The sequence below is a fragment of the Crocodylus siamensis genome, chromosome 4 (genome assembly GCF_052110815.1).
Source record: "Crocodylus siamensis isolate JL-2025a chromosome 4, ASM5211081v1, whole genome shotgun sequence".
Lineage (NCBI taxonomy): Eukaryota > Metazoa > Chordata > Crocodylia > Crocodylidae > Crocodylus > Crocodylus siamensis.
This window is the reverse complement of record NC_143398.1, coordinates 36,330,484-36,618,841: the sequence shown is the minus strand read 5'-3', so window position 1 is coordinate 36,618,841 and position 288,358 is coordinate 36,330,484.

Sequence of the window (288,358 nt, the reverse complement as noted above, 5' to 3'; positions counted from 1 at the left end):
ATGCTTTTAACATTGCCTCAGATTTCTCCTTTTCCTACCTCCCACCCCAGTTCAGCCAAAAGAATTGCTCAGTCACTGACCTCACTTTTTTCCGAACCCTCATCTTCATCATCTTCACATATAAGTGGATTGTCTGCATCAAGATTTCCTTCAGAAATTTGACCTAATCAAGGATTTTCTTTTACACAGAAAAGAAGTTTCATAGACTTTAATGTATCCGTTCTTGTCCCTTGCAGCAATTTGTTCCCTCTCCCGCAGTTCTCTTCTGACATTAGTTTCACATCTCATCCAGAGCATCCTGAATTGTCTATCTGTATTTAGTTGTAGTAGAAGGAAGATCTCTGCTGGATTACCTTCTGAAGAGATCACTTAAATCTCCTTCTCCTCTTCCAGGTTTAAATGATGGCCTAGCTGCTGCTGCTGTCTTCTGTATATTAGACACAAGAGTCCTTTGCCACACCTGACACTACTACTCAGTTCCTGGCTGTACTGCCAACCTCTAAGGTGACATCATAACTCCACTGCCTTTCTACAAGCCACCAGTGGGTAAAATAATGCTAAGGGGCAATCAGCATGCATTCATAGCAGGCAGATCCTGCCTGACCAACCTAGTTTCATTTTACTACCGGGTCACAAAATGCTTGGATGAGGGAACAGAGGTAGATGTTTTTTATCTAGATTTTAAAAAGGCCTTTGACACAGTGTTACACCCAAATCTTATAAATAAATGACAAAACTGCAGTGTAGATTATTACACAGTCTGGTGGGTGGAAAATTGGCTTATGCACCCACAAGAAGAGGCTGAGAGATGATCTTGTGGCTGCCTACAAACTCATCGGGGGTCAGCAGGAAGTGGGGGATACGATGTTTACCAGGGTGACAGTCGAGGTAACTAGAAACAACGGGCACAAGTTAAAAGAGAGCAAATTCAGGCTGGACATCAGGAAAAAGTTCTTTACAGTGAGGGTCATCAAAATATGGAATAGGTTTCCAAGGGAGGTGGTGCTGTCGCTGTCCTTGGAAATATTCAAAAGGAGATTGGACAGACACCTGGCTGGGGTCATCTGACCACAGCGCTCTTTCCTGCCCAGGGCAGGGGGTTGGACTCGGTGATCTAATAGGTCCCTTCCGAGCCTAATAACTATGTAACTATGAAACTACAAAACCGAAGAGCCATAAATGAGGCAGGACTTTCAAAAAGAGAACATATTTTCTTGTGGTTAAGACAACTGAATACAGGCCCAGAGAGCTGGATTCTATTCCTGGCTCTGCCATATGTGATGCTAGACCATATTTTTCAGAGGACAACACTAATGTGTGTTTCTCATTTTCTGGGTGTCCAACTAGATAATCTAGGGCCTAGTCTGCAACAGTGTCTAGTAGTTATAAATGCAGCCGAGGAGTTGTGCCCAAATATATGCTAACTTCCCTGAAAAAACAAGTCCTAAGAGTTTTAAACTGGGCACCCAGACATTAGTAGATTTTTTTTTTACTTTAACATCTGTGTATCTCAACTCCTAGTATATGAGATGGGGATAATATCACCTCCTCAACTCCCAGGGGTGTGGTGAAGATGAATTAATTAATCCCTTTAGCACTTAGTATACCATAAGAATGAATGCAACAAAAGAACAGATGAGAACATTCATATTTCTATCTTCGGAGCCTGGTTCAAATAGTGTGTATTAAAAAGGGTGTAGGGCCATATACAGACAAATCATAAAAACAAAATATTAAAAAGCTACTCATTAAGGGAGCACCATACAACTTTTGCACTGAATGAAACAGAGATCCTTCAGAAAAGAATCTTATGATCATGAAATTAAAGACTGTATCATAATCTGGAATCACTAGAAGCCAAATTATGGTTTCAAAACATTATTCTAGTATTTCCTAACTTTTGAATACTTGCCTCTGTATCCTTGGTAGTATTTTTAATAAAGTCATTTCGTAGTGGTCAAAGAAATAAGCACAAAAACTTTTAAATGTAAATTTCTCCCCTAGCCCATTTTTCTATACTCTGTTTTAGAAATTGTACTGACACACATAGTTGTGTTAAAACAACTCATCAATACTCTTTCCTGCTTGTTCACACCAGGAGATTATAATAATCTTCAGTCTGTGACATCCAAATCACTGACATTGCATACAACTGTAAAGTCCTTAAAGGATTATGGCTTCTTAGTATGAATGAATTAAGAAGAAAGGTGAAGGAGGAAGAATGGAGTTATTCACAAAACAAGTATCAGCAATTTGCTGTTAAAGAATCTGTTGAGCAGAGAAAAGGTTTCTGCTGGGCTTGGTTTACTGATTCATTAGCGACTGGATGGGGCTTCCAAAATCAATCATTTCAATATCAGTGATTCAAAGAATCTTTATTATATCTGCTTCTCCCACAGTTGATCTGAAGCCAAATCAGATTATCAGCAATGCATGCAGTCAATACTTTAATGTAAAACGTTTAATAATAAAACCTGCATAATATCAGTTGAACACCAACATCCAGGTAAACAATAATCCTGCCTGAAAAAATCCACCTTGAACAGGGATAGGTAAAGATAAGTCCATTGAATAAGATTGCTATAAATTAACAATGCAAAATGCATTCACCATATAGAAATATGAAAGAGTAATGAAAAATAGAAAAGTGATCACCACTTTAACATAATTAATAAATTAGAGCAGTTGAAATGTGGAGTAAATTGAAACCTTTTGTTGCAGGGAGGAGAAAGCAGGCCAAAATGATAATTGGGTGGTGAAGTATGTATCTAAGCCACCTATTTTTAGGCATATCATTCATTCCTCCTATTTCACTCATTTCATTATGGGAGACATTTAGAAGTTGAATGGGATGCAATATCAATAGAAATGATTCCTTCTGCTGGGACAAACCCAGAAAACTAACTGCTGCATTTATTTTTGGGATGTCCAGTACACTCTTACTCACACATTCCAGGCAGATATCAAACTGATACAGAATCTCATTCAAAAAGAAAAAGGTAATTCTTCTGCAGGTGTGTACCTGGACTAGCAGCCAAAGTTTTAACTCCTGGTGAAATCCTAATGACCACTAAAGACCAGATCACTGTGCAGAGGGCATTACATTAACCTTTGACATTTACAGAATGCAGATCATAAAACAATTTGAAAGTTGAAACAGAAAGGAATGCTTCCAGCAGATGCTAGTTTTACAGATTTTCTCCAAAAAAAACATGCAAAGTATGGACCATTTCCAAGCTACTCCTAAAGATATCTGTAGTAGTTATAGTGAGTGTCATAAAAACATTTATGACAATACGATAATGAAAAATACCAGTAAAAGCAGTTAACCAAGCAATTTGAATCCACATGCACAGAGTTTGAACTGCAGCATGTTCTGGAAATCAGGAAACACTTGTTGAGACGGGTTTATAATTGTAGAAGCAAAACTCAAAAGTGATGAATTCAGTCTGAGTGCATCCTATGGTATCAGTTTTTCTCCTGACAATAGAGTTGTAAATTTAAACTCTGTCAGACAGGGAGAGTGCCTAGATATATGTTTGCAGAGTTCCTAGTAAAACAGAATCCTAAATCCTAATTGTGAATTACAGGTATGACAATAATGCAAATAATAATGCATGTTCTTCCTTCTGTGGGATGCAGTGGGCAAGTGGTTAAGGTGCTCACTACAGCTCTGGAGGCGAGGGCTCAAGCCTTGCTTTCCATTCATGCCAAGGGCTGCCTCCAGCTGACACAGATGTATTTGAGCTGGGTATTTGAGCTGTGGAGTGACCATATATGATGTGATGCCACATCACTCCCTTGTGTGCAGTGGCTATAGAAACACGGGTGTCTTAAACACATGAGCTCATTAGGCTGTCTAGCTCAGGAAGACCTTTGACTTTGATTCTCCTTCATTTATCAGTTACAAAATTTTCCAAATTCCTGTTCAGAATCTTTGTTGCTGGTGACCTTCAAAGCAAGGCAAGGAACAAAACCACAAAAATCTAGCTTTTCAGATACTGGGTCTTGTGTAGGTTATGTTGTTTAAAATAAATGAAAGTGAGGAATGAATAAGGAGGTTTATACTGTAGAATAACTACTGAATAGCAAGGACAAGTTTGCTGGACTTCAAAATTTACTTCTTCTCTCTTTAACACACATGTTTTTGTCATAGTATCAACTTTCTATCAAAGAATTCCACATGGTTTATAACAGCCTAAAGGCCATTTAAAAGATCAGTGAATGGCACTGATATCAAGCACATACTGAACTATAATACTAAACAAGTTGCTGGAGGACACTTGATGCCATTAAGGGAAAAAGGTTTAAGTTTCAGGTTACAGGCATTTTAATAATCCGGCCTATTTAGCAAAATAGGGATGCCATTTTGACAGCACTGTTCCAAGACTTCAAAATTCCTGTACTTCTCAGAATGCATATTTTGTTCTTGTAACAGACTTATTCAGAGCTATTGCAAAATTGCTGTTACACCCAAGGCCAGTTTTATTAGTCATCTATCGCGTGCATGTGTGTGAGAATGTGAATAGTAAAAGCATTCTTGTAATAATTATATACATCAGTGATCTCCCTGAAGGAAATGTTGGAATCATTTTCTGCTTCTGCTGAAGTTCACATTGTCCATGGATACCAGTAGTACAGGGCTGTCCAACTTCAAATTGGTCAGGAACCTCATACTCCTAAGGCTACACTAGCCGGGGGGCTGCACCACAGGGGCCACCACTCTACCATCTCCCCCGACATGTCCCACACCCAGGAGCCCCTGCCACCACACTCCCTCACTGCACCATATGCCCAGGTGCACCCTGCTGCACAGCAGAACCCCTGCAACTGTTGCTCCCCTTACTGCACGATGCCACTTGGGCACCCCAGGTTTTGGGCTCCCTCCTCCCCACTGCACCACCCTGCCCCCACCAGGCAGAGGTAAGGGCAAGAAAAGGAAGCTGCAAGAAGAAGGAGCCTGGAGCTCCTGGCTGCTGCTTAAGCTGGAGCTATGAGGAAAATGGTGGCCAGGTTAGAGCCTGGGGTCTGCATTTTAACCCTTGTGGGCTACACGTAGCCCACAGGCTGTCAGCTGGACAGACCTGAAACTAGCATATACACACACCGAGAAACTGTTGCACAGCTTATTTTTTGCATTCCAAATGCAGCAAATCATGCCCTGTATCTTTCTTCTGATCTCATTCCTCATAGCACTGGTTGAGAACTAACATTGAACCCAGCCCTATAAAGGGATTCATCTGGCCAAATGCAAATGATGTGCAGATTAGTTCCACTGAAGTCATGGGACTCCACACAGATGCAAAGGTTTGCATAAAGCATTGGCAGGAATGGGGTCATTCTTTACATATTTGCTGGGAACACACTAATAAACATTTCCAGAGAAGAGTTCTTAATATAATTGTATTTGCCAAATGAGGTTTCATCCCTTCTTGTTTATGATTATGCGGAAATGTTTTTAAGTGAGAAAACAAATGAACACATTTTCCTAATATAAGGGAGGTTATCTGGTGCAGATTTTTTGTAGAAGCCCATTGTTAAAAAACTTGTAACATGTCACTCACACATCAGTGACTCTGGCTGGTATTGTTATGCAATAAAGATTATATCACCATCTCGCTATATGAAATTTCACTGAAAACAATGGAAACTTCAGTGGGTATTGGATTAGGCCCCTACACTCCAATCAGGAAAGCACTTAAGTCAATTGTAAACTATAAGCAAGTGCTAAGTCTCATCAAATCCAACTGGACATCAGCATACACTTACAATTAAGCAAATGTAAGTACTTTCCTTAGAGTTATGAATGAACAGCTGTGTCAGTGGGAGCAGTGAATTGAACTAATAGTCATTTAAATAAATTAATGTTGATTTACCTTTCCACAAACATTTTCATGGGTTCAAGATTTATTAGAAAAGCTATAACAAGAACAGCACATTATAAATTCTATGCTTAGATGATCACTAAAAGCAAATGCTGACCTGTACACTTGATTATAAATATTTAAATCTGCAGCTCACACTACTTTGAACAGTCACTTCAATTATCCAATCAGGAAAAGGAAAGAACAGAACATGAGCCAGGTACCTAATCAATACAGCACGGGTAGTAAACTATGAACATTCACATAGCACTTTTTCATAAGTGATTAACAGCCTCCTAACTAGTTTCTGAAGATCCCTGATAATAATGAATATTATTTGAGAATTTCAGAATTCCATTATCTGTTCACAGATGATAAATAATGCAATGGATTAATACCATTATGGTTTACTTGTTGATGATGATTTTCTATATTTTGGTTATATCCAAATAGTAATAGTCCAGTTAAAGCAGTGGTAATTAACCAGGGTACCACAGGTCCTGGGGTGCCTTGAGATCCTTTCAGGGGTGTTGTAGGGTGCCACAGAATTTAGCACTATTAGGTGTGCAAACACGATTCACAAGATCAACCCAGAGATTTCAAATAGGAATCCACAGTGTCAAAAGAATTTTGACCTATTGTGAACTTTTTGAGTTCTTTGCACTAAAAGAATTGTTCTATTATTCTGACATAAGCAAAAAAATGAAGGAAAAATAAATGGCTTGTGGGGTGCCTTGTGTCTAACGAGGTTGCAAACCACTGGGTTAACGTAACTGATGTTTACACATATCCTATATCTGCATAGTTTTGTTTATACACTCATGGGCAAATTCACTACAGTGCAGTACGTAGATGAGCTACTTCTAGGCTATTTCCATATAACGGTAATATTTTGGAGTTTAGGGCCACATCCAGATGGATGGTTGGCTCTCCGGAGACAAGAAACAACAGAACACTTTGTGCCGCTGATACTTGTCCCTGGAGAAGGCCCATGCCACGTGCCCTGTGGTGTGTGGCAGGGTACCCAGGGTGGGGTAGGAGGGACTGGGGCCAGAAACTGTGCTGGACCCAGAAGCCTTACCTGGGGTTCTGGGGGCTGGGGAATGTGCAGCCACTCCATTCCTGCAGCTGGGAGCCTGGCCAGCAGCTGGAATGTTGCTGTGGCTGGCCTGGCACCTGTTTTGGGCGGTACACACTGCAGCCATGCATGCTGCCCCACTTTTTTTCTGTGAGGATTTTTTTGACCCTGGGGATTTCCTGGGCTGCAGTGCGAGAAATGTCTGAATGTGTGGTGTGTAGCACCACAGCACCGCATACCGCATGGCCATGCTCATCTGGACTTGGCCTAAGATTGCATTGTATACACAGTATCAAGTTATAGCATTTCATGGCAGTACTTACATAATAAACTAATAAACTATATTGGCCAGCAACCACAATATAGTCTCATTCTTGTCTAGTTAGTCTCATCTAATGAACCCTAAATTAATGAGGAAACAAAACTTTCACTAACATAGTTCTGAATAATCCCACTGAGAATAAAATTTGCATGCTGACAGGCATGGAGATGAAACTCCATAGAAACGAAAGATTGCAAATTCATTCTGCAGAAGTGATTTGCATATTCCTGTGTTGGGAAAACTTAAGGATTTTTGGATGATAGGATGGACAACTTGTAAAAAACAAATGGGAAGTGTAAGCAAAAGAAACATTGACAGCTGCAGGAAATTTTGCAGCTTTGTCCCACCTGATGTGAATAAACAAAGGTAAAGAGGGAATTCAGTTCAAAATATTTATATTGAACTTCTTACAAATCAGGAACTATTAGCAATTATGGTGCCTTAACTGCCATGCAATGTTCAACTGGCTTATCTAATTATTATAAATTAATTTCAATTTTTTAAAATTATGTACACAGGAACCTGCATGGCTTTTCCTAAACCATTAAATAAACACTCCAAGTTAAAACATGTTCCAACTGCCTTCACATTTACAAGAGCATTTCACGTGCCTCTCTATTACCCACCAAGAAGCAAGGAAAGTAGCATCTGTCCCACCCATATTAAGTTATTTCTAGTGAAATAACAGGGAAGGAAAAGTCAACCATGAAATAAAGTTCTCGATGCAGTGACTGAAGCACATATGAGACTGGCTGAGTAGGAGAAACACATAGATCTGCATTTCTGTATACAGTGGTGCTGTCTATTGCAGAGCAGGTTCAGCAGTAGGGTTTCAGTCTTGCACAGATCCACTGTCTACACAGCCCAATTTAGTGACAACGTAAGGATCACTCTCCGTATTCATGTAAGATATTTCAGAACAGCATTTCTCCTTCCTGGTGAATTAAGGCAGGGTAAATAGCAGAATGAAAATATTCTATGTGTTACTAAAATAATATTTCTCATAAGAGAGTTCCTGAAATTACATCAGCATCTATTACAAGCAACCTAAAAATGGCACATTGTTGAAATTTAAGTTGAACAGCTACATGATCATTAGGAACAACAAAGCTAACTTTTGTGCAAAAGGTTTCAATTCAATGGACATTTGTGAATGCAAATATGGAAGCCCGTTTGAATGGGCAAAGCAATGCACTCCCAAATTTAACACGCACTTGTCTAACTTTATACCAACCGTGCACTTGGTCCAATAAAGGATATCACCCACAAAAAAATCCTTACCTCTCAAAATACTAAAACACGTTTATAAAAATTTGAATATAAGTAACTAACATCTTTTTTATTTGTATTTTAACTGTTTTGTTGTTTCCACATATTTGCCACATTGATAAGTACTTGAAGTGGTTTGAAAGTTTTAAAACCCATTATGATAGTGTTTATGATCTGAGGATCCTACATGAGCTAGAACAAGAGCATGCTCAGACCACTTATTAGGTATACACTGGTATGACTAAAGTGCCTTCTGTGGTGAGAATGATTTCATTTAAAACATCAATATTATAGCATTTGAAGTGGAGGCACAGCTTGAGATGAGTGCATATTTTTAAGGAAGAAAGGAAACCCAAATTGTCTCACAATCACTAAAAACTTCTCTATTCTGTCTAGATATATTTATGTGTTGTCCCTTGTTTTGTACTCAAAGTATAACCTCCTTGAGGCCATTATTTTATTCTGGGCCTACAAAACAGTTTAGACCATGGAGTTTTATATGCAAACAATTAGATAATAATCATAATACTAAAAATAGAAATAAATGCATTCTAACACACAGATAGGACCCTAGTGTTAGTCGACACGTACTCTCTTCTCTCAACATGCTATTAAAAAAGGGACGGAGAAAATAAACAGAATAAATTACTAAACAAATTCCCTTCCTAATTTTCAATTTTCATTTTTAAACTCAGAAATAAATAATAAATGTAAAGTAAACAACTCCCTTCCTCCCCAGTGGATCTCTCTGTCCTTATTTCAGTCAATCTCTTATCGTGCTACATGCTAGATTTCAAATGTTTATATTCTACTTCAAAAATAGGTTAAAAATAATGAGAGCTCCATATTGCAATAGATACCATTATGTAAAATCCTGGGGAAAGCACAAAGAGTTCATATTGGTAGTCAAGATAAACGTTAGGTAGATATACAGGACAGAACTCTTTATGATTTTATAATCTACCCTAAATAAGAAATACTGCATAGCTCTATTGCCTCTGGAATATACCAGAGAACCAGATGCTTCATCTGACAAAGTCTCTTTTCTGGCTCACATGCTTCAAATGGTAAGTGTGAGGGGGCCAGGACCCCGCGGGGCCCGGCCCGAGAGAAGAACCCCGGAGTTCCGCCGCATTTCCGGGTCCGGACCCGGAAGCCCGGCCGGGAACTTAATGTTTCCCGGAACCTGAACCGCGCCGGCGCGGGAAGATAAAAGGGAAACGCTTACCCCGAGCAGGGGAGAGCGGAGGCTCCAGCCGGAGCCTATTCCAGGAGCTGCGGAGCCGGGACCTGCAGAGCCGGGCGCGGAGGAGCCAGGAGCGGCGGAGCCACGTGCGGCGAGGCCGGGAGCCACGAGGCGGGAGCCGGCGGCAGTGGAGCCGGGAGCCGCGGATCCGGAGGCGGTGAGTCCGGGAGCAGCGGAGCTGGGAGCCGCGAATCCGGAGGCGGCGAGTCCGGGAGCCGGGAGCCCCGCAGCAGGGGCCGGCGGCTGCGCAGCCAGCCGAGGCGGAGCCGGGAGCCGCGCGGCGGGAGGCAGCGGCGGCGTCCCGGAGGGCGGTGAAGCCCCACACGGCCCCAGAGGGACCAGCGAGACAGGGAACTGCGGAGCCAGGGACCTCAGGAACCCGCGACGACCCGAAGGTAACACAGGCGCCGGCGGCCGCCGTGCTGAGGGCAACCGGGAAGGGAGCCACCGACGGGGGAACCCTTCTACGGCGACTTCGGGACACGTGGTCGCGGAAGACGACCCGCGGGCGGGGGGGGCAGGCCGTGTAAGCCCCGCCCGGCGGGAGAGTTAAGCACAGGGGTCAGGATAACCCCAGACTACAGGAGCCAGCGGCACCAGGGGGACTAGGTGCCGCAGGGACACCGGTGAGGGTCCGGCCGTGGGAGGAACCCCCCCCCCCCCGCCGGACTGGGACTCAGGCAAGGGAGCCCCTCACGGAGGCTCAACCCGGAGGACCGGGCGAGGGTGTAGGGGAGGAGGAGCCCTCAGGACCCCTGGACCTTGGAGGTACTGTACCCCACGTGGACCGCCAGCTTCCCGGCAAGGGTGAATCCCCATATTTTCCATCAAGTCGTGGCAGGCGAGAGCGGCGAAGCGGGACGGTCCAACGCGTACCCCTCCTCTCCAGGGGACATCCGGGGATCGGGGTCCCACGGAAAGTGGCACACCCCCATCCCCTTACAGTAAGGAACATGGAATCTGCCCAGAAGTAAATTGCCTCCCTTTTCCATTTAGACTCAAGTGCGTTAAACCAACCACTGAAATTGATAAGGGCAAAACTCTCACCCCCAAGACTGGAAGTGGTAGTCCTGTGAGCAACATAGCCCATGAAGGAAGAAATCTTTATTTTCCTCCCAGCCAAGGTACCTTCCACCTGAGAAGGGCACCTTTAAATGTTCCTATATGCCCATGTGAGGCACCTGAGTCCATAGGGGTGTGCCCTGAGAAGGGCACCTTTAATGTTCATATATGGGCATGTCAAGCTAAAGAAAATCTTGCCTGTGGTGGTGGCTTTTTGAAGGGAAACTGTCTTGCCGTATCATTACATGGACAAAAAGCCCTAACATTTTTTTCTTTCTTCTTTTACACCTGAATTTGTTCTCTTCCTTTGCCTTAATACTGCCTCTGTTTTCCTTCACTGAGCTGCCTGCTACAATATTACCAGCTGTTACCATTCTTTAAATCTTATTTTTTAAATAAAATCTTCACCTTTGGTCTGAAGCACTGGATGACAACCATATGCAGAGCCCTCTCTCTCAAAACACACTTATCTTGTTCAGACTGAATCATAACTGGAGAGGTAGTTTTCTGCACATGGATATCCTACATGAGGCTCACACTATACAGCAAGACAAAGCATTATCACAATATACAGCAGTCGTTTTTTATGTATGGTAATGATGTATAATGATAATGGACACATTTTTGGAAACTACTGGTCTCCAACAAAAATACTTCTCTAAACTAACTTTTGGTCCATATTTATCTGCAATGCAGAAGAAAGTAAAATTGATATCTGCATTACAAGATCTACCTGTTGGTGGCTCATGTACTGAAAAAAAAGAAAGCCAATTGATTGGGCCAGGAGATGTGGGATTGATCATGACCCTGTCACAGACTTTCTCTGTGATTTTAGGAACAACATTTAAGAGGTCCAAATAATTCATGCATGAAAAAGGATTAATTTCCTACATCACAGGAGATCCTGCCACAGCGTTACTGTACTAATGTGCCTATATGGAGACTACTGACTTCAGTACAGGTAAGGTACCCAATCTAGGAATTCAGTGAGGCTGCATGTGTGCAACAATCCACTCTCATGCTAATGAATGCAAAATAAAGGACCTAATTAATTAATATCTGTGAGGTCCTCAGATGTTACAGTGATGAGTAATATAGGAAATCCTATAAATAAAGCAAAGACTGGGGAAGATTCCCCATGGATATAATTCCTTTGACTTCAGTGGACTTACATCAGCAGAAAACTTGACCCCCAGTATTCAAATGAACTAGAACTGAGAAATCTGTATCAACTGACCATAAAAGATATATACTGTATAGATTGCATAGCAAGCAATGAAGTGCTAAAATAATTGTTTTCAATAATTCCTCAGAAGACAGTTTGACAAGACCAGCCTTCCCCCATGGCACAGCTCACTTTACTATTTCCAGTAGGCAAATTGTTTTACCTATTAGTCAGAAGAGTCAGTTTAAAAGGGTCAAATAACTAAAAAAAGAAACCGTTCTTTATTAAAATAGCTAGTGTTAACTGATTCATGACAGAACTTGTTTAATGGATAGAGCTTTTAAACGGTCATTTTACCCACTTTATTGATTGCACCATCCTCACTTAAAATGAATTGAAAGCCACTAGTTTGCTTCCATCACAGTGAAATTTGCTGTAAATTTTTAGCAAAATGCTTTGAGATGTGCAATGTGAGTTGTCATTTTTTTGAAAAAATAGCCAAAGTTTGCAACATTCAGCCTTGATATAATTTTCTTCACCCTTTGCATTAACTGTCAATACAGAAATTGCAGAGTTGGGGACACTTGTTTTAATGAACAGATGAATAAAAGTGAACATTTCCATCTGCCCCTGGAGAGGACCTGTTTCTCGCTGTATATATAAATATAAGCCACATCATCACTGGCTAGAAGTCAAACACAGGTCTTTAAGGCTGGAGCTTTTTGATTCATTGTTCCAGCATGGCTTCTACAGCTGTATGTATTCTTTTGGATTCTGAGCTCTGAGGCACTCTATTGGCATTTCTCAGCAGTTTTTAAGCCACTGCATAAGACATAGTAAATAATAATTATTGGCCTTAGAATTTGTCAAACAAATTGACAGTGAGGTACCTCAGGTATAGCTCAGAGCATTCCCATAACATGTAGAGACTACATATCCAATATTTTGATATTCACTACCATGCTTTCTAGATAAAAGAAAAGATTTATTTTTTAAACCCCCACAACACTACGCAGCATATTACATGGAAGCTAGGGGGTTACGTCCTACACTCTTTCTCTCTCAGTGTTTTTTTATTTGACTTTTTATTAATATTTCTATGTCACACATTTAATCTGAAAAGTACAATTAACACATGACCTGCTAGCCAAACTCTAATTAAAATGTGTACCGGGAGACAGTGATGTCACCTCATAAAGGGAAATCATGTTATGAATAGGTCTTAAAATCTGAATCACCAAAGGATGAAGTCTTCATGTGAGAACATAGTTGGGGGCTGAAAAACTCATAAGTCACAATGCCACATACCTTGGCTATGGGAACAAGGCACAGGGCATAACATAGCCCACTGTGTCTCTGATTCCTTCCTCTCTTACCACATAAGGCCCAGCCTTCAGGGTCTCTTCACCCAGGAGTCATAGCAATTTGTTAAGCTACATGTAGACATTCCGTACTTTGATTGGATAAATCTGGTCATGACCTTGTACTTGAAAGTCAGTAATGTATTCTCTTAAAAACCATTGCATTGAACACCAGATACATGTATCAAGGGGCCATGAACTTGAAAAGTTAGTAAAGCATGTTAAAACTAAGAGGCCAAAACTTTTTTTTTCAGAGGAAATAATCAGGAATTATTCTCCTTGTGTCCCCATTTTGTTTTAAACATAATTAAGTCCTGTGCTGCAGCCCATGTTCTCCTGGTTCAAGGGAAAAGGGTAACGTGCTTCAGAGCTTCTCATTTCTGTAAGGAATGATTACCTCTCTATAGTTCAGGATGTCTGTGCATGCGCGGAGTTTAAAAGGGCCGCCAAACAGGGGAAAAAAGCTCAGTTGGGCTCTGGAGCGGTGAGAGACTGGCGGGTGAAGCCCGCTGCGCCCCCGCTCCCCCAAAGCCCCCCAGACACCCCCTCAGCAACTGCAGAGCCCCCTGCCGACCCCCAGCACAGCCGGAGGTAAGCGGGTTAACTCCTCGCTCCCTGGGAGGAGGCTGGCTGCATGGAGCCAGGCCGGGTCAAGCCCCCGCCCAGGACCCTACTTGGCCCAGCCCCCCAGGAAGCCACACGACTGGAGCCGCGTGAACAGGCTGCGTAAACAGGCGCTTGAGTTAGCACGGAGTTCACACAGGAGAGGGTGTGGGAGGGCACGAGACCCTGCCTGCGACCCCCCCAGAGTAGTCAGCCCCAGCCATAGCCAGCCTACCAGAGGCATGACACGGATGGGCATGCACCGCACCCCGAGGGTCCCCTCAGGCTCTGCAGCACCCCCATTGGGCACCTCAGAGACGGCCACCCAGACGGACCCCATGGTTCCGGGCTCCACGCAGACGGAGCCCCTGGCTCTTGGCTGCGGGGGCTGCCTGTCCCTTTTTCAGGCTCTGGGGCCCGGGAGCATGGCCACCTCCCCTTGTGGGATCTGCTCCCTACTGGGGTCTCTGGCGCACCAGCTGGAGGAGCTCCAGGCCACAGTCCAGAGACTGCGTGCCATCAGGGACTGTGAGCAGGAGATAGACTCCTACTGCCAGGCCCTTCTCCCCTGGGAGCCACAGGGTAGAGCACCATCTCCCTCCAGGACTAAGGAGGACTCTGGGACCTCCTGCTCTGCCCAGTCAGGGGCATGGACCAAGGTGGTCAAGGGCCCTAAGGCCCGCTGCACCAAGGCCCCTCCCTCGCTGGAGCTTAGCAACAGGTTCACACCTCTTGCAGCCCCAGCAGAGCCTGCTCAGTTGCCGGGTCCCGCAGGCAACCCAGGCTCAACCACAGCTACTGCCCCCACTCTCCCCAAGATAAAATGAAAGGTGTTTGTTGTGGGAGACTCCATCCTGCAGGGCACGGAGGGGGCAATCTGCCGCCCCGACCCCTTAGCCCAGGAAGTCTGCTGCTTCCCGGGGGCCCGCATCCGAGACATTCTGGAGAGGATCCCACAGCTCCTCCGGCCCACAGACCACTACCCCATGCTCCTTATTCACGTGGCCACCAATGACACGGCTCAGAGCACCCCCAGCCAGGTCATGACGCGCTACATGGAATTGGGAGCGGGGCTTAGGGGTCTGGGAGCTTAGATGGTGTTTTCGTCGATCCTAACAGTCTCGGGCTATGGGCTGAGGAGGGAGAGGAGGATCCACGCAGTGAACCAAAGACTCCAGAGCTGGTGTCATCGGGAAGGCTTTGGCTTCCATGACCACAGCCCGCTCTTTGGCGAGAGAGACAGCGAGCTGCTGGGAAGAGATGGCCTCCACCTCTCCCCCCTGGGGAGGTGCCTCTTCTAAGCCAGGCTGGCTGACCTGCTCCACCGGGCTTTAAACTAAGCCCGCTGGGGGATGGGGGGACTACTGCCACTGCTGGCCTGTTGAGCGACCCTTGCAAAGCCAGCAATCCAAGGCACTTAAGGGAGCCCACCCCTGCCCCAGCCCTGGCACAATCTGTGGGCAAGGCAAGAGCCCCCAAGGGCACACTTGCCTGCCTGTACACTAATGCCAGGAGCCTGGGCAAAAAGCAGAAGGAGCTCATCCTCCTGCTAAGTGCAAAAAATTATGACATCATTGGGATAACGGAGACCTGGTGGGATTCCAGCCATGACTGGACCATGAGTATAGAGGGCTATACCCTGTACAGGAGGGATCATGTTGACAAAAGGGGTGGGGGTGTAGCTCTCTATGTGAAGGAAAGCTACATGTCCCTGCAAGCTGATGTTGGCGACTGGCATGGACAGCTAGAGACCCTCTGGGTAAAAATTCATGGGGAATACGGCACAGGGGACACAATGGTGGGAGTCTACTACAGACCTCCCACTCAAAGTCCTGAGCTTGACCAGGAGTTCACCCGGGAACTGACTGAGGCCACTTGCTCCAGGACCTTGGTTGTCATGGGTGACTTCAATTACCCGGACATCTTGTGGGAAGATCACTCAGCTAAATCCGAGCGGTCGCAAAGCTTTCTCTCGTGTGTGGATGATCTCTACCTGACTCAAGAAGTCTATGGGCCAATGAGAGGCAAAGTGCTGCTCAACCTGGTACTGGCTACTGGGGATGACCTAATCGGCGACCTAGTGATTGATGGGAAGCTGGGTGACAGCAACCACGAGCTGATCACCTTTACCATCTGCCGTAAAGCTGGCAAGTCAGTCAGCAACACAGAAGTCCTTGACTTCAGAAAAGCCGACTTTGACAAGCTCAAGAGGCTTGTCGGTCAGGCCCTTAGGGACCATGACCCCAGGGAGATGGGAGTTCAAGAAGAGTGGTTGCTTCTCAAGGAAGTGATCCTCAATGCACAAGCTAAATCTATTCCAACACAGAGGAAAGCCAGCAAGAAGGCACAGCAGCACTCCTGGCTCTCCAGGGACCTAGCAGACCTTCTGCGGCTAAAAAGGAAAGCCTACAAAGGATGGAAGACGGGATTCATCTCCAAGAAGGATTATTCTGCACTGGTCCAGTCCTGCAGGGAGCAAACCAGGAAAGCCAAGGCTGCAACTGAACTCCAACTAGCTTCAAGCATGAAGGACAACAAAAAGTCCTTTTTCAGATATGTGGGGAGCCAGAGGAAAAGCAAGGGCAACGTTGGACCCCTGCTAAACCAGATGGGGCAACTGACAACTGACGCCCAGGAAAAAGCCAACCTATTAAATAGGTACTTTGCGTCAGTCTTTCATCAGTCCCACGGGACACCCATGCCTGCTATGAGACAGGGAGATCCGGGTGTTGGGGATCCCCTACCCTCCATAAATGCTGATCTCGTGAAGGAACATCTTGAGAAGCTGGATACCTTCAAGTCAGCCGGCCCTGACAATCTGCACCCCAGGGTACTCAAGGAGCTGGCGAGCATCATAGCCTAGCCCCTGGCACGGATCTTTGAAAACTCCTGGCGCTCTGGTGTAGTGCCTGAAGACTGGAAGAAGGCCAATGTGGTGCCGATCTTCAAGAAAGGGAGGAGAGTGGATCCGGCTAACTACAGGCCCATTAGCCTGACTTCTATCCTGGGGAAGATCTTAGAAAAGTTTATTAAGGAGGCCATCCTAGATGGACTGGCCCAGGCTAACATCCTAAGGGATAGCCAGCACGGGTTTGTTGCGGGTAGGTCTTGTTTGACCAATCTCATTTCCTTCTATGACCAAGTGACCTATCACCTGGATGAGGGAGATGAGATTGATGTCATATATCTTGACTTCAAAAAAGCTTTTGAACTGGTATCCCATGATCACCTCTTGGCCAAACTGCCAGTTGTGGCCTTGGCTCCACCACGATCCGCTGGCTGGGAAATTGGCTCTGTGGTCAGACCCAGAGGGTTGTAATTGATGGCACTCACTCATTGTGGTGCCCTTTGACCAGTGGGGTCCCTCAAGGCTCTGTCCTGGGACCCATCCTGTTCAACATCTTCATTAATGATGTTGACAGTGGAATCAGGACTGGACTGGCCAAGTTCGCCAATGACACCGAACTTTGGGGCAAAGCATCCACGCCCGAAGATAGGTGGGTGATCCAGGCTGACCTGAACAGGCTCAGCAAATGGGCGAACAAGAACCTGATGGTGTTTAACACTAAAAAACGCAAGGTTCTCCACCTTGGGAGGAAAAACCTGCAGCATCCTTATAGGCTCGGCAGTGCTACGTTGGATAGCACTACAGAAGAAAGAGACTTGGGGGTCATCATTGACCACAAGATGAACATGACCCCGCAATGCGATGCTGCGGCTAGTAAAGCAACCAAAACCCTGGTCCATAGATGCTTCTCGAGCAAATCCCGGGACATCGTTCTCCCCTTGTACTCGGCCTTGGTGAGGCCGCAGTTGGAGTACTGCGTCCAGTTTTGGGCTCCACAATTCAAAAAGGATGTGGAGAAGCTTGAGAGAGTCCAGAGGAGAGCCACGCGCATGATCAGAGGTCAGGAAAACAGATCTTACGATGACAGGCTGAGAGACATGGGACTCTTTAGCCTGGAAAAGCGTAGGCTCAGGGGTGATCTGATGGCCACCTCTAAGTTTATCGGGGTGACCACCAGGATCTGGGGGAACGTTTGTTCACCAGAGCTCCCCAAGGGATGACGAGGTCGAATGGTCACTAACTCCTGCAAGACCGTTTCAGGCTGGACATAAGGAAGAATTTCTTTACTGTCTGAGCCCCCAAGGTCTGGAACAGTCTGCCAGCGGAGGTGGTTCAAGCACCTACATTGAACACCTTGAAGAGTAAATTGGATGCTTATCTTGCTGGGATCCTATGACCCCAGCTGACTTCCTGCCCTTTGGGCAGGGGGCTGGACTCGATGATCTCCCGAGGTCCCTTCCAGCCCTGATGTCTATGAAATCTATCTATATCCTACTGATACTCAGTGTGTACTGAGTGGGCCTATCTACTAGCAAATGGCATATTGGACTAATGAGCAGTAACAGAGGTGCACGTGTAGATGGTGAATGCTTTACTATGCATTAGAGTCGTCTAACATATAGTAAAGCATCCATGTAGACATACCCAGTATGGTTTAAAAATTCCAGAGTAAATCATTATTCCCTAAATAAATTTTTGGGGTCAACGTGATTTTACATTGTTTCATCTTAGCCCTTTTTGCCATCTTTGCCAATACACTGAGCTGAAAAAAATATAACCAAAAACATTTACTACTCTTTGAGGTGCTTCTCCAGATTCAACCTTTTCTTCTTTTTGTTTTTTTTCTCCTTCTGGTCCCCTGGCATGGCATGTTGATTGACATCATGATCTTGCATGATAGCTATAGACCCCAGAGTATTATTAATATGAGGACTGGCATGGGTTTGAACCACTTTCTTTTAACTATATATTTGGGACAAATGAATCCCCAGATAAGTATTGAATCTGTAGCTTTCTTGCATTGTAAAGTTTTGACCTGAGTTTACATGTTTCTACCAATATTCAGGATTGACATCCACAACACTGAAAAACTGGGCATGGGTTACTCATCATTTGATCAGCTCAGTCACCAAATGCAGAGTTTTGGCTCAGGTGCCCTGGACCTAAGCACAGTTTCATCCCTTCTGCGTGTGCCTCCACGCAGAGTTTCTAATGCAAGATCTGCATTGTAGGGCTATGCGAAACAGCACCATTCCACTTCGGTTTCTGTTTTGACATTTCTATGGAACAGTGTTTCATTTTGAGTTCTGTTTTGAAAGCACTGTTTCATTTCGTTCCATCGAAACTATTTTGCTGTTTCGCTGCTGTTTCGACGTTTCACCCATAGGCTATAATGGGAAAGCATGAAACTGCCTATAACTTTGTCATTTCTTGCCTGATTCAGATGAAACTTGCAGGGATGGTAGATCCTTCTGATGACAGGAAGTATACCAAGTATCAAGGAGATGGGTGCAGAGGTTTATGGGAAACTGCACCTCAAGTTGTTGACAAGCAAAACTGTCACTTGCTGACAGTGGCAGCCTCCTGTCATCTGGCAGGCAGATCCCAGGGCCCAGGCCCCTTGGAGGGCTATGGGGCTTTGCTGGTCTCCTCCCAGGGCTGTAGGCTCCCAATGGCAGGAGGCTACTGCTGCCATCCAGGACTGGCATCTTCCCGGTGTTGGGTGAGGGCTGTGCCCAGCGCTGGTCCCAGGTGGCAGAAGCAGCCTCCTGTCATCTAGCAGGCAGATTGTGGACCTGCCTGCATCCCCAGAAGGGCTGCAGGGGCTCTGTTGGACTCCTCCCAGGGGTGCAGGCCCCCGGTCTGCCTGCTAGATGACAGAAGACTGCTCCTGCCACCTGGGACCAGCACCCAGCTCCTGCACCCAGTGCCAGGAAGATTGGTGCTGCCATGCAGCGTGCAGATCTGAGGGCCCACACCCCCGGGAGGGCTGGGGAATGTGCCATAATCCTCCTGGGGGGTATGGTCCCTGGATCTGTGCTGGATGAGAGAAGACTGCTTCTCCTGGCTGGGACTGGTGCTGAAGCCAAGTAAGCCCGGCTTTGAAACTGAAAGTATTTCAAAACTTTTGAAACATTTCAAATGCCCTTGTTTCATTTCAAAGCTGTTTCAAAGGCTTTTGTTTTGTTTCAATTTCTCTGTATCAAGCTTGAAACGCATCAAAATGGCTTCAAACAAAACACCCGGAGAAATTTCGCACAGCCCTACTGTATTGGCATCCATTTAAATTTTCTATTTTCCTGAAAACTGTAGGAAAAAGTCAGTGCATTAAACTGCACCATTATTTAGTCTTTTTTTTATATCTTCTGGATTGGGAGGGATGTTTCCAATATTCATGTCCCATTTAATTTAATAGCCAGCTATCCTCTGAGTCCAAGTTCCATTTGTGCACCTATGCTTACAGCATTGAATATTGAATGTTATACTCTGGAGTGAGCAAATACAGGGTACGTTCAACTTAGGAGATCTGGGAAATATTTAACCATTCTATATTAATTTATGGGTATTACATTGGCATTTGCATTTGTATCTAATTTGAACTTCAAAAGGCAATAGCTCTTCCTAAAAGTAACCTCTGCATACTCTTAGTCCAACTTGGCCAATACAGATGAAATCACTGTTATCTCTGTCGTGTGTGTGAGTGAATGATTTTGCATAGACAAAATCTATGGTGTATTACTTCACCATCGTGCTATGTAAATGCCTGAGAATCAATGGATTTTATCATTACAACACCCACTGCAATATAGGAAAATACCCTGCTTTTAAAGATGAAAAACTAATACAGATTCAGTGATTAGTCCCAAGTCACACTGGAGGCACTCATACAGCATACGCTGCCAAGCAGTGTATATATCTCTGGGCTACTCCACCTCTCTCCGCTGGCTACATTAGCCTACAAGAAGTTCTGAGCTGCTGCACTACTACTACTGCTACCGCTGGCATCCAACCCAGGTTGCTACGCTGCACTTCAGTTTACAGTATAGACATACCCTCAGAATATATGACTTAACTGGGAGCTGATTCAAACCCTCTGGAGTCCCAGCACTCTTGTTCTTCCAGCACTCCCTTTCTCTTCCTTCTATAGTTCTACAGAAGTCAACTGAAGAAGCAGGAAGAGGCGAGAAGCAGGCAGGAGTCTATTCACTAGACACAGAAGTGAGCAGTCACGTGGAATATAGGGATTGAGAGGTTGGGAGCCTGAGATTCCTTCTGAGGTGGAAATAAGGGTTCAGTAGATTCTCCATAGTGTATGCTTTTTGTTTGAGAGCGGGATCATTAAGTGCATACTTCTGGTGGCCAAAAAGAAATATCTCATTTGAAAATTTACCAAAATGTGTTAATCTTTCACATTTATTTTAGAATAACACCTGGCAAGGGCACTCTTGTTCTAGCATAAGAGTGTCATTTCCATTTTATCTTAATACATTTTATTTGCTTGCTTTTGGTTTGTGTTAGATACATTACACACCAAGCAACTTGAACTAACAAACAATGTACTGACTTTTTCAATTAATTTAAAAATAGTTAAATTATCCATTATTTTTAATTAATTGTATATATTTGCACATCTAGCGCCATGCTGAGATATTCCTAATTCCCGATAAGTAGTCCCTCCAGGGCCAAGATCTCTCTGAAATTGGTTATGACTTGTGCTCTCTTATTTGAAAAGTAAGGATGGCTTCTCTCTTACTATTAAGGGGAACAACCAGCAGTCTTATCCCCCTAGGTTAAAAACATGTTGTTTTTGTTGTGGCATCAGCTGTGCCAGAATGTGTCCTGGCACAGTTGACCCGACTGATCAGCAAAACACAGACATCACCATTGTCCCACAGGATCAGGTCCCTGCTGCTCTTTATAGGCCCAGTCCTGTAGGATGATGCCCTCAGATGCCATAGGGAGATTCCTGGGACATGAAGGATTGGGCTCCTGAAGACTGGGAGTACCTGCTCAGGCAGCTGAAGAACTCCCAGGGCTGCCCATGTTCTCCTATTATAGATGCTGACCATGAAAAAGCAGCATATACTATTATCACTAATTGTCACAACCACAAATTTGGGTATTTGTGGCACAACAAAGGGCACAGACATCTGTTAGCTCAGGTTTTTGTGTCACCATAAAATAATTTTATGCTAATTGCGGCTCTAGGTTTGTTCATCTATGTCACATTGTCCTGCTGGTACAGTTGAACAGGAGCCAGTCTTGAATGCCAGTCAAGTTCTTTCATGTCCCTCCAGCCCAGACAAGTTGGCATGGGGTTAAAGCTTAAACTGATGTAGTTTGGGCTGGCTGATGAAGATCTTCAGGGTTGGCCCAAAGTACCAGTGTATGTTGTAACTCTGTGCCAGCTTGTCTGTGCAGGAGGGATGTGTAGGAATTGACTAAAGCTGTCCACATTGTGCTTCTTGTTCCACACACACAGACTGTTTAGGTATCAGTTGACAGACTACTTATCTCACCTTGTGTGTTTCACTGCAATTATGGATAGCAGAGGAAGGAAGCAGGATACAGAAATACCAGAAAGCAGCAACAGGGAATTGTGAGATTGCTACTTTTCCTGTACTTGATACCTGAAGCACCCCAGTCAACTCTAAATACACTGTGGAAAGGGTCATGACTGACCGTGCGCAATCTCAGCCCAGCATTTCCAGGATCAGACTGCACTCCCAACAACTATAAAGCTCAGGGATTTTCAGCCTTCAATGATCGTGACACATAACAGAACACTGGGTAGAATTCTGATCCTATAAAAAGCAATGAGAATATTGCATTAAGTTGCTGACAGCCAAGATTTCTCCCAATATATGTCTACTCTGCCACTTACACAGACTTCTTTGAATACTTTGCTGAGGAAATGACTTTATTTTTTAACTGAGCTTCGCTGAAGGAACACAAGTACTGAACATTTCAGCAGTCTGAGGAATGAGACCATGGCGAAGCCATTCTTCCTCCATTCTCCACAGGTTTGAAGTGTATTATACTCCATTCTGCTTCCCTCTACATTTCTTTGCAGTTTAACAATTAACATGATACTATTGCTACATAATCTAAAATGGTAAATGCTTTTCATGAAAAACCATTTTTAAAAATTGTTTGTTAAATAAAATCCATGAAAGTGCTTGTTTTCCCATTAAGAAACAGAAACCAAAAAAGGCTTTCACTAGGGGTGTACGAAGCAGGCCGTATTTGATTTGGATTCTGATTTGGCCCAATTTGGGGACAGTGATTCAATTAATTTATTTGGATCACTGTCCCCGATTAGATTCAGATGAATCTGAAGATTCGATGCTGATTCACAGAATCAGCAATTTAAATATAGCCACAGCTTTAAATGTTTTTTCTACATACCTCAAGGTACCAGGTGCAGCTCATGAATGTTGCAATACTGACGCAGATGGAGCATCCCACAGGAGCACAGGGGGCTCTCCCACATGCTTGGTGGTGAACCCAGAAGTGTACCGGAAGTATTTCCGGCCCACTTTTGAGTCCACTGAGGAGTGTGCCAGGGCACCCTGTGTCCCCCTGGCTTGGTGATCGGCCATGGGGGGACCCCGGGTGCCTCCCCAGACCCAGGACACCTGGGGGAGTTGCTGAGCCAGGAGAGGCACAGAGGATGCAGCTCCCCCCCACTCCCCGCCCAAGTGCACTCTCCAGTGGACCCAGAAGAGGACCACTTCCAGGTCTGCTGCAAAGCGCACTGGGGACCCCCCCCCCCCAAGCTCCTGTGTGACTCTTCATCTGCCCCAGAATCACAGCATTCACGAGTCACCTGGTTCCTTGAGAGATGTAGAAAAAACATGTAAAGCTGTGTCTATGTCTGAATCTCTGAATCTTTCTGAACATCTCCGAATTGATTTGGAGGGTTCCAATTTGTTTCAAAGAGATTAAAGGGTCTCCTGATTTGATTTGGATTCAGAAATTTGGCCACTGAATTGGGCCAATCTCCACTAAATTGAATCAGGGACTGAAGCTTTGCACAACCCTAGCTTTTACTTCTGAAATACCATTTCTTATATGCAGGAATGATTAGAAAACTGACATGAAAATAATTGGCTCTATGAATATATATATTATTAGTGAATATTCCAGTATTTGTACAGCAAGATTTTAACATTTTCTTATAACTGAAACATTCAGAAAATGCTATTAAGGAATAGTTATTCTAGAATATCCATTCCCAAATAACTCCTTACGTGGGAACTCTTATTCAGGATATGAATAACTGCTCTAGTTTAGATAATCTTGGTTGAAAATTGATGGATTTATTCAGGAATAGATATTGCACTTGAAATCCACAGCCTTCTTTAATCCAACTTATCTTCAAAGTCCTTAAAGAAAGCAAAACATATGCACAGGGACCTGTGATTTAAATAAAGAAGAAAAACACTTGATATCACTCCATAGCATGAAAATAAATATAGGCATCTTCTTTTAAAATGTATTTTCCTCTTCTGTGTTTAAGGTTTACATGATGGAAATAAAGTGGGCATTTCATGCAGACTAAGGCCCTTATATTGGGAGTTTAATAATAGTGTTCATTAAATATTTAGATATAAAATATCACAATGTAATAATACATACTACACTAGTGAATTACCCATCAAAATGACGGGATGAGGGGGTGGGCAAAGATGGAGCGCCATCACCCACCACCTTGTGCTGTCGCTACCTCCCAGGAGCAAGGGGGGAAGCTTGCACATGACAGCTGCCTCCATCACCCACTGCCCCGCACTGCTGCTGCTCTGCATCTGGCTGTGTGCTATCTCCCCTCCCAGTTCCATGTCCAGCCCCATGCCAATCCCACCCTGCTGCTCCACATCTGGCCCCCACATCCCCTGCGTCCAGCCCTGCACCCCCACGTTGTGTACACCTGGCCTGCTCTTTCCTGACTTGGTCTGCTGGAGCCATGCCCCATCCATCATTCTTGATGAGCATTCTTGACACAGCACTGGCTGGATGCATGCTCTGCCAGAAGCCACACCCCCCAAAAGCATTATGGACAGGCAGACACACACACACACACAGAGGCAGACTAAGCCCTATATTTTTATATATATATAAAAATAACCTAATATATTACCATATTTATAATATAATGTGAAAATAATGAAATATATAATGTTAATATATTATTATATGATCTCCTTATATTATGAATTATTTTTCTGTGTTATTTTTATTTAAACAGAAAAACACATACTTTCCTCTTTCACATGGACAGGTTGCTTTGCTATATAATTGCCTATATAAAAAATGAACATAGGACAAAATTTCATCCGGTGTAAATTAACAGGCTCCATTGACTTCTGCTTATACAAGCTGAACATCTGTCCAGAACATTTATCACTACAACATTAAGTTCAGTACAATATTGGAATCTGAAAAGTGCCTGTTGGCATCTTTACACAAGCTCCAGGGGGCCAGAGGGACAGAGGGCAGTTTAATCAGAGCGGCTCTCAGGGGCTATGCTAATTAAACTGCCCACAAAATCTCATTTATTCAGCATCCCACACTTTAAAATGGCATCATGGGTGCTTTAACTAAAGCTCATTCAACGAGCTTTAGTTAAAGCACCCCCGGCAGCATTTTGAAGCTCAGGGATGCTGAATACAAGAGATGGCAAGGCTGCTAAAGTGTGCTAGTTAGCAGTCTTCAGCAGACTTAATTAATCTAATTAGCAGACACTGGTCATGTGAACAGGTGCTCATTGGGTAGAAACTGTTTTATCAGTACCACTATGATAAATCCTCCTGAAAAGGGCTAATATATTTATCTGTAGTGGAATAAAGAAGAATTTATTCCAGATTATTATCTATCTTCTACCCCCTAAAAAGGAAAGAAGTGTAAGCTACGTATATATGCATTTACGTATATATGGGTGTAACTGGAAACTGCATCTGACCTCATGGCAATGTGGTTTGGCTACTTTTGGCAGGGTATAAAAGACTACTACTATAAAATATCACAATGTTGCAACCTCCAGACTAAGATGAGTATAAGATACCTCAAAAGCCTAGCCCCCAGTGCCTTCTGGGTACTTCCTGGTTGGAAAAAGGCTAAGGGACATCACCCTGACTGGTAGGCAGTTAGCAGCAGTTCTTACCTGTTGCACGCTGGCAGAAACTACAACAATCAAGACACTGAATACGTGGACTTTGTCTAGCATTTGGATTCTGGTTTTGATGGTGCCCACAGACCACTACCCCATGCTCCTTATTCACATGGGCACCAATGATACGGCTCGGAGCACCCCCAGCCAGGTCATGAGGCACTACAGGGAGTTGGGACCGGGGCTTAGGGGTCTGGCAGCTCAGGTGGTCTTTTCATCGATCCTCCCAGTCTTGGGCTATGGGCTGAGGAGGGAGAGGAGGATCCACGCGGTGAACCAAAGACTGCGGAGCTGGTGTCATCGGGAAGGCTTTGGCTTCCATGACCACAGCCCGCTCCTTGGCGAGAGAGGCAGCGAGCTGCTGGGAAGAGATGGCCTCCACCTCTCCCCCCTGGGAAGGAGGCTCTTCTAAGCCAGGCTGGCTGACCTGCTCCACCGGGCTTTAAACTAAGCCCGCAGGGGGATGGGGGGAATACTGCCACTGCTGGCCCGCTGAGCGACCCTTGCAAAGCCAGCAAACCAAGGCACTTAAGGGAGCCCACCCCTGCCCCAGCCCTGGCACAATCTGTGGGCAAGGCAAGAGCCCCCAAGGGCACACTTGCCTGCCTGTACACTAATGCCAGGAGCCTGGGCAACAAGCAGGAGGAGCTCATCCTCCTGCTCAGTGCAAAGAATTATGATGTCATTGGGATAACGGAGACCTGGTGGGACTCCACCCATGACTGGACCACAGGTATAGAGGGCTATACCCTGTACAAGAGGGATCGTGTTGACAAAAGGGGCGGGGGTGTAGCTCTCTATGTGAAGGAAAGCTACATGTCCCTGCAAGCTGATGTTGGCGACCGGCATGGACAGCTAGAGACCCTCTGGGTAAAAATTCGTGGGGAATACGGCATAGGGGACACAACGGTGGGAGTCTACTACAGACCTCCCACTCAAAGTCCTGAGCTTGACCAGGAGTTCACCCGGGAACTGACTGAGACCGCTTGCTCCAGGACCTTGGTTGTCATGGGTGACTTCAATTACCCGGACATCTCGTGGGAAGATCACTCAGCAAAATCCGAGCGGTCGCAAAGCTTTCTCTTGTGTGTGGATGACCTCTACCTGACTCAAGAAGTCTATGGGCCAACGAGAGGCAAAGCGCTGCTCGACCTGGTACTGGCTACGGGGGACGACCTAATCGGCAACCTAGTGATCGATGGGAAGCTGGGTGACAGCGACCACGAGCTGATCACCTTTACCATCCGCCGTAAAGCTGGCAAGTCAGTCAGCAACACAGAAGTCCTTGAATTCAGAAAAGCCGACTTTGACAAGCTCAAGAGGCTTGTCGGTCAGGCCCTTAGGGACCATGACCCCAGGGAGATGGGAGTTCAAGAAGAGCGGTTGCTTCTCAAGGAAGCGATCCTCAGTGCACAAGCTAAATCTATTCCAACACGGAGGAAAGGCAGCAAGAAGGCACAGCAGCCCTCCTGGCTCTCCAGGGACCTAGCAGACCTCCTGCGGCTATAAAGGAAACCCTACAAAGGATGGAGGATGGGATTCACCTCCAAGGAGGATTATTCTGCACTGGTCTGTCCTGCAGGGAGCAAACCAGGAAAGCCAAGGCTGCAACTGAACTCCAACTAGCTTCAAGCATGAAGGACAACAAAAAGTCCTTTTTCAGATATGTGGGGAGCCAGAGGAAAAGCAAGGGCAACGTTGGACCCCTGCTAAACCAGATGGGGCAACTGACAACTGACGCCCAGGAAAAAGCCAACCTATTAAATAGGTACTTTGCGTCAGTCTTTCATCAGTCCCATGGGACACCCATGTCTGCTATGGGACAGGGAGATCCAGGTGTTGAGGATCCCCTACCCTCCATAAATGCTGATCTCGTGAAGGAACATCTTGAGAAGCTGGATACCTTCAAGTCAGCCGGCCCTAACAATCTGCACCCCAGGGTACTCAAGGAGCTGGCGAGCATCATACCCTAGCCCCTGGCACGGATCTTTGAAAACTCCTGGCGCTCTGGTGTAGTGCCTGAAGACTGGAAGAAGGCCAATGTGGTGCCGATCTTCAAGAAAGAGAGGAGAGTGGATCCGGCTAACTACAGGCCCATTAGCCTGACTTCTATCCTGGGGAAGACCTTAGAAAAGTTTATTAAGGAGGCCATCCTAGATGGACTGGCCCAGGATAACATTCTAAGGGACAGCCAGCACGGGTTTGTTGCGGGTAGGTCTTGTTTGACCAATCTCATTTCCTTCTATGACCAGGTGACCTATCACCTGGACGAGAGAGAAGAGATTGATGTCATATATCTTGACTTCAAAAAAGCCTTTGATCTGGTATCCCATGATCACCTCTTGGCCAAACTGGCCAGTTGTGGCCTTGGCTCCACCACGATCCGCTGGCTGGGAAACTGGCTCCGTGGTCGGACCCAGAGGGTTGTAATTGATGGCACTCACTCATTGTGGTGCCCTGTGACCAGTGGGGTCCCTCAAGGCTCTGTCCTGGGACCCATCCTGTTCAACATCTTCATTAATGATGTCGACATTGGAGTCAGGAGTGGACTGGCCAAGTTCGCCGATGACACCAAACTTTGGGGCAAAGCATCCACACCCGAAGATAGGCGGGTGATCCAGGCTGAGCTGGACAAGCTCAGCAAATGGGCGGACGAGAACCTGATGGTGTTTAACACTGAAAAGTGCAAGGTTCTCCACCTTGGGAGGAAAAACCTGCAGCATCCTTATAGGCTCGGCAGTGCTACGTTGGATAGCACTACAGAAGAAAGAGACTTGGGGGCCATCATTGACCACAAGATGAACATGACCCCACAATGTGATGCTGCGGCTAGTAAAGTGACCAAAACTCTGGCTTGCATCCATAGATGCTTCTCGAGCAAATCCTGAGATGTCATTCTCCCCTTGTACTCGGCCTTGGTGAGGCCGCAGCTGGAATACTGCGTCCAGTTTTGGGCTCCACAATTCAAAAAGGATGTGGAGAAGCTTGAGAAAGTCCAGAGGAGAGCCACGCGCATGATCCGAGGTCAGGAAAACAGATCTTACGATGACAGGCTGAGAGACATGGGACTCTTTAGCCTGGAAAAGCGTAGGCTCAGGGGTGATCTGATGGCCACCTATAAGTTTATCGGGGTGACCACCAGGATCTGGGGGAACGTTTGTTCACCAGAGTGCCCCAAGGGATATCGAGTTCAAATGGTCACTAACTCCTGCAAGACCGTTTCAGGCTGGACATAAGGAAGAATTTCTTTACTGTCCGAGCCCCCAAGGTCTGGAACAGTCTGCCAGCGGAGGTGGTTCAAGCACCTACATTGAACACCTTGAAGAGTAAATTGGATGCTTATCTTGCTGGGATCCTATGACCCCAGCTGACTTCCTGCCTTTTGGGCATGGGGCTGGACTCGATGATCTCCCGAGGTCCCTTCCAGCCCTGATGTCTATGAAATCTATGAAATCTATGATAGTAGGCCTTGGGCAGCCTGCACTTATCCACATGAGTGCAGCACATTAGAAGGTCTTGGTGTGACGGACGGTCACAGGACTCCTTACAAGTGGATTCACCAGGCACCTGACTAGACCTCTTAATTGTACACCATGATTTAGAGGATAGATAGTTGCCTACTAGTAAATATACACATTATATATAAATATATTAAGTACTGTCTCCTTTCCTCATTAACACTTCTGTGTTTTGGCATCCACTACAAAACAAACAGGTGGTCTGCGCTGAACTGAAAGTGTTGTGAAAGTCTGAAGAGCTGAGGGAAAAAGTCATCACTTGCATTCAGCCAAACTCAGCTTAATTGTTATTGGCACTGATTGCAATGAAACCTGTCAGGGAAGGAAAAAAGATCTGTCACTATGTCTGACCAAATACAGGGGGGAAGAGAATAGAACTTGTTATAACTCATTTGAATTTGAAGGACATTTATTTTTTGCTTTGTTTTTCCCTAATGGAAAGTACATCTAGTTGCCTTCCCTCAATTGTTTTGCAGGAATTCCCAATTTAAGAATTGTAATTGAATGTAGCTAGATATGCTATAGTTACATACCAATATCTGGATTGAAAAAATAACTGCTAGCCATATTGCATTGTTTGCCATGCCTGGAACAGTCCAGTGGTCAAACTAGGGCTGTCCTGTATGTTCTGGAACTCAAGGCCAGATGCTCCAAGGGAAGATGCTAATGCTTCATGATTCACTTAACTGTATAGTAATATAACCAAAAGGAGAACAATCCTTTCTCATACCAGTTGCAGCTCAAATTACACCCTGAAGTGTGTAGATTAATAGTTTTTTATATTACTGCAACTGCAGAATCTATAATATGATATATTTAAATGCTTTTTTGAAGTACAATTTTAAAACCTTTTGTGGGAAACAGATATACTGTTCGCCTCCATTTTATTTTAATGGGCTATATATGTTAATTTTAGACAACTGAATTCTTCTTAAATCCCATTCAAGGAACGAATTTATTATTCTGGGTCTAGCTGTAAATCTCTAATACTGTTACCACTGAAGTCAGTGCAAGATTTGTCGCTGGTTATACTGGGAATAAAATTCAATTCTGACAATCTAGTATAGGCTCTCTTCCAGCAATTCAACTCTGCTTCCTTGGACTTTCTGAAGACAGTGCTACTACTATCTTTCAAAGCCACATTGGAGACAGAAATGTCAGTGTTCAGACAGCAGCTACTTCATGAAATGTTTTTTGTAGATCAGTACACTTAACTCTATTTTACCATTAGAAATATGCACAAATCAGCACTCTCTAATACAGGATTACTAAACAGAAAGAGAAGAACCACTAAAAACACAACTTCTCCAGGCAAAAATTACCTACAGGCAATGCAGACATAAATTCTCTTATATACAGAACTTCAGTCCAGAGAAAAAGAAATTCTATTTTGCTTCAAGGAGGATTAAAATATACTTTATACATTCAGAGGGTTATACGCATACTTGCTATTAAAAATACATCACTTATTCTTAGATGCTCAGTCACTCTTCTGCAGTACCAAGAAGAAACTGATAAATCTGTTGCAGAATTAAAGATAGGCAAAAGTTAATACAGCCTAATTAACAGAATTAGTTACCTCTAAAATCAGATTCTGTATAATTTTTTTCCATATCCATCGACAAAAAGGAAAGAAAGGAAATGTAAGGACAAATATTTTTTTTTCTTTTAGTAGTTCTTTGCTGCTGTTCGTGTGCTTACCCAGTAGACCCCAAAGCCATCTAGGCAAACTGGTTTCTTATCTAGACCATAATAAACTTTGGCTTACAATTGAAACAACTGGACAGAATTACAAGCACAGGACGTTTATACATGTGCTCTGGGAGTGGAGGACAGGCAACTTTATAATGTGCTTAAAACGCCCAGGGAGTCATGTGTATTAGTGTCCACACGCTGAAAAATGGCAGCAGGACAGTTTAATTAAAGCTTGTTGAATGAGCTTTAGTTAAAGCACCCCCACAACGATTTTTTCAGTGTAGAAACACTGATACACATGATGCTGGAGTTGTTTGGATACCCGTAATTACCACACTCCAGCAGACTTGATTAGTTGAGTAATTACAGCACATTGGGGCAGCCTCACTACACATGTATAGGTACCCACGATGATGTTAGTATCAACATTTAGTGCCAGATTCTACTACTGTTACTTACCTTTTACAGATATGGTGCTAAATCAGTGCAGAATTAAAGTATACAAATTCTATGCCTATATATGACATGAGACGTTGAAGTCTCACTTGAGATTAGAATCTAAGCTTTCTTAAGAATAATGTTTGTAGCCTTCATAGTGCAAAGGTCATTTTGGAAATGTGAACCTTGAATCTGAAGAAAAACTGGGGCGGGGAAAAAACCCTCCAAGAAATGTAAGTTTACCTTCTTCAAGTGTTCAAAAATTCTGAAATTTGGACAATGGTTTAGAAATTCAGTTCTGAAAGGAATGCACTGTTGTCCACTGTTACTGTTTTGTCTCAGAGTGCTTAAAGATTTGCAGAAAGTAACAAATGAAGAAGTGCAAGAGTCCAAAGGGCAAGATCCTATGTTTCTATTCCTGGCTATTACAGAATTTACTACCATATAACTTAAGGTCCTTAATAAACCAAAGTAACTTATTTTGTTCATGGTCAGACTTGCTTCAAACTCTAGCCCATCACACAGATATTTCAATCTTAGCAATTCCAGTGGAAATTCACAGTTGACTAGTTCAATGTGTATTTAAGAGCTGCATACTTATTTGCTTCTTGGTGGACATAATTTGTCAGAAATCAATAATGCGGAGTCTTAAAGGTGAGCTCCAAATTAAATTATTACTAAATCTTCTTTCACAGGCTAACTAACATAGTTTGCTCTTTGTCTTAGATGTTATACATAAGAGTCCTCATGCTGCTTCTTTTTTAAGCCAGACATTGAACAGCAATGTCATTTTTACAGAGACCAAAAAAAGGCAGTAGAGCTATAAATTTACATTGTTGAGAGGAGCCAAACCACAGTCACTGCTGATTTAAAGGAACTCTTGTACTTAGTGATCATCTCCATGAAACAGAATGCATGGAAAACAAACATTAAAGTTTATAAACAGAAAGTAAATAAGTGGTGCCTAATGTTGGTTGCCACCACTTCATTTATAGACTGCTCCACACCAACTGTCTGCTCCTTTTTTTAAAACATGCACTGAAATCCTTTGAAACAGTAACTTTTATATTACAGAGTATGAAAATATCCCAGCTGAGCTATAATTCAATGCCATTGTTTTTATTTTTTGTGTGTGTACTTTACTGCTGACATGCGTTATTACAGAGTTGAGGTCTACTCACTACTGCAAACTTTTGTTCACCTTTCAACACCAGGTATTTGAAGGCCTGTAATAGGTGTAACAGAAAAAGAGTGATAGTTACCCCTCTGCTGAAAGCGAGCATGAGATTTGTGTGTTATTCAGGTCTCACCAAAAGTCTGAATTGGATTTAAGCCTTGTGTATGACCTTACATTTCACTTTTTTGAGTGTGGATGCTTTATATTTTTAAAAGATTCTCTGAAGAATTTAATATAAAATAGATAGTATGATAATCACATCAAACTTCACTGCACAGCTGTGGTTCTGGTAAAGTAGCATTACAAGGGTACCGTTACGTAATCCCCGAATCGGTTGAACAATAATTTCTTTACATTTAATAATCTGATGAATTTTGGTACAGTTCTCAAAAATTATTCTAAAAACATTCCTTATTATTTAACTAACTCTAATAATATTCAGCAAGTAATTATTTTAACCTGTTCTTTTCCTCACTATTTACAACTTTATTTACAATCCATTTCTTCCACCATTATTTCATCAGTTCTAATGTTAATGTAAACCTTTAGCCATTTTCCTGTCTCCCCATTCTTTATTTAAATACAAAACAAAGCAGTTATGTATAGGTGTTAAGCAAGAATAATGTCTAAAGTATAAAATAAATGGGGGGTTAGGAATGCCCTAATCATTTCAGTGGTAGCTGCATTTGAATGAGGAGCCTACCTGCTCTCTTGGAGTTTAATCCTGCTTTCACTGAAGTCTACAGTGACATTCAGTTTAATTGCTTGTTTAGTCAAGAACTCTGCAGTACAATCAGCAATTCAAATGCTATTGGATCAGCCATGAGCCTGGTTAGCATGGAAATTCTTGAGGGGGGGAATTCACAGAGATTTACCCAAGGACTTTCTTCTACACAGTTTCATTAGATGCAAGAGGATATGGGTTCCTCCCCCCCGCCCGCCAGTTCCCTTGGATGTAAACCCAGGACACAGCAGTTTTCCCAGTATCAACAGAGCTTCTAATGCAGGGGTCAGCATCCCTCGGCACGTGTGCCAAGCATGGCACACAAGGCCATTTTGCTCAGCACGCCACCACCAATCTGGGTTTTAGGCAGCTGCTGCCAGCTACAAAGCCTGGGCTACTCCCAGTAGGCTGCTGGACAGCTGCAAGGCCTGCAGACCAGGCTCCGTGGTTGGCAGCAGCTACCCAGAGCCTGGGCCAGTTGCAGCCAGGAGGCTGCAAACATCTGCTTTGGGCTCCAGCATTAGCTCTATACCAGCTGGTGCACTGGTTGGGGGAGTGGCCTGAGACAGTGCAACCCTGGCTTCTTTCCCGCTGTTGGCACAGAGCTGATGACTGGGCTCTGGAGCATGGCGCAGCTGTTTGTAGCCAGCCTGGGCTCTGGACAGCTACAGCAGGCTCCACAGCCCCGGCATCAGCTCTGTACTGGCAGAGACTGAGCGTGCACCTCAGAGTGGACAACAGACAGTCTCTGCTGCCTCAGGCCCTATCCCCACCATCTGCTCCAAGGTGCCTGTGCACTCACCGGTATGGAGCTGAGGCTGAATCCTGGAGCGGCTGTTTGCAGCCTCCCAGCTGCAGCTGGTGCAGGCTCAGGTAGCTGCTGCCAACCACGGAGCCCAGGCTGCTTGCAGCAGGGCTTGCAGATGAGCCCAGCTCTGGCCCAGCCCCCGACCAGGATGAGGCTGGTGCTGCTCCTTGCCAGGAGCACTGTACCTTTTGTGGGCTTAGCTGTGCAGGGAGGGTGGGTGGCTAGGCTGATGGGCAGGCTCTGGGCCAGGGCCTCAGCCAGTTGCGCTGCAGCCCGGGGGCTGGCTCCCTGGGGAAGCACAGGGGCTCTGCTGGGACCAGGGCATTGTTGGGTTGGACTTTGTCCAGTGGCCCAGGAGCCTGGCTCCATGCATATGTGCATCTGGTTCTGTGTTTTTGTCTGCCTCTGTCTAATTCTGTATGTCTGTGTGCACACATGTGTCTGTTCTGGATGTGCGTGTGCATGCATCTGTTCTGGGTGTGTTCTGGTTCTCTGTGTTTGTGCATGTGTGCATGTACGTGTGTCTGGTTCTCGCTTTGCTCTCCTTTTTCTTTCTCTATCTCTTGTCTCTTTTTTCTCTCTCATTGCAAAATGCTCAACAAAAAAGGAATACACAACAACAAAGGCAACATTTATGATTATTAGATATACTAATATGCAGTGTGTCCTGCCATGAATGCCCCCCCCCCTTTGTTTTTCTGGCATGCTGGCACTCTGGCACCTTCAAGGTAGACATTGTGGGTTTTTTGGCACTCTGATCAAAAAACATTCCCTACCCCTGTTCTAATGGAAATGCAAAGTTTGGAGCTGTTCTAAGAGAAGGTCTTTGTCTCCCAACATCTCTCTCAGTCTTCTTCCTGGTCCCCACTGATGGGTTGTGTCCTGGGATTAAGGGAGGATTTCCCACTACAGATTAGCTGTTGGAGAAGGTAATAATATAATGCATGGCATTTAGCCATTGACTTCATTTGGACAGGGAGAAGACCTACCAACAGCAGTAAAATAATATTATCTCCAGTTAACCCATATGGTTACCAGCACACTGAAACAGCACACAAGTAACAGAAGGAGAAAGCTTGGCTTCCAAAAGAAATACACTTACCCCTGCTTTCATTTATTAGTTTGATATCCTAAAGGTGTGAAGAAGGACTAAAATGCCTCTTAAAGCTGTACATGCAAACACTGTTTGAACATAACACATAGCTTATTAGAGAAATCTCCCAGAGAAATCTTTCACATTCTAAAAGCTTAGATTTATTGTAAAAAATTATCTAGCAAATAATTCAATAATGAATGAATCTGAGAATCATGAGCTTCTCTCAGATTCAGCTCTTTTTCTGCAAACAGAGAAAGAAATCTACTGAATTCATTTTCTGCAAATTATTTGCCAGCTAGTTACAATATTATGATTTTACTAAAAGAAGACCTTTAATTGCCTTAGAGTTTACCTAGTCATTTGCCTTAGATTATGAATAAATTAGTTTAAATAAGAATTAAAAGGCCATCTATTGTAGAATGCATATATTATGAATATTAAAATCACATAATTCAGAATGCAAAAGATGGACACCTATCTAAGAATGGTTCCCTCATTAGTGTCTAAAAATTAACTATGTACTTTGTAAGCATTGTGGGACAATTTCAACATACTAGAAGTACTGCTGAAAGCACTAAGTTCACAGAAATCTACTGTAATAGCTCTTGAGTTGCTTTGGGTAGCTAACAACAACAAACAGGAAACCATCTACCTTGGTTTCTGCTCAATATTCAGCTGAATACATCTCAGAAATATTGACTGTTTTCCCCCCCTGGAAAGAAGTTGCATTGCATAAAGGATACCAGAAATGCCAGTGTACATATCCAAGAAACTCTTATGAAAAGACAATTTTACATTTTGAAAACAAAATTTAAATGCAGAATGTCAGTGGCTTGTAAAAAATCTCAAGAATTTTCTTCAAGAGCAAAACATGTTTGCCAGTTAAAAACCTACCATCAAATCATTCTTTTCCACTTAAAAACAGTTAAGTCTCGAGGCCTAGCACAAAGTCAGAGCCATTAGAAAAATTCCATGTGGATTAAGCCCCTAATTCTAAAGTACTGGGATAGAGAAAATACAGAAGAAAAAGTACTGATTTCATGCAAACTCTACAAGTTCTATAGGTTGACAAGAGGTAGGGTAGAGTGATAGAAGCTGTTTGCTGAGTTATTCCCTCTCAATCTCACTGAGAATCAAACAAGAAGGTATTGCAGACACCTGGGTCTAAAGCAAGGTCTGGTGCCTTAGTGAGAATAGGAATTAGGCCATCCATTGCTGAAGGGATTTCATTTCAGGTTGCAGGCTTCCTGTAACCTGGGACAGGTCTGTATCCCTCAGCTACCTTGAGATGGTTGTCATTTTTCAGGATCAGTTTGAGTTCATTAATGACATCACGTTTGCGACATTCAAGCTGTGGGCTGTAGGTGACAACCAAAGGGATACTTCTGTCCTTGTCTCAGGGCTGGCACTGCAGGAGATCAGAGCAGGATGACAGTGTGGCTTTGCTGATTTGAGTGGCTAGTTTTAGGACTGTATTGTAATCGTAGGATTACTTCCTCCAGATCCTTAAGGACAGTGAACAGTATCAGAAACAATTCCTTTAATTTGTCCTAAAAATTGGGATAGGATCATCCCAAACCCAAAAGCAGCCCTGGCTGAGATTTGCACGAGAATCCCACCCTTACAGAGGCTGGCTGAAACTTGAAAATTTTAGAAAGGGAATTCATAGTAGCTTCTCTGTGTATCTACCAGCCTTATATCACAGGAATGATGAAGACCCAACCCTAAACTGAGAGAAAACAAAGAGAACCATTCCATTCACTTAAATAGCATTGGCTGGCTAACCCCTTTGAAAAAACCCTCAGAAGTCACACTGGGAGTCATTATTGCAGCATAAACAATTTAGACTGATCAAAAGAGATCTGTTATTGAAGCCATTGTGGTAATTCTGTTGTAAAGTAAATAGTAACAGATATGACTATTTACAAATTAGATATTACTCCCATAACCCCATCAGTGCACTGCCAGTTTCCTGGAGTAAAGCTCAATGATGCAGAACTTTATTCATTGGAAAGACCTGCAGTTTGTTTGCAAACAAAACATTTGCATGTGGGCTTCCGCCTATGATTTGCCTATGGCATGTTGTCATCACAACCAGGTTTGTTAACATGAGCCTGAACAAATAGCAGGGAGCACAAATGTCAAAAGTTCAGCAGCAGATTGAAAGCCTGGGTGTGACTATGTTATTCACTATTGTTTATCAACAAAGTAAGGATTAGTAGCATGACATCTTTTGTGCCTATGTGGCAAATGAAGATGGGAATTAAATGATAAATAATTACACTGCTTATCCCTAGTGGGACTGTTAAAGAGGCTGGGGCATATCCTTTCTCTCTCCACAGTAATCAGAGATGATGTGAATTTCCCCCCCCCCTCCTTTTTCAGATTTATTTGAAAGCTTATATTCTCTGTACTTTATATTTTGGAGTCATTCCTTGCTCAGGATTAGAGATTTTCCTCCCTTTCACCCTATGAACAACTGGCAGCATCATAGTGCTTGAAGGGTCTTACATCCATACTTGAAGGGTCTTAAGTCCCCATTAGTCTGCTAAGCCATTTTACCTGCTTCCTTCTTTCATTTAAGTCTTTTAAAAGCCTGACTCCTCTCACAGTCTGTGTTTAATTTAAACTCTGCATTTTATATCTGCTCTTTCTCAGAACGCTGTAGCTCTGCTGTTCTACAATGGTAGAAACTTTCTTACTGTATGTTTGAGAGGATCTTAATCTAAAAACAGACATCACTGAAAGGGACTGTCAGGTTAAAAAAAAAAACATGGTTTATATTTTTCACAAGTGTAGCTCATCAAAGAAAGCTAATCCCGCCATGAACAGGGCTCTTTCCCTGGCAGCAACTCAGTGGGACGGATCCTACAACCCTATTAATGGGATGTAAGGGAATACGGCTTACCTTCCCTACAACCCATAACTCCTAGCTGCTGTTTGACAGGTATTTGGGGCCACTGTAAAAATTAGGCTGTTTTTATTTAGATTCAGTGGGCTGAATGATAGCACAGCTGGCCCTAGATTAGGGCAAGTTTGTGATGCCAGATCTCTTACATAAGTGCCTGATATAAAGGCCATTGATGTTCATGGACAGACTTACATTGACTTCAACAGGATTTGGGTCAGGCCTTAAAAAGATCCCTCAGAGAAGCCTCAGACTGAGATAAAATTTCTGAAAACAGGGATATGAAGAAAGTTAAAATCTCTGCACGATAGGATATTCTTCAAACAGTAACAAATAAGTTTTAAATATTCAGCAGTGCAGCAGTGGCTACAGCTTTATTAAGTGAGCTTAGTGGGACACAGATGTACTGTGATTTTGGAAGCACCCTGCAGCTGATCGTTCCTGAATTTAGGCCAAGAGCAGCAGTGATAAACAAAAGCCACAATTATACCCAGGATCCAATGTATTCTGCAGCCTCAGAATTTGCTTCTGGAATCCCTTTACTTGCTGTAGAATTGTGCTGCAGAATATACACTTTCTTTTAAAAAAAATAAAACCACTATATTATTGAAGAGCAAGATGCGTGTGTAAACAGACAAGGGATGTCCTTCTACATCCTGGACTCAATATCAATCTAATGTCAATATCCTTCACATTAACATAAGGAACCATCAAGCAGTGGTTGTTAAAAAGATGTACCCTAAGCCTGACAATTGAAATACTGACTTAGAGAGATCTAAAGTGCTGTGTTCATTGTAGGCACTTCTTGTTAGTAATTTTTGTATTCATATTTGTTTTACACTACAGCCAAGGAATTCAACTGAGACTGGGGCTCCATTGTATGCAGTGCTATACATCCACACAATACTGTACATCCTGCCCCCTCCAATACAGAGTACATAAAACCTTTGTTTATATACTAAAGAATATTAGAATAAATGTGTGAGATCTCCAGATATGTGGGGGAATGGATTATGAAGACAACTGGAGAAAAGGGATAAGGAATCTTGAAGAACAGAAATATAAAGATAGAAACAGAAAGGTTTATTGCATGGGAAAATGCCATTCTTCCATAGCAGGTGAATGTACCAAAATAGCCTATATTCTTACTTTTATGTATTACTATCCAGTCTAATAATCCAAGAATCCTTTCACAGTTTCATAGTTTCTAGGGTCAGAAGGGACCTGAGTCCGACCCCCTGCCATGGCAGGAAAGAGTACTGGGGTCAAACGACCTCAGCAAGGTGTACATCTAGCCTCCTCTTAAAGACCCCCAGGGTAGGAGCCAGCACCACTTCCTTCTCATACAGCACCACTCAAATGCATTAAAATGCAGCTATCTCTGTGGTAGAGGAAGCAGACCAATAGACATGACTTAAGAATTAATATTTTAAAGGTTCATCCAAAAGATCTTTTTAAATGCACTCTGTAAGTGCATGGAACTCATTGATCACAGGAGGATTTCAGATTGAGACAGCTATGCTGAAATTTAAACCGATAGCTCCATTAATCTAGGTCGGGGTGGCCAATCTACAGCGCATGTGCCACAAGTGAGGTACACTGCTACTTTGTGTGGCATGTAAAAGATCCATAAGGGAACAGGGAGAACAACAGAAAAAGCAGTGAGGAAAGAGCAGAGCAACAGATCAGGCAGTGAGAACAGTGGCAAAAAGGGCAGAGAAGAGACAGCAGAGCAGTGGACAGGTAGGGGGTGGGAATTAAAGTAACACTCCAGGAGGGGACATGACTTGCCTTGTGGCATGTCTGCCAATAAGTCTGGCCTCCACTTACCTAGGTATTTGATATAGGCTTACCACAAGTTGCATACTACCTTGGAGGCAGACTTGGAAACAGATTCTTATTCAAAGTATGTCTACATTGCTTAATAACTTAGAGTCACAATCTGCCTCCCACTTTGACCCACAGCTCTGAAGGAGGAGGGAGGCACTGACTTTTATGTCTAGTACAAAGTACATTCCTAGGAAACTGATTTTGTTTCTTGACTGATGTATTTAGGTTAGCATGGATTCAAGATGCTGTCCTTTTCCCCACGTGACCATCAGATAAAATATATCAACAGAAATTAGGGCTCTAATAGGGGGTGCTTTTAATCACTATCTGCAAGATAGGAAGTTGTGCACACATCTTTTATATTACATTTACAGAGACCCAACTACAGTTCTTTGCATAATAAGACCATGGCATAACTTCAGTAGGAGAGGTGGAAAGCTGCCCCTACCTCATCACCATGGATCTAGGTTTTCCATTTCTCATGGGAAAACAAGAACAACATGGATTTTCCCTTTTGATTGAGAAAAATCTGTATTTTTCATTTTAACAGAAATACACAGAATTTTCACTATTGCAAAGAGCTCTCTGCAGGCTGGCAGAGTTCCAGCCTGCAAGGGGCTGTGGTGAGTGGGAGAAGGGCAGTCAGATAGGGGGTGCCATGTGTTCACTCACATGTGCACGTGGCCACCAGGTAGCCTGGAGAGTAGCTCCTGCAGATAAGTCTGATGGGGGTGGGGTGGGGTGGGGAAGGGGACTTGAGGCCCCCATAGGGAGGGAGGGAGGGAGTTGGGCAGGGTCGGGCTGCTGCCCAGCTGGGCAGTGTGTGGGCTTGGGACCTGGGACCATGTGTGGCTGCAGGACCCTGGTGAGGAGTGGCATGGGGCTGCAGGCAGCTTCTCTGGGTGGCAGGGGGCTGGGGCTGGTTCCCATCTTCCTGGGCATTATGCACATTCCTAGGCATGCATTGAGGTCACATGCCCCCAAGATCTGTGTATGGGGTGAGGACAGTTGTGGTCCGCCCACTGTGGGCTCAGGCTCTCCACCCTGCTGCCCTCCACTGGGGCCTCCGCAGTCCAGCAGGCAGGACTCAGTACAGCACGGCAAAGCTGGGCTGGACAGGGAAGCTCCTTGCTGGTGAAGGGGAACAGCAGCCGAGTGAGGAACCCCGAGCCTGCAGCAGGCAGCCAACACCTGCCTGTGCTCCACAGGCTCTGCTTCAGTCATGCCACACATGGGGGAGGGAGAACCAGGGTCCACTCCACGGCAGCAGCCACTGCTTCCTGCAGGTAGCAGCTGGGGGTCAGGCACTGCTGCAGGGGGCAGGGGGCTGCAGACCTGGGTCCCTGGCCCTGTAGTGCTAGCAGCTGGGGCCCCCCTCTGGCAGGGCTGGTGAAGGGGTGTGCTGATGGTTGGGGGGGCGTGTTAGGGCACCAGCAAGGCAGGAGAGCTGTGGGTGAGGATTGAGGATCCTGAACCTATGTCCTGGTGAGCAAAGGGGGAAGAAGGAGCTCTGATTTTTCATGATAAAAAACCCTCAAAATTAAATACCAAAATTTATGGGTACTTAGAATTAATTTTATTATAGTGATTGAGGCATTGGTAGACTGCCAAATTGCTTTAAAATTGTAAATATATCAATAAAAAATTGTGTTCAGTTGATACATATATATATATATTAGTGGAATTACATTGTGGTCACAAGTTTATCAGAGAATTTGCAATTTTTAAACAGAGAAAACCAGGATCCCTGCTCCCCATAGAACAGTATCTAGACTTTTGGTTCAGACAGTCTCCTGCGAAATGGAAGATAAAAGATTAGACTCCCTCAGGTTGAGGATGGAAATGAACCTAGGCCTCTCACTTCTTGAATCAGTGCTCAAATCCTTTGACTATTCATAGCCGTAAGTAGGGTAGGAATGCCATCACTTCCTTAGTGTATTTTCTGTATTTTCAATCTTTTATGCTAGGTGTTGGACCTTGGACCAGGCCTTTATGCTAGGCCTTGGACTCTTCAAGGAACATCCCTAGCAGATTGTAAATGAAGCCCAGAGCCCAGGTTCTTGGCCCTGTCATGCCCAGAAACAAAACTCTAGGCGCCTGAGAAAATTTGAACTAAAGTAAGGGACTTACAGAATTTTGGTACTTCACAACTCAGTAGAAGCTAAGTGATTTTTCAGGATCAGAATTTTGGGCACAAGTATTTAAATTCCACCAAAATCCCATATGAAGTATTTAAGTTTTATTTTAGGTCTAGATCTTCAGGTTTCTTCTAAATTGATTGCAACTAAGCTGAACTTTATTTTATTACTGCTACTTAGCCTCTACTTCTTTTTCTCTACTAATTTTCCCTACGTGTTTAAATCGGTGGGTCCAGATGCTCTTCAATCAAGGGTGCTGAGGGAATTGGTGGGGGTCATGGCGGGCCCCTGGCATGGCTCTATGAGTGCTTATGGGGCACTGGGTAGGTACCAGAGGATTGGAAAAGGGCCAATGTGGTCCCTATTTACAAGAAGGGGAGAAAGGAGGACCCCAGCAATTATAGGCCAGTCAGTCTTACCTTGGTCCTTGGGAAGACCTTTGAGAAACTTATCAAGGAGCACATCTGCAAGGGCCCAGCAGGGGAGGTAATGCTCAGGGGCAACCAACATGGGTTCACTGAGGGCAGGTCCTACCTGAGTAACCTGGTTTACTTTTATGATCAGGTCACAAATGTTACCTGTCAGCTCCATGTTCTTGGGGAACCGTGACACAGGACACAGACTGTCTGACTCGCAAAGAATCGCCCCCCACCTCCTCTACCTAAACAGAAGCTGATTAAGATGCAATGAGAGACACACCTAAAACCCTCCAGATCAGGGTGACAAAAGTGAAACAACTGCCCTAGGTCTCATTTGCATCTGAGATGGAAACAGATGACCTTTCATTTACATGAGAGATGGAGAACAGAAAGCCTGAAGCAGAGTCTGCAGTGAATTCTGGGATCAGAGGAGCAGGGGAGCACTGCATGATGGGGAATCTGTGCTCCGAATGCTAATCAACCCTCACACCCAGCTCAGTACTTATCAGACAAGTTCTAATCTGGATTTACAAAGGACTTCCCCCCCCCCCCCACATCTCTAAGCAAAAATAACTTTATTAGGCATCTTGGGTCGTGCATTCCCCAGTCCCACTATGGAAGGCCTATGTAAACTTAATTGGCTAAAACTCAGTTGCTGGGTTAGGGAATGCTGAGGCAATAGACCGAGACAGAGGGGATATAGATAACATTTGAATAATGGTACAGGGTTCATCACAGCATCCAGCCTGTTGGAGCCCTGACCACAAGTGTTGTCATACTTTTCCCGAGACAACTGGAGGAAGTCCTCTCCACAACAGGTTATAAACACTCCAGGAGGAAGTCCTCTCCACAACAGGTTATAAACACTCCAGTAAGTGCCTTAAGTCTGTTAAAAGACTATAGTAAGATCTGGAAAAGTCATGCTAAGATGAGGCTTGTTCACAGCAAGTAAAAATCCAAAACCCTGATGCTGCAATCTATTGTTTCTGAAGACACCAAGAGATATCCCATCAAGTATATAATGTCAAGCTGGCTCCCAAGTATGTGTTTCCTGAGTATCAATCAAGTTCCTGAGATGTTCCAATCAGATAACCCCTTGTCAATAGAGAGGACAATTTGATTTACACTATTGAGAATGCTTGAAAGAAGCTGAACTGAGGGTATAAAAATCTGTAAAAGAACCAGCAGTGTGTGTTGACACCACCTGCATTCTTCTGGAGAGGCTGAAGGAAGCAGATCATCTCCCTTCAAGGATCGTGCTGAGAACTTTGACCTGTCAGCTTTGCAACCCGAGTGCCTTGGACTGGTGAGATCCCAGCTCTCTCCCTCTCTCTTCTCTTCTCTCTCTCAGCATAGATTTCTGAACTTGAACTGTATTAGTTAAGCTTGAGCTAAGTTTCCCCAAATACTTAGTGAAACCAGGGTATACTGTGACTGTATGTGTTTGTTTTTCATTTGCATGTCTATTACTACTAGTGTCAATATATATTTCATCTACTTAGCAGTAAATAACTTTTATAGTCAGACTGGTGGTAATTGGGTATATTTTTCCTTCTTTACTTCCTTTTCCCCCACTTGCTCTGCAGCAACGCTCCTTTTACCTAAGCTAAAGATCCCTGTGTAGCCCAAAAATACTGTGGGGTCTGCTCATCAAGAGGCTAAAAGATTGGGACATGCTGAGTTTGAAACCCATAAGGGGATCAGCTTGTACAGGCTGATTGACCCAGTTTGGCTCAGACGTGCCCTAATGAACTGAATGCTGGCCCATGAGGGTGTCATCTGGACACCCAGCTGGATTCAGAGGTATTCTGTTTAACTGTGTGCTTGTGTCTGACTGTGGTTATTGTTGCTCTGATGAACTGATTCTTGGCATATGAGAGTGTCAGCCTGTCCATGCTGATCAACCTGGCCAGGTCAGGCGTGTCATGTTAATCTATGTGTATTTGTGTGTATGACTGATTTGGGGAGGCTCTGTCCCCCTGGAAACCACCAGGTGTTACTAGGAATAATGCCCACAAATTGTTAGATAGAAGGTTCAGGCTGGACATCAGGAGACATAGTTTTTAAGGTCAGAAGGGACCTGAGCATATCATCAAGTCTGACCCCCTGCCATGGCAGGAAAGAGTACCAGGGTGAAACAACCACAGCAACATGTTCATCCAGCCTCCTCTTAAAGAGGAGGGTAGGAGCCAGCACCACTTCTCTTGGAAGTTAGATCCAGATCCTAGCTGCCTTAACTGTGAAGTAGCACCTCCTGATATCTAGCTTAAATTTACCCTCTGCCAGCTTGTGACCATTATTCCTAGTCACTCCTGGTAGTGCTTGGGGGGGAACAGGCACTTCCCCCAATACCTGCTGGTCCCCTCTGACTAGTTTGTAACAGGCCACTAGATCCCCCCTCAGCCTTCTCTTGCAGAGGCTGAACAGGTTCAGGTCCCATAGCCTGTCCTCATAGGGCCTGCCCTGCTGCCCCCAATCATGTGAGTAAAGGCAGACAAGGGACATAGCAGAGGATAGCTTTGATCCATCAACCTCTGGGTTATAGGCCCAGCATGCTCCCACTGCACCAGTCTGCTGGGGGCTACATTACTTTCCAGTTAGGGCTGCCAGGCTCTGCAATGGGTTCCCAAGGGAGGTGGTACTCTCTCCTACCTTGGGGGGTCTTCAAGACGAGGCTGGACAGATATTTGGCTGGGGTGATATGACCCCAGCACCTGTTCCTGCCCAGGGCAGGAGGTCAGACCTGATGATCTGTTTAGGTCCCTTCCAACCCTATGCACTATGATATTATGATGCTATGAATTTCAAAGTCACCATTGACTAACTGATCTTCAGGCCTAGAAAACTTGAAAAATATTGTATTAAAAAAGTGCCTTTGCTTGGCAAACATAAGCTTTATATAGTTTCTAATTTTATTAGCTAATCAAAATGTAGATACACACATGTCAAAAAGTGCTGGATCCTTTTTAACCTTTTAGTCAAGGTGTGAGTTTATACAGGGTATTCATAGTCTCTCCATGAATTATTGCAGTCCTATAATGGTTATTGTACAGTGTTCAGGAAGGCAACCTTTTCCAGCTGTGGAATGAAATAACCCATCCTAGGCCAGGGGCAGGAGGGTGGGCTACTTGTCTCCACAGTGACATGGGGAGACTGCTCACAGCCAAAGCTCCCCACTGCAGGATGCCACTGAAGCCCCACCTTGGTGAGATAGATCCAGTAGTTCTGCAAGCCAAATCCAGTCTGCGGGCTACATGTTGCTGACCCCTGGCCTAGTGAAGTAACCTGAACTATTTTGACTGGTCTCTTCCTTTTGTCTGGCCTACATATTTTTAAATATTTGTAATTATTTTATAACTAAAGCACCTTTCTAATAAAGTTATTAATCTCAACATGTCCAGAATGAAAAACATACCTACTTTAAGCCCCCTATTTGAGCTTGTTCAAATACATTCATTGTGTGGATGTTTCAGATTAAATGAAAAGCAGGGCTAAAAATTAGACTGAAAACTTTTAAATGTGCTTTTTGTTTGAATGAAATATGCCATGAATCAACAAATTTACTCCTGTGCTAGGTCAATAGGAGAAAAAGCACTAAGAATAGAAAAAGGTGCATGGTTTTGACTCTGCAGTTTATATTTATCCTTACTTAAGTCATTCATCATTACAATTATAGTATCTGACCACCATATATAGTACATAAATGCTAAAGGCATCTGGCAGCACATGGAAAGTTTTTATATGAAATATAATTCACTTACCAATGCAGATATGCCAGTTAATCATGACTTAGTCCATGAACCAGTAGTTTACGATTGAAGTTGCATAACTCTAGTGTGTGGAGTATTGAAATAGCTCAGAACACCAGGAAATGGCATATGGGACCAGTTGGTTCTCATCCTTATTTCCAGCTGGAAAAAAAAGAAAAGCATGAGTGAAAACTAAAATAAGGTGTAACAGCAGAGAGTACAATCCAGTTTGGCTTCTGAATCATTTAATCAGGACTTAAGCAGAATTTAGTCACCTATGGTGCATGTAGACATGTGCTCTGTTGCACTGTAATTACAACACATAGTGGCGGATTTGATTAATCGAATCGAATTAATTAGTACACTAATTAGCATGCTCCAGTGACCTTGGTGTATTTAGCATCATCATCGTTCAAAATGATGGTGGGGGCATGTTAACTAAGGCTTGTTGAATGAGCTTTACTTAAAATACACCCATCACTGTTTTGAAGTGCAGGATGCTGAATACATGAGATGCTGTGGGCACTTTAATTAGAAGGGCTTCCAAGAGCCGCACTAATTAAAGCCTTCCTCCCCCACCCCCAGAGCATGTGTAAAGACACCCCTTGTTTGGAAAGAACAATACCATTTGGCTCTGTTCTGCAAGCCACAAAACTCAAGGAAATACTTATGTTGGGGTGGTACCTCTAGTTTGGACTACAAAGTTTTCAGTGAACCTAAAATTTGATTTCTGGTCATGCCCAGAAGTGATGCAGATACCTAATTCCTGCCTAAATTCTATTGGAATCAATTGTATTGCTGTTAAGGTGCCTAAGTCCCTGTAAAGACCCTATCTGGTAGGCATGCTCCAGGGACATCTAACTCACATTAACAATACTGGGTTCAGGTAAAAATACAAGGTTGCTTGTGTCCACCTTTTATGTATTTATCCTGTCCTAAAGTTCTTAGAACACTTTACCCAGGAATCGAGAGCATTTATACATAGGCTCTGGGAGAGGTGGCTGGTACTTTAATTAGCACAGCTCCAAGAGGCATGCTAGTTAAAGTAATTAAAGCACCCAAAGCATCATGTATATCAGCCTCCCCACACTGAAAAATGATGGCAGGGGCACTTTAAGTAAAGCTCATTGAAGGAGTAAATAAGAAGCTCAAACAAACTCATTGAGGAGAAAATAAGAAGCTTTACTCTGTAACCTAGTTCTTAGAACACTCAGGTACAAGGAGAAACAATTGGGATCTGGTCCCTGCTCCTCAAATTGTTTGTGTTTTGTTAGACAGATATATAGGATAGAGACAGACATTACACATAAACCAGTTTAAGTGATCAGAAACTGGTTTAAACATGTAACAGAACAGACATTCAGTGCACATAAACCAGTTTCAAAATGGCTAAAACTGGTTTAAGATAAACCTGGTTCAATGTAGTATCAGACTTAACTGATTTGGATCAAACTGGTTTATACAATATCTGTCCTAGACCCCTTGCTGGTTTAAGGGGTTCCCCAACATCCTGGCATGCTCTCTGGGATAGGCAGGGCTCTCTGCTCCACAGCAGGGCTAACCCTGGCCCTCTGCTCTCTAGCCCTAGCAGAGACATCAGTCAACCTGGTCCCATTTAGGCAAAGTTAATTCTTCCCTCCTTCCCCTCTTCCCCCACTGCAACCAGGGTCAGCCTGTCTGCTAGAGAGCAGAGGGGAGGGGAATGCAGCAGTGGCCCCTGCAGCTGGCAGACCCTGGCTACAGGGAAGGAACAGAGGGAGGAATTAACCCTTCTCCCTGCTCCCTTCATGTTAATGGGGCTATGCTAGTAGGTTAATGGGGCCATGCTGGGTGGGACTCTTCCCTCCTCCCCCTCCTCTCAGGGTGGGGAGGGGGACTCTGTGAGGTGCTGGATGGGGACTCTTCCTCTTTCTCTCCTCTCCCCCTCGCACTGCTGTGATGCTGCCTGGCCCCAGAGGGGGGATAGGGTGACAGGGGGAGGCTCTATTCCATGCTGGGGGGAACTCTTCCCCCTTCTCCTCCTCCCCTCACAGAGGCAGCATGAGTGCGGAGCTCAGTTTGGCAGGGTGTGGGTGTGTGGGGTGTGAGGGAGCGGGGGGGTGTAGGGACCCCCACACACTCCCCCCCCCCATGGTGTGCATCCCCTGCTGCCTAGCAGCAGCAGCAGGCATGGCAGTCAGGGTGCTCATGTCTAGTGCAGGTGCAGCTCCAGCCAGCACTGCACAAGGGGAAGGGAGCGCAGCCTGCTTTGTCCCTGAGGCTCTGTTCCCTTAGCATGAGCTAGCAGCTCCAGCCCAAGCAGCAGGGGAAGCCCCACACTGGAACCAGCTCTTTCCCCTGCTCCCCATTGCACTCTGCTGGAAATGGAGGGAGCCACGCTCTCTCATTCACATCCCACACACCAACACCCTGCCCAGCTGAACTCTGTGCTCCTGCTGCTCCTCTGGGTGGGGGGGAGGAGGAGGAGGAGCGGGAAGTGTTTCCCCCAGCATGGAACAGAGCCTCCCCCTGCTCTGGGGAGGAGGAGTGGGGGAAAGAGCCCCCCTCTGGAGCAGGGCAGCATCCCAAAAAGCCCCTCCTCCCCACCTTGCAGCGATGGAGGCGAAGCAGGGGGATAGTCCCCCTCTGGGGCCAGGCAGCCTCCCCCATTCCCATCCCACCACAGGGTGAAGAGGAGGAGGGAGAAGAGTCCTTCAGCACTGAATAGGGCCTCCTTTCTGGCCCCAGGGCAATGGGGGGAGAGAGAGGAGGGGGCCAGGCAGGCCTGTGTGCCTGGATATAGCTCCAGGCTGTCAGGGAGCCATTGGGGCAGGACTTCTGGGGCCTGGCCATGTCCCCCCCTCTGCATCTCAGCTTCCCTATGGAAGGAAGGGCTGCTCTAGTGCCTCCAGGCTTCTGGCTTGAGCACAGCAGGCATCTATCCACTTGCAACCTGGTTCACTTCCTGCAGGTTCAACTAACCTGCAAACACTGAATCAATTCAGGCTCAGGCTTTTTGAATGTCTGTTCCTAGCCATAAAAACAGAAGTAAGCCCAGAAGCTAGGATGACTATAGTGTATTTGAAAACCCGTAGTTGGGGCCCTCCCCTGGGAAGTAGAAGATATGGGTGTAGATCCCCTCAGAATGAGGAGAACCTAGGAATCCAGATCTCTTAGGGTTCCTATACACATGCAGCATGGTCAAACAAGCTTTAGTTAAAGCACCACTACCACCATTTTCAGCATGGGGATGCTGATACATGTGATGGTGGAGTCTGCTGGAATGCAATAATTACCACACTCCAGCAGACTTGATTAACTGATTAATCGAGTCTGTTCTGATACACTGTAATTACAATGCCTCAGAACAGCCTCACTGCACATGTACAGTTACCCTAAGAAACCTGCATTCCTATGCCCTCCTCATTCTGAGGGGATTTATACCCATGTTTGCTACTTCCCAGGGGAGGGCCTCCACTACTAGTTATCAGATAAACTAGGTAGTCATCCTAGCTTCTGTGCTTACTTCTGTTTTTGTCTGTCTAACAATAACATAAACAATCTGAGAAGCAGGGACCAGATCCTTATTTTTTCTCCTTGTAGCTGAATGTCCTAAGAACTGGGCTACAGAGTCAAGCTCCTTCTTATTGGCTCCTCCTGGCTTCATAACTCTTAACAGTTTTGATGCTTCCAATAACCCAACTTAACCAGGAGGAGTGAAGGGTACCCCGCTTTAGACTGTTTCTAATGTAGTAGAGGAGGATGGGTGGAATTCACTCAGGCCAAGAAGGGCCTATATCTCAAGGATCTTACTTCCTGGGTGACTGTTTTAATCACCAAGCTATTGTGCAAAAGCAGGTGTTGTCACCACTACAATGGTGCCTGCCTTTAGAAGAGATGAAGGTGGTCTAGATTCTGAGTAAACTGAAGTCCTTATTGTGCTGCTTTGGGTCATGCAGCTAAACACCAGAAAACAGAGGGAGTTCACACCCCACTGCTCAATGTTTCTGATTGTCTAACTCTAGGTGCCCTAAATCATCCTTTGGAGGCCTCTAACTCTTCCAATTAACTACAAAGAGCCTAGAAAAATGGAGTTGGGGTGCTGAAGCACCCTTCTCAAGCCAGTTACCAGATTTTGGTGTGTTACAGTACCTAAGTCAGAAGCAGCTATGATGCCTCTCAATCTCCTCTTAAACCCCTTATTCACAAAAACACTTTTGTTCACTTCTACAACTACATATTTACTTAAAATTATATGCTTATTTCACTAAAAGATGATCACGAAGACCTAATACATGTTTAATATTTTTACATAAGCAACTACAGTTGCTAGATATACTGACTAGGAATCAAAACACAAACTATAGTTATAGAGTCAAGTTAAAAAAAGTATACCTTGCATGTAGAGCAGAAGGTAAGTGAGGTTTTGGGGGACAGTTTATTCCACTTTCTTGGATTTAGTGCCAAGAAAGCTGTGCACTGTATTCACAAACTTGACCCTACTTTAGAAAGTTACATCATGCCCTGGAGGTAGAGCACTGAATCCTTTCTTGCCTTCTGTACTCTAATAAAGCTCAGTACATCCTTCATCGCTCAAGTTATTGACAGTCCTCGGGCTCTTATGCACATGCAGGTAGGCTGCTCCAACATGCTGTAAATCCAATACATCGGAGCAGACTCGATTTAATTAATTGAGTCTGCTGGAGTACAGAAATTATGTCACATATCAGCATCCCCATGCTGAAAAATGGCGACGAGCACTTTGAACTAACGCTTATTGAATGAGATTTAGTTCAAAGTGCCCTGCCGCCATTTTTTCAGTCTGGGGACGCTGATACACTTAATGCTCAGGCACTTTTAATTATCACAACTGAAGCACCCCCGCTCCCCACCCCTGCCTCCTGGAGCACATCTATAAACACCATGGCCATATAAGCCAAAATATTCTTTAAACTCACACAATGATTCTACTAAAACAGAACTTCATGTTGGTGATATTTTCACATCCTACAAAGTTTTCATTACCATAAGTAAAATCTATAACAATCAATTTTCTTTTCATGCAGTCCAAATGGGATCTCTCAACTTTTTGAATAAGCCTAGCTGGATTAGACCTTAAATAAATGAGCTACTGTTCCAAAGCCCTCAGCTAATGTCACTTGTCACACCTCACAATAACACAAGTGGAGTCAACAGGACTGCTTACAGAGAAGGGTACTGCTTAACATGAGTAAGGGCAGAAGAAATAGGTCCTAAACAGTTTGTGTACCTTATATTTCTACAGCTTTTATCTTGGTGAAGGAGAGCACACAAGGCAAGACTGTTTTATGGGGGTAAATGGAATAACAAATGCAAGTTTAATTACACATAAATCATTTTAATGTTATCAAGTAGTCCTTCTCTTCAGTCTCAGATTGGCAATATTAGCTCAGATAACTGTCAGCAAACACAGACGTAAGAGAAACATTTTATCATTTTACGTAAGTGATTAAGAACTTAATTTTATCGTCTTACGTAAGCAATTAAGAACTTCAGTTTCGTTTCTTTATTATCAAAGTTGAACTCTGACAGTGCTTCATTTAGAAACGGGCTTTTGTAACAAGATACTACCATAAGTCAATCTCTCTGCTGTATGAGTTGAGGAGGAAAAGAAAGAGGGACACTACTGCATCTCAGGATTTTTGCAGAGTGAACTTTTATCAATCCTGGCAATAAGCCAAATTAATGTGAAAGAGAAATTATAAAAGAAATATTGCTGAACTATGGACCTCATATTACCATAATATGTTTACATGTTAAGTTTAGAAAGAATAAAATAAATAAATAATTCTGGATTTATTTATCTTTTTAAAACTTCATTTGGCCACATGTACACATCAATCAGTCTACCTCCTGTGCAATTATTCAAGTACTTGGAACCTGAACTTTTTTCTGTTCTTATTTACAGTAGTACACATCAGCAAGGAAGACACCCTCTTATTTACTGTCAGCACTGTTATATGTCACACTCATGACACACACACTGTTGTCAACACCACCCTTTTAAAGCACCCTCAATGGAAACCTAACACTTGAAGCAAGAGAGAGCACTGATTTAACCGTGACAATAACTGTAGTGGTAGAAAGAGCTATTTCAATTGTGGCCAAATGTAAACTGGAGGAGCTGTTATAAAAGATTTCTGTAACAATGTAGAATTTAACACATTTTGAAAATAGGCACCCACATACTTCTCACTCTTTACTCTAGTTTAATTATGCTGAAAATGAGAACACTGTAAAGAATAGTAGCATTTTGATACTCATTTGTGAGCAGTATTCATGACAATCTATATTCTCCTTTCCAATTGAAGTTCCATTTCCTGCCAGATGAACCATGAAGTGGTAACGGCTTGGGGCAACATTTATGATATAAGAGCTCTTCTAGAAACAAGGTTTTGAGAGACAGAGAGACAAAAAGGAGTGTACAGTGCAAAGGGAGATAATAAAGGACATATTTTGTTAGGCGATTTAAAGAAATATATTTTAAAAGAGTTAATATATTACACAAATAAAGCTGATTGATTGCATTTGTACTTCAATGAAGCAGTTTCAAGAGTGCCAGCTCAGTATTTTCATGCTATAATGGCCATGATAACTCATCATATTTGCTTTCCTACTTGTAATCATATTTTATTTTCTTTACCAGAATTTTACAAGTAATTGCCAGTGGCATATAGACTAAGTCACAGATGTTAGAACAAAAGATAAAACAAGTACACTGAATGTACATTTTGCATTTACACCCAACAAAGGTTGTCAGCTGTTCCTTCATTGCAGCTGCTTAAAGGTCCTGCTGTCCTCTCCCACTGGAATGACTATCTGTTGAGATATTTCAATGCAACAATGCTCTTGTTAATTATTTCATTCTATTTAATTGCAGTTACCATCAAGCATTCCAATTAGAAAACACGAGCTAGAAACTGTATGGGGTATTTTTCTCAGGAGCACTTTCATCTATGCTTATAGATTCTGTCTCCAATATATGAAAAACTAGTACACGGAATGGTTGGAAATATTTTATTATCTTTATAATCCCAAATCTCTAAAAACTGATACATTAAAATCTAACCTGGTTTGCCATTAGTTATCAAATCATTTTAGAATAGACCTTCTCACCATACATCTCAGTTACCAAAGCTTGCTCTTTAATATCTAACTTCATGTGCACTATACTAAACAGAAAGATTGAGATGTTCCTTCCCTCATTTTCTACATAAATTAGTGCTTTACCAAAGCTTCCATTGACCTCAGGTAGATCTTCTGGAGCCTGAGCACTCTATTCTCTGACTTTTAAAGAGAAATGCATATTTCTAGGAAAAGTAGGCTCTCCAATGAAACTTGGATTGCTTTGTATTCTCTAGTCTGGGGATACATGGGAACTGTTTATGCAGTCCTGACACACAAACTCCTATTTAAATTGTCAATGTGAACTTTCAATATTACAGAACTATATCACTAGCAGTTTACAGGCCTATTTTATTTTAAGCCTTTCATGCTGTCTCTTTAAATGCAACAGAGATGAATCATTTTTTTTAACTCCAGTGTTTATGTATAACTTTCATAATAAAATATTAGACTTCTAGGCAGCAATAAATATTGATTTACAGTTTATGACAGCAGCATTATCAGAATACTGAACTAAGGAATTTCATACAGTAGTCAACAACATAACTAAGCACTGAATGGAGGCAGGAAAGAGCTTACTTGCCTATTTAGGACTTCAGCTATCTACCCTGCCTATAATTTTTGAAAGAGACTATAAGTACATGGGGATGTCCTAAGTCTTGCAAAATCCATTGCTTTCATAACTGAAGTGACATGGTGCTGAATAATGTTTGCACACTTTTACATTGCAGCATAAAGTTATTGGTTTGTAGGATGCTGTAATCTTCTCTGCATAACTCCCATATTTACTCAATTCCAAAAAGAGTTATTCCCCACATTCAACATGGGGGGAAAAAAACAGGACTCATTTTAGAATAGAGTATCAGACCTCTCTGGGTATGAGCTGTGGGGAGCACCTGCAACGGGAGCCCAGCTCAGCTGGGGACAGCAGCTATGGTACGCAGGTTCCTCCTTTCCTGCCAAGCTACCCTCTCATCAACTTAACACTGGCCAGGAGCAGGCTAGAAGCAGGAACTTGGGCACAGCCACAGCTGCTCCATTGTGTGCAGGGCAGGAGTGGCTCTGGGGCTCTTCCTGTGCCTGCATCAGCTGGGAGTCAGACCATTCCAGCTGGGAGCTGTGGGGAGCAGCTGTTCAGGAAGCCCAGCTCAGCTGGGGACAGCAGCAGTGGCACACAGATTCCTTTTTCCCTGCCTGACTCCTGACTAGAATATAATTACTGGGGGGTGATCTTAACTTTGAAGTTATGTTGGATTCAGATAAACAAAATAACACATATTTGCCCATCTGTGGGAAAAATGAGATTATTCATAAAGTTTAAGAACTTATAGAGCAAATTCTCTTGTATTAGATACCTTTCACCCCTTCTTTTCCTTCGGTCTTTTTTTTCATACACAGACTCAACATTGCAAACTACATTCATTGCATGTATTTGTTACTGCTATGTAAAACTTATTAAATAAATAATTTTAAAATGGTACTTTTGGGTGTCTCCTGGAGCTAACACCTGGATTGTCCACACATTAACACCTGAACTTAGTTGTAAACACTTATTAAGTGGCTTAAAATTATGCCATTCCAGCACAAGATTATCTCTGATCCATATGTAGCTACTTTAGTGTAAACACCCCCCTGCCCCCACAATGGCCCAGAATGGGCCCACTCCCCCGTTCCTGCTGCCCTCCTCAGCACCCGAGATCCCCATCCACTGTCCCACCTACCCCCTTCATTACTTGTGGCTGCCCACATGGTCTGTCCTAGAGGAGCCATTAGGGAAGAGATAACCTGCCTGCCCCATGCTATAGGTGCTGCTGCTCTATGTGGGCTCAGCCCAGAGAAGAGCTGCATGTTAGCAGCAGTGATACCAGCGGTGGCTGGGCAGGTAGTTTAACCCTTTCCTGCCTGTTCCCGATGACAGTAACCTTGGGCCACCACAAGTAAACAGGCGGGGGAACACCAATGGCAGAGGAGAACTGAAGGAGCCCCAGGGGGCAGGAGGAAGCCTGGAGTGGGAGCAATGGGATGATCCTTACATTTCAGTCCTCTTTGCTGGCCTGAACATGTGATTGCTCCAGATTCGAGCTAGCACTAACATTGATCAGCATTTGTGCAGCTCAAGAGTAAAATATAACAAGGCTCTTATGTTCTATACAAGCCAACATGGGAGGAAACAGTCTTTAACTTCAAATAAGCAAATAAACCCTCCCAACTTGAGATTCTGTATGAAATGGCACAAACCAAGGCACTGTGTCCCATAAAATATGTTATTTATAGGCCTGACAACCACCAGTGATACATCTAATGATCACAGCAAGAACTGAATAGGGAGTGAAGGTGATGGTGGGCTGATACTTCAGTTACTAGGTATTTTTTCCATTGCCTGATTAGATGAGTGTAACTTTATAAAGAAGTACACTCAGTTATAGTTGGGAAAGGCACTGTCATATACTGGGTCCCTGGGCAGAAGTTTGATGGACTTTTCAACATGTTTATTCATTTGTTTTATTGACACTGACCATCTGAATACACAAGGCAAGAGAAGCACTCAGAAGAGTGGCCTACAGAGAAGTGAATGTGCCAAAAAGCCCGTGAAGATTGAAGAGGTGGTCCAAGAATGAACATCACTAGCTTTCTATAATCATCAGAAATAGTGGCAGATCATAGCAACCTGCTAATTTCAGCCAAGGTAACTTTCCTGGAGGAAGTAGAAGGCTTTATTTCATTACTTCAAACAAATGTAAATTTAGTCTCAAAACAATTTTGCTTATGGGATGGAAATCCATTTCCCATGAACATTCATTTAAAAAAAAGAAAAAAACAACCCCTATGCATGTGCACATATGTGACGTGTGCACATGCACAAACACACTTTTGCCCCATAAATGTTCACAGGAAGTAAATTAAACATGGTACAGACACAGTCTGTCAAGATACAGTTTCTAACTAGCAAACAATTTTTCCTGCCCTCTTCACTCTCAAGTGACCATGTATTTCAGAATGATTTGTCCTAGAACCTTCCCGTTACTGCTTGGGTGGGTAGTGCCTACCCTTACTAAGTGTATACAAAATCATTTTACAAAGTGAACAATTCCTCCTCTCTCAGTAACTTCCTAATGATGAGGCTTTCATTTCAGTGCAGTGACCTCTTTTTGGCATCATTCATGAAAAACAAATCCATTCAAGAGAACTGACTGTAAGCATATTTATATTATATTATACTCGTTCCCACTTTGAGTTTGGTTTAGAAGATATTGTAGAATCACCTGGGAATTCAGTTTAAGGGGATAACTCTAAATCCGTTGCACTATTCCACTACTCTACAATTTCCCTTCCTTTGTACATTTGAATTATGAGGTCAAACCATAAACCCTGAAGTAAAGCGGGAGAACATTTCATTTTGAAGGACACAAATTTCAACTCTAATAGCCTAGGAGGAGTTCCAACCTGAATGGCCATACATTCCAAATTATAATTTCAATAGTACAGCAAGTTTTACCTCTAGCAGTAACAGTGTTACATTCCCCATGACTGATTTATGGAAGTTTTGATCCAACTGGAATACATGAGTATCATCAGAGATATTAATTGTTTTGTTCTATCGCAACAATGATAAGCAGGTTTTACTATACTGTTGCTTTGCAATAAAATTCTGAGTTTACATTAACATACCAGTGTTTGTTTGCTAGAGCTGTGGCTATGCTGGTGAACAACTCACAACTTCAAATATGAGATAGAGCCTTTCCAGAGGACAATATGTTCATGAGATTATTTAATGTGACTGAACAGGAGGCCCATCTCTGACTAATAAAGACTGATTCTATCTGCTTCAAACTGTTCCTGCTAAAAAAATATGAAGACTAGATTTTAAGGCCCAATTAGCTTATATGTGAAAAATCATTAACTTGCCAGCTCTAATGGAAAGTGAGTGCAAGGGATCAGGCACTGTTAGTAACACACAAATGCCTGTTAGTCTTTGATGGAAGTTTCACTGACCCACTTTCCTTCTTTAATTGTAATTAATACTGTATCTTCTTACAGGCCCTTTATATATGTGGAAACTAACACCTTTGTCAGGCATATCTATTCAGAAATATATTTGGTCGTAAGAAGAAAAAACAGATTAAACATTTTAAAATAGATTTAAAGTATGTGGGCATTTTTTCCTACTGATGGTCTTAATATCAATCTGTATTAACTAAATAAAATTGTATCACAACAAGACAAAATAATAAAATGAAAGTTTTCCACAGTTAAGAGATTGAAGAGTGATAGCTGTCTCCTGGCCCTGTGCATGCTGGGAGGTGTCCTGATGTTCACGGGGCTTGGAGGCAGCTGCCACTCTAGAGCTCTCCCAGCCCAGTGCACACGGCTGGCCAGGAGCTGTCCCACTTCTGAGGCAGCTCCCAACCAGCCCCCAGCTGGGTTGGAAAATCCCCAACCAACCCAGGGCCAGCCAGAAAGTATCCCATTTCTGGAGCTTCCCACCCAGCTGGGGGCTCATGGGGAGTTGTCCCAGAAGTGAAACAGCCTCTAGCCAGCCCCAGTTGGGTAAGGAAGCAGAGTCCTTCCCAGTCCTGGAGCTTCTTAACTCCTGGCTGTTTTGGAGAGCTGGAAGCTGAGCAGCACCAGGACGGGGGAGTTTCCCTATCGCCTGGGGCCCCTTAGTGTTGGGGCTGACTGGGAGAAAATGTGTTCCTGGTCAGTGTCTACACACGTGCTACTACATAGTATCTGCTGTGCAGTTAGTTTACTATTAGGCCTGTGTGAAGCAGCTAATATTCACTTTGGATTTGGATTTGGCCAAGTTGGGGGACAGTGATTCGATTCAGTGACTCAAATCACTGTCCTGAATTGATTCGGAGATTTGGCTGCCACTGAATTGGCCAGATCTCCAAATCAAACAGGCCCTATCCTCTGCCTGCTCTCCCAGCCCTGTCAATGGTTGCCCTAATACATCTCAGCATTTAAAAAAAAACAAAACGCCCTGAACTCATCAGCTCCTGCCGGGGGGGGGGGCAAACCCTACTGCTCCCCACTGCCCTGGGCTGCATAGGGGGGCTCTGCCATGATCTCGCAGAGGCCCTGATGGCTGCTGCAGCAGCCAGTGAATGAGGGACTTTTTTTTTTTTTAAACACCAGGATGCTGGGGCCGGGTGGATCAGCCATTGACAGGGCTGGGAGAATGGGCAGGCGACAAGGGGCACTCAGGGGGGACTGGGGGAGCAGGCAGGGTATGGGGCCTGGCAGGGGTCCTCCTATGGTCCCCTTCCACCTCCTCCAGACCTCCCGACCCCCTATTACTAGCATGGAATCCAGGTCCAGCTTCCTGAGGCGGTGAGAGGGGACTGCCCAAATCACCAAATCTCTCCGAAGCGCTCTGAATCTTTTCTGAATTTATTTGGATGCTTTGAATCAATTAGCACCTTTTTATTGGTCTCCTGATTCAATTCAGATTCAGAGATTTGGCCTGAATCTTCTCCAAATCAAATCAGCAACCAAAGCTTTGTACAGCCCTATTTACTACCTCTATTTACAGATAGTATCTAACTGTGCAATAGGCTAATTTACTGCATAGTAAATGGTGCTCATCTGTAGACAGTAACACTTTACTGTGCAATACATTAGTCTACTGCGCAGTAAAGCATCTCATGTAGATGTGCCTTATGTGAATTAAAACATGCCCAACAAAAACATGGTTGATAAGTAAGTTTGGTGGAAATTTCAATCTTAGCACATCGTTTCTGCTGCTGCCATCATTTAATTTACTTTAATTATTCATAAATGGCAATGAAGCAAGCAACAGCCCTTTGAGAAAGAACTTGGAGGGGGATAAATTACAATATTTTCAGAACAAAGCAATTTTTGCTGGAGAATGGGACACAGAATTATACAACTGTAGGACTGAATGGGACATCCCATCCAACAGCCAACACAGACAGATGTCTAACCAGCCTGTTTTTGAAAACTTCAAATAAAAAAATTCCATAGATCCCATAGGCAGCTTGTTCCATTATCCTACTGCTATCGCATTTTGAAAGTTTTGTCTGAAATTTAATCAAAGTTTTACTTTAATTTTGACACGTTGTCTCAAGTCCTGTCCTCAATGTCAAGGAAAAACAATGTTTTTTCATCTTTTCTATGGCATCTTTCAAATACTATCACCTTTTTTCAACTTTCTAAAAATGTGATGTCCAAAACATATGTATAGCAACATTTCCTGTTACTCTGAAAATAGGAAAACTAGTTCCATAGCCCCATGATTGCCAATGTGAGCAAGAGGTAACAAAAATATCACTGACAAGAAGGGACAGAGTGGAGAAAGCAATTCTCCAAAGCATCATCTTCAGTCAAATATGTATAACATTCTGTCCCCCATCCTAGTTGTCCGCTACACAGGTATGTCTGGGGAGTGGTGGAGGCTGGGATGGAAGCATGTACTGCCACCTGCTACAAGAAAAGGATTTGTGGGTTAGAACACAGGAAATACTCAGCAAATATGTGAAGGTTTAATGGAAAATCTCCAGAGCACTGCTTACTCTGCATGGGGGTAAATCTTGTCATCCCAGAGTAAGATGCAAGCCAGGAAAAAGATTTGTTCCAACATCACCTTTATGCGTACATTGAGAACTGTTTTAAGAACTCAGCCAAAGGAACAACAGAACTCAATTGTTTAGTATGAGTAGCTTTTAATGGAAAGGTTGAACATGAGTGAATGGAGACCATGAATGAATGAATAAAGTGACAGCATACAATACAAAATGTCTATTAGAAGTGATTCCTGGAGCAGGCAACACTATTTCAGGTATGCTGCTACCAATACTTTGACTATTCTAAACTGCAGATACAGTCTGAAAGACTAAAACCTTTACCTTCTGATTTGGTGTTGGTTTGTAATCCCTTCTTTCTATTCCTCACACTCTCTCTCTCTCTCTGTATTTAACTTGCATATTTGTGCTTACTCTACATCTTCCACCCCATTTTTTCCCAAATGCGTTTGTATTTTCTCCTGACCTGTTAATCCAACATTGACAGATATTCTTGTTAGCACCCACTGAGTCCCTTTAATATCAGCCTTTCAAGGTGGGAAGGGAGACAAGGGAACTCACCTCCACTGCCCTAACAAAGAATTTGACTTAAGACCACTGGGGATCAACCAGAAGCAAGCACTAAAATTTCCCCACCTCTTGGAAGGTTACCACTATGTCTCTGGCCCAGCTTTTCTACCACCTGCCCTCTGCAAACACCCAAGAAAGACTCTCCTTTGGGTTGGTGGAAGACAGAACAGTCCTCATTTTCATGCATCACAACTCAGATCTTCTTGACTTTTTTCCCTTTGCTATAAGCTTCTTTCTTTCCTTTCAGTTTGTTTTCCCTTCCACATATGCGAAGTGCTATTCCCAAATAAAGCTTGCTTGGTTTCCAATCTTTTCTTCAACCTAACATACTTCATTAATTCCGATATAAACTTGATAGTACCCCATTGCACTGTTGGAAATCTGGACCACTGATTGCACAGTCTGTAAAAGTTGTACCACTTTTTCTAAGCAGCAAAGCTAATGAAAGCATAAAATATTCATATCAAACCCCTAACTGTACAATAAACTGTAACACATGCATTTATAGATGGAAAAACCTTGACTAATTAGCAGTTGCCTAATAAATGCTTAAGTGAAACAAATATGTGTTTTATATTATGCAATCAAATGTGTTTCCAGAGCTAAAACATGTTAATATAGGCACTAATTATATAATAAAGTTAATAATAAAGAACATAACTGTAAATACATAGAAGTATCATAAATCCCAAATGAGGACTAGTTTGAGGGCATATCTATAGTACGCTTGCGGCACTTCTGAGTGATGCCAAGAGGGATATCTTTCCCACCCACTTGTGCTCCACACATGTACCAAACATAACCACGAGGCTTTCAGGAGCCCTGTGAAAGAAATATGGACCCCCTTTAGAGATTCTGTAGGCCTAAAACAGGTTTTCAGAATTTCCAACCTAATCCAACACATTGTATGCCTGGTTCTTTGATCATATAAATAACTGCTATTTATTCCATCACTGGCTTTTATGTATTATTTTAAATTCATTATTAGCAACTATTGTTTTATGAATATGGACACAACTATTCCATGGACACTTCAGATTTACCCATATAGCACAAATTTACTTACATGGCACTTAGCTCAGCACTGGTTAGGCCCCATCTAGAGTATTTTATGGGCTATACTTTTTAAAAGGAATCATAGGATTGTAGGAAAGTAGGGTTGGAAGGGACCTCAGAAAGTCACTTTATCTAACCACTAGGGCTGTGCGAAGCTTCAGTGGCCAAATCTCCTAATATGAATCAAATCAGGGGACCAATTAAAAGGTCTGAATAGATTCAAAGCTCTCCAAACCAATTCAGAAAAGATTTGGAGAGCTTTGGTGACTCGGGCAGTCACCAGCCACTGCAGCGGGGAGCTGGTAAGTAGAGGGGAGGGGGGGGGTGAGGAAGGAGAAGGGGACCATGGGGGGAACCCTGCCAAGCCCTATCCCCTACCTGCTCCCCTAGCATACCTTATGGCTGCCCCAACCATTCCAGCTCCTAGTCCTTTAAAAAAAAAACTTCCACTCACCAGGTGCTGCCCGGAGAGTGTGCCGATCTCTGCTGTCCCCCAGTGCCTCAAGCTGCATGGGATGCTCTGCTGAGAGCCTTCCAACCTCCACCCGCTCTCCAAGCCCTCCCCCCATGGCTGTCCCACACGCCCCAGCTCCCAACCTTTTAAAAGAAAACAAAACCAAAAAAACCCTGAACTCACCAGCTCCTGCCTCAGGGCTTCGGGAGGCTTGTGCAGAGCTGCCCCCATGCAGCATAGGGCAGTGTGGGGGTAGGAGGGATTGGCCCCTTACCAGGCAGGAACTGGTGAGTCCAGGGTTTGGGGGGGGGGGTTTCTTAAAGGGCCAGGAGGGACAGCCATGGGAAGGCCACTGGGGGAATGGGCAGGGGTTAGGGGCTCATGGCAGAGCCTCCCAAGCATCATGGGACAGTGTTGGGCAGCAGGGATTGCCCCCCTGCTGGGCAGCAGCTGGTGAGTAGGGGCTTTTATTTTTCAAAGTGCCAGGAGCTGGGGTGAGTGGGGCAGCCATTTTCAGGGTTGGAGAGTGGGTGGGGGATGGGGCTTGTGTAATTTGGAGATTTAGCTGATTCGGTAGCAGCCAAATCTCCAAATCAGATTTGGCTGAAATGATTCGGGACAGTGATTTGAATCACCGGATCGAACCACTGTCCCCCAGATCAGCCAAATCCAACTCCAAAGTGAATCTTAACCACTTTACACAGTCCTACTTACCACTACTCAGGGAAGGAGCATCTCAGACTAAAACGTCCTAATCAAGTGTCTGTTCAACCTACTCATGAAAATTTCCAAGGATGGAGATCCCACAACTTCTCTAGGTAGTCTGTTCCAGTGCTTGATCACCCACATAGAAGGTTGTCCTAGGGTGTGTGTAGATGAAATAGGGGCCCTAAATTAAAGTGGTGGGTTTTTAAAAACACCACTTCAGTTTAGGGCCGATTAAACCCCTGTGTTGTGCACACACCCCACTGACTTACCTACTTCTCCAAGCATGAGTCCCAGCATTCTTGCAAGCAAACTGAAGAAGTATGTGTTGGATGAATGGACTGTAAGGTGGATAGAAAATTTATCTGGATTGTCAGGCTCAACAGGTAGTGATCAATAGCTAGATATCTAGTTGGCAGCCAGTATCAAGTGGAATGCCCTAGGGGTCAGTCCTGGAGTCAGTTTTGTTCAATATCTTCATTAATAATCTGGAAGATGTAATGGATTGCACCCTAAGCAAGGTTGCAGATGACAGCAGGCTGCAGGGGTATAGTGCATGAACTGGAGGGTAGGGCTAGGATTCAGAGTAACCTAGACAAATTGGAGGATTGAGCCAAAATAAATCTTATGGAGTTCAACAAGGACAAATACAAAGTCCTGCACTTAGGATGGAAGAATCTCATGCATTGTTACAGGCTTGGGACCAACTGGCTAAGCAGCAGCTCTTCAGAAAAGGACCCAGGGGTGACAGTGGACAATAAGCTGGATATGAGTTAACAGGGTGCCCTGGCTAACAGCATACTGGGCTATATTAGTAGGAGCATTGCCAGCAGATCAAGGGAAGTAGTTATTTCTCTCTATTCTGCACTGGTGAGGCCACATCTGGAATATTTGGTCAAGTTTTGGACTCCCCACTATAGAAAGGATGTGGACAAATTGGAGAGAGTCCAGTAGAAGGTAACAAAAATGGTGAGGGGTCTGGGGAACAGGACTTCTGAGGAGGGACTGAGGTAACTGAGTTTATTCAGTCTGCAGAAGAGAAGGCAGGGTGGGGGTTATAGCATTCTTTAACTATCCAAAGGGTGGTTCCAAATAGGATGGAACTAGACTGTTCTCAGTGGTGGCAGATGACAGAACAAGGAAGAAATTACAGCAAGGGAAGTTTAGGTTGGATTTTAGGAAAAACTTTCTTACTCAGAAGGTGGTGAAGCCCTGGAATAGGCTACCTAGAGAGATGGTGGAATCTCCATTCATGGAGGTTTTTTAAGGCCCAGCTCAACAAAGCCCTTCATGGAATGAGCTAGTTGGGGATGGTCCTGCTTTGAACAAGGGATTGTACTAAAAGACCTCTAGGTCCCTTCCAACCCTAATTTTCTATGATTCTATGTTTCTAAGAGGGATGGATCTGTACTGCTGCACATCCCACCCCCTTTGGATCTACCCTAAATCTCTCCACATCCTTCTTAAAGCGTAGGACCCAAAACTGGACATAGTACTCTAGGTGAGGCCTCACTAGAGTTGAATAATCATTTCTCTTGGTTTGAAAGTGGCAATCCTGTTAATATAGCTAAATATACTGTTGTCCTTTTTTGCAACAAGAGCGCATGGTTGGTTTATGTTCAGCTTATGATTTAGTGTAATTCCTGGGTCCTTTTCTGCAGTACTGCAGCATAGCCAGTCATTCCCCAGTTTGTGTCATGCAATTACTCCATCCCAAATGCAAAACTTTGCACTTCTCCTTGCTGAGTCTCATCTGATTAATTGCAGACCATTTTTTCCAGTCTATCCAGCCATTCTGGACTTTAGCCCTTCTTTCCAGTGTCTGCAGTTCCATTCAATTTGGTGTTATCTACAAAATTATTAAGCATGCACCCAATCCCATTGTCCCAATCATTAATGCTTTTGGGCTTTGCTGGTTACCACATGGAGCCAAGAAGGAATGTTTTTTTCCCCTCCTGTTGCTACGGGTGTTGAAACTTTTTTCCCCCTGCTTTCCTGAGAAGTGCTCAGCACTGGCTGCCGCCAAAGCTGGGGATTTTGACTGAGTTGTGTCATTGTTTCAGCTGGGACTAAAACCAGAGGTTCCTGGCTCTGCTCAGGACCAGGCCAAATCACTGTATTTGGGGGCAGAAAGGAATTTTATCCCATGGCCAGAGTGATATGGACTATGGGATTTTTGCTTTCCTCTGTGGCAAGGATCATGGCCCTTTTCCTCGGATCTCTTGTGTACATTCTAACAACTATTGCAGTGGTAGGATACTGTCAACACATGTCCCCCTGAAACAGGTAAGGCTGCTATGCATTGTAGCTCTGTGACCAGGTTGGCTGTGTAGTTTTAGTAATAGGTTAAACAAGTATTTGTTACGGCTTAAATAGGGATGATCTTAATTTAGGCAGGGTGTTGGTCTCGAGGTCCTTACCAGCCCTACTTTTCCATTGGACCAAACAGTCCTGAACAAAGATGATCAATAAGCAGCCTACAGACATTTCCCAATTTTAGAAATCTCAACTCTAACACCAATGCCTGATTTCCAGGAAGAAACTTTGTCCCATGAGTCAGCTCCAGTCAGAGATTAAAGCAAAGAGTCAAGTTTCCTGCTGTTTGCAGTAGCTACCTAAATATGATTTAGTTCACAAAATGAACAGCAAGCCCACCTATTTGTTTCCCAAGACTATATACTATGCACATGCTAAGAAGAACTTGTAAAGCTAGCTATATGTAGTAGCATAGATCAGTGACTACCATTGTTATAATCTAATAAAGGCCTAACATAACTAAACATGATGCTTGGGAAATGTAGTTGAATCATAAGAGCATTAGCAGTTATATTAGAAAACATAAGTATAATGAGTATAAATACTCATTTTTCAGGTCAAAATATTGAATCAAGGATAAGGTTATAACTTTCTCTCTAGGTGGGTTATTTCATAAAATTCTAATACAGGGATTATTTTTACCTTCTTCTATAGTAATTAATATTGTCCATTGTTTGAATCATGATCCTGAACAAATGGATAGATCAAATATAACAACAGTAACTTCCACATTTGCTTCATTTTTTTAATTAACCTCTAATTTAATTATTAAGGTCAACAGTAATCTTTTCATAAGCATATTTTAGGTTCTTTCTTGGTTCATGGCACTCCTGAGATGATCTACCTCTTTCTGTAATTCTTTGCAACCATTTTTAAGTCTCTCCATTTGGACTACCTTGCAGGTCTGTGTTAAAATGTAAGGGGAGTTGATAGTCAGTATTCTCAGTTGCTGATATTTCCCTTTCCCCTCTACTCTCACAGCAACCTGGGAGCTCAATTATCCAATCAGGGTGAGCTGATTGAAATTTAGTAGTGTAAATTTATTGATGCTCTTTTCCAATTTGTTTCCTTTTTCATGCTCTGTGGACAGCATATCTCTGTGTTGAATTATTTATTTGTAATCAGCAGTTGTTTGACATGGAAACAGTGTGCCACTTTATCTAAATGAACAAAGAATAGATTGATGAGGAAATACATTTACGTAATGAACATTTAATCTATACCTTTCAGAAATGCCTTAGCATTACTTTATCTAAAAATCACAAGTGAACACTACAGTCACACTTTTTTTTCCCATCGCTTTAATGTCTGGGCTAAATTCTGTATTTGAAAACAAAATATTCACTTTTCTCTTTGTGAAATTTCCAGTACCTTCCCCCATTCTCCTGTATGCTGGGGTTACATGCATATTAGATTTTAAGTCTGATACAATGTAGATAAATATTGAATTCCTGAACCAGATTATGAACTGAACTCTGTATATGCAGATTTATCTCTGTAGGACAATTGTTTTATGGTAGGCTGCTGGGACATTTGTACACACCATGGGGGTTTACTTTGGCTTAATTCTTCCTGAAGGGGAGGATGGGTTTTCAAGGGGTAGGTTTTCAAAAACAATTCTTCAATTTAGTAAACCCCCGTGGCATATACACAAGGGTTGGGCCAGATCCTTACCTGCCTCTCCAGTGGTGGGGAGGGAGGGCAAGCTGCTGGTGGGCTGATCAGTCCCTGAGCTGTGGGGTGAAGCTGGCCGCATGCATCTGGCCCAGGCAATCCTAGGGGGCACCTAAGCCATAGAAAGAAGCACCGTGCACCCATGCATCTCAGGCAGGCAGGCAGGCTCTGGGAAAAAAATATCAGGCTCACCCTTCTTTTTTCTTTTTTTTTGTCTTCAGTGGAGCCTACCTTCCTGGGCTGCTGCCGGGCTGCCTACACAGCCCCTGAGCTGCATGGGCCCAGTGCTTCTGGCCGTTCCTGTAAGGTAGCAAACTAGAACACCTCAGACATGTTTTATTTTGCTGCATCCCAAAATCATTTAACACACATGCACCACCAACATTTGTAAACAGCTCCACCATTGAAGCGGTGCAAAAGAGCATTAAGTCACTTTAAAGGCCAATTTGTGGCATGTACAAATGGCCCTGAGGTTTTTGGTGGTAGCCTTGTTGGTCTTAGGACATAGGCAGGCAAGGTTCTTTGGGTAGATGTGATATCTTTTATTAGACCAACTGAGTAGTTGGAAAAAAAGCATCCATAGATGTCAAGCAAATCTCAGGATGTCATCCTCCTACTGTACTCAGCCTTGGTGAGGCTACAGCTGGAGTACTGCATTCAATTCTGGGCTCCACAATTCAAGAAGGATGTGAAGAAGCTTGAGAGAGTCCCGAGGAGAACCATGTGCATGATCAGAGGTCAAGAGAACAAGCCTTATGAAGAGATGCAGTGAGCTATGGGACTCTTCAGCCTGGAGAAGAGTAGGTTCAGGGTTGACTTGGTGGCAACCTGCAGGTACATAAGGGGTGTGCATCAGGATCTGAGGGAACACCTGTTCAGCAGAGCACCCCAGGGGATGACAAGATCCAATGGTCACAAACTCCTGCGAAACCATTTTAGGCTGGACATAAGGAAAAACTTCTTTACTGTCCAAGCCCCCAAGGCCTGGAACCAACTCCCCAGGAGGTGGTGCAAACATCTACTCTGGACACTTTCAAGAAATATTTAGAAATTTATCTTGCTGGCATCCGTTCACCCTAGCTGACTTCCTGCCCCTTGCGCAGGGGCTGGACCTGATGATCTTACAAGGTCCCTTCCACCCTAATGTCTATGAAATATATGAAAGTTTGCTGGGTGTGGGCCTGGGTTCCCATTCCAGAACAAATGGCCTGACCACTAGGCTATTGGGTAAGAGGTTCTTCCTCCCTCCCCATACCTCATTTTATGACATATATGCCTCATGTGGGGGAGCAGGATCTAAAAAACAAGCAAATGATATGAAATGCCACTTACGTAGCTAAGTTAGCTTCATAAATGGTCCTTTACCAACTAAAATTGGAGTTCAGTTTCCCAATCCCAGTACATCTTTGCCTTCACTCCAATTTAATTTTACCTTTCTTGAACATCTTCCAAATGAAGTTTCATCTATGAATTTTATAATAGCATTAATACTTCCCTATCTTTATAAGCCAGGGTGGCCAAAGTTCCTAATCCTTCTAGTTGCAAACCAAGATCTCACTGTGGCTGAGAGTCCTGATACACAACATTTTTGAGATATGTATGTCCTAGATTTGTGTACAGCAGTCTAGCTGCAACAGCCACATTTAAACTACCCAGGATCTGCATGTCGGTCAGAAGCCACAGTTTACCCACTACTGCTGTAAGAAATACTTTGCCTGATACATCCTAAAATCAAATTTGCCTTTGCTACAGCTGAATCACATTGGAGCCTCAAAGTCATCTTGCAGTTGACCAATATAGACCTGCCTTTTTTCTTCTTTGTTACTGCCTATTTATAAGGCCCTAGATTACAGTAGCATAATGGGGGGGGTGGGGGGGAGGGGCAATTGGGGTAGTAGCCCTAGGCACTGATTTTGTTGGAAGGAGTGGGGGGAGGGTCCATACTAAAGCTGCCACCACAGCAGCTGTCACTTCCCTGTGTGTCATGGAAGCCCTGGGTACAGAGCTGCCCTGTTATGCCTCTGCCAAATTATAGCAGAAATTTTTGTTATTAGGCCCTAAACATATGACCTTGCACTTCATACAATTAAATTTAATCCCATTATTATTATTCTAGGCCTCAAAATCATCCAGTTCTTTCTGTATGTTATTATGCCCCTCCTGTGCATTGACCATGCTTCCCAACAAAATGTCATCAATAACTACCATGAATACACTCTTTTGGTTACAAAACAATGACAGTTATGACTGTATTGGATTTTGCAACTGTGTGCACAGAAACACTTGCATTGAAACAGGAAACTGCATATAGTTAAATAATTTTTGCACAAAGACTTGTGTATAAACAAGGTTTCATCATAGATCACCTCCTATTCATTTCCTGAGCTAGAAAGTGAAATATCTTTAGATATCCAAGTTGTAGCTGTTGTAGCTGGCAATTAAAGACTTTTTTTGCAAAAATCTTGTTGGTCTATTAAAGATATCATCTCTACTATGAGTCCTGATTGCCTTTTAAATATCTTTAGTGGAGTTAAAAAGTTGTCACTGTACTACAGCCCATGGTGTGGTGGGTAACTTATGGGTACTGTCTGTCTGTTACCCTTATGATATTCATAAAGAATCCACATAGAAAAATATATAAATCTTTGCTACCAGTTTGTTTACACAAACTAATGACAGATATTGTACAATGAAATATAAGAAACTATGGAATATATTTCAAAGGCCACAGGGATGTTCTCTATGCAAAAAAGCAGTAAAGAGCAAAATAATAAAAGTAAAAATACATGAATAATTTTGACCCACATGTCAACATACATATAGTTTTTGCCCTGCCATGATTTAGGACATAATTTACTTTAATGGAAAAATAGAAATCATTTATGAAAGATTAATAAATGATTAACAGCTGTTTTACTAAATGGCTAATTGCTAGAAATTTCTATAGAATCTGACAGGTCAGTAGGCTGTTTATAAACATGTTTCTAAAAAGAATGTGCTTCACTGTTGTGTTTGGAACCATCCTTGACACACAGTATTCACATCTGTAATGGGCTTGTAACATGCATTAATAATTAACTACTGCACTATAAACTATTCATAAATTTATTTTAAAATATAGTGTACAACTCCAAGGTTTGCCACAACAGTAAGAACCAAGTCCTAACTCTGCAATACATTTGCCTCAGTTAATTCTAATTTCATTTTAAGAAAATGGCTATTTTAATTGTAATTTAAATAGAACAATTATAAACCTTTATTATTTCAACAAGGGCTCCTTCAGGACTTGAAGGTAATTATGATATTCTCATTTGCAGCCAGCTGCTTCCTAGAGACTGCTATGGTAAAAAAATTCACTCCTTCATGCAGGTGAGCTATTGTAAGCAAGAACAATAGCTCATGGGAGCCATGCTGAAGTTAAATAATTTTGAACATCAATGTTGGGGCAATCACAGCTGCATATTTTTATTATTCATCCTGTAAAATAATAGTGACACAGATTGCTATGATTGAACATACATGATTAAAAATAAATTATAAACAAGCACTAGGTTCCTTTTAAAACACCAAACAATATTAGGGTCTGGGTATATATTTCATATACAAATGCAAGCCAGCTAAATGCCCTATATAGTTTACCTTCCTCTATTGAACAAGTAGTTTCATTTAATGCTTATCATAAAGAGTTCTTCCTCTCAGCAGATTCACTTCTATTTATGAGTCTTCATATCCTACTAGTTGCTACACCCCTCAGCCACTGCACTCATATAGAACATGAACATATTGTGTAATAGCAGACTACTCCATGTTTAACCTAAACCTAGTGTTTTGCCATTTCTCACTCAGGGCCTCCCATGAAACATGCTTTTCCAAGCAAGTACCTAAATTAGAAAAGGTTTCTCAGGTTCTTTCTAAACACAGTCTTGTATGAATGAAGAATAATGGTATTCATCCAGAGTCATCCTCAGGGTTTTTACCATGGTGATAGAAGCCAACTATTCAACTCATAAGTCTCTGGAGGCAAGCATACTTATTTATTTAGCAGGTATTTTTATCTTAGAGGAATCAGAAAGGCTGTTAAGGATGATCAAATAAGGCAAAAATGATTTGTTGAATAATTTATTTGACAAAGATGGGCAAAATCTGGCAACTATATTGTTCATCAAATAGTGCTTGCACAACTGAATTGAAATGAACAATCTTCAACAGTCATATAAAAATGTATACAAGTCTGTTTTCAGACTTAGATAAAAAAGGAGATGGAAAATTTCCTAGAGGGAAGTAAAGAAAGATCTACATAACCCAGGGCCAAAAGAACCATAACCTGTAAGTTCCACCAATCTGGTAAGAGCCCCAAATTCATAGCTGCCTACGTTTTCACTATGAAAATTTTTCAAGAACCTAAAATTCTGCTCTGGCAGAAACCCAGAAACGCCTCAGTCTTCAAGCTTCAAAGTCACAAACCCTCTCATACTTAAGTCTCCCTGGGCACATCTACACGTGCATTTATGCTGCCTTAAATTTACTGCTCAGTAAATTACTGCACAGGAAGTAGGAATAGGCTGGTGTCTACACACGTAGATGACCTGGGACTAAATTTAGTCCCAGGTCAGAGCAGCCTGCCATGTGCCCCTGTGGCCACCAGGGTGAGCTATAGCCTTCAGCCACATGGCTGCTAGCACTCGGGACTAATTTTCATCCCAAGTTAAAGCCAGAGCCATTCTGATCTATTAACAGGATGCAGCAACAGACTTTCCTTCTGCTGGCATTTAGAACTAACTTTACTCCCAAACTGAAGCCAGGAGAGGCAGCTATCCAGGAGTCCTGGACCTGGGCTCAGGCTGGCCCCCAGTGGCTGGGGGCACCCAGCAGTGAGGCCCCTGGGGTTACTATGTATTACTGCACGGTAACTATGTGTGTGTAACTTGATACCCACATGATGCAGGTATCAAATTCATGCTCAAGTTGGTGTAAGTCGCTATGTTTACTGTGCAATACAGTGTGCACATGTAGACACACACCAGAAGTACACAGTAATTTTGGTTACTTTGCAGTAAATGTGCACATGTAGATGCGCCCACTGTGATCCACAAATAAAGCATTCCCTGCCTATCTGTTCTATAGGTTTGATCCACTAGGTATGCTCAAAATATATCTAATGGTTACAAGCTCAGGCTCCACACAAGACACATCATCCACCATTCAAAACCAGAAAGGAAGTATTGCCCCCTTTTAATAACAGACTACTACTTACAACACTCACCCAGAATATGGGAGACTGAAGTTCAATTCCCTTCTTGGCCTGAGAGGATTCAATCTTACACTTCCCACTTCTTAGAAAAGACCATAGGCAAAATAGCAGATGTGTTAAGCAAATTGAAAACATTAGGTATCATGCGTAACCTTTAGTTTTCCCAGATGTGTAAAGGATGAGCACCTGTAAACTATTGCACATCTATAGCAAAATAGTTAGGACTAATATTTTAGGAACATTAGTAAAACTTTTTTCATTTTTTCACTGTTGTTTGAAAGTACCTTCTATTTACAATTTGTTTTACATGTTGAAAGACAAAGCTGAAAAAATTGGAATGATTTTCACCTGGTGAATGTCTGCACCATGCTCTGTGCCTAGTGGTGTCTTAGCTGGCCCTTCTGAATTTCAAAGAAGACTTGGGGGGAAATATTTTAAGAGATATGAGCTCATCTGGCTCCTAACCCTGTTTAACTATAATCCTGTTTTTGTGGTGTATTATCTCAGATGAGATATGGCTACGTATTGTCATTTCCTCCTGCCTTGACCTGTGGCACATAGAAAACTTCAAGGACAGGAGACTAGTTTGGAATTCCCTTTTGTGATATGTGGAGTATTTGTAAAATAGGCTAACATAATGAAATCAGGTCCCAATATAAATATTTCGTCATATGGGAGAGCCAGGGTATCAGTGGCCAAAACTGAAGCTCACTCTTGTCAAGGGTATAACAGTAACCATTAATGTAAGTAACTACTGAATAGTAAATTTGTGTAACTTTTTGTGTTTTACCAGCCTTCCTATTCGTGATTTTAAAATGGAAGCTGACTTCTACTGGCATGCCAGAAAAAAGGATATAACTACAGTTGTTCCAGGCCCTACAGGGAGCATGAGAAAGAGAATGCTATTCAGACCCTACTGAGTCCACCAGATGTATTATCATTTGGCACTGGTGCATTTTTGGATGTAGAAGGTATGAATCTATATCCATATACATATAGATAGCTATCTATCTATCTATAGATAGATATTTATAGATAGATATATAAATATAGGTCATCTCAGCTGTTAAAAACAATTCCATGTAGTTAAGACAAATAATTAGCTAAATACAGTGAACACCCTTCTCTAGATCCTGTGCAATAAAAGGAAGGCTGGGGAATTTCAGCTGCTTATTTCTACACAGACATCTGTAGAGTCACTGGGAGGGAAAACCTGCAGCACTACAGATGCATCTGGTAGCAGATTTTCTTTCAGAGAAAAATATCAGGCAGTGACAGATCACTTGTTCAAAGTAACCCCCTATGTGGGGCTTGACTTCTCTCCATCTGTATCTAGCTGAGGATTCCAGCTGAAGATAATTACATGTGCAGTCACTAGAGGCTAAAAATTAAGATCAAATGATTAACAGCTTCACTTTATAACCTAGCTAGATGACTCATGTCAAACATACTAATGCATATTTGCTTGCGACCCAAGTTTACCCTTTGTGAAATAATTTGAGAAAGGTGGTAGGAATATTGACTCTTAGGGAAGACCTCAGTAGCAAATAGGTGAGGTTGACACCCCCTTTCCAGATCTTCCAGCAGAGAAACCTCCATGCAGACTTTGGAAGCAAGCACTGAAGGCATTTCCAAAACTGGGCTTGAGAGTCTCTAGTATCTGATGGTTTCATTGTAACCATTTTCTTAAACATCTAAAAGAAAAGGAAACCCTAGCCAAGATAAAGAGAAAGCCAACGATGTGAATACCCTAGGCAGAGCTAGTCAATTATTCATTGTGAATAATTTATTCAATGAATTTGTTCAAATAAATTATTCGCAAATACTTTTTTTCATGATTCCACTAGCTCTGGTGCTATTCATGAAATATTAAAATGTAACAATAATTAAAACTATAGAAAGTGTAGCCCTTAGATAAACTCCTAATAGACATCTATTAGCAAGATGCAGTGACAGACTTTCCTTCTTCCCACTCCCTACCAGCCACAAAACATCCCCAAATCAGTACTAAGGCCTTAGAGTTCATCTTCACCTTGGTCAAACTAAACCTAGTACCACTGGCCCTAATGTTAAAGCTATCTCTATCTCTGATAGTCTGGGATTGTGATCTGTTTGGGATCCAATGGCACCCCAAGTCCATCGTTAGCCACCTCCATATGTCCATGCTCAAGAGCTTTCCCCTTATGTGAGACAATTCATTAAAAACCAGTGCCTAAGTGAATATGTTACACCAAATGTTAGTGTGCAGAGCTGCTGTATCTAAAAGCATCTATTTTTAGTTTCTCTCATTATAGAGTTGCCAGGTTTTCTTATGGATCTGACAATATTCCTGTCTAGCCTGATTGTCACTCCTGGAAAAATACTGTAATTGCACTCTGTGACTGACTTTCTCCTGGATTAATCATAATGCAATTCCCTCCCAAAGACTAGGTTTCATTGCTCTTTGTCCTTAGCCCTTACAGAGCCTTCCCAGCTCTGTGCGAGCTCCTTTTCTGGACCTATTCTTTACTACTACATTCCCCCAGGAATAATAAATAATATTAAGGAAACATTGTGTAAATAGTGTGCGCTTTATCTATTGGAATTGGTCCACATTCAACCATCTACATGAAACAAGATAAAATTGACCCTATCCAGACATTATGATCCACACACATAGGTAAGAGAAATACGACTTACAACTTCTATTACAGGGGTGGTTAACTTGAGGCACACATGCCAGAAATGGCATGGGAAGCTTCTGTGCATGGCATGTGGCAGATCAGAGAGAAGACAAGTAGCACAGTAGCATATAGGGCAAGAAGCAGAAAGCAGAGCAACAGGTTGGGCAGCAAGGGTATGGGATTAATTTGTGGCAGGCTTGTCAAAACAGTTGGCCCTCACTGCTCTAGTATATAGCTCTAGTGGTCAGTAAGTATTTTACTTTATTTTAAGCTTCTGTTAAAAAATGCCTTTAAGCTGATGCTATATGATCTTGTTCCTAACAGTATAAATATTAGGATCAGGTATCATTGTAAATTCAAGCTTGGTTAGCCTACCACATTGTAACAAAAACATCAGGAGAGCTCAAAAATGCTAAGGATGTATCAGCATAACATTGCTAAACCAGCCTTAGTGCTGAAAACTGATCTGCAAATAGCAAGTACATCCTGTGTACCTTGCATTTCCTGTTTTTATTTCTCAAGTTCTCTTGTTTAAATGATTTAATTTCTTTTAGAACATATATAGCAACAATTGACACCATAATCTCCCATCAAAATGTGCAAAAGACAAATAGAATTCCAACTAATTTTAAAAGTATATTTATATTTATAGAATAACTGTGAATCAGATAAGCCATAGATGTTCAGCCCCATAAAATGATGATGCTTATGTTTAAGAAAAAAAAAAAAGTGATAAGCACTTATTTTTCAGATCATGTGAATGTCATGTCCACACTTGAATCCATACAGATCCATATACTCAAGGCACAAGAAACTTATTTACTAGGCTCCAGATTTTGAGATATCCAGAGATGTAATTTTGTCAGTCTATATTTTTTCCTTCAGCCTCTGCTTTATCTGCAAACATTTGCTACTATGGATATTGCTTTATATCAGCTGCTAATACAGGATCTGTTATAGGATTGCTGTTTTATGACAAGGTCCAAATCAGTAAATTAGGCATGTAAATGGGATTTTGGCATAATTTAAAAATGTAACTTGCAAAAACTGATCCAGATCAACCCCACTCTTGTGACAAGAAAACTGGTTAGAAGGTTACATTCATTTGATGCCTCCATTTTTTCACCTGTAAAAATCCCTAAGTGCCTAGTATGGTCACAAGTAATCTAGTATGAGCATCCAGATGTCTAGTAGGACTGTGCGAAACAGCACCATTTCATTTGCTGTTTCACTTCTGTTTTGCTGTTTCGATGGAACAGTGTTTCATTTTGGGTTTCATTTTATTTTGAAAGTGCTGTTCCATTTCATGTCATCAAAACCATGTCACTGTTTTGATGCTGTTTTGTTTTGCCCATAAGCTATAATGGGGAAGCACGAAGCTGCCTATAACTTTGTCATTCTTTTGCCAGATTTGGATGAAAACAGCAGAGATTGTAGCCCCTTCTGAGGGTGTGAAGCCTGCCAAGTTTCAAAGAGATAGGGGTCGGTGTTTCTGGAAAATTGCACCTCAAAGTCTTGAAAGCAAAACTCATGTAAATTTGTAAGTGTGAAGGCAGGTAGGTTCAATGCAAAATATATAAATAGTCCCAGGATCAGGGACTGGAACCCAGAACTCCCCTCTCCTAGGTGAATGTTATCATCATGGGGCAAACCAAATACCCTCCCTTTTATTCGCCCTCTTTTTTGGTTCCATGGTTCTTGCATTCCTGGCTGTTCAGAGGTCCAGCTTCAGCAGTAAAGGCGGAGGATACCCCAACAATGTTTATTTTATTTCTGGGTGGTTAGGTCACTCACATGAGAAGTGATAAAAGGGAATTTATCACTTCTCTCAAGCTGAAAAGGATCTAGAATCCAGAATTCGACTTCCCGGGTAATTGCCGTAACTGTGGAGTCTCATGTAAAACAAGTCTACTCCCACCACCATTCACCTGAATTAGGTGCTTATCTACTGGGCACTGTTGATCCTAATTGAACAGAAGTATCTAATAAGCAGTTGAGAGATGAGCAACCACCAAGCTCCAAGGAAGGACAGAAATTAAAAAAACTCTGTATGCCTAGTTTTTTTTTCCTGTGTGTTAACTGTAGGTGCCTCCCTGCTGAGCACACAGGCTCTGAACCATCCATCATACGCAGAGGTCATAAAAAGTGTTTATCTGTATTGCTGTCTTTGGCAGGCATAGTGAAGGCTAAATGAAGATGCCTTTTGGACAGGTCTGATCTGGACCTGGAACATTGTTACTAGAGAAGCTAAATGATAACTTAGTATCGTGCTTCCATTTATGGATAATTAGTTTCAGAGTTATTGCTAATACTATATCAAGTAGATATATTTTAAAAGATTGCTCACAACATCTAAGGATTCTACTGGAGCAATATTTCCAGATCTCAACTCCTGCTGCAGGGGCTGGGTTTTCAACATAGTTCAGCTCCCATTTGGGTACCTCTGGAAAATTCAGCTACTATTTAAGTACATAAATGGGAGCTGTTGTGTGCCAATTCTTTCTGAAAATCTAGTCCATAATGTAAAAACACTGACAGATTATGTATAAGCTATTTCCATATGATTTTTACATTGCTGCAATCATGTCTGTCTGGAATGCGTAGACATTTTTACAGATCATTTACCAGGTCTGTTACATACTATGAGGCTTGGAAAATAGTCATGGAAATGCTGTGATGTGACAGATGAAATCTGATCTTTTCAAACTTGTTATTTTGGTTTATACAAATAAAGAATACAAAATGGAAATTATTGTGGTTTTTCCAATATGTTTGTAAATCCTGCAATCAGCACAACAGAATTTAGGACCTGGCTACTTTTATTAGAGTATAGTTTAGTGAAACCCTTACCTCCTTATTCTCAGAAAAATGCCTTTCCTTTGCAGGGTAGAAAACATTTGAAGGAAATGCTTATTTAGACCAGGGGTTCTTAGTAATGGGATAATGTCCCTACCCCCCCTCCAAGGGAATAACAGGATTCTGTCCTTCATGTATGTTAAAAGGAAATAGGGACCGAGGGGGGCAGGGAGAGGAAGGGATCAACTAGATTCCAGCTAGGGTAAGGGGCCTCAAGTGTGTCAGCCCCTTTTATGGGAATCTTTAGGAACTACAGAATGGTTGGGTATCATGACAGGGTGGAATGCAACTAACATTTACAGTTGGAAGGACTAACAAAGTAGCTTGGTTTAATCATTTGGCAGAGTTGTTGCTGCTTAGTGTGGGGGTCCCCCACAATAAAGGAGTTTCAGTGTAAGAGCAAGGAAAGAGACAAAATGTCATTTCTTCTCTTTATTTACAGGCTAAGCAAAAAGCAGCAGGTTTGGTTTTCTTGAAATCTTGTCTATAGGTCATGTAAGCATTTGTTTTCAATGCTAGATGCACCTCACCCATTATTGTTAATAGGTACTTTGTGCCCAATTCCCTAAACACCCAATTATAAATGTCTCTCCTCCCCACCCCACCATGTATACCCTAGAGCATTAGGACAGCATTTTGGATGTCGGCAATCTAATTCCTCTCTATTTTATGCTTTTGCAAGAAAGAGTACTGTAATTTGATTCCCTTATTATAACATTTGCTTTGATCAAAGAGATGAAAACATATCTTTAGTTATGTGATCTCAGCCTGTGATAATTTCAGGCATCTTTTGGACTCCTCCTCAAGGATACACTGCGTAAGTAATTAGGCATGTAGAGGTGGGAAAGGACAGAGCTTTGGCTGGAAATTGCTAATGTGCAAGACAAGCATAGCTCTAAATGGAGATAATTGTAAGGTGGAGCAGAACATGGAGTTCTGCCGTTTATGTTCCAACAAGTTTCACACATTTTCCCTGAAAATAAGATGAATGCGCTTTGTAAATTCATGTGTATAAAATATCCATTATGTTGTTTTTTTCCCTGTGTTGCTGAAACAACTAGAGAATTAATCCTTCTGTTATGCAGACCTTCAGTTAATTCTAATGCATACATGGTGGGTACCTGAGTACATGATAAAACCTGTCCTTCTCCAAAACATTAGTGGCCACTGACACAGCTACTGGCTTTTGGTTGTAACATGGACATGTGTTATTGGTATTTTAGGAGATGGAGGAACTGTCAATGCCAAGCTTGTCATTATCAGAAGCGATAGCAAATTGGGAAGTGGAAGCTGCTTACATTCCAACTGAGTGTACAAACAAAATATCAGCAAGAAGCTATTGGCTGAAACAACTAATTGAGGAAGACATTCCAAGGAAAAAAACCTGTATTCCTAGAAAAAAGAAAAAAGGCATACTAAAGCTGTCTTACCAAAGCAAGTGTCTGCTATTGTATATACACACACACAACCTCTTTTTTCAAGGAGGTACTAGTCTGTTGCAATAATATCTATGTATCCTGACCTCAGAAAACCCCAAACTTTGATCCAAGCAAAGTCTTTTTGCACCATTTCTATGACTCCACACAGTAGTTCCTTTTAATAATAACTTGACATAGGTCATTTACAGTTCAAGTTCAAAGGTTTGCTCAAGTTGGCAACATGAAGATAGAGCAGTTAAGGCTTTTTGCCACACTTCCGAGGTGTGAGTTCAGAGTTTGCACCAGGCTCATGGCAAAAGCCAGCCACAGGTGATCTAATAGTATGTATGTACTTAATTATTTAAGCAGGGGAATCAAAGGCTTTGCTAGCCACATCACTCTCTTGTATGCCATTAGATATAGAAACTGTTGTTCCCTAACTGTTGTAGCCTAGTGGGCAAGACTAAACCTTTGACATTTGTAGTTCAAAAGGACCTTCCTTTCTTTCCATCTACTTTGGACAATTTAATCTTTCACTCAAACTCAAGGTTCAATGCAATCAGAAGTTCCTGCTTTCAATAACCAAATTAATAAACAGGCATCTCTTCTGTACTACAACTCTTGATTCTCTGATGTCCTCTCCAGCTGATTTGTGCTACTTTGCAGCGATATCTGTTGCATCAAGCCACTGGTGATTCTCACAACAGAAAGGGCCCTGTTTAGGAGTAAGCCACCACAGCAGCCTCTATGCCACTGCCTTCCAAGATGCAGAGATGAGGAAATGCTGAGGCTTCTCAGTCCACAGATTTTGAGTCACTGGGATTCACGTGCAGTGAATTTAAATTAAAAGTAACCTTCAGACTTCTTTCATTAACATCAGGGCATGGCTTGGCATCTGGACAGCTCTCATTATGGTTGTTGACTCCATGATCCATTACGGCAGCCATTGAGTAGCCCAGTTTAAGAACGTCACTTGCTTTTTGGCCATATCCTTCATCCTGCCCACAAGGTAGCTGAGATAGGAGATTTGCTGGAGAAATTCTCCAGTGGCTAAATGGTATGACATGGAGGTTCTTTTCCCTCTTCATTGGAGTGACACAAGTCAGTTTTAATGCACCAGTGAATCAGGCCATAACGCTGAAAATAAACTTTGAGCACACTAATAATAACCTTGAAATCTGCTACTTAAAGCCACCTTAAAGCAGGCGGCAGTGACAGCGCTGTCGATAGCTGGAGCACAGTGGCAGCAAGCGGGAGCTCCCGCAGGCAGCCACAGCACTGTTGGCAGAGGGGGCAGAGGGAGGGGGTGGACATCACTGGCGGTATTGGCGGTGAGCAGCAACCACTCGCAGGCGCTGCCGACAGTGTCAGTGGGGCCTTTTCACAGGCAGTGTACCACCATGCTTAAAGAGTGCATGTGTACCCCCTACGCATTGCCAATGGGTTGAGCACCACATTGGGGTAAAGTTGTCCCTTGTATTGATTTCTCTTCTATGATCCTACTTATGGGTACTCTTTAGTACTTTTGTGCCTTTTCAACAATACAAAACAGTTAAAAGTTTGGTTTCACTTCTGGGTTAAGAGCAACTGAAAACTTTCATTGCTGTTATGACACAAGGTAGCTGAAACATACTAGTGAATCTGACCCAAAATCTTTCTAGTAGTCCAATCATTTTAATTTTTGCTCCTCACTGAACTCTCTCTAAACTGCTGATGTCTTAGATATTAAGGCACTAAGAACTGGATCGGATATTTTAGGCTTTACTAGGTCTTCCTAAGCTTACTGTTAGTTCCATATTTTATGATTTATTCATTTTGATCATGGTTTCTTGTACATAGTTCTAAATCACACTGGCCTTACAGGGCTTGTCTATATTGTGTGGGACCACTGGTGAGAAGCACACGTCTAGACCACTTGCTGCTGCTCACTATGGGAAAAGCTCAGAAATTAAATTGTGTAGCAGTTTCATCTGAACTTAAGCATGTACCAAGAAGCACCCCCGAGTCGGGATGCACCCTGGGTATACACTCAGACTACGTTAAACCAGCTGTGCTGTTTAATTTCTGAAGGGGAGCAAGTGGGCAAGACTTGCTTCTGGGCAGCATTTTTGATTTTCTACAGAGGCAATATAGACAGGCCCAGAGACTCATAGCTATTTTGATTTCCACTGTACTTCTAAGTCCAATTTTGTCCTCATTGTTGGTCTCTTCCCCTTAATACATATGCTTTGGAGGACTCCCACTCCCCACTTTGTAATCTGAAGAAGCTGCAGGGAATTTTGAAACTATTTGGCATTCTTTATAAACCCATTCTCATAGTTTTAAAGTACATTTTATTGGTAACTATAGCAACAAGCAATGCTTCAACAGAAACCATGCAACACTTATTACTTCGTAGTTGATTAGTCATGAAAAATGTGAAAGAAAAGAACAAGAGGCTCCAGTACAGCTTAGGAATGCGCTGCCTCATTCTACTCATTAGCACAGAATGATGGCAAAAAGCTGGCACATCAAGACAGCAGTATCCTTCCAAGTGCATAGCTCCATAACAGTAATATGTAAATAATAATGGAAAAAATAACTTGGTTTTAATTAGCACAGTACTGGCTATAAATATTATCTAATACACTTTGTTCAGTTTACTAATTCTGATTTCCGTTATGACATGAAATTGCTTCCAAACGGTCAGTGTTTCCCTTAGGTGCTTACTAGTGAGCTTAGTGGAGGAGAAAAGTTTGTCTGCCTTTCAAATGCCAGCAACTTCAGAAAGAGATCAGTGAACAGACTGAGTGTTTCATCCACTTAGTTTAAGTCCAAGCCTGTCACTGCTGTTGTTTCCTATAAGCATAATCATCCAAGCAAAAAGCATCCAGGAATACTATAATACTATAATGTGATCATTGAAACAACCCAGGCCAGAAATTCCTCAAATAACTATAATGCTCCTGAATTAGAGGGAAGGATATACCACTTACTCAACATAGAGATCACTTTCTGAGGGCCTGGACACATGACTGGTATATTCAACAATATTTCTATACATTGAAGTCAAATTATATCAAGATCTAGAGAAGAGAGATGTCTATTATCCCAAGGTAGCTGCACTCATATTAGGCCCTACTACAGTTTCTCACTACCAGGAAGTGAGCACCTGTTTGCTTCAAGTAAGTGACTATTCTGGGATAGAAGTGGATACTTATACCGGTATAATTTGCACAAGCATAATTGTTCTGCTTCCCCTGACACCCCACCAGGGTAATTGTGTGTAGGGTAATTATACCCTACATTCTAGTAAACTATAGTGTATCCATCTTGTGTCTATTCCTTTTTTTCACCTTTATAAAGGTCATTTACATCAGTGTAAATATGTCACATGTCCAGGCCTAGCAATACCTGATGTATATTATATTATTTCATACCACAAGTCAATGCAAGTGCTATAAGACTATCCATAAATAATTGAGAAGTCAGAAAGTTAGATGTTTACAAGTACATCTAGAAATGGCTAGTGGGGAACAAAATTCAACAATAGTTCAGATCAGTGGTGCTTGACCTTTTCCCTCCCGATGGGCTGCAGCGTTACCACTCTGTTTGAATCTATTCCAGAAGATTTCTGGACACCAGCACCAACATGGCACACAACGTGAACATGGCCACGTGTTTGTATAGATCAGTTATAGATTATGGTGTATAGACTTTACATCAGGAAGTCAAATGCACATTACTATTACATTTTAAAAACCCACTGGACTACTGTATAAATTGGATTCATTTAAATTTAATATTTATTTTAATGAATGATTTATCATTTATCTCCCAGGTGACTGTCAGCAGTATCCTGGAGATTTATATCTAATCCTGGAGGGCTGGCAGCCCTAGTGGGCTGGATGGGCAATGCCTGGTCTGATCCTGGACTAGATGGCTGTTCTGATCCAGCGCTGGAGGCCAGAGTGGAGAGCACCATCTAGCCATGTGGAGGGAGGCAGCCCAGCCAGATCCCAGCCCCACAGGGCCCATGGAGAAAGAGGAGGGAAGAGGCCAAAGCCTGGCTCCAACCAGGTGTACAGGGCTTGGGATTTGGAAATTTAGCAGAGGGAAGAGTGGTTGTATTAATAGCCAGTACTCCCTTACAAAAATTTCTTGACCTATGGGGAGCCCTGTGGGCCAGATGCGATGGCTCCACATGCTACATTTGGCCCGTGGGCCAGAGGTTGAGTGCCCCGAGTTCAGACAACTGAATGTAATTATATGAACCTTAGCTGAGCCATCCAAAAATATTACAAAGACAGCTTTTTTATATTACTTCAGCATGCATAAGAACTCAGAAAAAAAGAGACGTTTGAAAATAAAAAATAATCATGAGAAAAAAATATTAACCAGATTTTTGGTTTTGTTTTTATGAAGTTCAAACAACAAAAACTAAGCCTTAATTGAACCTGATTTAAATTTTGGGTGGTACTATGAGTAGTTCTCTTTTAGTCAGAATCAGTTATTCTGACATCACAGCACCTGTCAGTGTTTATATAATTCTTGGAAAAGTCATGGACTGTATCACTTCTAAAAATGACAGGAATTCATGGTGTGAACTCACTCCAAAGAGTAATGAAAAAATCAGGCAAGAGAAAACCAAAGCAAAGCTTTGAAGAATTTTGACTCAGAAATCTGTGGATCAGTCTAAATTTTAGGGCTTAAGCCAGTGCATTGGAATCAATGGGAGTTTTTCTAACAAGTTTTGTGGGTACAGATTGAGACCCATTGTACATTCAGTGATTCACATCAAGATATGTTGTTTTACTGCTTTTTTTGTGATTTTCTTCCAGATAAATGTAACATGACAGAGCATTTGAGATAAACTAGATTTGCAGTGTTGTGAGGACTTGATAAAAACAGATTTTTCCATTCAGTTGCCAAACTAAAATATCACAAGAAAAACAGTTAGGGTTCAATCAAAATGGAAATTTTGCAAGTCTTTTGGTGAAACAAACTACTCCCAACTCATAATTTCTTGTTTAAGATCACCTAAAATGTTTCATTTGACCTACAACATTTTAGATTTATATTCAGATTATTTATGATTTTACTACTATTTCTCTTCCTTTTCTTGGTTAGAACAATAGTAAAACAAACGAAAAGCTGTTTCAAAACAAAAAGAACGTATTCGTTGCATACCCACCAAGACATCAGGCTTCTGAAATTGGGGTGTGTATTTTTAGCAAGGAAGCTGATTTTCTGCCCAAAATAGCATCAATGGTATTTCTGTTCAGGCAGCTCTGAGAGAATCAGCTGACATTAGAGCTCATTAGAATCTACTTAGAGTCACAGTGAAGTAAGACTTAAAAGGATCTCCAGAGGTCATCTAGTCCAACCCCCTGTCTCATGCAGGATCTTCCCTATCCAGACCATCCAGTACAAACCATAATATAAATGCTACGTAAAACTACCTTCAACCCTGACCCAACATATACCTAACACCCTAACCTGCCACAGGTGAAGCAGGGGAACCAAGGCCACCAATGTCCTGCTTCTATAAAACATTGTTAATAAATGCTGCAGAGCTCCCAGGTACAGGGATGTGCCCCCTGCTACAGAGGAAGGCAACTCCCCCTTCCCCACCCCAGACACAATACACCACAATGAAAGATCCATCTGACCATGTGGTAAAATTCCTTTCTGACCCCAAATAAAGTGAGCAGTCTGACTCTGAGCGGAGGTGCAAGACCCTCTAGCAAGGAACCTCCAGCTTTGGTCTCAGTGGGAGGAGCACTGAGTTTAAGTCCCCAGTTTAAGTTCACAGCCTTAGTTGTAGCCAACCCCAGATGTCTTTGGGAAGACTTAAAAATGCCCTGACACAAAGGGGTGACTGATGCCTCCTAAGTCCAAAGGGAGGGGGGGCACAATTTGTGGGTGGGCCTCGGGCAGGCCCAGGGGCAGACCAAAAGCCCCATATCTACTCCTATATTTCTGTGCTGCATCTTACTGCCTCCCCCGCCCCCCATATGCTGCTGGCCTGCATGGCAAAAAAACTGCCCCGTCCTGAGAGGTGCTGAGTCGGGGACCAATCTCAGGGGAGCCATGTGCGCCCCCCACCCCCCGGTGCCCTCCTACCAGTTATCTGTGCTGACACAGGTAGCAGAAAAGGGGGCAACAAGCAAAGCCCAGAAGCACAGGAAAAAACCATAACAGACCATAGACATGTCTACGCCTGGATCATCCCTGACCAGTGGCTGTCCAATCTCTTTTTGAACACCTACAGTGATAGAGTCCAAAGCTTCCATAGGCAGTCTCTTCTACTACCTCACTATTTTAATAGTGGAGAAGTTTTTCCAGATATCCAATCCAAACTTACTTTGCTACATCTTCAAGTCACTGGTCCACATTCTCTTTTCTACAGCAAGAGAGAAAAGGTGCTTCTTTGTGGCACCTGTTCAACTATTTGAAGACTGCTTTCATGTCCCCGCTTAAGTGACTTTTCTGAAAGCTGAACATGCCTACCTCCTTCAGCCTCTCCTCATACATCTTGCCTTCCAAGCCCTTTATCATCTTTCTCACCTGCCTCTGAACCCTCTCTTACTTCTCCACATCCTTTTTTAAATGTGGAGCCCAGAACAGCATGCACTACTCCAGATGAGGCCTAATCAATGCCAAGTAGAGAGGTACTTTCAAATCCCATGTCTTGCACTTAATGCTTCTACTGATGCATCCCAAAACCACATTGGCCTTTTGTGCAGTCGTATCACAGGGCAGACTCATATCGAGTCTGTGGTCTACTAAGAGTCCCAAGTCCTTTTCTATAGTGCTGCCATCCATCCACAAACACATTTTGTGTTTTTGATTTTTCTTCCCAAGGTGTAGCACCTTGCATTTGTCTGCTTTAAACTTCATCCTGTTAGATGTATCCCAACTTTTCAATCTGTTGAGATCCTTCTGAATCCTACCCGGTTTGGTGTTGTCCACAAACTTGCTCAAGAAGCTTTGTAAACCAGCATCCAAATAGTTAATAAACATGTTGAACAGCACTCAATTCCTGGTAATTGCTCTTCACTCAACAGATGTTAACAACTCACTAATTTTCATGTTCCACTTATCAAGCTATCTCTGGAAATTTTGCTGAAGAACTGCAATTCAGTCTCCTATTTCACAGACCTGCACAGTATTTTGAGATCTCTTCAAAATTCTTGAGCTGCCCATTGTTTCCAGTCTTCAACAACAGTTAATTTCAGCTGATAATTCAGCTATGAAAAGGTTAAAACTGTTGCTTTTGCCTGAGCAAGAAAGAAAAAGTGAGTGACCTAAAGATTAAGTTCTGTCATTCTTTTTGGGGCCATAGCTCTGGAAAAAAAAATCTCTCTCAGTATATTGTACTTTCCCCAAAACAAGGTGCTTATCTTTTTTGGGAGCATAGGTGGCAGAAGGCTGGGGCTAAAGGGGCTCATCCCCCCTCCCCAATACAGGGCAGCAGGTAGGGCCACAAGGCAGCTGCTCCATGGGCTACGGGAAGCTGCAGCTGGGATGGGGAGGGGCACGCACACAACCAGGATCACAGCCCAATGTGTGGCTCACTAGATGCCCAGCACTGCAGGCAAGTATCAGTCTATTCTGTGAAGGAGAAGAGGCTGGGGGGGAGGGGGCAGATTGAGGCCCCCATGGTGAGGGAGGGAGTGGAAGTGGGCCACAGACAGGGGCAGGAGCTGGGGTGAATTAGGCCCCAGCTGGGCCGGGTCATGGGATAACCAGAGCCTGAGTGCTCATCCAGGGGTGTGGAGGGGCTCCCATCACTGTGCACACCCCAACAGAGGCCTGGGGGGGCACATGCCCCCTCGATCTATGTGCAAAACGGAGACAGGTGCCACTGTGCATTGGGCTCTATGCCCCATGACAGCTGTCCTGGGAACTGTGCAACACCACATGCCTGCTGCCACTGGGCAGTGCCGTGCCCCCTGCCTGCCTAGCGGTGGGACGCACGCAGCATCATGCAGCTCCAGAGGCAGTTGCAGTAGTAGCACGGAGCCAATCCCAGCACACAGCAGCAAGTGCCTCCACCCCACACACAGATCGGGGGTACATGCCCTGAGGCCTCCACCGAGGTGCGCACAGCAGCGGGAGCCCCCTCATCACCCCTGGATGAGCTGCCTGGGCTCCAATTGCATCATGACCTGGCCTGCCAGTGCCCCATTCATCCCAGGTCCTGCCCCTGCCTATGCTCCACTCCCTCCCTCACCACTGGGGGCTCTTTCTTCTCCCCCGCCCCTTTCCCCACAGACTTGCATGCTGGGTGGTATACACATGTGCGTGCTCAACCCCCCAAATATTATTTTCTACCTTCACCTAAAGAAAATTTTAATCTAAGTAAATGCTGAAACAGAGTAGTTCAACTTTTCAATTTTTGTTCCCATATCTTTGTCTGAACTTATCTGATAAATTTGACCAGAGAACTTTATGTTGACCCTAAACACAGTATCTGGCATCTCATTATGCTGCCTTTTAACATGTAAACAACACATTAATTATTAGATATCTGTCAGCTAGATATGGAACCATATTGCCTCCTCCCACAAAAAAAATAGTACAAGAAGACACAAAGAGGTAGAAGTGAGGGAGCAAACTATGTAGGAAAGTTCTACAAGCATTCTCCTATCTACTTCTTCTGATAGAAGGAGCTTGGATTGCAAGCTATACCTTCATCCAACCCCATGAATCTCAGAGACTTCTCCACCCCACCTCAAAATAGGAAGTCCTCAATTTACAGTGTTTCAAGTTCCAATGAATGACACATGCAACCTTATTAATTTACACCATGTTTTGAGGTTCTGGTGCCAGTTTTGACTTTACGATGCTCAACACAGCTGGCTCCAGCTGGTAAATCTGTTGTGGTGGGGGGGAAGGGAGGGAAGGGGTGTGGGAGGGCAGATCAACACCCTTGCAGTGAGGGAAGGATTGGGGCTGAGGCTAGGGCTGGGACAGGGACTGGGGCAAATGCTGCACAGCCAGGGCTGGGGGGGTGGGGAGAGGGAGAGGCAGCTCCCACTGCTGTTCATCATCAGCCTGGGAGAGGCTGTTCTCCAGCTCTCACTGCTGCTCCTGCCACCAGTCTGAGAGGTCATGGGGAGTTTCCCCCAGATCTGAATGGGATGGGTGGGGCCAGGGCTACACCAGGCTGCACTCTGGGTGAATGGCAAAATGCATGGGAGTGGGGGCTATGCCCTTCTACCGATCACTCAACCAGGATGGGATGGAACCACAGCGCTGCCTCCAGACAAGCAATCCACAGCAGCGGGAGCCACCCCCCTTCCCTATCCTGGCTGGGTAAGTGGCAGCAGGGCATGGGGGGGCATGTGCCCCCAGATCAAGGTGGAGTGGGTGGTGGAGTGGGATCTATGGGTGGGGGGCTTAAACCAGCCTAAAACTCACTGCAGCTCCCCACCCCTCACAGCTTCCACCACCTGCCTGAAGCACAGCCTGTTGCAGCTCTGGCCTCACCCACCCCACCCTAATCTAGGGGCACATGTCCCCCTCATGCCCTGCCCAACCAGGGCCAGGCAGGGGGGCATGGAATGAAGCCACGGTTTGTCCAGGAGGCACAGGGAGGCTGGGGTGGCTCCTGCCCCTGTGAGCCATTTTTCCAGAGGCAGAGCAGTGGCTCTGCCCTGCCCTGGTTAGGCAATTGGCAGGTTGCCCACACTCATAGCACCTTCTGCCACCCACTGGGAGCACAGCCTAGTTCAGCCCCAGCCCTGCCCACCCTGCACATATCCAGGGGCACACTCCCCCACCCATATCCTCCCAGACCGGTGGCAGGAACAGCAGTGAGAGCTGCCCAATGAGCCGCTCCTTGACTGGTGGCATGTAGCAATGGAAGTCATCCCACCCCCTACCCATTCTCCCTCCCAGCCCCTGTCCCAGCCCCTCACTCTCTGTGGGGTCATTGATCTGCATCCCCATGCACCTTCCCTTGCCCCCACCAAAATAGATTTACCAGCTGGAGGCAGCTGTCGAGCATCTTAAAGGAACCAATCCCCCTTTTATAACATTGTTCCTAGGGGAAGATTGGTTCTGAGCTATGATGTTTCAACTAAAGATACAGTTTTCAGGAACCAATTGCATTATAAGTCTGAGAACTGCCTGTAAATAAACCAGTCTTCAGTGCAGAGCTAGAAACATCCTGAAGGGATCCATCTCACTGGTGGCCCTAGAGTTCCATCTTTCTCTAATGTTTTTGGTGGTGAGGGTGGTGCTCTCATCTACTTCTCCCCACTTCCCACCATAATAATGATTAATCATTGGAACAAACATCCAAGTGAATGGCTGGATTCTCCATCTCTTGATTTCATGTCCACCCTTGATTCCTTTCTGGAAGATGTTTTAGCCAGCAAATAGTTACTAGATTCAATGCAACAGCAACTGAGTGAACTGTAACAGCCCAAGTTATACATAAGGTCAGACTAGATCACTTACTTACCCCTCTCTGAACTATGAATTTCTACAGATTGTAGGGCTATCTTAGTATGATAAAAATAAAACAGGCATGCCAAATAATGTTCAGGAAGACTTTTTGCCACATTTTTTTAACGTATGAGGTTAAACGCTGGCTCATTGGAGGTTAGTGGAAAAATTCCCTTAATTTTAACAGGGCCCAGGGGTCTTCCTAGGGCACTGTTCTCAAATAAGGTTATTTTCAAATTTAATATTGAAATGCTGTAAAGTAGTTATGGCTGTTCAAGCTGTTCTGAGAATAAATTTAGTGCAACTAGATTTTAAAACAAAACAAAAAGATCACTAAGAGAATTTTGTGTTTGCTGTTCCTATGGTAATCATGGCTTCATCGTTCAACCACAGTGTCCCTACATTACACTTCAGGCTCTTCAAAAGTTGCTATTCATGGTAAAATGCAGAAGGTAATTCCTTCCTACCTGTGTTCTCATTATTACCTCTGACAACAACATATAGCTAAAATACCTAAAGTTCTTGATAAGTTGTCATCCTTTACAAGAATGATGGCTTTCTACTCAAAACTTTGCACTTTTAATTACTTACTTTGTTGTCTTTTTTAAGTGGTTCAAGACATTTCATGTAAGTTTTATTAGTAACTGTTCTACTATTACATATTAGAGGAAGGAACCATGGTACATTGTAAGTTTACGAAACACTCCCAAGACTGTCAACTGGGGGATAGTTGGGTGGAAGGACTAACAGCTGAAAATAAATTGTATAGAGTGAAAGTCAAGGGAACAAACATTTTAAAAATGTGTAAGTAAATATATACTGCCTGTTCTCTTGGAGATCAATTTAAAACCAAAGTGAAAACTTTTTATGAAATACAGAAGCACTTGAAGACAGAGACAATGTGATGAGATTGCCTTCTCAGTCATGTTTATAGCCTTGCTACATGTATGCCTAAAGATTTATAACATCATGGCACAGATCCTCTCTGTGAGAGTAAGTTACACTGCAGGTTGTATAAATATAGATTCACTAGTTGGAAAGGACCTTAAGGGTTTTCTAGCTCAATCCCTTACACAGATATGGGATTTGAAAACCTAAGCTAGTTTTAAATTAAATACCTTAGGCACCAATAGCTAGAGGTATAACAGGGAAGCTCTGCACCCTGGGCTGAGGTGGCCCCCCAGAGCAGTCGCAGGTGCCAGTGGCAGCAGTGCATCCAGGCAGCAGCTGAAGCAGTTGGTATTTTTGTACACGTGCACCACCAAGGGGTCACAAAGGGCTGCAGCCCCCTTTGCTCTTCTTAGCACCACCCTTAGTTATGCTACTGCAGCTAAACTTGTTGCCTCAGCCCAAAATCACTGCATAAATATCTATTAAGCGTCTCAAACAGCTTTTGCAGCCTATACTATATTTCATCCCTCAGCAGCTAACATATACACAGTACTCTGACTAGCCAGGTGAAAGCTAACTCAGCTATGTTTCCACAAGCTGAAGTTTGTAGCAACTGCATTGCAGATTTACCCTAAGGTGTGCGGTCCATTTGCCATGAAGGAAGTAGTTATAGTTCCCTTTTCTCAAACAGCCTGTACCAGTTGCAGCCAAGATACCACAGGTTGCTTCATGGTTTCTGGATTCTACCATATATTAGTCTTCTCTCTCATCAAAACTTGGCTCCATAGCAGCATCAGGACAACAGCATCAATTGAGGATCGCCACAAGAACCACTTCTGCTAGCATGGTGCAAGCTGGTGCTTTCCATTACCTGGGCACCACAGAAGTGGAACTAGAGAAGGAGCTGAGCTAGGAAACTTGGCCCTGAAATTTCAGTGCTGTAAGAGTCAGATCTTGCTCCAACTGAACTAAACCTTTTCTAGTGATCCAAATTAATAGCATAGGGACCCAGTTTCCAAAAAAGTTATAAAAATGGTAAAGTTAGAAATGGATGTGATATAACATGATGACAAGAAGGCAACAAGGAAAGTGGGGGAAGGTGATGGTGGAACAGAACCGTTTAGGTGACAGTAGTTGCAATGCATCAATTGGCTCTTGGTTTGTTTGTGAGAATTCAGTCTAACTGCCACCCGTGCAAAATGCAAACTGGAATGTTATATACAGCTCTACTACCCACATTTTAAAAGAGGAAATGACAAATTATAAGGGGCCAATAAAAAGGCACAACTATGATTTGTGGGATGGAAACAGTGCCCCACTCTGAGGCTGCATCTACAATGAAACATATTACTGCAGAGTTAACTAACTAGCCCATATTAGGCCTGAATAAACTAATTAACACCATCATAGGATAGTATTGCCCAACACAAGCACTATCCTAGAGCAGTTATTTACAACACATATGTAGACAGTGACTGGGGCTGGCTGGGGTGCTGCCTTCTGGCCAGCCCTGCACTGTAGCACCCTCAGATCCTAGCCAGCCCATCTGCAGCACATTGAGCTGGAGTGAAGCAACAATGGGCTGGCAGGCTGATCCCCCGGCAGCTCCCCTGCCAGCTGGGGCTACACTGTCCCAGCTCAACATGCTGTGGTCCTGGGCACATATGTAAATGCTATGCCCAGGAGCAATACATTCCAGTATGAACTGTGCTGGAGTTTATTGTGTCACATTAATATCATGTGTAGATGTTCCCTGAGAGACTTAAACAACTCCACCATATTTTATGTTTTCATAAAAATGACCAGCAGGGACTCAGTTACAACATAAAAAGAGAGGGAAAAAATCCTAGTATTAAAGGCAGCCTATACACATACAACGAGGCTGCTCTGACATGCTGTAATTACAGTGCATAGGAGCAGATTCAATTAAGTCTGCAGGAGCACAGAAATTACCAGCACACTCCAGCATCACATGCATCAGCATCCCCTGACCTACAACTGGCAGTGCGGGAGCTTTAACTAAAGCGCATTCAACAAGCTTTAGTTAGAGTGCTCCCACCACCATTTTTCAGCAAGGGGATGCTCTGGACACTTTATTTAGAGCAGTTCTTGGAACCACTCTAAAGACCCCCCTAACACCCACACACACTCCCAGAGCACATGTATAAATGTCCAAAGAGCTCTTTATATTTTCAAAAAGAACCAATGGGTGGAAACTGAAGCCAAGCAAATTCAAATGGGAAATAAGGAGTATATTTGTACTAGAGCAAGTGATTAATCATTAGAACAAACTGCCAAAGGGGGCTATAGATTTTCCATCTTTGGAAGTCCTCACATGAAGATTGGATTTCACCCTGGATGGGCAGAGAGTGCTTGGGGGGGCCTCCCAGAAGAAGCACTGGAGCTAAGCAAACAGAATAAAAAGTTAATACAATGCTCTATTTTATACTGATTTAGCCAACAAGCCTCTCATCGAACAGCCTGAAAGAGTCACTGGTAAAAATTAAACCAATATCTATTTTTCCAACCTACTTCAACTCACCTCTGTATGGATCTAGGAAGCTGTCCTGTTGGAAAAAAAACACTCCACTTTTAAGTTAGACCCCACCTCTGTGCTGTGTCACACTATATCCTGCATTGGCCTTCCTTTGCATAAAAATGTCTAGACATCTGCTAATACGTTTGCCTTGATGACAACGGATTCCATATGTGTACTGTTTAAATTAAATAACACTGCCTGAAACCTTGCATTTACTCACATTTCCAACTTCCATATTGTGCTCACTCTTATTATCTAGCCTCTTTTCCAGACAAATTCTCCTGTGGAACCTTTTACTATCAAAGGAATGGTGACTCCTCAGACTGTCAATATGCCTGCTTTGAATATTATGATTCAAGTTGTTCTGCTCTCTTGCATCTGATTCAGCTCCTCTGGAAGTAGTACATTATAGCTGGTGAGAGGTCAGCAGTCCTGCTTTCCCTTTTTTTTTTTTTCTCTTTCTTTATCCTGTTTTTTTTTTTTTTCACCTGAGTTCTTCAAGGAATTCTCTCAGTCTTTCCCCCATTACCCTCCTTCTCTTCCATTGTCTGAATTGGTATAGTTGCACACTGAGATGGCTCTGTTACAATAAGTGCCTCCTGTCCCACCAGTAAAAGGAAACATTGTAAGGCTTCACCCAAAGCACATCTTCCTCTCACCTGATGGGCAGTAAATGCTGCTTCCATGGCTAGGGACAGACATTACACATAAACCGGTTTAAGTGATCAGAAACTGGTTTAAACCTGTGCACATAAACCAGCTTGAAAATGGCTGAAACTGGTTTGAGATAAACCTGGCTGAATGTAGTATCACACTTAACCGATTTGGCTCAACCTGGTTTATGCAGTGTCTGTCCCAGACACTTTGCTGGTTTAAGATAAACCAGACACCCCCAGCATCCTAGCATGCTTGCTGGGCTGGGCGGGACTCTCTGCTCCACAGCAGAGCTGGCCCCTTCCCTCTGCTCCCTGGTTTGAGCTCCAGAGACTGTGGGCTGCTTCCTTCTCCCCTTCACCACCCCCTGCTAAACAGGAATTCCCCCCTCCCTGCTCCCTTCCTGAGGAAGTGTCTGTGTATTAGCTAGCAGACCATATGCTGGCTAGGGTCATGCTGAATCAACAGGCAGAATCAACAAGTAGCTAGTAATGTCCTTGTGTTATTTTCTTAATTGGGTGATACACACTTATCAATTCCCTGCTGGGCTCATCAGACCTCCTGCCAGAGCCTGGGTACACCCACCTCAGCTCCATGCCGTGGAAGGGTGGGCTGCTCTAGCACCGTCAGGAGTCTAGTTTGAGCCACTGCAGGCATATGCTTGCACTTCTGGGATGTCTGTCTGGCTACAGAACTGATTTAGCCTAGCCAGTTTAGACTAACCTGCAAAGATTGAATCAATTCAGGCTCAGGCTTTTTGAATGTCTGTCCCTAGCCCATAGGATCTGCTTTAAAATTATCCTCTTTCTACTTTCACTAGTTTTAAACTAGCGCACTGATACCTATGGGATGCCTCAGATCTGTAATGCTATAGATATAGATATTAAATATAGGCAAGTGTAAATGAAAGCCAAGGCAAAAAAATTAGCAGATGGACAAAGCGTCAGTGATGGACTTAAAGAAGGTACTAGTTATAATGTAGTGTTGCAAGCGAAGCAATACACACTTCCTGAATGCACCTGTACTTTGATCTACAGATTGTTCAAATGGCTATTTAAAAAGCAGCCCACAAGTTTACAAAGCCTCAGCTCTCTCCCATGCCTAGAAAAGCAACAAGCCTACCTACCAAGGCAGTTTATTTATAAAACAGCTATTTTACAGATTAAAGCATTTATGCAGCACCAGTAAAGATGTGAAATAAGCAGCTCTTGCATGGAGTTTTCAGTAGGATCTTTTTAGCATTGCATGATGCCCTGGAGAGGTTTCATGCTGAAGTGACTCCCAGGCTCTGAGTAACACCTTGGTTTCTTTAACAATTGCTAAGTGTTAATTAAAAAGAAACTGGAGGTATTTCTTTAACCTGATTGCATAGTTGTGTTGTTATTTTCTTTGCCAGGTCATTTTCAATGTAGAATATGAGAAATTATCCTGCACATTAACATAACATCATAATCTAATAAATTATGTATCATGTCCCCAAAGCATGTTCCTTTTTTTTTAAAAAAAAGAAAGAAATGAAGCATGTCCATTAACCCTTTTCATTTGCTGAAATTTAGCCCCTTTTAATTGTTCTTTAGATATATGATTAGATAGCCAGTAAATACTGCTGACCAGTGAGTACATAATTAGCAAACAGCAAGGTGAGGTAGAACTGGCTTAATCTAATTTCATCCCTGAGACTTTATCACCATTTGGCCTAGTTCCCTTTATCCATCTTGAGATAACAGCAGCTTTATTTGGCAGTGAATTAAAGTACCAAGTAGCTTTGCGCTGGTATATAGGTCAAACAAAAACAGCACATTTTGTATCAGGCTAGTTGACAAGTAAAATGCCTAGGGAGTGTTGAGGGGGCAAAAAGATTGCACAGGACAAAAGAACATTCTCTGTCTGCATAAGTGCAAAAGCTTTGAAAGGTTTTAATTGGAGCCAGCCAGATTGTCTTGTGGCAGCTCATTGTGCCACCAGGAAGGAGATCAGAGTTTAAATTCCAGCCCAGCTCTCAGGCTGGCAGAAACTAGGAGCAATATGAAGACAGGATATCTGGCTGCTGAAGGGAATAGGGCCCCTATTAATAATTTTAAACAACCCTTTCCATCTGACCCAGGAGCATAGAATTTACACAAGAAAACTACATCCAACCTTTTCGCCTCCCTCAGCTGGAACATGGCTCATGGTCATGCAAGGAAGGGGGTAATTAAGGAGAAATTGATTATTTGAAAGAGCTTCCATCTCTCCAAAACAGTTTTTAATTAAAACCAACATGATTTCTGACTTTCAAAGTATATTTAATTCATTAGTTTGTAAGGCACTGGTTACCCTGGCTCTTTACAAAATTTATTCAGTTAGCGGCACAAAATTGATTAAATGAATTTTGTGATTTTCAAGATTATTAAAGTCATCTTTTCCTGTAGGCTACAGCTGTATTATCACATTGGATGTTGTACTGGGTTATTTCAGGTCATGCAGCATCACATGAAACTTGAAATATCCCGAAGCTTCACAAAGCATTTAGCAGGTTTTATTAGAAGTTAAAGACACATCCTATCTTTAAAAGTGGATCAAAGTAGGTATTATTCATGAGTAGCAGATAAGATACTGTACTGAAGCTCCCCTACACACAAATAGTGAGCATCTACACTCAGTGCTCTGCCCTAGGTAAACACATCTGCAACTTGGGATTTCTAAATAGGACCTGTTTTATTTTTGTTTTATATTTGTCTGCTTCCAGTCCACAGAATTATGTCAGAATTATGTCCTTGCTATGAAAAGATGGACTGTGGGTGAAAGACATTTTTGTTTTAAATTCAAAATAAAATTAGCTGCTGAGGAACAGATAAATTTAACCTCTCCTGGGTTATGAGCTGGCAGATGCAATTTAGTGGGGCTCATGCCTTCAGTCTTTAGAGAGAAAGAGGAACCATCTTATCTGCTGCCACAGTTTAAATCAGACCTCTGCACATTTTCTCCCCAAATCACTACTAAGACATCTACAGTGTAGGTTCCTGGCTAATCCTTGACTCAGCACTCCACTAGGAATACTTCATCTTAGTCACATGGTCCTTACAAGATTGTTCCCTAATGTCCTGGGCAGCTCCAGAGAGGGTGCAGTGGTGCAGCTGCACCCCACTTTTCACAGCATAGTTCTGCAGCCCCAAATGCCTAGGTCTTCTATGAAGTCTGGACCGTGCCACAGAAGTAGCAGCTAGGGCCCTAGAGCAACAAGAATCACCTCCCTGCCCCTCCAGAACCCCTTCCCTTCCTCTCCAAGCTCAGCACCACCTCCCATTTCCCAGAACCAGAATTGCTGGAACTGGGGCTGCAGGGAGCAGCTGCACGATGAGGGATGTTCAGCAAGGGACATGACAGCGAAGACAGCAGATGGATTCCTCCTTCCTGCCTGGTCCTCCTGGGCATTCCCTGATGGCCCAGAAGAGGGAATCTGCTGCCTCCTGTACCCCACCTCCCCTGCCACCACTGTCCTTAACCCAGCTCCCAACAGCCCTGGAACAGCAGTGTGGGGAGGCAGTCAAGAAGGCCAACCGTACCCTGTCATGCATCCACAGATGCATCTCGAGCAGGTCCAGGGAGGTGATCCTCCCCCTCTATGCGGCACTGGTCAGGCCGCAGCTGGAGTACTGCGTCCAGTTCTGGGCGCCACACTTCAAGAGGGACGTGGACAATATGGAAAGAGTTCAGAGGAGGGCCACTCGTATGATCAGGGGTCAGCAGGGCAGGCCTTATGAGGATAGGCTACGGGACCTGAACCTGTTTAGCCTCCACAAGAGAAGGTTAAGGGGGGACCTTGTGGCCTGCTACAAACTGGTCAGGGGGGATCAGCAGGTATTGGGGGAGTCCCTGTTCCCCCGTGCGCTCCCAGGAGTGACCAGGAATAACGGTCACAAACTGGCGGAGGGTAAGTTTAGATTAGATATTAGGAGGCGCTACTTCACAGTCAGGGCGGCTAGGGCCTGGAACCAGCTTCCAGGGGAAGTGGTGCAGGCTCCTAGCCTGGGGATTTTTAAAAGGAAGTTAGATGAGCACCTTGCCGGGGTCATCTGACCCCGGTGCTCTTTCCTGCTAAGGCAGGGGGTCGGACTAGATGATCTACCTAGGTCCCTTCCGACTCTAGCTACTATGAAACTATGAAACTATAAGAACAGGAACAACTGAGAAGTGACAATAAACGGGTCTCCCTTTCCTGTGCCCAGAAGCACAAGTAGAAGGGGTTGGGGCAAGAACAGGAGGGGAGACAAATTGCTGCTGAGCCTGAAGGAAGTGGGGAGCCAAGTGAGGAGAGATTCTTACCAAAATCAGGAGCTTCAAGCCACTAGTTGCTGCTGCTGTGTTATGGTTTCCCTGACTGGTGGCAGAGTCAGGGAGGCTGGGAGCAGGAGGTGCAGGCACCCCTGCAGTGCCTGTTACTGCTCCCACACACACCCTTTTCACAATCCTGGATCCATTTATGCTGATTGATGACAGCTGGAAAAAAATCTGTTCTAGTCCCTCTGTTAGAGAAGAATGTCAGTGGTATGTACTGAGTCTGACTGTCAAAGTCCTTGTGCTCACTGGCCCCCATTATCCTCTGTTTTTGCACTGTGCATAGCCTCCTATACCCATGGAATATGAATACAAAAGAGACATCATGATAGGTATGGATATTTCCCCATTGCTAAATGGCATGCATCTGTCTTATATGAAAATGTAAACTGTAGATGAGGATAACTGGAATATTTAAACCTTCAATATTTAAAGATAATCAAAACAACCTGTACTGAAGAAAGAGTGGGCTGCAAAAAAGAAAAGAAGTCAAGAAGTATGTCTAAGGTTCTGTTTTTCGGTCATCCCTTCCTTTTGTAGTTTATCAGATTAAATGAATGGAACTGCCACACCAGTCATTGCAAATTGTAGCCTGATCTGTTTCCGGCTGCTAAAGTGTTTAACCTTTAACACCTTCTGACTTCATTTTGTAGAATTCTCTTGGCATGCAATAGTACCTAGTACTCTTCACATCTGAAAAAAGTGAACAAATAAAGCTCAAGTATACAATGAAGGACAAGAAATGAGGAGGGAACTATTTCCCTATCCCCAGCTATTTCTCCTATTACTAAGTTAAATGTCACTGCATCTGGATCGCATACTTCCCTAGTCACCTTTTGCAAACATTCAGATGAACCAAAGGTTACTTGTTTAAATGATCCCAGAAAGAGAATTGTGGAGCTTCTAAGATTCCTTTAAACAGAAAACAATAAATATTTTGGTAGAAGGAGCAGCAGCATGAAGATTAGGTCATTTACAAAAGAATCAGAAGAAACACTGCCACACAATAGTTGATCACACAGACTGAATACTGAATTACTGACAATGAACACTCAAAGGACTACTCATAAAAACTGATTCATGAACAACTCATTGGTCAAAGTACATTTGCAAAACAATTTTTATTAAACAAGTCAAAATCCCAAAGTTTTTATGCAGAGAGCAGTAGCTCTGCCCTTATTTATGACTCAATAAAATGGAACTGACCAACTACTTGGCAGAAGAGTGCAGAACTCTCTGTCAAAAAGGCATAGCAATGTTCAGGCTCTGTCCATCCACTGGGGAGCCTGGAAGAACATTTCCTGGTCTACCTCCTGAAGCACAACAACTCTGTCCTTCCTCCCAAAAATGGAGCCAGGTCACAATGGCACAACCGGGCCCTGCATTTTAGTGCAAACTATTTACTCAGTTCTGTTTGTGACAAGCATGCTCAAAAAATAGTGAACAAGAAAATAATTATTCTATTAGCATTATTAAACTTTCCTTACCAAGCCGTAGTGGAACTACAGGCAGGGGAACTGAGGCACCAGCCCCAGGCACCATTTTTTCATAGATTTCGTAGACATTATGGGGCAGGAAGTCAGCTAGGGTCAAAGGATCCAAGTGTCCAGATGTTTCTTAAATGAGTCCAGAGTAGGTGTTTTTGCACCACCGCTCAAGGGAACCTATTCCAGGCTTTAGGGGCTTGGACAGTAAAGAAGTTTTTCCTTATGTCTAGCCTAAAATGGTCTTGGAGGAGTTTGTGACCATTGGATGTTGTTATCCCTTGCGGTGCTCTAGTAAATAGGCACTCCCCCAGATCCTGATGCACACCTCTTATATACTTATAGGCAGCCACCAGGTCCCCCCGAGCCTGCTCTTTTCCAGGCTGAAGTCCCATAGCTCGCAGCCTCTCTTCATAAGGCCTATTTCTCTTGCCCCCTGATCATGCACATGGCTCTCCTCTGGACTCTTTCAAGCTTCTTTACATCCTTCCTGAATTGTGGAGCCCAGAATTGGATGCAATACTCCAGCTGCAGCCTCACCAAGGCCAAGTACAGTGGAAGGATGACATCCTGAGATACTTGAGAAGCATCTATGGATGCAAGCCAGAGTTTTGTTTGCTTTACCAGCTGTGATATCGCATTGGTGGCTCATGTTCATCTCGTGGTCAGTCATGACCCCCAAGTCCCTTTTGGCCATGGTGCTAGCAAGCATAGCATTGCCAAGCCTATAAGCATGATGCGAGGGGTGGGGGGAGTTCCCCCCTGAGGTGCAGTAATTTGCATTTTTCCATATTGAATATCATCAGGTTTTTATCCGCCCACTTTCTAAGCCTATCAAGGTCATCCTGGATCACCAGCCTATCCTCAAGTGTGGACACTCTACCCCAAAGTTTGGTGTCATCGGCGAACTTGGCCAGTCCACTTCTGACACCAGTGTCCACAACATTAATAAAGACAGTAAAGAGTACAGAAACAAGGGTGGAGCTTTGGGGGACACCACTGGTCATGGACAGCCATGATGATTCATTTCTGTCAGCTACCGCTCTCTGGATCTGATCTTGGAGCCAGTTCCCCAGCCACTGGACTGTGATATACTGAGGCTGTAGTTAGCCAATTTTTCCATGATGAGATGATGGGACACCAGGTCAGAGGCTTTTTTAAATTCCAAATATATGACATCAGTCTCTTCTCCCCTGTCCAGGTGATTGGTCACCTGGTCATAAAAGGAAATGATATGGTCAGGCAAGACCTACCAGCAACAAGTCCATGCTGACTGTCCCTAAGGATGTTGCCATCAGCTAGCTTGTCAAGAACGGCCTCTTTGATAATTTTTTCCAGAATATTTCCAGGGATTGAGGTCAAGCTGATTGGCCTGTAGCTCTCTAGAACTTTCCACCTTTTCTTGAAGATAGGCACCACGTTGGCCTTCTCCAATCTTTGGGTACTCCACCTGAGCTCCACAAGTTCTCAAATATCCTTGCCAGTGGCTGGGCTATGATGCCTGTTAGCTCCTTAAGTACTCTGGGGTGTAATCTGTCAGGACCAGCTGATTTGAAAGTCTCCAGCCTCTCAAGTTGTCCCTTTACAAGGTCTACACCAATGCTGGGTATAAATTCACCCTCATCCTGGCCATTCCACATCATGCTAGCCCTTTGGGCTGGTGAAAAAATGATGCAAAGTACCCACTAAGCAGGTTGGCTTTGTCATGGGTGTCGGTTACCAGTTGTCCCATTTAGTTTAGTAGGGATCCAAAGTTACCCCTGCTTTTCTTTTGACTCCCAACATAGCTGAAAAAGGACTTTTTATTGTCCTTGATACATATAGCCAGTTGGAGTTCGGTTGCAGCCTTGGCTTTCTTGGTTCACTCCCTAGAGGTACAAAACAGCACAGAATACTCCTCCTTAGTGGTGATTCCTATCTTCCATCCTTTATAAGTCTTTCTTTTTAGACGGCGAGAGACAAGAATGGTGGCTGCTGCCTAGGGTACAGAGACTACGTGTTTTACCTCTATTACTAGAAGATTAATATTAGTTCATTGCAGCCATACAAATGAGAGTGGATTGTTAAGTTATCACTATTCAAAAAGTGATTCACTATATCAAAATGGCCTTAAGAAAATGCAGTAGCTATCTTCTTAAAAGAGCTCTTGTTTATGTGGAAATGTTGGTTGTCTAATATCTTACAGAGCCTTCATTTCTAATGCTCATGTTAACCTTTAAGTTAGGCATCCTAAAAATAATGAATGCCATTGGAAGTCTGGGTATTAGTCTTTCTTTTCTGGACACCCCAATTCAAATCTTTTCTGGCAGGTCCAAACAAAAGTGATAAGGTAGTTTGTTTTATCCCCCAAATCATTTGCTATCACAAAATCACCACTCAAATGATCAGCCAGCATCCTCAATTGAAATGAGGCCCAAGAGCATGTAAATGGTATTTGCATATGTGTTTCATGCCAAGTACCTGGTGTACTGGCATTGCACTCTTTCTGCTAGGACTGAACTGATTCAAACGAATGTAGCTTGTACCACTAGCCATGAAATTCACACGTACCCAAATAAATAAATAAATAAAAGCCCTAAAATGGAAAAAAATAAAAATCTTACATCTAGACAAAATAACAATGCTCATAAAAAAAAGACAATTGTTCATTGATGTTGTCAAGGTGTTGTTCATTTTCTTCCTCAGTTAAGCTTTTACAGTATGCCATCTAATTTAATAATTCTCGATAAGGTACATTGAGTCTAGCAGCCATTCCAGCAGTTAATGCCCAGCTCTGAAATATGATGTGTCATTTGAAGGTGTTCAGCATGGATAATTAACAAGTGACCTTTAAAGTTATCTCTAAAATGTCCTAATTTACTTTAAAATAAAAAAAGCAACACCTTGTGTGGTTAGTTAGCCACGCATCAAACCAATCATTTAAAATAAAGTCTAGTTCACCTTTGAGTTATCAAAAGGCTTTACGTCCATTTACAGCTTGGGTTTACAATTATTTAGAGAAAAAATATAGTTTAGTGAACCTGCATGAAGTTACAAATCCCATAATGCAATGTTAGTCTTCTAAATGTCATAGTGAAGGAAGGTTCTCTGGCAGAGCATACGCCAGCATGGTGGTGGAATCCAGTTTCTTAAGAATCCTTGGGAACCAGGATAGAGAAATAGGTGTGGTACATTCATTCTCACGTTAAAGCACATGTTTTTGTAAACGCTTGTTTGCCTTACCTTAAGCACAGCTCTTGACATGTCTAAATGCCCTGAACAATTATTTATTTTGATTGCAGCATACATGTGCTTTTTCATTATTTAAAATCCAGAAAAGGTGAGGAAAGTAGACAGTTTTGATTATTTTGCAGCTAAAGGACTTGTTAGCTTCCTCTTTTCCCCCCACAGTTCAGCAAATTGTATCAAATCATAAAAGTATACATATCAACCACACAGTTTTTGCCAGAAAATGACCACATTAGCTTCCTACTCCCTCAATTTCAAGTTGGAACATTCCTGATGCAGCTTTGAATAGACAGGGAGGTAGGCTTGTTTCTAACCTCTGAAACTGGGAATGTTTCTAGCAAAATAAATAAATAAAATAAAAACAAAAAAAACAAAAAAAACTGTAAGGAGATTTGAAAAAGAAAGAAAGAAAGAAAAAGAACCCCTAAAACAGTTTAGCAATTCTTTGTTTGAATCAATATCAGAACAATTTAGGGCTAGATTGAGCTCATCTAAACTAGCATAAAAAGTATTTTTAAAATGAGTTGGCTAACATGCTTTAGAGCTAGAGTATACATGACAAGATGCATTTTAACATCTGTTAGCTAGTAGAGGTGAAATCTTTTTGGGCAGGCTGTATGCTACTGAATAACAAGTGGAGTGCAGCTCTGCCATGCCCCCAGGTAACCTCTCTGTGACACATCAGCATTGCAGCAGCTTAGAGGTCACGGATCTTAACTGGGAAACTGGACTGACACTGCTGTATATTGTCATGGAAAGATAAACAAATGACACACAAAGCAGAGATGTAGTTTTAGACTGTATGGCTTTCCTTTCTGTAAAGTGATCTTTGTCCTGTTCCTCCACCTCCACCTCCCCCTTCCTCAGTTCTCTTCTATGTGCCTTTAATACAGAAAAGAATATGCAACTCCTGGAGTTTTTCACCTCCTCTCAGCTGCACACACTTTATAAGGCACATTTATATATTAAGCCACATTTATGAAAATCGCCAACTATATTATGACTTGAACTGGCCAATATTTAGCTTTGTATCATTATTATCGACCTATTTCTGGTACAGTTTATTGTAACTTTTTAAAAGACATCTCTGGTCTCTGAAGTGAAAATTCAAACACAACTCTGTAAGGGCTGGATCCAAAGTCCACTGAGTCCATTGGAAGTCCCACCATTGACTTCAGGAAATGTTGATTTAAGCCACATCTGAACCACTATCAAGAGCCTGATCCTGTAAGATGATCAGCACATTAGATTGCAGTTTGGGCAAACAATTAATAAAGTATTTAATGTTAAGCATATGTTAGTCACATGAGAATGAAAAGGGACTTGAACATATGAGGTTGCAAATGGAAGTGAAAGGTTTCAGCTGATTTGGTCCCTGAAAGTGCTCTTCAGCCATGACCTAACCAAAATGCATGGCTGCAAAGCACTCCAAAAGGGCCCATCCCACAAAAATCTGAACCTTCATTGCATGACGGTTCAGATGAAGACATTTCAAAGTACAACATCTTCAGTAACTTCCCTCTGCACTGCATCCTGCTCTGTCACTTTTTTCAGAATGGGAGGTGAGGAAAGGAGCAGAGAAAGTTTGGCTGGGTTTTTTCCAATCCACCTACCCCACCCTGCAACACCAGCTGGGGAACACCTAGAACAAACTCCCTAAGCCTGTGTGAAGCAGCTAGTATTCACTTTGGATTCCGATTCAACTGATTTGGGAAACAGTGATTCAATTTGGTGATTCAAATCACTGTCCCGAATCAATTTTGCTAAATCTGATTCGGAGATTCAGCTACTGCTGAATTGGCCAAATCTCCAAATCAAACATGCCTCACCCCTTGCCTGCTCTCCAAGCCCCATCAATGGTTGTCCAACCCAGCCCCAGCATCCCAGTTCTTTTTAAAAAAACAAGCCCCACACTCACCAGCTGCTGCAGCAGCCATCGGGGCTTCTGGGGGCTCATGGCAGAGCCCCTCCATGCAGCTCAAAGCAGTGGAAGGTAGCAGGGATCACCCCCCTGCCTGGCAGGAGTCTGGGTCCAGTTCCCTGTAGAGGCTGCTACAACCTAGTGTAAGTTAAAGCAGCCTCCTATGAAACACTAGCTGGGCAGTTATTTCAGGGTGTAGTGTTCACTAGCATGCCTCTTCTCACCTGCTGAAGATACCTTAGGCTGAGGAGGGATTTGGAGAGTTGCTTCCAGCATTTTCTTACATAGGAAATTCTTATACTAACAGTTACTTTGTACAGAAGTTTTTTTATATATTGTCACATTGCAAAATTACTTGGGGAGGAGATATTTTGAAATGTAATCTTCTCTATCTTCTATTAGTTTATCTTAACAAAATTCTACAGGAGTCAATTTAGAGAACTGAGAATTTGTGCCTATCCTGGTTATTAATAGTTTACCAGTTGAGGCACCCCAAGATGCCTTGAAATGGTACCCGTGGGTACTACTAGAAACGTCTTGGCCTTGAAAGCAGATGCCAAGATCACAAAGCACTTGGAAATGTACAGCAAAAAGTTAGAAGTCAGTCATTCATTAATTTCTATATACAGGGTCTTCATAAAGTCCTTGTGCACAACTTAAGTTATTAAAATTTAAAAGTGCACAAAGACTTTATGAAGACCCTGTATAGCTCAGGGCTGTCCAACTTTAAAGCAATTGAGGGACACACACTATACCAGTCATGAGTCCTGGGCCAAACACCAGAGGGGCTGCATGCTGCAGAGGCCACATGCTATGAAGGTGCCTGCTACACACAGCCCCCTCCCACATAAACCCTCCCGCCCTCTGCTGTATAAGCCCTTTGACACACAAGCCCCCCAGATGTTCAACGTCCCCACCATGATCCCCTCTGCTACTGCTTTCGGAAAGGCATGCCTAACCCCAACACCCCACTGTTCCTGTGCTGTGCAGTCCCACAACCCCAATCCACCTGCCACAACCATGTACACCCACCCTCCTCTACTGCTGCCACATAAGCAATGCAAGGCTCCCCAACCTGAGGTGCTGCTGTGAGGGCAGCCCAAGTCTCCCCCTTGCTGCCCAGACAGTATGTTTCTAGGCCACCTCATACCTCTGTTGCCACTGCAGAAGGAAGAACAATTGCAACTGCAAGCCACACATTATCCCTTTATGGGCTGGATCTAGCCCAGGTACCACCAGCTGGACAGCTCTGACAAAGCTTTTGCTGTGTAGTTATAAATCAAGCAATTTAATCTGCCTCCATTTACTCAATTGTAAAATGGGACTAATATTTCAATACAGCACGGTGAAACACAAGTAAAGCCCTTAGAAGTGCAATGTAAACGTCTCACTGTCTTCCAGTTCTACAGATGGTGCCAATGTAGGGCCCTTTTAAAACACTGGTGTTTCCTGTTTTGTGATGTGCCAAACATATGGTCAATGCTAAACAAACATTACATAAATTATAATAATGAATTAGGAGGAAGAGGAGTACTATCTATAAAAACAAACTGGAATGGTTCTTATGAAGAGTCTCTCTATGTATTTTTGTATTTCAGAGCCTTCCTCAGAATTCATTTACAAGGCAAATTATCCACCCTCAGTTTTCAGAAGAGTTAATAAATAACTAGCAGAATCAAGAGTGTGACCACAAAAGTGCAACACTAAGAAAGTTAGAAAATAATATTTATGCTATAGAGCATCATGGGTTATGATAGTATAGCTTTAAACTAAAAGGGGTTTCTGTGAAAACTCATTTGCACTACTTTCTTGTATCTTAGGCAATATAAATACTAGCTACTCCAAATTTCATAGATTTCATAGACATTAGGGCTGGAAGGGACCTTAGGAGATCATCGAGTCCAGCCCCCTGCCCAAAGGGCAGGAAGTCAGCTGGGGTCATAGGATCCCAGCAAGATAAGCATCCAATTTACTCCTGAAGGTGTTCAATGTAGGTTCTTGAACCACCTCCGCTGGCAGACTGTTCCAGACCTTGGGGGCTCGGACAGTAAAGAAATTCTTCCTTATGTCCAGCCTGAAACAGTCTTTCAGGAGTTTGTGACCGTTCGACCTCATCATCCCTTGGGGCACTCTGGTGAACAAACGTTCCCCCAGATCCTGGTGGTCACCCCTGATAAACTTATAGGTGGCCATCAGATCACCCCTGAGCCTGCGCTTTTCCAGGCTAAAGAGTCCCATGGCTCTCAGCCTGTCATCGTAAGATCTGTTTTCCTGACCTCTGATCATGCGCGTGGCTCTCCTCTGGACTCTCTCAAGCTTCTCCACATCCCCCTTGAATTGTGGAGCCCAAAACTGGACGCAGTACTCCAGCTGCGGCCTCACCAAGGCCGAGTACAAGGGGAGAATGACGTCCCGGGATTTGCTCGAGAAGCATCTATGGAGGCACGCCAGCATTTTGGTCGCTTTATTAGCCGCAGCATCGCATTGGAGGCTCATGTTCATCTTGTGGTCAATGATGACCCCCAAGTCTCTTTCTTCTGTAGTGCTATCCAACGTAGCACTGCCAAGCTTTTCAGGATGCTGCAGGTTTTTCCTCCAAAGGTGGAGAACCTTGCATTTTTCGGTGTTAAACACCATGAGGTTCTCGTCTGCCCATTTGCTGAGCTTGTCCAGGTCACCCTGGATCACCCGCCTATCTTCTGGCGTGGATGCTTTGCCCCAAAGTTTGGTGTCATCGGCGAACTTGGCCAGTCCACTCCTGACTCCAATGTCCACATCGTTAATGAAGATGTTGAACAGGATGGGTCCCAGGACAGAGCCTTGAGGGACCCCACTGGTCACAGGGCACCACGATGAGTGACTGCCATCAATCACAACCCTCTGGGTCCGACCACGAAGCCAATTTCCCAGCCAGCGGATCGTGGTGGAGCCAAGGCCACAACTGGCAGTTTGGCCAAGAGGTGATCATGGGATACCAGATCAAAAGCTTTTTTGAAGTCAAGATATATGACATCAATCTCTTCTCCCTTGTCCAGGTGATAGGTCACCTGGTCATAGAAGGAAATGAGATTGGTCAAACAAGACCTACCTGCAACAAACCCGTGCTGGCTGTCCCTTAGAATGTTAGCCTGGGCCAGTCCCTCAAGGATGGCCTCCTTAATAAACTTTTCTAGGATCTTCCCCAGGATAGAAGTCAGGCTAATGGGCGTGTAGTTAGCTGGATCCACTCTCCTCCCTTTCTTGAAAATCGGCACCACATTGGCCTTCTTCCAGTCTTCGGGCACTACACCAGAGCACCAGGAGTTTTCAAAGATCCGTGCCAGGCACTGGGCTATGACGCTCGCCAGCTCCTTGAGCACCCTGGGGTGCAGATTGTCAGGGCCAGCTGACTTGAAGGTATCCAGCTTCTCAAGGTGTTCCTTCATGAGGTCAGCATTGATGGAGGGAAGGGGATCCCCCTCACCCAGATTTCCCTGTCCCATAGCAGGCATGGGCATCCCGTGTGACTGATGAAAGACTGACGCAAAGTACCTATTTAATAGGTTGGCTTTTTCCAGGGCGTCAGTTGTCAGTTGCCCCATCTGGTTTAGCAGGGGTCCAACGTTGCCCTTGCTTTTCCTCCGGCTCCCCACATATCTGAAAAAGGACTTTTTGTTGTCCTTGATGCCTGAAGCTAGTTGGAGTTCAGTTGCAGCCTTGGCTTTCCTGGTTTGGTCCCTGCAGGACCGGACCAGCACGGAGTAATCCTCCTTGGATGTGAATCCCGTCTTCCATCCTTTGTAGGCTTTCCTTTTTGCCACAGTAGGTCCGCTAGGTCTCTGGAGAGCCAGGGGGGCTGCTGTGCCTTCTTGCTGCCTTTCCTCCGTGTTGGAATAGATTTAGCTTGTGCACTGAGGATCGCTTCCTTGAGAAGCAACCACTCTTCTTGAACTCCCAACTCCCTGGGGTCATAGTCCCTGAGGGCCTGACCGACTAGCCTCTCGAGCTTATCAAAATCGGCTTTTCGGAAGTCAAGGACTTCTGTGTTGCTGACTGTCTTTCCAGCTTTACGGCGGATGGTGAAGGTGATCAGCTCGTGGTCGCTGTCACCCAGCTTCCCATCAATCACTAGGTCACCGATTAGGTCGTCCCCCATAGCCAGTACCAGGTCAAGAAGCGCTTTGCCTCTCGTTGGCCCATAGACTTCTTGAGTCAGGTAGAGGTCATCCATGCACAAGAGAAAGCTTTGTGCCCGCTCAGATTTTGCTGAGTGATCTTCCCACGAGATGTCCGGGTAATTGAAGTCACCCATGACAACCAAGGTCCTGGAGCAAGCGGCCTCAGTCAGTTCCCGGGCGAACTCCTGGTCAAGCTCGGGACTTTGGGTGGGAGGTCTGTAGTAGACTCCCACCGTTGTGTCCCCTGTGCCGAATTCCCCACGAATATTTACCCAGAGGGTCTCTAGCTGTCCATGCCAGTCACCAACATCAGCTTGCAGGGACATGTAGCTTTCCTTCACAAAGAGAGAGCTACACCTCCGCCCCTTTTGCCAACACGATCCCTCCTGTATAGGGTATAGCCCTCTATACCCGTGCTCCAGTGATGGGTGGAGTCCCACCAGGTCTCCGTTATCCCAATGACATCATATTTCCTTGCACTGAGCAGGAGGACGAGCTCATCCTGCTTGTTGCCCAGGCTTCTGGCATTAGTGTACAGGCAGGCAAGTGTGCCCTTGGGGGCTCTTGCCTTGCCCACAAATTGTGCCAGGGCTGCGGCAGGGGTGGGCTCCCTTAAGTGCTCCATTAAGTGCCTTGGTCCGCTGGCTTTGCAAGGGCCGTTCAGTGGGCCAGCAGGGACAGTAGCCCCCCCATCCCCCAGCGGGCTTAGTTTAAAGCCCGGTGGAGCAGGTCAGCCAGCCTGGCTGAGAAGAGCCTCCTCCCCAGGGGAGAGAGGTGGAGGCCATCTCTTCTCAGCAGCTCACTGCCTCTCTCTCCAAAGAGCAGGCTGTGGTCATGGAAGCCAAAGGCTTCCTGATAACACCAGCGCCGCAGTCTTTGGTTCACCGCGTGGATCCTCCTCTCCCTCCTCAGCCCATAGCCCGAGACTGGGAGGATCGACGAAAACACCACCTGAGCTCCCAGACCCCTAAGCCCCACTCCCAACTCCCTGTAGCACCTCATGACCTGGCTGGGGGTGCTCCGAGCTGTGTCATTGGTGCCCACATGAATAAGGAGCATGGGGTAGTGGTCTGTGGGCCGGAGGAGCTGTGGGATCCTCTCCGCAATGTCTCAGATGCAGGCCCCCTGGGAAGCAGCAGACTTCCCGGGCTAAGGGGTCAGGGCGGCAGATTGCCCCCTCAGTGCCGCGCAGGATGGAGTCTCCCACAACAAACACCTTACGCTTTGTCTTGGGGAGAGCGAGGCCAGTAGCTGCGGTCGAGCCTGGGTTGCCTGCGGGAGCTGGCAGCTGTGTGGGCTCTGCTGGGGCTGCAAGAGGTGCAAACCTGTTGCTAAGCTCCGGTGGGGCAGGGGCCTTGGTGCGGCGGGCCTTGAGGCCCTTGACCACCTTGGTCCATGCCCCTGACTGGGCAGAGCAGGAGGTCCCAGAGTCCTCCTTAGTCCTGGAGGGAGACGGTGCTCTACCCTGCGGCTCCCGGGGGAGAAGGGCCTGGCAGTAGGAGTCTATCTCCTCCTCACAGTCCCTGATGGCACGCAGTCTCTGGACTGTGGCCTGGAGCTCCTCCAGCTGGCGCGCCAGAGACCCCAGCAGGGAGCAGACCCTGCAAGGCGAGGTGGCCATGCTCCCGGGCCCCAGAGCCTGAAAAAGGGACAGGTAGCTCCCGCAGCCAAGAGCCAGGGGCTCCGTCTGCGTGGAGCCCAGGACCATGGGCTCCGTCTGGGTGGCCATCTCTGAGGTGCCCAGTGGAGGGGCCACAGAGCCCGAGGGGACCCTCAGGGTGCGGCGCGTGCCCATTCGTGTCATGCCTCTGGTAGGCTGGCTACGGCTGGGGCGGGTCGCAGGCAGGGTCTCGTGCCCTCCCACGCCCTCCCCTGCGCGAACTCTGCGCTAACTCGAGCGCCTGTTTATGCAGCCTGGTCGTGTGGCTCCCTGGGGGGCTGGGCCAAGTAGGGTCCTGGGCGGGGGCTTGACCCGGCCCGGCACCAGGCAGCGGCCTCCTCCCAGCAAGCGAGGAGTTAACCCCTTCCCACCATGAGCCTGCTCACCTCCGGCTGTGCTGGGGGTTGGCAGGGGGCTCTGCGGCTGCTGAGGGGGTGTCTAGGGGGCACCAAGATGGCTGGAGTGGCAGATATACTAGAGGGTAGGGCTAGAGACATAGTAGACAAATTGGAGCACTGGACCAAAAGAAATCACATGAAGTTCAACAAGCACAAATGCAAAGTCCTTCACTCAGGACAAAGCAAATCTCATGCACTGGTACAGGTTGGGGACTGACTGGCTAAGCAGCAGCTCGGCAGAAAAGGACCTGGGGGTTACAGTGGAGAATAAACTGAATACAAGCCCACAGTGTGCCCTGGTTGCAAAGAAGGCTAACAGCATACTGGGCTGCATTAGTAGGAGTATTGCCAGCAGACTCTGGGAAGTGATTCATCCCCTCAATTTGACACTGGTGAGGCCATACCTAGAGTATTGTGCACAGCTATGGGTCCCAGGAAGGATGTGGCTAATTTGGAAGAAGTCCAGTGGAAGGTGAGAAAAAATGGTTAGGGGGCTAGGGAAACATGACTTCTGAGGAGAGGCTGAGGGAACCAGGCTTATTTATTATGAAGAAAAGACAGCAGAGGGGATTTAATAACAGCCTTCAACTACCTGAAAGGTTGTTACAAAGGGGATGGAGCTGGACTGTTCTCAGTGGTGGCGGATAACAGAACAAGGAGCAATGGTCTCAAGTTGCAGCAAGGGATGCTTAGGTTGGACATGAGGTAAATCTCTCTCACGTTGAGCATAGTAAAACACTGGAAAAGGTTACTTAGAGAGGTTGTGGAATCTCCATCCTTGGAGGTTTTTAAGACCTGGCTAGACAAAGCTTTGGCTGGTATGATCGTGTTGGGGATAGTCCTCCTTTGAGCAGTTGGGTAGACTAGATGTCCTCCTGAGGTTCCTCTCAACCCTAATTTTCTATGATTCTATGTTTTTCCCCTATACATAGCAAGCAAACACAGGATGGTTTCTACATGTACCTAACATTTTTATAATGCAGCAACAGGTGTCACAAATATACCTTCATAAATAAAAGCAAGATATACAATACTTTACCAGACAGCTGCTAGAGAGGTCGTCAGCCTATGCTAGAGTCTGCCCACATACAGCAGAAAGAGCCAAGAGTTAAATCATTCCATGAGCATGTAGGCTTCTGTGTGCATGTGTACATGTGTGCTCTGAAGAAATAAATGTACTAATTCTTTCATCTTCACATAGACAACAAGAAACAGTCAAAACAAAGGACCAAAATCCATCAAAGATTAGGATTTTTCAAGTTAACTGCCTATAACACCAGCCAGCTAAAGACACTTTAAAAACTGAGGTTTGTTACAATCATGATCACAATATACATTAATAAAGATGTGTAAGTGCACAGGTTTCATGGCTGGAGTTTCAAAAGAGCCCCCCAAAAGAATTTATGTCGAAGAGTACTAAGCTTTTTGGAGAATGAATCCTTACTTTCTCTGTACATACCATAGACACATGCATAAATATGTGGGGTGAAAAACTGGCTCAACTGAAGTCACTAGCAAAAGTTTCACTCACTGATATAGGGCCAGGATTTCAATTTCAAAGTATATATCTATATATACTTTCTATATAATTATAAACATTTATAATTTAGAAACTCCACCTCCCCCCCCTTTTTTTTTTACTATTTATATTTTGATTTTGAAGTGTTTAGAAGCATGTAGAAGCAACTAGAGAAATAGGGAGAAAGAAACAATGCTATCTTGTTGGAAATTTAATCCAATCTTACAGTGTTAAAGATTATAGATATAGTCTAACAGATATAATTTTTTTCAGCAGGGTATTTTTGATCATTTGATTCACATAGGTCTTTTAATTGCCTATTGTGTACTTTGCATGGTTTCTGTGTAAGAGTATGGCAGCCAAGCCTTACTGTACACTGTGATTTTCAGTCTTTTTTAATTGTTAATATACTTTTGGTTTCTTGTTCAATGATTTTTGTCCAGACTTTTGAAAGCAGCTGCTGCCTAATATTTAGAATGCCTGATATAGAAGTTCAAAGGAGGGGTTATGTTTGGAAGAGGAGGGGGAAATGCTGGCGTGGCAGGTTAACGATTTAGTTGGAATTCTAACTATTTACTGACAGCTGAGGTAACTACAAATCTGTCCGGCTTCAAAGCAATCTTGTCATGGTTTTTAGATAAGATAGACTTGCAAGCCTGTGTGTGTATTCAGTGACTGGTTTTGGAAGGAAGAAGAGAGAAATTTTGTATCAGGATTATAACCCATGGATCACCTTGATTTGCACACATAGTTTATTTATGGAACATCTACATTATGTCCCCAGCACTGCTAGGGTTTGCCACTCTTACACTCAGTCTTACTCCCACATAGGACTTAGAAATGAGGTGGTAAAGCCACTCCAGGGCCACCGCATGTGGCCACTCTCAAGCACATGGGTGGCAGAGATCTTGCCAGTAGCAGCAGGAGGTGCCCTGTAGTAAAATCATTTTCTCAGCTCCAGCAGCATGCCGGAGATAACCAGGATGCAGTGCAGATATACTCATAATCCCCAAAGTAGGTTTTATACAAAGACAGATGTTCCAGGCCCATTATAATTTAAGGGCCTGATAAAGCCCATGGAATTAGCTTTCAAAGCAAAATACTTCCCTACCTAAATCCGCCCATCCTCTCAACCTCTATGATCCAACTTCTCCCAGCTACTTATGTCCCAAACCTTTATTTATCTTTATACCACATGCCAACTCCATGATGAAAGCATTTAGAATTTCCTCAGACAACCTGCCCCTTGCTGACGATTACACACTTGAAAATCAACAGCAGGAAAACAGAAGATTACACGGAAGAATAACATTTTTTCAGTTCAATTAAGAAACTGACTCTTCTTCTTTTCAGAACTGTGACACAGTTCCTATGGATTTAAACTGCATCAAGATCAAGCAAGCGATGAATGTACCATATTCACTGTTCTGACACACCGGGTTTCCAGTGCATCGGAGCCGGCTCCCTGCACATGTGTAGGAGCCCTAAAGGTTCAGAATGGCCTGAAAGCCAGTGGTCTTCCTTTCTATTGTAATGACTAATGCAAAGGATTGATTATTGATGTTTGGTCTGCACATTTTTTCAGGTGTATGTACCTCTAGATATCTTTAAAATCCTTTAAAAATAGATAATAGAGCATTTAAAGTTGTTCATTTGACTCCCTGGAGACCAAACAAACAAACAAGCAACTAGTGAATTAAATGGTCATCCCCATTCATTTGTATCTAAGCTGAATGTAAAAATATTTGGATGCTAGGAAAAATTCAGTGTCAAAAAGGCACATATTCCCTTAATGACTTAAAAAAAGGACAACCAGTCATCAGCTGAGATGTGTCCGAAAACTTAATTTTAAATCTAGGTATGTAAGACCCTGAAACCTTGGCATGTTTGGATTTGGGATGTTCATTTGACCTGTTCCACAGAGATACAGCTGTGAAATCCTTCTCACTGTGTATGTCCTTTGGATCATGTCTACACTGCCTCCTGATAAAAACCCAGGACTGCTGCCAAGTCCCACCCATTTATTCCTGCTCCATGCCTGCCAAAGATCAGCAATTAAACAATGCAGCTGGTTCAGGACGGCTATGAACACACATAAAGGAATGCAGGAAGTTCTGGGACCCATTCACAGCGCTGCTCAGAGGTGGCACTTCTGCCTGAGTGCTGGTCTTTGACGTACAGCAAGTGGGAACAAGTTGGCAAGGTCCCTTTCTCAGTGGTATTTCCAGGCTCAGCAGACATGTGGGGACACTCTAAATCAAGTCACTAAGGTGCTTCCACTGATTATAAATTCCATATATTTATGGAAGTCCATGTATTTGTGGAATTAAATTCTATGTATTTAAATAAAAGCAAAGCCAATAAATAGGGGGAAAATGAGCTCCATGCTGTTATTTTCTCATGAGATAACAAAATAACATTTCTAGTGCTTTTCTATATGCTTCTTAAGTAATGTCCTGAATGTTGTTGTGTGACTTCTACATTTATGAAAAAATGTAGTGAGAGGAAAGCAATCACTTATTCTTGGAAAACTATCATATGATAAAGCAATAAGGATTATAAAACTACAGTGACAATGCATAAACAATTTGCAATCAGCTCTCAAGAGTTTGGTTCATAGGTGAATTGCTTGCTGATTAGCTACTGCTGTACAAACAGTGCTTTAGACAAGTAGTTGGCATGGCATGGGCAGGTGACAAATGCTACCCTTTTAAAACACACCCCAACCAGGATCTCTCTCTCTCTCTTTTTTTTTACTTCACAGTTGTCATTTTTTGCTTAACTTGGGCTTACTCTGAATTCTGGCAAAACTGTACAGTATGTTTAATGCCTCAGGCAGAGTTTTCTGAGAAATCTGAAGTGATATTTCCATAGCAAATGTAATTCTAATGGCAACAGGGGTATAGGTTCAGATGTAGCTGTGTTGGTCTAAAGACATAGGCAGACAAGGCTTTTTAGGTATACCCAAGAGCACAAACCAACTGCAGATGTTTCCTCAGGCTGACGAAGGGTGTTTGTACCTGAAAGCTGGCAAAGAAGAATTTTTCCAGCTATATGAGTAGGTCTAATAAAAGACATTGGATTTACCAAAAGAACCTTGGCATTCTAATGCCAAAGTACTCAATACCCTTACCTACTCTGCTTGCAGTTATTTATCATCTCCCATTTTGCTTGATTGAACTGAACCCAGCCTGGAGTTGTTCGACTCTTTGCAAACATCTGAAAACACACCACATACCTGAAAGGACTGCTTAGGCAAATGAGGGAAAAGCTACTCTCCCAGAACTCTTCACATTAAACCAGGAAGATCATCTTTTCTCCTGTTCAGGTTTAGAATAACTCAGGTCACTGACTGTCTGACTCCTACTCCATAATGAAATAAGAAATTTAAGGCAAAAATTTGTGTCTGTTGAAAAAATTGGGAGATGGCAAGAAGTCTTTGGACTGAATTGACACTATAAATGGGCCTAAGTCATTACTTCCTTTGGTAGGTTTGGATTTGGAAGCCAACCTTGAATGATCTCAAAATCTGTATAGCTATGAAACTGTGATGCCTTTATCTCTGTGCCTTTAAATTTCTCTGATTGTAGTGTGTGAGTGGACAGCCAGTTTTGCGCCCAAGTTGCTACAGCCTGTAACAGTCCAGAAACACAGGGCTTAAACCTCCTCTCCTATGTGCTAGTGTAAATCAGCATAGACCAGGTACCAGAGACAGCCGTGTAGAGGAATCTGCAGTAAAGGGGGAGAGGAAGCAAGTTTTTTATGGATGTGACATTTCCATTCTCTTCCCTCATCCAGTCCTAAAATTTAAGATTACCCTTTATGTATGTAACAACATTGGGCTATCCCTTCTTCTAACTCTATTCCTGATGATGCCTGCCCTTTCTAAACATTAGAAACCAACAAGAGGCCTTGCAACTTCCATGAGAGGGTGCATTTAGACTACACAAAAGAGTTCAATTTTCAGGCAGTGCCTTGAATCCTTTACACAAGGTCAAAAAAGGAACAGGGCTGTAGCCAGGCATAGTGAGTCTGCCTCAGACAGTTTGCTGGAACAGACATCAGATATGCCCGAATCCAGCTGCTATCCTGTCACAAAGCTGCTGCCGTTTCCCCAACAGCAACCGAATCAACTGTAACTAAAAAGTACTGTCCAGACACTATTTTTGTTTCCTTTCCACCCCGTATGCTTTCAGGCTGGACATAAGGAAGAATTTCTTTACTGTCCGAGCCCCCAAAGTCTGGTACAGTCTGCCAGCGGAGGTGGTTCAAGCACCTACATTGAACACCTTCAAGAGTAAATTGGATGCTTATCTTGCTGGGATCCTATGACCCCAGCTGACTTCCTGCCCTTTGGGCAGGGGGCTGGACTCGATGATCTCCCAAGGTCCCTTCCAGCCCTAATGTCTATGAAATCTATGAAATACCAGGATGTAATACAAGTTACTTTTAATAAAGGAAGATTACATTTGTGTTTGAATCTGATACAGTGGATTGTTCCCCCTTCACAGAAAACCCTCTCTTCTTTATACAAAAAGCCAGCCATTGTCCAAAGTTCTCTAACTTGATTTTGCTATCTGATATGTATTGTGCTATACAATGCTCTGGCTTGGGTGCGCTGCCAGTGCACAACTTCCATTTCAGGATTTAGCAGCCATGGAGCAGGTGTACCATGCATAGCCTTAAGCTATCCCATTCCCTATGCAGTCTATACACCCACAACTCTAAGGCTCCACATGCACTCCAGTGAACATTATCCAGTTGGGGATATCCCTTCAAATAGGCACTTGTTCAGAAGACAGTTAAGTAGAAAAATTGGATGAGGGCAGAAACTTTAAGCTCAATTTTTTAGCTAAGTATGGGATATAATATTTCAGTGCTATGGGGATGTACAGGATCATTAGTAAATTAACAGTAAAGCCTGAGTAAAAACCCAGAGCAAAACAACTGTCACTACTAGCACCAATGCTATTAGTTCAAACCTATATTCTTTCTTTAAAAGCTTTTCAGAATAACTTCTCTCTTTCATTACATACAGGTAGATTAAAACTGTATAAACTACTGATGCATTGTGGGAGTGTCTGAGATGGATATTGTTAATTGTATTCTGCTTACAAATACTTCTGAGCCACATGAAACAACCATTTTAAATTGGGTGCTTTCCCCAGTGCTATTCTTGAGCTGCCAGTGCAGACACCATGGGTGACAGCTGCAACCATGCCTCATTCCCCAGCTTGGTTTCCCCCGTGGTGCCTGAAGCCACTGGCGGCACTACAGATTCCCCTACAGGAGAAAAGCAAGAGGATTTAATCCAGTGATTCTCAACCAGGGTGATGCAGCACACTAAGGTGCTGTGAGATCCTTTTAAGGGTGCTTCAAGGCATGCAGAGACAAATGCAGGTTCAGAGGCACCTTGTAGCACCCTTAAAAGGATCTCACAGCTCCCTAGTATGCTGCATCACCCTGGTTGAGAATCACTGAATTAAACCTTCTTGCTTTTCCCCTATAGGGAAATCCTCAGCCCCTCTGCAAGGTAATAAGCACTGTAATAAATGCACTAGTGTGTTAAATGGGGCTCTTCTCAATTCACAAAGTTATGGAGGGATGCCTTAAGTCAGATAAAGTTCAGAACTACTAGAGAAGACCTCCATACACACCCTGAATTTGAAACCAGGAATCTTGAATCTCAGTATCCTTTTGGTGGTGGCAACTAATGGTTTAACACATGGATACAGCTCATCTTGTGGTGGAGGCACGTACAAGATTTTGGCTGACTAGGCCTTAGGTGCTACAGAAATTTAAATAAGAATAACAGCCATCTCAACCATCCAAGAGCCACTCTAAATAAACACCAAGAGCATCACATGTATCAGCATCCCTGTACTGAAAAATGGCGGCAGGGGCGCTTTAACTAAATCTCATCCAACAAACTTTAGTTAAAGCACCCCTGTCACCATTATTTTCAGCATAGGGATGATGATATACATGATGCTGGAGTGCGGTAATCACAAGTCTGCTGCAATGCATGGTAATTACAATGCATTGGAGCAGTCTCAGTGTATGTGTATACGTGGCCTTTTAGCTCAAGTAGCAGAGGACTGTGCTGTAAGTTTGTGTGTCCCAAATTCAGTAATGACCTACGTAGAAGAAAATACTGGAATGCAATTTGTTCATGCAAACCTGTTATGGCTCATATATACATATTAATTGTGATGTGACATATATTATCACACACTTTTGTTTTACAGGATCCATTTCCCTTTCAATTTCTTACCTTGAGACTCTTTCATTATTCAATCTAAGCATTTTTTAACAGCTGCCATTTTTGTTTGCTTTATTAACGTAATTGGGATAAGTGCCAAGAAATAGATTAATTATAATTATTACTACCGGTGCTGTCAGCATGCATGACACTTTACAGGCATAATAAAAAGTAAAGTCCCCATTTCCAGGAATTTATAGGAAAAAATAAGAAATTACAGTGATGCTACTCTATAGACATGTTTCACACTGCACAGTTACTGTACCAGGCAGCAGTGCCCCTGAATGCACCACACTGCTCCAAGTGAGTTATACTCATATACCCGCATTTGGAAGTGTTATAGAAAGGCTAATTAGCACAATCACACTGATCAGCGCTGAGAGCATCACTACCTGCCACAAAGTGTGTGGAATAGATGTACCCTATTGTGGTAGGTGAGGATAAAGAGAGACAACAGTGCAGAATGGGCAAGGAAAACAATTCTTAGGAGAATTTGTATGAAGCAGATTGTACAAATTTTCTTGTTTTGCATATTTTTTTTTAGTCACATCAGAGGTCGCGTCAGTGCACATTTCTCCAGCTTGTCTGTAAGCCTGACAGAGGGAAGTTTAACTGGCAGTTCACTGTCCTCACAAAGCCTGTGGGCTAATCTACAGCCCTGGGCTGATCTGCAGCCCTAGGCTTGAAGCCGACCACTCCTCCCACTATTATTCCAGCTACTGCTGCAGCCCAGGTCTCCAGGCTTCTCCTACCTCCTCTGGCTTCTGTTTCCTGCACCAGGGGGAGGCATGTCATGACACAGCATGGCAAAACACAATACAGCTCACAGTGCTAGGGAAGCCTGTGGCACAGTGCATGGGCTGTGCACTGCCCATGTATCTGGTGATCTGAGGGAGGAACAAACAACACAATGTGCAATGGGGCAGGAGGCTTGCATTATTGCATCCCACACATAGTACAGCTCTTTCTGCTGCTGCCTCTCAGCTGCTGATAAGTTGGACAGCCCGGGACTAATATATACTCCTATTAAGCAATATTAATTTAGGTTTCATTGAAAATGAATGGAAAACTATTGGAGACTTGCACAAAGCCACTGAGACTTGGTGAGTATTCAAAGCTATGATTTTACCCTCTCATGAAGCCATTAAAAATTAGTAATGTGCTTCACAAGCAATTAAGTGACAAGACACATTGCATGCACTGGCTGACTAGTCTTGAGTAGAGAGCAGTGTGTAGGAGGTTCTTGCCTCATCAGAACTACTGAGTATTGTAGAATTCCTTGTTCAGTTATGTAATGCTCTTTCCAAATACAGCTATTCAGGAACCATTGCCAATACCAAGTTCTTAAGAAAGGGTCTGAGATGCTATGCAACAAATTGAAATCTTTTTTTAAACAATACCTTCTATTAAAAATAGGTTTCTACATAAAACAACTGATGTAAGCAGGACCAGGCTCAACTTTTCACTCCTGAACTCCGGGAGACAAAGTAGAAAAGTCAGTTTGAGCTACATGGACACCTCGTAGAGATTTTGAACTATAACACCTCATCTGCCACTCCCTAGCAGTCAGGCCCAGTTACACAACTAAGGGTGGGCATTAGAGGCAGTGCAACCCCATGATCGCCCCTGGTCACTGCTCCTGGTGGCACCTGCAGGTGGTCACCAACCCATGGTTGACACTCGCCACCCCTACCCCCACCAACAGTGCTGGCAGCGTCTGCAGGAGCTCATGACCACCAGGCTCCCACTGCTGCCACCACGCTTCTGCTGGCACAGCTGTGCCCCCGCAGCTGCTGGGGGCACACGCCATTCATGTAATTTAGAAGGCTGCCTTCAGTTGTCAGAGGGCCTGCACCTACAAGTGCAGGCAACTGCAGTTCGTGGCACCACAAACCTCTTTTTGGCAGCACAAGTTGCATGTGTTGCATGTTAACTGTGCATGGTGCTGCTATTTTGCAGCATATGGGCAAAATTTGCTCCCAGGATTTCACAGTAGGAAAAAAAAAATCAAAACTACCCCTGGAAACAAAAGAGGCACAAAACACATAGAAATAGTGTGCATTGGGATAAACGCAGAAATGGGGGAGCAGGCAGCTGCCGAGCAGCTGGGTGGGGTGCTGTGTGACTCAGTGCAGGGGCTCTGCAGCACACAGAGATGGGGGAGCTAACCTCCATATGCCACTCTCCAGCTGGCTGGGTTGCAGGGTGCCTCAGTGCACTGGCTGCCTGCTGGCTAGCCCTGTGCTGAGGTACCCAATGCCCCAGCCAGCCCTTCCTCTGCAGAACATCAAGCCCAGCCGGGAATGGGGAAGAGCTGGGCATAGCCCGCAACAAAGGGTAGATGTAGGGGCATGCACTTAGACACAAAGTAGTGGCACAAATTTGTTCTGCTACTATTTGTGCCACTGCAAGCACACACCCCTGCTGATCTGAATGTGGCCTTAGGTCAGGGGCAGGCAATTATTTCGGTCGAAGGGCCACTTACCCAGTTTTGGCAAGCTGTCGAGGGCTGCATGGGTATCCCTGCCCCTTGACAGGTGCCCCACCCCCTGGTCACCATCTTGGGACCAATGTCCCAGGGCCAACACCAATGGGACCCAGAGTGGAGCACAGGCTGGCAGAGGTCTGTGGAGTCAGGCTGGGCTGCACCAACAGGGAGAGGGGGGAGCTGGCCTGGCTTCATAGAGTCCCTGCTGGCCAGGACCCTGTACTCCTGCTGCCCTGCTCTGGGCCCCACTGGTGCTGGCCCCAGGACACCAGTGCAGGCCCCATGCATCCACTCACTCCCAGTGACCCCAGGCCTGCAGTAGAGGTGAGGGGGAGCATGCAGCCCTGATCCCCTGCTTCCTGGCAGGGAATGAGCTGGTGGTGAGTGCAGGGAAAAGTGGCCCCTCCCCCACCCCATGGCCAGTGCTCCCTGCTGCAGCCGCTTGCAGTCCACGCGGAGGTGTCCTGAGCAGGCACAGGCAGCTCCACATGGGCTGCGAGCAGCTGCAGCACAGGGCACCAGCCACGGGGCAGGGGAGGGGCTGTTTTTCCTGCACTCAGCACCAGCTTGTAACCCACCCCCCCCCGCCATCTAGGGCCCTGTGCCAGCTCTGGGCTCACCCATCAGGGCATTGTTTGCCACCGCCACCTCTGGGCTGCCCAGCATGTGAGCTCCAGGTAGGCAGCAGCAGCAAACATGAACTGGCATGGCAAGCCGGGGAGTGCAGCTGCTGCCACCATGCACAGCCCCAACAGATGAGCTGGGAGCCAGTGTGGCGCCAGGCTGGCAGCCGGGGTGGGTTACAAGCTGGTGCTAAGGGCAGGAAAAGTAGCCCCTCCCCTCCCCCGTGGCCGGGGCCACTTGCAGCCCACATGGGGATGCCTGTGCCTGCTCAAGACAGCCCCACATGGGCTGCGAGTGGCTGCAGCAGGAAGCACCAGTCACAGGGTGGTGGATGGGCCACTTTTCCCTGGGCCCCTTCCTTGCCCTCCCCCACTTTACTTAAGTTTCCGGCACCCGCGCAACCACATGGTCCCTGCTGGGGCTTCCAGCTGGGGAGCTGGAAGCGGGGGTGGGGCCAGGTGGGCCCTGCTGTTGTTGGAGTCTGCCAGGATTCCCCTGGGTCCTACTGCCCCTGGCTCCTGTCATTTTTGACAGAAACCAAAGACAGATAAATATTAATTTTCTAAATGTTTTAGGGGCCCATGTGCTAGATAGAAGGGCCTTGTGGCCTGGATACAGCCCGTGGGCTGTATTTTGCCCACCCTGGTCTATACCCATAACAGAGCAGAAGTTCAGCAAACATACACTGGTTTAAAAATGGCAGAAGACAGTCTAAAATTTCACCCCCGTGCCACCAAAGGGCAAATGTGTGTTCTGTTCACTACCAATCTAAGCTACATTCCACCTCAGGGTTTTTGAATGTCTGTACCTAACTCCTACGCCTTGCAGTTAAACATAAACTACCCACTTACAAACAAAAGGAGATCTCCCACCTACCCCTCAGGGGTCTGCTACCCAAATAAAACCCTGATGCTACTGGCTGGCTATCACAGTCAGCCCACCAGGGTTCTCTTACTACATGTGCTTGGTTTCTAGTCCACAGCTTAAGTCTTCCCCTCTAGGAATGAACTCCACAGCCTAGGAGACAGGCTTATGTAGCCCTACGCTCCACCCTCCTTCTGGTCACATGATCTGAGATTCTCAACTGGGCACAGGAGCTGTTTATTGGTATAATCAGCTTGGCTGTAGTGCACTCAATTCTGCTACAGAACCTGCTGGAGCACTGCACATTATTTCTCTGTAGTGTTGCAACTTGGGGCATGCTGCACTTCAGCTCTATTGTATAGTCCCTTTCTTAGTAACAGAGGCTGGGGCCCCGGTTGCACATGCCCTGTATTTCTCTCCATTTTCTGAGCCTTCTCTGACTTCTCAGGTTTTATGGCCTATTAGAACCAGAATAGCCAGTGCTGGATCCCTTAGATAAGTTTTAGATAAGACTGTGACTGGGATTCATTCCCTGCATTCTTTGTCTTTACTTCCTGCTGACTTGCTTTGATGTTGAATACTGATTTCAATGATGTTGAAATCAGGACATAATCACACAAACAAATGCAGCAGCCTGGACTCCTTTAACTCACATGATATTCCACTGGGAGTGAAAAAGGAGCTCCATATGACCACAGAGGTCTGGGCAGAAGTTTATGTCCAATCTATTCCACATCCAGTTACAAGCTCTTACTTGGTAGGAGCTTTCACACCCTGAATGGGGATTGGGGTACAGAGTTTTTGAGAAAGAAGAACATAACTTGGATGAAATGTATTACAGACCTGTGGGACAGAGCTGGAATTTGGTTTGTAGATAGAACCTTCTGATGTGCTGTACATTACTTAACTGAACAATACATTGCAAATTGGAAGATTTATAAAAATCTGAAACCAAAAATTACATCTACAGCTTGGAAGCCCATGGCAGAGTGTCCTGAAATGTCTTTTATGGTTAGCTTAAAATAGATTGGATCTGTAAAATGTCATTATAAAGAAGGGATATATTTGATCTACAATAAATTTCTATTGTTGGGATTTTGTGGACCAATTAAACTGCTCATTCAGAAGAAAAAAAGCTAATTAGTAAAGGTTGTGGACCTCCTTGATTACCTTTCAGCTAGGTGCCCCTATAGCTGTGTTTCACTTATATACCAATGGAATAAATGATTCCTAGCAGTTGACAAACTAGGCTGTCAACTACAAAATCTCATGCTTCTCTGAACAAGTTAGTCTATAAGGTGTCTATTGCCTCACCTCAAACTAACACAGATAAATACCTCTTTTTATTCAGCCACTGGGCACTAACAGCATCTTAGCTCACTCATGAGTCTGCTGGGCAGACTATCTTCACTGCTGGTGATCCATAGGAGACAGAATTGTGTCAGACAATATGATACAAGAATTCATATTTTGTTACTACAGTAGGACTCTCCCCAGGTCAAAGCATTTAAATGCTACATGCACAAGGGAATACACAATGGATAAACTTACATAATTCTGTAAATATTGCATGGTGGGTGAAGTAAAAAGATTTGCCAAATTAGCTGAGATAAGGATTAGCAGAGAAAAAAGGGAGATAAATAATAAATCTCTTATTTTAACACCTACAATACCAATTATCCTCCTCCACCCATGCTTAACATGTTACTTTCCCACATGATAATTCTCCTAGTTTTGGGAAACAGCCAAGTATCAAACTCTGCTCTCCTATATATACACATACCCATACCCATACAAAAATTGTTCATGATACTGCATCACAATGGTATTACAGAGTGCACTCCAAGAGATGCTTGCTCAGGACCACTGCAGCTTTGTCTGGTCTCTGAGTTTCCTGAAGCCAACCCAGGCTTGGCTCCCTGGGCAAGCAGGGAGCCCAAGCTCCTTCCCACTCTGAGTTCCCAGCCTTTCAGGGTGCCAACAGACATGCAGCTCCCCACTGTAACTCATAGTGCTTTGCATAAAGTGCCATAAGTTACAACGATCCTTCCCAATACAACAGGTGTTCACTGTTGGATCAAGGGGGTGGGGGTCAAGCTCCACTTTGGAACCAATTCAGGAGGAGCTACCTGACTGCAGCCTCTCTCTCCTAGCCCCACCCTGCCTTTCAGATCCTTTCTCCCCCCTTCCATCCTGCAGACAGAACTGGAAGGAAGGGAGTTTGGGGGGGGAGTGTTCCAATCCACCCATATCCCCCTCCCCCAACTTATTGCGCAGGCTGGGCAAACCACATCCCAGAACTCCCTCCTCCCATCTTGCAGACAGCACTGGGTGTGGGCTGGGCTGCATTTCTGTGCAGGGACAGACATAAGTTAATAAAGGCACTCCACTTCAGAGCACCTTCATCTGGACCCTCATTACATGAAGGTTAATTTATCATGCAATCAGTGATCTCAGTCTCTCACCTTCCCTGATGTTCCATGGCCTTGACTCAAGAAGCAAACATCTACTTCTGTTCCTGAGAGAGGGGTTACTTTCTCTTGCATGGGGATTAAGAACAACCCAAAGTTCCAGGCAGAACAGCAGTCTCTTCAGTAAAGGCATTTTTATACAACAAGCTCTGCCAGAAATTATTTGCCCCACTTCCAAAGGGAGCCTTTTTGTCCCCAGTCCAGCCTGTACTGCCTGGAGTACCCCCAAAGATACTCAGCTGTTCCTTTTCAGCTCTGCCAAATTCCTCCACTCACTCCCCAGATTCTTCTGGATAGAGTTGCCGGCCTGCTTCCCCTAACTTACCCATCATCTTGGTTATCTCCTCTGGACATCTCCTGGGTATTGGGCATCTCGTCTTTGTTGATATGCAAAAGAAAAGGCCACTTAAGACTACTGATGTTAAAGATCCATTGTCTTAGCCAGCCCTGTCATTTAAACCTTCATTCTCTGGGTACAGACTAATAAGATAAACTGACTCACACAATAGTATAATAACGTGAATATAAATAACATAGAAATATCACAATAAAACCTGGAGTCCATGAAAAGTGGGCCTAACTAAATTGCATTATGCCACTTACCTCCTTCATGTTACATATTATAATGTAGAATCCAATACATTTCAAAATGTAATGGTTTAAAATTAAAACACACATCTGGATGAGGCACCCTATCATTAGGCTGTGATCTGTTCATGTTTTCAGAAGTATTGCATTACATGAACAATACTTAGCCCTTTCACTTATACCAGTGTAAACTGAAGCAACCTAATAGGATCAGGCCAACCAAGTATCTGTCCTCCAAGTAAATTCTATTCTTGTGACTGGCCCAGGTGTTCCCACGTATGATTTCAAGAAAAAAGAACTTACTAAAAAGAAAAAGAGAGAGAGAGATCAGGCACACTATTTCCTCAAATGACTACCAAATTTTTAACTCATATAAGCAGTCTTACTGAAATCAATCCGGCTGGTCAATATGCTCAAAGTTAAGTGTTCAAAAACATGCTTTGCAAGCTTGAGGCCATCCTTCAATTTTTAATCCTTAAAAGAAGAACGCAGATTGCTGGAACATCCATGGGCCAGATCATGAGGATCTTGTTCAATCTTTAGTTAAGAGTCACCAGGAGATTCCTTGAGTTGGGACCACAATGGTTTGGCACAACCTCAACTTTGTAAAGAAAAAGGCCTTTTATGTACAGTATATCAACACTGGTACATCTACTGGTACCACTAAATACACAGATGATGACTCCAAAGGCAAGAACAGTAAATCAGATGTAGATAAGAACCAGGTTCAGTTATATCTGGCATCCACAGAGGTTACCAGTGTGAGTGGCTAGGAAAAATGTTGTAATACAGTTCTGCCATTTATCAATGGTAATAACAACGCACCATAATAACTTATTGATAATACTCATGGGTTACAATTTCCTTTTCAGAAGTGCCAGAATAATTGTGTAACATATATGAGAGTTCTGAAACAGCAACATTGTGAAAGCACTCATTTTATGAGCCCAAAATGCAACTAATTTAAGTCATTGTCAGCAATATCTAAAGTTTTAGAAAGCAGTACTTTGGGGCTCACAAAATTTAAGTCTATCCAGATATAACATATACAATTACTTGTGTAAATATTTTGTAAACACCTTTGTTCTTCCACATACCTTTTTCCCTGTCTACAGCTGATACTTTTAAAAGCAATTTAAAGTGCTGTTTGCATCTAAATAAATATCCTTGGATGTACAACTACCTACCCAAATTGAAAATATTTCTTTAAATCAGTTAATAATTTTTTAGGAAAAGAAGGACAGGACAAGGACCTGTGTTGTATGCTGCTGAAACAAAGTTGTCTTTTCCTGCCTAGTACAGGGGGACTGGACCCGATGATCTACAAGATCCCTTCCAGCCCCTAACAATATATGAATCAATCTCAATCTATGAGCGTGCCAAAGACTGCCCAGTCAGCATGCTCAAGTGACTGTTCCAGGAGTGTTACCTAGGCACACTTTTAAGCTCCAAGCCTACAAGTTTGCATTCATGCCAGGAATCTGCCTGGGCACAGTACAACAGGACTCTGTGTACAGTTCATTTTAGGTTTGGGGGTGCAACCTGAAAAAGCATATTTTTTAGGGACTTGTTACATTGATGGTATTTTTTTTTTTAGCTGTTCATTTCTGAACTATTCAAAGAGTGAAATCCTGGTCCTTTTGAAGTTAAAGTCAAAATTCCTGCTTACTTCAATGGGCCAGGATTTAACTTAAGATCTCTACTTACTGCTGCCTATCCTAAGGTCTGGATACATACCATACAAATAGAAATACATATGTTCACAGGTGCAACAATGTTTTTGACCACACCAAAAACCTTAGCCCAACCAGCGTTTGACAGAGAAAGAAAAAGAAAGTGGGGAAAACAGATACGCTTAGCAGTGTGCCTAGGCTATGACAGAAGGTAGAAAAATGAGGTTCAAAGTACAGAACTCACAGAAAATTAGGGTTGGAAGGACCTTAGGAGGTCATCCAGTCCAACCTCCTACTCAAACCAGCACCACCCCAATAATGTCATCCCAAGTAAGACTTTGTCTAGCTGGGTTTTAACAACCTCCAAGGATGAAAATTTCACAACCTCTCTGGGTAACCTGGTCCAGTGCTTTACTACACTCCTAAGAAGCATATGGATAAGCATGTGTGTTTGGTTCCCCAGGGACATCCATGCCACATGCACTTTGGCATGTGGCAAGTTACCCTAGTGGGGTAGAGGAAGTAGGGGCCACCACTGTGCTGGCCCCAGCCACCTTACCTGGGGTCCTGGGGGCTTCCTAGGGCTGTAGCAATTGCAATTTTGCCACAAGGAGCTTGGCCAGCAGATGCAGTGCAGCTCCAGTTGACCCAGTTCCACTTTTGAGCAGCATGTGCTGACTGCATGCACTGCTCAGCTTTTTTTTTTTGTTTTTGTTATAGATAGATAGATAGATGCTAGGGTCAGAAGGGACCTCAACAGATCATCGAGTCCTAGGCAGAAGAATGCTGGGGTCAGATGATCTGTTCAGCCTTCTTTTAAAGACCCCCAAGGTAGAGGAGAGCACCACCTCCCTTGGAAGCCCATTCCAAATTTTGGCCATCCCTACCATGAAGAAGTTTTTTCTGATATCCAGCCTAAATCTGCTCTCTGTCAGTTTGTGACCATTGTTCCTTGTTACCCCAGGAGGCACCCTGGTGAACAGAACATCTCTGATCCCTTGCTGCATCCCCCTAATGAATTTGTTGTTGGCCATAAGTTCACCTCTCAGCCTTCTCTTGTGGAGGCTGAAGAGGTCCAGGTCCCCCAGTCTCTCCTCATAGGGCTTGTTCTGCAAGCCCCTAACCATATGAGTGGCCCTCCTATTGACCTTCTTGAGTCTATCAACATCCTTCTTGAAGAACAGCGCCCAAAACTGGACATGGTGTTTTAACTGCGGTCTGACCAATGCCGCATAGAGGGGAAGTATCACCACCTTGGTTCTATTAGCCATGCATCTGCTGATGCATGTTAAAGTGTGGTTAGCTTTGCTGATGATTTTGCCACACTGATGACTCATGTTCCTTTTGGAGTCCTCTATGACTCCGAGATCCCTTTTTGCTTCTGTGCTGCTGAGAGGGTCACTTCCCAGCCAGTAGGTGTGCTGGATATTTTTGTCCCCTATGTGCAGCACTCTGCACTTGTCCTTGTTCCTAGCATCCTATTGTGTACTGCCCACTTTTCTAACCTGTCCAGGTCTGCCTGCAGTCATTCCCTACCCTCTGGATTGCGCACGTCACCACACAATTTAGTATCATCCACAAACTTGGACAGAGTACACTTCACACCCACATCCAAGTCACTGATGGGGACATTAAAGAGGACAGATCCAAGGACCGAACACTGCGGGATACCTACACACATCCTTCGAGGTCAATGCTGGAAAATCTACTACCAAATCTACTACCACTCTCTGGTTGTGACCACTAAGCCAATTTGCTCATGAACTCTCTCATGAACTGAAGGAAATTCAATGTTGACATTGCTGCCCTATCTGAAACTTGATGTGCTGGAGAAAGACATCTGAAAGAAGAAGGTGGAGGATACACCTTCTTCTGGAGAAGGAGAGCAGAAGAAGAGCCATGGACACATGGAGTTGTTTTTGCCATCGAAAACAAACTTGTGAACCAACTCTCAGAACTCCCAATTGGCATCAATGAACTCCTCATGACTCTGTGTCTGAAACTCACCAAAAACCAACAGGTGACAATTCTGAGTACGTATGCCCCAACTCTCAATGCCAATAAGATCATGAAGGAGAACTTCTACTCACAGCTTGATACCATCCTCTCAAATATCCCAAGGGAAGATAAAATCGTCCTTCTCAGAGATTTTAATGCCAGAGTGGGAAGAGACTCAAAACTTTGCAATGGTACTAATGGAAAAGAAGGCATTGGAAATTCAAATGCTAACGGGACCCTTCTCTTGATAGTGTGCAGAGCATGGACTTGTCATCACAAATACCCTGTTCTGTCAAAAGAACAAATTCAAGATGTTCTGAAGACACCCTAGATCAAAACACTAGCATTTGATTGACTACTCCTGAAAGACAGTGAATCCATCAACACTCACTGGAAAGAACATTCCCAGGTCCTTCTGAATCCTGGAAAAAACAGGGAAAGCCATGGCTTTTCCCTTTTAGAAGAGAAACACGTGGATTTCCCCTGTCCCAGGGGGACGGGGCGGGGCTCGCCCGTGGAGGCGGCGGAGCCCGAGCGGGACATCCGCCGCTTGTTTACGCCGGAAGCCGGCGCCCGTGCCGGTGGCCGGGAGCCGGCAATAAAATCAGCCGGCCGGGACGCACCCGGGAGGAGGAGCCCGAAGGGGGGATTCCCTGCCGCGGAGACAGGGAGCCCAGAAGAGGAGACGGCAAGGGGACCTGCACCCGGCGGGAGCGCAGACGCCGACGGGGAGGGGCTACTTACCCCATTGGGGGGTAGGGCAGCGGCGGCAGCCGGACCCCGAACCCAGTGCGGGGAGTGGCGGACCGGCCCGGACGCCGAAGGTTCCAGCGACGGGGAGTACTGGGACTGCGACCCGACGGCGCCCGGAGTTTGCGGATCGGGAGTCGGCGCTGGGACCTGGGAGGACCCCGACAGGGCACCGTGAGCTCCTGGACCAACGCCGGACACCAGCGGGCCAGAACCGAAAGGGGGAACCCAGAAGGACCCAGGCCGGAAGCGGGGGTGCCCGCCGGCTAGGTTTTTACCCCGGGCAGGGGACCCGGTGAGAAGCATCACCGGGGCACCCCAGGCGAGGGCCGGGGACTTGCCCACGGGAAATCCCAGGAGGCGTAAGGCCGGGGTGTTAAGGGGTGGCGGAGCCCCGCAACGTGACCGTCGGGGACCCCGGGCTACGGAGAATCAGGAGCCGTCCCACTGAACCTTACAACAAGTCGTGGCGGGCGAGAACCAGGGCGGGGACCTGATTATCTTACATCTGCTCCGGACCCAGGGGGATAGCACCACCCTTCCCCCCGGGACGCTGTTCCGAAGGGGGTGCTCCCTCCCCCTCCGCTAGCCCGACGGTCACAAGTGGTGCATTGGCCGGGAAGACCATTCCCCATCTAGGGGGAATTGCGGGATGCAGACAGCCGAGATGACGGCAACAGACCTGGTGGCCCAGACGCTCCAGGCTGTGACCCAGTTATTGGGGGCACAGCAAAGGATGATGGCTCAACAGGGCCCCCCGATCACCCGGATGCCGAAAATGACGGCAGAAGACGATCCGGAAGCCTTCCTGGAGGCGTTCGAGCGGCAAGCGATCACGCTCGGGCTGGATAAGGCCTACTGGGCGAGCCAGCTAGGGGCGCTAGTGGTGGGTAAGGCCCAAGAGGCCTATAGAGCCTTATCGCGAGAAGAGGCCCGGGACTATGAGGCTGTTAAAGCTGCCATTTTATACCGCCTCGAAATCAACCCGGAACATTATCGGCGGCTGTTTCGGGCCCGGAAGGGACCAGAGGAGAGGCGGCCCCGGGTACTGTTGCAGCGCCTTAGGGATCTGTTTGGTAAGTGGGTCGGCCTGCCCACGTGTACGCTGGCCGCACTGGTGGATAAGATCGTGATGGAGCAATTTATCAATGACCTGGAAGAGCGGACGCAGAGGTGGGTCCGCCAACACTCTCCAGAGTCTTGCGAGGCCGCCGTAAGATTGGCCGAGTCCTTTATGGCGGCCGAGTGGCACTACCCGCGTGAGAGGCGGGGACCGGTACCCAGCAGGGAAACGGAGCGACGTAAACCAGGCCCCAGAACCCCAAATAGGGATGGGGTGTGTTTCCATTGTGGAGAGATGGGGCACTTCGCCCGGGAATGTCCAGGGCGGCACACGGATAGGCGGCGGCCCCAGGGATACCCCCATAGGTTGGGAGAAAACCCCCGAGATCAAACCCAGGGGGAGCCGATGGATTGTAGCTTCGGGACCGGGAAAGGTGAACCGCGGTGGGAGCGTCCCACGGTGAGAGCCCGCGTGGAGGGCCGCCCGCTCTCGGCCGTCCTGGATTCAGGGTGCGCCCAATCGTTGATTAAGGCAGAGCTCCTTCCACCCGGGCAGCGGTGGCAAGGGGAGCCCATAAGGGTGGCGTGTCTCCATGGGGAGACACAGGCCCTCCATAGAGCCCGGGTGCGGGTGCACGTCATGGAATTCCGGGACGAGATATTAGTCGGGGTCGCCCCCAAACTGGCATGTGATATGCTGCTGGGTAGGGATTGGGCCCCTCTTTACGACGTGTTAGAGAGGGTTCGGGACCTAGAGATGGCCCGGCGGGCTCAGGGGGTCCGGGACGAGTGGTTTGGCGAGGCCGAGGGAGAAGAACCCCTCGTGGATTGGCAGGACATCGCGAGTGGACCACAGTTCCGACAAGGACAAGAGGAGGATCTTGAGCTGCACGAGCTGTGGACAAAGGCCCGAGAGGGGCGACGCCAACCGGAGACGGAGCCGGATGGGGGCAGCGAGTTCCAGGTGAGGCACAATCTCTTGTATCACATCCCGCACGGGGAGGTTGGTACCGGGGCGGGGGGACAGCTGGTGGTGCCCGGCCGTTTCCGGCAGGTGGTATGGCAACTGGCCCATGCGAACCCCATGGGGGGACACTTGGGCAGGGACCGGACCCTTGGGAAGATATCCCAATGGTTCTTTTGGCCCCGGATGAGGGAAGACGTGGCCCGGCGGTGCGCCGCATGCCCGGTGTGCCAGAAGGCCAGGGAGGACCGGCCCCTACGGGCCCCTTTAAGACCCTTGCCCGTTGTGGACGTGCCTTTCTCGCGCGTTGCTATGGATGTGGTGGGCCCGTTGCCCCGCAGCAGCAGTGGCCACCGGTTCATCTTGGTGTTTGTGGACTACGCCACTCGATACCCAGACGCAGTCCCGCTGCGGTCGGTAACGGCGCCGCGAATTGCGGAGGAGTTGGTACGCTGGATCTCCCGAGTAGGGGTGCCCCGCGAGATCCTTACGGACCAAGGGCGGAACTTCATGTCGGGCGTCTTACGAGGGGTATGCCAAACCCTGCGAATCAAACAGCTCCGAACTTCAGTGTACCACCCACAGACCAACGGGTTGGTAGAACGATTCAATGGTACCCTGAAAAGGGTGCTCCGGCGATGCGTTCAGGGCGACCCACAGCGTTGGGACCTGATGCTGCCGCTGGCATTATTTGTGCTGCGAGATGCCCCATCCGAATCCCTGGGCTATTCCCCTTTCGAATTAGTGCTGGGCCATCGCCCACGAGGCCTACTACAGATTCTTAGGGAGGAGTGGGAACAAGGACCCGCAGCTATCGGCAGCCCGTCCGGGTATCAAAGAGAGTTCCAGCAACGAGTCCGAAGGACTCGCGAGTTGGCGGCAGACAACCTACGGTACGCTCAGCAACGGCAGAAGGAGAGGTACGACTCGCGCTCCAAGGTACGGGAATTCCAGCCAGGGCAAAAGGTGTTAGTGTTACTACCCACCTCAACCAGTAAACTGTTAACCCAGTGGCAGGGACCGTTTGAGATCACGCGACGGGCGGGGCCTGTCGATTATGAGGTATATCGCCCGGGGCATCGGAACACCCGGCAAATCTATCATGTCAACCTCCTGCGGGAGTGGCACCAGCCGGAGGGCTGGGCCGCCTTTGGAGAGAGGGAGCAACAAAACGTAAGGAGCCCGGAAGCAGCGGGAGGAGGAAAGGCCCCGGCGACCCTGGAGGAGATTAAAATAGGAATGGAGCTATCAGGTCCCCAGAAAGAGGAAGTAAGGACCCTCATAAGGGAATTCCAAGGGACCTTCTCTGAAGAACCAGGGTGGGCTAGAGCAGCGTATCATTCCATCCCAACCCCACCCGGCGTCGTGGTACGGGATCGTTGGCGGCCTATACCACATCACCTGACCAAGGAAGTACGCGAAGAAGTAAAGAAGATGCGGGCACTGGGGGTGATTAGGCCGTCAAGGAGCCCGTGGCGGAGCGCCCTGGTTCCTGTACGCAAACCCGACGGGAGTCTGCGGCTATGCGTCGACTTCCGGCGAGTAAACGAGGTGGCAACCTTCGACGCTTTCCCGATGCCTAGCGTAACAGAACTGATAGAACGCATCGGCGCCGCCAAGTTCATAACCACCCTGGACCTCGCGAAGGGGTATTGGCAAATACCGGTGCGACCGGAGGACTGCCAAAAGACGGCCTTCGGAACCCCCTGGGGCCTATACGAGTTCGTCAGGATGCCGTTCGGCCTCCATGGGGCCGCCGCTACGTTCCAACGCCTCATGAATCGGCTGCTGGCACCGCATGCAAAGTACGCTGCGGCTTACCTTGACGACATCGTTATATTCACGCGCTCCTGGGGCCGACACGTGTGGGCCCTCAGGGAGATACTCCAGGAGCTACGACAAGCCGGCCTAACGGCGAACCCCCGCAAATGCGCGGTGGCACAAAGATACACGAAATACCTAGGGTTTCGAGTGGGCCAGGGGACTATACGGCCGTTAGAAGACAAGGTGCAGGCTATTCGGGCCTTCCAACCCCCGCAAACACTTAAGCAACTCCGTTCCTTCTTGGGACTGGTAAATTACTATCGGAGATTTGTGCCCCGATTCTCCGAAGTAGCGGCCCCATTGTTCGAAGCTTTGAAAAGCAAACCCGGGAAAGGCCTCGAATGGACCGGACCAAGGCTACAGAGTTTTCAGGCCTTAAAGAAGGCCTTATGCGAGGAAGTGGTGATACGTACCCCTAACTTTATGAACCCTTTTACTTTGCAGACCGACGCCTCCGAGGTTGCTATAGGAGCCGTCTTGACACAACAGGACGCTGGGGTGGATCGACCGGTGGCCTATGCCAGCCGGAAACTGCTCCCGGCCGAGACCAGGTACTCAACAATAGAGCGAGAGTGTCTGGCAATCCGGTGGGCGGTGGAACACTTTAGGTATTATTTATTGGGGAGAAAGTTTACATTGATCACCGACCATGCTCCCCTTAGATGGCTTAACTCTACTAAGACCGATAACACGCGGATTATGCGATGGGCACTAGCCCTCCAGCCCTTTAAATTCCAAATTAAGTACCGCCCGGGAAAGGATAATATAACAGCCGACTTCCTCTCCAGATGCCCCGAACCGACGACCTCCAGTGGGGGACCTGGAACGCGAGACGAACATCCACAGAGAATCAAACCCGAGGCGGAGAGGTCCCTCAAACCGCCACAAGGCAACTGGCGGGGGGGGTTATGTCCCAGGGGGACGGGGCGGGGCTCGCCCGCGGAGGCGGCGGAGCCCGAGCGGGACATCCGCCGCTTGTTTACGCCGGAAGCCGGCGCCCGTGCCGGTGGCCGGGAGCCGGCAATAAAATCAGCCGGCCGGGACGCACCCGGGAGGAGGAGCCCGAAGGGGGGATTCCCTGCCGCGGAGACAGGGAGCCCAGAAGAGGAGACGGCAAGGGGACCTGCACCCGGCGGGAGCGCAGACGCCGACGGGGAGGGGCTACTTACCCCATTGGGGGGTAGGGCAGCGGCGGCAGCCGGACCCCGAACCCAGTGCGGGGAGTGGCGGACCGGCCCGGACGCCGAAGGTTCCAGCGACGGGGAGTACTGGGACTGCGACCCGACGGCGCCCGGAGTTTGCGGATCGGGAGTCGGCGCTGGGACCTGGGAGGACCCCGACAGGGCACCGTGAGCGCCTGGACCAACTCCGGACACCAGCGGGCCAGAACCGAAAGGGGGAACCCAGAAGGACCCAGGCCGGAAGCGGGGGTGCCCGCCGGCTAGGTTTTTACCCCGGGCAGGGGACCCGGTGAGAAGCATCACCGGGGCACCCCAGGCGAGGGCCGGGGACTTGCCCACGGGAAATCCCAGGAGGCGTAAGGCCGGGGTGTTAAGGGGTGGCGGAGCCCCGCAACGTGACCGTCGGGGACCCCGGGCTACGGAGAATCAGGAGCCGTCCCACTGAACCTTACAACAAGTCGTGGCGGGCGAGAACCAGGGCGGGGACCTGATTATCTTACATCTGCTCCGGACCCAGGGGGATAGCACCACCCTTCCCCCCGGGACGCTGTTCCGAAGGGGGTGCTCCCTCCCCCTCCGCTAGCCCGACGGTCACATCCCCCCTTTGAAAAGAGCCCTACAGGTTGGCTGAGTTCCAGCCTACAAGACCTGCTTGCAAAAGGGGCAGGAAAACCCTCAACCCTGCAGGGAGGGGAAGAGAGGAGGGAAGGGCAAGGCCCGACACTCACACTTTCATAGATTTCATAGACATTAGGGCTGGAAGGGACCTTGGAAGATCATCGAGTCCAGCCCCCCGCCCAAAGGGCAGGAAGTCAGCTGGGGTCATAGGATCTCAGCAAGATAAGCATCCAATTTACTCTTGAAGGTGTTCAATGTAGGTGCTTGAACCACCTCCGATGGCAGGCTGTTCCAGACTTTGGGGGCTCGGACAGTAAAGAAATTCTTCCTTATGTCCAGCCTGAAACGGTCTTGCAGGAGTTTGTGACCGTTCGACCTCGTCATCCCTTGGGGTGCTCTGGTGAACAAACGTTCCCCCAGATCCTGGTGGTCACCCTTGATAAACTTATAGGTGGCCATCAGATCACCTGAGCCTACGCTTTTCCAGGCTAAACAGTCCCATGGCTCTCAGCCTGTCATCGTAAGATCTGTTTTCCTGACCTCTGATCATGCGCGTGGCTGTCCTCTGGACTCTCTCAAGCTTCTCCACATCCTTTTTGAATTGTGGAGCCCAGAACTGGACGCAGTACTCCAGCTGCGGCCTCACCAAGGCCGAGTACAAGGGGAGAATGACGTCCCAGGATTTGCTCGACGAGCATCTATGGATGCAAGCCAGCGTTTTGGTCGCTTTACTAGCTGCAGCATCGCATTGCAGGCTCATGTTCATCTTGTGGTCAATGATGACCCCCAAGTCTCTTTCTTCTGTAGTGCTATCCAACGTTAGCACTGCCAAGCCTATAAGGGTGCTGCAGGTTTTTCCTCCCAAGGTGGAGAACCTTGCATTTTTTGGTGTTAAACGCCATCAGGTTCTCGTCTGCCCATTTGCTGAGCTTGTCCAGGTCAGCCTGGATCACTCGCCTATCTTCTGGCGTAGATACTTTGCCCCAAAGTTTGGTGTCATCGGCGAACTTGGCCAGTCCACTCCTGACTCCAATGTCCACATCATTAATGAAGATGTTGAACAGGATGGGTCCAAGGACAGAGCCTTGAGGGACCTCACTGGTCACAGGGCACCACGATGAGTGACTGCCATCAATTAGAACCCTCTGGGTCTGACCACGGAGCCAATTTCCCAGCCAGTGGATCGTGGTGGAGCCAAGGCCACAACTGGGCAGTTTGGCCAAGAGGTGATCATGGGATACCAGATCAAAAGCTTTTTTGAAGTCAAGATATATGACATCAATCTCTTCTCCCTTGTCCAGGTGGTAGGTCACCTGGTCATAGAAGGAAATGAGATTGGTCAAACAAGATCTACCCTCAACAAACCCATGCTGGCTTTCCCTTGGAATGTTAGCCTGGGCCAGTCCCTCAAGGATGGCCTCCTTAATAAACTTTTCTAAGATCTTCCCCAGGATAGAAGTCAGGCTAATGGGCCTGTAGTTAGCCGGATCCACTCCCCTCCCTTTCTTGAAGATCGGCACCACATTTCTTCCAGTCTTCAGGCACTACACCAGAGCACCAGGACTTTTCAAAGATCCGTGCCAGGGGCTGGGCTATGATGCTCGCCAGCTCCTTGAGTACCCTGGGGTGCAGATTGTCAGGGCCGGCTGACTTGAAGGTATCCAGCTTCTCAAGGTGTTCCTTCACGAGGTCAGCATTTATGGAGGGTAGGGGATCCCCATCACCTGGATCTCCCTGTCCCATAGCAGGCATGGGCGTCTCATGGGACTGATGAAAGACTGACGCAAAGTACCTATTTAATAGGTTGGCTTTTTCCTGGGCGACAGTTGTCAGTTGCCCCATCTGGTTTAGCAGGGGTCCAACATTGCCCTTGCTTTTCCTCCGGCTCCCCACATATCTGAAAAAGGACTTTTTACTGTCCTTGATGCTTGAAGCTAGTTGGAGTTCAGTTGCAGCCTTGGCTTTCCTGGTTTGCTCCCTGCAGGACCAGACCAGCACGGAGTAATCCTCCTTGGATGTGAATCCCGTACTCCATCCTTACTGGAAGCTGCTTCAGGTTCACTCTTCTTGCTGGAGGTAGGTGGGGCTTGTGGAGCAGGGCTGGGGAGGGAAGCTGGCTAGGGGCTGAGGGAGTGGGGAGGTTTTCAGCCAGCCAGGCACTCTGGCCAGAAGGGGGTTTGCAGCCTCCCTACTCATGGCTAGAGTGCTTGGCTGGCTGGAAACCCCTGCTGTTGCCGGCCGTCTGCAAACCTCCCCACTCCTTCATCCCCAAATCAGCTTGGGAACTCCCCAGCTGGACAGTCCAGCTCGGAGGAGGGGTTTGCAGCTGGCCAGGAGAAGCAGGGGTTTGCAGCAGGACTTTGCAGCTGGCTGAGCACAAACCCAATCCTGGCCAGAGTTCCCAGCCAGCTGAAAACCCTGGGTCACAAATGCTGTGCTCCCTGCCCTGCTGCCCTCCCCCGGGCTTTCCAGAGTGCAGTGTGTATGACTCGCATAGCAGGGCACAGTGGGGCCATGCACAAAAGCTACCTGTCGCTGCAAGCTCCATGCTGCTCTGGCCACACTTCCTCTGCGTGCACAAGGGCAGCACACACACACCCTGCCCCCATCTTCCACACAGATCTGGGCCCCACTCCAGCAGGGCTGTGGGTGCAAGGCAAGGGGCATGCACAGGGCTGTGGGGGTGGGGAGTGAGGGACACCAGCAGGGCTGTGAGGGGCATTTAATTTTAACCATGGATTTGGGGATTTTTATCAGAGAATTTGCAATTTTTTTATCAGAGAATTTGGGATTTTTTATCATGGAAAACCAGGATCCATGATCATGACTCAACTGTTGATAAAGATAAGATCGACAACTTTCTGCAAAAAGCAATCAGAGAAGACCATGGTTTGCTGCCTACCCCGGCAGAGGTCTCCTAACACTTGGGAGACCTTTGCTCAGGATTGACCAAAATGGAAGAAGTCTCTTTGGGAGAGACCTCAACACTTTGAAACAGCTCATCAACAGGCAGAAGAAGAAAATAAGAAGAGGCAGAACATCCAATGCAGCAACACAGTGCCCATTCCTCCTGGAAACACCTGCCCTCACTGTGACAAGACATATAGATCTAGAATTGGGCTATGGAGCCACCTGTGGACTCACTATTAAGATCTTTGGAAGACAATCTTAATAGTTTGCGAGTGATTGCCCACCATCGTCGTAGGAGCTCTAGTAAGAAACTATTCTTAATTTCCTGGCCCATATTACATGCTATGGTTTGAAATAATAATTAATTATGACTAAAATTTGTAACCAATTACTGCCTAAGGTAAAAGGCACAATTAGTTTCCTTCCTCCCAGGTAGTGCCGTTCTTAGTGGGCTATAGGCAGGCTCTCTTTTAATTGCTGTCCTTTTGTTCCCATAAGTGTTGCACTGCCTGCCCAATGGCTCAACTTGAGTAGGTAGGCTGAAGAGTACCTCTCACCCCTCCACACCCACTCCAAACTGGCATATTAGGGCACTCTCCTGGAAAGTGAATTGAGTCCTTTCAGCCTGAGGGGGTGACCACCTCTCCAGGCAAGTGCTCTAACCTCTAGGTTTTTATGCAGAAACTAGACCACCACCACCATCAACATTCAAGAGTTAACTGGGAGGAAGGGTCTTATAGTAAAGTAAATGCTGCTGTCAGTTAGGTGTCCTGGTTCCTGAATCTGGCTGTGCCTCTCCACACATTTGATTCCTGAAATGGAAGAGATGCTGAATGTGTAGCACCAACAGGCTTTTGAAAAGAGAAGTGCAATCAAGAACAGCCTTTGACCTCTAGGGCTGGCAAAAGGGGCTGAGCAGCTCACAGGATTGTGTCCTTGGCTCCTGTGGACAGCAGGAATGGAAAAGAAATCAACTGCACTGCTGCATCACCCTGGATCTTCCCCTATCAGCCCTGAGACAGGCATCTGAATTCTAAGGAAGAACAGGGCTAGGAACAGACACTAAAAGAAGCTGGAGCCTGTATTGATTGAACCTTTTCAGGTTAATCTAACCTGTGTAGATTGAACAAGTTTGTGACAGCACGGAAATTCCCTGTAGGCTGAGAAAATGTGGGCACATGCCTCCAGTTGCTCAGGCCAGGTGCTGGGGAGTGCTAGAACACACCCTCAGCTTCTAGGAAGATGGGGGCATGGGGTGGCCAGTCTGGGCTGAACTGGCCAGAGAGAGATTTAATTCCCATCTCCCTCTCCCACCAGCAGGGACCTGAGCCGGGTCTGCCAGTGCTTCCCCTTCACTGGCCCCTGAGGCAGAGGGGGCAGGGAGAAGAAAGTTATTCTCCCCTCTATCCCCACTTCCCCCAGGGGACTATAGCTGGGTCTGCCTGCCTCGACTGCCACAGCTCACTCTTGGCTTAGAGCAAGTGGAGGAATAAGCCCCTTCCACTGGATGGCAGAGGAAGGGAGAATAGCCTCCATTCCTGCCCCCTCCCCAGGGACCCTGCCAGCTGGCATCTGTCCATGCTCCCACCTGGCCACTGCAGCAGCGAGGGGCCAGGGCCCTTGATGGGGGCAGCAGCCCCAGTCATAGTGTCAGGGAGCATGAGCCCCCTTCCTGACAGGGGGGTCCCACTGGGAGGTGGGCACACCTGCAGCAGATTGTGCATTGCGGCACTGGGGCCCAGAGGAGGCCAGAGCCCTCCAGGTTCCCCCCCGCTATGTGGTCCATTGCAGTTTTCCCAGCGCTGCAGCATGTGTCCCTGCCCCCCACCAGGAAGGGAGTCACACATTAAAAAACCATGACAAGGTCTGCTCTCCGCATCATGGTCACTCCCCCCTCACTGTTCCAGCAGCTGGGCGAGGGTGGGGGGCAGGGCCAGAGGCCGGCCAGCAGGGCCTCTTAAGTGGGGGCAGGGACTGGGGTTCTTCCCCACTCTGCTCCCAGGACACTGCAGTAGGGTCTGCCCACCCTAGCCACTGCCACTGCTCCCTCTATATCCAGGACAAGTGGCGGAATAAGCCCCCTCCACCCAACACCAGAGGGAGGGGGACAGGAGGGGCCTTATTCCACCCGTTGCCCCAGGCACAGAGTGAGTGGCAGTCGCTGGGGAAGGCTGGCCCTGCTGTGGTGCCCCAGGGACAGAGTAGGGAATATCCAGTGCTCCTTGCTCCCTGCCTAAGGGGCCCTGCTGACTGGCCTCTGGTGCCGCTCCTGGCCAGCTGCTGGAGCATCAAGGGGGAGGTGACCATCATAGTTTCCCAGACTGCGAGCACCTTTCTGGCGAGGTGGGGGGGCGTGCTGTGGGAAGGGAAAGCAGCTATGGACCATGGTGCTGGGAGGAGGGCTGGTTGGAGGGCTCTGGCCCCCTCAGGACTCCGGGGCTGCTGCATGCAGCCCACCATAGCTCCGTCTGCCCCACAGCTGGCCCCCCCTTCTGAGAACAGGCTCACACTCCCCAACACTAGGGCAGGGGCTGCTGCCCCCATCGAGGGCCCTTCTTCCCACCACTGCAGTGGCCAAGTGGAGGCACAGCCAGATGCCGGCTGGTAGGACCCCTTGTGGGGGGCAGGATCAGGGATGGGAATTATTCCCCCTCCCTCCAGTGGAGGGGGCTTATATCACCACTTGCCGCAATCAGGGAGCAAGCAGTGGTGGCAGCACTCAGGGCAGGCAGACCCAGCTGCAGTTGCCTGTGTGCAGTGGGAATAGAGGGGAGAATAATCCCCCTCCATGTCCCCTCTGCAGGAGAAAAGTCCTGTTTCAGGAAGTCCTCAAGAACACAATCTTGAAAAATGTGGGACAGTCATTTTATCTGCATCATCCTACTGTTGAACAAGGCAAAATACAATGGAAAAGCTGCTCTTTCTTGTTAAAATCATGCAAACCTTTGAGTTTGTAAGAAACTACAGATATCAGTGCAATTGCAATTACAGGCATCTGAGTTTCTGAATCTGCAACTGCTAGCTCTATTCAAGGATCAGGGCGTTACTTTTTGAAATGGTGTGTTTCTGATATTTCAGGGAAGCACATAAAATGAGTTTGGCAGAGAGGCACTGCAAAAGCAAAGTGATATATTATTTACTAATTATTCTCTTTAAAGTAAATTCCCATCCTTAAAGTGTGAGCTATGATCAACATATTGCTATTTGCTAGGTAGTAGATGTTAACTACAAAGTTTCATAGCATATTAGACCAGTGCAAACAGATGCTTGCTTAGGAGAATTTGAATGGGCCCTGCAAAGCTCTTATCCCTGTGAATTAATTGCAATCAGCACTCTATTTCATAATACTAATAACATCATTACATAACCAGACTGAATACAGGCAGCAGTGCTGGACTGGAATCTTACACTAAGTGGATATGTAACATGTTATCTCATTAAGAGATTAGAGCATCCCCCTACCACCTCTTTATTTGAGGAACAGCTTCCAGCCAGCAAAACACTCCTATTGTTAGAACTTCAGTCAACATCATTTCAGATTTCTAAAATGTTGAGCAACACACCGCTCTTTTTCATTTCACAAATGAAAAAGTGCTTATGTTTAGTTCACTCAGGGATATATAAGGATCACCAAAAATATATTCATTTCTTCCTGTTAGACTGACAAATTGTACTTTCTTTACATGAATACAGGTTTATACAGCTTAGAGAATTTTTGAAACAATATGATCTTCAAAAGGAAGAAATAAAAATGCTTGTGAATATATTACATGACTAGATGATGCATTTTTATTATTATTATTTGTGATGGCTTTTCCAGCCTTAGTGCTAATAGCTATGAACAAAAATGAACTTCAGCATGTAGCATTAATGGTGAACCGCCTGGCCTCCACCTAACCCTGAAGATAATTATGCTAAGACAATAGTGGTGAGCATTCAGCTAACTAGCTCTAACAAGGAAAGACTGCTGCTGCCATTCATCAAAAAGGCCATTTGGATAATGAGAAGAGATGGCTACTGACATATTTCAGCAGGGAGGCCATCCAATTGGGAGCTTCTTTCAAAATGCCAAATTCTATCAATCTGAAAAGCAAACATCATGCTCTTTTTGGCTTGTCCAGTGATCCGAGTAGAAGACATACAAAGTATTAGACCACCACCCAAATAGGACTAAAGAGCTGGAAGAGATACTGAAAGAGAAGAATGTCTTAGTACACAGATCTTCACTGTCTTTTGAAATGATTAATCCTAATAATGAACTACATTACTAGTGTCAGTCAGGAAGGCCAAATCCCTTGCTTTCTGTAGGAAGCTCCTAATCTGATTATTGATTTATAACTCTAGTGATTAGTTAAGGAATGTGCATCTCAGGGAATCTCAACATTCTTACTATTCTCTAGCTAGCAAGACATCCAGAAGAAAAGCTTTGCTGAAAATAAAGGATACCACATTTCAAAAAATCTCTCAGGTTAGGAAATCTTGTGTACTAGAGTGCAAGCAAGGAAAGACACCCACCCTTTCTACCAGAACAGGCTGCATTTGGTAAGACAGTTATTATCAGTACAAAGATTGGATCTGATTCTTTAAAGTAAAGCCAACAGGGAGGGGCAGAACAGGCCAGGAACAATTTAAATCCTCCCTAATACAAATGCTTATTAATCCTTTTGCTGGGTTCTCAGATGGGTTGTAGCTGTAATTATTTACTGAGAGTGTTTACCTTGTATAAACCCCTTGGGTATACAGAGAGTAACTTTCTGAGGGAGCTGTGCATAACTTTCAGTAAATATGAATAGGTTACTGCAGAACAAATTCACAGCAAAGTGATCTTTCAAGCCCAAAGCAAATGTATTTATATAGAAAAACCCAGAAGGAATGTCTCTTGTGCAAGCCCCCTCTAGAAAGAAATATGTCATGCTCCTGCAGAGGAGGGCACCCCAAAGTTTAAGAAATGCTGGTCTAGGGGAATGATTTAGGGGGCAAAACTGGATAGGAGAAACAGAGCTTCTGCATAGACAACACGAACATAACTCTGATAACTGGCACCATTGCCAAGGGCAAATCAGCATAGAAAGAGTTCCACATCTGGTATCAAATAAGACCTTCCCCCTTATATGAGGAAACAGTATTAACCCTGAACCTACACTGTGCATATGTGCATCTGTTTCACTACAGTGCATCTGCCAATCCTATGGCCTCTTATCAGAGATTTAAAGAGCGTATATACCTTCCCCAAGAATCTGCCAGATTTGTGGGTAGTTCCACATTTTATATATCAGTGAGCCAAACCTCATTCTCAGTGGACTGAGGAGCTTCACAAGTAGGTATTTACTGAATTTTGTCCATAAAAGGCCTTGGCTGCAAGCTTTCCCTTCCAGTGAAGATGATCCTGACTTATATTTGCCACAATTTTTAAGCAAATGTAATTAATTAAGGACACCATAGAAATATTCTAATATAATAAAACGCTTAGTACTTCTGTCTGTACATTTGTCTAGCCATAATACTAGGGGCCAACTGTGCATATGCCCCAGAGGGGTGGGCAGCAATTGGCTGCGTGGGCCCTGCCCCCTCAGGCAAGGAGCGGGAGGCGATGGAGTCCTTAGGCTTTAATGCTGTACTGATTGCCCCTGGTTCCTGTCAAAGCTGACAGAAGCCAGGGGCACAAGGACCCAGTGGGAGCCTCAGCAGGACTGAGCAGCGCAGCCTGCCACACCACTGTACTCCTTGCCTGCCAGCACTGTCTGCGCCATGTGGCCCAGCTGCATTGCCAGAGCAGGGAGCATGGAGCCACCCCAGTAGGGGGTGGGTGGGTGTGTGCATGTGCAGCCAGGGGCAGAGTGCGTGGGTGGGTGTGAGTGTGCAAGCAGGGGCAGAGTGTGTGTGTGCGTGTGTGTGTGTGTGTGTGTTCATAGGTAGAATCCCACATGCACACCCCATCTTATACATGCACTCACACTCCCCTCCACTGCCATACACACAGATCATCACAAACCCCATAGTCACTCACACCCCACATATCCACACACAAACCCACATGCTCCCTCACCCCATATACCCACAGCCCCTCACAAGCCTATACCCACGCCCCACGATGTACAAGAGTAAGACTTCATTTTAAGCTGTTGTGCGATCACCTCTGTATACATTACATAAACACATGTGAATCAGGGCAAAAATATTTTTTCAAATCAAATTAATGAATGCTGTAGATGTTTCCTTTTTAGATCATCATTTGATATTTTTCTGGTTCCAAGAAGGCAAAACCCCTTGCTAAAAGGAGTACTTCTGGGGCAAGGGGAGGGACTTCTTGTGGCAAAGGTCAAGGGTTAGGGTGTGGGACTTCATAATTTCATAGTTTCATAGTAGCTAGAGTCGGAAGGGACCTAGGAAGATCATCTAGTCCGACCCCCTGCCTTGGCAGGAAAGAGCACCGGGGTCAGATGACCCCGGCAAGGTGCTCATCTAACTTCCTTTTAAAAATCCCCAGGCTAGGACTTCTGGTCACAAGATGGCAACAAGGGTGTGGGGCACCTGCCAAGGGATGGAGCTACCCCTGTGGCCCTCTACAGCTTGCCAAAACTCAGTAAGTGGCCCTCCACCCAAAAAATTGCCCACTCCTGGTTTACATGGCTGGCCTCAAAGGGTGAATGGTGAGGGGCATCTAAGCTTTCCTTGAAATTGTCCAGCATTCATGACAGGCAACTGGCTAGTTAATTGATAATAACTGTTTCTTTTTGTTAGTTTGTATCTCTTCTTCCTAGGTGATTTTCCACACTCAAGATGTATTAAGTTAATGGTTTGAAACAGAGTAATTCATCTGTGCTGCAAAGAAAATTTGATGTAAGAAAATGCTTCAGCTTGGGGGCAAGGGAAAATAAACAAAGGAAATATATGTACTATGTTCCAGTCACTTTTCCTGGCAGTCAGCAAAGTAACAGATGCCTCCCACATGCTAAACATCCTTTAATAGGAACAGGACTGTTTTTTCATAGTAACCTTTAGCACATGCAAATAAGCTGCTGCTAATTCAGAATAAGGAATCATGAACTGGCAATGAGGTGTACAGTCAGGAGTTCAAGCAGAATTTCTTCACCGCAGGCCAAATAAGGCCCAGCTGTTCCACAGGTGCACAAAGCACAGGAATGGGTGAAAGGCACGGAAAGCCTTCCACCTTCTGTACTTTTATTCAGCACCTGGGCACAACTGTAGTCCTGTTCTCATAAGAACAGGGACTGCTCCCTTTGTTTGTTTCCTAATCTAATTGTTCACACAGAGAATTAATATATCTTACCTCTTGAAGGATAAATCCTTCACTGCTCCCACTGCAAACTTGTTCACAGAAGCCGTAAGTAAAACCTAACATAGTAGACAAAAAACATACTAACCAGCTTGAAGAGAGAAAAGTGAAGTGAGCAGCAGCCAGGTCCAAAATGAATACTATAGGAATGCAGCAGCTTGATTCTGCCATATTTAAAAGTCCTTTCCCAGAAAGACATGCTGGGAAAAAAGGCTCCTAACGACCTTAGGAAATGCATATAGGTCAGGAAGTCATGAGGGAAAGTGCTTTTGTAGTGTTCTTAGCAAGACTGCAAGACAAGGATTTGGATTCCTCACATAAAATTCAGATAATTGTGTAGTTTTTAGGGTTTATTATAAAATGGAATTAATCTCTAAGCCTCCAATTTAGGCTTCACTACATATAAAAATTAGGGGATGAGATTCACAAAGGGAATTAAGCACCTGAAGTGCCTCAGCACCTTAAAGTTAGGTGGTGCCTGGTTCCAGACATAGAATTCAAAAGCCAGAGTTAGGGGTTTACATGCCATATACTTTAAATGAGAAGAGTCTGGTGGCTAGGACAGATTCTCCAGGCCCTGTGCTAAACCTGCAGTGTTCACCAGGTTCAATAAATGCAGGCATATAAAAATGAGAAGAACTAACAACAAATGTTATTGCAGAGCAGTAAATGAGCTTTTGCAGGACTCTAGCCTCCCTGTTTAACTAACAGCTACTTACCGGGGGACCATCTCCCAATTACCAATATCCTCTAAATTAGTAAGGGTCTTTAAATGACAACTTTTATCACTACAGAGCCTAAACTAGCTATTAGGTTGTACCAAAGAGGAAAGGGTGTCCAAAATCTTACCTCTCTGCCAGGCTTCAGTGCCAACTGCAGGTCTTGGTTAGGCACCTACGTGAGACTGGGTTTTGCAACCCAAAGCCTAGGTCCAGACTTAGGCACCACAGTTGTTCTTTCATGTTCCAGCAACTTTTTGAAACTCTTTTAAAATACATGTGGTGGTGGTGCTGCCACTCCTCACCTTTTATATGGTAGTCTAATGGTTGGAGCACGTGTCCAGAAAAAAGGGAGACCTGAAGGCTGAATCAGAGGTTGCAGAATAATAGCAAGGAGGGGTTATCCCCCTGTTGAAGCTTGACCATTGTGAAGATACTAATATATGAATCATGGAGTTGCAAGAAGAGTAAGCCAGAGGGTGCTGACTCTGCAGTCTAGTGGTTAAAGCACTCCCATGGAAGAAGAAATCCAGTTTTGTTCTCTACCTCCAGGATTACTTCGGCTTTAACCAGTGACTTTCTACAGTAAATTTCTACAGTAAATGTGTAAACGATGTAGGGAGCAGAGACAAGAAACCACATCACCCCTACCTGAGTGACCTAACCATGAGGCTACAGAGTCAGCCTCTTTCTCTCTTGCTTGCTCTCTTTCTGGCCCTATGACTCCTGCATGCTTGGCTACGCAACGGCCCAGCTCAGTCATGAAGGGGAGTATGACACTATGCAGACTGGTCTCTAGGCTGGTGGTTTGGGTCCTCTCCTGGAAAACGAGCTGTGGATTTGAAGAGGGCTCTTGCTGAAAAGGGCTTACCGCTCAGTTCTCCTGCTTCCAGGGCAAATGGTCTAACCAAAAGACTGTGATGCAAAATGTTGACATGGCTGCTGTGGTTTCTACTGAACTCAGCATGCTGTTGTGTTAACATGCTTACTGAAGGACCTTAGCAATCACACTGCCTCATTTTTTGAATGATAATGGGGCTTAGGCAGGAGTTTGCATCTAGCTACTTAGATCAGGATGCTTCTATGGATGTATTTAGGTGCTAAGCTTAGGTACCTGGGCAACTTTCAGGACCAAAATGTAAACTGTAAATTAATTTAGGTGGCTATCAGGTTTTATGAATGCTGGAGCAGTTTTCTGGGCCACATTTTTGGACCTGGGTACCTGAATTCCTCCCCATTTCAAGGGCTCTGTGGTGCCTTTATGGAACCTGAATCTTTTATGATTCAACCATTAGCAGGACAAATATAGCACAAGAGCTAAAATTCAGGAATACTGAATAAGTTCTAGATCAAATTCTGTCAATATTTAGGACAGTCCTTAGCTGATCTGGAAAGTTTAGTTATACTTTATTATCTATTGAACTAATATTGTATAAGCCCTGTCATATTTTAGGATTCCTGAGACATCTCTCCATAATGTTTCACCATCAGTATTAATGTTCTACAGTGAATTTACCCAAAAACACAGCCCTTAGTATGGAGTGACACTGCTAACTAAGATTGCATTCCCAGTTCTAACAGTATTTGAAACTTGCACTGACCTTTTGTTTTTGAGAACCTGATCCTTAGAGCTGCTGAATTCTTCTAGCTTATATTGGAATAATTGGAAGTCTGGAAAAAATGTGTTTATATTTTTGATGCATCTGAAGGTGGGAAAGAATTCCAAAACTTTCAGAGTGCCATTATACAGCAGATAAAGAATGTTATAGATCATGTCACAAGAGCTAACTTAAGCCAGTTCTAACCTGATTGACATGCTTGGATGGAAATTTTGCTCCTGTGAATGTTCCCTACTTAGGAAGTTCACTCTTTCAGTTCTAGATGCTGTAATAATTTATCTCATGATGAAAATTAAATCCAGTATTTATAATATCCACATTTCCAAACTGACCATCACCACAACATCTGAGTTCAGTTGCTAACATTGATTTAATTGTATACCTCATAGTACTCAGACATGTTATTATCTTCATTTAAGCAGGGAGGGTCCCTGGCAGTTGTTATACTTAATGCGTGGCCACACGTTAATACAATTAATGGTGTGATAAAACAAGGAATAAGCCAAAAAGTTATTATACTTTTTTGTGTAATAACTTTGTGGGAGGTTCCTATCAAGCCTTAAATTGTACGCGTGTCCAAGCTGATTGGAGCTTCCAGCCTTGGGAGCACATAGGAGCCCTTGACTCCTGTGCACTCCCTAGGCTGGGAGCACCAATCAGTTGACCGCTGCTTCCAGTCTCCAGGGTGCATGAGTCAAGGGCTCCAATGTGCCCCAAGGCTGGGAACCTTCATTGTGTGCTGCTACTAGTCACAAGGGTGCATCAGAGCCTTTGACTCTTCTGAGCCCCAGGGGCTGGGAGCAGCAGCTGAGCAGGGTTCCAGGATCTAGAGTACAGCTCCTCTGTGCCCTGGGGGTTGGCAGTGCAGATCACTGGCCCTGACAGTCTACACCCCAGGGCATCAGCTCAGCCCCTGGCACGGATCTTTGAGAGCTCCTGGCACCCTGGTGTAGTGCCCGAAGACTGAAAGAAGGCCAATGTGGTGCCTATCTTTAAGAAAGGGAGAAAAGTGGGTCTGGCAAATTACAGGCCCATCAGCCTGATCTTTATCCCAGGGAAGGTCTTAGAAAAGTTTATTAAAGAGGCCATCCTTAATTAACTGACCAACGCCAACATCCTGAGGGATAGCCAGGATGGTTTTGTTGTGGGTAGGTCTTGCTTGACCAATCTCATCTCCTTCTATGACCAGGTGAATTATCATCTGGACAAGGGAGAAGAGATTGATGTCATATATCTTGACTTCAAAAAAGCCTTTGACCTGGTATCCTATGATCACCTCTTGGCAAAACTGGCCAATTGTGGCCTTGGGTCCACCATGATCCGTTGGCTGGGGAATTGGCTCTGTGGTCAGACCCAGAAGGTGATAACTGACGAAAGTCAATCTTCATGGTACCCTGTGACCAGTGGGGTCCCCCAAGGCTCTGTCCTTGGACCCATCCTGTTCAACATCTTCATTAATGATGTGGACATTGGAGTCAGGAGTGGACTGGCCAAGTTCGCCGATGACACCAAACTTTGGGGCAAAGTATCTACGCCAGAAGATAGGCGAGTGATCCAGGCTGACCTGGACAAGCTCAGCAAATGGGCAGACGAGAACCTGATGGCGTTTAACACCAAAAAATGCAAGTTTATCCACCTTGGGAGGAAAAGCCTGCAGCATCCTTATAGGCTTGGCAGTGCTACGCTGGCTAGTACCATGGAAGAAAGAGTCTTGGGGGTCATCATTGACCACAAGATGAACATGAGCCTGCAATGCGATCCTGCGGCTAATAAAGCGACCAAAATGCTGGCTTGCATCCATAGATGCTTGTCGAGCAAATCCCGGGACGTCATTCTCCCCTTGTACTCGGCCTTGGTGAGGACACAGCTGGAGTTGCATCCAGCTTTGGGCTCCACAATTCCAAAAGGATGTGGAGAAGCTTGAGAGAGTCCAGAGGAGAGCCACGTGCATGATCAGAGGTCAGGAAAACAGACCTTAAGACGACAGGCTGAGAGCCATGGGACTCTTTAGCCTGGAAAAGTGCAGGCTCAGCGGTGATCTGATGGCCACCTATAAGTTTATCAGGGGTATCTGGGGGAACGTTTGTTCACCAGGGTGCCCCAGGGGATGATGAGGTCTAACGGTTATAAACTACTGCAAGACCATTTCAGGCTGAACATAAGGAAGAATTTCTTCACTGTCTGAGCCCCGAGGGTCTGGAACAGCCTGCCATTGGAGGTGGTTCAAACACCTACACTGAACACCTTCAAGAAAAAATTGGATGCTTAATTTGCTGGGATCCTATGACCCCTCGGGTGGGGGGCTGGACTCTATGATCTTCTGAGGTCCCTCTCAGCCCTAATGTGTATGAAATCTATGAAATCACTGTACTCCCAGCCTCTAGGGTACAGGAAAGTCAAGGGCTTCACTGCCCCAGTGGTTGGGAGCACAGATCAGTTGATCTGTAATCCCAGCCTTGGGAAAGTGTTGGAGCCCTTGACTCCAAAACACTTCTGAGGCTGGGGTCAGCTGACTGTCTTCCTAATTGCTGGTGTGGGAAGAGTCTGGGATCATGATATGGTACAAGGAGGACCTGACCCCAATCCCACAATCATGCCCCTTGCATTGCAGAAAGCACAATTGCTGGGATCACACATCAGATCCCATCAAACCTTAAGCTGAACATCTGCTGGGAGCCAAGGAAACAGAAGTTGACTGCCTAATGCCATTCATGACAACGGCTGAGCTGGAATCTGAAGATGCCTGCATTAGGCCCCATGTTCAATCTATTAACTCTGCCTGACTACTCTAAAACCTTTTATTCCTGGCATATGTTTATGCTATGGCTTCAGAAGCAGTAGGGTTACAAAAATATTGTGCCAAATGCCATTTTTTTTCTTTTTTCCAGTATAGAATTGTAGCAACAACTGTTCATGCACAAGTAAAAAAACCTAGCTCATATTTGTACTTACAATGAACTGTGAGAAGCAACAAAGTTGATATAATGACATGCAGGTGTTCATAGAAACAGGTCTGTCTGAAATATCAGTTGTGTTGAGTCTGGTCTTAATATCTCTGGCTTATCTGTAATAGTTGGAGCCAGCAACAGTGACACATTTACTGTAAGTGGCCTTTTGGACTATGACATTCAAATCTAAAAACAAAAAACATTTCTCTGAGCTAATGATAAAACAGAAGAGCAGGGTGGTGCTGCCCTTGGCAGTAGTACCAGATTGCACCACTCTCTGTCATTTTTGGCAAATAATGAATCAACTCAGCCCCTCTAAAGAGGCCAGTGATATACTATTAGTGGAGAGCTAAAGCATACTGCTGTGGTGTTTACAGAAAGCATTCACTCCACTTATTCTATTTGAAGTCAATTAGAAGAATCCTTTGATGTTACTGGCATGTGTTCCTGGAGTAAATACTACACGGTTGTTATCACTACCCAGAAAGAATGCAGGCATCCCGGGAGATCCAGGAGGTTGATTCAAAGAATTATATGCTATCTATGTCAGGGTTTATGGCTTATTTTTCTCTGCTTTTCAAAGTTGGATCATGCTTTCTGCTTCCATCCATTATGCAGACAAATAAAGGCTGTCAAGTACCTGCCAGTTTTCCCAGTGCACTTCATGGATCTCTTGGGCACTGTGATTGTATCCTAAGTTATTCATTTTCCTGCCATCATTTTGGAAACATTACCAGTGTTTCAAATCTACTTTTACTAGAAAAGCAGTAACTCCAAAATATAAAAAAATGTGGATGATAATGATATCTTCTGATTTGTTTTTAGTCAGTTTAATTTGTTTTCAATATTCTCAGCAACCCAATTATGACCAGCAATCTTGAGGCATTGTTAAAAAATCCTTCTTTATTCTAGTCCCATTCATGCCAGAATCAGATAATATCTATATTTAAATAACAAACTAAAGGAGGAATAGAATAAACAAAAGTAGCAGTATCTGTCACATGCTCATGCCCTGGTAGGAGGTAAATATTAAGCTGTTACATACTAGCCTTCATGCCACAGTTCTAAGTAGACATGTATGAGTTAAGCCATGGTATTGCTAGACAGATGTCTTGTCCAGACCTCCAGCCTCCCCACCTAACGGGCATGTCTACATGTATGCATTTACCGTACAGTAACCAAAATTACTGCATATTACGAGTGTGCATCTACACATGTAAATATGGCAACATATACTGACTTAAGCTTAAATTTGATACCTACATCATGCAGGTATGCCTAATTACGTGTAATTAGTTACTGTACAGTAATGCATGTGTAGATGCCTTACTGTACAACAACACTGTGTGTGGGCTCACCAAGTCAGTCCACACACAGTGTTAATACACCATACTGCTTGCACATGTAGACGCTGGCCTATTCCTGCTTACTGCACAGTAATTTAAGCTGGTGTAAATACATGTGTAGACATGCCAACTTTGTATGCTGTGCTTTGCAGCACTTGCCAGAGGAGCCATAATGCTTCTTCTCTAGACTCATCTGGTTTCAAAAAGATGAGAAGGCATCTTCCAGTATTCTGGTTACCTCTTAGAGCACACCCCGGAGAAAATTTGGTTCTCATTTTCTACTTAGACACTGAGCTAAGGTCACCATCATCTGTGCAGGGCTGACATTAAATGTCTGCAAGTAGATGTACAAAATCCAAAACAATAAAGCCAGTACTGGACAATTTATTTCTGACCATCAGTAGAGAAGCAGGAAGTGGGAAGCAGCATAGAACTCACCAACTAGAAAGTAGAGGACAAAGAGGAAGATTCAGATAGCTGTAAATCATCTTTGCCCCCTCTCAATCCTGGGCAACTCCAGGGAAATAAAAAGGTCCCTAGTATATTTGGGACAGCCCAAGGATTGTGCTGAAGTCAAAGCAGCCCTCCCAAGTTTTCAATACCCAAGGTAATCAGCATCATACACAGGAATCAGCATGCCCATCCTATCTTTTGCTCTGCCCACTGAGAAAGGGCTTGTGACTAGGTTCTTAAGACAGCTAAAGAGATAATGGAATCTCCAACATTTGGAAAGTTTTAAGTGCGTATTAGGCAAACACTTGATTGGGATGGTTTAAACAGGGACAAAGGGTTGGACTAGATGACTTCCTCAGGTCCTGTTCCTGTCTGATTTTCTCTGATCCTATGATTTTTTGATTATTTTGGTGAGTGCCTGCTCCAGAATCATACTACACAAAGTCGAGGCAAGAGCAGAAACAAGATTTTTTCTAGTTTCTCTGGACTTCAAGGCTGACTCATCAAGTGGTTGTGCTTGTAGCACATGAGCTTAGTTTGATTCTGTCTGAAATCACTAGCAAATGTTAATTCAACCAGAACCTACATGTTTCCTCCTTCCCTCACTTCTTTAAGCATGAAGTTTCCTTCCAGACAATTTTGTTTCCCAAATATTTGTAAAAATGGCATTTTTTATTCTTCAGATATGATTATTCTATTTCCTGTACTACTGGGTTCTATTAGCCGATTGGGGTAGAGCCACATCTGCAGTTCATTCAATACTGCACCTAGAGGTTTAAGTAAGTGACAAAAATATCAGAGGATAAAGCATTCAGATGTCAATCCTGAAGCTAAAATGCAAACATAGTACAAAGTAATAGAACCCTTCATTTTAGACATAAAATAGTAGACTTATAAATTAAACATTTCAACTGACTTTTTACTGCAAAAGTAGCTAATTCTATATGGGCCTTTCTTTGGTTTTGAACACAGTTAGACACACAGATAATCAGTTTATAATTTTCTTATACTACAATTTTATGCCTTTATAAAATTGTTAATGTATCATTTCGACCACCATCATGCCTAAACTTTTAAGGGGTCAAGCAATAGATGAATGCCCCACTTTTGAGGCAGTCATCTTAAGACACTTTACAGAATCCTGATTTTTTCAGAGTGGGTTGTGCATATGCCTTCTGGAAAGATGTCTCAACTTGGGCATCCATTTTTATGCTCCACTGTGGAAACTTTAGGGCTACATGGCCAATATGTGTGTGTCCCAATGCTTACTAATTTGAAATTTATTTAATACACCATTGTTTAGAAAATGTAAGGCAAGGTTTTAAATGTATTGCTGGTATTAAATGAAAAGATGGTCTCATTGCTACAATATTCTGTTCAGAGACATCTGTGCATCTAGCTGTAGCGAGACCTATAAATGCAGTATTTTAGTTGGAGCACTAATTCATCAAGAAGAGCACTATCTTTCTATTCCAAGATAAATGATGTTAAATATTGATGATTAAAAACATAAAATGCTGATTTTAGGAACAGCAATTTCACAGTTTCATAGTTGGTAGGGTCAGAAGGGACCTGAGCAGATCATCAAGTCTGACCCCTGCCAAAAGAGAGGTTCAATTCTCTTTTCCTACAGAAGGGATTTAAATCCATGTTTCCCACCTCCCAAATGAATGTTACAATACAATAGGTATCCTGGAGTAGGATGCTCTTGATTCATGAACCACTCAGTGTGTGCATCTACACATGGAAATGCTGCAGGGTAGGTTTACTCTAGAGTAAATTACTCTAGAGCTAACCCATCCCAGGCAGGCATCTACACATGCAGAGATGTAAGAGTAGATTAGCTACTCCCTAGCTCAGGGCCTAGGAGGGAGCACAGAGCCAGGAGACAGCAGTCTCCTGGTGGGTGCTGGAAGATGGCTCTCTGCCCCTGGAAGCTTACTGCTGCCAGGGTGGGCTCTGACACCAAGAAAATGCCCCCTGCCTTGACAGCAGGGAGCTCCCAGCTCCTGCTCCCCAGTGATGATCTTGAAGCAGGGGCTGTGAACAGGCTGGGAACACTCTCCCCAGCCCCCGCTCCGCCATCACAATCACAGTAGGGGCTGGGAGCTCTCTGCTGCTGGGCAGGGGGACTTTGTGCAGTAACTAATTGGGAGTAAATCTACTACTTGTATTTACAGGTAGTAGATTTACTCACAATGAGAACAAATTACTGTTCAGTAAGCATCTGAACATGTAGACAGTGATGCTTACTGTTTGTAATTTGCTCTAATCTTGAGTAAAGTGTCTCATGTAGATATGCCCAGTGTTTAAGTGTTTTGCATAAATAATTATCAGAGCATGGAGGGGGCCCTTGTCTTCTGACTCCCAGGTGACTGCCCTAACCACTAACCAAAAGAGTCAAGTTGACTCTTGTTCTCTGTCTCTGGCCCAATTCATCTGCAATTTTTCCATGCAAAATGGAGGTTTCAACAGGAAGTAGCTTGAAAAATGAAGATTTTTTTTTGGAACAGGAAGTTCCAGGTTCTAATAATCTCAGGCAGAGCATGTGCCCCTAACCCCTGAACTATTAAGGTGAAGTTACATGTTACACTATGGGCATAAGCTCATTAACTTGCACTAAGTGCCCTTCGAGCATCTCCAAGTTACACCACACCAGACAAAGGGTAACTTTGGGCCATGCTACCTAGCTTGTGTTACAGTAATTGTGGTCTGCTCCACAGAGCTAAAATGAGCAATCTGAAGTGCTTCTAGCACCCTCATGCTCCTCCATGCAGAGCAGAGATAGAAACAGGTGCCCTGGCTCCTAGCCACTCCCCTGTTCTCTAGCTCTCTAGAAACAGTATTAAACTTTAACATGCAACTACTCATAGCATGTTCTATGTTTAACACTGCTTAATATTCCACAGCTTTAGTATGGTATAAGTATAACATGTAACTTCATGCTCAGATGAAAAAGGAACCAATGCAAGTCTTCCTCCACTGGGTTAGAATGGGACAGTGTAAATGCTTAATTCTAAGATAGAGTTCATGGTTGTGAATTCCTGTTGGACACAGTCCCATAGGATGGTTCCAGGGACAGGGACATTCCCAGAGGACAGTCCTTATTTGCTAGCTTAAATGAGTTTTATTCAGTAATCAGACTCTTTTTTGTTGATTCCAGTATTAGGCACCTCTCTTTCCCCATGCATTGGATAGAGATTCTGGATGACAACTCAAGGCTGTGGATTCCACTAATCAAAAAGATACTTAAAAGGTAGAAGTGGCAATATGCAACATGCATCTTTTTGAATGTGAAGACTCAGATTTAGCTGGTGTCCATAACCCATATCAGCAATATTTGCCCTTTGTGCATGTACAATGTTCATGAAGTCCAGTGGCAGCTAAGTAAATTCAACCCAAGGAAAAATTAAGCTACCAAATCACTGAAGTTTTGACACTAAATGTGATGAAAGCAGTATCCTAGGCCTTTACAAAGAAATAAGAATAATATTCATGATGATGATGATGATGACAATGACAATGACATTGGCGATGACAATGCAGTAAAAAGTTGTCCTAAAACTACTTTTCTAAATTCTCTTCATTTAAGTTATGTTAAACTTCCAACTTACTCTTCCCTTGGAAGCACAAAGTTCTGGGCAGAAAGGGTAATATTTTCCCTCAGCTAGTCCAAGGCAGTAGTGATAGTGTGATCAAATAGAGAGAACTTAACTGAGACTCATAGTTTCATAGTTATTCGGGTCAGAAGGGACCTATTAGATCATTAAGTGTGACCCCCTGCCTTGGGCAGGAAAGAGCACTGTGGTCAGATGACCCCAGCCAGGTGTCTGTCCAATCTTCTTTTGAATATATCCAAGGAAGGGGACACCACCACCTCCTTTGGAAGCCTATTCCATATTTTGGTGACCCTCACTGTAAAGAACTTTTTCCTTATGTCTAGCCTGAATTTGCTCTCTTTTAACTTGTGTCCATTATTTCTAGTTACACCAACTGTCGCCCTGGTAAACATCATATCCCCCACTTCCTGCTGACCCCTCTGATGTGTTTGTAGGTGGCCACAAGATCACCTCTCAGCCTCCTCTTCTGGAGGCTAAAGAGATTCAGGTCTCCCAATCGGTGCACATAGGGTTTTTTTCTGTAGGCCTGTAACCAGCTGGGTGGCCCTCCTCTGAACCCTTTCCAAGTTATCCACATCCCTCTTGAAGTGCAGTGACCAAAATTGGACACAGCACTCCACCTGTGGCCTGGCAAATGCCACACAGAGGGGAAGTATCACCTCCCTAGACCTTTGTGCTGCACCTACTTATGCAAGCAAGAGTGCAGTTAGCTTTACTAGAGCGTGGTTAACTTTACTAACTCAGGAGACTCAGGAGACCTGGATTCTGCTCCTCGCTCTGCCACAAGACTGCTGTGTGACTATATGCAAATTATTTCCCCTTTGCATTCCTCAGTTTCCACATCTGCAAAATGGAGATGGCATTGGTAAGTGCTTTAAGATCATAGGAAAGTAGGGTTCGAAGGGACCTTACAAGGTCATCTTGTCCAGTCCCCTCCTCAAGGCAGGATCATCCCTGAATAAATCAGTCCAAGCAAGTGTCTGTCTAACCTGCTCTTGAACACTTCCAAGGATGGAGAATGCATGGTTTCTCTAGGTAGCTTGTTCTAATGTTTGAAACCCTCATAGAGGGTTTCTCCTAATTTCCAACCTAAATTGCCTCTGGTGCAGATTCAGGCCATTGCTTCTAGTCTTGTCCCTTATGGCCAAAGAAAAAAGTCCATCTCTATAATTACTTTTCATACATTTGAAAATTGCTACCCTTAAGTTTTCTTTTCTCCAGACTAAATAACTCTAGCTCTTTCAGCTTTTCCTTATAAGTATTGCTTCCTAGTCTCTAATAATTTTTGACAGTCTGCACTAGACTCTCTCCAATCTGTCCCCTTGAAGTGTGACACCCAAAATACATCAGGCGAGTCCTCACCAGTGCTGAATAGAGCAGAAGAATCTCTTCCCTTGATTTGCAAGTAGCACTCCTGTTGATACAACCCTGTATACCTTTGCCTTTTTTGAAACAAGAGTACACTGTTGGCTCATATTCAGTTTATGGTCCACTGTAACCCTAGGTCCTTCCCTGCAATAGTGCAGCCTAGCCAGTCATTCCCCAGTCTATGTTTGGGTATGAAATTATTCTGTTCCAAGTGCAGGACTTTGCATTTGTCCTTTTTGAATCTCATCTCTTTGACTGTGGATCCTAACCCTGCCATCCAGTGTTGCCTGCAACTCCACCCAACTTGGTGTCGTCTGACAGTTTGCTATATGTGCACTCAATCCTGTCATCTAAATCATTAATGAATAAGTTGATGTTGTGGGATGTGTTATAGAGGTCCTAACCTTGTGATCTGGCTACAGAAGGGTGGTTGGGGAGCCAGGAGCTAGGCCATAATCCTGGAGCCAAGTTACCACAACACAAGCCAGGGTTGGGATCCAGAAAGTCAGATGCTAAGCTGCCATATTCGAGGGGAAATCTGCAGGTCAAAGTCCAAACACAGAGCTGAGCCAGGGGTTAAGAAACATAACACAGATCTGTAGGGAAATCCAAAGCCGAAGTTCAAAGAAAAGCTGAAAGCTAGTGCCAGGAACCAGGCAAACCAGAGTGCAAGAGTCAGTAGGTTTGCGATTGTAAACTAAATCAGAACTGCTGACCAGCTTGGAAACCCCCAACATCAGCTGAGTATAAATGGATAGCCAGTGGTCTTGCTGTTCCTAAACTGGACCAGAGTTCATTGGCTGATGACTTATTGCAGGTGTGGCTGATTAAGTACTTGGCCCAGGCTGCTTTACCTGATCAGGGTCCCTGATATTTGAACAGTACCAGACAGAACACTGGGGAGGCCCACTTGATACCTCCTCCCAACTAGACATTGAGCCACTGATGACTACTGGTTGAGCAAAAAGTTCCAGCCAGTTTTATATCCATCTACAAGTGTTTTCATCTAGTCTGTATTTCCTTAGCTTGTTAATGAAAATCTCATGGGAGACAGTGTCAAAAGCCTTGCTAAAGTCAAAGTAATTGACATCCACTGCCATAGGCATGGGGGGAGAGGGGGGATGCTAAGATGATGGACATATGGGAAGTTTTATGCATTTCAGGTGACAGCCCTCTTCCCAAGGGCGGCCAGGGCCCTCAGGCCCCCACGTACTTGGCACCAGGGCTTTGCGAAACAGCACCATTTCATTTCAACTTCCACTTCACCGTTTCAACAAGACAGTGTTTCATTTAGATAGTTTGTTTTGTTTCGAAGCACTGTTCCGTTTTGTTTTGTTGAAACTGTTTTGCTGTTTGAAGGCTGTTCCAACATTTCACCCATAGGCTACAATGGGGAATCATGAAACTGCCTATAACTTTGTCATTTATTGCCTGATTCAAATGAAAACAGCAGGGAGCGTAGCCCCTGCTGAGGCCACAAAGCCTGGCAAAGAGATAGGTGCAGGGCTTTCTGGAAAACTGCACCTCAAAGTCTTGAAAGAAAAACTTGTGTCACTCGTAAGTGTGAAGGCACAGGAGGATGAAAACAGAAGGCATGGTAGCCCCATCTGAGGCCATGAAGCCTGCCAGGTTTCAAGAAGATAGATACAGGGGTTTCCGGGAAACTTTACCTCAAGCTGTTGACAAGCAAAACTCACGACATGTGACTTTGTGTGTGCGTTAAGGTGCACCCTCACTGGCGCTGGGGCCTCTACATGACACAGTATTGTGTCCCAATGAAGTTTCCTCCTCCCCTACAGCTTCAGCATGTGCAAGGAAGTCTGCATGTGCGGTCTGGAGGTGGCTGGGACTGCCCTGTTTCAGGCAGTCCCCAGCCAGCTACGGGCTGCACATAAAGACTTCCCTATGTGGACTGGGGTTGGCTGGGAACTGTCCCAGTCAGGGTCATGTCCTAGCCCCTCAGTTTTTTCCCAGTCCTGTGCCCCAATTTGGCAATCAAGTCATGGGGCTTAGAAAGAGATGCAGGGGAAGGGCCAGTCCCAGCCCCCTACCCCAATCCATCCACAGGACAGCTAGCAGCAAGCCCCCAGATTGTCAGGGAATTTCTAGAGCTCCCTTTGGCTGGTGTAGGCAGCTGGTGCAGAGCCACAGTGGGTGGGAGAAGACTGCTGCCAGGAGCAGCAAATCTGCTTCCAAATGAGTTCACATATACAAGCCTGCCCAGGCAGCATTTGCTGCCCAGCAGCATTTTTACGGTAATGTGTTGACATGCCTGCTGTCACCCAAGTTGCCTTCTACTTTCACATTCTCAGCCAGTTCCTCACAGTTTATGAGCAGCAAGTGAAGAAGAGCTTCCTCCCCAGTTGGCCTGTCTACCTGATGCATAAAAGTTATTCCCAATACATTCCAAGAATGTGCTTGATTGCCTGTTCACTCCTGTTTCCCTTCCTGTAAGCTTATGTAGCAGAGCTAATTAGTATAGGTACACTACCATGGGAATACGGCTTCTGGTTCAGGTGCTAGTACATGCAGACCTAGTACAGGTAATTCTTCACAGTTCTGCCTTGTGGTGTATAAATATGCTGTCAGATCCTTTGAGTCAGTAAGGGAAGGGGTCATTTCACATGAAGAAACCCTTGCAGTGGTTCTCAACCTTTTTAAACTCAAAGCTCCCCTCATTAAGCTCAAGGCACCCCTTGTTAGATGCAAGGAACCAGAACCCATTGGAAATGCCAGCTCTTAGTTTTCATTTGTTTTTTTGACTACATAAAAATAACAGAAATCTTTCTGTTGCAAAAAAAACTGAGAAGGCCGATAGCAGGTCAAAATGTTTTTAACATTATAGATTTCTATTTGAAATCATCATGTTTGCACAGTTAACAGTACTACCATTTTGTGACAACCCACTATACCCCTCAAAGGATCTTAAGGCACCCCAAGATGCCGCAGCACTCTGGTTGACAATTGCTGATGAATAGTATACATAGTTTATACAGCATTAATTCAAAATTAATTAAATATTTTAACAAATTGCTAATCAACTGATCAAGAATCCAAAATATGTGAAGTATATATATAACCAGGGTTTATAATTAGATCTGCATGGAGAATGGAAACACCATTTGGGGCCAGATTTCTAGATTTTGATTTTTGCTTTCATTGTAATTAGGGGGGGGGAAACACTGATATTTTCTATAAAAAGAAAGTTGTAAAAAAATTATCACCAAAATGTTTCATTTAAAAAAAATAATGTTTTATTTTGACTGTAATTATTTTAGATTATATTACAATCAGTTATGCAATATAAGATAGAAAATAAATTGAAGCAAAAAATAATTCTCGAGGTTCTCTGTTCCAGGATTGCTAAAGCATCACCCACAGTAGGTGAGTCCAGGTTTGGGCTGAACTAAGCAAAACAGAAGATACCATTTATTAAACAGCAAGTTGCAAAATCAAACTCTGCCATTAAATACACACACAAAGAACTTGCATTCTAGTCAACGGCTGACATTTTCAAAGCTAGTTTTGGGATTTAACCATACTTATCCCATTCATTTCAGTGGTAATTTTGTAGCTAAATTGTGTTAGATTTAAAAATCCCAACCAATGCGTGTGTGTCTGACAACAGAATTTGGCCCATTTGGTTAATTAAAATAATAACATGCATCCCCTGAATATCAAATTGTTCTAGAGAACTACATATATAGAGAGAGAAGAAGCTTTGAAGAATGAAGGATGAACTGGGAAGCTGTTGTTCAAATTAGAACTACAAAAGATGAGCTGGAGAATCAAAGAACACCCCTACTATCTATGATGAAACCAACTACTTTTTCTAGTCAAAATAAGTACAAAAATAATAAGAAATAAATACATGTGATAGTAAGCATTTAATATTCTGAAGAGTATGACAAGGTTTTTTTTTAAAAAAAAGATCATATAATCAGAAGATTATAAAGTGCTGCTTCTTTCACTTCTGCAAAATCTGTGTTAAGAAGCCTTTCGGACCTTGTTTGTCTGCTTTTATCAAGAATTGTGCCAAATTATCTGAAAATCATTTTTGCACAAAGAGAATCCAAGTAGCTATTAGGCCATAGATAATGAAGAGTTATCTAGGTATTAACTGCAACAACTGTATCTCCTGTCATGTTGCATGATATTATTGCTGAATTACAAATTGGGATTCCAGGTATCCAGCGGCATCTAAACAGTGCACATCATTAGCAAATTTGCTTTTCATAGGAAAATGGACAATTTCTATAATATCTACAGTCACTTGCATTCCATACATATTACCATATTTCTGCCTTTCTAAAATGTGCATAGGACAGAAATAAAGGCATCAAGCACAATAAGGCCAAGTGAACTTGACTTTCTAAGTAATTTCCAAAAGAGGTGAAATATCTTTCTGCGTCATTAAAAAGGCCGAACAGCAACATTATCAATTACCTATAAATCCCATTAGGAACCACAACAGACCTCAAATGCTCTGGTAAATATATCTCCCTTTGGTCATAGATCCCTCTCCCTCCTCTGAATTCCATCGCACGTGGGTTATTGAGGCAATACAGAAAACAATAACAGAGGAGTTTACAATGCTTTCTAAGTGAAAGTTGACAGCCACCATCCATTACATCTTAAAGTGCCACGTGAAACAGCAACAGGCAAACAAAAGCTCTCTTCAAGAGATTACCAAGGATGGTGTTTGCATAGCAGGTCACTGCACTTTAATAGAATTCTCAGAACTCTGACGTGAGCGCAGTGAATGAAAGACGTTCCTGTATGAGACTACTGCAGGAAAAACCCATTCATGTATGCAAATGGTCATTATCAGCGGCCAAACGTGATTTCATTTGACTTGCAAGATTGGATTCACTTCTTGTGTGGATGTTTGATATTGGTCAGCCAAACTTGGCTGGACTTAATGGTATTACAACTGGCTATTATTTGACATTGCTCCAAAGGAAAGCAGGCAGCCTGCTTCATTGATCTGAAGCCATTGACTTGACTTCTACACTGCCCAGCCTTCCACCTTTCACTGCCTCTTTCCCAATAACACATGGATTCCACTGAGAGCAATCAGCAAGTAAGGTTCCCAGATCAAATCAGAGTAAACAACACCAGCATAAGATCAAATCTCTAAAAACTGGCTATGGATAAACAGGGACTAGAAATTAGGATAGTTTAATCAAAAAAAATCAAGTTTGGAATGGTTTTCCAAGGAAAATGGGAGGAGGGGGGTGGGAAGTGGAAGAGATCATATGGAATGTTGGGTCAGTAATGTGCATGATATGTGGAACCATGGATTTACAGCTCCCACGTTGAGGCACTGAGGTAATTTATGTGAAGTGGAAGGTATCTGATAATTCCAGGTTTCAAGGCATTGATTGGTTCCAAGAAGGAGCCAGGAAGGCATTTTCCTTGCATAAATACTACTGGTTTCTGTGTTTATTTCATTTCAGTTTATTTTATTTTATTCTTCTTCTGAAGCACTGGACTGGGATAATGACGAGAGCCAAGAAATCATAGAAAGGTAGGGCTGGAAGGAACCCCAGAAGGCCAGTCTAGTTCAACCCTCTAGTCAAAGATGGATTATCCCTGATTAAACCATCCTCATCAAGTGTTTATCTAATCTGCTCTTGAAAACTGGTGATGGAGATTCCACAAATTCTCTGTAATTTAAGACCTCTGCTCCCTCTCTTGCAACTGTGGTCACAGATAATAATCTATCTCTATCTTCTTTATAACTACACTACATATATTTTAATACTGTAATTGAATCTCTTTCAGCGTTCTCTTATCCAGACTAAATAATCCCAGTTCTTTCAGCCACTCCTTGTAAGTAATGTTTTCCCAGACATCTAATCATTTTGTTTACTTGTTGTTGGATGTTTTATATTTTATCCTTTTCTTTCTTGACTTAAAGGTCCCCAAACTGAATACCATGCCAGGCAAAGCCTCATCAGTGACAGAATAGAAGAATCACTTTCCTTGACTTACAAGTGATGGTCCTATCGATAGTCTAGTACTGGTTTTTTTGCACAAGAGCACACTGTTGGCTCATTTTCAACATATGGTCCACTATAACTCCCTGGTCTTTTTCTGTATCATGGTAGCCTAGCCAATCATTCCAGACTGTGTATTTTTGACCATTTCTAGTTTATCAAGTTTCTCCTGAATCCTAACTCTACCTTTCAGATAGTTTGCAGCTCTACCCAACTTGATATTATATGGGGTTGTAACAGGGATAACTCGCGGAAGCCTTTCTGTTGGTGGCTCCACCTTCCTGTCTTGGACTAACCGCCTGCTTACTCATCTGCCTCCTCCACCCCTAATAGCCTCACCCGGTCCTCCAGTAAAATAGTAAACACAAAACACAAACACAAAGCCCCTGGGCTATAATGTAAACTAAACTGTCCAGTCAAAAACCATGTTCTGTCCCTACCGGGAAAATACTCCAACTCAGCCGCAACCAGGGGATGCTCCTGCAGTCTATCTTCCCCATTCTCTCCGCACTGGCCAAGCTCCCCCCACCCTGCTCCTTGGCTGCCAGAGGGGAACTGCTCTCCTGGCCTTATGCTTGGGCTTAAGAAGGGGCCAAGCCCTGCCCCTTCCTGTCAGCTGATCCCCTTGGTTCCCCTAGCAACCAGCACCTGTGCTGCCCTGGTGACTGGCAGTTGAGCCTCCCCCTTCTCACCACTAGGGGTCTCTCCTGAGCCATTTCTGCCTTTAGGCGCAGGGCACCCGAGTGCTCTGTGACAGAGGTGTACAGATACTCTTGCTGGTTCCTGGCTAAAGGACCTTGTTCTTCTACTCAGGATTGTATCAGCCACCAAATAGCGGGTCAGAAACAAATTTTCCCGTAGGCCATGTTTTTGCCTACTGCATCATGGGTCCTTCTTCTTGGGATCTGATCTCCTGAGAAACTATTCCGTGTTGTTCCAGTGGCAGGGCATTGGCAGTGCCCTTTTCTCCTATGGTTTTAGCTATGGGGTGTTGTTGGGTTTTCTTGGTGATTTAGTTTGGTACCCTGTAATTGCAAGTGAGAGTTTGCCTTCAAACACAGGAGACGGCACTCATTGACCCAGGAGGCCCCATCCAGTCCTCTATTCAGATCTGCCTAACCATGTGTTTTACAGGACAGAAAAAAAGCAGATAGCAAAGGTTAATGACACTGTCACTGTCTGATTGTGGTTCTCTCTTATGCAAATATGGGTAATTGTGTAAAATGAGAATAAAATAAATCTTCATCCTGCACACCCTTTCAGAAACCAGCCTACCAACAATCCCTTGTCCCTGCTACTACACCTACAAGTTTACAGAGAAGAGGACATAACATTTCCATGCAAGGAAATGGAAGTGCTACTCCAGTATGCTCTTTCAAGGAAACTCCCAGAACACTAGTTTATTCTGGTTAGGACTTGGGCAGAAGGGCAGTCCTTGTGCACATTTTAGCCTGCAAAAGAAAGAATTTAGTCATCCATACAAAATCAATGATGAAGCCTTGGACTGGAGCTAAAAATGTGTCTCTAATCTGTATAGTATTTATAAGAACTGCTACATAGTGGAGTATTTTCAGCTCTCTTTCCCTTTGTGTCAGCTTTATCTTTGTTCCCCCATCAGATTGCCAAGTATGACATGTTCTAGAACAAAACATCTCACCAACAGTGGCCCAGGTATAATTCATTGTGTCTTGATGTGAAAGTGTCAAAAAAAGCAGGAAATGTACTGGCAGTGAATTAGAGGCAACACCCTCTAGTTAATTGCAGCCATGCTGAGAGTTAAAAGTGCCATGGTGTAATGGTGACTGCTCCTGATTCTCTATGTTGACTTGAGCAAGCCAGAAGCTTAACTTGAAATGTTGGCATCCTGGGTGGTATGGGTTGGGGTAGGTGGTAAAGTGGGTACTTGACATCCCCATGCAGGGGCTGCTGCTGTTCTGGTAGCGGCACAAGTTGCTGCCGCCTCATCACAAACTTCCCAAATAGGGGCTGCTGTGATGGGAGAACGGGCTCTGTGGAGGCTTCCATTCTGGCAGTCCCTCAGAGCTAGAATCTGCAGCTGGTTCACCACTCATCCCCACTCTTCAATTTACACTACTGGGGCAACCATTTGTGTTGTTTTCCCTTTCTGTAAAATAGGGGTAATTATAATGAATACTTGCACATCTGAAAGAGTTATAATTAATGAGTTCTTGTTATTAAAGGGCTCTGAAGATAGAACATTATATAAAAAGTTGTGGCTGGTACATATAGGAGTATGGATAGTTGTGGAAAGTGAGAATGAAAGAAACTTTCTTCTTAGGCACCCTTTAAGAATCCAGAGTTATATTCCAAATATGTAAGTATGATGTGCTTTCCACAGGTTTCTCGGTCAGCTCCCATTTATAGAGGGGTAAATGTAAAACAGCATTCAAGCATAAATTACATAAGTCAATTGGACTGTCTAGCTAAATTATGCCATGGAGCTGTAAAGACCAGATGAGAGAACACCCCTGACAAATTCTAACCACAGATATTGCCCCTGCGGCTGAATGGTAGCTGACATTTGAGGCCTTGCAAGCTAATTTTCCTTTTGCTGAGAAATCAATGATATTTAGTCAATGCATTCCCTTAACGTAATTCATCTAGTCATGAAGAGTGCAATCTTTGTTACTCTGGATACTGAGGGTGGTGTCACACATTCGACTTAACGCTTACTAAGTGCAATTAAAATGCAAACAGGCACATTACCTGCTCTTGTGGCACTGCAAAGTTGCTCCATTTTAGGACAGAGCTATCTGCTAATACAGGGTGAAATTACACATTAGACCATACTAAGAGCATTTGAAATGTATGTGTCTGTATGTTAAAGCTCATAAACTCATTCTAAATGTCCCCTGAGCATCTCAAAATTATGCCACTTCAGGCAAGGGTTAACTCTGGGCTAAACTACCTAGTTCATGTTAGTGTAACTTCAGTCTGCTCTGCAGAGATAAAATAAGCAATCTATAGTCCCCCAACATCTCTTGATGCACCACTTCTGTCTCCCCACCTACGTAGAGCAGGGATTGAGACCAGGTGTCCTGGCTCCTAGCCATGCCCCTGTTTGCAGCCCTTTAGTAGCAAGTCAGAGCTGTGCAGGCAAGAAACAATATTAACTCTTAACATGTGACTGCTCTCAATGGGCATTTGCATACCTGTATGCTCCACACAACTTTTAAAAGCTCCTGGAGCTGGGGCACATGCATTTGTATAAATGGCAAAATGCACGTCTGTGCTGAGAAAATGGCGACATCACACTTTTGAACTAAAACACATCAAAGGTATTTAGTTCAAAAGTGTACAGCCACCATTTTCTGTGCACTAACATGCATTTTGCCATTTACACAAATGCATGCAATGCAGCACCGGGTGCATCAACTCACATGCTCCACAGACTCATGAGTCTGCTCCGACATGCTGGATTTCCAGCGTGTCAGAACAAAGGTACGTGTATAAATGCCCAATATGTCCTAACCTCAAAGCCACTTAAGATGCCACAGATTTAGTATGGTCTAAATATACTGTGTATCTTCATCTACATGCTACCTTTACAGGTCACGACATTCCAATGATACTCACTATTGCAAATGAATGTGTGATACCCCTCTAACAAATGCCAACTTTAATACAGCATGCCAATGATTTGCAACTGTTGCAAGTGAATATGTGACAAGGCCTTTATAAGATCAAGCCTCTATGCAGGTAACTGTCTTCTGTTGAAGTCCTGAACTAGGCATTTCTGCCCAATTCCAAAAAATCCTGCTGTCGTATTTTTCTTCCCTTTAAGAAACTAGATAAGACCCCCAAAAACAGATTCTCTGCTGACTACCCACACACTAGTTTTGCCTTAGCCCCTTAATTCAAAATGTAGGAACACAGGGTGCCTGTCCATGAGCGCAGAAGCTGTAATTACAGCACATCAGTGCAGACTCAATTAATCAAGTCTGCTGGGGCATGACAATTACTGTGACTCAGCAGCCTCCTGTGTCTCATGTATCAGCATCCCCGCACTTAAAAATGGGGGTAGGGGCACTTGAACTAAAGCTCATTGAACGTGCTTTAGTTCAAGTGCACCTACTGCCATTTTTAAATGCAGGGATGCTGATACGTGAGACACTGTAGCACTATAAGTTGAGCAGCTGTTGGAGCTTTTGGAACTGCTCTATTTAAAGCACCACCCCTGCTATCCCTGGAGCACATGTAAAAGTGGCCATTGCTCCCCTCCATTTGTAACACACTTTTCTGGACAAAATAGATCAAACTGACTTCCAATGGCAGGCCATTAATACTTCTTCCATAATAAAACTAAGACAAAAATTGGACAGGTTAGTTTTCTTGTCACAGCATAACTAGTTAATAGCAATTTAGATACTTTTCATGGGTTTTAAAATGTCTTTGTTACAAGACTCATTGATATTAACTAGAGCTGGCTGTATTTTCTTTTGCAAAAATTATGAATGTCTTCTTTGTTTATATATGCTGCATGCCTAAACCTTGATTTTTATATGCTGTCCTATCCCATATACAACATTTCACCAATATGGCTACCCAGTGAAAGTATGGAATTGACTAGTTTTCAGTTTTCTGTCACATGATCCAATTAAAAAAAACATTAGCCCATATGCTCTAAGATAAAGAACATGCAACTATATTTCAATAATAACCTCCATGTCCAAGAACTGGCTAAGGTCTAGGGAACACTAGAACAAGTCTGTCCTGTGTTAAATAAGCACTGTCACATTTCTAGTTGTCTTTGCACTCCTTTAGCACACACAATAACAAAAGTATAGCAATGGAAAAATAAAGGGGAACTGAAAAAACAACACATTTGATAAGCCAGAGGACAATTAAAAATGCATGCCGGAAACTTTGTCCTCACTTCTTGGCACTTATGCCTGAAGCAGACTGCAACGATTTATCAAACAGAAATGTCAGTCTACTTTGTGCGGCTTACTAGGTAAAAGCTGGCAGTCAGGAATTATTCCCTTTTGAATATAGGATTGGGGGGGGGACAGATAATTGACTACTGGCAGTATAATGCATACAAAGCCAGTGTAAGTGATTTGGCTTTTAAGCATGCTAATTTGAGGATGAAGTACATCTTTTTTTTCATGGAACAAAGATGATAGCTCCAGAGAGAAATGAGAAATAGCAGCCTGATGGGTACAATACAGGGCATAATGTGAAGGAGGAGAACATATGTACTCCATAATGTGCTGTATTTGGAAAAACTACCAGTGATTGCTTATTTATGAGAAATTATATGATATTTTTTCCCAGCATACCAATTAAGTTCAATTAAGTCTTGATTCTTGTGAAGTACCTAACTTTAAGCCTGTGGATAATTCCATTGCCATCAATATGCCTAAGAGTCAGTTCCAACAAAGGGTTTAGATTAGCAATTCTCCACCAGGGTGCTGCAGCACACTGGGGTGCCTTGAGATCCTTCAAGGGTGTTGTCAGATGCCCCACAATACTAGCACTGTTAGGTGTGCAAACATGAGTCAAAAGATAAACCCAGATATTTCAGATAGGAATCCATAGTGTTAAAACATTCCAACCTGCTGTGTCTTTCTGAATTTTCTACAACAGAAGAATTACTCTATTATATTTTTTTGTAGTCAAAAAACAAGTGATAGCTAAGAGCTTGCATTTTTCAAAGGGCTCCTGGAGTTTAATGAGATGTGCATTGAGTCTAATGAGGCATGCCTTGAGTATGAAAAGGTTGAGCACCACTGATTTAGACTCTATAAGTTAGATGCTGCAACGTGTATATTTTAGGCTTTGGTCCGCAGAATGGAATCCAAAATATCCAGGTATCCTATATGGTGTTATGTGCCTCAGAAGGATGATCCAAAAAACCTGTATACTGCATGAGGAACCACCTAAAGCTAACCAATAAAAAATGCTGTGTGCAGCCTTGTGTCTGGATTCCACCTCACTTTGGTACATGAGTCAGGGATGAAAATGATGCACCTCCATTTCCTTGTGATCCAGAATCCACTCCTGAAGGAAGGCATTTACAGGCATTCTTTGAAAGAGCTAAGCAAGGCTCATTCTTTAACAGACAGCCAGAGAAGGTGGCAGTCACAGATGCCTTTTATCCTAGGGGCTAGAGCTCTTGACCAGAAAATGGGATACTAAGGGTACTTTTACACATGCTACAAGGGTTGGGGGTGGTGGCACTTTAATTAGAGCAATTTTGAGAGCCGCTCTAATTGAAATGCTGCCACATCTCCTGTATCAGTGTCCCTGACTTAAAAATGGTGGTGGGGCACCTGCACTAAAGCTCATTCAACATGCAATTGCCACACTCCAGCATGCTGGAATAGCAATATCAGGGGATGCTGAATCCTGGGATGCTGGAGGACTGTAGCTTGGGTGGCTGCCCTGGACTGGCATAATAAACGTGCCCTGGACTGGCATAATTTTAAGCCACCTAAAGTGTTCATAAAGCTACTTACAGGTGTCAGTGTGTGGTCAATTCTGGGGTTAAGAGCTCTAGGAGCCACCTAAAATTAATGTGTAACAAGGCCCCAAAACTGAATACAAGTCTAAACTGGAAGCTGGCAGTTGATAGAGGGCACGTCTACATGTGCACCATTACCCAAAATTGCTGAGCAGTATGGGCATGCAGCTACATGTGCACACCCGTACTGGCAGTAACCATGGTGACTTATGCTAACTTGGGCATAGATTTGCTACCTGCATCATGCAGGTAGCAAATCTATGCCCAAGTAGTTACTGCATAGTAAGGTAAATGTAGCTGCCTTATTGCACAGTAACCCTGTTTGTGTGGACTGACTTGGCACTAACTTTAGTCCAAAGTCAGTCAACCCACAGCATTACTGTACCGTACCACCTGCACATGTAGATACTGGTGTAAAAGCCTCTTCCTGCACCGTAATTTACCGAGCAGTAAATGCATGTGTAGATATGCCCTGACAGAAGAACAGGCATGTTCAAAACATTCCTCCCTGTCATGTTCCCCACTTCTGTTAACTTGATTATCCCAAATCTGTACACATTTGTTTTCTAAAGCACCTGAGATATGCAAATATTTGATGAAAATGGTCTTGCTTTTTCATTATCTCCTTTATTTTTTATATAATTTGCAATGCACATAATTGATCCATAGCTGGAAAAAAGAATAAGTGGATCAGATCATGTACCCAACTGAATTTCTACCAACTGAAAAGCCCTCTCTTGGCTTTTAGGAAAAAATAAAATATATTGCATGGAATCCTGAAAAAAACTGGTAATGGAAATGGTATGTAAAACTCAACTATTATACCTGTTGTTCTGTGGTCTACAATGTTGATATGAGCAGTCCAAGTCCAAGTTGATATATAGCCACATGATAAAAATCTACCATTACATTTGGCCCCTGGTTTTGGATATTTTTGTAGAAAGGTGAAGGAGTAAAAGTGTTTGAGGATTCAGAGATTTCATAGACATTAGGGCTGGAAGGGACCTCGGAAGATCGTCGAGTCCAGCCCCCTGCCCAAGGGGCAGGAAGTTATCTGGGGTCATAGGATCCCATCAAGATAAGCATTCAAATTTCTCTTGAAGGTGTTCAATGTAGGTGCTTGAACCACACCAGTGGCAGGCTATTCCAGACCTTGGGGGCTCGGACAGTGAAGGAATTTATCCTTATGTCCAGCCTGAAATGGTCTTGCAGTAGTTTATAACCGTTAGACCTCATCATCCCTTGGGGCACCCTGGTGAACAAACGTTCCCCCAGATACCCCTGATAAACTTATAGGTGGCCATCAGATCACCCCTGAGCCTGCACTTTTCCAAGCTAGAGTCCCATAGCAATCAGCCTGTGGTCATAAGGTCTGTTTTCCTGACCTCTGATCATGTGCAGGCTCTTCTCTGGACTTTCTCAAGCTTCTTCACATCCTTTTTGAATTGAGGAGCCCAAAACTGGACACAGTACTCCAGTTGCGGCCTCACCAAGGCCAAGTAGAACGGAAGAATGACATCCTGGGATTTGCTTGAGAAGCATCTATGGATGCAAGCCAGTATGTTGCTTGCTTTACTAGCTGCAGCATCACATTGAAGGCTCATAGTCAACTTGTGGTCAATCCTGACCCCCAAGTCTCTTTCATCCATAGTACTAACCAGCATAGCACTGCTGAGGCTATAAGGATGCTTCAGGTTTTACCTCCCAAAGTGGAGAACCTTGCATTTTTCAGTATTAAACACCATCAGGTTCTCATCTACCCATTTCCTGAGCCTGTCAAGGTTAGCCTGGATCACCCTCCTGTCCTCAGGTGTGGATGCTTTACCCCAGAGTTTGGTATCATTGGCGAACTTGGCCAGTCCACTTCTGACTCCAATGTCCACATCATTAATGAAAATGTTGAAGAACATAGGTCCAAGGACAGAGTCTTGGGGGACCCCACAGGTCACAGGGCACCATGACAATTGAGTTCCATTAAATACCACCCTCTGGGTCCGACCACAGAGCCAATTTCCCAGCCGGCGCATTGTGGTGGACCCGAGGCCACAGTTGGCCAATTTTGCCAAGAAGAGATCATGGGATACCAGATCAAAGTCTTTTTTGGAGTCAAGATATATATGATGTCAATGTCCTCTCCCTTGTCCAGGTGATAGTTCACCTGGTCGTAAAAGGAAATAAGATTGGTCAAGCAAGACCTACCGACAACAAAACTGTGCTGGCAATCCCTCAAGATATTACTGTCAGCCAGTCTGTTAAGAATCTTTTTAATCTTTAATAAATCTTTTCTAAGACCTTCCCCGGGATAGAGGTCAGGCTGATGGGTCTGAAGTTTGCCATATCCACTTTCCTCCCTTTCTTGAAGATGGACACTACACACTGGCCTTCTTCCAATCTTCAGGCACTTCACCAGAGCACCAGGAGTTCTTGAAGATCGGTGTCAGGGTCTGGGCTATGATGCTCGCCAGCTCCTTGAGTACCCTAGGGTGCAGATTGTCAGGGCCAGCTGATTTCAAAGTTTCCAGCCTCTCACCGTGTTCTTTCACGAGGTCAGCATTGCTGGAGGGCAGGGAATATCCCTCAACCAGGCTTCCCTGTACCTAGTGGGCATCCCATGCAATTGATGAAAGACCCATTTGACAGGTTGGTTTTTTCCTGGGCGTCGGTTGTCAGTTGTCCCATCTGGTTTAGCAGGGGTCCAATGTTGCCGTTGCTTTTCCTCCACCTCCCCATGTATCTAAAAAAGGGCTTCTTATTGTCCTTGATACTTGTAGCTAGTTGGTGTTCTGTCACAGCCTTGGCTTTCCTGGTTTTCTGCCTGCAGGACTGGACCAGTGCGGAATGTTGCTCCTTGGAGGTGGATAGTGTCCTCCAGCCTTCGTAGGCCTTTCGGTTTAGCTGCAAGAGGTCCGCTAGCTCCCTAGAGAGCAAAGGGGCTGCTGTGCCCTTTTGCTGCCTTTCCTCCAAGATGGACTAGCATTAGCTTGTGCATCGAGGATCACTCCCTTGAGGAGCAACCACTCTTCCTGAACTCCCCTCCCTTTGGAGTCATGGTCCCTTAGGGACTCACTGACAAGCCTCCTGAGCTTGTCAAAGTCAGCTTTCCTGAAGTCAAGGACTTCTGTATTGATGACTGACTTGCCAGCTTTACAGCAGACGGTGAAGGTGATCAGCTCATGGTCACTGTCACCCAGCTTCCCATCGATCATTAGGTCACTGATTAGGTCATCCCTGGTTACCAGTACCAGGTTGAGCAGCACTTTACCTCTCATTGGCCCGTAGACCTCGTGTCAGATAGAGGTCAGCCACACATGAGAGGAAGCTTTGCGATCACTCAGATTTATCTGAGCGCTCTTCCCACAAGATGTCTGGGTAGTTTAAGTCACCCATGACAACCATGGACCTGAAGCATGAGGCCTCAACCAATTCCCTGGCGAACTCCTGGTCAAGCTCTTGTCTTTGGGTGGGAGGTTTGTAATAGACTCCTACCATCATGTCCCCTGTGCTGTCTTCCCCATGGATTTTAACCCAGAGGGTCTCCAGCTGTCCACCCTGGTTGCCCTTGTCAGCTTGCAAGGATGCATAGCTGTCCTTGATATAGAGAGCTACACCCCCACCCTTTTATCTACATGATCCCTCCTGTACAGGGTATAGCCGTCTATACCCATGGTCCAGTCATGAGTGTAGTCCACCAGGTCTCCATTATCTCTATGACATCATAATTATTTTCATTAAGCAGGAGGACAAGTTCCTCCTGCTTATTTCCTAGGCTCCTGGCATTTGTGTACAGGCAGACAAGTGTCCCCTTGGGGACCCTTGCCTTGCCTACTGATTGTTCCAGGGCTAGGGCACGGAACAATCAGTGGGTCCCTTAAGCGCCTTGGCCTGCTGACTTTGCAAGGGTTGCTCAGTGGGCTAGCAGTGGTAGTCACCCTGTCCCCCCAGCAGGCTTAATTTAAAGCCCGATGGAGCAGGTCAGCCAGCCTGGCTAAGAAGAGCCTCCCCTCCAGTGGAGTGATGTAGATGCCATCCCTTCCCAGCAGCTCACTGCCTCTCTCACCAAAGAGCGGACTGTGGTCATGAAAGCCAAAGCCTTCCTGATGACACCAGCACCACAGTCTTTGGTTAACTACCTGGATCCTCCTCTCCCTCCTCAGCCCGTAACCCGAGACTGGGAGGATTGAAGAAAACACAACCTGCACCACTGCTCCCAAAATCCCTGTAGCACCTCATGACCCATCTGGGTGCATTCCAAGCTGTGTTATTGGTGCCCACATGGATAAGGAGCATGGGATAGTGGTCAGGGGGCTGGAGGAGTTTAGGGATCTTCTCTGCAATGTCTCAGATGCGGGCTTCTGGGAAGCAGCAGACTTCCTGGGCTAAGGGGTTGGAGTGGAAGATTGCCCCCGCAGTCCCCCTCGGGATGGAGTCTCCCATGACAAACACTACTGCCCATGTTGCCTGTGGGAGCTGGCAACTCAGCAGGCTCTGCTGGGGCTGGAAGAGATTTGTACCTGTTGCATAGCTCCAGCAGGGCAGGGGCCTTCGTGCAGAGAGCCTTGGGGCCCTTTACCACCTTGGTCCAACCCCTGGGCTGGACAATAAGGGAGGTCCCCAAGTTCTCCCTTGTCCTGGAGGGAGACCGTGGTCTACCCTCCGTCTCCTGGGGGAGAAGGGCCTGGCAGTAGGAGTCAATCTTCTGCTCACAGTCCCTGATAGCACGCAGTCTCTGGACTTCTCCAGCTGGCACTCCAGAGACCTCAGTAGGGAGCAGACCCCACAAGGGGAGGTAGCCATGCTTCTGGGCCCCAGAGCCTGAAAGAGTGACAGGCAGCCCCCACAGCCGAGAGCCAGGGGCTCTGTCTGCATGGAGCCTGGAACCATGGGCTCCATCTGGGTGGAGGCCTCTGGGAATGGCAGGGCACAGCCCCAAGGGAACCCTTGGGGTGTGGCGCGTGCCAATCCATGTCATGCCACTGGTAGGCTGGCTGCAGCTGGGACTGCCTTCCCTAGGGGGCTCACAGGTAGGGCCTGAGATAGGATGGAGCTACTATCTCAGAAACCCAGGAGAGATCCTTCTGAGTCAGAGTTGAGTTAAACTGCTGTGTTTATACTTCTCTGGTGGTGCCATATAGATACCTGGCAGTTCAATTTTCAGTGTTCTCAGATTAATACTTTTCCCAAGCAGTAAATTGACTTTAAATCACATAAAAAACAAGTCTGCCAAAAGGGATAAGAAGAAAATAGGTCAAAACATAGACTTACCTTGATCGTATTCCTTTAGCAAGGCCATGTAATTGTAATTGAAGTGTCCATTTTAAAAGTGTTCAGCTGTATTTTTTTTTGCCTAAGGTCAGCTTGTAAATGAAATATACTATCCTGATATATTTACCTATTGAAAGATTCGCAGTTGTAATTATTTACTAGTGCTTAGGTGTAAATATAGTGTACAGGGCATTCATGAGAATTTAATAGAGATGCAAATTCAGCAGTTCCCATCACCTCCTCTTCTGGCTTTAACTGACAGAGCCATGTTGATTTCAATATAACTACATCCATAATTTACACTCATAAGTACTACAAACTATTAAACTATATGTACACATGTCTAGTACCTTGTAAGCTTAACTGTACATTCACAACAAAAGTATACAGATAAATTGTATTCAAAAGTATGTTTTTAGAAGAATATTAAGCTCCATATCCTAGTATTGGTACAGTGCCTAACACACAAGGAGGAATTGATCCTGCCTGGGCCTTTAGACACCATTACAATATAAATATGGAAATAAGTAAAAGAATAATGTTTGTTGAAGCATATATATGCTTTGCTATATTCTTTGGTCAGTCCTTGGAGACTTGAACCTCTTTAATGGAAGAGTATAAATTAAATATATTTAATATGTCATTTAATTTTTTGGTGCCTAAGTTGGAAGAATAAAAGAGCTTTGTTTTTTTTATATTAATCCTGCTAGGCTGGATACCACTTGTTATTTTACAGTTCTGTGTTTCCCTTAAAGCTTCCAAACAGCATTTTAGAAAGTACATGAAAACCTTGAATTTTGCACTGAAGCTGCCACAAACATAAATGCAGTTTGTGTGACACAGGCAGGAGTCAGGCTTTTCAAATGCTGCAAATACTGGTTCCACTGTTTTAAATGTCTGTCTTACTGGCAGGATTTCATTGGTTTAACTGCACAGAATGGTAAAGCTCCAAAAATACTAATCAGCAAAAACAGAAAATGTACTTAAATTGGGTGTAGATGGTTTGGGTTTACATGATGCTGCCAAGCTATTTATATCATTGTATTCTAGGGCTAGGCCAACAGTTGGGGGAAAAAAATCTAAGCAGATGTAAACTTCAAAGGTCTGTTACATTTGAGCTAAACCCAAACTATGTTGACATTTCCCTGTTTGAGTTCAGAAACCATCAATTTTATGACATTTTAAAGCGTATGCATAAGTTAAGGTCCATAAATAGCACAAGAAACAGAAGAAACAACATCATAGTCCATAATGGAGCTCTAAGCTTTTGGGAAGATACATTTAAACACTATCTATTTAGGAGATTTATTTACTCATGTGGCCACATTTCTGATAGCAGTCAATAAAAAAAATCTTCCACAAAGCAGATAGTACCATTATTAATAAATAATAGAGGGCTGATCCTTAAATGATAGAAATCAGTGCTACTCCACTGACTTTAGCAGAAATGTGTTGAGTCAGATCTTCAGCTGGTATAAATCAATAATTTAAAATAGTCATAGTTTCATAGTTGGTAGGGTTGGAAGGGACCTAAGCAGATCATCTAGTCCAACCCCCTGACATGGGCAGGAAAGGATGCTGGAGTCAAATGACCCTAGATAGGTGGCTGTCTAGCTTCCTTTTGAAGACCCCAGGGTAGGAGCAAGCACCACTTCCTAGCCATCCTGACAATGAAGTAGTGCCTCCTGATATCTTGCCTGAATCTACTCTTAGTCAACTTATAGCCATTGTTCCTTGTTACCCCTGGTAGTGCTCGGGGAGAACAGGGACTCTCCCATTGCCTGCTGGCAAGTTTATAGGTGGCCACCAGATCCCCCCTCAGCCTCCTTTTGTGGAGGCTGAACAGGTTCAGGTCCCATAGCTTCTCCTCATTGGGCCTGTCCTGCTGCCCCTAATCATGCAAATGGCCCTCCACTGGACCCTCTTGATGCTGCCCACATCCCTCCTGAAGGGCAGTGCCCAGAACTGGACGCAGTACTCCAACTGCGCTCTGACCAGTGTCACATAGAGGGGGAGGATCACCTCCTTGGACCTACTTGTGATGCATCTGTGGATGCATGAAAAAGTGTGGTTAGCCTTCCTGACTGCATCCCCACATTGGCAGCCTATGTTCACCTTGGAATCAATAGTGACTCCAAGATCCTTCTCTACCTCTGTGCTGATGAGAAGGGAGTTCCCCAGCCTATAGGCATGCTGCTGGTTCTTCCTCTCCAGATGCAACACCTTCCACTTGTCCAAATTGAAACCCATCCTATTCTCATCCGCCCATCTCTCTAACCCGTTGAGTATACATTGCTGGCTGCCAAATAAACACTGTATTGTTTTATAACCAGTGTGAAAGTTGAGGAAAATACATCAATATACAGCTTAATTCTTAAATATTGCATTCTCTGTGATCCCATTCCACTTCTAAGGCACTTGTGTACACCTTTCTAGGTGTGCAACTCACTGAATCCAATGCTATTCCACCCCACAAAGATACCACAAAAGACATCTATAGGCCATATAGACCCCCATCTAGGTTAGAGAAAGGAGGAGAGCTCACTTACCTTCTGCCAAAGAGCCCAGTGGATAACATACTTTCGCATTTTTGTCCCTTTCCCTTTGCTCAGATAATATCAGTCTGGTCAGGGAGATAGGATGAAGCTCCATGCCTCAAATTTTCATCATCTTCTCTCCCCTCTTCTTCTTCCGTCCCTTTCCACCGGTCCTTGATTTTACTAACATGGCAATCCCAATCAAAAATCATACGTTCTACTACCAACCTGATCCAAGTATTTCTTTTTGTTTCAAATAGCTCCCCTCCTCTTTTCTTTCACTGGCCGTTAGGCCAAGACTCTTTGCCCAGCCTACCATGGCTTTCCCACCACCATAGGTGAAGCATGGGGGAGCACGGAGAGGGCTATGCACCCCCCCATGATTGGTCCTTGCTGGCCGGGGAGTAGGGAGCGCCAGTTGGTGCCTCCCCTGAGAAGTACCGCCAGCACTTCTGGTTTGGTACTGGCACTTCTGGGATTGGCGAGCAGCTGCTGGGGGACCCCCAACCCTCTGGTTTGCAATTGGGCCTGTTCGGCAATCAGCGATCAGCCAGTGGTGTGCCCCCAGAGTCATAAGGTACCAGTCACCCATGTCCACCACCTTACCTCTCCCTGGTTCTCATTCTCAGTCTCTACCAAATAATGTTCACTCAGAGTTTTTCTTTTCCTGATCCCCATCCAATCTCAGTCCTACCAGACCCTGTGCCAGTTCATTATTGTCCAATACGTCAATTTCATCCTCATACTAAAACCTTGTTCTCTAAGGTTTACTGAATGTCTGCCTCCATCTTGCCAGCATATTTCCTTTTAATTTCTGTCTGTCCACTACCCCTTCACATAAGTGGGATCTCAAAATTCAGTTGATCTGGATCCCCTAAATCAGTGTTGTTCCTCCTCTACAAGATTTCTTAGTTGTTTCTGCACACATTTTTCCATAACTCCAAACCTGTGCACACCCTGGTTTACTTCCTCAGTGATATATAAGAATGAAACATATAGCTCACAGGCTTTTTAAATGTTTATTCTTGGCTTTAGAGAGCACAAGAAAATAAGGAGAAAAACACCTGTATATGTTTCTGTAAAAGGGCACTGGTCCCTGACTCTGTTACAGCCCATGAATGCCAGCCAAATCTGAGGGATGGTTCAAAGACTTATCAGGGCACTGGGCAGTGCAGCACATAAGCCAAAGACTCGATGGCAGGAGCACAGATGCAGGCTGAGACTGGAAAAGCCAACACAGACAGCGTGCAACCATGTGCCAAGAAAGTTGGTTCCCATTGGCCCCAGCAAATTCTGCTGGATGCTCAAAAAGGCTACTGGCACATTTGAAAGCCCCAAAGAGGGGAATGCATGTGTGAGCCATGTGGAGACATGGAGCCAGAGCCAGAGCTGGGGCTGAGCTAGAGCCCGAGCCAGAGCTAAAGGTGGAGCCAAGGCTGAGTTGGAATGGGAACTAAAGCCAGGCTGAGAAAAAGTCATGGAGAGTGGGGCCGGTGAGCCTAAGAGAGTTACTAGAGCTCTCCAACAGAATATACTGGGAAGAACCAGGATAACAGGGGACAAAACAAGCCCCTCCCAAAGGTAACAAGAAACTGATTGATGAGGGAAAACAATGTGAAATGACAGCTGTTTGAGTTAATTTTGCCTAGTGGTGGTGATGCTGATGAGCTGAGCTGGGAAAGTGCCACGGTGGAGGGGATGGAGGATCCCTGTGAAGAAAATCTCCACCATCTAGCTATACCACTAAGGTGCTATTAACACTTCACCTCCTTTTTTATTGAAACACCAAGGAAGGACAGACAAGAGAACAGGGGACTTGGGGTGGTAGTGCGGGCAGGCGAGACAATTCTACTAGCACCTGCTTACAGTCTCCCTGAATCAGTTTTCTCACTGCTCTTGAGCTTTCCTTTGACTTAAGTCAGGACCAGAAGGCTGAAAACAGATGTTACCCTCAAGGCAACAAAAAAATTTACACTTGCAGATGTATGCCATTAGAACTTTTTGCAGAGGATTCCCACAACACACATATCTCACTGCTTCATCTTGAGTTGAGATGCAGCATCCAGGGCCATAGTCCCATAGGATGAGGCCTCTAAAGCCCTGGCAGCTGTAGGGAACTGACCCTACAGGACAACAGTCCTGGTGATGTCTGTAAATGCCAATGAAGTGGATCAGCTGTGGTGGGACACATCCCAGCACAGCAGATCCCACTCCAAAGACAAAGTCTGTTTATAGCCATTGGGTCAACTTCAGAACCTCTCCTTTTCCCTTTTTCTCCTGCACATAGCTTCTCCTCTGGAGCATGGAATTGTTTCTCTTGACTGAGAGCTTTCTCCTTCTGGTCTCTTTTCCCCCTCTTTCTACAAGTGCCAGTGACAGACCCTCCCTTTTATAATATCCAGTCCCCTTTGTCAGGTGACTCCTAGATTAACCTCTTCAGATCCAGAGTCCTCCATCCAGTGATCTGTTTGCTGAATTACCCTCCCTTTAAAGTTCAACCTTGAAAGACTGACTTGCCTTGGACAATACTCAATGGTTTGTCCAAAGGCACTTCAATGCATAGAGTAGATAATCAACATGCGATGGCCTGTCACCATTCCTTAGAATTTCAGTCCAGTCAAGAGGTAAAGAGAAAACAGAGAAGGCAGAACACTCCCCTCCCCACCCCCCCCATATTTTAAATACAGTGTTCAGCTTGATACAGGTAAACACAGAGGCTCATATCCTAGTCTATGTCTAAGAGATTTAAGTCTTGGCCAAAAAAAATCATATGTTGCCTCAGGTATGTGCACTTATTCCAATAAGAAGGGCACATAGCCCTTCTATTCTCTGAGAGGCAGTCCAGTACGCCATCAAAGGTGCAGCTATTCATCCTATTCTATCCTAATATGAAACATGGCTTTCCTCCTGAGAGCACAAACCTATTCCACATGAACAGGGAGACAGCTTTCTCATTTACTGGGCAAACTTCTATCATGACAGAATCCAGTTCAATCAGAGGAGAGAAATCTACATTGTGGAGGTGTAAGGTCCATGTTGGGTCCACTTTCCTAGCAGCTTGATCGAGTCCTCTCCTGGAAGAAGAGGCAGATAAGGATTGAAGGAATTTGAACCCTCATTTCCCACTTTCCAGGTAGGTTTCCTCACCATTAAGCCTGATTGTAGGCCAGGCAGGAATTCAGCCTCCTGATAAGGGGAGAATAGAGTACTGCTCCCTGTTTCCATTTTGTATGCTTTCTTTTTAGTCCTCGTGCCCCTCATATTCCATATCATCCAGTGTCCAAGCATCAGCAGGAAGGATGTAAAATACCCTCGGCCCTTTCTAGCCAACAGACTTGTGCTTAGGGCACTCACTACCTAGGAAGTGGGTTTCAAACTCTCCCTAGCTGAGAAGAGCCTAGAACCCAGATATTCCACTTGCTAATGAGTATATTGGCAAACCAATGCACAATTCAGTACGAGTTAGGTTGTATAATCTGGCTTTAATAAAGAGTGCAAGTGTGTCACATATATATGAAAATACAAACATACCAGAAGCCCTAATTAGAGCTACAAGCAGACTTTATTGTGGTATTTCCTAACTTTTTAAGCATTGACTTTGAAACCTTAATATTCTTTTGATTTGGGTTTTTGTGGAATATTAATATATATTGGCTGTGTTCAGCTGTTTTTTTCAGTTCTGGTTGCTACTATGTTTTAGTTTCATATTTCCTATTCATATTATAGGGACAGCAATTAAACTTATAATAGCCTTCAAAACACGGGAAAAAAGTAAAAGAATCTTGGGTCAGAGATGGCAGTAATTGAGAACATAATGTGGCCATGATACATATATATACATATATATACATATACAAACCTGTTTTTCCTCTGTTAATTTGAATTTGTCAATGTGCTTTACCTATAGACGCAATACAGTGGACACGTAAATTAGAACTATGTGGGACATTCTCAGAAGTGGAGATGGAAAAGTATGAAACTAAATGCAGCAAGTTTTGATTTCATGTTGAATCAGTCAGTAAGTCTTGTGTTAATAATGCAATCTCATTAGCATTGACATAACAAGATTGAAATCATGAAGGGGAGCACCATAACTTGTGGCCAGACCCTAATCCTCTTACATACATCCTGTAACACATTATTTCAGACTGTACTAGACTGAACATTTCCAATGGGAAATGAAATGCTGAATGGTACCCTCCCTTAATAATGTTCCTGAAGCACTATACAAAGGAGCACAACTAATTCTAATGCAAATCTAAAAGACATAAACCTTAGCACAAGCCACTTGTCAAAGAAGGAAACAGAAGTGTTTACTTTTTTTTCTCTGCTCTGAGGAGTAATTTATAACAACAATATTCATTCTGTCTAAGCAATCTCTGGCACCAAAGTGTGCATATCAGCAATTGTAATATAGCCATTCACTATTGGCACTTCAGGCCAATAAAGTTTATTTCACTTAGAATGCTGACACGGCTGTCTGCAAACAAGGCTCTGAGAACGAAGACAGCTGGAATGCCATTAAAGAATATTGACTTTCTCATTTATTTTTTTAAGTTCTTCCCTTTGGTGGAACATTAGTGCATTTAAGAATTCTAGTCACCTCCCAAAATATGAAACACAATTGAAAAATCCATTTTTGTATTTTACTCCATTTATTTTTTAAGCAACATAAATCAGTGTAAAAGATTAGAGTATGTAACAGACTTGGGAAAAAACTGGATTTCCTGGGTTTGCCATATGGTAGTATCACTGATTTCACAAAGCCTTTCCTGCAAATCTAAAGTTGATACATAGGGAGGGGCCAATTATTAATAATTTAGGGCATTTGGCAGGATCGATTAGACTAATTTGTTGTGTCTGCAAAACTAATTCCTATTCCTTTGTGAACTGAAGACTTGAAAAATTGAAGTAACAATTTAAAAGGAAAAGCATTTATAGGGATTAGGGGAAGTTGATTGATTCTGTCCTAGGGTTAAGAAGAATTGATAATCTAAGAATAAATTCAGGACCTTCATTCTCAGTTGCAACCTGTAAAAATAAATGAGCCTCCTACTTTGGTTTTGTAATACCAGAAATAGGTTTAAGAAACTCATCTGAAATACACACATGTGTATATATTAATAAATAATAATATCAATAGCTTGCAGAGTGCCCAACCCTGATTGGACTAAGCACTTTGCAGAGAAAGCAAAAGGCAATCCCTATTTAATACCTGAAGCCTGCAGAATAAAAGGAAATGGGTTCAAATTAAAGCTGAGAGAGTTTCTCACACAGGCATCTGTGCTTCTTTTAAAGGTCTGTCCCAAAATGAATCCAGGGTTAATATTACCTTCCCTCTTTGGGAGGGGTGGGCAATGAACAGCTTATATGACACAGACCCAAGAGGAGGGAGCCTTGAAGACAAGATGCCACAGGAGTGAGAATGTAGCAGTGTGAAGCAGCCACAACTCCTATCTACTCCTGGTGAAATGTAGAATACAAAGTTATGAAGTGTACACCATGGCCAGGTACCTTCACAAGCATTGTTTTTACAGTGCTGTAGCTGGTATTCTAAAATCACCTTCTCTACCCAACTGAAAGTTATTGGCATGAAACACTCCAAAGCAACAAAACGTTCTGTCCATGGTTTCTTCTATTCTTCTAGAAAAGAATTTATTTTTACCACTTGCCCTTTTGCATTTAACATGTTCAAACCATTCACTGTAGCACAGACTGAATTGACAAGTGAAATGTCCCACAGCACAATAAGAACTCCTTTTTTTCCATTGGAATTAACTTAGTTACTTGTGGGGTTTCAGGTTATTACTATGTTTTTAAATAAAGAAAAAACATTATAGAGAGAATTCATGTTAAAGGGCTGTTGCTGGAGATGGTGCTTGTTATAGGAATGTAACTGTGCTACAAAACTTGAACAATGGTCATGAAATTTTGGAAACTGTCAATGAATGAAGAATGCCATTTTAGATTTATATTTGCCATTGAAACTATGGCATAGAATACTGGGGACATCACAATTATTATAGATAGACAAGGTTCTTTGGGTAAATGTAGTATATTTTATTAGACCAACTAAATAAGTCTAATAAATAAATAGGTCTGGAGGCCCTGAGAGGCCATAATCTGACAGGGAGGGGAGTCCACGATGAGTGGTTGTTCCTTAAGGATAAGATCCTTGAAGCACAAGGGAAGTCCATTCCAGCCCATATAAAAAGTAGCAAAAGGGATGGGCAACCCTCTTGGCCCAGTAGGGAACTCATGGATCTCTTGTATCTAAAAAGAAAAACTTATTAAAGGATGGAAAACAGGAAACACCACTAAAGAGGAGTATTCAGCGCAGGCCTGCACCTGTATAGAACGAACTAGGAAAGCCAAGATTGAAACTCAACTCAAACTGGATACATTAATCAAGGACAATAAAAAGTCCTTCTTCAGATACATGGGAATTCAGAAAAAACAAGGGCAACATTGAACCCTTGCTAAACCACATGGGACAGCTGATAACTGACACTCAGGAAAAAGCCAATCTCCTTAATGATTACTTTGAGTTGGTCTTCCACCAGCTCAGGGGGATCACCCTGCCTGACAAGATGCAGGATCACTAGGGAAAGGGCAAACATAAAGCCATCATTGGCATAGATCTGGTGAGGAAACACCTTGAGAGGCTAGGCATCCACAAACCAGCCTGGATGGAATGCACCCAAGAGTACTAAAGGAACTGGCTGACATCATAGTGTGGTCAATGGCAAAGATATTCGAGAACTTGTGGCTCTTGAGCAAGGTACCTGAAGACTTTAAGAGGGCCAATTTGGTGCCTTATCTTCAAGATAGGGAGGAAGGAAAATCCAGGGAACTACAGGACAGTCAGTTTGACCTCGATCCCCTGGAAAGAACTTGGAAAAAAATCAAAGAAACCATTACCAACAGGCTAACAGAAGGCAACATTCTGAGAGCCAACATGGCTTCATTGTGGGTAGGTCTTGCCTGATAAATCTCATTTCCTTCTATGAGAAGAGGTTGATATCATATATTTGGACTTCAAGAAAGCCTTTGACTTGGTGTCCCATGATGTCCTCATAGTAAAACTGGGGAACTGTGGCTTCAATAACTGATAGCTGAGGAACTGGCTCTGTGGTCGGACCCAGAGAGTGATATTTGATGGAACCGAATCAACATGGTGCATGGTGACCAGTGGCATCCCCCACAGCTCCATTCTTGGATGTGTACATTTATAAATGATCTGGACTCTGGTGTCACAAGCAGACTAGCTAAGTTCGCTGATGACACCAAACTATGGGGAAGTGTGGTCACCCTAGAGGATAGGCTGGCAATCCAAGCCAACCTTGACAGGCTTGCATGATAGGTGGATCAAAACCTGATGTGTTCAACATGGAGAAATGCAAGGTGCTCCACCTTGGGAGAAATAACCTGCATCACACTTATAGGCTCGGCAGTGCTACTTTTGCTACCTCCACAACTGAAAGAGACTTGGAGGTCATAACTGACCACAAGATGAGCATGAGCCACCAATGCAATGCCACAGCTGGCAAAGCAAACAAAACTCTGGCTTGCATCTACTGATGCATCGCAAGAAACACCCGGGAAGTCATCCTCCCATTTTACTCAGCCTTGGTGAGGCCATGGCTGGAGTATTATATCCAATTCTGGGCTTCACAATTCAGAAAGTATGTGGAGAAACTTGAAAGAGTCCACATGCATGATTAGAGGACAAGAGAGCAGGCCTTATGAGGAGAGCCTGAGAGCCATGGGACTCTTCAGCCTGGAAAAGCGTAGGCTCAGGTGTGACTTGGTGGCAGCCTATAAGTACATAAGGGGTATGCATCAGGAACTGGGAGAATATCTGTTCACCAGGGCACTCCAAAGGAAGACAAGGTCCAGTGGTCACAAACTCCTGGAAGACCACTTTAGGCTGGACATAAAGAAAAACTTCTTTACTGTCTGAGTCCCCAGGGCCTGGAATAAACTCTCCCCAGAGGTGGTGCGTGTGCTTACTCTGGACACTTTCAAGACACACTTGGATGCCTATCTTGCTGGGATCATTTGACCCCAGCTGACTTCCTGCCCCTTGGGCAGGGTGCTGGACCTGATGATCTTACAAGGTCCCTTTCAGCCCTAATGTCTATGAAATCTATGAAAGTTTGAAAAGTTGTTCTTTGCAAGCTTTCAGGCACAAACACCCTTCTACAGGCATAGGAAGAGTCCACTGCTTTTTTGTGTTCTAAGTTTCCATTTCAAACAATTATAAAATTTGAGAAAATGTCTGTCTGAAATGCTCCTAAAAAATTCAAAGAAATATGTTACCACTCTATGGCTTAAAACAGTGATTTTTAACCAGAGTGCAGTGGCACTCTGGGGTGCCTTAAGATCCTTTTAAGGATGCTGTAGAGTGCCAAGCAATGTGAGTACTGTTAGGTGTGCAAATATGATTCACAGGATAAACCCAGAGGACTTGTCCCAATGAGCACCCACATGCAGAGATGCATGTTTTCTGCAAGAAAATTAGCAGCAGCACATATTTGCTCAAGGCTGCAGCAAAGTGACCTGGGTGGGGAAGTTGCGGCTGGGGCCAGCACTTGTGCTGGCCTCAGCAGCCTGACCTGGGGGTCTGGGGGCCTCCTGGGGCAGCAGCAGTGCCAAACCTGGCCAGTAGCCAGAGATTTCAAATATGAATCCACAGTGCTTAATACATACTGACCTGCTGTGATCTTTCTCAGTTCTTTCACTGCTGTGAGAAGTAATTTATAACAACAATATTCACAGTTCATCAATAAAGCAACAGAAGAATTGTTTTATTCTTTTTCTGTAGCCAAAAAACAAAAGAAAACTAAGAGCTGGCATTTTCCAAGGGGTGCCTTGATTCTGAAAGACTGAGAATCCTTGGCCTAAAATAAAGGGCCATTCCTTTAGTCCTGATGTGGTCTTATTGCATCTCCAGTAACCCAAAAGAGTTTAAAGCTTCCTTAATTGAACAAGATGAATTGCAAAGGCAGTGCAGTCAGTCCCATGTCATTCACTTTCGAGTTTACAGGAGTTGAAAGGTTAATACCAAGAGCAGGTACTGTCCCTGGTTGTCATGATGTCTAAGACTATTTTAACTTGTCTTTGGAAATTAACTGATTCCCAGCCCAGTCAAAGGATTGGGGAAGTAATGGGGGCATTAAAGAGATAATCAGCTTTAGAATGAGTTTGTGGATCAGAGCTGATGTGGATACATTCTTGATTTGGATTAACTACTCTAATTCTGGTAGCCTTCCCACAAGTATCCTATGCTGCTTTACTTTACTGCTGCTTCAGCCTGCTTGTGTGCTTGCATGCTCTCCAGTGCTCCGGAGATACCTTGATAGGATGTCTCCTTCACATTTAACTACTGATGTAGCTAGCTGTGCCTCCTTGCAATAGCAAGGTAGTGGAGCCTTCATATACTCCACATCCTTACACACGTAAGTGGTAAAATCACATACCAGGAGTCAAATAGCCATTATAAAAGCCAAGCCTAAGCACCACCATACTTCTAACATAGATCCACTTTGGAGAGCTGCAGATCCATTTGCATTAGGAGAACAGTCACTAAAATACAGATACCTATAAAACATTTTCAGAGAAAGTAAGAAGGTCATTTACAGGAACTGTGTCTAGGATCAAGTCAAGACAAAGGAACTCTGAAAAGGTGTGTGAAGTCAAGAGACAAGAGCAAGATATTTGATAATGTTCCTACTAGCTTGTAAAACTGCAGCCCAAGTTATGTCATAATTGCACCCAGGAACATGAGGTGGACTGTTTTCCATGAGGCATCCAAGAAACTGCCTTTAACATGGAATCAGACCAAGAAAATATGTCCCCAAGCAACCAAGGTATGTATGAACCCATTACATAGAAAGAGCTGGAAATGGCTGCGGAGGAAAGCTCTACTAATAAGGATTATGTGCCATATTACACTACAACCATGTAAGGGGATTTAAACTTTTTTTCTCCCCACAGGATAGTATCTTCCTGCTCTCTGCCTTCTCTGCTTTTGCTACCTTCACCCAAAATAGTGCCTATATCTGAGACTTGAAGGTTTTATTTCCACAAGGTATCACATAACAGAACCATATGCCAAATGTCATTTGCATGCTCTCCTTCCTAAACTGTTTGATGATAATCCATCTGCCTCCCTGTCCTCCTTCGCTCAAAATGTCTTTGCTGGAGAATTAAAACAATTAAAGATACACTTTTCTCAAGCTCCTTGAGGCTGCAGGGCAACCATGGCCCACAGCACTCTATCCCCTCATGATGCTGATAGTAAGAGGGGGATTAAATAATCAAACACATTAAATAGGAGGTTTGCTTACTGTAACAGCAGATAAAGCAACACTCAGAAGATGTATCAGAAAATGTTCTGCAGGTGGCTAGTGTCAGTGCACTGAGATGTTAGTTATCTTTATATTTCATGAGATAAAGTGTCTAAATCTGGTGACAGAGATATTTCAAAATGTGCACAGGCTGAAAGATAATCATGAATATTTGCAGTCATTCACTTAGCATTCCCTTACTTTTTGTGTTCAAATCAACTGCTGAAAAAAACTAATCTAAAGGCTCAATATGTGCTAATGTACTGGGCTTTATGTAAGGGAATGTAGGGTAAATATCACCATCTTTTTTGACTCAAACATGGGAATTAAACCTTTTCAGGGCTGATCATTTTGGTGACCACTTTGTTTTGCTCCTGTATGGGTCAGGGAGACTCCATCTTAGTAGATAACAGTACCCCATATCTTTCTGGTCTACCTTTTCTACATTTTCTGGACGCATAACTCAGGATAACACCCTTCAACATCTAGATAGCCTACTTTAGCTAACTACATATACAGGCATACCTCATTTTATTGCGCTTCGCTGTATTGCACTTCGCAGATATTGCATTTTTTACAAATTGAAGGTTTGTGGCAACCCTACGTTGAGCAAGTCTATCGGCAGCATTTTTCCATCGGTTAGCATTTTTTAGCAATAAAGTATTTTTTAATTAAGGTCTGTACATTGGTTTTTTTACACATAATGCTATTGCACGCTTAATAGACTACAGTATAGTGTAAACATAACTTTTATATGCACTGGGAAACCAAGACATTCGTGTGACCCACTTTATTGCGATATTCGCTTTATTGCGGTGGTCTGGAACCGAACCCGCAATATCTCCGAAGTATGCCTGTATATAGTTACTAAACCATTCTCAGCTGCCCTTACCCCCAGAACTCACCCCCCATTTACAGATCCTACAACAATACGTCCCCTCTTACCCCACACACATGTAATTTGCATGTGCATACAGATACTATGCAAGAGGAAGATAAGCGGGCCCATTCAGAGTGAACTCTAGAGTGGGACAAGCAAATAGAAATGCTTTTTGCTGGTGCTTCTAGAGATCTGAACATCCTGAACAACACAACATTTAGTAATGGTGACTGGTGATAAACTTGGCTTGCATCACTGCCATGTCCCATGACTCACTGGCAGTTGAGAAAAATCAAGAAGATGGGTTCTATCACATCCATGCTCCAGAAAAATATCCTTCAGAGTCATTGATTGATTTTACATTTCTGCTCCTCATCTACCTGTAGCTGTATCAATGAATCATCCAAAACCCATGGAAGCCAGTGATCCAAGTCCATCAGGTAACATGACTACCAGTGCATCTTCAGCTTCCTGTTCATATTGATGATGATATTCATGCTTGCAGCACTTCGGAGTCTCCTTGGTTTTGTCTAACAGAAATGGGGTACTGGAAAAGTACAGAACAATTATGAAATAGCAAAAATAACTCATAGGAGTTTCTCAGTTTGATCCAAAATTTCCAAAATACTTATAAGTTTAGGTAGGCATCCTGCTATAAAAAAATTTTGCATGTATTGAGCCACACAGAACAAAACTGTCTTACGGGATATCCCCCAAAATGATTTAATGTCAATTTGAAAAAAAGTACAGATGAATGTGTAAGCAATGATGAATGAGGGAAGTACGTAAGTATACATCTCTGTGTAGGCAAACCGTCAATTCCTAAATTAAGTTCAATTTGGCCTGACCTGAAAAATCAGTATCCTCAGATATATGATGAGGAGGAAAAAATACACTATAGAAACTAAGAAATGTCAATGTCTGCTAAAAATTGCATCTACTACATCTACACTGCTTTACAGTCAATGCTTTAATAAGGTTGGAGTTATTTTTGTAATTTATGACAAAAACGTTGACAACCTTACATAGGTAGCCCTATTCATTATTTTTGAAATCTTAATAAACAAATGTTTATTACACGTTAGAAAAACAATGCCATTCCAAATTGCAGCAGCATTGGGTTCAGTTGAAAATTTGATTGACTTTTTTGAAGAGGAAAAAGAACGAAGAGAAAAGGGGTAACTAACCAGTGTCCTTGTAAGGAAGATGGCAATTCAAGAGCTTTACAAGGATAAGTATGACTACCAGGTGAACAGACAAAACAGTTGCTTTGTGTGTCATATACACACCTGATTCCACATTGCCATGAATCTTATATCATAGAATCATAGAAAAGTAGGCCTGGAAGGGACCTCAGAAGGTCAAGGCAGAGTCATCCTTGAATAAACCAGGGGTGTCAAACATATACCTGTGGGCCAGATCCAGCACCAACAGCAGTTTCACCTGACCCATAGGCATTCCAGAGATGCTGGGAATTTGGGAGCAGCGAAAGCAGGGCAAGGGCCTGCCACAAAATTCGTAATTATGGAACCCTGATGTTGGCATGCTATTTTATAGTTTCATAGTTTCTAGGGTCAGAAGGGACATGAGTAGATCATCTAGTCTGACCCCCTGCCATGGCAGGAAAGATTATTGGGGTCAAACGACCCCACCAAGGTGTTCATCTAACCTTCTCTTAAAGACCCCCAGGGTAGGAGCTGGCACCACTTCTCTTGGAAGTTGGTTCCAGATCCTAGCCGCCCTGACCATGAAGTAGCACCTCCTGATATCTAGCTTAAATCTACACTCTGTCAGCTTGTGACCGTTATTCCTGGTCACTCCTGGCAATGCTCGGGGGAACAGGGAATCTCCCAATGCCTGCTGGTCCCCTCTCTCTGACTAGTTTGTAAAAGGCCACTAGATCCCCCTTAGCCTTCTCTTGTGGAGGCTGAACAGGTTCAGGTCCCATAGCCTCTCCTCGTAGGGCCTGCCCTGCTGCCCCCTGATCACGCGAGTGGCCCTCCTCTGGACCCTCTCCATGTTGTCCACATCCCCCCTGAAGTGCAGCGCTCAGGACTGGACACAGTACTCCAACTGTGGTCTGACCAGTGCCACATAGACGGGGAGGATCACCTCCTTGGACCTGCTTGAGATGCATCTGTGGATGCATGACAAGGTACAGTTGGCCTTCCTGACTCCATCCCCACACTGCTGGCCCATGTTCATCTTGGCATAAATGACAACTCCAAGATCCTCTTTTGCCTCTGTATTGACAAGAAGGGAGTTCCCCAGCCTGTAGGTATGGTGCCGGTTGTTCCTCCCCATGTGCATCACTTTGCGCTTGTCGGTGTTGAATCCCATCCTATTCTCATCTGCCCACCCTTGTAACCTGTCTAGGTCCGATTGTAGACTCTTCCTCCTTTCTAGTGTGCCCACATCCCCCCACATCTTAGTGTCATCAGCAAATTTGAACAGGGTGCTTTTTATCCCCTCATCCAAGTCACTGATGAAGATGTTGAACAGTGCAGGCTCCAGGACCGAGCCCTGCGGAACCCCACTGCCCACATCCCTCCAGGCTGAAAATGACCCATCCACCACCACTCTCTGGGTGCGGCCCTCCAGCCAGTTGGCGACCCAATTCACTGTGTGGGTGCTGACACCACAGTCCCCCAGTTTCTTAATGAGAACAGGGTGAGAGACAGTGTCGAAGGCCTTCCAAAAGTCCAGGAAGACTATGTCCACTGCTACCCCTGCATCTAATGATCTGGTGATCTGATCATAGAAGACCGCCAGGTTGGTCTGACAGGACCTGCCACTGATAAACCCGTGTTGGTTGCCCCTAAGCATGAAATCCCCTGCTGGCCCCTCGTGGATGTGTGCCAGAATAATTTTCTCAAACAGCTTGCCTAGGATCGAGGTAAGACTAACTGGCCTATAGTTTCCCGGGTCCTCCTTCTTACCTTTTTTGAACATGGGAACCACTTTGGCCCTCTTCCAGTCCTCTGGCACCACACCAGAGCACCATGAGTGCTTGTAAAGCTGTGCCAGGGGTCCTGCAATGACCTCAGCCAATTCCTTTAGTACTCTAGGGTGGAGGTCGTCTGAACCACCTGACTTGAATACATCCAGTCCCTCCAGAAGCTCCCTAACTAGTTCCTCACTAACCCTTGGCCTAGGTGTGCCTCCCCTGGGGCCTGACTGTGTTAAACCTCTCACTCTGCCACTGCTACTGGGTGTGGATACAGATCTGTCCTGGGACATAGAGCTTGACACCCCTAGACTACACATTTTTAAAAAGGATGTGGAAAAGTTAGAGAGGGTCCAGAGGTAGGCACCAAAGATGATCAAGGGCTTGGCAGGCAAGTCATATGAGGAGAGGCTGAAGGAGCTAGGCATGTTCAGCTTGTGGAAAAAGCGCTTCAAAGGGGACATGATAGAAGTCTTTGAATACTTGAAGGGCTGCCATAAAGAAGAGGGAAATATCTTCACTGTGAGAATAGTGAGGCAGTGGAATAAACTGCCTAGGGAAGTTGTGGACTCTCTATTACTGGAGGTGTTCAAGAAGGGACTGGACAGCCACTGACTGGGGATGATCTAGGTGTGGTTATGCCTATGTTCTACTATTCATATTTCCCATGCTTCTGGCCTTTGCTAGTTGCTCCCGTCCCACCTCCGCCTCCCTCCCCGCCCACACACACACTTTCTTCTGCTATACGTGTCAGGCTGTTTCAAAGCCTCCCCAGAGACACCGGGTGTTGGCTACAGCTAAGCCTATGGACTTCAACTGGAACATGCCAATTCTCCTGCTAGGAGCAAAGCCAGAGATTCCTGGCTAGAAGTTCTTGCCCCTCTGCTCAGGGTCAGACCAATTACCATACTTGATGCCAGGAAGGAATTTTACCACACAGTCAGATTAGTTTTGACTCTAGGGGGTTTTTGCCTTACTCTATAGTGGGGGCCCTGGCCTTCTACCCAGGACCTCTTGACTGTATATTAACAACATTTTATAGAAGCAGCACACTGGCTACTGTGGTTCCCCTGCTTTACCTGCAGCAGGTTTGGGTGTTAGGTCTATATTGTGTCAAGGTTGAAGGCAGTTTTCTATAGAGTTTAGATTAAGGGTGTACGGGGATTGATTTGGATAGGGATGATCCTGCCTTAGGCAGGGGGTTGTACTAGATGACCTCTAGAGATCCCTCCCAGTCCTATTTATCTTGACTAGGCCATCCCAGTCTCTCTCAACTTCTCTAAAAACACCCAAGGATAGAGAATTCACAACCTCTCTAACTAACCTGTTCCAGTGTGAGTGCGTGACCACCTCACAGTAAGAACATTCTTTCTAATTTCCTAACTAAATTGCCTCTGGTGCATTTTGAGGCCATTGAGTTTAAGACACCATCATTTTGATACAGTAGCATTTTTCATCTACTTTCTACTGATCTAAGCACTCCCAGCTTCAGGGATGTATCAGAGCCCATGACTCCAATGCAATCCCAAGGCTGGGAGCACAAATCAGCTGAGTGGCTTTCTACTTGCCAGTGCAGGGGGAACCTGGGCTCTCCCTGCACCAGCAATATGACACAATTAGGATCTGATTCCCAATCCCACAATCGTGTGTTTGGTCATGCATAACATACCAGGGGACCCTAGCCCTGATGTGGAGGAGAGGGGGGGCATGGAAGGAAAGACAATGGGCCCCCTTAAGTCCCAAACCTTTGTAGCCCAGAGGAAGGAACCAGTTAGCACAGTGGGGAGGCGAGTACCTCAAGTGTCAAGGAAACCCCCAGCTGGATCAGAGCAGGTGAGCAGCAGTAGGAGGGGAGCAGGGACCACCAAAGGGGAAAGACTCTGGGTGGAAGGCTAACACTTGCAAAGTCCAGCCCTCAATCAGCCAGCTGCAGGACCCAGCAGGCAGAGAAAAGCAAAAGATGGATCGTACCTACACCCAGGGAGCAGGAAGCCTGGTCAGCTGAAGGGGGCATGTCTGACTAAGATATAAACTCTCCCCAGGCCAGAGGAAGGAAACTGGCTATGGCAGTGGAGGGAGACAGAGCCCCACAGGGAGGCAAGGGTGGAAACCCCTCTGGCTAGGAGAACTGCTGCCTGAGAGAAGGGACTCAATCAGGGATGTGTGAAATAGGCCATATTCGATTCCGATTCAGAATTGGCTTGAACTGGGGACAGTGATATGATCCATTGATTCAGATCATTGTCCCAGTTAGATTCAACTGAATCAGAATCTGAAGATTTGATGCTGATTCAGATAATCAGCAATTCAGCCAGAGCTTTAAATGTTTTTTCTATGTACCTCACGGTATCCAGTGTGGCTCATGAATGTTGCGATGGTGGATGGAGCATCCCACAGGAGCACGGGGGGGCCCTGCATGCTTGGCAAAAAACCCAGAAGTACTTACAGTCCATTTTGGAGTCCACCACCAAGTGCATGGGGGACCCCCCACACACATTCTCCCAGCTTGGTGATGAGCCATAGGGGGACCCCAGGTGTCCCCTCTAGACCCAGGAGCCATCAGTTCCCAAGCCAGGGGTGCAGAGGGGTCTCCAGCACACTCTGCAGCAGACCTGGAAGTGGACTGCAAGTGCTTCTGGTCCACTTCTAGGTCCGACACTGAGTGCACTGTGGACCCCCTATACTGTCATGGGACACTCCATCCACCCCAACATCTCAGCATTTACAAGTCACCTTGAGGTATGCGCATCAGGTCCCATTGCACCTTTAACTGAATGTCTGTCAGATGCCTTTCATTCTGTTCTTCACAGTGGCACAAGAAAGAGGCCCAGTCACCTAAAGCAACTCATATCTTAGTGGCTAAAGCATTCTCCTGGAGATGGAAGAAGTGTGTATGAATCCTCTCAAGGTGAAGATGGCCTTGAACTCAGATCTCTAACATTAGGTTATTATAGTAACGGTAAGTAGAAGCATCGATTCTCCTGGTTACATTTAAAAAAAACAAAACAAAAAAATCTTTCAGAGAATATTTTTGGTTTCTACACTCCTTAGCCTGCGTCGATGGAGATAGCGGTCTGAAGCACTTGAGTACAGGAGACAGATGGAATTCAAACACACCCCTGAGCTTAGGTAGTAGTTACTGTTGGCTAGTTCTGGATGTTCTCCTGCTTAACGTGTGCATTTTTCACTCACCCTCCTAAAAAGCCAAACTCCCCACATGCAGTGTATATGGAACCTAGGCACCTAATGCAGAGTTTTAGACCTAAATTAAGAAAGCCAAGGTCTTATGAACAGGAAGGTGCCATCTTTACATAATTTATTGTAAACAAATTCTAACAACTAGTTGTGAAACTACATAAGAGGAATCATTGGAAACAACAGTTCTGACCCTTTTTCCTAGAAAGCATATTAAATTAGCAAAAATACTTGCCATTTCAGAAGACCTACTATAAGTTATAGAAAAATAAAGCTGACATTAAAAGAATTGGATAAACAGTTGGAAAACTAAATGTATTTTTAAGTTTTCAAGATCAGTTTCATTTCCTAACATATATATTTTGAATGACTCTCCTGTGAACAAATACTCAATGTAGAGTTATACCCATGATACCTCTAATAATTTGCTGGCTCTACTCTAAAATTTTCATTTGTGTCATAGCATGTGGGTAATTATCATGAGACCTAGTGTTTGTGCCTTATGTTGGGAAATAAATTAATTACTAACAGGTTTTAATGGCAAATTTTTTTATTTAAAAAAAATCAATTTAGAATGCTTATTTTTTCCTATTATCTTCACCTTGAAGAAGCCTTTAACTCTGAGTCATTTTTGTTTGCTTTTTCAATTACTTTAGTACAGCTAATCAATATATCAGTTTCCATATGTAGGATCAGCAATGCTTCTAAATTACAGCACTAACTGAAAAAATCTTTCTGAGCTCATTAAGAGCATTATATAAAGGAGTACTTGATTCACAACCCCTATAAAAATCTTACTCAAAAGACAGCATTGTCTTATGTTTGCTCAAGTTTAGCTTAGTGGTAGGTCATTCAGAGATAAAAAAGGAAGCAGCCTCCCACTTTCCAGCAAGACTGAGGAGTTTGATTTTGCTTAGTTTTGAGTGTTGAAAACATTGTCTTCACACTTTGCAGTCTAAAGCCTCAGTTATACCATATAAGGGTAGGATATAATGTTGAATGCCCCGAGGGAGTTCCTTTCTACAGCAGAAAGTGATATTTGCCTCCCAAAGCTCCCTGCATGTGTGCTCCCCATGTGGCCATCACGCGGAGGGCAGAAAGCAGTACAATGGCTCAGTGACCCTCTTAAGAAGTGTGCCCCAGAGGAGTAAAGAGGCTGCACAGGCTGCAATTTAGTCTTGTCCTTATTTTGCCATGCAAAATGCACAATCATGTAGCACCCCTTAATTGACCTCCCACTTAACCAGGCAGAATCTATCCCTAAAAAGTGTAGTTTTTATTTTTACCCACTGCTCCTATATTCCCACTATAACTTTTACAGGCTACAGTTATGATATGCAGTGCTTTACACACACATCCACAGGACAAGAATGTTTTTCAAAATAAAGTGACTGTCCCAGCCAGGAATCTCCATTTGTAGAGATCTGAAAGATTCCAAAATTTGGGGAGGTAAAATAGTTTCCCAAACAAAGAAATTTGTACTTGATATTATTTCTGCATGTAATATGAGCTTTGTTGTTTGAATTTTGTCTGATGTTGATGAAATGTAATGGGGGCCAGTCATTTAATATAACAAACTGTCACGACAGAGCAGTAGGAATTTTGTGGAAACCAAGTATTTCTGGGTAATTTGACCAGGAGAAAAACAATTAGGCTATATTACCAAAGGGCAGTAATGTGTGTTCCTGGCAGTAAGTGTACCTGTGCAATTGCTGCCACATACAATACACTCTCTAAAGATTAGAGACTGGAAAAACAAATAAGTCAGCAAGTGGATAATACCCAATCCAGCATACCAAATTTAGATTAAAAGATTGCATTTCAAATAGGATGCATAAGCTCTTTTTTTTTTTTCATTTCACACCAAGTCAAACATCCTGGGTCAGCTATCCCAATATATACCAAACGAACTGGATCCGAGGATCAAACACGTAGAAAAACATATGTGGGTTCCTATAATGCTTAGGCATGTTAAGAAGAAAAATAGGGATGTGAAAATAAATAAAGACTAATGGTAATGTAGAGCGAGCATAGGTATCGAATACCCACACATGTAACAGTCGCTTACATCTCTAATTATGCACATGTGCATACAGACCCACACACAAACCAGATCTTAAAAAGTAGTAAACTGTACTGAGGTTGAGAGAAGTGGTTAGCCTTGTTAGCCAGAAGGCAGGGTGGTGTGACCCCTCACAGACTGGCAGTCTATAAGGGGTCACGCTGCCCTGACTTATAGTAAGGTAGCAAGGTCACCCAGTCAAAAAATAGAAATTGCCAGGATTGAGGTTTTATGCAACCTTAATTCACCCCCTTTATGTATTTGCATTATAATACAGTTTCTAATTACTTGCTCACACCCAAAAAATCTCTGTCTCATTCACTGCAAAGGATGAAGGGTGCTCACTTAATTAGCAGCTATTCAATATTTTATTTAATCCTGATTGTTCAATTCATGGCCCCTGGCTTTATTTACTGCACAAAATTCAAGCACTATTATGAATGCATTAATTTCTTCATTCGCCTTCCTGTGCTGCCCATTACTAAACTACCTGCATGCTTCACAGACATTATCTTCATAACCTCCAGTGGGTGAGGGGTTGATATTATCTCTGCTAATAGGAGCTAAGGCACAGAGAATAAAGTAAAAAAAAATCCAATAATTTTTAGTCCCCAAGTGGAGACACGTAGGACCTGATTTTTCTGAGGAATGTATTTGAATACATCTCCCAGTAACTTCAGTTACAGGTGTGAATGCAGAGGTCCCAAACTATAAGGTTAGGCGCCCAGTAAAAGAGGATCACTGTCTATAAGCAGACTTTAGAGCAGGATCAGCTGTGTCAGGAAGTGTCCCGATACAACTAATGTGCTTCACTGGTGTCTATAGAGGTAGCTAGGGGTGTTGTCCCACGAGGTGAAGGCCCTGCTGTTCCCAGGGCTTTGGGGGCCCAATCCTGAAGGATAGTGGCCCCAGGTGCTGTGCCTCAAAGTGGAGCATGGCATTAAGATACACACACCCCAGGAATTCACTACTGAAGAATTTTTGTGGCACATAATAAACAAACAGACCTCCTCCCATTTAAGGCACCATAAGCTGTGACTAGCTTTGAGTGCAACGGTATTTTTAGTCACATAGTAGTGCAACAAGGGGCTAGGATGTCTGTTGATTTGCAACTTAAACTGCCATAAAAAGTTATGGTGGCACAAGGGTAACACCGGTATGCATCCATAAACAGTTCATTAGTATTTGACTGAAAAGGTTGGGTTACAAGATTTGTTGAGCATCACACCAGAACTGTGTGAGATAGACATGGCTAGAATCCCACTTGCATTCCCTTTTTCAGTCCCTATCTCTATCCAGCTAGAGCAGCCATTCCAGCAAACTTCCTTGTGGGTCTCCATAGCTGTGGGCTTCATTGCACCCGGTGTTCTGTGGAGACAGATCAGTGAGGACAGAATCTGAAGCTTTTGGCTATTAAATCTCCAATGAGCACATAAGAGTTGTGATTTTTCAAAGGGTTACAACTTGGCTGAATAGGGGCATTTTTCACAAGGATGAAAAGGCACATACATCCCTGTTGCAAAAATTACTTTTCTGCCAAGTTTTAAGTCCCTGCTCTGATACTGCGAACAAAAGGGCCATTTAACATATGTGAAACAATGCTCTTGGAAAAGTCTGAACTGTGTTAGCTGAAATAAAAATTTCTGTCTGAAGCAGACAACTGACATACAAAATTTCAGGCCAAACAGCTAAGATTTTTGCAGCTATAAGCAGCTAATCTTGTAATGGAGAGTGTTAGGCAATAACAGACAACTCCAATAATAACAGATAGTGCTGCCAGCCCTGCTCCTAAAGCCTAGCCCAGGGCTGCCCAACTTATGCGTTGGACACTCGCACACCATTTGGGCTGCTGAACCTCTCCCTGCTGAAGTTTGCCATGCTGTGTGGGCTCCCCATGCCGCAGCATGCCAGTGCCCCCAAATCCCTTTGAATCTCCAGACTGTAGACTCCTTGGCTTGTGCTGCACTGCACTGCCCACAGGGATAGGACCAGGAAGCAGAAGTTGGAAGAGAAAGGGGAAGCTTGGAGACCCCAATGGCAGCAGCAGGACAGTGATAGCAGGAATACTACCTGGAATTGGGGGTCTGCAGGTTAACCTCTCATCAGCCGCATGCAGCCTGTGGAGCACCAGTTGGACACCCCTGAACTAAAATATGTTTTCCTTTGCCTAGAAAAGGATTTTGTATTTTTCCTACATTTTCAAGTTTTAATCACCATTGGGGAAAACTCAAGATAAACCCCAAATCCCCCAAACTTGGGTGTAAATCACAAAAAGGAACAAGTGATCTGCCAAGTGGGCCTCAAGTATATAAAGCTGATCAGTGCACGCAAACCTCTGAACCATTGAGTTCACCAGGACTCTGTGCCTGCTACAGGGATCTGCATCTTCAGAACTGATTGGAGGATCAGAAACTAGATTTCTAGATTTGTGAAATTAAAAAACAAATTTCACAATTCCTGAAGGATTTAGGTGCCAGCAGTTCATCCACTGCACTCAAATTATCACTCAAGCCATCCAGCTATTTCAAAGCTCAAGGAAGAAAAATATATTTGGCTTCTTGGATCATGTAGCAATGTGCACTAAAACCAGAATAGCACATTTTCACTATGTTCTTATCTGCACTATGCAAGGCTTTTTAAAATTTTTTGGGAAGCTATGTTAATGATAATCCATTTTTCCTAAGTTCTTGTTTACAATGATATTTCAGTCAAGTCCTTGCTATAGGCACAGCACAAAATTTATCACTGCATTTAGCTTGAAGTGGATTAAAATATTTTAGTACAAGTAAAGCCTCAATCTCCTCCAAAACTATTGTCTTTTATTTAGAAGGAAAGAAGTAAAAGAAAATGATAACCAACTGGTTTCTACTTCAGTTTGTTTCCATTGTCCTACCTGAGTTAATACCTTGACGCATTTGAGGTTAGGAGGGTTACAGCTGGTCAAACTCTAACAGCTGGACTTAAAACAGATCAGAGGAGAGTGGAAAATCAAACAGTAGGAAAGATCTAAGGAAACCTAGAACACTACAGGTGACAAGACTCTCAGAGTTGATAACCTATGCAGGCTTTTTCATCAGACTTTTTAAAATGATTAAATACTTTGTTTTTGAAAAATGAAATGCAAATAAGATGAGTGATATATATGCATGCATAGTTATGATTATATATAATAGCCATGTCATTTTGGTGCTGAATATATATTTAAATGACAAATATCATTCTAACTATAATACAAACATTCTCATCTCCTCTTATAGTATGAATAACTATACATTTACTATATATGCTACCTTGTACAGGTAAACCAAATTTGCACACAAAGGCAGTTTATACATATGCTGGGGGGGGCACACTTTAATTAAATAATAATTAAATAATGCACTTTTATTAAAGCGCTCAGAGCATCTCACGTATCAGCATCTCTGCGCTGAAAAATGGTGACAGGGGCACCTTTTAGTGTGGGGACTCTAATACACGAGACACTGGAGTCTGCTTAAGTAAGATAATTACCAGGCTCCAGCAGACTCAGTTAACTGAGTCTGTTCTAACATGCCATAATTATAGTGTGTCAGAGCAGCCTCACTGCATGTGCACTCAAATATTTTGTGTGTGTGTGTATATATATATGTGTATAGCATTGTATCACCATTGAATTCACTTAATCTGTCATACATATTTATCTGACCCCTTTCAAAATCTTTAATGTATTTACCCTTGCAAAATTCCTGTGAGGTAAGGAAGTGCAATTGCAAAAAGGGAACTGAGACAGAAAGTCTAAATAATTTCCACATTTGTAATTTGTGGCCACATCTACACAAAACACTACTGCACAGTCTTTACTGTACATTTATTGAGTACTTGTATAAACATGTTTATGCAAGTATTCAATAAATGTGCAGTAACCTCCAGTGCAGTCGCACTGGAAATGCCTTTTTTGTGATGCTATTGCACAATAGTTTAATACTACTGTGCACTAGTATTGCGTAACAGTTTTTTTCATGCAATGCTACTGCACAGTAGTATCAGGCTACTGCACAGTCAGCGTCTCATGTAGATATACCCTGTATGTCAGAAATTGAACCCAGGTGATTAGTACTATAACCATTGGACATGCCATTAATATTAAATGAACAATGAAGCTACTACTTCAATATAAGCATATTGAACATCAAAACAGGTTAGATATTCTATATATTTGGAAAATTGTGAACCTCAGTGAGTTTTCAATACTTAATATTAACTAAAAACGTTATAATAACAAATCACAAGTTTGTTAATGTCTCTAAAGAAACATTACATAGTCCTTTCAGGATTCATGAACCAAAATTCAGATCCATAATTCTGCTCTCAACTATACACATACTTCTAAATATTTCTGATCTCAGTGGGCGCATCTAGATATGCACTTTACTGGCGAGTAGACTAATCAGTTCTGCAGTAAAGCATCACAGTCTACATGTGCACTGGTATTAGGGCATGTGGCAGGGCATCTTTGGTGCTTGCCACTTTAAAAGGCTTAAACAGGCTGTGAAGCAGCTGGCAGGTGTGGTGCAGCCTAATAAGGAGGTCCTGTGACTGCAGGAGGGCTCCTGGATTGGAGGAAGAGGCTGAGTAGCCCCAGTTTAAACCCAAGACCTAAGAGCTGAACTGGCAGTTGCTGAAAGAAGCTAGAGGGATAACATTGCCAGCTGGAGCTGCTGCTTCCAGAACACTTGGTGGTTAAGGGTAGGAGCTATGGGGGTAAAGGAGGTTCCTGGTCCTGGGAAATGACCTAAAACTACACCCAGCTAGGATAGGATGGTGTGGCAGGGCTGCCTCTGGTGGGTTGGTCCCCAGGAAATGCCACATCAGTTCCTCCCTAGTGAAAGGTGAGGATGGGATGCTGTATAGCCTCAGTCCCCATGACCTGGCAGGTTACCCCATAGAGGGGATGGGCAAAAGGTCCAGGCATGTCATCAGGTCTGAGGCCCAATGGGCATCAGGCTGAGAGCCCCAGTGAAGGGGGGAAGAATAGTGGGCCCAGTGTGGGCATGTGAGAAGGCTGCATAGAGTAGGGTTTTCATGAATGAGCCTGAAAGACTGTGCATAGCCTGGCTTTAGAGACCGAGTGAACTGCATCTAGAGGTGCTTGAGAAGGCAGCTCTATATGAGAGAGAGAGATAGTGGCTCATTAACTTGACCACAGAAACCCTTGACAGGTCAATGCTGGGCCAGGACTGGAAGAGTCAAAGGGCTAGAGCACCCATCATGAGGGACACCCAGTGCCAGGGGGCCTGGGATTGCAACTGGCCTAGAGGTGAGGTCAGGGCCTGTGTGGCCAAAGGTCCCAAAGGGGGCCACTGGTAAGAGGAAGAATGGTTCAGGGAGTTTAGCAGCCCAGAATGAGCGGGGAGTAGACCACCAGGTGGACATAGAAGGAGGTCCACCGTAGGGCCAGAGTTGCATAGTAATCCCATCTGTGAGGCACGGGATATGGTATAAGGGATGGTTTGGAGCCATGTATTATGCCTTTTGCATTGAGCATTAAATGGGCAGGTTCCCATCTTACAAACAACAACTGATTAAATACATCAAAGGCATAGCAAGTGAGGCAGGTGGGTGGACTGCTCTAGACCGGTGGGCGGGCCAATGGCTTGACCAGCTATGGGCACAGGGCAGTAAACTAATTAACTCCCTGACAGTACTATCTTATGGTGAAGCACTTTACTGTCAAAACACATGTAGATGCTGACCGAAGGTGTACATTGCACCTGGTCAGCCCAGCCAGCTGGAAGCCTGCTCCACCCTGGCTCAAATTGCTTCTGTCCCAGGTGCACACGTAGACATTGTGCCTGGTAACAGTTAACTCCAGCTTGAATTGTTCTGAAGGTTGTTGCATTGCATTAACTGCACATGTAGATGCACCCAGTAACTCCACTGTAAATATCTTTTCTTCCATTGTCACAGAGAACACAATTAATTTCGAAGAAATTTTGTGCTCTGTAGCAATGGCAGAATTTAAATCAACATGCTCTTGCAAATTTAAAGGGAGACAGTGGGAGGGAGACGACCAGAAATGCAGCTATCCATGAAGTTTGGAAATACTGAACCTCTCACCTCCAAAGAGATGTCTGTACTCTATAGTGTTGTACTTTCTCAATATCTGAGCTAAATCTATAATGTAATTAGTCTGAACTGAGCTGAAGTGTTATTACATTTCTATTGCTTTTGGTATCTGAGTCAACTTATTTACAGTTTGGGTATCTCTACATGGAACTGCATTGAATTGAGTAGACATATACCAATGGCACATCTATACAGCAACCTTAAACTTCAGGCTGTGGAGGCCTTAAAACACACTGCCATGCTCCATGCATGTTACCTCCTGAACCAAAAGCAGTGTAGCCATGTTTGCACAGTACCCTAGGCAGGCTAATTAGTCCTCTTGGTAGAACTAAGTAGCCGTCAAGGAGTGCTTTATAAAAGTAGCAGGCAAGGTTCTTTGTGTAAATGTGATGTCTTTCATTAGACCAACTGAGTAGTTGGAAAAAAGTTCTTAGCAAGCACAGTCACCCTCCATCAGTCATAAGGAATCTCTGCTGGTCTGAGACTCCAAGGAATTCCTTGACACCAAGTTTTCTATCCACCTTACAGTCTACACCAATCTGGGCATAGTAGATATACTATGGGGTAGAGCTAAGATTCATAGTGACCTAGATAAACTGGAGGATTGGACCAAAAGAAATCTCTTAAGGTTCAATCTCTTAAGGACAAGTGCACAGTCCTACACTTAGGACAAAACAATCCCATGCACTGGTACAGGCTGGGGACTGACTGGCTAAGCAGCAGCTCTGCAGAAGACGACCTGGGTGTCACAGTGGACAAGAAGCTGAATGTGAGCCAACAGTGTGTCCTTGTTGCCAACAGAGCTAACAGCATACTAGGCCGCATTAGTAGAAGCATTGCCAGTAGTTTGAGGGAAGTGATTCTTTCCCTCTAGTCAGTACTGGTGAGGCCACACCTGGAGTACTGTGTCCAGTTTTGGACCCCGCACTACAGAAGGGATGTGGACAAATTGTAAAGAGTCCAACAGCGAGCTATGAAAATCGTTAGGGGCTGGGGAACGTGATAGATAAGGAGAGGCTCAGGGAACTGGGCTTATTTAATCTGGAGAAGAGAAGAGAAGACTGAAAGAGGATTTAATAACAGCCTTCAAGTACCTGAGGGGTGGTTCCAAAGAGAATGGAGCTAGACTGTTCTTAATGGTGGCAGATGACAGAACAAGGAGAAAAGGTCTCAAGTTCTAGCAGGGAGACTTTAGGTTAGATATTAGGGGAAAAAAATTCACTAGGAAGGTAGTAAAGCACTGGAACCAGTTACCCAGAGACATTTTGGAATCTCCATCCTTAGAGAAGCTTAAGATACAGCTAGACAAAGCCTTGGCTAGGATAGTATAGTTGGAGATGGTCCTGTTTTGAGCAGAGGGGTGGAATAGATGACCTCCTGAGGTCTCTTCCAACCCTAATTTTCTATGATTATGTGGTAGCTTATGTAAATTGACAGTTGTTCATATCTTGTATCTTGGTCCCCTTCTCCTTGGACACATGTACATCACCAGGGGCACTGATTTGATAACCAAATTTCAGTTAAAGGAGAAATCATGAATAGAAATTTAATGAAAGTTGAACTAACCTAGTAATCTTTCTATCTATGTAGATTCCATTAGTTTCATTAAGAATGGCATACAGGAATCTGAAACTAATGAACAAATCTGCAAATATATGTTAATAAGTTACCATGAGAAACAAAATAAATACATCTTGTCTACTTTACAGATGAAATAACTGTGAAATTTTGTTGTCCTATAATTTTTCTTCCCATAATGGGACAGTTATTTTTTTAAAAATTAAAATGAAAATTAGATTAAACAGCTAGATGAGATGAATAGTCCAAAATAAGAAAGCAGGTTAAAACATGGTATATTTTTACACCTGCAGAATTTCTTTTTTCATATTTATATTGAACTGATTTTTTAATTAATTTACTTATTCTTCTCCTGGACTGCTAATAAGAGCAAAGATATAAACAACCACATGTAAACAATACAGGTCACATTTACCACTTTGAAATCATTGTATTTCTATATTAGAAAGTGCTACACATTCCTTTCTTTTCCAATAAAGCAACTATATTTCACAAAACAGAATAACGTGGATGAAATGCTGGGAATGTATCTGTTCACGTGTACTACGTACATACATACAGTGGTCTATGTGCAAAATCTTGATAGAGCACACTAATGTGAGGTACACAGCCCTTCCAATTTCATTAATTGACTACAAGGTCTAATTCTCTGATCCCTTCTGGGAGTTCATGAGGACATACATCTGGCACAATGTTAATCATATTTGTTCTGACACAAAGCAATATGCCAACTAGCTCCCTTGGCACATTACTTTCTATTACCCTTTATCAAAATGGCTGACATCTTCAAAATGCTAATGAGAGTTAAAACAATCTTTATAAGAGTTTGGAATGTGTCCAAATATTGTTAAATGTACTCTGAAGATAATGAAATACACATGGTATATGGTTATAACTGCAATACATTAACTTCCTGTGTTGTTGCATGCTTCATAATCCACTGTGGTTTGACATAGATGAAATATGGGTGAATAGTCAAATATTAATAAAATATTGGCTTAGTTATACTTCCCATATCCAAGAACTATTCCTATTTTTAGCATACTATATAATAAGTATACCAGTTTAAACCAGCATGTGTTTTAGGAGGGACCACAAAATTATAATATAATTAAGATAATAACATTGTAACCAAGTTAGACTCTGTAAGTGTAATTTTCATTTTTATTGAAGTATCATGTTAGGAACCAGGAAGTGAGCAGTCTGAACATATCATCTGATACACAAGCAAAGTCCAAGGGCCAGGTTCCCAGAGCGGCAGGAATGCAAAGCCAGAGTCAGGGGGAATCAGCAGCCCAGTGCCAAGGTCAGGATGAACCAGGAGTTAGAAATGGAATTAGGAGCCAGTGCCAAGTTAAAGTGAATCAGGAGTTGGGGCTAGAGATCCAAGAAGTAAAACAATGAAGGTCAAGACCAAATCCCTAAGTCTTTCCCTGGGCAGAGTTGTGAGAGTGGGGCTTAGCTTTTAAGGGCTAGAGTGAGGGGAGGCGGGGAGGCCACCCTGATTGGGATTGGGCACCCTGATTGCCTCCACTGATCCAGGTTTGTTGCAGGTGGTGTCTTTGTCTCTGAAGCTTCAAGAATTAATTAAAATGACCCTCCAGTTGGGACCAGCAGGGTCCTGGGCTCTGGTCTGGCCTCATTGCATCATATGACTAAGTTTATATCACATCATTATCTTTAACATAAACCTGAGGTACCAGAGATATGTTGAATATGAATTAAGAAACAATTTTTAACCTATTCAGTGTAGACTTATTTATTGCAAGATGCATACTTTGGACTGGAGATCTAAAATACAGGCCCTAGATTGCACAGGTAAATGTAAAAAAAAGGACATTGGCTTTTTTCACTGATCCTAAATAACCTGAAGTTTGCATACTGAATAACACTCTGAAAACTGATAGGGATAAGGATTAGGTGACTTCATGGGGATCACATCAATGATCCTTGAACAATGACTAATGAGATATTGATGTACTTCATTTTGCCTTTGATGGGTATTGTTAGGGTTTGAGCACCATGAGCAAGTTACTGAGAAGTAAATGAGGGTGGGGATTTGAAGGAGGAGTAAGCTACGACTTGTCATTTACCTTTATTTTCCCTGGCTTCTTTTTCATTTTGGGCATAAGTTCTATGCACCATTGCATCACGGGCAGGCAGAGAATTGGTCCAATCCAAAGCCAACCTACAAAGATGTACACCATAATTTAGTCTCTTTCTAGTTTCATTGTTATTTCAGCTTCTGCAAGGAAGATTGACAAGATCCAGCAGGTATTTTCAGATAAAAACTATGTCCCTTTCAAGCCAATAGCAGAGCTTCACTGTTTATCCCTCGGTGTTTTTTGTAAGCTCACCATTTTAAATGAGGGACCCTGAAATGAACATCTGAAGAACAGAAGCATTAACTACTGAAAACAATTCAATTTATAGAATATGTGAGCCACTCATGTTTCAATTTGTTCTACATCCTTCAAGACAAATGTAATGTGACCAATAATGTAATATGACAGAAGCCAGTGGTTGTGACAATAATTGTAGTGATAAGTAGAATACTGTGCAGGAAACAGTTCTATGAGGCTGTATCATTGTCTCTCCTAAATCTGGTGTCAAAGAGCAAAGTATAATAATTCAGCAAAAGCAGATGCTTGGACAAATGAGACACTTGCAAGGCAGCAATTAAATTAAGAATGTCTGTGAGTGAGTTATAATTACCATATATATTTCAGAAAAAATGTTTTATTTTTTAACCTTTGTGGTACAAGTAAAGACTGATGGTATTAATGCTGAAGATACCATAAACACATAATAAGTCACTCATAAAGCAAATATATGACCAATGTAACATTGCTTTTAATGTAATAAATGAATTATTTCAAAGGCACTAAGTGCTTCAATAAAGTTATCAGTTAGACTGATACAACTAATACAATACTTAGAAAGATGTACAAAAAATCTTAAATAACTATTTATCACCTAGCAACTGTTAATATATTTAAATTATCTGATAAATTGTAGTGTGTCTTTAGAAAGTACTATAGAGCCCCAGTTTTCCAACCATATTAGAACCAAGGTTTCATACTCCTTTTTTCCTGTTTCATTGCTTATAAACACAGTTCTTATAAACAATATGATTTAACCATCTGAGCTATTTTTTAAAAACTAAGCAGGAAAACTAAGAACCCAAATTATTATAAAGTCATTTGTAGAAAACATCTAGGGTCCAATTACATAGTTTCCATATTTAGACTATTTCTGTCACTGGTTGGGTAAATGTATCCTATTGGAAAAACAACATAAAAGTAAGTGACCCTCACTTTCAGTTCATCCAAGTTACTGATAACTTGTTCTCAAAGGACATTCCTACCAAGCATGAATTATTGCCATATTACAGCTGCTAGAGAGTCAAATTGCTGAAGTTCTACATAAAGCAAATAAACTGATAAGGAAATTCAGTGGAATCCGTAGCTACATAATTAACATAAAGGGATTCCTTCCAAGTCAAAGCAGGATTGGCATATGGCAAAAGTATGGAGACAATAGGTATCACTAGTAATTTTAATATTTTTTTAAACACATTATTTGGTAAATTCTGGTGGTCAGTGAATACATCTCACAAATTATCTGCATCATATTCAGCCTTACTTAGTTGAATGCTATTTATGGAGCTCTATTTGGAGAACAGTAAAAATTAATTGTGTACTTTATTAGGACTATTTTTTCTGATATTTGACCAAACTTTGGCCTTGGCCCAGCAAAGTTCTCTCTTGGCATACACTTACACCCCTATGGAGCCCCACTGCGGAGTCAACAGGACTCTGCAGGAGCTCCAGCCATGTACAGCAGCTGACTGCATTGGGGTAGTACAGCATACTGAGAAATGTCTTCTGTAGAAAGGTGTTGATATGCTGTGTCTCAGTGCAGGTAGGTAATTCTCTTCAGTGATAGTGAATGTGATACATGTGCATACACAAAAGAGAAGGTAACTCCTAATTCAATGTATAGGAGTTTCTTGGGACTCAGCACCTATGCTATTATCTAAAATTTGTGCTTATAAAGACAGGTGGAATTATCAATGTTTAAACTGTATTATTTATTTAGTGATGGGATGGAGAAGAGGGGAGGGGGGGGAAGGCAAGCATAAAAGCATGAGTAATGCTATTTGTTAATCCTCTGGATGTAAAGTATGGGTGTGCCAACCTAATGGCTTTTAGAAAACTCCCTGCTGTCTCAATTACCATGGTCTCAAAGGATGAGGAGGCCATGGCAGAGGACCCCAAACTATTTGGATGAGTATGTGATGAATGAAGTAGTGCTTCTTGAATGGGCATTACTTATGCTTTTACTCCTGCTTACTTCCACTCAAACTGGACAACCCTAAATAATAATAAAATGTATCATTTTAACAGGATTGTCTATTGTCTTTCACCTCTACTCTGTTCTTTTTTGTTGCTTTTCTGAATTGTCAAGATTTGATATTTTTTATGACAGCATACTTGCAATACAACAAGGCTGTAGCATATTACTATAGGTGCCACCATGAAAGTACACCTGTGTGAAACACTGCAGTAATAATGTATCAAGCCCAGGAAATTCAACAGGAGTAGGGTTTGTTGATTATGCTATTATGTAGTGCTTTTCATCAGTAGATCCTAAAGCACTTGACAAGAAGTTGGTATTATTTGCTCTGTTTTTTGTAAGGGCACCAGAGCTCAGAGATGTCTAGTGACTTGCCCAAAGTTACCCAGCAGGTCAGTAGCTGATCCAGGATCAGATTTCATGAGCCAAGTGCTCTATCACCTGAGCTACAAATTGCCTCATCTGTTCCAAAAGGTAAAACTATTTCCCTCCTCCCCCTCACCCATCACCACCATTAATGGATCATGTCACCATTGGAACCGATACTTCTCACTCCTTAAATCTAATGTTTAGAACCTTAATCCTTCCCCCAGAAATGTCAACATACCAAAAGTTTCCTCTACTGGGCATACTCAGGATTACCTAAATCTTGACAATCCAATCCCACTCTATTCAACACCCACTTCATTGCTAAACACTTCCAGGATTCACAAGCTACAATCTTACCTAAAGGACTCAATCCAGTAGATAAAAAGAGAGGTACTGTATTTATTCAAATACAAGATGAGATTTTTTTCCCCCCTGAGTTGGCAGGGGGGAAAAAGCATCTCATCTTACAATTCCATACAAGGAAATCTCACTAAATACATTCTCTATCATTAAACTACTGCCAAAAGCAGCACATGTTCAACAATGGAAACCAACTATAAAGTTGATTAAATGCAGCCAGAACAGAGTAGGACTATAAAACACATGACCCACATTGGACAAACATACTGATGAGATTTTTTTTTTTTTTTGGCCTTCAAAAAAATAAAAAATGGGCAAGTGTTCCCTCCATGGAGAACTGGCACTGGGTCTAGAGGTACTGCAATACCAGGCCAGCACCATGCCTGGAAGCAATACCAGACCAACACCACGAGGGCCAAGGCCAGCCCTGATACCCTCCTCTTGTGCCAAAAATGCTTGATCAGCCAAATGATCTCAGCCAAGAGGCTGAGATTTTTATTTTATTTTTTTGCAAGAATATACATACACATTGCTTCTACCCAAATACTATTCTGTGGCTCCCCTGGCAGTCCACTAAACATGTCATTACTATTACATCATACGTTTTCCTATCACAAAATCTGTACCACACTCCTGTGTCCATGCCTTCAAGTCCACCACCATCAATCACCCTTGTCCATCTCAGACTCGCACCCTTCACTACATTCTAAAGTTACTCCATCCCCCTCCCCCATTCCTTCCCCATCTATTTTTCCTTCCAGTTCTTTTAGTCATCACTGTCATTGCTACTTTCTCTCTCATGTCAGTTCTGCCACCTTCATCAGAACTGTCATCATTATCTCTTCAGGGAGTCTATCTCTAAAAAGTCTGTGCCAGTCCATCCTCTTCCAGATGATCCCTGCCACCTCTTCCCTGTTGTCTTCCATTGTTTTCTTGTAGTATCCTTGCATATTGCTCAGTCCTATTTTGACACAGGCATCTATTGAGATGTCTGTGTGTCTATATGTGAGGTTCCATAAAACATTTCTAAAGCAGGAAATGAACTGGCTGAAGCAAGCTATCAGGGTCCCCTTTTGTTTAGGCAGGTGCCACAAGAGCACCTGCCTAAACAGGTCAGGTGCCTTTGTGGTACCTGCCTCTGGTCATTGTTGTGATCCCTGTCACCATCTTGATGTATAAATACTTTCCTCCACACACCAAAAGGCTGAAATGCTGAAGGATACATCAGTGCAGTCAATCTAAATAAGATATATGGTACTGCCCATTAGGTGCAGACTCCCTCATCTTTTACTCTTTTTACAAATCATGGTGAGCTGCTGCACATCTTGCATACATTTTTTTACTTCCTCTTCACTTACGTAGCTAAGCTGCACCTTTCCTTCCCATTTCCAATGAGTCCTGTTTCTTCATTAGCCATAAATGCCTGACAAACATCACTAAACAGGGCCCCAAACAGAATTCCTCTGTCACCCCTCTCTCAGACTGGTGCATAAGATTAGTGTGGCTCCAGCCTCCATGAGGCAAATCCAGATCAGGTTGCCCTTCATCTCATCTGCATATACATTTTTGGAGGATCCCATGACTTACAACAAGAATATGGAGTTCCAGTCATGAGTGGGGGCTAATTAGCACACTGATCTTCTGGGGTGGGGGGCAGTTATCTGGAGTATACACACACCAAGCAGTGCTGAACTGTGGGGCTTCAAACACTGTTGACTCTGGTGGGGCTCAGCCCAATGAATCAAATAGTAAATGACAAGCCTTTGGCTTTGAACTAATATCATGCATCACTTGTATTACATATAAGTAGGTGTCAACGTGATGTTCAAAAGTGAGTTTATGGAGTACCTGTGCTAAAACTTGCAGTGGTTTCCCAAAAATGTAACATGCATCAGTTCTGGATGAATTAAGTCTATGGGTACTATATGCATGTCTAATTTCAAGGTCGCTGTTTTCAAATTTGCTCTTCATTTCCATGTACTCAGGGAAAGCAGGGACTGAAAGATAGTAAGAAGAGGGGGAAGAGGCTACCAGGAGGAAAAAAATGGGGGAAAAGGAGAGAGCAAAGGGAATATCTAACCTCCCACGTATATTTTCCCTGCTGTAGCAGCAGGAAGGGGACAAATTCAGGGCAAACCTCCAATTAGATTCTATACCTGGAAAATTATGAACAAATTCATACATTTTCCATATATAGAATCTGATTATTGGAGGGTCATCTTATAAGCAAGGTCATCTTCTTCTTGATGAAAGACAGCAGTTTCACAAAAGTGATTTGTCCCTACTTTGACTATGGTGAAGACAGACCCATACATGTATCATTCCCTTTTGTCACAGACCAAGGGCATGACTCTCTAGCTAGCAGCTTTTTTTCATTTTTAAGTGTCAAATCCTGAGAGTTTCTGAGTGTCAACAAGTTCTTTTGATTTCAGTAGTCAGGGGTCTGTTCTGTCTCAGGATCAGTCCACTGTATCTGCAAAATATAATGGACTTTAGAAATTAAAGTCTGCTATCACAGTACATTAAATATGAAATCTTGATACTTTATTGTATCATTTTTCTCACTTTATCAGACACTTTTCTGGTCATAACATACAAATAAAAAAAGACCGTAGGACAAGTCTACTTACAGAACTGTGAGGTAGCTTAGCATTATGTCATAATCTAAAGATTGTATCAAGAGTAGGTAAGTTTCATTCAATCAACTGTTTTTATTGCAAGCACTCTCATCAGAACAAGTTCATGTTGTACTATTAACTAATATAATCTTGGTCAACATGAGAACTGTTATCAGGATTTTAGTACTTAACTTACTGTGAATTCTGTAGAGGATTGTAATGTTGTATTACATGGGCATTCCCAGTACAGGTACTACAGATTTTAGTTAGTATACTTTATTCTCCCTTCCAAAGAATGTAAGGAGGCATACACAGGGAAGGACATCAATGGACAAGAAATCATATTACAGAATAATAAAAAGTTGAAGCAGAACTGCATTACAAAATTCAAAGTATATAAGATATTAATATAGGAAGACCACTTCTAACAAATGAACATGATAAGAAAAGAAATTAATAGGAACAGATCTACCTTTGGGACAATGATGAGAATAGAAGACTGTACAAACTAAACTTTCCTCACCACAGTCTTAATTATAATTTGTTGAGGCAATCTATGGACATGTTAAGATCTTCTAAGTGGAAAAAGATAAAGTACTCATACAATAAGCTTTTCCGTTGATTTTCTTTTTTAGGAAAATCTTTCCATTTATAGAACAGTTTCTTCTCAGTACAGGCTCACTAATTTTGCATTTAAATGTCACGGTTGGAGGTTTATCTTTAGTTGTGTGAATGGCACAAACACATTCCTCAAGCAGGCACTTCACTTAATCTGAGACTTGTTTCTAACTATGCAATGATTAACTTGGTAGTGCTTTAAATAGAGTTATTGATCATTCCATTACATGGGCTAGTAGCTGATGGAGTAGGGGTTATGTTGATAGGAACATATCCAGGTTTTTCACTCTTTACTCTTCAGAGGCTCTACAAGGTGCTCTAGTGGGACTACTTTATTTGCTTAAAATTAAGAACACGTTTAATAGCTTTGCTGGATTAGGGTCATATTGTACATCAGGTTTGAGTTCCAGGGGCTAAATCCATTACTTAATGAAGTTAATAAGAGACTCTTCATTAACTCAAATGATTCAGTAACATGATCTGAAAGCAAAGGGAATTTTATTTTTGCACAAACACAACAACAAAAGGATTATTACTATTTATCCTTAAAACTTTTCCTTTCAATTTACCAATCTTAATCATGCAATAGAGCTAGACAGAGAGGAATTCTGAAATGAAACAAAACAGCAATGCAATACTAGAAAAATGTAGAGAAGTATTAAGAGAAGGCAGGGCAGGGTGGCAGTTTAGAACATTTGGTTCAGAAAGGTCTGAGCTTTCGTAGGTGACAGCCTACTTTGGCCACATGCTATATAGAGGCTTTTCTGTTTTGCACAGGCACTCACTACTTGCAGTGAAATAATGTGAACGCTTTCCCAACAGTGCAAATATAGATTCATAGATGCCAGGGTCGGAAGGGACCTCAATAGATCATCGAGTCCGACCCCCTGCATAAGCAGGAAAGAGTGCTGGGCCTACATTACCCCAGCTAGATACACATCTAACCTTCGCTTGAAGACCCCCAGGGTAGGGGAGAGCACCACCTCCCTTGGGAGCCCGTTCCAGACCTTGGCCACTCGAACTGTGAAGAAGTTCCTCCTAATATCCAATCTAAATCTGCTCTCTTCTAGCTTGTGGCCATTATTTCTTGTAACCCCCAGGGGAGCCTTGGTGAATAAATACTCACCAATTCCCTTCTGTGCCCCCCTGATGAACTTATAGGCAGCTACCAGGTCGCCTCTCAACCTTCTCTTGCGGAGGCTGAAAAGGTCCAGTTTCTCTAGTCTGTCCTCGTAGGGCTTGGCCTGCAGGCCCTTAACCATACAAGTGGCCCTTCTCTGGATCCTCTCCAGGTTATCCGCATCCTTCGTGAAGTGCGGCGCCCAGAATTGCACGCAGTACTCCAGCTGCGGTCTGACCAGCGCCCGATAGAGGGGAAGTATTCACCTCCTTGGACCTATTTGTCATGCATCTGCTGATGCACGATAAAGTGCCATTGGCTTTTCTGATGGTTTCGTCACACTGCCGACTCATGTTCATCTTGGAGTCCACTAGGACTCCAAGATCCCTTTCCACTTCTGTGCCACCCAGCAGGTCATTTCCTAGGCTGTAGGTGTGCTGGACATTTTTCCTCCCTAGATGCAGCACTTTGCATTTCTCCTTGTTGAACTGCATTCTGTTGTTTTCTGCCCACTTGTCTAACCTGTCCAGGTCTGCTTGCAGCTGTTCCCTGCCCTCCGGCGTGTCCACTTCGCCTCATAGCTTAGTGTCATCTGCAAACTTGGACAGAGTACATTTCACTCCCTCATCCAAGTCGCTGATGAAGACATTAAAGAGTATCGGTCCAAGGACCGAGCCCTGCGGGACCCCACTGCCCACACCCTTCCAGGTCGAAACCGACCCATCCACTATGATTCTCTGGGTGCAACCCTCCAGCCAATTCTCCACCCACTGGACTGTGCAGTCATCCAAGTCACAGCCCCTTAACTTGTTCACCAGTATGGGGTGGGATACCGTATCAAAGGCCTTCCTGAATTCCAAGTATACGACATCCACCCCTCCTCCTGCATCGAGGTGTTTTGTGACCTGGTCATAAAAGGAGACTAGATTGGTCAGGCACGATCTGCCTGCCATGAACCCATGCTGGTTTCCCCTCAGCATAATTTGTCCTGCCGGGCTCTCACAAATGTGAGCCTTGATAATTTTTTCAAAGACTTTGCCAAGGATGGAGGTGAGACTAACTGGCCTATAGTTGCCTGGGTCCTCCTTCCTCCCCTTCTTGAAAATGGGAACCACATTGGCCCTTTTCCAGTCCTCCGGGACTTGACCCGTGCGCCACGAGCGTTCAAATATTCCCGCCAGTGGCTCTGCAATGATGTCGGCCAGTGCCTTCAGTACCCTCGGATGGAGCTCATCCAGGCCTGCCGACTTAAAGGCATCCAGTTCTTCCAAGTGACCCTGCACCACCTCAGGGTCCACGCATGGAAGTCTGGTGCCTTGCTGCTGCCTCCCTACACTCCCAGTGAGAGACTTGTCATGCCTCTCGCTTAGGAACACTGAGGCGAAGAACTCGTTGAGGAGTTCAGCCTTGTCCCCTCTGTCCGTCACCAATTGTTTCTGCCCATTTAGCAGAGGTCCTATTCCTCCCTGGGCCTTCCTTTTACTCCCTATATATCTAAAAAACAATTTCTTATTGTCTTTTACTTGGGTTGCCATCCTCAGCTCCATGGTAGCTTTGGCCTGTCTAACTGCCTCCCTACAAGCACGAGCAGAAGAGGTATATTCCTCTTTGGTGATCTCTCCCTGTTTCCACTTTTTATGTGCTCCCCTTTTGGCCCTTAGTCTGCCCTGGATTTCTCTGGTCAGCCAGGGAAGCCTCCTGGCCCCTTTCCCTCTTTTACCTCTCACAGGGATCGTCTCGCTTTGTGCTCGAAGGATAGTTTCCTTAAGGCACAGCCACCCTTCTTGGGCTCCCATCATTTCAAAACTACTACTCTGCAGTGCGTCCTTCACTAATCGCCTGAGTTCACTGAAATCAGCTTTCCTAAAGTCCAGCACGTTCACCCTACTAGTTACCTTACCCACTCGACACCTTATGTTGAATTGTATTTTTAGGTGATCACTGTCCCCCAGATGGCTACCGATCTGTAGGTCCCCTACTATGTCATCCCCCGTTGCCAATACCAGATCCAGTAAGGCATTCCCCCTAGTGGGACCATGTACCTCCTGCGTCAGGTGGAGGTCCTGTACACAGGTTAGAAACCTGCGTGAGCGGTGGGACTTTGCTATCTGTGTCTCCCAACAGATGTCCGGGTAGTTTAGTTCTCCTTTCTGTGTATCAGGGAACCTCTTAATCTGTATCTTGATTTATTGCTTTCAACTGAAAAAAAATAGGCTTAAGATTTTTTTTTGCACCATACAAAGGAATAAAGGGACCTCTTATTTTCTTGCACAGGTTACCCATATCATGGGTGACACAGCAAGGGAGAAAACAGCTTTATTTCTGACTCCTCATGCCCTGATCCAGCAGACAAAATAACTAGACACTTAGACAAGTAACAGGGGACCTTCCCCAGAGGATGAAAGGTGTCAAAAACTACAATATGAGTCAATTTGTTCTGAGATTTACCCCAGATCAATCACTGCTGAAATACTGCCCCTTATTCAGGGTTGACAGTGAAAATATAATCTAGTCCTAAATGTAAATAGTATATAACTTGCTCACTGGCTCCTTTCATAATTAAGATATTCAAAATACTTTACAGCTTACTGTTCTAATGTCTTGGTAGTAGTATTGGGTGAGATGAGATGTTTAGTGCATAGTATATTAATTAGTTGCTCAGTAGATGTCTCAGCATCTACACATGCACCTCTATAAGGCTGGAATAAACTAATTTACTCCGTGTCAGGATAGTACTTGCTGGTGTGCCTACACTTGCACTCTAATATGCAGTAGGGTATTTTACTAAGCATTAAAATCACATTAAAATGCAATTATGCTAATGAGCAGTAAAATAGACTGTTGCATATTAAGCATCACTTAAAAACCATGCACATTTGTTACTGTGCGTTAAGGCAGTTTAATGTACTTTTATTTAGTACTTCACATTTTAGGGTGCCTGTACACAAGCATGGAGGCTGTTCTTATGCACTGTAATTATAGCACGTTGGAGCAGACTCAATTAATTGAGAAGATATGCTTGATTAATTGAGTCTGCTGGAGTGCGATGATTACCGTATTCCAGTCAACCACTGTGTCTCATGCATCAGCATCCCTGCACTTCAAAAGGGTGAACTTTAAAGCTGATTTGATGAGCTTTAGATAAAGTATCCCTGATGCTATTTTGAAGTGTGGGAATACTGATACACAAGACACTCCTGGCACTTAATTAGAGCAATGCTCAAAGCCACTTTAATTAAAACACCCACCACCTGGAGCACAAGTAAAAATGGCCAGAGGTACCAAATTTAGTGGACATTAGGAAAAGAATCTTAATGCACCTGTAGATCCAAGTAAATACAAGTTCTATCCTGCTACAGAATAAAAAAACTTCACAGTAGCACACATGTAAATGCTGGCTGGGGCACAAAGGTGCTTCAGAGTGGGGGCTGCCTGCCAGCTAGTCCCGCACTGAAGCTCCCTCATACCTAATTCAGCCCCTCTGCAGCTAACTGAGCTGGGGGAGCAACCCCAAGGTGGTAGGATGACCCCTGGAGCTCCCTGCCAGCCAAGGCTGCTCTGCCTGGCTCCATGTGCTGCACCCAAATAAATTGCAAAACTTATTGCTCTTCAGTTTATTCAGGTGCCATAACTGCATGTGTAGACATGCCCACCAAAATCATGTATAGTACAGGGAAAAAAGATGGCTACATCTGTTAAGTTCATTCATAACTCTGATAGAAATTTCTTGCTGTTAATGCCCATTTCACTGGAAAAGTTACAGGCCTTTAACATACATTCATTTTTGGCTACAAAGTGCCTCAGTACTTTAAAGTACTTTAAAGTGCTACAAAAAAAAAATAGTGTTATGGAAGTGTATACTGGTGCACCAAAGTCACTCCAAAGGCATTCAGAGGAGTCCTCTCTAGCCAAGGGGTGACAGGGGGCTGCTGCCTCTGACTTCAGGGAAGCCTGCCAGAGAGACTAATCACCCAAAATCTATCGTCTCCCCTGCCAGCAGCTCTCCTCACCCTGCCACCACCCATGCAGGCATCAGGGAGCTGCATATGAAAGTTTATGCTGCTCTTGACTCTTCCCACTCCTCCCACAGCAGCAGCAATGGAGGCAGTAACTTCAGCTATTTGGGCTGCATCCATATGGCAGATCTCAAAGAAATCTTACCTGTATGCTTTAAGTTGTCGAACTCTTATAACAAGACTAGGCATACAAAATACATTTTGCAATGAAAGCATAACAGGCAACTCAAACACTGAAAGAAGAACTATTGGCAAAAATATGCTTTATAACAAAAGATGTACTATGAATTATATGGATTTAATCATGCTTTAAAGTCTGCCATTGTTCATCCAGGGCAGCAAGAACAAAAAGCTTCATTGTGGGTATTGCTGTCCCTCAGTTTTCCAAAGGGTATTTACTTGTGTACTCTCTCATATCATATGTTTTGGAGAATGATCCTACATAGGTAGTGGGAGATTAGCCAGGTGAACGTAAAGTGTTAGTTACACAAAAGAGGAAGCATGATAGTATTACATTACTTACTGTAACGGGGGGCCTCTTGGGGCCAACTTCTCAGTGGCCCGCCCACCTGTTTCTGGGCTAGCCACCTGCCTTCTCACCCACTACACCTTGTTGTTAATAATTTAATTGATCTTAATAAGCGGGAGGCTGCCCATTTCTTGCCCCGATGCCAGAGGCCACTATCTGCAGCTCCGTTCCCCCCCTACCCCACAGCCTAAGCCTTGCAGATGGCATCCATACTTCTTAATATCACCAGCCCCTTGCTGGGCTCCAGAATCCAACTGTTTGAACCCCTCTACGATCCCTCCATTCCAGCAGGCTAATCCACCTTCATTCTTGGCAATATAGTTCCCTGAGCTGCTTCCCCCTCACGGCTGTGGTTCCCCCAGGACCTTTGGCTCACTAGCCCTGGCCCACCTCCAGGCCAGCTGCAACTCCAGGCACACAGCTTTTGGGTGTTCCTCGCAGTGGGACCCGGCCCTTCAACCCTTCTGGTCCTGGCCCCAGCATTGACTAGTCAGGGGAAGTCCAGACAGGCGTGAGTCTGTGGCCTCACTCTCTTTCTCTTGGGATCCACCCTACAAAGGGATAACCCACCCAGTTGTAGGGCTAGGGGTTAAGGCACCCCGACCCCCCTGGTAACTGGCCAGGTATTTCCTAGGGGCTCCCTCACCACTGAGAGCCCCACCAGGCCACCTACTTCCCAGCAGGGTGCAGTTTTAGGTCATACCCCAGACCCAGAGCCTCCTGACCATTCCCTACAACTCCTCCCCAACCTCCAGATGATACCAGCAGCCCTCTGGCCAGGCAATGTTTTTGCCTAGGCTCTAGTAGCAAAACTGCCCTGTTTATATGGGCAGCCCCAGATTCAAAATGGCTGCCCTAATCAGGCACCTGGCAGCTGCCAGCTCCAGGCCCTTAAAGTGGCAGGCACTCACAGTGCCCTGCCACACTTACAATTGCTTAAATAATCTGAACAATTACCAGATGAAGTCAACAAACAATTCCTGGAATACCACACATTTTGCTATTGACTCCACCAGGCAGAATTTCATGCAGTATTTATAATGACGCATAGCACAGAAACCCTGGCAACACCACCATCAAAGACAAGAGTCTTGTCCAAAAGCCACAGTAGTTCAACAGAGGGGATTTTGGGGAGGTAACTCATGCAGTTTATCTCTTCCTCTTTTTCTTAAATACACAATAGCTTAAAAGTCCTTATTAGTCCTACAAAGACTACTTCCACTCACTGAACTTCCTCATCATTCTTTCTCTAGGGTATGGGATTTTCCTACCTGCAGAAGAGGACATGGGTAGATGCCTACACACTTGTGCAGTAATGGCACATACAACAGTATCACCCTGAACTTCAACCCCTTCATTTTCTCTGCGTTCTTGTGGCCCACTACTCTGCACAGCTTGACAATGCATGCTTCTTTCCAAGTTTGCAGCCCCCAGTGTAACTAGTAGTCTGCAGAAATGCTACAGTATCCAGTATGTCTGTAAGGTCTGGATTAGTATCTCCTCTTTCTTGCTCATTTCTTACAAGAGACACAAGAACTCTGTCACTTATGCTATTCATAGAGCAACTGTTATGGTGATTGCCATGTGACACTGGGCTGCTGTCTCTACTGCTGTCTCTAATCCACACCTCTTATCTCTTGAAATTTTTGCTCCCAGGATCACATAAGGAGGTTAGGAAGGAAAACTGTCTGTCTGTCTGTCTGTCTGTGTGCATGTGCACGCATGCACATATATATGTCCATGCATGCATGCACACGTGTGTGTGTGATATAATACTTTACACACACACACATATGCAATATGCATTAGCTTTGATTTACAAGTGTCAGTCAGGGCATGTCTACACTGCTTTCATGTCACACCCAGGAGCACCATTATGGTGTATTCCCTGTTCATTTGCTTCCATCCTGCGTCAAACAAATCCTGGAAATGAGACAATATAGTACAGTAGCCTAATTAAGACCAGCAGCTAATATAGATCTAAAAGTGGCCCTGAGCATGAGCAAAAACAGCCTGAGACAGAAAGCCTTGAAGCAGCTTACTCCTGCATTTTAGGGAATCAAAATGTGTAGAGTGGGAGCAAATGGGCAGACCATGCTTTTTAGCAGCACTCTCAGGTACAGGATTGAAGCCATGGAGAGATGCCCTAAAGCTCAGTGTGCCTTGTTATTAGGCTTTGCAAATTGTATGTACTGAAAAAAAGAATTAGGCCAATCCTTCACCAACTAGATTATAGCTATAAAGGTTACCTTTTTGCTCAGTTCTGATAAGTATGCATAAAGCTGTTCTATTTGGATCTTAAAAATCTAAGCGTTTTTAGATGAATACATTTGAGAAGATAGACTAGAGGTCTAAATTAACACTGAGCTATTTGCTGTCACCCAACCACAAGATATAGCATTGCCATAAGAATGACTGCATGAAAGTCTATATAGTCTATATCAGGGATGTCAAACATCTGACCTGTTTGACATCCAGCCCCCAGCGCTGCCTCTGGGTCTAAGCAGACCTACACGGAGCACGGCACATGCTAAACCAAGAAAACCCGATCTCCTTCTTTGACAAAGTAACTACATAGGTGGATGAAAAGAATGCTGTAGATGGATGTATTTGGACTTCAGGAAGGCTTTTGAGAAAGCCCCACATGACCTTCTCATAAACAAATTGAGAAAATGTGAGATAGATAGAACTGCTATAAAGTGGACAGATAGCTGGCTCAATAGCTGCAGGCAAAGGGTAATTTTTAAGAAGTCCATGTCAGAATGGCAGGAGGTTTCAAATGGAGTCCCATGGGGGTCTGTGGGTTGTTTTATAACATGTTTTTTAACAATTAAGCATAGAAAGCTTCTTGAGCAAGTTTGCAGATGAAAAAAAACTAAGAAGGAGTATGGACATGTTGGAAGATGCAAGCACAATTCCAAAGGCTCTCAACAGACTGGGAAGTTCAGTGATAGCTAAGCGGATGAAGTTCAATGAGGATAAATGTAAGGTGATACACCTTGGAAGGAAAAATTAGAAACACAAATATAAAATGGGTAACAGCTGGCTGGATGGTAGCACTATGAAAAAAGACTTGCGAGTCTTGGTAGATCACAGACTCAGTATGACTCTGCAGTGTGCCAGAAAGCCAATGCAGTTTTAGGATGCATCAATAGAAAATTTAGGTGCAAGAAAAAGGAGGTGAAAGTGCCTCTCTATTCAGCACTAGTTAGGCCTCATCTGGAGTACTGTGTGCAGTTCTGGGCTCCACATTTTAAAAAGGACATGGAGAAGTTAGATAGGGTCCAGAGACGGACAACAAAGATGATCAGGGGCTTGGAAGGCAAGTCATACAAGGAGAGGCTGAAGGAGCCAGGCAGATTCAGCTTGTGGAAAAGTCACTTGAGAGGGGACATGATAGCAGTCTTCAGATACTTGAAAGACTGCCATAAAGAAAAGGAAAATCACCTTTTCGCTTTTGCTATAGAGAGGAGGCCATGGACCAAAAGCTTGAAGCTGCAGCAAAGTAAACTTAGATTGGATATCAGGAAAAACTTCTTCACTATGAAAATAGTGAGGCAGTGGAATAGGCTGCCTAGGGAAGCTGTGCATTCTCCATCCTTGGAGGTGTTCAAAAAGAGGTTGGACAGCCACTAGTCAGGGGATAATCTAACCATAGTTATGCCTCTGTTCTACTATGGGTATTTCCCATGCTTCTCAGCTTTACTGGTTTCCCCTGCCCATTCTGCTACATGCATTGGAATGCTTTTAAGCCTTTTGTGGCAGAGCCGAGGGGGTAAGGGAAAGGAAAAACCCCACTTACACCCCCAACCTGACCAGTTGAGCGCATTGGACTTACCACACAGCCAGTCCTGATGTGGGGCCAGGACAACTGAGAAGGCGTCTCTGACTACCCTTGGTGGTGCAGGGATGATCCATGGAGCTGGAAGCCAGCACTGAAGGCATCCCTTGTTTGGGCCGGCTGTTTTGTGAGGGGTAGGGCTAGTGCTGCTCAGCTGCCTCCCAAATGAGGCAAGAACTGGCTGGTCAAGAGCCGTTGGCTCTTGTGGCAGGGCAGATCGGTCCCAGCTGCACAATGGAGGCAGCAGGGGATTGGTGCTTGGAGCTGGCCAAAGGCCCCCAAAAGCCACAGCACAGTGTAGGGAGTGGGAACTGCCCCCCCACAGACAAACCCAAGCTGGGGCCTGGGGCCAGGGAGTGGGGTTAAACACCCCTTTGCCTGCTCAAACTTACTGCTGGCTGCAACTGTGGACTACAAATCCCAGAGGCACCTGAAAGGAGGAAGAGGAAGTGATGAGCAACTCTGCAGAGTCCTGCTGCTGTAACTCTGGACTGAAAATCCCAGGGACCTCAGGGGCAGCAGGAATAGGAAGAACAGATAGCCAGAGAGCTGTGCTCTAGTACTCCTCTGGCTTCTGGCCTGAGCCACTGCAGGCACGTGTCTGCATTTCCTGAATCAAAGATAAATGTCTGTTCACTTCTGTTTCAATTTTAGCTGTGCAGCTTAGACTAACCTGCCAAGAGTGAATTGATTCAGCTTCAGGCTTTTTGACTGTCTGTACCTAACCAATAGGCTCAATCTGTCCTGCAGACCAGCCCTCCACAAGTCATCTGGCCCACAGGGGTGGATGAGTTTGGCACCCTTGGCTTATGTTATGGAGAAGGTCAGAATAGACAATGAAAATGGTTTCTTCTGGTTTTAGATTCTAGAAAGCCATAAAATGATTCTTTCAACATGATATTTTGAGTTGTTTAGTGTTGATTTTAGATAAGCTTTTAAAGAACTATTGTGCTACACCGATTAAAGAGAAACACTTTTTCCTTTTTTGACATTTAACTAATTATGCCACTTATAAGTATGATCATTACATGGTCCAGTGTGAGAGGCATACTAAATAAGACAAAAATGACACTGAAAATTTACATGGGTTGTCTATCCTGTTTTACTTCTTCTTACTGATTTATCTCATCCACCTGTCATGTAAATTCTTTGGGGCAGAGACTGTTGTTTTCTATATTGTTTTACGATGTTCAGTACCATAAAGGATACTGCCCTGGCTGTAGCTTCTGAGTGCTGTAAGATACGAAGTTGATCATAGTAATGTTAAACTATGCACAATTTTTGTTTCCGTTTATTTCCATTTGGCAGAGATTTGCTAAGAAAACACGTGTATCTGGTACCATAACAAATCCAAGAAATATTGATAGTCTGATTAAGTGTTTAAATGATTACAAAAAATGTGATTAAGTGTCTGCCAATAAACTTCTGCAGGCAATATAACAGTAAAAATATATTAAGGATAAAGCAAGTGCACCGTCTTGATACAGCCAGTTCAAACACTTGGTGCTGTAATTGTCATTTGAGCAAGGAATGCAACTAAATATGTAGCGTTATAAACCCAGGCATTTCTGTGTATTTAGTCATGTCATCTCTCTAGTACTATGTACCTACTGACATTTGACTGCAGAATTTTCTCTTCTACCAGTGTACACAAGAGACACTTATCTACCATTTTTTTGAACTCATCATGAATGGAAAGCTCTGTCTCTGGACTTTTTGATAAGCAGCATGTTCAAAATTCACAGTTTCCAAATTTTTGCTTGTGAGAGCCATTATCAGATGCTGCTGATGTTTGTTTTACATTAAAAGAGTTGCTACTGGACCCCAAAGCACTGTTTGTTGTTGTACACATTTGTCTTTGCAAAAGATGCTATACAGGTCATTTCATAATGTTAAATACCATGCTTTATGGATTAGCTATGAGTCAACATCATATGAGTATAGCTGAATTTATTCACTCTATGCTAATCAATTATCAGATCATGAGATCAGAATGATTTAGAACCCTGATTTGTTTTATGCTGTACTAATTAAACTTGTAACGATTACTATGAGTCTTCAAGTATTTTGGATGCACATATAGTCCATTTATGAATGAAAGCAAATTATAAGACGTATCTCTCCATATTTAGTGTATTTTATTAAATAGCATATGTAATAATTTTCATGATAAAACAGATCCTAACTGAAATGGACCAACATTTGAGGCAATGTACTTTTAAAACACTGACAAAAATGAACAAATAGATATTCAGTATTGTAATGAATACTGATATCTTTTATAGCTAGTATGTTATGTCTTCGAATGCTAATTTTGCACAAGTTTGAAGGTGAGCAAAACATAGCTCTCAAGGCTGCCACAATAGTGTACTCACTAACTCAGAGCAAAGTCTATGACAGGACAGGGAGATGCTGAAGATCTGGCACACTAAGTGGTTTGGTGTCTTGAGTATATACACAAAGTTAATGAGGTGTGAAAATACAATTAGTCTTGATTATTTGACTTCTAGATGTGGAGAAGCCATGCTGAATTGCTTGGTCTTTCTATCTTTCTAAGGCTAGGTACAAATATTCAAAAAAACCAAGGCAGAATCCGTCTAAGCTGCATAGTTTTCTGTAAGCAGTTTCATTTAGATTGGTAGCAAGCAGAACACTCTCTTTGGTGGTGGCACAAACCTTAGACCAGGCTCTACCATTTTTAAATCCATCTATGTGTGTTGAACTTCTGTTCTGTTATGGGTATAGAGTGGTGTCAATTACTTATACCAGTAAAAGTGTAATGTTTGTACCTGGCACAAGTGTAACAATGTCAGGCTACATTCTGTCTATGGCAGGTTGCTCTCCAACAGACAAAGAAGGTACCAAAGGGCAGCTACCACTAGATTATACATTAGACTCCAAATTAGTTTTAGAAATATTTCTAATAATTAAACTTTATATAGAACTTTAAACTTTTCATAGATCACCATGCTAGAAGATTTGAACTAAAGTAGTGTTCTATAACTGGACTTTGTAATTTACTGGATAAACACTTCAGTAGAGTCAGACTTCTGCCACCACATGTAGGCTTAGAACCACCATAAAATAATATTAAAGTTTTAACACTTCTTTGAATACTATTTGTTGTTTCATGCTATAGGGCAAGTGGGTATTTTCAATGTTTGCAGGTCACCATCATCCGTATCATGATACAGGTTCTCTACATTGACTGCTTTGGTTAACAAAAATGACTTTCTTAACTTCCAAAGTACTTTTTCTTCAGCCTACAAACCAAAGGTGATTATTACATTAAAATGTAAATCCCCTCCACCTTCAAAATCATCACAGACTCCATATAACAATCCTGATATGTCCACAACATTTGCAATACTAACAACATTCTCATAACCAATTGTGCCACCTATCCATTATTAAAACTCAAGCAATTATTTTTTAAGAGAAAATTAAAAAGAAAATCCTTGATCCTGGCCAGAAAGAATGGCAAACTTCTCTTCTATGAAGCTGCATCGCCCTTTTGCTGAGTGGCTTCAAAAATGGGGATACCTTAATTAAGAACAAGCTCTCACTGGATGAAAATAACATTGATAGTGACAGCATGTGGCCAGCCCACTTGCAAATGTGTCTGAATATAGTGCAATGTGAGAGGTAGATAGCCATTAGTGGTGTGCAAAACGGGCCCTATTTGATTCAGATCATTGTCCCCGATTTGATTTGGCTGAATCCAGATCTAAAGATTTGATGCTGATTTGAAGAATCAGCAATTCGGCCATAGACACAGCTTTAAATGTTTTTCTACATACCTCGAGGTACCAGGCACAGCTTGTGGGGCAATAGTGCCTCACAGGAGCGTGAGGGACCCCCTGCATGCTTGGTGGTGAACCCATAAGAAGACTGGAAGTCCACCAGGGAGCATGCAGGTGGCCCCCCCTATACCCCTCTGGCTTGAGAGGGGACCTCAGGTGCCTCCCCAGACCCAGGAGATACCAGTCACCAAGCCTGGGGGGCCCCCAGTATGCTCCCTGGTGGACCCAGAAGTGGACCAGAAGTGCTTTTGGTCCATTTCCAGGTCTGCTGCCAAGTGTGCTCAGGACCCCCCTGCACTCCTGTGGGATGCTCCATCCACCCCAGCATCTCAGCATTCGTGAGCTTCTTGCTACCTTGAGGTATGTAGGAAAAACATTTAAAGCTGTGTCTATGTTCAAATCGTTGAATTCTTCCAAATCTCTCCGAGTCGATTTGGAGGGTTCCAATTCAATTCAGAGAGATTAAAGTGTCTCCTGATTCAATTGAGATTCGGAGATTCGGCCACCAAATTGGGCCAAATCTCCGCTGAATCGAATCAGTGACCAAAGCTTTGCGCAGCCCTAGTAGCCATGTTAGTCTAAAGTCAGTCAGAAAGCAGGGTAGAGATGTACTTTACAGATTAAATAAATAAGATATAAAGCACAAGCTTTTGTGATCCCAGGTTCACTTCATCATTTGTTAAGTGCAATGTACCATACTGATTAATCAAATCGAATCATGACACAGAAGATTTTCAAATACCGTAGTACCAAAAGAGTTTAGGAGCACGAGGCTTACTACACTACATATGTGCTTTTAAATGGCTGAGGAATAAAGGTTGTAGCTGTGTCGGTCTAAGAAAACAAGTAGTCAGGTTGCCCAAAAGTGAACAAAGAAAAGACTTTAAATGACTTTTTATGGGCTCCACCTTTCACCTAAAGGTAAATGTGTGTTCTGTTCTAGGTTGGCAGATCTCCTCCAGTGGGCTTTAAACTAGGCTGGTCGGGGGAAGGGGAAGACAAGGGCGGAGGAAGCCTTGGACCGCTAAACCAGGCAGCACCCACAAGTACAGCCCAGCCTAGACAGCTGAGTGGAACATATACACAGGTAAGCAACAGGGGCCAGGGCAATGCTGAGATTAGGGAGCCAGTGCACACATCCTCAGGAGGCCTCAAATGCCTCTACACAAACACTCGTAGTATGGGAAACAAGCAGGAGGAACTTACCCTCCTGCTAGCTGACACCAACCCAGACATAGTGGGGCTCACTGAAACGTGGTGGGACCTAACGCATGACTATCAAGGGCAGTGAATATCAAGGGCTATAGGCTGTACAGGAGGGATAGGACTGGGAGGAAAGGCGGGGGTGTGGTACTCTACATTAAAGAGGAATACACATCCTCATCAAGTAGCACAGAGTCAGATGAGGGGCACACTGAAGTGCTCTGGGTTAGAATACAAGGAAGTCGAGGGGAAAGATACTTAATGGTAAGGGTCTACTACAGATCACCCAACCAAGGGGAAGAGCTAAACCAGGAATTCTTAAGTCAGCTCATGGAGGTAGTTAAATTAAAGGATGTGATCATCATGGGTGACCTAAACTTTCCAGACATCTGCTGGAAAGAGCAGTCAGCCAGGTCTAACTGCTCGTGTAGGTTCCTAGCCAAAATGCAGGATCTCCATCTAACCCAGGAGGTGCACATCCCCACTAGGAGAAATGCCTTGTTGGACCTGGTGCTGGCCACGGGTGACAACCTGGTGAGGGGGCTGTGGGTGCTCGACCACCTGGGCAACAGTGATCATCGCCTGCTGGAATTCACCATCCAGTGCAAGGTGGCAAAGGCCTACAGCAAGGCAGCAGTCCTAGATTTCAGGAGGGCGGACTTCAATGAGCTAAGGAGAATAGTCAGGGAAGCACTGAGGTCCCGGAGGGGAGGGGAGCCAGGTGTCCAAGGAGAGTGGTCGCTCCTCAAGGAGATGATCCTCTAAGCCCAAAGAGAGGTAATCCCAATGCGGATCAAAGAGAGCAGGAGGGTGCAAAATCCCCCATGACTCACCAGAAGCATCTGGGAATGTTTCCTAGCTAAAAGGGAGGCGTACACCCAATGGAAGGGAGGGTCCATCACCAGGGAGGATTATACTGCGGTTGCTTATGGATGCAGGGGGGCAGTCAGGAAGGCCAAGGTGGAGATGGAACTGGGACTAGCTTCCCAGATCAAGGACAACAAAAAATCTTTTTTTAAATACATGGGCAAAAAGAAGGTACCGGGTAATGTGGGGCCCCTGCAAGACACACTGGGAAATCTGGTCGTCACACCAAACAACAAAGCTAACCTATTTAACGACTTCTTTGCCTCCATTTTCCTGAGCAGGGACCGGGTCAGCCCCCCCACTGGGCCCCCCTCAGGCCCCAGGGGAAGCGCACCTAGGCCAAGTGTTAGTGAGGATCTAGTCATGGAACTTCTGGAGGGACTGGATGTTTTTAAATCAGCTGATCTGAATGATTTCCACCCTAGAGTGCTGAGGGAATTAGCTGAGGTCATTGTGGGACCCCTGGCACAGCTTTAACAGCACTCATGGTGCTCTGGTGTGGTACCAGAGAACTGGAAGAGGGTCAATGTGGTTCCTATGTTCAAAAAAGGGAGGAAGGAGGACCTGGGGAACTATAGGCCAGTTAGTCTTACCTCAATCCTGGGCAAGATTTTTGAGAGAATTATTCTGGCACATGCCCACAAGGTGCCAGCAGGGGAGATTATGCTTAAGGGTAACCAACACGGGTTCATTAGAGGCAGGTCTTGTCAGACCAACCTGGTGGCCTTCTATGACCAGGTCACCAAATCCTTTAGACGCAGGGGTAGCAGTGGACATAATCCTTCTGGACTTTTGAAAGGCCTTCAACACTGTCTCTCACCCTGTTCTCATTAAAAAACTGGGGAACTATGGTGTCAACACCTACACAGTCAAATAGGTCACCAACTGGCTAGACAGCCGCACCCAGAAAGGGTAGTGGATGGGTCATTTTCGACCTGGAGGGATGTGGGCAGTGGGGTCCCCCAAAGCTTAGTCCTCGGGCCCGCACTGTTCAACATCTTCATCAGTGACCTGGACGAGGGGGTAAAAAGCACCCTGTTCAAATCTGCTGATGACGCTAAGATGTGGGGGGATGTGGGCATGCTAGAAGGAAGGAATAGGCTGCAATTAGACCTAGACAGGGTACAGGGGTGCATGGATAAGAATAGGATGGGATTCAACACTGACAAGTGCAAGGTGATGCACCTGGGGAGGAAGAACCAGCATCATACCTACAAGCTGGGGAACTCCCTTCTTGTCATTGCAGAGGTGGATAAGGATCTTGGAGTCATCGCTGATGCCAAGATGAACATGGGCCGGCAGTGTGGGGAAGCAGTCAGAAAGGCCAACAGCACCTTGTCACGCATCCACAGATGCATCTCAAGCAGGTCCAAGGAGCAGGTCCCTCTCTATGTGGCATTGGTCAGGCCGCAGCTCGAGTATTGTGTCCAGTTCTGGGCTCCACACTTCAAGAGGGATGCGGACAACATGGAGAGGGTTCAGAGGAGGGCCGCTTGTATGATCAGGGGCAGCAGGGTAGACCCTATGAGGAGAGGCTCAGGGACCTGAACCTATTCAGCCTCTACAAGAGAAGGCTGAGGGGGATCTAGTGGCTTGTTACAAACTAGTCAGAGGGGACCAGCAGGCACTGGGGGAGTCCCTGTTCCCCTGAGCACTACCAGGAGTGACTAGAAATAATGGTCACAAGCTGGCAGAGGGTAAATTCAGATTAGACATCAGGAAGCACTACTTCACGGTCAGGGTGGCTAGGATCTGCAACCAACTTCCAAACAAAGTGGTGCTGGCTCCTACCCAGGGGGTCTTTAAGACAAGGCTAGACAATCACCTTGCTGGGGTCGTTTGACCCCAGCACTCTTTCCTGCCATGGCAGGGGGTCAGACTTGATGATCTGCTCAGGTCCCTTCTGACCTTACTAACTATGAAACTATGACTGAAGAACTTGTGAAAATTCCTCTTGCTTCTTTTAGCCCACTTCCTTTAACCCAGAAGCCATTATGTGAGCTGACTGTATATTCCACCTGTAATTGTTTGCATTTGTGGATTTGCATTATTCCAAGTATAAATATCATCATGTGGGTGGAGGGATTTTTTTTTAATTTGGCTCTTTAGGGTGGTTTCTGGTTTAATTTAGGTAACAGACTGTGGTTTTGCCAATACAGTGTAATAATCTTTTCTGAGATTTCTTGTTCTAACATTTGGCTTGCATGCGTTTCCTAGTGAACAGTACCTCCTGGACCAGCTGTGCCCACACCTGGAACAGCAGCCTAGTACCATGTGGCTGCCCCTCCCTGTGGAGACCCAAGCTGGCCAAACCCACCAACCTGCACTATGTTGGCTACCTCTTTTGGGGGGGAAAGGCGACTACTGGGGAGGCTGTCCTGGAAATCTATGGTACCCTCCAGGATGTGCTGGGGCACACTGTGCTCTGGGTCCATGATCCACTTGAGCTGGTGCCGGGGTGCCATGCCCTTGGCTTCCCAAAAAACACTGGAGCCCTTAAATGGGACCCACATCCCGGGGGAGGGGGGGAGTGGAAACCACTCATACTACAGCCAAAGAGGCTTCCATTTGGTCATGCTTCAGGGTGTGGTGGACCATCAGGGCACCTTCACTCAAGTCATCATTGGCTGGGCTGGCAGCACCCATGATGCCTGTGTCTTCCAGAATTCTGCCATTCCAGTCCTGGTAGAGAGCAGGCACTTTACGCCAGCTGTCCTAAACCTCCAACTGGGTTAGGTGACTGTCCCACCACTTCTCATCAGGGACCTTGCCTATACACTCCTGCCCTGGCCCATGTGGCCCTACACCAACCCATGCCAGACACATTTCAACAGATGCCTGAGCCAGACCCACATGCTTGTGGAGTGTGCCTTCAGGTGCCTGAAGGGATGTTGGTGCACCCTCACCATCTGCCTTGAGATAGCTGAGGCCAACATCCCCCAGGTCATCATTATAGCCTGTCTACTGCATAACATGTGTGAGGTCCAGAGAGACCTCTTCCATGAGGCATGGGCAAAGGAGGTGCAGAAAGCAGAGGACACCTAGCAGCAGGAGCACCAGCTGTAGTGGCAGCAACAGTGATGGGCTATACAGAAGCCCCATATGAGCCACACACCTGGCAGTGGGGCCAGGGCACAGTGTGTGAAAGGCACTGGTGGACCACCTCCTCCTATACCCCCACTTCAGGCCACCTGGCTGGCTGGGCATGAACCTCAGGCCCACTGCACATCCCCAGCACCATGCTCACTGCAGACAGTTTCCACCAAAAGTCTATTTCTCTCCAGAAACACAGACCCCATCTCACCCTCCCTTCCCAAAAATAGACTTCCTACCCCCTCATTCCCAACAACAGACCCTCTCCCACCCTCCCTCCCCAAACACAAAACTCACCACCCACAAAGCACCCTCTTTGCAATGTGAACTATATACATTGTTCTCTGTGTGCCTTCCTGGGGTGGGGGACAGTGGGGTGAAGATGCATATGGGGCAGAACTTGGGGACAGGCACCCATCACATTGGTTTCTGACTGCACCACCATGGGTGCAGACCCCGCGGTGAAGCTGGTGGTTGAGGGGCTTGCCCAGGAGTGAGGGTGGCCACTTCTCAGCCTGCACAGCTTGCTCTCCCTCCTCCAGCATGGGGCCAGGGCCAGCAGGGCTTGTGTGTAGTGCTGGTCCCACTGTGGGCAGCTCCTGAGTAGGGGCTGCATGTAGCCTGGGCAAGTGGGGCAGTCTCTTCCTAGGACCAGCTGGGGACCTGGGATGTAGTGTGTGGCATCGGGGATGATGCCAGCATGGCTCCTTTGATGGCCCAGAGGGGCTCCAGCTACGAGTCTGGGTGCTTCCACTTGGCTGCAGCACAGGGGCATGGCACATGGGAAGGTGGCAGGTGGTGAAACTGGCCTGGGGGCCACTGCTGGGGCCATAAGGCTGCTGTGGCTGGGATAGGGCCACTACTGCAGGACCCAATGCCCAGAGACAAGCAACAAGTGGCACAGGCCCTGGAGGCAAGGCAGAGTTTTAAAGGTCAGGCTAAGACAGACAAAGAGTCATCCCAGTCCCAGCCAAACTCTGAGACCAGTGCCCCTGGGGCAAGTCTGAAGTTGGTTCCCTAGTGGTGGGGCTGGCTGGTGACTGGAAGCAAACTTGTGAGCCGCTATGCAGTAACCAGTGCACAGTTAATTTACTGCCTGCATTTGCAGGTAGTAAATGAACCACATAGTAAAATAATTTACTGTGCAGTAAGCACCTGCACATGTAGATGGTAATGCTTTAGTGTGCAGTAAATTAGTCTACTGTGCAGTAAAGCATCTCAGGTAGATACACACTAGCCTAGATTATCATAATGGTCCCATATGAATTTAAAATCTATGCCCCTATAAATCTATTACAATAAATTGTGATGATGGGCCTGTCATGGGGGAGAGCTGAGCTATGTGTCAAGGTATTGACAATTGGTGATACTAGCAGTTTGTTGTTTTCACAAACAGCTGGGTCTGGAGAGCACTTTTTGTAATAGCAAATGAAAATTTGGAGCTATGGGGGAAATGTTTCTAATGCACTGAAACGCTCAGCAGTTGATTTGCAGAAGTGGTACACACCAACTGTTCCCACTAAAGTTAAAGAGAACTGCAGGTACTTAGCACATATGAAAACCAGGCAAATAAATTTTAACGGGTCTGTATTTCTAGAGATTTAACTGTACAAGAAGCCCATTCAGAGTAGATATTCTTTATGGTATAGATAAAATTTAATGAGACAGCACATTATGCAACAGACTTAGAGGCTTATTTTCTTTAGTGAGTCCGAGCATCTAATGTAAAGAAATTGTAGTTAAATTTTGTGGTCATGCATACATGTGCATCTTAGTGGTACACTACATCCACAATACAGAGATTAGCCATTAGCTTCTTCTGATTTAGTCTCAGAATAGCCTTATAGGATGTGCTATGAAGCAAACTATGTATGGTTTAGTGAGATAATGAGTTGCACTTTTGTTCGTGTACAAGTAGAAAGTTTCTGTATGCATGGTATAATGGATCCTATGATAAGGCTATGTTTTCAGCTGAATGCTTAAGAAAGGCATAAACCTATCTGACATTTAACTCCCAATTCAGACAACTTTCCATATTCAGGAAAGACCTGAGGAAGAACATCTGATGCCTGAGATCTTGCCCGACAGCTCTCTTAACTATACAGTTTGTCCAATAAAAGATAGCAAAGTAAGCCTTCAACATCTCCTGAACCATCTATATTTCAGCCCTACAACATATTTGAGAAAGTACTTGATGCACATTTTAAGAAAGAAGGGGTTAATGTCCCACCAATGTCATTAAGACTTAAGTAAATATTGAATTAAAGATGGTTAGTTGCTCTTCTGAATTGGAGTGTATATTAAAAAAAAAAGACAAAAATATTTTTAGATGGGTAGTTATTAAAATCAGTTTTGGTCCACCTCTTTTAGAATTTTTTTTAAAACAGGCACTTTTGAAATGTGCAATTTCCCCTTATTGTGGTTATAGCAGAGCATAAAAGTGCCTTTTTCACAGAAAAAGCATTGAGCTACATGTGCCTGGACAAGCAGTGACCCCATGTATTCTTGGCCGCTTACAGTGTTTTAATTTCATCAAAATTTAAAATAATTCAGTCTTTGAATGTAATTCCTTACATATACAGTAGTTAATAAGTACATTTTATTACTAGGGATCTGTTTCCATTTTCCCTTTTAACTGAGAAAAACATGGATTTCTTATTTTAATGGGGAAACAGAGATTTTGTACTTTTACAAAGAGCTCTTTACAGGCTGGCAGAGCTGGAATATGCAGCTGCAGGGCTACAGTGGGGAGTAGGATGGGGCTGCGGGTGGCTTACCTTGGGGGTTAGGAGGCATGTGCCCCTCAGATACGTGTGTGGGAGGGAGGTTAGCTGCCTGCTATAGGCTTGGGCTCCCTGCCCTGCTGCCCTCCTCATCCCAGGGCCCTTGCAGCCCAGCTGGCAGGACCTGCCATGGCAGGGCAGAGCAGGGCCAAGCAGGGAAGCTCTTTGCTGCTGCAAGCCCCACAGCACCGTGGCAAGGCACCCCTTGCCTGCCTGGCAGCAGCAGTGGTGGTAGCATGGAGTAGTGCATCTCTCTGTTGCTGGGAGGGCAGGGCGTGCCTAGTAGGGTGGAACAGGGCTTTCAGCAGTAATGAGCTTCCCCACATGCCCCACTCTGCCTGCGGTGCTGGGTTTCACCTTCTGGGCTGCAGAGGCCCCAGGGGAAGGGCAGCAGGGCAGGGAGCCCCAAGCCTGCAGCAGGCAACCCCCTCCCCTGCCCCCCATGGGCTGAACTGTGGCCATTGTCGCCCATGGGGAAGGGGACACCAGGCTCTGCACTCTGCTCCCTGCTTGGGCCACAGCAGCCACTGACTCCCATGACAGCTCGGGCTCAGGTGCTGCTGCAGGAGGCAGGGAGCTGCAGACCTGGGTCCCTGGCCCTGTAGCCCTGGCAGCAGGACTGGAGGGCAGGGGACTGTGAATGGGAGACAAGGGTCACCAGCAGGGCTAGGAGGCTGCTGTTGGGGAGTGAGAGGCCTGGACCCGCATCCTAGTAAGCAAAGTGGGAGCTCTGATTTTCCGTAATAAAGAACCCAAAATCAAATACCAAAATTAATAAGTACTTAGAATTTATTTTGTTATAGTGATTAAGGCACTGGTAGGCTTCCAAATGACTTGAAATTTGTAAATATAGCAATAAAACATTGTGTTCAGTTGATACGTGTGTGTGTGTGTGTGTGTGTGTGTGTGTGTGTATGTATGTATATATAGTGGTATTTTATTTTAATTGTGGATTTTGGGGTTTTTATCAGAGAATATGCAGAGTTTTTTCAATCAGAGAATTTGTGATTTTTAAACAAAGAAAACCAGGATCCTTGCTGCTTATTCTAGTATTTTTTCATGAACACATTAAATCATTACTTTCAACTTCACCTCTGATCTTAATAAATGACACAGAATCTCATAGTGAGGCAGAATCACTATATGAAAAGGGAAACTATAATAGAGAAGAACAAAGTTCAGTCAGCAAAGCACTTAAGTTTTACTTAAGTCCCATTGAAGCGTTGCTTTATTGAATAGGGATGGTGTAAGTGGGTCACTCAACCATCTTTCTTATGTAGGCCAGCCAATTCTAGGTTCAAGCATGTTTATTCCTCTCAGAGAAGTTTCACAGTCACAGTAAGGCAAGGTAAAGCACACCCTTCCCTATCCTTCTGGTTCCCTTCCCTTAGGCAGTGCCTGGTTTATGTCCCAATTTCCCACTCCACATTATGAAACTGATGTGCATAACTGGTTTCCTGAATTGAGACATATAGCAATGGGTGACTGTATATATATGGTATATATCAATATAGCATGTACACATAGTTCTTATGTATTTATGCAATATCCAGCCTGTCAGTTAATGGAATAGGCAGGTACTATGGTTGTGGAAGTAAATGATATTCCATATTGCAATGATGTGTAAAGATAAGAATACCAAAAGTAAAATGATACTAGTCACAGAACATTATAATACATGTAACAAAATTTGCACCTTTAATGTGCTTCTTATAAGTCTTTGCATTTGGAAACAAACACTCCTACATAATGACTTGTAATCAAGTGCCTAATCCCCAAGGAGAAGAGAAAACAAGCTCCTTTCCTGGCATAATTTATATTTATTAAAAACTAGGATAGTGAACCTTTAAAAATGTGTATTATAAGGGAAGTGGTGAGCAGCTGTGAAAGGCCCCAATTTAGGGAAGTATCTCCATTTAGGAAGGGTCCTTAAGCACATGCTTAATTTTCAGTAACTACAACCAGCATGAGGAGATGGACCATCACATACATCAAGCCTGATTCTTGTCTTTTATCAAGAATATACTGGTGTGACTTCACAGACTTCCTAGCGATAATTCTTAATTTACAAAAAAGGTGGTGAACTAGGTCCATTAGCGCTTGCAATATCAGTACTGTGATGAGCCAGGGGTGACAAGGACATCAGCCTCAGGCACCCACTTACATGGGGATCATGAATGGCAGTTACTGCTGACCCAGCCACTGCAATCAGTTTGGACCTTGCCTCTGTCCCTACCCCTGCTGCCACTCAGGGCTCAGACCCTGGCTGTTATGCCTCTAACGCATACAATATTAACTTTAGTATTCCTGCCTTTTTCATTTTTAACTGCATCTCCTTAGTACTAGTTTTACTTACAGATTTTTTTAATGCAATTATAATGCATATTTGCTTCCTCTAGCATTCCATCACAAGGTGCATCTGGAAAGAGGATGGAAGAGTTTGCAAGCATGGCAAACAGGGCTGAGCTAATAAAGGTTACCTGCTCGTAAGTAAGATTGAATAGGTATGCCACTGTTTCACAGATTGGTAATATCATGCTAATGTCTTGATCAGAAAGGGGAAAAAAGTTATTGATTTTTTTCCTGCAGGACTATAATTATTGCTTGTCTGTTGTTGCATCCTGCAGTATGCGGTAGTAACCATTCTGCTTCACATATCCCATTAATTTCTAATAACTTCTTTATTTGAAGTTACAAATTTTTACAAGTTACATATAGTACATACTATTGGTTTGGACCTGTTTTTTCCAATGCATATTTACAATTTTTTTCTAGCAAAAAACAAAATAGAGCTAAACAAATTTAGAAAATACACTAAATTAACAGAACATTTAATCAGCTACTTCTCTTCTTCAATCCTCACTAAGTGCAGCAACCATCTTCTGTAACCCTTCATATTATAAGTGGGGAATGGGAGAGACCCTGTTCACCCATGCACCTCCCAGAGTAACAAGGGATAACGGCCATAAGTTGTTTGAGAGTAGGTTCAGATTGGACATTAGAAGACACTATTTCACAGTCAGGGCAGGTAGGATCTGGAACCAATCTGGCTCCTAGCTTGGGGGTTTTTAAAAGGGGCTTGACAATTACCTAGCTGGAGTCATATGAACCCAGTATTCTCTCCTGCCCAGGGCAGGGGGTCAGACTCGATGATCTACTTAGATCCCTTCCGACCTTACATCTATGAATCTATGAATATTTTCTCACCAAGAAGTCAAGACATCACTTAGCCTCACAGCCTGGTTATATCCATATATTTATCTTAGATTATGTGGCTGGATGTAAGGTATGATGTTTAATTACCTTCTATGTCTTCAAACTAAAGAGGGTATCTGAGACACATGGCTTCCTGCAGCTCACCCTGTATAATTCTGTATGCATTCTTAAACTCAGGTATATTGTTACAGAAACACTACTGTATTCTACAGTACAGTAGACAAAAGGCCCTACTAAACAGCTATAAGGGTGTCAGAATCTGGCTTTTAATCAAATATGATAATATAGCTCATAATATATATATTATCAAGGGAATAATATACCTGGCTTCCAAACTAGATGGTACATATAACAGTGGCAAGTTACAAGGACCCATTACTAAGAACCTCACTGCATCCTGATAGATCCCTGGGTGGAGCTCCCATAATGCTTATCATCATGAAATTATAGGGCTGTAAGAGATCCCTAAAGGTCATCTAGTCTAGTCCCCAGCTTGATGCAGGACCATCATTATCTAGACCATCCCATACAAGTCCTTGTCTAGCCTATTCCTAAAATTACACAATCAACCCTATTGTACCACTACAAAGCATATTGCCCAAAGACACCAAAAGCACCCTATCTGACACTGGTAAAGCCAATGAACAATAGGCCACACTCCAGCTACAGAGGAAGGCAAATACCCTACACTCCAACCATGGGACAGAATTCCTTCCTGATCCCAAATGTGATGATTAGTTTGACCCTGAGCAGAGGGGCAAAACCCTCTAAACAGGAACATCTGAGTTTTAGTCCCAACAGAAGTATTGGCACATCCTAGTCAAAATCCTTACCCTCTGCTGCAGCCAACACCCAGTCCTTCTGAGGAAGGTGGAAAAAAAACCCTGACACCACTAATATAAACAGTACCAGGGAAAGTTTTGCGTCAATCTGGAAGGCCATCTTCAACAAGCTCAGGAGATTAGTTAGAGTGGGACTGAGTGGTAATAACATTGGTGAGTTGGGTGTCCAGGAAGGGTGGGAGTTCCTCAAGGAACTGATCCTGCAGGCACAGGGTGATACCATTCCAGTACACATAAAGAGAGGCAAAAGAACAAAGAAACCGTCTTGACTGAGCAGGGGAATCCAGGAGAGCCTACATGGGAAAAGAGAGGCTTACAGACTGTGGAAGCAGGGAGCAGCCACCAAGGAGGAGTAGACCTGCTTGGCTCACTCTTGCAGGGAAGCAGTGAGGAAGAGGAAAGCAGAAACAAAACTTAGGCTGGGAACAAAGATTAAGGGTAACAAAAAGTCCTTCTTTAAGTACATAGGGAGCAAGAAAAAGGCTCAGGGTAACATAGGACCACTACAGGATGGGCTAGGACAACTCGTGACAGATAGGATGGACAAAGCTGAGCTCTTTAACGATTTCTTTGCATCTGTGTTCATGGACACAGATACAAACATACCTCCCAATGAGACTTTAGTTTGGCATGAAAGAGATATTAATCCACCAGCAGTTAGCGCTCACCTAGTGAAGGGGCACTTCGAGGGGTTGGACAGATTTAAGTTGGCAAGACCCAATGATCTTCACCCAAGGTTTTTAAAGGAATTGGCTGGTGTCATAGCAAAACCACTGGTGCAACTGTTTCAGCGATTGTGGCACTTAGGAAGGTCCCAGAAGACTGGAAAAGGGCCAGTGTGGTCTCTATTTTCAAGAAGGGGAGGAAGGAGGGCCTGGGTAATTATAGGCCGGTTAGCCTCACCTCTATTCTTGTCAAGACCTTAGAAAAATCATTAAGGATCATGTTTGTGGGGAGGTAAGAGGGTAATACAAAGTTAAGGGGAAACCAGCATGGGTTTATAGCAGGCAGATCCAGGTCATGAAGTGCTTAGATGCAAGAGTAGAGGTAGATGTTATTTACTTGGATTTTAAAAAGGCTTTGGATACAGTATTGCACCCAATTCTTACAAGTAAACTGAATAGACATGGATTTTTTCACAATCAAGTGGGTGGAAAACTGTCTTGTGGGATGCACCCAGAGAGTCATGGTGGATTGGTCAGTTTCTACCTGGAGAGATGTGGGTAGTAGTGTCCCCCAAGGCTCTGTCCTTGGACCAGTGCTGTTCAATAACTCCATCAGTGATTTGGATTTTGGAAAGCACTCTGTCCAAATTCACAGATGACACCAAACTATGTGGTATACTTAATACACTAGAGGGTAGGAAGCAAATTCAGGTGGATTTAGATAGATTGGGGAAGTGGGCAGATCACAATTTAACAAAGGTAAGTGCGAAGTGCTACATCTGGGGAGAAAGAATCACCAATACACCTATAGACTGGGAAGTACCATTTTAAGTAGCACAGCAGTGGAAAGGGATTTCGGGGTCATAGTTGACGCAAAAATGAACATGAGTCACCAATGTGACGAGGTAATAAGTAAGGCTAACCGCACTCTTTCCTGCATTAGTAGGTGCATCATGAGCAGGTCTAGGGAGGTGATACTTCCCCTCTATGTGGCATTGGTGAGGCTGCAGCTGGAGTATTGTGTCCAGCTTTGGGTGCTGCACTTCAAGATAACCAGGAAAGGGTTCAGAGCAGAGGAGGGCTACTTGTATGGTTGAGGGCCTGCAGGTAAGATCCTGTGAAGACAGATTGAGGGACCTGAATCTCTTCAACCTCTGCAAGAAAAGGCTGCGAGGTGATCTTGTGGCTGTCTACAAACTCATCAGGGCGGTCAGCATGGAATAGTGGATACTGTGTTTACCAGGATGCCCTTTCAGGTTACAATGGCCATAAACTGAAGAAGAGTAGATTTAGATTGGACATCAGGAAGAAATTCTTTATGGTCAGGGTTGCCAAAATATGGAATAGGCTTCCAAGAGAGGTGGTGCTTTCCCCTACCTTGGAGGTGTTCAAATGGAGATTAGACAAGCACCTGGCTGGGGTTACTTGACCCTGGCACTCTTGCCCGCCCAGAACAGGGGGTTGGACTCGATAATCTAATAGGTCCCTTCCAACCCTAGAAATTTATTAAATCTATCTCTGGAGGGAGTTCAGTCTGGGTTTTTTTTCACTGGCACCTGTTCTGTAGGTTTTGTGCTGAGTCTGTAAGGGCACACCTAAATGGTTTTCAGGGTGTCCTAAGAGAGCTCCTGCTCCATGTAACCCAAACTTGAAAATGAGGTAAACTGCTTTGCGGGCACCCTTTGTTGCTGACCTAATGCATGCAGGTAGCTCAAGAATGGTGGGAGAGGCACTCTCATTGGCAACTCTGGTCTCTCATTAGTGGGTTTGGAACATGCAAAGCAGGAGGGTAGGGCAGGGTTGTGCTTCTTGGTAGCACACTCATGATCTCACAGAAGCTGTAGAGGTGTACACTTAAAAGCACAACACACATGCTAGCCTCAGAGTTTCACTAAATATTAGCCATCACATTTTCAAATCACACCTTTTCTTTTCCTAGTAGTCACATACCCAAAGATTCAAGTGAATTGAGCCGTCCACGGTATCAGGCCCAATTCATTTCCATGCTTTTAACAACAGAATGAGAAGAGTAGGTTGGGCACAGTATTTACTAAAACAGTCATCAACACATTAGAATGAAAGGTTCACACCCTGCTCATTATCACATAATATAAGTAGTGGTGACAATGATAGTTAAAGTTGCCCAAATATTTTCTTAAGAGAATATTTTAACTGTAAGGAGAGAGACAGGCAAAAAATTGAAATGGTTGCACAAAATCCCAAATCCCTTGCATTACAACAGGCTTGTTTACAGTACACATACAATTAATGTTCCTGAATTTTCTGTGCAGAAAATTCAGGTGCGTTAAACTACACCTCTGCATGCATCTGAACATGTACCCATCAGAAGCAAATTTCCTCCTGACAGGAGCAGTTCAGTCCAGGGCTGCTCCCCCAGGCACAGCCCAGGGAAGCTTCAGGCTCCCCCAGGTGCCAGCCCCCGGCTAGCAGTGGGTACAGGGGTCAGGCCTTGCCTCTGCAGGGGGCTGAGGGGGCGGGGAGGGGGGCGGAAGCTGTCCTGCCTCCAGCTGGATGGAGATTGGGGCTGGTCCAGATCTCTGTGTGGCTGGTAGTGAGTTGAGCTGCAGCCAGGACAGCTCTCCCCCATACCTCAGAGATCAGGGCTTAACCAGGCGCCAGTTGTGGCCCCCTGCTGCTTGGGCTGACTGGGAGCAACTTGTTCCTGGACAGGATCTACACATGAGCTTCAGTGCATTAGTTAATATGCTGTTTTTCTAGTACCTGTATGTATTGATACTAGTGTCTTTCATGTTTCAGAGTAGTTGCACAAAAAAAGGAGTAATAGCCAGGCCACCTTTTACTTCCAGTGCCTCATTTCTGGCTTTAAAGGATACTTTGGCCTAAAGTTTCTCAGGAACAGTAGCACTGGCACAGGGGTTTTTTTGGGAGACTTATTGCGCAGTAGTTACGAACACTGCACAGTAGCATATTACCGTAGTTTTTGACCAGCATGCTACTACACAATGTTATTAGGCTACTACACAGTAGACATGCCCAGTGTGTTTAAACATTTGGATGAGCTTTATGCAGGTCCTGGACAGAAGACAGAGGTCAAAGGTAGCTGCCTGGTGGGAAACAGCAAAGGTGTTCTAACAAGTGTCTGCAGAAGGGTTTTGCTTGAGTGCAGTTTGTGGATAGGACTTACAGTTTATACAAGTGGACAAGACTTATATACAATAAATGGACAGAACTTATGTACAACAAGCACCATTATACTAAAAAATAATACTTAATTACATCAACCAATCTGGTTCTAAATGAAAAACTGATCATCCAGATACTAACATCTGCTTCTACACAGCAAAGAGACAACATTATAAACACAGTATATAAATCTTGTACAGAGTAGGCACTTATGTCAGCTTGGCTTTTGAGGCTTGAGGCCCTTCTATCTCAAACATGTGGTACAAGCTCAAAAATGCTTCCTGAATATTGAATCAAGTTTGCAAGCAGGAGGAAAGCTGTGTTTTTAATTAAGTAGAAAGGCTGAATATTCAAACTAGCCTTTTGAAAGGTTTGTAAAATATCACAAGGTTCAACCTTCTGAAATTCTCAGGTGTTTTCTCCAGTCCAGATTTCAATTATTCTAGCAATGGGGAATCCCTCCAGTTCCCTACAGAAAACTACCTGAAAATACAGAGTTAAGGGAATATAATGAAGAGCCAAAAGATATAGTATTTTACGTGCTTTCTTGTGTTGATTTAGTCACCATCTGTTTGCTTTAAAAATATTTTATCTTTCAAACAGTTCCATTGTCCAAAAGGAAAAAGCAATATGGTTTGTTTTTGTTTAAATGATATCTGATGTGTCCAGGCATTCATTTATATTTTATAGGTCAATTGCAAAACTGAGCTTTACACTAACTGCATTGTACTTCAAGGAATTGTGGATTTTGTGCAAATGATGTGACCTTTTTCAGCTCCAGTCTCACAAACTGTGATCTAACAGCAATAATGATCTCTGGAAAGTTGACAGTTGTTGATGTTGGTCTATTGAAAATTTCATCTGCCCTCAGGCCTTGCCTTGAGGTAAGCCCCTTGAGTGGGTTACAATCACTAATGATCACTTCCTTCTCTTCCAGCCTTCTTGGTCAAAGCCATGTTTCATCATTGCTCTTATCAATTTGAACATTTGACTGGCAGGTCACAGATCTATATTTTTAATGGGATTCAAAATTTATGCTACTCTGAAATGTGAACTTTGTACCCCTGTTATGCCTTCACTCCTGCAAATATTCACACAAAGAAGTTTTTACACGGGAGCAGTCCCATATAACTGACTGCAGATATTCAAATGACTGACATCACTCACAATGCTTACAGAACCGAGCCTAATAGAGATCATGCATGCAAGGTGCTGAGAAATTCCCTGAGGTAATCTCTCAAAAGGAGACTCCAACATGCTTCTCACATTATAAAAGCATCTTAAAAGGTTACTGAAGGACAAAGGCCCCATTTCAGAAAATACTTAAGCTAAATACATACCAAACTTTAAGGCCCAGGATTTGTATGGCACTAGAGCTCTGTTTAGATTAGGATGGGCATTATGGAGCATGACTCCAGCTACCTGATTCTGGGGCTACTTAGAGTGGCCACAGGGCAGCTCTAAATTATGCCATTGATGTAGAAAGACCTTGAAAGACTGCACAAATGACAAATTGTCAGAGTAGAATAGAACAGCTGCGTAGCTAGGGGAGAACAGAAGGGGCACAAGTCCCAGGAACTGATGAAGGAGGGTGCACCAGAACAGAGGCCGGGGGGGGGAGGGTGCAGAATGGATGCTGCTACTCCAGCAGCACAGGCTCTGGCTATGTGAAATGGGGGGAGGAGCAAGGCAGTGAGGGCAGGGTGGCTCTAGGGACCTGGCAGCTAGAGGCTGAGGAAAAGGAGCAAGGGGTGAAGATAGGGGAGAACTCCCCCAGCTACTGAATTAGGGTTTTTTTATATCTTCAATCAGCATGGCATTTGGCAGTTCCTACCTGGGGCAGGAGAAAGGCTTAACTCCTTGGCTGAGGAAAACCTTCCTACCGTAGCTGCTGGAAACCTGGAGGCAACTGGGCTCCACCGCATCTCCTTCCTCCTCTCTGTGCAGGTAGGGCCTGCAGCTCCCAGGACACTGGAGCGTCCTTGCCTCCAGCCCCTGGTTCTGAACACCAGTCAGAACCCATAACTTCCCAGGGCACAGACCTCCCAGTCCCCCACCCCCTCTGCCCAAAGGAGCTTGCTGTGCTTCTGTCAGAGCATGCTATTCCCCTACATCTCTTTTCCCTTCCCCAACGTTGCTCTCAATTAGGAGGAATTGCATGGCTCAGATCCAACATGGGTAAATGAAAGGCAGATGTCCTTCCCCTGGAAAATGCTCTGTCACTATGTACCTGTGTGCAATGCTCTACAAGCTGGTGCCCTAAAGCTTAAAGTAGGGGTGGACCATTATTTCAGCTGGCGGGCCCCTTAACAACTTTTGGTGAGCTGTCAGGCACCACACACACAAACTCTTTCAGAAGAAATCATTTTAATAAATTATAGATTATAAAAATCCAATCATATACTAAAAAACAAACATCTGCTATAGCATATTTTATTTCAAAACATTATTTTTGTCCTCATTTATGTTTTTTTAATGTTTATAGAGATGGTTGCAAAATAGCACAAAATAAAGTCTTACTTCTGTATATTGTGTGGGTGGGGGATGAATGTGCAAGGGGATGGGGGGCTGCCCATGTGTTAGGTCCAGGTGCTAGGTAAGGGGATGTGGCACAGGGGGTACATGCAGCACAACTCCTCAGGTAGTGTGATACATGTGCAGATGCAGCTGTGGTCCACCCCCCTCCCCCAATCTAGCCCACAGCTACCCCCATGGCACTGTGTATGGGGCCAAGCTCTGCCCACTCCCACTCAGAGCAGCCCATACTGTGCATGCCCGCTGATGACATTGCCCTGGCCCCGGCCAGCATGCACAGCTTCCTAGAAGGGCTGATCCCATTGCTGCTGCAGCTGCCTGGGTACTGCTCAGCTCTTTGCCATCTCTAGTGCTACTCCTCCTACCCCTACTGTGCTGGTCCAGGCAACAGGTAGCACAGGGAAGCTACGATGCCCAGACAGGTAGTGGGGGAAGCTGTAGCTGGGTGGCTGCTGCCCCAGAGCATGGGGCTCCAGCTCCAGCTCCTGGCTGCCTTCCACCCACTTGACTGCCCACAGGTGGCTGCTCAACCAAGGGAGAAAAAAGGGCTTCAACCAAAACCACCTATTGCATTGGCCACCCACAGTCCCAAATCTTATACTGCCTTTTATTTTCCACACCTAAAGACCACAAATGTCTAGCCGTGCCAGTAATGGCAGAGTGGCAAATTCATCCATATTCCTCAATTTATCACACATTTCCACTATTCTGTTACCTTTAGGATTTATTTTCAAGTATGTTTCTCGCTGTTTATAAATACAAAGTTCCTGAAACCAAAGTTCACTTAAATCTGTAAGGTGTCCCTAATTCATTTCAGTAACCAAAGATGATTCAGCTAAACACAAGTGTCAATTATAATTTTGTATCACTATTATGGCTATGCAAGATGGCAACAGTGAATATCCATGTTGCTTTTTATGAAATACAAATGTTCTCATAAGAAACTATTGCTTTATAATAACATCTCAATTATTTTCCAGTAAACAGTTTTAAAATAAACCATAAACTTCTCAGATATAAGAATTTATCACTGTTCTTTTTTATTGAACTCCTCAGCCCAATTAAATGAATGTACAATATTGTAACAAAATTTTTATTTTGTTTCTTTTAACTACTGTAAGATGGGTCCTTGACAAGATGAGGTATCTTAACAACAGTCTTGACCTACTTGTGAAACAATGTTTATTTTGGTATGACGCAAATCTTCGCCTCTTCGTCAACACTTGTGAAGCTATTGACTCATATTCATGGCTCTTCCCATACTTGTACCTCAGATGATTACCAGTTTCATGTCCCCAAACATAGGTCAAGGTAAAATGTAAACCTAAGCCTCAGTACAGAAGCACTGAGATCAGACACTTGCAGTTCTATGTAAACTCCAACAAGCAGCTTACATGTTGGTGCAGCTCTAGTTTGCCCAAATTGCTGACCTGTCACATTTTCATTTTACTTATTTGAAGTGATTATTAAAATAAATTGTTTTGTTCCTTAGAGAAAATGCCATCACTTTAATCTAATTTCAAGAAATCTCAAGGGAATGCATATATCCATCATTAAAACATTTCTACCATTAAATCTTGGTTTTTATTCAAGTATTTCAACATACAACTGATCTGGAGAGAAAAAAGGAGAAAAATATGTGCAGCTCAAGCTACACTAATCTTAGGAACTATGCCCTTCCTCAGCATGCATCACAGCTAAATTAGTAATGCTCTCAAGCCATGTATCTTTCCTGGGGCGGTAAGTGAAACTTGTCTATCTACAAAATAATTCCTTCGTTCTCACTTCTTTTCACTGTAAGGTAGCAGAATCCCCACATCTTATCTCAGACTAATTTCACTTCACTTTATTTTACTTTCAGGGTGGAGAGCTGCGATGATTAACTTCTATAACTGGTTTGCAGTGGAGGTGGGGGGGGGAAGGGAGCTCAGCTGTGTAATTCTGACACAACGCACAGCTTCAAGGGATCAGGATCTTTGTTTTCATTCAGGGTGAGTCACTTTGGGAATTATCCCAATTACATAGACATATTTTTCAGGATTATATTATTATTACTTTTCAAGTCAGTGGGTGCAGTTTGCTAAGGCTCCAAGCCTTGTCCATATTGGACATATGGAAGTACAATTCAATAGCTGCACCCAACATATATATTCATCTGCCCCTAACAGGAAATATAATTTACTCACTATTTCTAGGTTTGGTGATATAGCAGAGTGGCTGGAGGAACAGAACTGAATTCCTGAAGAACAGGATCAGGAATGGATCAGATTTATCCTATTTATCTGGGATGAACTAGTTTGGGGTGGTCCTACTTTGAGCAGGGGGTGGACTAGATGACCTCCTGAGGTCCCTTCCAACCCTAATTTTCTCTTATTCTATTTCACCCTCGAGGCTTAACTACACCAAGGATAATGATGTACACTATCAGTGCATATTATATGCAGGGAATCTGTTTTCTTTCATTACAGTGTTTCTAGCAACATTGCTCAATTTGTAATTATCATACGTGTTTCTTCCTGAAAACCCATTTTCAACAAAAAGAACACAAGTTCCCACTATTTGAAACTCTTAGGTAATACTACATGGGTATAGTAATTAGTAATTATTACTATGAATTGTGTAACACTGCATGCCAACCAAGAAACTTACATGTAATTAAGTTTCCCAAAGCAGAAAAGAGACAGGAAGCTAAAGCTTCCTGGAGCCAACACACAATTCTGAATGAAAGCTGGCATTGATAGGGTTTTTGCTTCAAGGGAACAATATAGAAGTTTAATTTAATGCTGGAGATGTTATAATGGGCATCATTTCAGAGAAGTCTACTTCTGAACTACAAAGTTGAACAACAGGAAAATACTGTGAGAACTGTAAAGATGCAAATGACCATACCTTCAGTAATTCTGAAAAAAAATGTTACATCATGCCAGATTGTTCAATATCAACTCACACCTGTGCATTCATTAGTTCCACTGATTTCAGTGGGATTATTCATAGCATCATTTCAAAAGGGTACTTGGCATGTGTGTAACTTTAAATAAGATTTGCAAAACTGTGGGTGCATCTCTATGAGATAATTTGTTGTGCATTACACTAATCTATTGCACAGTAAAGAGTCACCATATATACATGTGCAGCAAGTACTGTGCAGTAGATTAGTCTAATGCTCATTTTCTAGTACCTGTATAAACAGGAACTAGAAACCAGCACATTAAACTAGTGCACCAAAGTGCACATGTAGATGCTGACCAGGAGCAAATTGCTCCCAGGCAGCCTAGGTGGCAGGAGGCCACAAGGGGCAGGGAGAGTTATCTGGGCAGCTCTTCCTGACCTGTGGAGATAGGGATGGATCCCAATCTGCATGTGGCTAGCAGGCAGCTGCCTGCTCCACAGGGCTCAGGGCCTGTCCTGATCTCCCTACAGCTGGCAGGAAGCTGGCCACTGAGCCAGGCTAGCTCCCTCCTTTCCCTCCCCACACAGATCAGGGCTGCCCCCAGCCCCAGCTCCACACCAGGGGGCTGGTGCTGGGAGACCCTTATCACCCAGCACCAGCTCCATGGTCAAGGGGCCAGCACTGGCAGATCCTTATCTCCTTGTGCCAGCTCCACCATTGTGGAGCTGATGCTCGGAGATAAGGATCTCCCAGCCCCCCATTCCCCAGTGGCAATAACAGAGTAGGGGCTGGGAGATAAAGATGCCCAAGGATGATCGCAAAGCAGGGGGCTTGGAGCTCCCTGCTGCTGGGGCAGAGGGACATAGTCCCCACCTGGGCTCCAGTAGCAGACCCCGCCTTGCCAGCAGGCAGCTCCGAGGAGTAGAGACAAATCTCCTGCTGCCTGGTAGATGGCTGACCAGGAGCAGATTTGCTTGCAGTCAGCTGTCTATATGAGCACTACTGCACTGTTACTAATCAAAGGTAAATTTGCTACTTGCATTTGCAGGTAGCAAACTTACTCGCGATAAGTGAAGTTTACTGCGTAGTAAGCATGTGTGTGTGTAGATGCACATATTTGCTATGCAGTAAACTACACTACTGCACAGTTAAGAGCCTCATGTAGGCATGCCCAGACAAAATTAAACACACTTAGCAGAACAGATTTTCCAGTTGTCCATGTTCTGTTTTGTTTATAAAAACCTCTTAATCAAAGGAACCCCTACAGTTCAGCTCTTAAACTAATTATATTCCACATGTTTAAATCTAAATCCTGGCAACTTGCTTAGCTGAATGATCTGTCCATTTTATTGCTCTGCTTATACATACTGTTGTGTGGGAAGTTTGCTGTTGATCAATACAAACTCATTATTGTCATATATCACTGTCACTTTCAGAAGCAATTTAAATGAATATATGTAACCACAGGGAGGATTGCATTGTACAGGCTGGTTGTAGAACAATTAAACACAGTCTGGAAAAAACAATGATTTAATTAACTTACAGTAGCAGATGGCTGACTACATTTGAGCCTGAAGGGGGAGGAAATTTCAAAAGGCAATGTTAGAATACTGTGTGTTAGAGAAGACTCTATATATGTGCATGTGTGCACATGTGCAAATATCACCCATGCCACCAATAACCAATGCAAGTATACTAAAATATAATTATATCTTCTAGATACTTAGGCAGCAACTGCCCTAGAAGGATTTTAGATGGCTGGCTTGAACTATTCATTTTATGGCACACACTGTATGGAAAATCTGTAGAAAATCCTCACTGCTTTCACATTTAACAACTTACAATTTAACAAAAACATTTTCATTTCATTCACAATGAAATCAAATTTCAGTTTGCAGTGTTGCTACTCTTACCGACAAACACTGGCATAACTAAAGCACAAGCTTTAGACAGTGACTTAGGAGGGGTGCACTGAAATAGCAGCTGCGATGCTCCTGGTCTCACCGCTACTGCTGCCACTAGCAGCCTGGCTGCACCTGCTGCCCCAAGCACTACCACTATCCAATGTGCAGAACTACACAATTACATTTCTGCCAACAAATGCTATTTTCTGTTGTAAAGAGATGCACAATTCTACTTCTTTAAGAAAAAAATATGAATTTGTCCACCCAAAAATTTACAGACATAGATTGCACTTAAGCATAAAAATCCTATGGTTTTTCTTTGGTAGCCTACTCACAGATGAAGGATCTTTGGGACTGGTGGTGTCTGTAACAGTAAAGCCTCTGCCTGGGCCTGGGAGTAGGTCCTGCATTGCTCCCAGCCACCAGGAGCCTCTGTTGTAGACTCTGCCCTGGGGTCCAGTGCCCCTTGGTCCCCCCAACTAGATCCAGCCCTGCTGCTCACCCTGGTTGCAGAGCCAGAGCTGCCTGCAGCAGGGCCAGGACTGCACACCAGCCCTGCTAGCTCTGGGCACTGGCTGCTGGAGGGGGAGGCACCTGCGCTCAGGGACCAGGCACTGCTGTCACCCATGGTTGAGCCCCCCACCCTCTGCACTCACCACAACATCTGCATCCCTGGGGCAAGAGCCAGAGGCCAGGGTGCTGGGCACCTGTCCCCAGGCTCTGCCCCCTAGGCAGCCCCACCCCACACCTTCCCAGGACACCAAACAAAGCACTTTGTAATTAGTTTTCATAGGAAAGAAAGTGTTTAATTATTGGTGGGTGGGGTGGGTGGGTGGTGGAGGGGCTCTGCTAGGCAGGGAGGGAAGAGGGGGGCTCTGTTTGTTGGGCAGGGATGGAGGATGGGGGTCTGTTTGATGTGAGGGGGATAAAAATGTGTTTTTCTGACATATATCTTCAGTGACTCTGGTGCTGGGCACCACAACCTTCAGGACAGCCTCCCAGGCAGTGGTCTTGCCCATGCTAAACAGGTGACCCACATATCATTGGCCGGAGGGTGTGGTCAGCTTCAGCAGAGTAAGGGGCAGCTGGATGTCCACAGGGAGGAGTGGCTGCATGGCAGTGTGCTGCCACTTCAGGTGTGGCCAGAGTTGGTTGAGGAGGTCCTGGAAGGTGGCCGGGGTCATACATAAGGCCTCTAGCCACTGCTTATCATCCCAGGTGTGCTGAATGACACACAGCCACCAGTCCTAGCTAGTCTGGCAGAGATGGCAGGGCTGGAAGCCTAGGAGGATGATAGCAGCCCTGGTGGTGGTGTCCAGAAGTCCCTTGTCAGCAGCCCTGCTGGTGGCAGCTTTGTGGTGGTGGTAGCAGCCTGGGACAGCGTGCTGAGGACAGGCAGGCAGTTGCTGGGTGTGTGGGAGCTGGGTGAGGCAAGACGGCCATAGGCCAGGTGGTGGTCACTGTGCCAGGCCAGCAGGGCCAGTGTGGCAGCCAGCAGGAGCCTGGGACACTGGCCATTGCTGCTAGGGGAAGCAGCTGGAGCAGCCATAGTGTGGGGAGGTAGAGTGGGCAAGGAGAGAGCTGCCATATGTTGCCCCTGCTCTGTGTATGCTGCTCCTGGGCAGGGAAGTGGCTGGCCAGGGAGCAGAGAGTGGGGCTGTCTTTTGAAGAGGGCTGCTGGCAGCTGCAGCTGCAGCTGAAGCCTGCAGCTTCTCTGGGTGACAGCAGGAACCCATCGTTAAGAGTAGCAAATCTTCTGCCTAGTCCCTGCATGTGTAGGCTCCTGCCTGGGAGCACTTAATCTGCAGAAGTTTACTCCCAAGTAAACTGAGCTGGAATCAAATGCATGTGTAGATGCACCCACAGTTGTGTAGAAAAGCACAATGCCCTAATTTATAAAGCAGGATGAGTCACATTTCCTTATAGCCTGTTATGCTGAATGGTGAAATCATATACATCTTTGCACTTTGTAAAGCCTTAGATAGGCTAATTCTATTGCAGTCCACTTATTTTCTCTTATCAATGGAACCATTTCAGTGATGCATAACATAGCTGCCTAATGTATCTAGTTCATGTTTACTGGGCATGTCTACACGTGCTGTTACGCATACCTAAACTTAATGAGCATTAAGGTGATTTAGGCAAACGTATACATATGCATGTGCTAAGATGCATTAATGCGGTGTGCAGACCAACTTGGGACCAAAGTTAGTCCCAAATCAGTCGACATACACAGTGTAAATGAGCCTTAGTACATCTACACATGCATTAAGGTGCTTTAGCTATTCATGCCTAAATTCAATACCTGCTTTTGCAGGTATCAAATTTAGACGTGGATAGCCTAAAATACCTACTTTTAAGGTACATTAAGGGCACACACATGTAGATAGTGGTCACTAAAGATGAAGACTAAGCAAGAACAGGCTTGCAAAAGATCTGAAACTAGTTTCTTTTTTTAGGTTCACACTGAATGAGTAAACTGAAATGCTACAGATCTGCCAAAGGCATTCATACTGTTCCAGGTCCTTCATGTTTATACAAGGTTAGAAACTTAGTAGGAAAAACAGTGAGAGAGCATCTCTATCCACAGAGAAAGCAACAGAAAGTTAAAACAAAATTCTCAAACCACATCCCACAGTTCCTAATTCTTAGCTGTCATCCATAGTTTCAAAACTTATTTCACATTTTGAGAGTCCCAAAATGTTTTTAAATAAAAACTGAGATCCAGCAGAAAGGAGAAGTGGCAGCCATTACACTGGCAAGCCTTAAACAGCAAATATATTTGTGGTTTAACATTTTAACTTATTATTTTTCACAATGAGGCTAATGTCTTAAACATAGCAAGTGCTGGATGGCAAATTAACGCATATGCTATACATGATCACCCAGTCTGCACTTGCTAGCCAAAGATTTTTAGATTAATTGTAATGTTTGTGTTACGTGTAGATCTTGTAGATGATGCCTTGCACACTTTGTACCCATTTTATTTATTATGACCCGGGAAACTCTGAGAAATAGAAGGTGAAAAACAATTAACGTATTTATTGCCAAATTGCTAAATTGCCAGCATTAAAGCTTTTTTCAAAAGTCAGGAATACTATATGGCCCACACAGCTGTTCCAACAGCAAAAGCAGTAGATTAGGAATGACACGATATAGAGATGAAAGCCTTATGGCTAGATGGACAGAGAGACAGACATACACATTTTAAAACAGGTGCCATGCAATGTACTTTCACCTACTCCCCTTTTCAGGTCTGTATGTATTTTATACTAGTTCCTAATGGATGGTCAGAACAAATATACCTAGAGTTTTCACTTACCAATGTCCTCCAAGAAGTGACAGATGAAGGGCTTTACTCTGGAACTCAAAGTGGAAGGCTCTCTAAGCACCCTCAGCACACCTAACTGAGACCTCATAGTGAGCAAAAATTAGGCACCTGGCCAAAGGAGGGTGATTCATATAAATAAAAGGAGGCATCTGGGCTCTCTATATAGTCAATATAAAGATCTATGCACCTCCAAAGCACAATCCAAAAACACCCATAAATTAAGCAGGGAGGCACCTACAATTTGCCAACAGGAAATTTTTAGTATAGGAGCATGCCTCAACTCCTATCACTCTCTAGTGCAGTGGTGCCCAACCTATCCAGCTCTGTGGGCTGGGGGAGTGGAGCAGGACCAGTCCATGGGATGGATTGGGCTGATAAGTGAGGTTTGTTCATGGCCAGATTTGGTGCATAGTGCTGATGTACAGGGTTGGTCCCCAGCTAAACTGTGCTTGTGGACCCACTCTGCATGTCAAATCACAGACTCCCCAGAGGCATAATATAGCAGCACCATTCCTGGGGAAGCCTCAATGCATGGGGCAGCGCTGGACATTACTGTGCAGATGGTGGCAGAGTCAGGTGCCACTACAGCAGCGACTAGTTTTGTGTCTCTCCACAAATGCAGCACCCAGAGCTGCTACTCGTGTTGCCCCCCTCAGTTGTGTTACCAGGGCTTCTTGTGGATCTGGAAATTTCGTGGCAGGGGAGTAGCAATGACTTTAATTGCTACTTCTCCCCCGCTGCCAAGTTTCCAGACCCATCAGGAGCCCTGGAAGCTAGATGACATGGCTCCAGGAGCTGGATCTAGCCTGCAGATCATAGGTAGAGCACCACAGTTCTAGTGGCTAGATGCCTCTGTCTCCTTGAGATCCGGAGCCCAGAGTCTTCTTCTAAGTACAGGTACCTAACTGAGCATGAATCACTTTTAAAAAACCATGGCAGTAACAATACACTTGTACATAAGAGCCTAGAGGTCGGGGTGCTCCCTCATGAAGTGGGAAACCCTCCTCAGTCTGAGATGACACAAACAGCAATCTTCTATTTCCAGGAAAGTCCTCTAACTACCAGACCATGGAATATTTGGAGGCCAGGCTACAAAGGGAGGAAGAAACAGCATTGCTTCTGTTGAAGTTGGATCACTATCCAGACAAGAATTCAGGGGACATGGGGTCAGAAGAAGAGCAAGCAAGAAGAGGCTGACTCTGACTGTCCTGGGCAATCAGCTGAGGGCCGGGAGATCTAGGCCATGCTCTCTGCTTCAAGGACTGCTCTTTATCCTATAACCTTAACACAGTAAAGGAACAGGGACTAAGATTTCCCCCTCCCAGCTGAGTGCTTCCTTTTGCTTGCTAATGTTCTGGCACCAAAATTCTTGTATTTTTTTCATGCTCAGAAGCCCAACTTCAACAGGAGGGAAGGGGTGAAATATACACCCCCTCTCCACACCTACTTGATGGTTAGGACACTCTCCTAGGATATGGAAAATGTAGGTTTGACACCCCCTCCCATGATGAAGAGGGCCTAGAACCAAGCATCCATCTTTCCTGGGCACTTGCTCCAATCACTAGACTATTAACTAGACTAGCTGTCTCCCAATTCCACTTTTGAATAATAATGACTGTGGCTCCTGTGATTTATGTTTAATTCAGTGTTATATGAAATATTCTCCAAGTGCTAAACTGGGTCCTCTCCTCCAGACTCAGGAGTCACTTAGACTCGAGTTATTTGGCAGGGGAGAGGGGGTGTGCACAATGGAGCATAATTAGGAATTCGGCACTCAGCTGTCATGACTGGGGTACTTCTGTAAATGCACTGCAGCCTAAATTTAGGCACTTAGAAAGCTTTGAATTTGTGAATAAATTTAGGCCCCTAATTGGTTGTGAGGCTGCTGAAGTGGGGTTTATTTGGATTACATTTTTTGAGGTAGGCACTCAAATTCCATCTAAGTCCTACTGGGCACATAAGGTGCCTTTCTCGATCCACATTAATGTTATTAAAGGAATTCATCCTTCAGGATAGATTGATTTTTAAAGCTCTGGAACAGTAGTGACAAGGAATTAAAGAGAATTATAGCATAAATTCCCTTGTTTTTTTTCTAACCACTAGACAAGTGATTAGCAAAGCCACGCTTGATGGTATCTGATTAATTTCAAAGAGGATTTTCTAACCAGAAGACAACTGATTACCAAAGCCACACTTGATGATATCTGATTAATTTCAAAGAAGTAAAAACATTAAAGATGCATGTATTTGCTATACTAGCTCAAGTAAAGGTGGCTTTTGCCATTTTTTACATATTTCAGTTGTTGAATCAATAAAGTCTGGAATCAGATCCTTTTTCCTCCTTCTCCACTTGTAAGATGTAGTATCTCTATCATTTCTTGCTGCTTGATGTTTTTCTCATTGAGTTTCTCTTCTGATTTAATTAGCTCATTCAGTTTGAAGTTCTTAAGTAGTCTACATTTATAAGGTAAAAATGGCTTTTTGAACTCTAAATCCTCTGCTTCTCACAAGCTGTTTAAAACACCATAGAACATTATGAAACATTATGAAGAATTTGTTGGTTCTATACAGACATAATATACTCTTAGGCCCCCTCTACATGTTACGGGTATCATGCAATTAACTGGTGCATTGCACGATTACCTTAATATCAGCTACACATGTATAGTAACTATCACACAATAAAAAGCTCCAACCAGCTGTAAAGTTAGACCTCAAAAATGTGTACTAACCTTCTAGGCTGCTATCAAGCTTTAATTTGTACTTGTAGCAGGGTCTCCCCTGGGGATGGAAGCCCTGTGAGCTAACAGGGCTTCCAGCCATTGGAATGCACTATGCCCAGCAGAAAACCCCCAGGCCCAGGGGATCTCAGCAGCTGGGATCCCCAAGGTTTGGGGCCATGAATCCCCAAGGCATGAAACCTGCAGGCCCATGCACACAGCCAGAACTGAAAGTTCTTGCACTAGCAAGAAGGCGCAATTGGATCTAACACACAATCCCAGTCATTCCTCCTGCCGTGCATGTGTAGTACGGCAGGAGGCATGATTGTGTGGATCACACATTAGATTCAATAGCACCTTTACCTGCATGTGTAGAGGGAGCCTTATATGACTGAAAATATGATGGACTGGATAGTTCAAAGTTTGGGATTGCATGAATTTTTCATTTTTAAGTCACAAAACAGTAAAACTAGACCAGGACAATAGTGGCTGAAAAGACATGGCTTTGAGGTGTGGGTATGTTAGCTAACACAAACTAAACAATATGAATGACTTAATATGGTTTTAAAATGCATGTTGACAAGGTATGCTGTCTTTAGAATATGCCAAATGTGTTGAATTAAAACCAAAGTGATAGTTGTTTGGCATAAATTAAAGGTAAGGAACCTTTTAAAACATGTTAATTCATGCAAGTCAACTAAAAAGATAATATGTTTTTAATTCCCAGTCTAAATTAAGTCAAAGTGGTTAATATCTGATGCCTACTTCTTAGCATATGCAAAACGTGTCTTAATGTCAATTCAGTTCCCAGTCCACGTTTCTGAAACAACTGTCCAACATTTGGCAACTGAGCACAGCCAAATGAATATGTGACCATAGTACAGGTAGTATATGTCTAAACACACATAGAGACACATTTCAGCATAGTATAGCAATTTGAGTGCATATCCAGGGTCCCTAGTAGCTCTGAAATCTATATTACCACACATCATCTTTGCTATTGTCACCTAGGTTTAAACTACCACAGGTATGCCTACCTTTGCTAACCAGACCTTCTCCTGAAGTATACGTGTGCCCTTAGCTGCTACAGAATGACTTTAATATGCACAGAGAAAGCTATCCTCAGTCATATATATTAGGGAAAAGGCATTTTGGCAAATACAAGTGTGGGGACAACTAAGACCAATACAACTCCTGAAGGAGCAAGAGAAAGAGAAAGTATACAATCTATCAGAATATTTCTTGCACTGTGTTTCCAAAGCGGGATATATATCTATTGTGAGAGATCTGTAAGTGGAGAAAGGGATTGGGTCATTAAGACTTACAATCCAGTATTTTTCACAAAGATGAAATTCACACAAAATCTAGGGCAAGGGATGCACATAACTGTTGGGCTTATTTTTAAATGCAAATAACCTAAGGAAGTAACATAGCATCTTAGTGTGTAAGCAAATGCACCAAAATTGTATTTCAATAGGCTAAATAATATTTGTAGATATAATCAAAGAAAAATACCCATCCAATGCCCTTTGAATTACACCTTTGCTGACAGCATTTTGGATGACAAGATAATTCTGATACCCTGATTTAGGACTGGTGTAAAGTATAGGGAACTGGAAAGTCTGACAAGCTTGTTTTTTGGGGGGGGGTTTAGTTTATCCTCTGAAGTGAGCTTGCTTGCCAGGTGAGTTCTTTTATCAAGCTCTCTCAGCTCCATTTAGCAGGCTTTTACATGTTCCAGAATTTGAGACGCACCCAACATATCTGCAATGTTCCCGTCATTGGTCAAGTTGACACTGGCTTCCTCCCAAATTGAATCTGAATGTCTTTTTTTTATTGTCCTCTGTAAAACAGACTAGTCAGGAATATGCTGCAGAAAAGAAAACAGTTTAGAATAGTATGTGATATATATTATTCCAATTGTAACTATTCAAAGTGCCCAGAGCCATAACAAATCAGGAGGCACAGTGTGGGAGAACTGTCAGATATCAACATGATCAATGTGTTTTTTCATTCTAATATCTTAAACCAAAAAAAAATAAAAATTCATGGTTAAGATTCATGATCTTCCTCTCTGATCCCTTTTTTAAATTCTCATTTCAACCTTCAACATGTTCAAATATAAGAAGCTGAGCTGGCTTATTAATGTCAACATGACTATTCATTTTGCTTAAAATTACACAGGTGCTTAAGTAGGGAGAGGTAGTTAATTGTGTTTGAAGTTGGAAGGGCAGGGCAGTATCTTGGAGCCTAATTCATTCAGAGAGACATAAACTTTCACAGGCAACAGCCTACTTCATCAAATGTTATAGTATCTTGCTAATTTGGGGCTTTATTTAATTTGCTATAAGGGGTGTTAGGTCTCCACCTTCTAGGAGTATCATTATATAAATCTAACCATATTTCTTTTTCTTGAGGCTTTATCTTTTTTATATGACAAACATTTTTTATTTCTTCCACTATGTATTTTTAGGAAACACAAGCCAACTTTGCTGTACCTTGTAGTTTTCTATGTTTATATTTAGCCTCATCAGTGAGGTCACAGTGCTCTTAAAACAAAGTTTGTCCATTAATTTATGATCCCTAAAAACCAATGCACTAAAGAATAAATATAATACAAGTTACTACCGTATCTACTCAAATCTAAGGTGACTTAGAGTATAAGATGACTCAATAATAATTAGATTCTATATACGGAAAATTTATAAATTTGTTATAATGTTCCAGGCACAAAATCTAATTATTGAAGGTTTGCCTTGAATTTGTCCCCCTTCCACTGCTACAGCAAGAAAAATAGATTCTTGCTTTAAACTAGGGCTTTAAACTAGGCGCGTCGGGGGAGGGGGAAGATGAGGGCGGAGGAGACGATGAACTACCAGGCCCAGCAACAGCCAGCGAGCCCAGACCAATGGTCAAAAGGGAGAAACAGGTAAGTGATGGGGGACGGGGCATTGCTGAGACTAGGGGGTCAGTGGGCACAACCGTTGGAGGCCTCAAATGCCTCTACACGAATGCTCGAAGTATGGGGAAGAAGCAGGAGGAACTTGCCCTCCTCCTAGCTGTCACCAGCCCTGACATAGTGGGGATCACAGAAACGTGGTGGGACTCATCGCATGACTGGGCGGTGAGTGTCAAGGGCTATAGGCTATACAGGAGGGACAGGATAGGAAGGAAAGGTGGAGGAGTAGCACTCTACATCAAGGAGGAATATACTTCCTCGTTAATTAGCAAGGGGGTAGAGGGGGGGCACTCTGAGGTGCTCTGGGTTAGAGTAAAAGGCAGTCCAGGGGATAGAGACTTAACGGTGGGAGTCTACTATAGACCTCCCAACCAGGGAGAAGAGCTCGACCAGGAATTCTTAGGTCAGCTCGCAGAGGCAGTGAGGGCTAAGGATGTGGTCATCATGGGGGACCTGAACTTCCCAGACATCTGCTGGGAAGAGCAGTCAGCCAAGTCTGATCGCTCACGTCGGTTCTTAGCCAGAGTGCAGGACCTCCATCTAACCCAGGAGGTGCACAGCCCCACCAGGGGAGACGCCTTGTTGGACCTGGTGCTGGCCACGGGTGATGACCTGGTGAGGGGGCTGCGGGTGATGGGCCACCTGGGAGACAGTGATCATCGCTTGCTGGAATTCACCATCCAGCGTAAGGTGGCAAAGGGCTGCAGCAAGGCAGCAGCCCTAGACTTTAGGAGGGCTGACTTCAACAAGCTAAGGAGGATCGTTGGGGAAGCGCTGAGGACCCAGAGGGGAAGGGAACCAGATGTCGAAGGTGAGTGGTTGCTTCTTAAGGAGACGATCCTCCATGCCCAAAGGGAGGTAATCCCAACAAGGGTCAAAGGGAGCAGGAGGGCACATAAACCCCCATGGCTCACTAGGAGCATCCGGGAATGTCTCCTTGCTAAAAAGGAGGCATACACCCAATGGAGGGATGGGGTCATCACCAAGAAGGATTATGTTATAGTCGCCCGAGGATGTAGGGGGGCAGTCAGGAAGGCTAAGGCAGAGATGGAGATAGGACTAGCTTCCCGGATTAAGGACAATAAGAAGTCCTTCTTCAAATACATAGGGGGTAAAAAGAGGGTCCTGGGTAATGTGGGGCCCCTGCAGGACACGATGGGCAACTTAGTCGTCACGCCAGATGACAAAGCTAACATATTTAACGATTTCTTTGCCTCTGTCTTCCTAAGTAGGGACCAGTTCAGCCACCTCCCTGCTGGGCCCCCCTCGGGCCCCGGGAGAGACACGCCTGGGCCAGGGGTTAGCGAGGAGTTAGTTAGGGTACTTCTGGAGAGGCTGGACGTGTTCAAGTCTGCTGGTCCGGACGATCTTCACCCTAGGGTTCTACAGGAACTGGCCGAGGTCATTGCGGGACCCCTGGCGCGGCTCTATGAGCACTCGTGGTGCTCTGGTGAGGTGCCGGAGGACTGGAAGAGGGCCAATGTGGTCCCTATCTTCAAAAAGGGAAAAAAAGAGGACCCGGGAAATTACAGGCCAGTTAGTCTTACCTCAATCCCGGGTAAGCTTTTTGAAAAAATTATCCTGGCACACATCCAGGAGGGCCTTGTGGGGGAATGCATGCTCAGGGGCAACCAACATGGGTTCATCAGTGGCAGGTCTTGTCAGACCAACCTGGTGGCCTTTTACGATCAGGTCACCAAATCATTAGACGCAGGGGGTGCTGTGGATGTAGTCTTTCTGGACTTCCGGAAGGCTTTCGACACTGTCTCTCACCCTGTCCTCATCAAAAAGCTGGGAGACTGTGGTGTCGATGCCCACACAGTCAAATGGGTCGCCAACTGGTTGGAGGGCCGCACCCAGAGGGTGGTAGTGGATGGGTTCTTCTCGACCTGGAAGGACGTGGGCAGTGGGGTTCCGCAGGGCTCGGTCCTCGGGCCCGCACTGTTCAACATCTTCATCAGTGACTTGGATGAGGGGGTAGAAAGCACCCTGTTCAAGTTTGCTGATGACACTAAGATGTGGGGGGATGTGGGTGCACTAGAAGGGTGCAATAGGCTACAAGCTGACCTTGACAGGTTGCAATGGTGGGCGGATGAGAATAGGATGGGGTTTAACACTGATAAGTGCAAGGTGTTGCACATGGGGAGGAAGAACCGGCACCACACTTACAGGTTGGGGAACTCCCCTCTTGCCAGCACGGAGACGGAAAAGGATCTTGGAGTCGTCATTGACTCCACGATGAACATGGGCCGGCAGTGTGGGGAGGCAGTCAAGAAGGCCAACCGTACCCTGTCATGCATCCACAGATGCATCTCGAGCAGGTCCAGGGAGGTGATCCTCCCCCTCTATGCGGCACTGGTCAGGCCGCAGCTGGAGTACTGCGTCCAGTTCTGGGCGCCACACTTCAAGAGGGACGTGGATGATATGGAAAGAGTTCAGAGGAGGGCCACTCATATGATCAGGGGTCAGCAGGGCAGGCCTTATGAGGAGAGACTACAGGACCTGAACCTGTTTAGCCTCCACAAGAGAAGGTTAAGGGGGGACCTTGTGGCCTGCTACAAACTGGTCAGGGGGGATCAGCAGGTATTGGGGGAGTCCCTGTTCCCCCGTGCGCTCCCAGGAGTGACCAGGAATAACGGTCACAAGCTGACGGAGGGTAAGTTTAGATTAGATATTAGGAGGCGCTACTTCACAGTCAGGGTGGCTAGGGCCTGGACCCAGCTTCCAGGGGAAGTGGTGCAGGCTCCTAGCCTGGGGATTTTTAAAAGGAAGTTAGATGAGCACCTTGCCGGGGTCATCTGACCCCGGTGCTCTTTCCTGCCAAGGCAGGGGGTCGGACTAGATGATCTACCTAGGTCCCTTCTGACTCTAGCTACTATGATACTATGATATGAAGATTTGGGGGGTCAAATATCTTACTCTCTGCCCCCAACTTCTTTCCTTTGCAGCCCCTTCCCCCTTTCCTTACTGTCAGACCCTGCTCTCCCAGACCACATGGAAGTGAGAAGCAAATTTGAAAACAATGACCTAGGCATAAACATACCTGTAGTAACTTGCATATAGAGAAATTCTTGCAGGTATCCATAGACTTAGTTCACTCAGAATTGATGCAGTTTACCTCCTTTGAAAATTCTGCACGTTTTAAAACAGACACTCCATAAACACACCTTTAAGGAGTATTTCTATATCTACCTGTATATAGTACAAACTGCATGACATTAGTCCACAGGCAGATACCATATACAGTAAAAGCTCCATTAACCAGCATCTTATAAGCCAGCATGTTCTACTGACTGGCAGGCCGGCTTGTACGTTAAAGTGAAACCGGAAGTGCCCACTGTGGGCCCCAATGGCCCGAGGCATAGCAGGCTGTGCGGGGCCTCCCTCCCTGTCCATCAGGGCCCGTGGAGCCCATGGGAGAGGTGGCGATGCTGCTGGAGGGGCAGCAATGCCCCAGACGTGGCAGGAGAAGCAGCGGCCCGAACAAGCAAAGACACCTGTTTGGGCCACTCAGTTAACCGGCATATTTTGTTATCTGCCACCCCACATTCCTTATGGGTACCGGATAACAAAGCTTTTACTGTAGAGTTCATTGGGCTGGGCTCCAGCAGAATCAACAGCATTTCAAGCCATGGTGACTCCATAGCTCAGCACTGCTCAGTATGTGTGTGTGTACTCCAAATACCCCCCACAAAGGATCCATGTGCTAATTGGCCCTCCCACTCATGACTGGAACCAGGTGTTCATGTCATGAGTCCTGGGCGGAATTTAAACAACCTTATAGTTACTTTCCATTACTGAACACATGCTGCTTTTGGCAGCAGTTAAATGACAGACAATGTATTTAACAAGATTACCTTGTATGCAAATGTAAGACCAAGGGCTTTCCCCCCATGTTGGTTGGGGGAAAAAAACCTCATCTCATGTTTGAGTAAAAATGGCATATTATATACTTTAAACTCCTAAAGGATCTAGAAAAGAAAGTAACAGGATAATGCAATAGTACATCACTATAAAAAAAGTTACTCTTTATAAAATGGTGTTGTACACATGCAAGTGTATTGTCTCTAAATGATTTCCAGATGAAACTCTGCAAGTAGGAAGATAGCTTTTCTAACTGCCAGGTCTGCAGATGCAATGTGGGAGAGTCAAGTAAGAGTTATACAATTAATTAAAAACAAATTAATTTAATCAGGGTCATCAAGCTGCGCACTAGCTAGCTCTTGCAGCTGCATGTTTTTATCAGTGTTACCTTCATCCTCCTTTACCTACCTCCTTTGTTACAGGACCTTCTTGTGTCTTGCCTAAAATGCACTTGAAAGATCATCATGGAAACAATCATGATTTGAATGTGGTTGCTCAGTACCTAGGACAGGAGGGCATTGAGTTTTACTGGGTACTATTAAATTACAAATAAGAAAAGTAATAAGGATATGCAGAAAAATACAAACAAATCTAGTAAAGATGGTGTTATTTTCTGTACATCATTCAGTGCAAAACATTTTACCTTCAACTAATTCATTAAATACCTAGACCAATATGTTACTGGTAGATACAGTCAATCAGAATTCTGTGCACTATTTGAAATATGAATTTTAGGATGGCAGAAGTTTATGATTTGAACAGATGAGTAAAGATACGTATTCAGCTTCTGAAATTAAACTCCTTCAGAACTGGGTGAGGTTTTTAAATAACACTGGGAAACTTCATATTGTTTATTATTTTTGAAGATTAATTTTATTGTAATGAAAGCCAGAGGGCTTACAAGTGAACTAAAACCAGAGAAGATTTAATATAAATAGTCAGTCTTGCAGGTACAGGCAGTCCTCGACTTATAGCTTTTTGAGTTACAATATTTTGCACTTACATTGTTTATAAACTGACACCCTGTTTCAACTTTCTGACACAAGTTTTGACTTTATGCTGCTTGATCTAATGGCACACCATGCCAGCAAGCAAGTTTGCTGTGTCACCTATCTCCCCGGAGAACATCTGTCCAAACTTTCTTGGATACTTTCTTTAGAAAAGTAGCTGAGACTCCAGAAAAACCCAGATCCACAATTCCTGAGAGGACTCCAGCCAAGAACCCTTCAAAAAGTCCAACCAAGAGCCCTTCAAAATGTTCAGCAGAGTCACCTCAAAGAAGTCCTTCCAAATCAATATGATTGCTACTTACAATATAAATACATAAACATAGCTATATTAGTCATCTCTAATTCATTAAGTACAAAATTCTGGGTTATTTTTGGTGAAAAGGGGGTATCGGGCTTTGGTTCAGGAACCAATCCTCCATTTATAACATTGTTTCCTATGAGAAAATCAGTTCTGAGTTACAGCAAAAGCTTTATTAGCTGGCACCCATGGGGAATGCAGGGTGCCAGATAACAAAATATGGTGGTTAACTGGGAGGCCCAAACAGAAGTCCTTGCCTGTTTGGGCTGCCGCCTCTCTCACCGCGTCTGGGGTGTCGCAGCCCCTCCCGCCACATCACTGCCCCTCCCACAGGCCCCATGGGCCCTGAGGGACAGAGAAGCAGACCCCGCACAGGCTGCTATGCCCTGGGCTGTGGGGGCTCAGCAGTGCAGGCTGCTTTGCCCTGGGCCGTGGAGGCTCGGCAAAACCTGAAGTGCCACTGCGGGCACTTCCGGTTTCGCTTTTACCTTATAAACCAGCATGCTGGTTAATAGAGCATGCCAGCTTGTAAGGTGTCGGATAACACAACTTTTACTGTACAATGTTTCAACTTAAGACGTGTTTTTCAGGAACCAATTGTGTTGTAAGTCCAAGGACTGCGTGTACTATATGTAATTTCTAGTTGAGGTTTATTATTTAATTACATGATGGAATGAAAGACTTTGCTTTTATTTTTATGATTGTCTCTGTTAGAATAGTCTCCAGGCAAAATTCTGGCTTGTCATGCAAGGTGTGCCAAGTAGAGAAAACAACACAAGCAACTTCTTCCTCCTCCTCATGTACTTGTGCAGACCAAGACAAAATGACCCTTGAGTACTGGGAGTGGAAAGAAATGGCAGTGGCTAGTGCATACATGGAGCTGAAGAAATTCAATGTGTTATAAATGTGAAATGGCCATCCTTTCTCTCTTCCTCCATGCTTGTAGGATTCCACATAAGTTGACATAAGGACATGCTCACCATTTTTGGAAGTGGTTAAGTCCAGTATTGAACGTATTTTATTTTTAGCCATTTTTCCTCCATCTCTTCTGAGCAGGCAGTGTCTCTATTCAAAGATACTACTGTACTGGTTCTCTTCCTCACTCCTTTTGCTAACACTCTGGAATTGGCTCTTAGTATTTTGCATGATCTCATTGTTCTCTCCCGTCTCATTCTTCTGATTAAACTAAAAGCCTATTGCCCAAGTTTCATGATTTACTTCTCAGTGCTATCATTGATTATAATGGCATTTTGAATGAAAGCAATAATATTGAATTTAAAATAGATTCGGTGGAATATTAATGCTCAGGTGAAAAAGTTTAAAGGAATGTTTGCTAGAGAAATGCAAATACAACATTTCAGTTTGTAAAGAACTCTTTGACCATTACTACAGTGGCTAGTTGCCCTTCACCCATTGAACATGAGTTCTAAGGTTTGGCACAAGTATGAAGAAAAAAGGCCTATCTATGAAAAACAAACAGTACTATTTGACAGAAAGGGCAGACTGAACTTGTGCTCTGTTTACTTGAGTTTTTATACAACACTTTTCTATGCCATCTGGTAGACACAATTACTGAAATTAATGTGGTAAAGATTACTTAAAAGATTGTAATAGCTGAGGTGGGGTGAAGTCTTCCATCAAAAGAGGTCCTTAAACTAAATGTCATGAAAACCTTTACAACAAAATCTGAAAAAAATGTGAAACTGGGCTTCACCCAGCTCCTTGAAAAGTAATTTGGGTGAAACTTTGGGACCACCAGGAAAATGGTCATCTGGGACATCTCAGGACCTGGGATCAATGAGAAAGCATAAAGAGATGAGGCAAAAATCTTGCTTGCCAAAGTATTAGAAGGTATGTGGAGTCAGGGGAAGACAGGCCTTCTTCAAGACTCTGTATTTCAGGGGGTGAAAGGAGTATACCAAAATATGGAGAGTGGTCCAACAAGTCATACTATCAGAATATCAGCAGGTGAAAAGAGTTTCCTGCTGGAGGAGGTGATGGCAAGGTTACCCAGTGCCTATTTTAGATTCATATAATGTTTCAGATTTGTAGAAATCTTTAATTCCTAGTTAATGAGAAGGAGCATTGTGCCTATTAACTACTGCAAACCAATCTCCTTGCAATCAGTTGCTAAAATAAAATAAAATCCTGAATATAAACTGTCAGATACAACAGAAAGCTAGTTAAAGCTACTGGTTTTAGTAAGCTCAAACCCACTCATAACAAGATGGGTTATCTGGCAAATATTCAAGAGTACTTAGAATCCAATGTCTATTTCCACTGAAATGAATAAGTGTTTTCCATTTTTTCCCACAATTTGAATTTTTACTACTAAGTAATTTAAAAAGTGGGAAAACTGCCCATTATTGGTGTGGGTAAAATTGCACTTTTGAAACTCATAAGAATCATCATTTCACTTGATCATGATTTGAATGTGTTTGCTCCAAAATCTGTGCTCAGAACCACAGAGGATTTTGTCACAAACACTAAAGGTAGCAGACATTCATTCACAGCCTTTAAGAGCAATGAAATAATGAAAAGGTGTCATTGAACTTTATAGTAGTCTGACACACAGAGGTTTTATAGACACCTGTAGCTATAATCCACTTGCCACCTTTCAAACCAGACAAGTAAAGTAGGAGGGAAGTACAGAAGGAAAGAGAAGTATTTGAACAGACTGAAACCGAACAGATGGGATATTTTTGAAACGCTCTGTGCCAAGAGGAAGGAATGTTGATCCTAGTGATCAAATTCATTCCTGTGAAAATATATATATATATTTAAGCATTGAGGACAAAATCCAGATTGATAAACTAGGAAATGAAACAGGATTTAGACAGAACGTAAATACATAAGTCACAAAAAGTGACCCAGAATACCCCAACCTTAGCAGCCACAAAACTCCCTGCCTGATGACATTAATTCACTGCTTATATTTTTGACTGCAGATATTATCCCTAGCCTTATCCTTCTTTGGTATGAGCAGCTAGATCCTAGCTACTGTGTAAGGTCCACTTTAATTTAGATACAAGGTGAGGCAGCTTAAATTGTTAAGGCCCCCAACAAGCTCATTGTTTAGGCATAGTTAGACCATGCCTAACATGCCAATGACACTGAATTTAGCAAAGCACAGTAGCCACAGTCACTGTTATTTTAAAACTCAGCCAGAAGAGGAGATGGTAGTAGTAGTTGACTTTTACATAATGTCCAGTGGTTAGAGCTCTCACCTAGGGAATTGTGAAGTGGGGTATAGGCCCTGTTCACTACAAGGGAATCCAGATCTATAGGAGATCTTACTTTGCAAGAAACTGTCTCAACCGTCAAGCTATTACAACAGTCTGGGCACTGGGTGGAGAAGAGGGGAAAGGACACACTCTTTTGCCCAGAATTAATCTGGGTTCTGTGTAGCCACGTACGGAGTCGTCATGGGTCAGAACATAAGCAATGAGGAGGGAACCCCAATTCTGCAGTCTAGTGGTTAGGTCATTCAGCTGGCCGTCCTGCTCCCTGTACTGTTGATGTTTTTTTATCCACTAGTGTTCAATATAGAATGCAAAAATAGTCCTAATTTTAGGCCTTGTAAACACCTTATTTGGTGGCATCTAAGGGGCTGCTTTGAATTTTGCCCCAAACTTGCTGAGGTAGGGGTTAGCTTTTACTCTCTTTTTTCTGTGAGGCCTACTACAAGAAGCTCTGAAACAGGCTGGAATCACTGGGTGCCATTTTAATAAAATGAAGGGAAAAAAAGAAGGAAAAGGAAGAAGCCTGACCATTTTTTCACTTACTCTGTAGTAGTAAATCCATTTAGATCAATGGTGTGAAATCAGTTTAAAATTGCTATAAACCAGAAGAGAATCTGATCCATTGTAAATAACAGTGCACAGGATAATATATTAATCCTATAGCTGTTTTGGATTTCAGAAAGGAAATAAAATTCCAACTGAGTTCAAAGCTTCCTGAGCACTCAGGTTTTTCTCTAGTGCTCTATCTATGAAAAGCAAACAGAGAAAAAATGTCTAAAAAGGAAGTTTGAACTTACGGTCTGCTTACCCAGGTTTTGTTCAGCAATTCCTGTGCTAGTAAGAAGTAACAAATATCAAACACAGAACCTGCAGTCGCATCTTACTTGAGTGACAAACAGTATCTTAATTATGAAAAAGGAAACTCTTCACCAAGACTGTATTTACCAGCATGGGGAAAGAATTTCAAGTTGCATTTCAAGTGCTTAAAACTAAGCCAGTTGACAAGAGCCGAGGAGTTGGCCACATTATATTTTTCTATGAAAATTTTTTTTGTCTTTCTTTCCCGTTTGTCATTTCAAAATTATAAAGTTTAGAAAAGAGGACTGGACAGTTATATTCGTCCAAGATCCTCACTGCCAAGAATAGGACTGTAGCTGAAATATTGCTTCTCCACTGTAATTTAATTGCTAATATGCAAATATAGTACCTTGTATTTTCAAGAGTGCTCTAAAACATTAATTTTTAAATCCCCATATTAACCATGAGAGGTAATATTAACATATCTCTTTAGTGGAGGAGGAGGGAAACACCAATAAGTTAAAACTTACTCCAGATCAATGGCAGAGTTGGAAACAGCACCTGGTAGGCCTTAAACTCTGATTCTATGCACAGTCTGTATTTGAGCTTGCACCACACCCTGTCCTACTCCACTTCATTAGGGCTAATGAACTTAAGGGAATTTTTTATTCTTCATATATATATATATATATATATATATAAAAAGAAATCTGTATTTCTATTCCAGACTGTGCCTTATATTTCTATGCAGTGTAAGTACAAGGCTCTTTAGGAACATCAGAGAATTATACTAACATGAAGGTTCTGTGAACAGACTAAGCCAGGTTTTCATATAAACGTATCTAGTTCTTATATTAAACAAGACCTTTTAAAAAATTAAGGATGCTCACTTCCTTAAATTGCAAAAGATAATGCTTATTTGGTTATATAATGCTTATTTGGTTATTTATTCACTTTTAGAGGTAGCTGAGATCTTTCCAGAAGCTAATGACTTACTTTTTTCTCTCATTATAACAACTAAACTGATCGCCCTTCAGTTTCCTTGAAAAATACAAACATTTTATCTTATGTTAGTCATTTGCAAGTCATGTTTTCAAGCCTTTTCCGCTGCACTGAAATGAATATTTTGGGAAATTATTACAAGCTATCAATTCTCCTAATCTAGGCTATTATATGGAAGCTGGAAAGGAACAGTGATGAGCTGTCATGCTTTGGTATGCATGTGTACTTCGCTTTGAAGACTTGATTAAAAAAACTGTGCCTTTTCCCTCTAAAAATAAGAGAAGTCTAAAAATATAAGAATGAGAAATATATACCTTGTACTGAAAATACTATACACACAGCACATTTTAATTGTCTCATGACTAACTTCAAAATCCTAGTGTAATGGTATGTGCAGCACAATGGGATTTCAATCTCTGTCAAGACCTCTAGGCATTACCATAATAACAATCTTGAGTCTAACTATATTATATATAATTGTATATATAGAGAGATAGAGATAGATAGAGAGATAGATTCACACACATACGTGTGCGTGCATACATATCCATACATATATGCACATAGATATACATGTATACATACCTATATAATATATATATATGAGTTTTGATCAAGGCAGTCAAAAAAATTCCACTGAGTTACCTGGGACATTGAAATAGATGAGTGTTAATTTGCTCTGACAGCACCTAGAAACTGGCTGCTTTTGCTGGTTCTATGCATCATACCCATGGGAGGTTGTGCTGTCAAAAGACAGAGTGAGCTGTGCTTGCCTATCTCAGTATACTGGGTATATTCTTTGGTGAAACATATATGAAGTGCTATTCTCAAACAACTTACAGATTTCAAGTTGACCAGGGTGGATGACTAGCGACCCTCTGGGTTAAAATCCATGGGGAACACAGCACAGGGGACACAATGGTGGGAGTCTACTACAGACCTCCCACCCAAAGTCAAGAGCTTGACTAGGAGTTCACCTGGGAATTAGCTGAGGCTGCATGCTCCAGGACCATCGCTGTCATGGATGACTTCCATGGCCAGCCCTATGAGGAGAGGCTGAGGGACCTGAATCTCTTCAGTCTCCACAAGAGGAGATGGAGGAGGATCTTGTGGCTGCCTACAACCTTATCAGGGGCCAGCAGGAGGGACTCGGGGAAAATCTGTTCACCAGGGCCCCCCTTGGAGTCATCAGGAACAATGGCCACAAGCTGAGGGAGGATAGATTTAGGTTAGATATTAGGAAGAACTACTTCACTCTAAGGGTGGCTAGAGCCTGGAAGAGGCTTCCCAGAGAGGTTGTACTCTCACGTTCCCTGGAAATCTTCAGAAGGAGACTGGATAGGTACCTGGCTGGGGTCTTATGACCCCTCCCATCCCCAGTGCTCCTTCCTGCCCATGGCAGGGGGTTGGACTAGATGATCTGTCTAGGCCCCTTCCAACTCATTGATTCTATGATTCTATGATTCAACTACCTAGACATCTCATGGGAGGATCACTCAGCAAAATCCAAGCAGTCGCAAAGCTTCCTATTCTGTATAGATGACCTCTACCTGACTCAAGAAGTCTATGGGCCAATGAGAGGTACTGCTTGACCAGGTACTGGCTACTGTGGATGACCTAACCAGCAACCTAGTGATCGATGGGAAGCTGGGTAACAGTGATCACGACCTGATCACCTTCACCATCCACCGTAAAGCTGGCAAGTCAGTCAGCAACACTGAAGTCCTTGACTTCAGGAAAGCTGACTTTGACAAACTCAGGAGGCTTCTCAGTGAGGCCCTAAGGGACCACAACCCCAAAGGAGGGGAGGTCAGGAAGAGTGGTTGCTCCTCAAGGGAGCGATCCTCAATGCACAGGCTAATTCTGTTCCATCTTGGAGGAACGGCAGCAAGAGGGCACAGCAGCCCCCCTTGCTTCCTAGGGACCTCCTGAGGCTAAAAAGAAAGGCGTTCAAAGGATGGAGGATGGGATTCACCTCCAAGGAGGAATATTCTGCACTGGTCCGGTCCTGCAGGGAGCAAGCCAGGAAAACCAAGGCTGTAACTGAACTCCAACTAGCTTTGAGTATCAAGGACAATAAAAAGTCCCTTTTCAGATATGTGGGGAGCCAGAGGAAAAGCAAGGGCAACATTGGACCCCTGCTGAACCAGATGAGACAACTGACAACTGACGCCCAGGAAAAAGCCAACCTATTAAATGGGTACTTTGTGTTGGTCTTTCATCAGTCCCATGGGACGCCCATTACAGGACAGGGAGGTCCGGGTGAGGGAGATTCCCTGCCCTCCATCAATGCTGACCTCATGAAGGAACACCTTGAGAGCCTGGATACCTTCAAGTCATCTAGCCCTGACAATCTACACCCGAGGGTACTCAAGGAGCTGGAGAGCATCATATCCCAGCCTCTGCCATGGATCTTTGAGAATTCCTGGTGCTCTGGTATAGTGCCCAAAGACTGGAAGAAGGCCAATGTGGTGCCTATCGTCAAGAAAGGGAGGAAAGTGGATCCGGCAAACTACAGGCCCATCAGCCTGACCTCTATCCTGGGGAAGGTCTAAGAAAAGTTTATTAAAGAGGCCATCTTTAATGGACTGGCTGATGCCAACATCCTGAGGAATAGCCAGTATGGGTTTGTTGCGGGTAGGTCTTGCTTGACCAAGCTTATTTCCTTTTACGACCAGGTGACCTATCACCTGGACAAGGGAGAAGAGAATGATGTCATATATCTTGATTTCAAAAAAGCCTTCGATATCCCATGATCACCTCTTAGCAAAACTGGCTAATTGTGGCCTTGGGTCCACCACGATCCGCTGGCTGGGAAATTGGCTCTGTGGTTGGACACAGAAGGTGGTAATTGATGGAAGACAATCGTCATGGTGCCCTGTGACCAGTAGGGTTCCCCAAGGCTCTGTTTTTGGACCCATACTGTTCAACATCTTCATTAACGATGTGGACATTGGAGTCAGAAGTGGACTGGCCAAGTTCACCGATGACACCAAACTTTGGGGTAAAGCATCCACACCAGAAGACAGGCGGGTGATCCAGGCTGACCTGGACAGGCTCAGCTAATGGGCAGATGAGAACCTGATGGTGTTTAACACTGAAAAATGCAAGGTTCTCCATCTTGTGAGGAAAAACCTGCAGCATCCTTATAGGTTCAGCAGTGCTGGCTAGTACCATGGAAGAAAGAGTCTTGGGGGTCATCATTGACCACAAGATGAACATGACCCTGCAATTTGATGCTGCGGCTAGTAAAGTGACCAAAATGCTGGCTTGCATCCATAAATGCTTCTCAAGCAAATCCCAGGATGTCATTCTCCCCTTGTACTCAGTCTTGGTGAGGCCGCAGTTGGAGTACTGAGCCCAGTTTTGGGCCCCACAATTTTAAAAGGATGTGGAGAAGCTTGAGAGATTCTGGAGAAGAGCCATGCACATGATCAGAGGTCAGGAAAACAGACCTTACGATGACAGGCTGAGAGCCATGGACTCTTTAGCCTGGAAAAGCGTAGGCTCAGGGGTGATCTGATGGCCACCTATAAGTTTATCGGGGCAACCACCAGGATCTGGGGGAACGTTTGTTCACCAGAGCGCCCCAAGGGATGATGAGGTCGAACACTTATAAACTCCTGCAAGAGCGTTTCAGGCTGGACATAAGGAAGAATTTCTTTACTATCCGAGCCCCTAAGGTCTGGAATAGCCTGCCACCAGAGGTGGTTCAAGCACCCACATTGAATGCCTTTAAGAGAGAATTGGATTCTTATCTTGCTGGGATCCTATGACCCTAGCTGACTTCCTGCCTTCGGGCGGGAGGCTGGACTCAATGATCTTCCAAGGTCCCTTCCAGCCCTAATATCTATGAATCTATCTATGAAAAAAGTTCCCACTAATTACTAATTACTTTCTACTATTTTATGATTGTTCCACACTGTAATTTTTCTTTCAATTTTTAACATTTCCATGCTTCCCCAAGTTGATTTTTAATCTCCCCACCATCACAATCATGGATCCTACGTAGAGCATGAGGGTGTTTCTGTCTGGTTTAGGGAAAGGCACACGATTCTTTGAGATTTGCAAGAATTAAACAATTAACCCACTGGTCAGTGGTACCTTTATGAGATAAGATAACTGGGGAGGAAGACCGAATATTGCAGACACTATATTAAAATACCATCTGCTCCATTTGTGATGGAGCAATTCTTCAGATCCATAAAATAAGTACTGAGTGCTGGGACAAGACCAGAATGCATACTTCTTCCTCCTTTGGGTTTATCTCACTGATATATTTATAGAGAGAATTATAATTCCACTCATTCTTTGAGTTTACTAGTCTCCAATTCTTTGTCAGTCTCTTATCATTCTTCCTCTGTTCATTTGAGATCATTTTTTCTTGAACATGAGCGACCAGAACTGTACACAGAATTCCAGATGTGGTCTCACTTGTGCTATGTGCAGTGGTATTAATCAGGGGTGCCCAACCTCCAGGCTGTGAGCCAAATGTGGCTTGTGCAGCCATAGGTATCCAGCCCATGGGACTCCCTATGGATGAGGAAATTTGGTGGCAGGGGACCAGTGGCAATAAATATGGCCACCCTCCCCTACTGCCAAATCCCCAAGCCCTGTGCAGCAGGATGTGCCAGTTCATGCCACAGTCAGATGGATTGCAGATTGGCTGAAGGATCGCACTCAGAGAGTGGTGGTAGATGGGTCATATTCAATCTGGGGAGAAGTGGGCAGCGGAGCCCCCCAGGGCTTGGTCCTTGTGCCCGCACTGTTCAATCTCTTCATCATTAACTTGGACGATGGAGTGAAAAGCACCCTGTTTAAATTCGCTGATGATATCAAAATTAGGGGTAAGGTGAGCACACTAGTAGGGAGGGAAAGACTGCAGCAAGACTTGGATAGGTTACAGGGGTGGGCTAGCAAAAATAGGATGCACTTCAACACTGACAAGTGCAGGGTGCTGCATTTGGGCAGGAGTTACCAGCAGCACACTTATAAGATGGGAAACTCCCTTCTTGAGAGCACGGAGGCAGAAAGGGATCTCGGAGTCATTATTGACTCCAAGATGAACATGGGCTGACAATGTGAGGTCACAGTTGGCAGGGCTAACCGGACCTTGTTGTGCATCCAAAGGTGCATCTCTAGCAGGACCAAGGAGGTGATCCTCCCCCTCTATGCAACACTGGTCAGGCCACAGTGGGAGTACTGTGTGCCCCACTTCAGGAGGCATGTGGACAACACTGAGAGGGTCCAGAGGAGGGCCACCCACATGATTCGGGGACAACAGGGCAGACCCTACAATAAGAGACTGTGGGACCTGAACCTGTTCAGCCTTCACAAGAGAAGGCTGAGGGGGGACCTGGTGACTGTCTATAAACTCACTAGGGGGGACCAGAAGGGTTTGGGGTAGACCTTGTTTCCCCTAGCGCCCCCTGGCATAACAAGGAATAACGGCCACAAGTTGTTGTAGAGTAGGTTTATATTAGACATCTGTAAGAACTTCTTCACAGTTAGGGCAGCTATGATCTGGAACCAACTTCCAAGGGAAGTGGTGCTGGCTCCTACCCTGGGGGTCTTTAAGAAGAGGCTTGATGACTACCTAGCTGGGATCATTTGATCCCAATTTTTTTTCTCCTGCCCTGGCAGGGGGTCAGACTTGAAGATCTATAAGGTCCCTTCCGACCCTACTTCTATGATTCTATGATTCTATGCCTCCTCCCCCCAGACTGGATAGGGCTAGTCCCCTTTGCGTCATGGGTTGGAACCAGGTCAAGATCCCCCTTTTCCCATGGGGCCACATCAAGACCCCCTCTTCCCCTAGTTGGGGCTGGGCCATGACTCCTTCCTCCCTCTCACAGGCCAGGTTGGAGCTGGGATGTCCCCTGCCCCATTCCACATGTCCAGGTGGAGCCATGCTGTGACCACCCCATGCCAGATTGAGCCCACCAGTTGGATCCGGCCGGCAGATGGCCTGGGCACTTCCTATCCATTAGCTGAAAAGGTTGAGCACCACTGGTATAAATTTTTCCCTATCTTTTCCTCTCCCAATACATTCAAGGATTACACTGGTTTTTCTTATGACCAGATCACATTAGTGACTCCTGATCATTCTGACTGACTACTACAGCTGGGTCCTTTTCTTGTTCAGTTACTTCTAATAATGAGCTTCCACCTCACACACAGAAGTTCTTATTCATCCCTACATGCATAACTTGACAATTTGTACTATTTCATCTTTATCCTCCTCCTATTACTCCAGTTGTCAAGGTCATGTAGTCCTTTCTGTATGGTATTCCAGTCCTCCTCTGGATTGATAATGGCACCCAATTTTGTGACCAGCAAATTTTACCAATACACTCCTGCCTTTTGTGCTGAAGCCATTTATGAGAATATTAAATAAGATCTGTACTAAGACTGATCCTTGAAGCAATCTCCTTTATGGATACCTTCTCTTTTATCACTATCCATTTTCATTCCCCCATTAGCAAGTTCTTTACTCACCCACACCCCATCTTTCTGCAGTTTAACTATTAATTTATGATATTTGTTTTAACAGATGGTTTCCTAAAATCCATATTAATTAGATCTACCTCTTCCCTTTGTCTAGAAGATCAGTTATCCTATCAAAGAAAATATTAGGATAGTCTGGTAGTATTAACCTTTGGTACACCCATGTTGTATTTTGTTCAAATTTCCCATTACCTCCAATTATTCCTTCTTTCAAAATGTGATCTGAAGACTTTCATAGTATAAGTTTAAACTAATGGGCCCAATTTGTGTATATTAAGTTATTTGAATTTTGCTTCTACCTCATTGTAATATCAATTTCCATACTCTTATTCCCATTAGCTATTAGCCCCTACATTAAACTTCATTATCTTCACTGAAAACTAATACAAAATATTTATTTAGCTTGTAGGGTCATGGCTAAATTATGTTTAATCTCTCCATTTTACACACTGAATGAGGCCTTCCACCCCACCCTTCCTTTCTTTCTTTGTTCTCATTTTATTTAGATGTCTGGTGAACCTCTTCTAATTTTTTGCAAGGTCTAACTCAGCTTGACTTTAGGCAATTCTCACTTTATCCATGCACTGTTTGACCTTTAAGACATAGCTTACTTCACTGATCAGTCATTTTATATTCCATTCTTTGTTGGTGCTCTGTTTGACATCTCTAATATTCCTCTTGAAATGGTTATTTTTCCTGTTAAGTCTTAAGCTCTTCCTATGAGGCTTTCTCTTTCCCTAGGATACAAATTCCAGATAATTTTTTTGGATTTTTTTGCATTTTTTGCATTGTTGATTTAAATCAAGTACCAGACCTCCTCTATATCCAACACTTGGCCTTCTAAGTCCAGTTAACCCAAGTACTTCCCTTCAATATTACACTCCTGCTAGTCTAGTTTGTTATAGTTTCCCCTTTTGAAATCTAGAACTACTTTGCTCATTCTTGAATTTTATATAAACCAAATCTACTCATAAGCATTCATTCTTAGCTCATTTTGTTTCAGCATATCTTCTATATTTTTTTCGCTGCTTACCAAAACTAAGTCTTGTTTATTCACTATTTGGCAAAATAATCCACCAGCTATTGCATCCAGAAACAAGTGGCCCACAACATATCATTCTCCATTTTTATCTGTTCTCCATAATGCTACAATTCCTGCTAATCTTGAATGACATGACAGAGACTTATCTTTATCCAAATCCAGCATCAGGCATTTTATAGCAGATTCTCAGACCAACTCCACTTTTAACCACATTAACATCCTTCTCATCCTTCTATCCAGATTCTGCTTTATCCATGCTTTCTCTTCTTATTTCTTTATTGCTTTTCATATCATTAGTGTATGATGCTGCCCAACTCCATTTATTTTTATCTTTCCTGAACACTGCATTACCCACACTACCTGTGTTCCAGTCATGATTGCTATTCCACCATGTTTCTGTCCCTATAATATTCATTATGCTGTCAGTTCAAGTTACTTCATTTGTTTCATAGGTTCCTTCATTCATGTGCAAACACTTCAGTTTTTTCTTTCTAACTACATGAATCCTTTCATTGCCTGTGGGTACATCTACAGGTGCTATTAGCATGGAGCAATAAACTCTAACACAGTTTGCACACAGGTGCCACATCTTCACATGTACCCAGGCATGTTGAGCTGCAGCAGAACAGCCCCAGCCAGCAGGTGGCCCAGTGGGTCAGCCTAACATCGCAAGGCTGCTCTGACTCAGCTCAATGTGCTGCAGAGGTGCTGGCGGGGCACAAGGCTGCTCCAGTGTGGGGCTAGCTAGCAGGCAGCTCCATAGTGAAGGACCATCATGCCCCAGCCAGCTCCATCAGCAAGTTGCTGCTCACTAAAGAATGCTGCTGCAGGATACTACTTGTATTAACAAGTACTCATCTGTGGTGGAGTTAATTGGTTTTCTGCAGCCTAATGGGGCTGCACATGACTTTATTGAGGACCTAATTAGGCAACTCCACAATAAATGTCTCATGTAGATGTGCCCACTATTGCCTCCTTAACTACTGTTCTTATCAGTATCAGTACTTTCATTTCTCCTTCATAAATGCCTATTATAATTTTGGTGGGAAGGTTGCCAATTTTTCTGTTTGGTTGGACCTAGTAACACATGTCTTGATTTTTGATAAACCAAATTTTTATTGAAGATTAATAAGTAATTCATTACCAATAATAAACTAAAAAAATTAACATGTATAAACCCTTATTATTGAACCTCAGTTAATCTCATTAAAAAGCAAAGTGCAAGGTGCCAATTTCTTGTATTAACCATACATCATTCTATTTGCAGCCAAAACAATTCTTGTTTTCCAAGTAGTGAAACAGTATGGATAAGTGTAGTTTAGGATGGTACCTTATATTGCAAGGTGTGGTATGGTTATATAAATACTGAATTGGCAATGAAATGTGAAGTCTGATAGAGTAGAGGTCTTTGGTACTTTGCACAATAATAAATCTGCAACACCTGTACCTGTTGCCTGAGGAGCTCCATAATATCCTGATGTACTTTTCCGTGTACCTATTGGTCATTTTGGCTTTCTTACAGTGTGGGTCCTTCTACTCCTGCTTATTCCACATTTTTTTCTAGTGTGGAATCCCTTACTCCCTACTCACTCTACCAGCCATCTCTGAGGACTGAAGAATCTCTGAAAACATCCTTCTTTGTCTGCTTGTTTCTTGTCCTGGCCAAAGTCAATCTTTCAGCAGGTATGTGTCACAGGGGCACCGAGGTGCCCTGTGACTTAAAGGATAAGAGGAGAGTTGTCAATCAGCAAAGCAGCAATGCTGCAGGTTGCTGTGGCAACCAGCTGGTCAGGTGACTGGAAGGGGGCAGGGCTGGGCCCTTTATAACAGCTCAGGCTGAAGCCTCTGGGCAGTTCCCCTCTGGTAGTTCCTGGAGCAGGGGTTCTGTGGGAGAGCTGAGCAGCACAGGCTGAGGGTTGCATCCTGATCACTCTGACCGGCTGCAATGATGCAGGGAAGAGCAAACCCTAAGTGAGGTAGGGTTAGGAGCCAGCGTAGCGCTTGTAGAGTATGTTATGAGCCAGGAGGCTCCTGGTTGTTTTGTTATAACCTTTTGGCTTGATGGTTTAGTTATCCTTAAACTGGAGGACCAGGTGAGGCTGTAGGGGTGAGAGGAGGCCTCATGGGGACTCCCCAGTAACTTGGGGGTTCCTGGTGCCCAGTGGGGGGCACAGTGAGCAGTGCCACAGGGGCAGAGTGGACCAAGTGCTGCAGAGGTGCTTGGCATGGCTGCAAAAGGGCGCTTAGACCCTACAAGGGGTGAGGAAATGTGGCATAGACCCCAGAGGTGGTGAGGAAGCACAGGGAGTGCAGTGCAGGCCACAGAGGGGGTGAGGATGTGCAGGAGGCATGGCACGAGTGCAGGAAGCATGGCATAGACCCCAGAGGTGGTGAGGAAGTGCGGGGAATACAGTGCAGGCCACAGAGAGGGTGAGGAGGCGCGGCACAAGCACAGGGAAGGTGGCTTAGGCCCCAGAGAGGGGGCGACAGGCCCTAGGTGGGCCACATACTAGATCAAGCCACCCCAAGGCGGGCGGCAGGTTTCATTGACAGGCACCCAAGACAGGTGCAGGCTAAAGAGTGGTCTGGAGGGTCCCTGTACCAGTAGGGGAGCCCTAGGAACCAGAAGGGCCAGGTAAGGCTCCGGCCGCCTGAGCCTTACAGGACACACTTTGTCAGGGTCATCATTGACAGGACTTTGAAGGGGCCAGGTAGGACTCCGGCCGCCTGAGCCTACCGGGACACACTTAGTTGGACAACCATCATTGGCAGGGGTCAGCAGGGGCCAGGTAAGGCTTAGGCTGCCTGAGCCCAATTGGATGGTCACCATTGACAGGACTCAGAAGGAGCCAGGTAGGGCTTAGGCCGCCTAAGCCCAGTTGATATAGAGAGTTAATCCAGGTAAGGGGGCCAAGCCCGGGGGGGCTGACAGAGAAGGGGCACGGATTGCGGGTTAGGCCCAGGGGCGCTGGTTGTAGGCCAGCCCAGGGGGCACAAGTAGGATGCAGGACCAGACAACGTCCAGGAAGAGCGGCGAGGCTTGGGGCATGCTATAAGGGGAGGTCGGAGGCACGCACTGCCCATAAGGCTGGGGTGAGAGCACCCCATTTGGAACAGAGGTAATACCAGCACGGTGTCATAGGTGCAGGTAGGCAGCCTCCCATACTGAACCTAAGATCAAAGACATGGCGGGTGAGTTGAGGGTGCTGGATTGCCTAATTGACACGGCAAGGGGGCGCTAGCGAGTACACGGCCGCTCGTAGGTTCCTACTCCGTGACAGTATGGAGAAGGTGTGATACTCAGATGTAATACCCAGTTGAGGCTGTGAATAAACAAAAATCTTAGATTTACAGTTTTAGCAGAAAAATAATGTCAAAATTTCCCATTTTCCCCCAGTCAAGTCCTTTCTAGCAATCTGCAGAGGGTTAGAATTGCTGCAAGTCTGCTTGTTTCAGGACAACTTTACAGTGCCCAGCACATTGAATAATATATTAAGCAGTTAAAATTTGTAACTTTCAGGAGGGAAGAGGGCCTGGGTATTCCAGAGTTTAAGAGCAGGCATAGTACAGTAAATACTGCCAAACCTTATTATAGGCAATGGCAATTATGAAATATATGGCCAACCCTGTGGATGACAAAAGCATGAATGGCTCAAGGGTGCCATGGCCCATAAGTAGTTAGGCACTTCAAAGTGACTGCCATTAGTACTTATCATACTGAGTATTGAGGTGCTTCTTTCACAGGGGTAGAAGCAATCCACTTTTTCTTAGTAATGGTCTGTGAGGATCAATGAGCATTTTTTCAAAAATGTTATTGGGAGGACACATGGTTCTTATATAGTTTAACAAAACATTGCAAAATGTTTGTTGCCTCAACTGAGCCTGGCAAGCAGAAGAAAAGTAGAGCCTGTTGGGCAAACACTAATGACTCTATGCTTAGATAAAGATAGAATGAAATTGCTTTATATTACACTTGGATTATCAGGCTTGAAAACCAAAGTACTGGGGGGGTATTATTTATGTGTTTTGACAAATCAGATAAGTTAATTGGCCAGTCACCGAATTACTTCCACGTGATTTTATTTATTTATTTTTTTTTTAACTATGTTATTGTATTTGGATTGTAGAAATTTTGTCTTGCTTCCAAAGCAGGGTGGCTACTAAATGGTTTCCTGCAAAACGATTCCATTTATTTCCAGGACATGCTTTAAATGTAAAGTGACTTAATAGTATTAATAGTTAATACCTTTGTTCTTTGGCCAGGCAAAGGGATGCCATTTTGAAAGTGAGTTGGAAGATTGTGATAAGAAGTGACTTTGGATTTGTCCCCCGTCTCCACCGTAGGATCCAGTGTTAAAAAAACAACCTGGTTTTTCCTTCCCTTTCCTCCCTGGACTCTTAACCTATGCTTGCCTAGGCCTAGACTGGGTTTGTTTGACTGAAGAGTTCCTGGCTTTCCATGGTACCTGCATCTGTTTCCATGTTTTCCTCCTCAAGAAACTTATTATCACTGATGTTCCTCTTCTGGGTTTGTGGCAGTGGACACTTGTTTTCCAACTCATTCTATTTAGAATGCATCAGAGCAGACTCAATCAAGTCTGCTGGGGCATTCTAATTGGAGTGTACCTCACTATCACATGTAGTAAGAGTCCCACATTTCAAAATGGGCTTTGAAGCACCCCTACAGCTGTTTTGAAATGTGGGATGCTTAATACACATGACACTGCAGTGTTTTACTTAGAGTGGCTGTCCAGGAATCATTCTAATTAAAACATCCCTGCCCCACCCCAGAGCACATATATAGACCCCCTTAGCTCTTAGGATGATAACGAAATAAGGTCCAGAGCTTGTTATGGAAGCAGCAGAGAAGGGAACAGACCCAGAGTTTTCAGCCCCAGTTCTCTTTGTCTTCTAGTAGGATTTCAACAGTATCTTTGGCTTAAAGCAAAGGGCAAAGGCATCTCACCTCTGTTGTAAGCAGCTCCTGTATCCTCCTGCAAAGACCATGTAGAAAATTATATTCTCACATTTCCTCCAAAGCTATCTTTCCATTTTCTCATTTCCTTACAGGATAAGGAGATCCAGAACTTCGTTCCTCTTCCAGACAGCAGCATGAGGTTTAGCTGGAACTCTGTGTCTTCACAGAAAAATGTCTGCCTACTGCCAGACATAAACCAGTAGGTATGCATACAAAGGTGGGCTATTATGAAAAGAGGCCTTCCCAAAAGCATGTGGAGTTTAATTTTTTATCTTTACAAGTCAAGGTAAGCTCCTAGTAGTTGTGAACCCAGGAAACCACCCTCAAAACTGTGACTGAAGCAGCCACTAAGAAATAGGCATATTGGGGCATTGCTGCTACATAATTTTTTTTATGCAGTGACTACAAAGTCATTTTCCTGGTGGAACTATTTCAGTAATGATGTGGGCAAACATAAAAACCTGTGCCAACAAAATGCATCTTATGCCATAAACTAGCCAGAACAAGTTATACAGTATAAACACATTTATGTTAACATAAATTGGATATGAACAAAATAATCGTGCTGGAAATGAGTAGTGTGTGTTTGTGATGGGTGGGGGATGCCTTTTGTTGGCACAGGTTTTTATGTCTGTCCACAACATTACTGAAATATTTCCACCAGGAGGCAAGATGAGATGGACAACATGCCAACTCTTTTTAAGTGGAAGATTGATTAGTTATGGTAGAGAATATATTATGTGGTTGCTATCTCATTGACCCGAGTAGCTCCTTCCAGTCCCATGTGCATGTTATTCTGGGTGCTCAGTGAGACTTTTGTCAAGTGAGTTTAAATTTCAAATTTGGAATGATTTTTGTTGTTGTTGATGTTTAAAAATATATTCTCCTCCTAATATGTTTAATTGGCACAGAAAAAATCCTATTTCTATTCAAGCAATTTTGTTTTCTATAATGGAGCACATCAATTTTAAATGCAGTACTCCAAGAAATCCTTCTAGACAGTTACAAAATGAAATACCTTGGACCAGGGGGTTTCAACTTTTTGAAATAAGTGTACTTCCAGCAACCAGATGCAGAGTGGGGAAGGGGGTTGGGGGGGTGGCAGCTGGATATGGAGGGGTGGGCAGGGGGCGTAGGGCCGGATGCAAAGCTTCAGTAGCACAGGGTAATAGGCGGCGGTGGCAGCCTCTGCATGTGAACTTTCCCTGTGTCCGGCTGGCCACAGGGGGGCACCACTGCCCTCCCCCCACCCCCTGGCCCTGTTCCAGAAAGGCAGCAGCATGGGGTGGCAGTGTTCCATCCCTGCTCATCCATGTGTACCCCCTAGGGCCTTCCTGAAGGTACACATAACCCTGGTTGACAACCCCTGACTTAGACACTAACTAAACAAAATGAAAAACTCAAAAGCTTAACTAACAGATAATCACGGGCAGTTTCAATTTTTATGACTACATAGTTTTCTACCAAAATGAGTCATTCTATCTTGATTACATTTTTAGTCTTGTATATATAGTCTAGTGTTTTAATGGCCTTGCTAAACTTACGGGAGCAAAATCAAATGGTAATGTAAAGTGGCACACCTCCAAAGAAAGCCATGGAGATAAATTGATGTTTATAGACAGATAATTTGGAATTTTAAACTGAAATATTGATAAAACTTTGCTTTTACTGTCTAGTACTGCTATGTGAGGCAGAAATAGTGCTAGGGTGGCATATGCTGCTATGATATTGGGAGGACTTCATCTGGATGATTGTATATAATTTCTGGTTATCTGTGTTCCAAAAATATTAATTTAAACTGAGGGAGATGCAAGGAAGTGCTACTTGAATAACTAAATAGAAAATCTTCCAAATGAAAAGCCCAAGAGATTTGTACTATTGTTCATAGTGTTGGGTGAGGGAAAGTTACCTGAACAGGTAAGGAGACAGCATAGAAAGGGAAGATGAAAGCTCTAGTGTACTGGGCAAAAAGTTGTGCCAATGTGTCAGAAGGTGTGTGCTAGCCTGGCTTCAGACCCTGGAGTGTTTACTCCCTTCCTGAAGAAGCAGAATGACATGCAGAAAGATTCAATGGAATTCCAGTAGTGAACTGTAAGGGAGAATGTGTTCTTGTAGTCAGGCTTCACGATGCCTAAATCATAAAAACAAGCAAACAAAAAAAACTACAAAAAGTACATTCAGGAAAAGAAACTGCTGACCAACACAGACTCTAACCCTAAAAGCAGATTTGGGCAGGAGATTCCAGTACTTCCAATCCCTAAAGTCAGCAGGGTTTTTGCTTGAGTAAATCCTTCATCAATACATATACAGCTAAACAATTGCCAACTAAATGCATCAATATTCACAAGACTGCATGATTATAACTACATCAGTCAATTGGAATAATGGAAATAGGTCATTTTTAAAAAGTCTTGCATAATCAATCCCACCTGCCTTGAAAATAAATGTCTTCATTTCACCTCTGCATTTATGCAACAGCAGGAGACCATTATCCTCTGACAACATTCCAGTCTATTTGCATGCTAACTGGGAATATGTGACATTCTTAATAACATTAACTGAAAATCTTTTAATAGCTAAAAGTATTCAATGCCATCTTTTTTACCATAATCTCTGTGACTTATCTTAATATGATGGAGAGTAGGGGTGTGAAGCTTTGGTCCGTGATTTGATTCAGAGAAGATTTGGCCTGATTCAGAGGCTGAATCACCAAATCCAAATAAATTGGGAGGCACCCCCGAATCGATTCAGAGGCTCTAAATCCATTTGGAATAGATTTGGAAAAGATGTGGAGATCTGGAAGACAGTCTTTCAGGGGAACAGCATGGGAAAGACTGACATCTCTAGCTGGCCAGTGACTGTGATCTTTGCCTGAGTCCCCTTTCAATCACAGTGCTCTGGGGGAGGGACATAGAAACAGAATATAAGACTCAGTCTGCAGGCTTTCTGTGCCTTTGGTGAACTGTTTCTGCCTGAGCAACAGCATCTGAAAAGTACTGGACTGGCTTGGCTTCCTACCTAGTCAGTCTCCTGCTAGTTTCTGTTCTTGGAAAGGACTGAATACAGCTTACTAACTAAAATCCCACTACTTATTCCTATCCAATCCATTTCTTTCAACTTATATCTGTTCTTGGATTTTTTTTTCCCCCCCCACACTTTTAAAAAAGAATGCTGTGTTTTCCCTAGCAGTGTGACCCATCACTGTGCAGGAAAGCACATACATTACACACACTTACACGCATGCACAGAGAAGAAGTCAGATAGAGATTATTAAATACAACACAGAAGAAGTCAGATAGAGATTATTAAACATAAAACACAGAAGTCAGACAGTTGTATATCAGAGAAGAAAAAGAGATATTATTAGTTAGTTACACACAGAGACACATTTACCAGTCCAGGAAAGATTAATATGAAGTGTTCTGGAAAGGTAGGTGCCAGGTGTTCTGGCAGGGAAGGGAGAGGGGTTAGAGGGAGTAGGGGGAGAGCCAGAGCTGCAAGCTGCCCCCTCCCCCCACCACAACCATAGGCACATCCTCTTTCCTGGCAGCCATGAGTCTTCTGCTGCCAGGAAAGAGGATAAGCAAGGAGGTGGGAGCAGTACCTGTCCCTGCACCTGTACCACCTCCCCTAACACCAGTAATAGCCACCAGCAGCAGAACGACTGTCTTTTCCACCCCAATTTCATCTCCCAGCATGAACCTCCCATTGCCAGAGAAGAAGCTGGATCTGGAGCCAGGGGACCTGAGCACCCTAGCTAAAAAAATTTTGGAGACCAAAGGGAATCTGAAGTTCCTGACAGACCCAGGTATACATTTAATCTCTCACTGTGGCATAAGAACAAGCAGATGGAAAGGTACCACAGAGCACAGGGTGGTGACTCCCTGATAATTGTAGGAACACGGTTACTGGGGCTCTGATAAATCCCCATACCCTATTAAGTCTTGTATCTAACAGGGGGTGGGAATTTATTGAGCCTCAGCTGTTCTGTGGTAACAGTTTCTGTTACCTGATTAGCTACAGTCAAAGCTTGTCTCTGAGTGAAATAGGGCTATATTGCTCTAGGGCACAAACAGAAGTGCCAATTTTCACCTGATCTGGCCACAGAAAGCAGTCTATAGCCATAACCAAACACAAGGGCATGGCTGCAGACTGCTTCAAAAGTGGCCAGTTGGGCAAAAATCTGAAACCTCATTGAATGAAGAATCAGATGAAGACACTTCAAAACAGAGCACCTTCTGTAACTTCTGTCTGCACTGCCTCCAGCTTCAAGATGTTTTCAGAATGGAAGGGGGGAAAGGAAGTGAAGGGAATTTGGTCTGGGATTTTTTCAACCCCCACTGGAGGCTAGGGCAGGTGTAGTGGAGCCCCACCCTGAGGTAGGGGGTGGTGGTGCTCCAATACATCCATCCCACCTCCAGCACTGGCTGGGGAACTCTTAAAACAAGTTCCCTCTCCTCCCTTTTTCCCCTTCCATTCTGACATAGGGATGGGTTGGGAGGAGGGAGGGATTTTGCTAGGGGAAACCAGCTGAAGACTCATAGCCAGCAGCTAGATTCCCCTCCCCCATGGAACCAACAGTGAACTTCTGTTTGGTCCAGGGATCATTGTTACTCAGAACACTTCCTGCAAAGTGCTCTCAGTTACAGCAGGGAACTGCACTTCCGTTTGTGCCCCTAGTTTATCTTTCACTTACCACAGGCTAATGGTGGGCAGATTTCCAGTTAATCTGGAACAGGTGATGTGTGAAAAAGATGTAGCCCCTGCTAACTGCAGGCATATAAACAGCAGTAACTATATCTAGGGGGTTGCACAAGATTACCTGTTAGTGGGTTGTGACCAGAAAAAATCTAGGAACTTCAGGATGAAGTATTAGGATGAAATGGACTGTAGTTTCTAAGGTGGTATTTAGGCAGAATTTAGAAGACAGAAGCCAAAAATCCCCACTTACCTGCTGCTTGACCTTGCACGTACCTAATTTTGATAAGACTTTATTTCTTTTACCTTGCTTTACCTTATCTTACCCAAGTTATTACAGTTTTGCTTCTAGGTATGCCCAACAGTGCCTTACCTTTGAACACAGCTGAGCAGCTAAATGTCCATTTCATGCCTCCAGAAACGGGAGGCAGTCCCAGGTATTTTTTTCCTGCTCCAAGGACTGCTAGTCTGTCACCTGAAATAGTCATGAGATAAAGTACAAAAACAATGACTTCCCAGGTGAACATCTGAAGAACCAAGCTACAAAATCTTGCTCACTGACTCTGTTATTCTGTTTCAACCAATCTTTCATTCTTTCCTCACAGTGAAACAGTTTCAAAATAAAGACTACCCCTGTTCCACTTGTGAAAGACAGAGCCCAGTTGCCTACCTCCAGGAAAGTGTTGAACTATGACCCTCAGGAGGATGCAGCCCTCTCCCAGCACCTCTGAATAAATTATCTAGGTTCCAGACAGGAATGGAACTTGACATGTTCCTGCTATCATTGTTTATTGGCTGAGAACGGACTAGTTCTAGGTTTCCCCCTACTCAGTATGTTGTTTTTCCTTTTCTGGGGAACCAAACTCTTCCCCTGCTTTATACACTGATCCTAAGCAACTAAAACGGAGTTAAGAATTCCACCAAAAAGCAAGTTTTGCATGGTTCAGGGTTTTGCAGCTAAGTTTCTTTTGTTATCTAGCCCATAAAAGTTAAAATTTTAAGTTTTCTAGTATATTTATTTTCCAGAACTATTTTTGTTACTCAGCTCTCCGTGTTTTGCTGTGTTGTCATCTGAATGCTCAATGAATACAGATGAGGATCATTCTATTAGGTAGCAATCTGCATTTTTAATTGAGGAGAAAAATGGTAGTCAACTGGGTTTTGATATAACAAAGCTAATTTAATTACTTTTATTTTTATCGTGTTCATTTTGTTATAATAATCACACGGTTTACAGATATTTAGGCTACAACAATCCCTCTCCTCTGCTGCTTGGTGTTAGTTAAACATGTTTCTTCTACAAGGCTTGTACATTTATCTTTTTGTTGTACTAAATCATTTTAAAGAGCATAACTATATTTTAGAGTTAAGTAAAATGTCATAAAGGCTAGGAACAGACATGACACAAACTGGTTTAAGTGATCAGAAACTGGTTTAAACCTGTAAGAGAATAAATGTTCAGTGCATATAAACCAGTTTGAAAATAGCTGAAACTGGTTTGAGATGATAAACCTGGTTGAATGTAGTATCAGATTTAACTGATTTGGCTCAAACCAGTTTACCCAATATCTGTCCCCGACCAAAATGTATTGACCCAAAACCACCCACCCAAATCTATTCCTGAGTAGAGAGCCAGCACAAGGCCTACCAATCATTTAGATTTAACTGTGAGGGCAAAAGCAGCAGTACACAAGGCCTTGATCTGTCCTTTGT